The sequence below is a fragment of the Pogoniulus pusillus genome, chromosome 6, assembly GCF_015220805.1.
Source record: "Pogoniulus pusillus isolate bPogPus1 chromosome 6, bPogPus1.pri, whole genome shotgun sequence".
NCBI lineage: Eukaryota > Metazoa > Chordata > Aves > Piciformes > Lybiidae > Pogoniulus > Pogoniulus pusillus.
The window spans coordinates 3,779,198-4,063,378 of NC_087269.1; the positions used below are offsets into that span (position 1 = coordinate 3,779,198).

At 48.3% G+C, this 284,181-nt stretch overlaps 1 protein-coding gene across 2 annotated transcripts; it reads right to left on the reverse strand.

Annotated features, from left to right (window-relative positions):
• Positions 1-13,977: 13,977 nt before the first annotated feature.
• On the reverse strand, positions 13,978-242,517 carry PLPP4 (phospholipid phosphatase 4). Of its 2 annotated transcripts, none has more exons than XM_064144257.1 (7): positions 242,449-242,517; positions 63,121-63,229; positions 52,831-52,921; positions 50,222-50,285; positions 48,567-48,691; positions 22,785-22,955; positions 13,978-18,972 (listed from the first exon to the last, which is right to left on the reverse strand). In XM_064144257.1, the coding sequence occupies exons 2-7, from the start codon at positions 63,124-63,126 to the stop codon at positions 18,773-18,775; spliced, it is 657 nt and encodes a 218-aa protein (XP_064000327.1). In that variant the 5' UTR covers positions 63,127-63,229; positions 242,449-242,517; the 3' UTR covers positions 13,978-18,772. The 2 variants fall into 2 exon arrangements, with proteins under 2 accessions (XP_064000327.1, XP_064000326.1); XM_064144256.1 differs by lacking the exon at positions 242,449-242,517 and adding an exon at positions 88,736-89,136.
• Positions 242,518-284,181: the final 41,664 nt, after the last annotated feature.

Genomic DNA, 284,181 nt, shown 5'->3' on the forward strand with positions numbered 1-284,181 from the left:
CTTGGTGCCATGGTCTAGCCTTGGACACTGTGGTAAAGGGTTGGACTTGATGATCTGTGAGGTCTCTTCCAACCTTGGTGATGCTGTGATACTGTGATACTGTGATACCTCCAGGGATGGAGACTCAACCACCTCCCTGGGCAATCCATTCGAAGCTCTCACCACTCTCATGCTCAACAACTTCCTCCTCACATCCAGCCTGAACCTACCCATCTCCACACTGCTATCACAGGAAACCATGTACAAACCCACTTCTCACAAGCCTTTTCTGGAATTTGCTCTCTATCCCTGAAATTTCTTCTTATGTTTTGCTTTATATAAGCAATAGAGCCTGGAAGAAGCTTTAGGGACAAAAGTAATGCTTATTCTTCCTCTGTGCCAACCAGCTCCTGACTGGGAGAAAAAGAATCTGCCACGGATGCTTTGCAGGAAAGGGATTGTAATTAGAACCAAAACTGATAAGTCCAGAATTAACTTCTTTAAATAAAGTAATAAGTAAAAATAGAAAAGGAACATCAGCAAAGTAGAGAGGCTAAGTGCTGCTTTGCTAAGTGAAAAGGATGGCTTGAAGAGCTAGCTGCTACAGGGAGGTTTTGGAAGAATAATCAGGGGCTCTAACATTAAAAGAACAGGAAGAAAGGTAAAAAACCACTGATGAGCAGATGAAAATGATGGCAGGACCAGAATGGAAAGGAAAGAATTAAAAGCACAGCTATGGCAGGCTGGAGAATCAACCTCTAGAAGCAATCACTTGAACTCTGAGAGCTGAAGGTGATTGTGATCAGATGCAGGTGAAAGAGTGGAGATTGCAGAGCAGCCTTCGGAGAGGGAAATAAAAAGGGTAAAGATGAAATCAAAGTGTGTGACTGTGGAAATGACACTGAACCCTGGGGTGAGGTCGAGGGACAGCATATACCCATCTCTCCTCTGGTTCAGTAAGTAACAGTTTGCTCCTACCCAGTGGGTTACCAGGGGAGCTCAGGATGCAGGAGAGACACCAGTGACAGCCATAGGAACATAGAACCGTAGAATCACAGAATGGCAGGGGCTGGAAGGGACCTCAGAAGTCCATTCCAGCCCAGCCCCCCTGCCACAGCAGGATCACCTTGAGCAGATCACACAGGAACACAAACAGGTTGGTTTTTAATATCTCCAGAGAGGGAGACTCCACAACTCCCCTGGGCAGCCTGTTCCAAGGTTCTGATACCCTCACAGGGAAAAAAAAAATCCTACTCAGCTTCACATGGAACCTCCTAAGCCTCAGCTTCCACCCAGTGCCCCTTGTCCTGTCACTGGGCATCATCCAGCAAAGCCTGGCCCCAGCCTCCTGACACTCACCCTTTACTTCTTTATCAACATGAATGAGGTCACCTCTCAGTCTCCTCCAAGCAGCACAGCTCCAGCTCCCTCAGGCTCTCCTCATAAGGATGATGTTCAACTTCCTTCATCATCTCTGTGGCTCTGTGCTGGACTCTCTCAGGCAGTTCTATGTCCTTCTTGAACTGGGGAGCCCAGACCAGAACTGGACACAGTACTCCAGACGTGGCCTCACCACGTTAGCAGAGTGACCACTTGAAGGACAGTGAAAAAAACATAATCAAGACTTGAATCCATATGCAGTATGCAGCTTAATTAGTATAAAAGCTGTTAAGGATCAAATTAAGTTTCATTTTTGGCAAATTTGGGCTCCTTCCAAGGAAGGAAAAGAAACTTTAATAAGATATTTAAAAGTATAAAAAAGTTAACTGGGGAGACAGGCCTGAGGTTGCTTTGTTAATTAGAAGGGTTAGGTGATAGGTTGGACTCGATGATCATTGGAGTCTTTTCTGTCCTGGTTAATTCTGTGGTTCTGTGCTGGTGGATGAGAAGCTCAACATGAGCCAGCAGTGTGAACTTGCAGCCCAGAGAGACAACCAAAGCCTGGGCTGCAGCAAGTGAAGTGTGAGCAGCAGGGTGAGGGAGAGATCCTCTCCCTCTGCTCCACGCTGGTGAGACCCCACCTGGAGTCCTGCATCCAGTTCTGGAGCCTCTGTTCGAAGAAGATATGGAGGTGCTGGAAGGTGTCCAGAGAAGGGCCACGAGGATGATCAGAGGGCTGGAGCTGCTCTGCCATGAGGACAGATTGAGGGAGTTGGGGCTGCTCAGTCTGGAGAGGAGAAGGCTCCCAGGTGACCTTGTTGTGACCTTTAGGTATCTGAAGGGGGCTAGAAGAGAGCTGGGGAGGGACTTTTTAGGCTGTCAGAGAGTGATAGGACTGGGGGGAATAAAACAAAGCTAAAAATGGGTAGATTCAGCCTGGCTGTTAGGAAGTAGTTCTTCCCCATGAGGGTGGTGAGAGCCTGGAAGAGGTTGCTCAGGGAGGTGGTGGAAGCCTTATCCCTGGAGGTGTTTAAGGCCAGGCTGGATGAGGCTCTGAGTAACCTGATCTAGTGTGAGGTGTCACTGCCCACAGCAGGGGGTTGGAACTGGCTGATCCTTGTGGTCCCTTCCCGCCCAGACAGTTCTGTGATTCTATGTAATTATAGGATGCAGATTGCAACAGAAACACCTTTTCTTTTGCTGCCTCGTTCTAATCTGCTTTCTTCATGATTAAATTACTGGGCAGTAAAACAACTTCTCCTTTCCCATCCATCTACATCCTTCTTATGTCTTATGAAAAATACTCATCTTTTCCAATAGCCTTTTTGAAATGCCTGTGTCCAGCTGTCCTAGGAATTACTGTGTGAGGCAAGAAGCAGCTAAAAAGATATGTTTTGAAAAGCACAGAAAGACAGGAGGGAAATCAGACCCTCCACAAATATTGATTTGATAAAAGTTATGTGTTTTGGCCATGACCTCTGGAAATAGATTGTGTCTCCATTTTCTCTACAGGACAGGTTAAACATATTATCACACTTAATTATTAATTAACACTGAGGAACCTCAGCAGCAATTTTCCTATGCACTTGCAGAGGCTTCCAAACTTGTTATTCAGTCCATGCACATCCTGCAGTATTAAAAGACCATGATTACCCAATTTTCCTCCCATTTACTTTTAGTTTTATCCCAAGTGAATATTTTTAGGCTAATCAGTGTCTGTTAAATCAAAGCAGCCATTCCCTCTCTCGTTGGGCCCTGTAAACCTTTGCTTTCAGCGTTTGACTGTGCATAGCAGAACCACCACAGCTAGCTCATGTGAGTTTGGGAATGGAAGCCACACCAAGGAATGCTACAGGCTTGGGGCAGTGTGGCTGGAGAGCTGCCTGGCAGAAAGGGACCTGGGGGTTGTAATAGACAAGCAGCTGAATAGGAGCCAGCAGTGTGCCCAGGTGGCCAAGGGGCCACTGGCATCCTGGCTTGGATTAAAAATGCTGTGACCAGCATGAGCAGGGAGGTGATTGTCCCCTTGGACTCGGTTCTGGCGAGGCCTGTAGAGTCTGACACTTGCGATAGAACAACCCCAGGGGTTAGGATAGGTTGGGGACTGACTGTTGGAAGACAGCAAAGGGAAAAAGGATCTGGGGGTCCTGGTAGATGGGAGGTTGACCATGAGGCAGCAATGTGCTCTGGTGGCCAGGAGGGCCAGTGCCATTCTGGAGTAGATTAGAAAGGCTGTGGTTAGTAGGTCGAGAGAGGTTCTCCTGCTCCTCTACTCTGCCCTGCTGAGGCCACTCACACTGGTAGGATGGAGGAGGGTCTGCAGCCCAGGGCTGTGCCATTCCTTACAGCAACTGCAGTCAATAAGACCTTTTTAAAGAGAGTTAATGAGCTGCCTCTCCACAAACACACCATTTGCACTAAGCTTTCCTGCTCATTTCTTTATTGACTGGCACAGTCATGATATCTATTAAACTGCACTCAACCATCAGGTAAAGTGATCATATTCTTGTAGCTGGATGCAGCCAGCAAGGCCAGGGACATCATCACTGAGGTACAGACATTCTCTGAGACAATTAGCAACCTCAAGGTAGTATTAATTGGGAAGAAATAGGGCACTAATAAAGGACCAAATCAGCTCTTGCTGGAGTAGAGTTCTTTGAGGTATGATGTCCACAGAAGGATTGTTTTGTAGGGATTAATCAAGCCCTTTATTTTTCTACTGGTGATGTGGTAAGTCAGCCAATACTCAGGGCAAAAATCCTGGCTGCTCTGAAGAACTACCTTGATAAGAAGAGTTAGAAACAGCAACTGCCTTACACAAAGCATCTGTGTCAGTCTGAGGCTGATTGGAGTGTTTTAATGAGAGAAATTAGATTATTGGCTGTGAAAAGGAAAGAATAGTGATGTTTATTTCACTCAGAGCTTTTGCTTAGACATATAAAGGCAAGGACACAAAGATAAGGTCAGTCTCTGCCTGGCTGTTGCCTTATTAACTCCTCTACCTGAACCTGCACATTCCCAACTAATCACTCTGTTTCTAACACTCACACTGCTGCAGCATCTTATTCAATTCATCCCAGCCCTGCAGCTGGAATTCAGATTTACAGCATGAAAGCCTCTGACAGTGTCCTCTGCTGATTCCTGAATAACACAGCTAGCAGAAGCAAAGAGAACTGGGGGAGGGAGAAACTTGAGTAGAAAATAACAGCAGTTGCAGGATGGTTGTTAAAGCCACAGAAGAATGGAAGGAAGGAACAGTAAACAGCAGGTGTAAGTACCCTGACCTGTGAGCTATAGATACTAACAAGTCACAGAGCATTAGGAGTTGGAAGTGACCTCAAAAGCTCATGCAGTCCAACCCACCTGCCAGAGCAGGATCACCTAGAGCAGCTCAGACAGAAACACATCCCAGGTGGGGTTTGAATGTCTCCAGAGAAGGGGAAGTCAGAAGACAACTTGTTTCTGACCATATCTGGGTTTGAGGCACTTGCTGTTTTAACTGCATTCAGCTAACTCAAGAAGAACAGTTTAAATGATGGAATTCTCTTCCAAAAGTTTGAGGAGCCATGCAGTCATCTGAAGCATACAATAGATGGGAGCCAAGAAAGCACTGGGATTCTCCTCAGTTCCGCTGGATAGACTGGCTGGATAGAAAAATCTTACACCTTGGGCTGTGCAAATCCTGTCTAGGACATCACTACAACTGGCATAAGAAAAAAGAAGTTATTTCCAGTGAGGGTGGTGAAACACTGGAACAGGTTGCCCAGGGAGGTTGTGGAGCACAGAATCACAGAATCAGAGCTCACATTCTGTGCTCCACAACCTCCCTGGAAGTGTTCAAGGCCAGGTTGGATGAGGCTCTGAGCAACCTGTTCTAGTAGGAGGCATCCCTGCCTATGGCAGTGGGTTGAGACTGGATGAGCTTTGAAGTCCCTTCCAACCTAAACCATTCTATGATTCTAAAAATACAATCAGACCAGAATTAGCCTTTGACAAAGCAACTGGAACCTGTAAGACAACAGGACCCAGCCTGCTGCAGCACATTAGGGGCTATAAATGCGATAGGAAAAGTAACATCAGAATTACTTAGTGCAGGGGTCTAAGCTGCACAGACAGACACCTCGTTAGTAACAGCAGAAGGAGTGATGAGAAAAGAAGCAACTGACAGCATTGGAAATGTAGAAATCCAAGAGCTTGACAAGAGTTAGGCAAAGCACAAATTCCCAGAGTAAAGTGCTGTATAGGTGGCTGCCAGGATCATGGAATCAACCAGGTTGAAAGAGACGTCCAAGATCATCCAGTCCAACCTATCCCCCAGCCCTATGCAGTCAACTAGAAGTCAGTAGAAACAGCAGCTTCTGCAACCAGCTATTATAAAGCAGCAGAGAGCAAGGGTTAGCTAAGCTGGAGAAAGTGAGCTTGGGACTGGGGGCTTTACTTTAGAGGGAGGCAACCCAACAGAGATAATGACTGCAACTGGGTTTTTTTTTGTGAAAGCCAGCAAAAGTAGAGAATTGTGGACTCATTTCAGTTGAAGAGACCTTTAAGGTTCTAGACTCCAAGCTCATAGAATGTCAGGAGCTGGAAGTGACCTCCAAAGCTCATCCAGTCCAACCCACTTGCTACTGCAGGATCACACAGAGCAGACCACCCAGGAATGCATCCAGGATTGGCTTGAATATCTCCAGAGAGGGAGACTCCACAATCCCCCTGGGCAGCCTGTTCCAGGGTTCTGCCAACCTCACAGGGAAATAATTCCTCCTCATGTTTAAATGAAACTTTCTATGCCTCAGCTTCCACTCATTGCCCCATGTCCTGACATGTAGACATGTAGGTCTATCCCTCACAACACTGAGGTAGGTGTCAATGTGTGGTGTGCCAAACATGTGTTGTCCCTGGTAGGCAAGATTTTCCTGCCAGCTTTCTGCTTAAGTACACAACTATGGCCAAGCTGCTGCTTAGCTTGCTCCAGAATGCAAGAGCTGCACTATTATAGTAATTGGTATGCCAGCAGTCATTAAAATTCATTAGTAAAGATAAATGTGGGTTATTTAGCCAACTTTCCATGTAATTGATCCATAGTCTTCCTTGGGTACCCCCAAGCTTATCCCTTGGTGGATTTAAAACTAAATATATCATTTCCAATGGCTAATTCATGACAAATTAATGTGGAGGAAGGAAAAGCCATTCACACATAAACTGTTGTTAAAAACCTCAAGAGGTACAAAAATACTTGCTCAGGAAGCCAGAATCCAGAGCTTCTGCCAAAACTCCTCTGCTGCTCAGGAGGCAGAATTCCTGCAGGCAGAAGGCAGCTGCAGGCAGAAGACATAGAATCAGTCAGGGACCACAAGGATCATCCAGTTTCAAACCCCCCTGCCATGGGCAGGGACACCTCACACTAAATCAGAGTTTCCTGACTTGCTAAGTTGTGAAACAATTAGCTGACATGATTTTGGACAGTGCAGAAATGCAGAAGGATGTTAGTGATTGATTACACTGGGGAAAGGGGAGAAATCATACAATGTCAGGGGCTGGAAGGCACCTCCAAAGCTCATCCAGTCCTGCCCCCCTGCCAGAGCAGGATCACCTAGAGCAGATCACACTGGAACACATCCAGGCAGGTTTTAAATATGTCCACAGCAACTCCACACCCACCCTGGGCAGCCTGTTCCATGGTTCTGTCACCCTCAGAAGGGAAAAATCTTCCTCAGGATCACATGGAACCTCCTATGCCTCAACTTGCACCCATTACCCCTTGTCCTGTCACTGGGCATCACCCAGCAGAGCACTCCTGGCACTCACTCCTCGAAAACGTGAATGAGATCACCCTTAGTCATCTCCTCTCCAAGCAGCACAGCCCCAGCTCCCTCAGACTTCAGCTTCCTTAATTATCTTTGTGGCTCTCTGATGGACTCCCTCAAGCAGTTCTATGTCCTTCTTGAGCTGGGGTCTCACAACTGCATACAGTACTCCAGATGTGGCCTCACTAGGGCAGAGTAGAGGGGCAGGAGAACCTCTCTTGACCTACTAACCAGAACGGCATTGGTCTTCCTGGCCAGAAGAGCACACTGCTGGCTCATGGGCATCCTTCCATCAACCAGGACTCCCAAGTCCTCCTCCCCTTCACTGCTCTCCAGCAGGTCAGTTTCCAGTCTATACTGATACATGGAAGTGCTTTCAGTTATTTCTCACATAGCATGCAAGTTCAAGTTCAAGTGCAGACTTCCTTTGCTCCTGTTATTCCTCAGAAGGAACATCTCTTCTGTAGCCCCAGACTGAAGGTTTATAGTGCACAGCACATATCTCTTTCCCATACTCCCCTCATTAAAACAGAGTTGCTGAGTATGGGCATAAAGTCTCCATGGTGAGGAACTACTTGGCAAACAAAGTGTGGTCACTGAAATTTAGAAGGAGAGCCACATCTCCTTCCACTTCATGGCTTCATAAGAACTAAAATGAACAAAGGAGTTGAGGCAAACCATTCCTACCACATTCCTGGCTTCATCCAGAATAACTTCTCTTTGCCCTGCCAGGTGAATGGTGTTCATGTGCATCTGCATTGGGGAGAGGAAGCTGGAGTGTGCCCTTGGAGAAAATAGTCCTTCACTGAGGAAGCCTCTAGGGCTCAGCCCAGCCATTTCCCACATCAAGTTCTCCTCAAGGTAACCCTTTGCCTTGAAAGATTGCCCAAATCTCCCTTGCCTGCTTAGCAATGAAAGCTCAGCAACCACCACCTGCACAGAAGCAAAACGCTGAGCTCAAAGCATCTCACACAGCTGCTGACTGAGTTCCTCCAAGCTCAGTCCTCTGCTATGACCCCATTTCACCAAAATAAGAGGTGAGCCTGAAACCAGGCACTCTTGGGTAACAGTAAGGCCATGGCACACACTCATCCAACAACAAAAGCCTTCAGTTGCCCATTAAACAAAAAAGCAATCCATAAATCAATCCATAACCAACACAGGGAGCAACCTTGTTTCATGCTCTTGCCAGGATCTTCACTTAGCTCACAATCCCATTAAGAGAAGGTCATCATTTGCATGATCAGTAAATGACCTACTTGATTTTAAGCACCTGAAAGAAAGGTTTATTTAATATTAAGAGAAGGGCATCATTTGCATGATCAGTAAATGACCTACTTGATTTTAAGCACCTGAAAGAAAGGTTTATTTAATACCTGGCACTTAAAGACAATCTGGATTGTTCTAACTAGAACTGGGCATTAATACTTAATGACTTGCCCTAGTCCAGAACCATTGCCTATACAAATACACCAGCAATCAAAGTTCTATTTCTTAATGCCCATTAATGACATTAATTTGGATATATACTTACTTTTCCCCATCAGGTGTGCAGGCAGATAATTGTGCTTATCCTGAACAGCCAGGGATTCACTTGCAGCTGGAAGTTTAAAAGCCTGCTCTGTAGCAGCCTAAGTACAGAATGTACTATGGAAAAAGCTCTGAGCCACCAAGCCTCAAGAGCCCAATGCTGCGTGGATCCTGACTCACTTGTGTGAGCCAGTTCCTGCCACCTGGAGTAAAACCTGAATTGCTCAGCTGTTCACCCTGCACGGCTGAAAGCAATAAAGAAACCATGATTAACTGAAATAGTCAGGGCAAGAGCATCTCAGGGCCTTAAATCATCACCTTTGGGAATCAATGTTTAATACCAGTGAGCAATCACCACACAAAAGACACTGAGAGCCCATTAAAAAGCCTTCACACCTAAAAACTCAGCTTCTAGGTTTGTTTTTTCTCCCACTCTGTGTAGCAACATTAGCTCACAGAAGTTAAGGGGAGCACTCAAAGCATATCAACATACAAGTTGGTCTGCAGCCAGCCACGGAGTGCTTTAGAAAAGCACAGCACCAGGACATAAAATTACACCCAGCACAGGGCTGGAAGATGAAAGCAGCTGGAGAATCTTGCTTTACACACCTGAACATTGCATGATTATCTCCCCACTCTGAGCCTCACCTTTATTCCTTTAACACACTATGAAGATTAAATACTACCTCTTGCCTTCCCCTGAAGCTCAGGGGAAGTCCAGCGCCACGGGGAAGTGTCAGGAAAAGCTTTCAGTGGAGCTCAGCAGGCAAGAAGATGGAGTTTTGTCCCAGTCTCTCCCAGCAGGGCCATTGAAATTCAGGTCACAGGACTGGTTTAGGTGGTTATTCTGGTGGTTAAATTCTTCCCCAGCCTGATGTGCCTGGGTGAAAGTCAGTAATGCTGGCAGCCAGCATTTAGCAGAGGAGATGCAAGCTGCTGGTCCTTAACGTGTGATTTACTTCATTAGGTTCTGAGGGTGTTACACATCCTGCAGGGCTCTGAAGGGCAGTGCCAGCTAGAGCAGTGACTCCAGCTCTGCAGTGGGTTGGCACCACATCATGAGGCAGCTTTTACTATGATTTCACTTACCACAAGCACCTCTCCTTGTAGCTGCATTCTAAATGCTGCCTGTTGCAGAGCCATTCCCAGTGCTGTTACACTCGATTCACCTTGGCCACAGACTTAGAGGAAAATAGGACTAACAGGAGAGTAACTTTTCTCCTATTTTAAGGCAAAACAAGATGCTGTCAAATTCTGTATTGACTTAATAGAATCATAGAATGGTTTAGGTTAGAAGGGACTTCAAAGCTCATCCAGTTCCAATCCCCCACCATAGATAGGGACACCTCCCACTAGAACAGGTTGCTCAAGATCTTATTCATCCTGGCCTTGAACACCTCCAGGGAGGCTGTGGATCACAGAATCACAGAATGTGATCAAAGTGATCACATTCTATGATCCACAGCCTCTCTAGGCAACCTGTGCCAGTGTCTCACCACCCTCACTGCAAAGAACTTCCTCCTAATAGCCAGTTTAAATACCCCCTCTGCCACTTTAAATCCATTCCTCCTCATCCTGTCATGACAAGACCTTGTCAACAGTCCCTCCACAGCCCTCCTGTAGCCCCCTTCAGATACTGAAGGCCACTCCAAGGTGTCCTCCAAGCCTTTTCTTCTCCAGGCAGCTGAGCCCAAACTCTCTCAGCCTGGCCTCACAGCAGATAGGAATGTGCTTCAGGACACAGATCCTGGTGCTTTTTCATTTAAGAGTTAGGGGGGAAAAAAAACCGACCCACAAAGCTGAAAAGGTTCAATAGCTGATCAATTCCAGCTCTCCCTGCTGCTGAAACCTCCCCCAGCCTAAGGGCCATCAGGAAACAAGGTCTATTGTTCTGCTTCCCTACTCCTTTCCCCATAACACAAAGCTTTCTACCATCTCTCTGCATTAACCGCTGCAGTGCTTAGACCTCACAGATTCTCAGCTGAAAACACTCAACCCTCATTTCCATTTATCTTGGGAGTTCTCAAGTAGACTAAAGCCCAGGATAGAATTAGGAAAGGAAGAAACCTTAAGCAACCTGTTCTAGTGGGACGTGTCCCTGCCTGTGGCAGGGGGTTGGAACTGGGTGAGCTTTGAGGTCCTTTCCAACCTAAGCCATTCTATCATTCTATGAAACCAGGAAGGAACAAATCACCTGCTGGAGAATCTCTCTCTTGCTATGGGCATTTGCTTGACAAGGGTAGGTTGGAAGCCTTGAAAAGGGCTTTGTTCTCTCCACATGCTCTCAGAAGGCTTCACCCACTGAGTGGAGAGATTGAAAGCTTTTCTCCATGAAAATATTCCAGAAGTCCCAAGTTTTACTAACATATGGAATTAAAGCTGGTTTATAACCAATAGAGCTTGTGAGATTTCTTCTTCTCCAAAGAAGCCTCAGGAATGTGATATGAGGAGAGAGTGAGGGAGTTTGGGCTGTTCAGACTGGAGAGAAAGCTCTCAGCTGCCCTTATTGTGGCCTTTCAGTATCTGAAAGGGGCTACAAGAAAGCTGGGGAGAGACTTTTTAGGCTGTCAGGGAGTGATAGGACTGGGGAAAATGGAACAAAGCTGGAAATGGGTAGATTCAGCCTGGATGTTAGGAAGAAGTTGTTCAGCATGAGGGTGGTGAGAGCCTGGAATGGGCTGCCCAGAGAGGTGGTGGAAGCCTCATGCCTGGAAGTGTTTAAGGCCAGGCTGGATGAGGCTCTGGACAGCCTGATCTAGGGTGAGGTGTCCCTGCCTGCAGCATGGGGCTTGGAACAGGAGGATCCTGGTGGTCCCTTCCAACCCTGACTGATTCTATGGTTCTATGTTTCTATTTCTAGCCCTTTGTTTCACGAAATTATTTGTTTGAAGAGGCCAGTCCCAGTCTTTTTCACACTCTCTGACACAGAGGCTGTTTAAAATTGCTTTATCTTTGTTGGACAGTGCTGCAGATAAGAATTCACTTTGCAGCACATTCACTCCACAGCAAACTTAGACCTCCTAGATTAGAGTGACATTGTGACATTGCTGTAATGGTCTTTTCCTTCTTTTTCAATGTCAGATTGGTTTCAATGAGAACTTGCATCTGAAGCTTTTCTTGTGGCTTCAATCCACTGGGCTGGAAATGAAGAGGAAATGCAGTTTTGTATACACACATGTCTTGCAATGCTGATAAGAAACGATGTGCACAGAATGCAGACTGATAGCACAGTGCCATGCATTCAGCCTGCCTGGTGAAGGAGAGAGTTCTTAAGAGCCTCTTGTCTGACTGTAAATGACCTGTAAATATTGCCTTCAGCGAAGTGAGAGACTCTTTTCTCCTGATGACCCCCAATAGAAGGCATCAAATCCAAAGCTCAAGGAGATTTTGGACAATAATCCAACTCCTGGGAGCCTTCAATGGCAGTCACTCGCTCTGTGTGGCCAGCAAGGGGCAATGGGCAAGGCTGCTGGGATAAACAGATCAAACATTCCCTTGGTCTCCCCCAGCAGTTACATAGTGGGCATGGATCTTAATCAGCATCTCTTTATTCTTAGTCTCCTGACTGGTGTCAGAAAGTCACTTGGAGAGAGGAAACCACAAAGATGCTGAGAGGGCTGCAGCAGCTCTGCTCTGAGGACAGGCTCAGAGAGTTGGGGCTTTGCAGCCTGGAGACGAAGCAGTTCTGAGACCTTGGAGTGGCCTTCCAGTATGTGAAGGGGGCTCCAGGAGGGCTGGGGAGGGACTACTGACAAGGTCTTGTCATGTCAGGATGAGGAAGAATGGGTTTAAACTGGCAGAGGAGAGATTGAAAGTGGATATTAGGAAGAAGTTGTTCGCAGTGAGGGTGGGGAGACACTGGCACAGGTTGCCCAGGGAGGTCAAAGATCAAAGATCACACTCTGTGATTCTGTGCTCCACAATCTCCCTGGAGATAGTCAAGGCCAAGTTGGAAGAGGCTTTGATCCCTTGTTCTAGCAGGAGATGCCCTTGCCTATGGCAGGGGGTTGGAACTGGATGTGCTTTGAGGTCCATTCCAACCTAAACCATTCTATGATTCTATGTCCCTGCTCAGTGTGGGGTTGGGGTGGGTGGGGTGGACTGAAACTTAGCTTTGCTTAGAGCATACCCACAGCAGGGGCCTAGAAAAGATCTACATTTGATGAGAGCTTATTGGAAGCAAGATGCAGCCTGCAGTGGCTGAAGAACAAAATCCCAAACTCAGCTTTAATAAGAAGAGCACTATGGTGAAGTAACTCCAGGCAGCACAGCAGCGTCATGAAGAGCAGCACTGATCTTTTTTCCCCACCCTGGGAATTAATATCAAGTAGCTCTTCCATCCAGGGCTGCACTGCATTTGTTCCAGCTGGCCCAGCACTGCTGTCAACAGTGTCACTGAGGAGCAGGTAATGCAGACATTTTCTGAGCACTGTTATCTATTGCTTGTGGCAATTCTGATGTGTTCTGAACATTGAAGGCAACATAGAACCATAGCATGGGCTGGGTTGGAAGGCACATCCAAAGCTCATCCAGTCCAAACCCCTCTGCAGAATCACAGAATGTCAGGGGCTGGAAGGGACCTCCAAAGCTCATCCAGTCCAACCCTGCTGCCAGAGCAGGATCACCTAGAGCAGATCACACAGGAACACATCCAGGCAGCTTTTGACTATCTCCAGAGAGACTCCACAACCCCCCTGGGCAGCCTGCTCCAGTGCTGTCACCCTCACAGGGGAAAAAATTCCTCCTCATGTTTCCATGGAACTTCCTATGCTTCAGCTTCCTTGTCCTGTCACTGGGCATCACCCAGCAGAGCCTGGCTCCAGCCTCCTGGCACTCACCTTTACATCTTGATAACCATTGCTGAGGTCACCTCTCAGTCTCCTCTTCTCCCAGCAGCACAGCTCCAGCTCCCTCAGGCTCTCCTCATAACAGAGACGTTCCATTCCCTTCATCATCTTCATGGCTCTGTGCTGGACTCTCTCAAGCAGTTCTATGTCCCTCTTGAACTGGAGGTCCAGAACTGGACACAGTACTCCAGATGCAGCCTCAGCAGGGCAGAGTAGAGGGAACAAGAGAACCTCTCTCCACCTACTAACCACAGCCCTTCTAATCCACCCCAGAATGGCATTGTCCCTCCTGGCCACCAGAGCACATTGCTGGCTCACAGTCAACCTCCCATCCACCAGGACCCCCAGATCCTTTTCCCCTTCGCTGCCTCCCAGTCAATGAAGCCAGGCTGGTAAATGTTACTCCTCTCCCAAAAAGCAATGACAGCAGACACGTGTACAAACCCACACTCATGTCTTGTTTTATTGGTGAGTTTACAACATTACATCTCCTTCACATTGAGAAAGCATGAGGTTAAAATACACTGATCCACAAAAACGCCTTCCCTCCACTCAACTTTGCACTGGCAATGACAGCACCTACTGCTGCCTCTACAAGTTTCAAATCATTAAGTCTCTCATGGTTTAAACCACATTTTGATCAAGGCTTTTACACTCTTTATTTCATGGCTTCCCTTACTGCCATTAAAATGTGTTACCCTTCACTGCTTTGCAAAGCTCTGCAATTACTCCTTGCAACGTCACTATTTATGCTGCATTACACTTCAGACTCTCACAGCCACTGTTCACTTGAGAGCTGTAGAAGCTTTCCCCCATCCCAAAGAAGACAGCTTGTTTGTATCAAAAGCCATTCAAACACTGGGAATGTGTAGAGCACAGTGAGGAGGCCCCCACTCATTTGTCAGAAGAAGCCAGGTCTATATTAAAAACATGCAAAATGCTCTCTATGTGTCAGCATTAAACCTCTACTTTTGATTGAAGGGTTGCTTTGTTTTCCCCCTTTGCCATTGGTGTATCACCTGGAAGACTGGGGTGAAGAAAAAGCTGATGGCTTAGCCCTGTGCACACCTGAGAGCTTCACTCCAGGGCTTTTCATTATACCACCCACATGAAGTAATAGAAGATGATAGCCCAGTTACAGAGTCCTGTAGGAGGGTTTAAAAGCTAGAGAAAGATTCAACCCCCACTGAGCTGTGTGGATCTCTAGAGCAAGACCTCAGCTCCACCAGAAGAGCATCCCAACAAACTCGGTGCAAATGCAAGGCCAGAGTCATTTTGCTTTGCTGATGTTGGTTTTCTGAGCTGGCAGACACACACCAGCAAAACCCTGGTGAAGCTGGGCACCTGCCTCTGTTCTAGAGCTCAGGATACTGCAACTGGCCAGTACAAAATCCTACCTCTAACTGACATGGCCAAACTGCTGTCTGTTTCTCATTCAGATTAGACCTATGTCTCCCAAACCCTCCTGGGTTCATGCCCATTACATTCATAGAATCATAGAGTCCATGAAGCCTGTTTGCTGATGACTTCTCTGCTGTAATAATGATGATTATTAACAGATCAGCATTCTCCAGCCAATTCAGTGCTGGCATTGATTTTGACCAGAGCAAGATCATGTTGGGAATGGATGTTTCCCTTGCTTTGCCACAGAATCAACCAGGTTGGAAGAGACCTCCAAGATCATCCAGTCCAACCTAGCACCCAGCCCTAGCCAATCAACCAGACCATGGCACTAAGTGCCTCATCCAGGCTTTTTTCATTCTGTTCCTCTCTGTCAGCCCCTACATATAGACAGGTTTAAAAACAGGTTGATTCTGTAGCACACAATTCTTACATTCCTTTTAAAAAGGATTCTGACTTGCTTTTAGAAACATTGCAGTGTTGCCAATCAGGAAACTCAGCTCTTCTCAGAGAACCTACAAAGCTGACCTTTGACAAAAGGACATGATGAGCCTTATGTGAAGACAATGAGCTGTCTATGAGGAGAGGCTGAAGGAGCTGGGGGTGTGCAGCCTGCAGAAGAGGAGGCTCAGGGATGATCTCATTGCTGTCTATGACTATCTGAAGGGAGGATGTAGACAGGTGGGGTTGGTCTCTTCTGCCAGGCAACCAGCAACAGAACAAGGGGACACAGTCTCAAGTTGTGCCAGAGGAGGTCTAGGCTGGATGTTAGGAGGAAGTTCTTGAGAGAGAGAGAGTGATTGGCATTGGAATGGGCTGCCCAAGGAGGTGGTGGAGTTGCCATCCTTGGAGGTGTTCAAGGAAAGCCTGGCTGGGGCACTTAGTGCCATGGTTTAGTTGATGGGTGCTAGGTTGGGCTGGATGAGCTTAGAGGTCTCTTCCAATCTGGTTGATTCAATGATTCTGTTTGAACCATAAAATGCCTACCAGGCCAATACATATCCCAACAGGAACACATCCACTGCAATTATGGCAGCAGTCTCTTCCAGCCTAGAGCACCATAGTCACGGTTGTGGATCACTGCTATCTTGGTTGCTTTCACCAACAGCTCCATCTAAGGAATGTTCAGCTGCCAGGATGTGGTTTGGAGCATTAACCTGCATTTTCACAGGATAAACCCCCTGGAACCTGACATTCTGCCAGCCTAAGGTACCTCCTTTCACAGGAATGTGATGTGTACTGCATAGTGCCTACATAAAGAAACAGGATCCTATCAGGAATGAATTAACTAAAGCCATACACTTAGTGACCTTCTCCAAACCAAGAGTATTTTGACTCAGATGAGTTTCAACACAGGTATTAAGCCAACTAGATGACACTGGAATGCATCCAGGCAGGTTTTGAATATCTCCAGAGAGAGATATTCACAACCCCCCTGGGCAGCCTGATCCAGTGTTATGTCACCCTCACAGGGAAAAAATCCTCCTCATGTTTATATTAAACTTCCTCTGCCTCAGCTTCCCACAGTGCTCCTTGTGCTGTCACTGGGCATCACCCAGCAGAGCCTGGCTCCAGCCTCCTGGCACTCACCCTGCACATCTTGATAACCACTGCTGAGGTCACCTCTCAGTCTCCTTCTCTCCAAGCAGCACAGCCCCAGCTGCCTCAGGCTCTCCTCGTAACAGAGATGTTCCATTCCCTTCATCATCTTTGTGGCTCTGTGCTGGACTCTCTCAATCAGTTCTCTTGAACTGGGGGTGCTCAGAACTGGAACATCTCCCTGCATTTTCACAGGATAAACCCTCTGGAACCTGACATTCTGCCAGCCTAAGGTACCTCCTTTCACAGGAATGTGATGTGTACTGCATAGTGCCTACATAAAGAAACAGGATCCTACCAAGAATATATTAACTGAAGCTATACACTTAGTGACCTTCTTCACACCAAGAGTGTTTTGATTCAGGTGAGTTTCAGCTCAGATATCAAGCCAGCCTGGGCAAAGATCCTGCTCCAAGTGGAGCTGAAAACGTGGAATGGATCTGGAGGAAAATTCTCCAGCATTCCTCTGGTTACATTACAGTGCTGGGGAGCACAGCAAGCACTCATCGCTGTGTGCCCAGAGTCACAAATGAAAACCTTTTGCATTTCACAGGCTCACAGGATGTCAGGGGTTGGAAGGGACCCAAAGAGACCATTCAGTCCAACCCCCCTGCCACAGCAGGACCACAGAATCTAGCACAGTTTGCACAGGAATACACCTAGACATGGCTGGAAAGGCTCCAGAGAAGGAAGCTCCACAACCTCTCTGGGCAGCCTGTTCCACTGCTCTGTGAGCCTTACAGTAAAGAAGTTCTTCCTCATATTGAGGATCCTCATCTGCAGTCCCTGAAGCAAGGGAAGAAGTGTTCTCATTCATCTCTTTAGATCACCAATGCTGCAGGAAGTCACTACAGAAGGATGAGCATGGCACACTGAGATTCACAGCACACATTGTGCTTCTTTACTCTCCACAGCCTTAGGATTTGTTTAAAACTGGTTTTAATGACTTGAGCTTGCTGAATGTCATGGCTGTTCTTTTTATTTTCATAGGCTCCCAGGATGTCAGGGGATTGGAAGGGACCCAAAGAGATCATCCAGTCCAAGCCCCTGCCAGAGCAGGACCATACAACCTAGTTCAGATCACACAGCAACACATCCAGACAGGGCTGGAAAGGCTCCAGAGAAGGAGACACCACAACCTCTCTGGGCAGCCTGTTCCAGTGTTTTGTGACCCTTACAGCAAAGAAGTTCTCTCATGTAGCAGTGGAACCTCCTGTTGCTGCAACTTACATCCATTGCTCCTTCTCCTACCACAGGGAGCAAGTGAGCAAAGAGTGATGGTAGTCACTACAAGAGCTCTCAGAATACTGCTGATGTTGTAATACCAAGTTTCTAGACCATCCCATAGGCTGTTGCAAGCTGATCACTTTAAGTCTGCAATTTCTTGAGTGCCAGAATCTTCCTGGGGAACTACTAACAGCAGGGCTCTCAGAAACACCTCACCACTCACACCTTTTGGCTGCACAATCATTAGTCTCACAGAATCACAGGACATTAGGGGTTGGAAGAGACCTCGAAAGATAATCCAGTCCAACCTCCCTGGCCAGGGTGGGATCACTTGGAGTAGCTCACACAGTAATGGACTCTGAATGTCTCCAGAGAAGGAGACTCCATTGGTAACTCAGAATGACCTCACCACAACTTGACAATTGATACAAAGTTCTGCCAGCACGTGGAGATATTTTTTAAGCACTAGATGGTAGCAATACAAACATAAAGATGATGCCCTGACTTAGCAAAGGAGAGGCTGGCTGCAACAGATGCTGGCTGCAACAGATGCTGGCAATCTGATGAAAGGTGCTGTGTGTACTCACCACCCACCAACAGCAATGAGTGCTGAAAAGGACCAGAACTTTCTTAGTCCCTCAGGAAATCTGCTTCCAGATCTACTTTATCCTCAATCACACCTTCTTCAAATTACTCTCTTAACCATGGAAGTGTTTTTAATGATGCTCTCCCCTGCCCTTCCCTCGGGTAGTCTGTTGCTTTGCAGTGGGCTGGAAACAGCTGGTTCAGCACACCAACCTGAACTGAAAGCTTGACCTTAAAAGTATGACAATAGGATGGCATTTAACAGAAAATATTTAATTCCTCTTTATAAAAAGGAAACAAAGGCAGGGGAAAGGGGGGAGGGGAGGAACCAACCCACATAGAGTAAGAAGGACTGTGTTAAGAAACCAGTTTGAAGGAAATGTGAGGAAGCTACAAGTTCATTCAGCCCATTTCTTGAAGTCATACTGGACCTTCAGTTATGCCCTCCAAAGGCAGGCTGGTTGCATTGTCTGCTGTAGGTCTCTCTTCCTTCTTCACAGAGTTCTGATCTAGCAGGCTGACGTAAGATTTGTGGCAAGCTGTGTTAGCCAAGGGAGGGTAGTGCTGTCTGTAGCAAATGTAAGCAAAAATCAGGCCAATGACTCCTCCAACGAAAGCATCTAGAGAGGAAAAGCAACAAAGGCAGAAGTGTGTTAGCATGGGAAGCTCAGCCAGCAGGGAGGGCTGTGAACAGAGGTCACTTGAGTGACCAGGAGGTGTTTAACTCAGGAAATGTAAACTTCAGGCTTGCACAAAGCACTTGGAGCCAAACACCACGATCACACAGGACATGTGAAATCAGTGTCCTGTTGGGGGCATCTCTAACCTTTTGAATACTCAAAAGGTCAGATGCTTGGGTAGCCTGAGAACCCCTGCTGGGAAGAAATGGTTCCTAATATCTGACCTGGGATAGGACAGCACAGGAGGTTCCATCTCAGCACAAGGGGGAACCTTTTGACTGTAAGGGTCAAAGAGCACTGGCACAGGCTGCCCAGAGAGGTTCTGCAGTCTCTTCTCCAGAGAATTTCAAGGCCTGGCTGGATGTGTTCCTGTGTGACCTGAGCTAGATTGTATGCTCCTGCTCTGGCAGGGGGGTTGGACTGGATGATCTGGAGGTGTTCAGGACCAGGTTGGGTGAGGCCTTGAGCTACCTATTCTACTGGAAGGTGTCCTTGCCTATGGCAGGGAGTTTGGAATTGGATGAGCTTTGAGGTCCTTCCAACCTAAAGCACTGTAGATTCTGAGAGAGAGAACCAGCCTGTGCCTCGAGAGCGCAGCTCTTCCAGCTAACAGCATATGTCACATGCAGGGCAGTGTCTGCCAGAACTCTTCTTAGCTGGGAGAGAGCTGAGTTTCCAGCTCTTTAAACTTCACAGACAAAACCAGGAGCAGCTGTAATGGACACAGTTACAACCCCTTGGGTGTAGTTTTCTTCAATCATAAAGCACACCATAATAATATACCTCACAGCACATATTCCAGCCCATAAATAAGCCTCACTCTTGGCAAGAGATGGTGGAAGCTGTAAACTTGTGCTCAGAACTTTAGAGCAAAGCTGCATGCTGCCATTTACACCCTTCCCTCTCACTTCTCCAGATATCAAACCAGCTGAATGCCACCATGGAGCCTGCCCAGCCTGGAGAGGTACAGACCTCATGCTCAGCAGCTTGGTGCTGATGCCTCTCTCTGACTGAGTGCCAGTGCACAAAGACTAATGAGCCCTAGAGCAAGGCAAGAAACCTGCAGGACACCAGGAGGCTCTGGGAAGAACATGTCAAGGTGAGGAAGCTGTGGGAGAACAGGATGCTGCACGCAGAGGAAAAGCAGAGAAATAAAAAGCATGAATGAGTCCTGCTCTGCTGTGCTCACTGCTGTGGAAGGTGAAGTGCTCAGCAGGACAGAGAAATGCTGAACTTCATTGAAACCAGAGAGAGGAAACAACAGACTGATATGTAACAGGGAGATAAAAGAGTTCTCAAACTGGGCATGACTCTAGAGAACATGGAACTGACACCTAGGGAGGAACTACAGCCTTGGCCAGAAAACAAAATCACAGAAACACCAAGTCTGCAGCAAGGCTCTGAGTGTGGGCAGGACCTGCTCCAACCTGTGCTATCACACAACCCAAGGCTCTGAGTGTGGGCAGGACCTGTTCCAACCTGTGCTATCACACAACCCAAGGCTTTGAGTGTGGGCAGGACCTGTTCCAACCTGTGCTATCACACAACCCAAGGCTCTGAGTGTGGGCAGGACCTGTTCCAACCTGTGCTATCACACAACCCAAGGCTCTGAGTGCGGGCAGGACCTGTTCCAACCTGTGCTATCACACAACCCAAGGCTCTGAGTGTGGGCAGGACCTGTTCCAACCTGTGCTATCACACAACCCAAGGCTCTGAGTGTGGGCAGGATCTGTTCCAACCTGTGCTATCACACAACCCAAGGCTCTGAGTGTGGGCAGGACCTGTTCCAACCTGTGCTATCACACAACCCAAGGCTCTGAGTGTGGGCAGGACCTGTTCCAACCTGTGCTATCACACAACCCAAGGCTCTGAGTGTGGGCAGGATCTGTTCCAACCTGTGCTATCACACAACCCAAGGCTCTGAGTGTGGGCAGGACCTGCTCCAACCTGTGCTATCACACAACCCAAGGCTCTGAGTGTGGGCAGGACCTGTTCCAACCTGTGCTATCACACAACCCAAGGCTCTGAGTGTGGGCAGGACCTGTTCCAACCTGTGCTATCACACAACCCAAGGCTCTGAGTGCGGGCAGGACCTGTTCCAACCTGTGCTATCACACAACCCAAGGCTCTGAGTGTGGGCAGGACCTGTTCCAACCTGTGCTATCACACAACCCAAGGCTCTGAGTGTGGGCAGGACCTGTTCCAACCTGTGCTATCACACAACCCAAGGCTCTGAGTGTGGGCAGGATCTGTTCCAACCTGTGCTATCACACAACCCAAGGCTCTGAGTGTGGGCAGGACCTGTTCCAACCTGTGCTATCACACAACCCAAGGCTCTGAGTGTGGGCAGGACCTGTTCCAACCTGTGCTATCACACAATCCAAGGCTCTGAGTGCGGGCAGGACCTGCTCCAACCTGTGCTATCACACAACCCAAGGCTCTGAGTGTGGGCAGCATCTGTTCCAACCTGTGCTATCACACAACCCAAGGCTCTGAGTGTGGGCAGCATCTGTTCCAACCTGTGCCTGCTTCACTATCTCTACCTGAACAGGCATAAGAGGTTCCATGTGAACCTGAGGAGGAATTTTTTCCCTGTGGGCATGACAGAGCACAGGAACAGGCTGCCCAGGGGGGTTGTGAAGTCTCCCTTTCTGAAGATATTCAAGAGCCATCTGGATGTGTTCCTGTGTGACCTGATACAGGTGATCCTAATCTTATTGCTTTAATGCCCTTTTTCCTTAGAAAAAGAACAAGAGTCTGGGCTCTGCAGCCTGGAGAAGGCTTCAAGGAGACCTTGGAGTGGCCTTCCAGTATTTGACGTGGGCTACAGGAGACCTATGGAGGGACTATTAACAGGATTTGTAAGGACAGGATAAGGAAAAATGGGATTAAAGTGGCAGAGGTGAGATTGAAACTGGATGTTAGGAAGAAGTCCTTTCTAGTGAGGGTGAGACACTGGCATAGGTTGCCCAGGGAGGTTGTGTACTTGTATTCTGCTCCTGTACTCAACACTGGTCAGGTCACACCTTGAGTACTGTGTCCAGTTCTGGGCTCCACATTTTGAGAGAGATGTTGAGGTGCTGGAAGGTGCTCAGAGAAGGGTGACAAAGCTGGTGAGGGGCCTGGAACATAAACTCTATGAGGAGAGGCTGAGGGATCTGGGGGTGTGCAGCCTGCAGAAGAGGAGGCTCAGGGTAGACCTCATTGCTGTCTACAACTACCCGAAGGGAGGCTGTAGCCAGGTGGGGTTGGGCTCTTCTGCCAGGCAAACAGCAACAGAACAAGGGGACAGAGTCTGAAGTTGTGGCAGGGGAGGTCTAGGCTGGATGTTAGGAAGAAGTTGTTGTCAGAGAGAGTGATTGGCATTGGAATGGGCTGCCCAGGGAGGTGGTGGAGTGGCCATCCCTGGAGGTGTTGAAGCAAAGCCTGGCTGAGGCACTTAGTGCCATGGTCTGGTTGATTGGATGGGGCTAGGTGCTAGGTTGTACTGGATGATATTGGAGGTCTCTTCCAACCTGGTTGATTCTATGATTCTATAAGGGCTGCCCAGGGAAGTGGTGGAGTCCCCATCCCTGGAGATGTTGAAGGTAAGACTAGACGAAGCACTTAGTGCCATGGTCTGGTTGACTGGCTAGGGCTGGGTGCTAGGTTGGCCTGGATGATCTTGGAGATCTCTTCCAACCTGGCTGATTCTACGACTCTCTGAATTTACCCTACTGGGGGAGGGCTGAGCTCTAACCCAGGGCACTCACCTTGCCAGTGATGCTTGTAGTCGCACATGCGGGACAGGGCGATCATCATGGCGCAGTAGAGGGGGAGGATTGCTGCGCAGAGCCTCCAGCTCTTCCCCCGGCCGCTCTCCGTGAAGCAGTGCAACTTGCCAGCTAAGTAGAAGGTGGTAAAGCCAAGGCCTGAAAATGCAACTGAGAGAGAAACCCACATGACAGCACCTCGTAGATCTGTGTGTTAAGAGCACAACAGACTGAGCTTATAGAGTGGTTTAGGTAGGAAGGGATCTCAAAGCTCAGCCAGTTCCAACCCCCCGCCACAGGCAGGGACACCTCCCGCTAGAACAAGTCACTCGAGGACTCATCCAACCTGGTCCTGAACACCTCCAGGGAGGTTGTGGAGCACAGAATCACAGAATGTGATCTTTGATCACATTCTGTGATTCTGTGCTCCACAACATCCCTGGGCAACCTGTGCCAGTGCCTCACCACCCTCACTGTCAAGAACTTCTTCCTAACATCCAGTTTAAATCTACATCTAGGGTAGGATGTAGGGTTGGAACCAGATGATCCTTGCTTCCAACCCTGACTGATTCTATGATTCTGTGATTCTAAATCTTCCCTCTGCTAGTTTAAACCCATTACTCCTCATCCTGTCTTTACAGGAGGATCACTTCCCTCACCCTGCTGCCCACACTGCTCTTGGCAGTTGAGGATATCCCTGCTGACTGCAGGAGGAGTTGGACTGGATGAGCTTTGGAGGTCTCATTCAACCCAGCCTGTCCTAGGATTCTATGATTCCTCCTCACAGATACTCCCCTTTACACATCTACAACCACTGAGGTACCTCTAAACATTCACTTATCCAATAGCAACTCATTTTTTCCCCCTTTAGCAATTTCCCTTTGTCCTCTGGGGGAGACACCAGCTGTGGAAAGAATCCCTGAATTTATCTGCACAGTAAATTAAACATTTAGGCAGATTCCTTAACTTGAGTCACAAAATCTCTTTCGTGCTTAACCTTCAGCCAGATTTGAGATCTATTAAAGAAGAAAAAAAGGTCAAGCTCAAAGCAATCTGCACTGCAACTGAAGTACAGTTAGATGAGATGTTTGGGTTCCAGTAAGTGGTTTCTATAGGACATGCACAGCTGGCAGTGATGACAGAACTCAGGCACCAACTGCCTCGGCTGAGTCATGGAATAGAATCACAGAATCAGTCAGGGTTGGAAGGGACCACAAGGATCAGCCAGTTGCAACTCCCCTGCCATGGGCAGGAACATCCTACCCTAGATCAGGCTGGCCAGAGCCTCATCCAGCCTGGCCTTAAACACCTCCAGGGATGGGGCCTCAACCACCTCCCTGGGCAACCCATGCCAGCCTCTCACCACTTTCATGGTGAAGAAGTTCCTCCTCATGCCCAGTCTGAACCTACCCATCTCCAGCTTTGCTCCACTCCCCCTAGTCCTGTCACTCCCTGAGAGCCTAAAAAATCCCTCCCCAGCTTTCTTGTAGGCCCCCTTCACTCCTCCAGCCTGAACAGCCCCAACTCTTTCAGTCTGTCCTCATAGCAGAGCTGCTGCAGCCCTCTGAGCATCCTCGTGGCCCTTCTCTGGACACACTCCAGCATGTCCACATCCCTCTTGTAATGGAGGCTCCAGAACTGGATGCAGTACTCCAGGTGGGGTCTCAGCAGAGCAGAGCAGAGCAGAGGGGGAGAATCACCTCCCTCCACCTGCTGGCCACACTTCTGCTGCTGCAGCCCAGCATCTGCTTGGCCCTCCGGGCTGCAAGTGCACACCACAAGCTTCTTTCCTCTTGCAGCTGTTCACCTTCCAGAGAGACACCAGATGGATTTATGTATTTTTTAGATAGAAATCTTTAGTAATTAAAACCAAAAAAAGAAAGCCAAAGCACCACATTTGGACTGGGTAGGAACATCAGTGCTGTGGCTGAAGAGGTAGCTCTGTGGAACACATCTTTATTTCCTCCACAAAGGTCACTCTCAGTTTTGCTCCTGACTGCAGAGATCAAAACAGAGCCAAAGCTTCTACATCACAGACAGCAAAATGATAAAGATTGATCCAAGCATTTGAAATCCTTTTGCTGGCTACTTTTTATCTTTGTGGCATCTAAGCACCTCTCTTAGAGCTCACATTCATAATGCATAATTTTGTCCTGATTCTGCTACCAGTGAATTTAAGTGTAAAATCTCCATCACTGCTGGCTCAAACAAGCCTCTTTTTTTTCTGAGCTCCTCTTAGAGCTTTTTTAATGTCCCTCTCCTTACGTTCCCAAGCTCTCCATGTGATGAAGTTTGGGGTGTGCCCTGCTGGAAAGCAGCTCCGTGCACCTTGGAGTGCTGGTGGGCAGCAAGTCCTGCATGGGCCAGCAATGTGCCCTGGTGGCCAAGAGAGCCAATGGCATCCTGGGGGGCAGCAGGAAAAGTGTGGCCAGCAGGGCTAGGGAGGTTCTTCTCCCTCTCTGCTCTGCCCTAGTGAGACCACAGCTGGAATTCTGTGTCCAGTTTTGGGCTCCCCAGTTCAGAAGTGACAGGGACCTGCTCGAGAGAGTCCAGTGAAGAGCCACAAGCATGGTTGGGGGACTTGAATATCTCCCCTGTGGAGAGAGACTGTGAGCCCTGGGGCTGTTTAGTCTGGAGAAGAGAAGGCTGAGAGGACATCAACGTGTACAAATACCTGGGGGGTGGGTGTCAAGTGCCTGGGGCCAAGCTCTTTTTGGTGTTCAGCAGCAATAAACCAAGGAGCAACAGTTACAAACTGGAACAGAGAAGGTTTCAGCTCAACATGAAGAGAAACTTCTTTAGAGTGAGGGTGCCAGAGCCCTGGAGCAGGCTGCCCAGAGAGGTTGTGGAGTCTTCCCTGGAGATTTTCCAAAGCCACCTGGATGCATTCCTGTGCTGCCTGCCCTGGGTGATCCTGCTCTGGCAGGGGAGGGGGGACTTGATCTCTGGAGGTCCCTTCCAACCTCTGTGATTCTGTGAAAGCTCTCACCTTGGCTCCCTCTGAGAAATGCATGGGATGGTCAGTTTGAGCTGGAGAGGTCTCATAAGCACACAGTCTGCCATTACTGCAGGCTTCCATTTCCTCTTCATCCCCACAAAGTCAGCACTTCTTTAGGCTGGCTCTGGTGGAGCAGGACAAAATGCTGCTCAGTCATGAAACCTCTCTACCAAAGGCACTGTTTCCTGGAAGCCTTTTCAACCAGTGCTGATTCCATACTTGCTGGAAGACAGCAGGAGGCAATCTTGAACCTACAACCACCAGTCCTGAATGCATATAAGACTCCTTGCAGGCTGAGCTACCTTCTTGTGGAGAGGCACATGAACTTGCTTTGCCTTCCAGACCATCAGTCGACAAGAAGAAATAATTTCCCCTGCCATTTCTGTGTGGTGCCATTCTTGCAAGGAAGGTATCTTCCTAAGAGCAGCATGTCTGGCACAACAACAAACTGTGAGATGTGCAGTCAGAGCACCACAGGAAACATAAATCTATGGTGCTGATAACACAGCTCAGGAAACTGAAATAGCCTCTCTCTCTGTCTCTGTTCAAACATCCTCCCAGTATCCAGACTGCCACACTCAAACAAATACTGCTGTGTTGGTTACTCCCCATTTGATAGAAGGAAGGCAAGAGTGCCATGGTCTAAGTTGACTGGGTAGGGCTGGGTGCTAGGTTGGACTGGATGATCTTGGAGGTCTCTTCCAACCTGGTTGATTCTATGAAGAGCAACACAAAACCACAGCTACCCTTCTTCACTGACACTGATGCAAAGGGAAACAATACAATAAGTCTTATTTAGTCTAAACCAGTTTTAACTCAAGATCGATGGCAAGGCAAATTCCAGACACAAATATTGAATTGGACTTAAGTGGTGGAAGAGGAGAAAGGAATGAATCAAGCAGACAGCATAGAGAAATGAAGGGTTTTAAACAACTGGTGCAGCTAATCAAAGTCACAGAATCACAGAACCGTCAGGGTTGGAAGAGACCTCAAGGATCATCCAGTTCCAAGCCCCCTGCCATGGGCAGGGACACCTCACACTACATCAGGTTGCTCAGAGCCACATCCAGCCTGGCCTTAAACACCTCCAGGAATGAGGCTTACACTATCTCCCTGGGCAACCCCTTCAGGCTCTCACCACCCTCATGCTGAACAACTTCTTCCTAACATCCAATCTAAATCTCCCCTCCTCTAGCCTGGATCCATTCCCCCATAGTCCTATCACTACCTGACACCCTAAAAAGTCCCTCTCCAGCTTTCTTGCAGCCCCTTTCAGACACTGGAAGGCCACAGTAAGATCTCCTTGGAACATCTGATCTTTTTGTCACACCATTAAGTGTGATATATAGCTAAGGTAGGCGAGTTCAAAAACCTCTTTGTACAGGGCAAACCAATCACCAAACTGAAATGCAGACAGTGAGAGAGACTGCAAACAGGACTCTGCTCTACAGTCCAACAAACAAATTATCCACTAAAAATGTAATTGCTTTGGTGGGCATTTGCTGGAAACTAAACTACCCCATGAGAATCTTCAGCCTCTCCAGTCTGCCTGGATGCTTTGCTAAGCCCACAGTCTGTATCTTAACTGCTTGACAGAGTTCAGGGCAGAGCCACAAAGATGCTGAAGGGAATGGAGGCTCCTGTTGGGAGGAGAGCCTGAGGGAGCTGGGGCTGTGCTGCTTGGAGAAGAGGAGACTGAGAGGTGACCTCAGCAGTGGTTATCAAGATGTGCAGGGTGAGTGCCAGGAGGCTGGAGCCAGGCTCTGCTGGGTGATGCCCAGTGACAGGACCAGGGGCACTGGGTGCAAGTTGAGGCATAGGAAGTTCCATGTAAACATAAGGAGGAATTTTTTCCCTGTGAGGGTGACAGGGCACTGGAACAGGCTGCCCAGGGGGGTTGTGGAGTCTCCCTCTCTGGAGATATTCAAGAGCTGCCTGGATGCATTCCTGTGTGATCTGCTCTAGGTGATCCTGCTCTGGCAGGGAGGTTGGACTGGATGAGCTTTAGAGGTCCCTTCCAGCCCCAGACATTGGTTCTGTGATTCTGCCTCCAACACCTCCTTGTTGTTTCCCCAGCCCCCTCATCATTTTCTATTTTGTAATGGGCTTTTCATGTTGTTTCTGCTGCCTTTCTGTGTGAAATGGCATTACTAAAGCTAAGCCAAAGGGAAGGTGATTGACTGCCCCACTTGGAAGGGGGAAAAAAAAAAAGAAAGGAATCTTATTTTGCCTGTGATAATAAGCTCAAAATGCTCCCCAGGAATTGCACTTCTGTAAAATCCTCTTTGGAACTGGATTCCAGCATTAAAATTCATGCAGCCATTTCACAGGCTCACAGGATGTTAGGGGTTGGAAGGGACCCAAGGAGATCATCCAGTCCAACCCCCCTGCCAGAGCAGGACAATCCCATCTAACACAGATCACAGAGGAACACATCCAGACAGCCCTTGAAAAGCTCCAGAGAAGGAGACCCCACAACCTCTCTGGGCAGCCTGTGCCAGTGCTCTGGGACCCTTACAGGAAAGAAGTTCCCCCTTGTGTTGAGGCAGAACCTCTTTTGCTGCAACCTATACCCATTGCTCCTTGTCCTATCCCAGGGAGCAGTGAGCAGAGCCTGTCCTCCCCCTCCTGCCAGCCTTCACATAGTTATAAACAATTATCAAATCCCCTCTAAGTCTTCTCTTTTGCAGTCTAAGCAGCCCCAGGTCCCTCAGCCTCTCCTCATAAGCTATGTCCTCCAGTCCCCTCATCATCCTCAGGGACTGGAGGTGTCATCATTTGCTATCACACTTTTTTTTCCCCATCAGGAAAGAGAAACATTTCAGTATTTGAGCAGTGTGAAGCTGCAAACACGTGGCAGTAGCCCCAGCTAAAACTGCAGGAGGCTGCTGTGTGGTCCCAGTGATGAATAGGATGTTTGCTGTTGGAGCATGTGCAGCAGTCACTGGGAGGATGAAGTGTTCCAAACAAAAGAGATGGATCATTTGCTCTTGTTGTTGCCCAGGCCACTGAAAGGGCTGGTTTAGAATCATAGAATGGTTTAAGTTTGGAAAGGACCTGAAAGCTCATCCAGTTCTAACCCCTGACATCCTGTGACATCCTGTAATCCCAAGATTGTACACAGCCAGGGCAGAAAGAGTCATATTTAAGATCTCTGCTTCTCATTTCATGCTGAGAGCATCAGCATGGGCAGAGACCTATCCATCATTTGCAAGACCACTTCACCATTGCAGGGTTTCTGTAAAGAAAAAGATGCTTGGAGGAGGGGAAAAGAGAAGCAAGCAATCTGAAGCCTTCTTCAGCTACAAGTTAAGCAGCAAAACGAACCAGGACAAGAGGGGAGAGGCTGCACTGAATTCAGTGCTGAAGCTCCAAACTTAGGAATAACTTGCAATAAAGTTTGTATCTTCATTTCCAATTCAGCCCAGATCCTCTGAAGAGAGCAAAACTAAAGCTGCTGTCCATTCTGGAGTAGGTAGTAGAACTGGGATTAACCTCTTTAATCATGTAGAGAAGGAGGAGAAAATATATTACCATATTAAAATAAAAGTGAATTGTGTTAAGTCCTGAAGAGTAAAATGCAAAGTTTGCTAGGCAGGAAAAGTAGCAGTCAAGAAAAACAGAGCCTTTGGAGGGATGCTTGAAACAATCTGAACCTCAAACGGAGCTGATTTATTACAAGAGCCATAAACACTAAAGAGTTCATCTCACAAGCCCCTTATGGACTCAAACAGGCTTTTGGTTTCGTGTACTGAGGAGTAAACATGTCAGAGAAGAGGTAAAAGCCTGGTCAGTGTGTTTATTGATGACCTAGGCCAGGGTACTGAGTCCATCATCAGTAACTCTGCAGATAAACACCAAGTCAGGAGCAGGTGTTGGAGGGTAGGAGAGCCCTGCAGAGAGACCTAGACAGGCTGGATAGGTAGACAGAGGCCAATGGGATGAGATTGGACAAGGCCAAGTGCAGGGTTCTACACTTTGGCCACAACAACCCCAAGCAGTGCTACAAGCTGAGGACAGAGTGGCTGGAGAACAGCCAGGAAGAAAGAGTCCTGGGGGTACTGGTAGCTGAAGATGAGGCAGCAGTGTGCCCAGCTGGCCAGGAGAGCCAATGGCATCCTGGCCTGCATCAGAACAGTGTGGCCAGTAGGACAAGGGAGGTTATTCTGCCCCTGGACACTACACTGGTCAGGCCACAGCTTGAGTCCTGTGTCCAGTTCTGGGCTCCTCAATTCAAGAGAGATGTTGAGGTGCTGGAAGGTGTCCAGAGAAGGGCAACAAAGCTGGGGAGGGGCCTGGAACACAGCCCTGTGAGGAGAGGCTGAGGGAGCTGGGGGTGTGCAACCTGCAGAAGAGGAGGCTCAGGGCAGACCTCATTGCTGTCTACAACTACCTGAAGGGAGGCTGTAGCCAGGTGGGGTTGGTCTCTTCTGCCAGGCAACCAGCAACAGAACAAGCAGGCACAGTCTCCTGTTATGCCAGGGGAGGTCTAGGCTGGATGTTAGGAGGAAGTTGTTGTCAGAGAGAGTGATTGGCATTGGAATGGGCTGCCCAGGGAGGTGGTGGAGTCACCATCCATGGAGGTGTTGAAGAAAAGGGCACTTAGTGCCATGGTCTGGTTGACTGGATAAGGCTGGGTGCTAGGCTGGCCTGGATGATCCTGGAGGTCTCTTCCAGCCCAATTGATTCTATGATTAAACATAACCCTTCCTAAGCATGCTTACAGCTTGAATCAAAAAGCCAATAAACCCCACAGGAGACTTTTTTCTTTCCCCTTACACAGCTAAGAAGCCAAATCCTTATTTCCCTGAATTCTTCTTGAGGAGGATGACAAATATCAGGAGGACACTTCCATACAGCAGTTAATTAAGAGATTTATCTTGCAAATAGGGGAGTAGCAGCAATTACTGTCAAAAACCTGTGGTTTGAAGCTCATCTGTTGCTTAAAATGCTCACTTTCAACTGCAGGAAATTATGATTATCCCCCATGAAACTGTGAGCTAAAGATAATTAACAGTTCAGACTTAGACACCTAACTGTAATTACATGCACTGCAGCAATGCCTTATATAAATTATCACAGGGGAGCAAACTATGCCAGTGAAGTTCTGTCATTTTTTTCCCTCCCCTCCAAAACTCATAGATCAGTTTGAGCTGTTCCACCAAATGAATGGCTTTTAAAATGTTGAAAGTCTGTTAATTTCTACAGCTGACTAATTCCAGTTAGTCAGTGAGAAGGGTGAGGAGGAGCTCCCTGTCCCTCCACTCTAAGGGCATCATCATTTCCAGCTCCCTTCCTTCTTTCTAATGACAGAGACACTAAACTTGTTTAATTAGTGCCTCATCAAGCAGCTCTGGGATGATAGAATCAGTCAGGGTTGGAAGGGACCACAAGGATCATCTAGTTCCAACCCCCCTGCCATGGGCAGGGACACTAGTACAGGCATAATCAGATTTGGTATCAGCTGGGAAGACAACTCCTTGGGAGTATATGACAGTGATAGAATCACAGAACTTTAGAGGTTGGAAGGGACCTCCAGAGATCATCCAGGCCAATCTTCAAGCAGGATCCCCCAGGGTAGGTCACACAGGAATGCATCCAGGGGGGTTTGGAAAGTCTCCAGAGAAGGAGACTCCACAACCTCTCTGGGCAGCCTGCTCCAGGGCTCTGTTGCCCTCTCTCTAAAGAAGTTTCTCCTCATGTTGAGCTGAAACCTTCTCTGCTCCAGTTTGTAACTGTGGCTCCTTGGCTTGTTGCTGGCCACCAAAAAGTGATTTGCCCCAGGCAGTTGACACTCACCCCTCAGACATTTATGGATATTGATGAGATCTCTCTCAGTCTTCTCCAGACTAATCAGCCCCAGGGCTCTCAGCCTCTCTGCATGGGAAAGATGCTCAACTCCCGCAGTCATCCTTGTTTCTCTCTCCAGCAGGTCTCTGTCTCTCCTGAACTGGGGAGTCCAAAACTATTCCAAGTGTGGTCTCACTAGGGCAGAGTAGAGGGGGAGCAGAACCTCCCTAGCCCTGCTGGCCACACTTTTCCTGCTGCCCCCCAGGATGCCATTGGCTCTCTTGGCCACCAGGGCACATTGCTGGCCCATGCAGGACTTGCTGCCCACCAGCACTCCACCGTCCTTCTGCACAGAGCTGCCTTCGAGCAGGGCAGCCCTAATCTGAACTGCTGCCTGTTGTTATTGCTCCCCAGATGGAGAAGTAGTCAGTGATAGATCACACTGAAAAATAAAACATTAACCAATCAAGCAGCCAACAAAGCAAAATGCTATTTCTTCTGTAGGAGTCCTCAGCTAAGCTGACAGCTCACACCAAAGACACTCCCAGTCCCTCTAGCAGAGATTTTTTTAACTGGTTCAGAGGAAAAGTAAAACCCAAACAACTTTTTTTGAAGCTTTTTCTCTCTCCTTCCCTCAAAACCAAGGAAAACTAATTTAGTTAGGAGGAATGTTGAGAATGTGTTCAAGAAAAACCTGGATGAGGCACTTAGTGCCATGGTCTAGCTGACTGGCTAGGGCTGGGTGCTAGGTTGGACTGGATGATCTTGGGAGGTCTCTTCCAAACTGGTTGATTCTATGATTCACATCACTATTTGTTGTCTGGGGGTTGCTAGATAATGAAACCCTGATTTTGTTCTTTGCTTCTTCCCCCGCAGAAAGGAGTTTAAAACCCCCTTCCTACTTAACTGCTCTGATAGCTGCTGCTTGCTGGCTGGAGCTGACAGGAGCAGCAAACTCCAGGTGAGGCTTTCTGCAGGTGTTTTGTGCTTTTCTCTTTCTGATCTAGGTTGATTTCCTGCATTTATCTCACAGCTTTCATCTCAAGAGATGTTTAATATCCCCTTTGTTTTCTCTTTAGGAGTGAGCTTTGGGCAATTTGATAAATCAGCCAGCCACCTCTGGGGAAAGGTGCCCAGCATTTTAACTTCACAATTCCATCTCCAGGTTTGCACTGGTTTGGTTTTTGTTTTTGGCTTTTGCTTGCAGCAGAATCGTAGTTAATGGTCTTGTTTTTATTGAAAGAATTCTGGGTCGACACAGGGTTATTTGCATTACAAGAGCAGCTACTTGTGTGAGTCAGCTCTATTACTCTTGCTGCTCAAAAGAGTTTTAAGTCATTTGAAGACTAATCACAGCTAGCACTTGCACAGCAGAAAACAAACATCCCAACTCAGGAAGGTGATCACCCTGCAGGCAGATCTGAAGTCCCCATGGAAACAGAATGCTTGATTTGACTTCTAGGTAGCTCTAGTCCAGACAGAACACTCTTACCCATATTCTACTTTACTCTTAGCACAGGCTTGAGGACCACACAAGATGTGAAACAGTGCTACAAGAGTGAATTGTCATAGCACTGTCAGCAGCAGTATCTACCTTACCAGAATGAAAACGCTGCCACAGAAAGTCACAGGATGCCAGGGGTTGGAAAGGACCCAAAGAGATCATCCAGTCCAACCCCCCTGTCAAAGCAGGACCATACAATCTAGCTCAGGTCACACAGGAACACATCCACAACCTCCATGGGCAACCTGTGCCAGTGTTTCATCAGCCACATTTGAAAGAACTTCTTCCTAATATCCAGTTTGCATCTCCCCTCTGCCAGTTTAAACCCATTCCTCCTCATCCTGTCCTTACAAGACCTTGTCAGTAGTCCCTCCCCAGTCCTCCAGTAGCCCACTTTGGATACTGGAAGACCACTCCAAGGTCTCCTCCAAGCCTTCTCTTCTCCAGGCTGCAGCCTGTCCTCTGCCCTCTCTTTCCTACAGAGATTAAATCAAACTGAGCTGTTGCTGCAATACCCAAGGAACAGCAGGAGCTGCAGGGAACCCTAAGGTCAGAGATTTACTCCTATCTCTAGCTCACATTTTAGCTTCAGCTCTCCAGCACTGGAGAAAGAACCATGCTGACTTACAGGAGCACAGGATGTCAGGGTGTCACGGGTTGGAAGGGACCAGTCCAACCCTCCTGCCAGAGCAGGACCACACAATCTAGCTCAGGTCACACAGCAACACATCCAGACAGGCCTTGAAAGGCTCCAGAGAAAGAGACTCCACAACCTCTTTGGGCAGCCTTAACTGCTTCTCATATAACAGTGCAGTAGCCAAGCTTCTCCTGTCTCCCAGGTGCTGCCTAAAGCAGCCTGCTGCTGAGCTTAACTACCTTAAAACTCCACACTTAAGGGTGTATTATTAAGGAAAACTGACAACACATCTTCTCTAGAAACATCTCTACATTTGGGTTGTTCTTATGCAGAAATGCTACAGGAAAACCACACAGAATGGGCTGGGCTGGAAGGTACCTCCAAAGCTCATCCAGTCCAATCCCCTTGCAGTCAGCAGGGACATCAGGATGTCCACAGCCCTGACCACCAGCCTTGCCTTGAGGGATGGAGCCCCAACCACCTCCCTGGGCAACCACTTCCAGTGTTCCACCACCCTCACAGTGCAGAATTTGCTCCTAACACACAGTCTAAATCTGCTCTGCTCTATTTTGAAGTCATTGCCCTCATCCTGTCCCTGCAGGCCTTTGCAAACAGTCTCTCTGCAGCCTTCTTGCAGCCCTCTTCAAGTACTGGCAGGCTGCTATTAGGTCTCCCCAGAGCCTCCTCTTCTCCAGGCTGAACATCTCCATCTCCATCTCCCTCAGCCTGTCCTCCTAGCAGAGGTGTTCCAATTCCCTGATCATTTCTGTGGGTCTCCTCTGGACCTGCTCCATCAGGTCCATGTCCCTTCTGTACTGAGGGCTGCAGACTTGGTTGCAGATCTCCAGGTGAGGTCTGACCAGAGCAAAGTGGCAGTATCCTGTCTCTGGCTCTGCTGGCAATGCTGCTATGGATGCAGTCCAGGCTGCCATTGGAGTTCTGTGCTGCATGCTCACACTGCCTGCTCATGCCCAGCTTCTCATCCACCAGCACCCCAAGTCCTTTTCTGCAGGGCTGTTTTCTATCACCTCATCCCTTGGCTTGCACTGATAGTGAGGATTGTTTTGGGCCAGGTGCAGTTTGAAGCCATCACCTTGATCCTGTCCCTGCAGGCCTTTGCAAACAGGCTCTCTGCAGCCTTCTTGCAGCCCCCTTCAGTTGCTGACAGGCTGCTATTAGGTCTCCTTAGAGCCTCCCCTTGCCCAGGCTGATCAGGGGCTGCTACAAGCCCCTGATCATTCTCATGGCCTCCTCTGGACCCACTCCATCAGGTCCATGTCCTTCCTGTGTTGAGAGCTGCAGATGGATGTTCAAGTACAATACCAGCACTGTGCTGCAATGGCAATTTGCAGCCATCTCGAAATGTGGCAGTGCTGTAATGAAACTTCTTCCTTAAAGATAGTCAGAAATTGATCTGCTGGCCTCTTCTGTCTGAGCTGAGCTGATAGCCATCCATTTCCACATCAGTCTGGAGCTCTCTGAGCAGCACTGTCACTGCAGTTCACTGATGAAAATTGATCTTTAAGATCTCAAAGCCCTTTGAACCAAAAAGGCGAGTCAGAAGAACAATGGAGAGCTGAAGTCTGCCACATCACAACAAAGTCTTCTGCAGGCTGTGAAATCAAGCACATACCTTAACCTCAGCCTAGGATTTTTACCTGGAAAGTTTGTTAGGCAAGAGAAAATGGAGAATTGGGCTGAGAGGTAAATATCCTTCTTTCCTACAGAGACAAAAGCAAACTGAGCTGCTGCAATACCCAAGGAACAGCAGGAGCTGCAGGGAATCCTAAGGTCAGAGATTTACTCATAACTCTAGCTCACATTTTAGCTTCAGCTCTCCAGCACTGGAGAAAGAACCATGCTGACTTACAGGAGCACAGGATGTCAGGGTGTCACGGTAGGAAGGGACCAGTCCAACCCTCCTGCCAGAGCAGGACCATACAATCTAGCTCAGGTCACACAGCAACAGATCCAGACAGGCCTTGAAAGGCTCCAGAGAAGGAGACTTCACAACCTCTCTGGGAGGAGAAGTTGTGGAGAGCCTCTCTCAGGCTTCTCTTCTCCAGACTGAACAGCCCCAGGTCCCTCAGCCTCTCCTCACCAGGCAGTGCTCCAGTCCCCTCATCATCCTCGTAGCCCTCTGCTGGACTCTCTCCAGCAGATTCCTGTCCCTCTTAAACTGGGGAGCCCAAAACTGAAGGCAGTACTCAAGACGAGGTCTCACCAGGGCAGAGCCAAGGCAGAGGAGAACCTCCCTTGATCTGCTGGACACACTCTTTTTAATGCACCCCAGGATCCCACTGGCCCTCTTGGCCACCAGGGCACATTGCTGCCCCATGGATGTCATCCACCAGCACTCCTAGGTCCCTCTCCAGCAGATCATCTCCCAGCCTGTACTGGTGCAGTTTATTATTCCTCCCCAGATGCAGGACTCTTGTCCTTGTTGAACCTCATTTGGTTCCTCTTTGCCCCAAAAAGTAACTCATCCTATTCCTCATTAATGACACAGGATCCAAGATGATTGCACAGATCACAAAACCACTTTTGTTGGAAGAGACTTTTAAGACCATCCAGTCCATCCAGACAGGAACAGGCTGCCCAGAGAGGTTGTTGTTCTTGTCCAAATGCCAGACTCTACACTTGCCCCTGTTGTGAACTTGATTCAATTTCTCCCTGCCCAACTCTCAGCCTGTCCAAGTCTCTCTGAATGGCAGCACAGCTCTGTGGTGTGGCAGCCACTCCATCCAGCTTGGTGTCCTCAGCAAACTTGCTGACAGTGCCCTCAGCCAGGTCATGAACAAGTATATTGAATGTTACTAGTCATGATTCTAACTTCTCAGATAGAGAACAGGCAGATAATTAGCCACCTTATTTACCCCAACCACATGTATTATAACTGCTTGATAAACTGGCACTTGAATCAGTTGAGAGCTTGTGGAAATTAACTGTTGTCTGTTCCTAGCAAAGGAGTGGAGCACAGACCTTCAGCATTCACCTCTGTTCTGGATAAGGGAGACATCTCTTAAGTCCTGCCTCTGCAGCTGGGCACACTGCCACACCTGGACAAGATGGGATGCTCTGTATGGGATGGGGTTGATGATGCACAAGAGCATCTCCTCTGCTGCCAGAGGAGCCCTGTGAGCCCTACTGAACAGCAGCCCCAAGTAGCTAACACAGAAGCTCCACTTGTGGAAAGTCAGTCAGTGCTGGAGGGCCAGGCATGCACCTTCCCAACCAGCTGTAGGATGGGAGGCCAACCTCTTTTATGGTGGAGCCAACCTCTTTTTGGAGGAGCCAATCTTTTTTTGGAGGGGCCAACCTCTCTTATGGTGTTCAAACAAGGAGCAACAGCTACAAACTAGAACACAGAAGGGTCCACTTCAACCTGAGGAGAAACTTCTTTATAGTGAGGGCAACAGAGTCCTGGAGCAGGCTGCCCAGAGAGGTTGTGGAGTCTCCTTCTCTGGAGACTTTCCATACCCACCTGGATGCACTCCTGTGTGAACTACTCTTGGAGATCCTGCTTTGGCAGGGGGATTGGACTTGATGATCTCTGGAGGTCCCTTCCAGCCTCTGTGATTTTGTGACCTTGCTCAGAGAGGGAGAAATGTTAACATGGTCAAACCAGGCTGCTAGGATGCCTCTCTGCCTGTTTGCATACAGGGCTCAGAGACCTCTGCAGGAGAACTTCTGTCATGTATTCTTATGCCTGTGATAAAGGACTGAGCAATTCCTGCTGTCATTCCTAATGGAATCTGGCTACTTAAAGTAAGAAATTGCTGTTTGGGATTGGTCAGAAGCTATAATCCCATTTATTATGCCAGCAGAAAAGGGTAACCAATTACTTTCCCCCTATTGCTGCTTGTACTCCCTTTCTTAGAGGCACTGTTCTGTCTCCCAACAAAGAAGTAGAGATGACTTCACTTCCAGCACTCTTTTAATGTGCAAATTCTACTTTTAATATAAACAGAAATTGCAAGGTGTAACATGCTCCACTGGCAATGTTTCATTAACACTATATTAAAGTGGCAGGTATTAAGATGCTAATTCCTTAGTCACTGTCCCCATGGAGCCTGTTTGCTGATGACTTCTCTGCTGTAATAATGATGATTATTAATAGATTAGCATTCTCCAGCCAATTCAGTGCTGGCATTGATTTTGACCAGAGCAAGACCATGTTGGGAATGGATGTTTCCCTTGCTTTGCCACAGAATCAACCAGGTTGGAAGAGACCTTCAAGATCATCCAGTCCAACCTAGCACCCAGCCCTAGCCAGTCAACCAGACCATGGCACTAAGTGCCACATCCAGTCTTTACTTCAACACCTCCAGGGACAGCAACTCCACCTCCCTGGGCAGCCCATTCCAATGCCAATCACTCTCTTTGGCAACAACTTCCTCCTAACATCCAGCCTAGACCTCCCCTGCCACAACTTGAGACTCTGTCCCCTTGTTCTGTTGCTGCTTGCCTGGCAGAAGAGCCCAACCCCACCTGGCTACAGCCTCCCTTCAGGTAGTTGAAGAGTACAAAGAGATCATCCCTGAGCCTCCTCTTCTGCAGGCTGCACACCCCCAGCTCCCTCAGCCTCTCCTCACAGGGCTGTGCTCCAGGCCCCTCACCAGCTTCGTTGCCCTTCTCAAGGACATGATGAGCATACAGCTACAAAAGGTCATCTTGAATAAAGCAACTGTGAAAAACGACTTCATGATGCTACAATCAGCTACAACCTTGCAAACATCAGTTGCATTAGCAGTGACTTAAGCCCTATTTGAATAGAAACAGCAAAATGTACTAAAAATACACAGTGAAAGAAACTGTTTCTTTAAAAAACATAAATCATAGGATTATAGAATGTCAAGGGCTGGAAAGAACCTCCAAAGCTCATCCAGGCCAATCTCCCTGCCAGAGCAGGGTCATCTAGACCAGATAATATATAAGAGTAGCATCACCTATACCAGATCACACAGGAACATATCCAGGCAGGTTTTGAATATCTCCAGAGAGGAAGACTTCACAACCCCCCTGGGCAGCCTGTTCCAGTGCTCTGTCAACCACCCAGGGAAAAAATTCTTCCTCACATGGACCCTCCTATGCCTCAACTTCTACCCTTGTCCTGTCAATGTATAATATACAATAAATGCCTTACTAAAATGGGGTCAATCAATAAGTACAAGTTGAATGCTTATGTATCATTTACCATCTTATCTACAAAGACTGTGATGTAAAAGTAAATTATAGCTCCAAAGGCAGCCCAAAACCAGATTTTGCTTTTCACTTCTAAAATGCTATTGAGTCACAGAATCAAGCACAGAATCCCAGAATGATCTGGGTTGGAAGGGACCTCCAAAGCTCATCCAGTCCAAACCCCCTCTGCACTCAGCAGGGACATCCTCAACTAGGTCAGGTCGCCCAGAGCTGTGTCCAGCCTCACCTTGAATATCTCCAGAGATAAGGCCACAACCACCTCCCTGACCAACCTGTTCCAGCATTCCACTACCCTTCTGGTACAGAACTTGTTCCTAACACCCACTCTAAAATGTCTCTGCCTTCTTTGAAGTCTGTGCCCTCATCCTGTCCCTGCAGGCCTTTGGAAACATACCAAGACACTTTCATGTGCTAGTTTGAAGCTATCTAGAATGTTTTGGTGAGAAGAGTTAGATTACAGGCTGTGAAAAAGAAAACAATGGGGATGTCTACTTCACTCATAGGCTTGCTGAGATGTGTAAGAACAAGAATGTAAATACAGATAACACAGTCATGGTCTGGGCTTTGGGCTGAACTGTACTTCTCTCTCTAACCTAACCTGCCATCTTTGTGACTTCCTAACCCACCTGGCCAACCCTCCAATCTTCCTTGGGCACAAGGCAACATCTGGGGTAAGGTAGAGAGGGGTGGGAGAAGGTGGAAGGGCAGTTTGGAGCCCTCCTGGGATACTCAGGTTGCTGGGAGGGCTGTTGTGTTTCTGTATTACCTTTTGCCTTGTCTATTCCTGTACATACTGTAAATCACAGAACCGTAGAATCAACCAGGCTGGAAAAGACCTCCAAGAGCATCCAGTCCAACCTAGCACCCAGCCCTAGCCAGTCAACTAGACCATGGCTCTAAGTGCCTCATCCAGGGTTTGCTTGACTTGATGATCTGTGAGGTCTCTTCCAACCCTGATGATACTGTGATACCTCCAGGGACGGTGACTATCTGCTGGTATATTGTGCTAAGCTGTATATATAAAGCTTCATTCAACTTCCAGAGCTGCTGAGTCTAGCCTGGGTGATTTCTAAAGTGGGGGTGGGGGGGCAGGTAACACCCAAACCATCACATTTCATTCATCAAGAAGGCAATTAAAAAAACTTCTATGACATAACAGCTGCTGTTACTGGGCTCAAACCCAAAGACTCCTATTACATGCTTCATTTCAGATGGATGATTAAGTTCTGGTTTCTTCAGCTGCAGTCAACAGCAATCTCCACCACTTGCCTTCAGCCAATGTAATACAAAGAAGAAGAACAAAGCAGCAGAAGCAGACATGCAGGAAATAAGAGGTCTTTTACAGCACTATCCTGACATTCACTCTGCAAGCTGTACAAATCAAACCGATAATGCTACTGCAGAGGAATTTCTTCAGCCTTGATTTTGCCTTGCACAAAAGGTAATGAAACTTCAGTAACCAAGAAAGGTTTCTATTAAAAGAATAAAAACAAATCAATGGCACAGTTTAGTCAAAAGTCAACTTTTCAAACTCATTTAAGTAACTAAATTGCAGCTTCAAAATAAGATCACATAAGTATCTTATTTGTTTTGGTGCTAGCTCAGCACTTCTGTGCAGAAAATGTTGTCTTATTGATTCTGAATCCCTCAGATCTATCCATTCCAAGATGAAATTGTGAGTGTGCTTCTGCAGCCACTGTGAAATTCAACTGACTTCTATCAAGTTTGGTTTTCACTCAGCTGATGTCAACTCCACTGGCATCAGTTGGGATCTTTCTATATGGCATCAGACATTACACACACAGGGTGTCAGGGGTTGGAAAGGACCCAAAGAGATCACCCAGTCCAACCACCCTGCCAGAGCAGGATCATACAATCTAGCTCAGGTCACACAGGGACACATCCAGACAGGGCCTTCAGATGCTCCAGAGAAGGACACTCCACAATCTCTCTAGGCAGCCTGTTCCAGTGCTCTGTGCCCCTTACAGTCAAGAAGTTCCCTCTTGTGTTGAGGTGGAACCTCCTGTGCTGCAGCTTCCATCCATTGCTCCTTGTCCTATCCCAGGGAGCAGTGAGCAGAGCCTCTCCATCCTCTCCTGGCCCCCAGCCCTCAGTTATAAACATTTATTAGATCCCCTCTCAGTCTCAAGTTGTGCCAGGGGAGGTCTAGGCTGGATGTTAGGAGGAAGTTGTTGTCAGTGATTGGCATTGGAATGGGCTGCCCAGGGAGGTGGTGGAGTCCCCATCCCTGGAGATGTTCAAGGAAAGCCTGGATGAGTCACTTAGTGCCATGGTCTAGTTGACTGGATAGGGCTGGGTGCTAGGTTGAACTGGAAGATCTTGGAGGTCTCTTCCAACCTGGCTGATTCTATTCTATTCTGATCTGTAGAGGTTCCAAGGAGGTTAGATTAAGGAAACTCTTCTTCACTTTTGAGGGTGACCTCACCTCCCATAGAGGTTGTAGAGCATCTGTCTCTGGAGGCATTTAAAATTCAATGATGCTGCTGCTCTACCACTGGGAACAGACCAAATGATCTGTAGAGGTTCCTTCCAAACCCTGTAAACTAAACTCCCCAAGCCATTCTTTCTTCCTTCAGCACAAAGGGATCAGTCTCTTGCAACTTCCTCATGTCTAGGAAAGCAACCCCCTTGGCTGAAAACCAGAGCTTAAACAGCTCTGTCCAATTCAGAAACAACACATTTCAAACCAGTCACTAAAAACCGAGCCCAAAAGTCTGACATCTGCAATCTGCTTGCAGAATATTTTGGGTAGAATAAGAGCCTAAGCAGAGTTGTATTGTTGATGAACAAATCACTTCCTCTAAGACAGCAGACAGAGTCAAGAATCTGCCATTCATGCACAGGATTCCCAGGATTTGTTGGTGTTTCTAAGTAAAATGTGTTGTGTTAGTTTTGTTTAGTCACATTTGCTTGCCCAAAGAGTGCATTACTGCAGTCACAGCAGCAGTTATCAAGGGGCATCACCTGCCTTCAACAGCCAGAGAAGAACAAAAGGACACAGAGCTAGCAAACAGCAGCCTCTCAAGAGCTGTACCAGCTCAAAGCACGTTCACAGCAGCCACTGCAGGTAGAGTTCTGCTCCTTAGTCAGAGAAAGCAGTAACAACACTGACTCCACCTGGGTCAACCTCCTGTTCTGCATTCTTGCACAGCTCCCCAACTGTTTCAGCCATCCACAGCCTGCATCTACCTGCACACGATCACAAAATGGTTTGGGTGGGAGGTGACCTTAAAAAACATCTTTAGGGACACCTTCCACTACATCAGGTTGCCCAAATCCCCATCCAACAGGACCCTGAATGTTTCCAGGGATGAGGCACCTACCACCTCTCTGGGTAACCTCTTCCAGTGTTTCACCAGCTTCAATGTAAAGAAATTTCTTCCTAAGCTATATTTTCCCTCTTCTAATTTAATACCATCACCCCTTGCTCTAGGCAAGATCTTCCCCATCTTTCTATAGGCCCCCTCAAGGCTACAACAAGGTCTCCCCAGAGCATTTTCAGCTCCATGCTGAACACAGAATTAAGCAGGCTGGATAAGATCTTCGAGATCAGAGTCCAACCTATCACCTAACTACTTCTAATTAACTAACCCATGGCACTAAGTGCCTCATCCAGCCTCCTCTTAAACACCTCCAGGGATGGGGACTCCACCACCTCCCAGGGCAGCCCATTCCAGTGCAAATCACTCTTGCTGGGAAGAGCTTCTCCCTAATGTCCAGCCTGAACCTGCCCTGGCACAGTTTGAAACTGTGTCCAACACTCTCAGCTTTTCTTCATCAGAGAAGTGTTTCAGCTCTTCAATCACCTTTGTGGCCTTCTCTGGATCTGCTCCGACAGGTCAATGTCTTTGCTGTGCTGAGGACTCCAGAACTGGACACAGCACTGCAGGTGGGACCTGTTTAGTTTGAAACAGAGGAGGCTGTCTACAGCTACCTGAAGGGACATTGTAGAGAGGCTGTGGCTGGTCTCTTCTTGCAGGGAACTGGAGACACAACAAGGGGGAATGGCCTCAAGCTGAGGCTGGGGAGGTTTAGATTGGACATTGGGAAAAAGTTTTTGAGGGAGAGAGCAGTCAGGGACTGGAATGAGCTGCCCAGGGAGGTGGTGGAGTCACCCAGCCTGGCTGTGCTTAAGGGTGGTTTGGATGTGGTGCTTGGGGATATGGTTTAAGGTGAATCTTGTAGAGTAGGGTTCTAGGTTAGACATGGTGATCCTGAGGGGCTTCTCCAACCTGCATGTTTCTGTCGTTCTGATCTCACTACAGTGGAATAGAGGGGCAGAATCATCTCCCCTGACCTTCCAGTCTCTCGTTGGCTTTACAAACACTTTGTCTCCATACATTTTCCTGCCTTGGCACAGGGAGCTGCAAGACATGGTAATTCAAGCCAAGAAAAGCCTTTGTGCTCTAATAAGGAGAACAAAGTCTCCTTTAGGGCACAAGCTGAGTCTCAAAGTGGATGACAGGTTACTTCACAACCTTTCCACTCAGGGTGTTAGCACTCTCACTCTCCCTGCACTACATTCTTAAGAGCACCAGAGCCCTTCTTGTTCAAGGCATTGCTCTGCATGGCTGAGGTTTTAGAGCCTGTTACAACAGACCTTTTGCTTGACAGTCTGTCCAAGGAATGCTCTAAGAAAACTGGTGTGAAGATGAAAATGGCTCTTCACTGATGCTTCTCACCCCTCTTTATGAGCTGCCTGGCACCTTTCACTTGTGATTTATTCCTTTCATGTGTTCAAGAAGAAAATACCAAACTGTAGGGGGCTACTTGTAACAATTACTCCAACAGAGATACTATAGCTTGTATCAGCTCTCATCCTTCCCACTCACATTTCCACAGCCATGAAAGCAGAAGAAAAGCACACACATGATAAAAGAAACAGAATTAATCTTTCCAAAGCACTGCTTTGTGAACTCCACAGCAAACAGATGACAGAAACCTGAAGACTGGAACTGTTTCATTTCACCTAGTGGTAATCTTATGCTGAAGGAAGGGATAAAGGATCCAGGAAAAAAATCTTGGACTGAGTTTATGGAAGTAAAGTTTACAACTACCTACATGTAAAGAAAGCAGGAAAAGCAGCTTTTAAAACTAGGACAGGTTGCTCAAGGCCTCATTCAACCTAGCCTTGAACAGCTCCAGGGAAGGTGTGGATTCTGTGCTCCACAACCTCCCTGTGCAACCTATGCCAGTGTTTCACCACCCTCACTGCAAAGAACTTCTTCCTAATATCTAGTTTGAATCTCCTCTCTGCCACTTTAAACCCATTCCTCCTTGTCCTGTCATTACAAGACCTTGTCAGTAGTCCCTTTCCAGTCCTCCAGTAGTCCCCTTCAGATACTGGAAGGCCATTCCAAGGTCTCCTCCAAGCCTTTTCTCCAGGCTGCAGCCTGTCTTCTCAGCCTGTCCTCATAGCAGAGCTGCTGCAGCCCTTTGAGCATCTTCATGGCCTCCTCTAGACTTGCTGAAACAGTTCCATGTCCTTCCTGAACTGCACACAGTACTGTGGCTTCCCTCACTACCACAGAACCAAAGCCCTTTATTTTGCAGCTCTGGCCAGGGAAGCAGAGTCTGTGTGCCAGAGATAACCAGAGCACGCTAAACATTCAGCACTTCACCTGTGCAACAACAAAAGCACACTGAGAGTCCTCTGCACCTCAGCACTGCACAGCCTCTGTGCAAACTGCTGCATTTCAGTGAAATGCCAAACCTGCAGCACTTGCTGAGGGCTAAGCTGTAAGTCCCAGTATAGCAGTGCATAGACATGCACCCACCTAGAGCCTTTCTCGTTATACACCGATGAAAAGCTTAACTAAGTGGACTGCAATCAAGTGTGACAATCAGGTCTGAAGACAGATTACACACAGCAATAAATATCATTTGTTCTGGACAGCAAACAACATATTCAGCTGTTGTCTCTTTAAATGCAAGCTGGGTGGGGAATGGCTGAGAGCAACCCTGAGGAGAAGGACCTGGGGGCCTGGGGTGATGAAAAGCTCAACATGAGCCTGCAGTGTGAGTGCAGCCCAGACAGCAACCCTGTGCTGGGCTGCAGCAAGAGCAGTGTGGGCAGCAGGGCAAGGGAGGAGATTCTGCCCCTTGGCTCTGCTCTCCTCAGACCCCACCTGCAGTCCTGGGGGCAGTTCTGGAGCCCCCAACACGAGAAGGACATGGAAGTGTTGGAGCCAGTCCAGAGGAGGCCACCAAGATGATCAGAGGACTGCAGCAGATCTGCTATAAGGACAGGGAGAGTTGGGGCTGTGCAGCCTGCAGAAGAGAAGGCTTGGAGGAGACCTTGGAGTGGCCTTCCAGTATATGAAGGGGGCTACAGGAGGATTGGGGAAGGACTACTGACAAGGTCTTGTAATGACAGGACAAGGAGGAATGGATTTAAACTGGCAGAGGGGAGACTGAAAGCGGATGTTAGGAAGTAGTTGTTTGCAGTGAGGGTGGTGAGACGTTGGCACATGTTGCCCAGGGAGGCTGAGGCTGCTCTCTCCCTGGAGGTGTTCAAGGCCAGTTTGGATGAGGCTTTCAGCAATCTGTTCTAGTGGGAGTTGTCCCTGTCTATGATGGGGGGGCTGGAACTGGACGAGCTTTGAGGTCCCTTCCAACACAAACCATTCTATGTAATCAAAGCTTATAAATGAAATTTGAGACAGCTAAACTGGTTTGAAGCCTAGGACTATAAAGCCTATACCCACAAACATCTACTGCTCCCCTTGTCTGTTTTTTGAGACTCAAGCAAGAGAAAAGGGAGAGGAACATCTCTGAATTTCCTTCATCTCATTACCCATCTTGTTTGCAATCTATCATTCTGTATAGTTAGACAATGTGAAGTTGTTCCTCTAAAAAAAGGGGGAAAAAAAGAAGGGTAGAAAACCAAATTCCAGAAATATAATTTAGTGGTAATCAATTGGCAGTTCTGAGAAACAGAGCAGCACAAAGTACAAATAGTGGCCAAACAAAACCAAAACAGCTGACAGAAATCAGGTTCTTTTACAGATGAAAAGGCACTTGACAGAAAACACTCCAGAAGTCAGCTCCTAAAGGCAGAGCAAGGAACTTTTGGAAACATCTGGGTTTAATAAAGCCATCTAAATGTCTGTCAGGATAAAGCATAAGCAAGCAGTTACTGATCAAACCACCAGACCTTGACTGAGGACCTCCTCAAATTGAAATGGAATGACAAGTGGCTCTGCTGTCCTGGGAGCACACAAGAAATCCAGAAACTCCAAACCGCATCGTACCAAATGTACCTCTGTCTCCTGCCTGCCTGCTCCCCTAAATGAGTTACTGTTGATGCACTTGTTCCCTCATTACATGCTGTCTCTGTGCTGCCATGCTGACTGGAAAGTCAGGATATTCTACCTGGTTTTCCTCTTCTTGCCTGAGCTGAGAACACAGCTACCATTTAATCCTGCTGGTGCCCAGGCAATGCGGTACAGGGGCAGCACGCAGCTGGACCAGGAGCAGTGTGGCCAGCAGGACAAGGGAGGTTATTCTGCCCCTGTACTCAGCACTGGTCAGGCCACACCTTGAGTGCTGTGTCCAGTTCTGGGCTCCGCAATTCCAAGAGAGATGTTGAGGTGCTGGAAGGAGCCCAGAGAAGGGCAACAAAGCTGGTGAGGGGCCTGGAACACAAACCTTATGAGGAGAGGCTGAGGGAGCTGGGGGTGTGCAGCTTGCAGAAGAGGCTCAGGCGTGACCTCATTGCTGGCTACAACTACCTGAAGGGAGGTTGTAGCCAGGTGGGGTTGGGCTCTTCTGCCAGGCAAGCAGCAACAGAACAAGGGGACACAGTCTCAAGTTGTGCCAGGGGAGGTCAAGGCTGGATATTAGGAGGAAGTTGTTGGCAGAGAGAGTGATTGGCATTGGAATGGGCTGCCCAGGGAGGTGGTGGAGTTGCTGTCCCTGGAGGTGTTCAAGAAAAGACTGGATGAGGCACTTAGTGCCATAGTTTAGTTGATTGGCTAGGGCTGGGGGATAGGTTGGACTGGATGAGCTTGGAGGTCTCTTCCAACATCGCTGATTCTATGATGTGAACATGGAAGTACATGAACCCCTCAGAATCAAAGTCCGCATGGACAAGGAGCTCTCCTCTAGCCACAACCAGCAGGGCAGACCATCAAAAAAGTTAAGAAAGCCATGAAGGAAGAAATCATCCCTTCACTGGCAAATTACAATAGCTTCTAGTGCTATAGAAGCTTCTTGAACCTCATTTTGCACCCAGTTCACCAGAATGAACAGCAGTGAAATGACGCAACATGATCGCTGCGCTGTTCTTTTCTATGCCTTCCTCCAAGCAAGTAACCTCCCCAGGAGAAACTTGAATGATAAAAGAAGTGGAACTGCCTTTGTGTGCTGGTTAGAAGCTAATTGGAATATTTTAGTGAGAGAAATTAGATCATTGGCTATGAAAAGAAAAATGATAGTGATGTCAATATCACTCATTGGTTCTGATGAGAGACATAAAACCAAGAAACATGTAAAAAGTCAGTGAGGGTCTCCGGCTGCTTCTGCTGCATTAACTGCCTCTGCCTGAACCTGTGTAACCTAACCCCAACTAATCATTCTCCTTCTACCTCCTTATCTGGCAATCTCACCCCTGCACATAAAACTTCTGATATAAGGGTGGGGATGGAAAGGAGGAGGAGAGTTAATCTGAAAGCCCTCCTGGGCAGTTCTGCTGTTCAGGAAGGGTTTTATAGTTCTGTATTATTATTAACTTGTATAAAACTGTATATAGTTGTAAATATCTTCATATATCCAGCATCTGAAGGAGGCCTACAAAAATGTTGGGGAGGGAGTTCTTAGGATAGCAGGGAGTGACAGGACTAGGGGGAATGGAGCAAAGCTGGAGGTAGGTAGGTTCAGACTGGACGTGAGGAGGAAGTTGTTCAGCATGAGAGTGGTGAGAGCCTGAAATAGACTGCTCAGATAGGTGGTTGAGGCCCCATCCCTGTTTAAGGTGTTTAAGGCCAGGCTGGATGAGGCTCTGGCCAGCCTGATCTAGGGTAGAGTGTCTCTGCCCATGGCAAGGGGGTTGCAACTACATGACCCAACTCTGACTGATCCTATGATTCTATATATGCTTGTATATTAGTGCCATGCTGTAAATGGAGCTTCATTCCTCAACTTCCAGCTGGCTGAGTTAGTCTGGTGAATTTGAGGAGAGGGGGATAACTCCCAAACTGCCACACTTTGTGACTTAAATTTAGTTTCACAGCTCTAGTACCTGAAAGATACTAACCAGATGTTGCCAAAGCTCTCCAAGTCAAACATGTCCTGGCGTATTTCATCCTTCAGTGGAACAGAAGCAATTGCTACTTGCTGTATCAACAAAGGCTGCATGCAGAGGTCTGCACTAGGAACAGGTAGTCTCTCAGAACCACAGCTTAACTCTAAGTGCTTCATTCTACTGATAAGCCTCTTGGAGAAGGCAGATGGTTCTCAAGATAAGAAAGGGTCACAGGCTCCCAACCTTCCAGAAGGAAACTTCTGGGTGTGATGACCTAAGAGAGAAGTCCAGGTTCCTCCAGCAGAAATCACATTCATGACTGAACAAAACAAGAGCAATCCTGAAACATAGCTAGGAGAGGTGCTGCATGGAAATGAACTTACAGGAAGAGTGGATACTTGGAAAGCTTTTTCTGCCTTCTGACACCAGATCTGGGTCACCTGTGCAGTGCATTTCAGAGTTCATTACTCCATCTGGAAAGCAGCGGTAAAAGAAATCGGGACGCGGTCTACAAAAAACACCATGGACATTAAAAATATAGAAGCTGTAGTAACAAATAAACCTCAAAGTGATCATCACATTTACTGCTTATCAAAACAGAGCTCATTTCCTCCCACCTTAACACAGCAACAGAAATCACAGCATCATTAAAGCAGGAAAAAAACCCTTAAGATTGTAAGAGCCCAACAGTAAGCCTAACACTGCCACGTCCTCTGCTAAACCATGTCCCTCAATTCAAGATCACTATTTTTGCAGCCAGGCTCTCTCAGGAAAGCTTCCAGTGCAGCACACAAGTGGGAGTTGTCTCTGGAAACAAACAGGCAGGGTTACTCTTGCATAAAGCAATCAATCTTGTGCACCACTTCCAATGGCAGAGCAAAGCAGCACAACCGCCCCACAAAGCTGCGCAAGCCCTGCTGGCTCATCGAGCTGAGAACAAGGCTGCAGCTCAGACTGGGAGATCTGCACCAAAACAACCACCAAATCCTAATGCCAGCTTTGATGCTGACTGTCTAACTGCACTGAACAAGCTTCCTGAGGTTCTTTTGATCCAGCTTGGAGCTAAATGACAGCAGGTAGACTTGACTGCTGTCATACTGATCCTGAGCTAATAAACCATGTGGAGAGGCCAGGTGAGTGACCACAGATCCAGAGGCAGAATGACAGAGCAACCAGGCAAAATGAGCTCATGTCTGCCTGAAGAATCACAGACCCACTGATTCTGTCTGTCTGACAAAGATGGTGCAGACATTCTTAATTACATTTCAAAAGCACTCCTGAAATAAAAGTGCCAAGTGCCATTATTATCAGGGCAGCAGCGCTGCAGCAGAGGCTTCCTCCCAGACCAAGCACAAATACTACTTCCTCAGTACTGCAAAGCAGGTCAACAACAACTGCAGCACTGAAACAGTGCAAGGATTCAAGTCAAGCAGAAAATTCTCAGCTGAAATGACTCAAAAACCCACCTAAAAAAAAACATCTTCCAGAGAGTTTTGTTTGCTAGTAATTTTCCAAGCCCTTCATTCCAATTTCTGCTTCCCCAAGAAGAGAGCCTGCCAAGGAGTTTCACTTACTCCTCAGCTCCAAGGCTTGTTCTGCCATGGGTCTTGATGTTGCCTAGAAATACCACGTTCAGTAACATGCTCCACACCAAGTGTGGGCACTGAGTTAGAGAGAGGCTCAACTGATTTCTAGTTAATCAGCCATGGCACTGGCACCTGAGCTCCCACATGGCTCTCCCCTTCTGAGCTGCCAATTATAGTGAACTGACTTCAGCTCACTCCTTCCTCCTTTCAAACTCATCTGCTCGGATCCACCAGGCAGTCACACAAACAACAAAGCACAAGGGCAGGGATCCCTAGCAGAGCTGGAAGCCTCATAATGAAGTTGCACAAGACCTGCAGCAGGGCAAGGACAGCTTCACAGGGGCCTGTTCTAACTCGAGGTGTTCTGGAACAGCAGTTAGCTCTTTGTTAAGATGTCTGTCTTCACTTCTCTCAACACTTAAAGCCATTGTTTACAACAGGACAAAACTTACCTTCCCACTATTAACTTAATTGTATTTGTGCAGACACCATTCAGAGCTAGAGCCAAGGAAACAGCTACAAAACAAAATGAACAGACAGAATAATGACAACCTAAATACCAAGCTATAAATCTCAGTGTTACAGCATTTGATTTACAGACTGAAAGCTGTACCTGGACTGGCAGCTGAACCCTTTTTGCAGCCTGCTGTTTTTCCTATTAACCAGACTAAGGGCAGAACCCAGAGCATCATAATGACCACAAGACTCATTTTGTTCTGCTTTTACTCCTGAGAAATCTCATTTCTTTATGCAAAGCCAGCTTGCCTGCCATGCCATTTGCACAGGCATAAATCATCAGGTAGAAATAATTATTAGAGAATCCAGGACTGTGTTTACCAGATTTGTAATTTATTAGGTTTCAATCTTACACTCTTTGGGTCAAGAAGGATTCCTGCATACAAGCATGTCTGTGTGGGGTTATAGATGTATGAGATATATTGATATAGATACACATACATGTATGATGCAACTAAACAGCCTCCTTTCAGGCTAAAGAATTGCCTTTTGGCTAAAATTAAAACTGGATGGGGTTTTGGTTTGGGGTTTGTTTTTCTTTTCTCTCAAAAGCTGTGGATGTTTGGCCTAAAAATGTTGACATTTTCCCCTTACAGTTGGTCCCAGGATTAAAGTAAGTGTAATAAACAGGAACTGTCATACTAGGCATGACTGAAACATCTTTTTCATCTGGACTTGCACTCTGGGGCCCCAGATTTCTGCAGAACCTCATCTAAAGCCTGCACAGATCTCTGCCTTGATTTCAGTGGCACTTACTCACACACTCCTTATAATCTGGAAGTGATTTAGTGCTGCAGTCATAGCTCCCTGTTATAACACAAGAGCCACTGAATTTTATTTCCCACCAGACCAAGACAGCTATCAGGCAAATCTCTGAGTTGCAGCAGAACACTTAGAGTAATATAACTTTTGATTTTGATACCACATAAGCTGTTGTCTCATTGGACTGCTGCGTTTTGGCAGCACTCATCTTGTCCCCATAATATCTTTGCTTGAGGCTGTAAGAGATCATAACAATGTGTGTGTGATGGAATCTGTTTTAAGTCAAAAAAGCACAACTAAGGAGGTCCTCCACCAAGGCAAAACCAAAGGTTTTCCTCAGACTACAGCAACAGCTGCCAGCAAAAAAAATCAAAGAACAAGTCAATCCTGAGACACTAAAATGTCTTCCACTTTCAACACCTTTGTTCTCAGGGACCACTCAATTCCATCCTCTCTCTTTTTCCTCTCAGCTTTCTCTCATTTATTTATGGTGAGCTGAAAAGGTCCACCAAGTCAAATGCATCTGAAGCAATGGCACAGCACTACACTGTCCTCCCAAAAAACATGGGAGATGTAGAGATGTCTGCTTTCTGAGACATCTTTGTCTTGAGGAGTGCCAGTGATGGAGAAACTAATCCAAAGCTCCTTTCCATCCTAAATGACAGAAAGGGAAACTCAGAACTGTGGATGTATGCATTTTACCCAACCAGTTATTTCTGCTGAATAGATGTGTCAGTAAAATATCATCATAAAGCATTTCAGAACCTACTACAAATGACTGGCAGCAGCCAAAACAGAATTAGAATCTTTTCACACTTGTGTTAGAGCAACTGGGGAAAGAACAAGCTATGGGAACTCAGTCTTAAAAGCAGATGCACAGTGCCATTTACATCCCATTTAGCTAAGGCAAGGCTGACTATCAGCATGGCCTTACAGTCTAATGGCCAATAACTTAAAGTGTAAATTAGTCAGCAAAGCACAAGTTCTGAATGAGGCACACTTCAAACACAGTGCCAACAAAACCCATTTGCAATTCTTAGTGCTTCGAAGCATCTTCTAGCAGTGAAAGTGCTTTTATCAGTTTTGGTCTCTGGCAGTATCTATGTGAAAAGGATCTGGGTATATGTGAGTAAAAGATTTGCAAAGATAGGCCCAGTCAGAGTCAGCTGGAACAGTTTAAGACTTGCCATCCCCATTGCCCACTTGCTCCTCTGCTCAAAGCTGCTGCCTACAACTGTAATTAGGACACACCAACAAGGGAGCGGTTCACAGTCCAGGATTAAGTGCACATCTAACTCTAGTGGCAGTTTAAGCTGAGACATCAACTTCTGATCAGAAAAGGTGAGCCATGAGCAAGGACTTTGCAGTGGGGGCCAATAAACTCCAGGAGAAGGTGAGGGAAAAGAATGAGAGGAGAAATTCTCTACGCTAAGCAGCCGATTCTTGCAGCACTTTCCAGTCCAACCCTTAATATAGAATAGCTGCAAGTATAAGAGGTAAAAAACAGAGTGGCTGTGACAGAAAAATACACATCTGAACAATCCCTCAGATGGTCTTGTCTTTGCTGATCAAATTCTAGCCCTTGCCAGCTAGATTCTACAATGAAGGCAGAGAATCTGTACAGTCAGACACACACATCAACCCAGAAGGCTTGCAGAGGTGGCTTGGGACTCTTGACTGCACTGAACACTAATGGGCTGCAGTGGAGACAGGTTTTCCTCAACGAGAAGCAATCTCTGATAGCTCTCAGATGGTTTCCATCTTGAAGCAGGGCATACATTACCTAAGAAAGCCTCTTTAATTTCAGTCTTGTCTGTCCGACGGATGATTTTCACCACAAAAATGACTGCCAGTGGCGTGAGGAACGAAATTGCCTGCAGGAGATAAGAAATAGCTTGTGTGAGAGCAGCAATTCCTCTTCAGTCCAACAGATTAATAATTAGCTCCATTTAAACTGGAAGGCTGAGTGATCTTTGTCAGACTCCTGACTTTGAGGGATGATTTGTCTCCCCAAGCAGAGGGCAATGAATGCATTAAAAGTGTAATGTAACTGTGGGCTGTAATTGATTTGTAATTGCCTGGAGCTGCATTTAAAATGCCAGCTTCATAAATGAAAAGGAAACAGTCTAAAAGGTCCTCAGCATTCATACACTAATCCATACAGACCTGGGACATCACTTCCACACCAGGCATTGCTGCAGAGGGCAGCCCACCCAGGCTGTGCCCTCAGTGAATCTTAGAATGGTTTAGGTTGGAAGGGACTTCAAACATCATCCAGTTCCAACCCCAGTGAGATCCTACTCAACAAAAGGGTATCCAGCACTGACTTCTTGACACATGAAAGTGCTCTTTACTTCTTGGTTGTATCTTTCACTCTTTAATGCACCAAAATCTTGTCTTTAGGGTTCTTTCACTTACAAGTGTTTGGATGTGGAATGAACTGTGAGGCTTGACAGGGCTCTGGGCAGCCTGATCTAGTTAAGGCGAGACTGGGGGAGTTGGGATTGTTCAGTCTGGAGAGGAGAAGGCTCCAAGGTGACCTCATTGTGACCTTTTCAGTATCTTAATGGGGCCACAAGAAAGCCAGGGGGGTTTGAACTCGATGATCCTTGTGGTCCCTTCCAACCCTGACCGGTTCTATGATTCCGTGATCTAGTTGAGGATGTTCCTGCTAACTGCAGAAGCAGTTGGACTGGATGACCTTTGGAGGTCCCTTCCAACTCAGACCATTCCATGACTCTATGCTGTGTTCAAAAGAAAAACAACACCTAGACATCTACAAGCCTCCTTGTTGGTTCAGCAGAACCATGCTCTTTTGTTGCCAGCACTGTAGGAAAGCAAGTCCTCCCACAAGGAACTTGAAGTGGTCAGTGCAGACACTTGATTTCCACAAACAGCATCACCATAGTGATGGACTCTGGTAGTTGACTTGCTGTAAGTGTGCCACTTATCCAAAAAGCATCCTACTTAGTGTCTGTATCATAGATTCAACCAGGTTGGAAGAGATCTCCAAGATCATCCAGTCCAACCTAGCACCCAGCCCTGTCCCCAGTCAACTAGATCATGGCATTAAGTGCCTCAACCAGGCTTTTCTTGAGTATCTCCAGGAATAGGGACTCCACCACCTCCCTGGGCAGACCATTCCAATGGCAATCACTCTCTCTGACAACAACTTCCTCCTAACATCCAGCCTAGACCTCCCCTGGCATAACAGGAGACTGTGCCTGCTTGTTCTGTTGCTGGTTGCCTGGCAGAAGAGACCAACCCCACCTGGCTACAGCCTCCCTTCAGGTAGTTGTAGACAGCAAATTTGTGCAAGAAGGTTCACCACTTCCACTTAAAACTTTCTTCTGCTACAGTGTGTGTGAGACTCAAGTTAGGATCACAGATTCACAGAATGTCAGGGGCTGGAAGGCATCTCCAAAACTCATCCAGTCCAACCCCCCTGCCAAAGCAGGATCACCTAGAGCAGATCACCCAGGAATGAATACTTGAGGGTTTGGAATATCTCCAGAGAGGGAGACTCCAAAACCCCCCTGGGCAGCCTGTTCCAGTGCTCTGTCACCCTCATAGGGGAAAAAATTCCTCCTCAGATTTCCATGGAACCTCCTCTGCCTCAACTTGCACCCATTGCCCCTTGTCCTGTCATTGGGCATCACCCAGCAGAGCCTGGCTCCAGCCTCCTGGCACTCACCCTGCACATGTTCACAAACATTAAGATGCCAATGCCACGTTACTGCTCCAGAAACGTTCACTTCCAGTTGTCCTCAAGAACAATTTAATTTCTGCCTTCATAGATACAAAGTCATACAAAAGAAACTGAAAGAGTTAAAGCAAAGCCCCTGGAATTATTGGTTTCATTCTAAAAAAGTAAAGACTACCACCAGGAAAGAAAACAGAAAGTTATCTGCAGTCTATTGTTGAACAGGCAAAAATACAGCCAGGCTGACAACCTTAGGGTGGTGTTTTAATGGAGTCAGAAATCTCTGGAACGAGCAGGAGCTGCAGCAAATATCAGCAGAAGACATAATTCAAGTGGCAGCTTGTTCCAAAGCACTTCACAATCAATCTTCAGAAATCTGGGAAACCTGCAGATTCCCTCCCATTTCACAGGCACAGGGAGCTCTGAGAGAGATGAAGATCTATTCCTGTCTGCAGAGCACTGCTGCTCCTTACACAAAAGCAGCAAGTGGAAGCTGTTCTTTGTTGGCCAGCAGACACACTTGAGAGCTTGGATGCCACCCAAAGGGACCTTGGCAGGCTGGAGAAAAGGCCAAGTGCAAGGTCCTACACCTGGGCCAGCCCAACCCCAGGCATCGAAGGAACTGGGTACAGAGTGGGTTGAAAATAGCCCTGAAGAGAAGGACTTCACAGTATCACAGAAACATCCAGGCTGGCAAGGCCCCTCAGCATCACCAAGTCCAACCTAGATCCCTGCTCTACAAGATTCACCTTAAACCATAGCCCTAAGCACCTCATCCAAACACATCCAGGGTGGGTGACTCCAGCACCTCCCTGGGCAGCTCATTCCACACCCTGACCACTCTCTTTCCCTAATCTCCAATCTAAACCTCCCCAGCCTCAGCTTGAGGCCATTCCCCCTCGTTCTGTCTCCAGTTACCTGTGAGAAGAGCCCAGCAGCAGCCTCTCCACAATGTCCCTTCAGGTAGCTGCAGACAGCAATGAGGTCTCCCCTCAGCCTCCTCTTCCTCACACTCACCATCTCCAGCTCCCTCAGCCGCTCCTCATCAGATTTATTCTCCAGGCCCTTCCCCAGCTTTGTTGCCCTCCTCTTGGAGGCATTAATATTTGAGAAGCTCAACATGAGCTGGCAGTGTGCTCATGCAGCCTAGAAAGCAAAACATATTCTGAGATGCTTCAGGAGGAGTCTGGCAAGCAGGGCGAGAGAGGTGATTCTTCCCCTTTATTCTGCTCCTGTGAGACCTCACTTCAAATACTGCATCCAGTTCTGGTATCCCCACCACAAGAGGGACATAGATCCAGAGGAGGCCAGAAAGGAGGTCCAGGGGCTAGAACACCTCTACTATGAGGACAGGCTAAGAGAACTGGGATTGTTCAGCCTGGAGAAGAGAAGAATCTAGAGGGAGCTGCCTTCCAATACCTGAAGGGAAGCCACAGGAGGACTGCAGAGAGACTTTTTACAGGCATCCACCTATAGGACAAGAAGAAATGGATTGAAACTGAAGGAGAATAGGGTTAGACTGGGTCTCAGGAAGAAATCCTTCACTACAAGGGTGGCAAGAATTGTCCAGAATGGCTGTGGATGCCCCCTCCCTGGAGATGTTCATGGTTAAGTTGGATGGAGCCTTGAGTAACCTGGGCTCGTTGAGAGGCATCCCTGTCCATAGCAGAGAGGTTGGATTAGATGATCTCTGAGGTCTGTTCCAGCCAAGGCCATTCTATGAGTCTGTGAAATAAAGTTTGGCTTGCTAAAGAGTCCTGTTTCTCTGTTTTGGAGCAAAAGACTCTGCATGGCTCATAGCCACAACAGATTTGGTAACAGCCTAACGAGCAATGCTCTCCTCAGATGCATCTCAGCAACATTTCCTGTTCCAGCAGTGAAATACTGCAACGTTGCCTTGCTTTTGCAAAGTGGACAGAATCTCCCTCATTCATTGGTCATTCTGGCAAGCCACAGACATGCTGAATTTACAGGGACTCCCACATACTTCCATGCATTCAAGTGGAGCTAACAGAATCACAGAATTTCTTAGATGGGAAAAGACCTTCCAGTCCAATCATTAGTTTCACACTGACAAGTCCTCGACTAAACCAAATCCTTCAGCACAACATCTAAGCACTGCGAATCATTATGGTTGGAAAGGACCACCAGGATCATCCAGTCCAACCTTCATCCCAGAATCCTTAATCAATAGACCATAGCCTTGAATCATAGAATCACAGAATCAACCACGATGGAAGAGACCTCCAAGATCATCCAGTCCAACCTATCACCCAGCCCTAGCCAGTCAACTAGACCATGGCACTAAGTGCCTCAGCCAGTCTTTTCTTGAAGACCCCCAGGGACGGTGCCTCCACCACCTCCCTGGGCAGCCCATTCCAATGCCAATCACTCTCTCTGACAACAACTTCCTCCTAACATCCAGCCTAGACCTCCCCTGGCACAACTTGAGACTGTGTCCCCTTGTTCTATTGCTGGTTGCCTGGCAGAAGAGGCCACCCCTCACCTGGCTACAATGTCACTTCAGGTAGTTGTAGACAGCAATGAGGTCACCTCTGAGCCTCCTCCTCTTCTCTAGGCTGCACACCCCCAGCTCCCTCAGCCTCTCCTCACAGGGTTTGTGTTCCAGGCCCCTCACCAGCTTTGTTGCCCTTGAGTGCCACATCCACTCTCCTTTTAAACACCTCCAGGGACAGCGACTCCACCATCTCCCTGGGCAGCCTGTGCCAGTGCCTGACCACCTGCTCAGTAAAGAACTTCCTTCCAACATCCAACCTAAACCTCCCTTGATGCAACTTAAGGCCATTTCCTCCTGTCCTATGATCAGTAATTTGGGAGAAGAGACCAGCTCCAGCCTCACTACGACCTCCTTTTAGGTAGCTGTAGAGGGCAATAAGGTCCCCTCTCAGCCTCCTCTTCTCTAGACTAAACAACACCAGCTCCCTCAGCTGCTCCTCAAAGGTCAGTCATGCTTCTCCAGACCTCTCCCCAGCCTCACTGCCCTTCTCTGCACCCACTCCAGCACTTCCCAAGACAAGCAATATCCACTGGCAGAGAGACTGAACAAGTCTGTGGTCTTTCCAGTCCTGTTTGCTACTCGTGCAGCAATCAGATATGCCTGATTTACATCCAGGTTTGAAGTATTCACAACACTTCTCTCCTGTTCCTATTTCTCAGCATGTAAAACAACCCAACAGTTCAAAAAGACTTAGAGATTGCTTTCTGGTAAAGCACTTTCAGTATCACAGGAGAAAAATTAGTAAGGAGAAATTCTTTACAAAGTGAAAGCTTGGCATCAATACCAGGCTTGGGGGTGTTCAAGAAAAGCCTGGATGAGGCACTCAGTGCCATGGCCTAGTTGATTGGATAGGGCTGGGTGATAGGTTGGACTCGATGATCTTGGAGGTCTCTTCCAACCTGGTTGATTCTATGATTCTATGATTTTTCTTCTTTGTAATTAAAGAAATAAGAAGAATTTAGCAATTCTCCCCATTTCTTAAGAGCAGAAGCTTTCCACTGCATTACTGCCATGGCAGTGGTGTGAGCCAGAGGGAGAACACAGACTGCACAAACACTGCTAACACAGGGCTGGCTGGGAGGTCCACCTGGAATCAAGCAGACCAAAGGTGGCTCTGTGGGAAGCCATTAGCAGAGAAATGTGCTCATTTCCTAGCCCAGAACTGTTCTGTGTGGCCTGTCTGGCTCATAGTTTGAGCAAGTTTCACTAACAGCAAGTGCAGGCAGGCAACTCATAGAATGGTTTAGGTTGGAAGTGACCTCAAAGCTCACCCAGTTCCAAACTCCGCCATAGGCAGGGACATCTCCCACTAGAACAGGCTGCTCAAGGCCTCATCCAACCTGGTCTTGAAGACCTCCAGGGAGGTTGTGGAGCACAGAATCACACAATGTGATCATGCTTCAGCTGTTGGAGTGCATTCTTTCTTTTCAGTTGAAATTTTTCATCCTACCATTGTGCCCACCCACACCTGCAATATTAGATCTGGCAGTTAAGTCCAAACTAATTGCTAGCTTGAGCCTTGCACTTAAACCTGTGAACAAAGTTCATCTTACACTGGTAGCCTGAGCCTTGCAGCCTAGGCTCTTCTTGTCACAACTGCCTAGAGAGCAGAGGGTGAATAAGTAATTACAGAATCACAGACCCACAGAATTAACCAGGTTGGAAAAGACCTTCAAGATCATAGAGTCCATCCTATCACCTAACACCTTCTAATTAACTAACCCATGGCATTAAGTGCCTCATCCAGCTTCCTTTCAAACACTTCCAGGGATGGGGACTCCACCACCTCCCTGTGCAGCCCATTCCAATGCTAATCACTCTCTCTGCCAACAGCTTCTTCCTAACATCCAGCCTGAACCTGCCCTGGCACAGCTTGAGACTGGGTCCTTCTGTTCTGTCCCTGGGTGCCTGGCACAAGAGACCAACCTCACCTGGCTACAACCTCTCTTCAGGTAGCTGTAGACAGCAAAGAGGTCATCCCTGAGCCTCCTCTTCTCCAGGTTGCAGCTCCCTCATCCTCTCCTCACAGGGCTGTGCTCCAGGCCCCTCACCAGCCTTGCTGCCCTTCTCTGGACACCTTCCAGCACCTCAACATCTCTCTTGAATTGAGGGGCCCAGAACTGGACACAGGACTCAAGGTGTGGCCTAAGCAGTGCTGAGCACAGGGGCAGAAGAACCTCCCTTGTCCTACTGGCCACACTGTTCTTGATCCAGGCCAGGATGCCATTGGCTCTCTTGGCCACCTGGGCACACTGCTGGCTCATGTTCAGCTGATGTCGATCAGCATCCCCTGGTCCCTCTGTGCCTGGCTGCTCTCCAGACACTCTGTCCCCAGCCTGTAGCATTGCATGAGGTTGTTGTGGCCCATGTGCAGAACCTGGCACTTGGACTCGTTCAAACTCATGGCATTGGACTGTGCCCATCTGTGCAGCCTGCCAGGTCCCTCTGCAGAGCCCTCCTGCCCTCTAACACATCCACACTCGCTCCCAACTTGCTGTTGCAAGCAAACCTACCAATGGTGGACTCAACCCCCGCATCCAGATGACTAATGAAGATATTAAACAGGACTGAACCCAGTACTGATAATCCCAACTGGCTTCAAAAATAGCTTCATCACCACAGCAAATCCCTGTACAATGACTCACTGTTGGGTCTTGAACTCTCCAGTTACAAGCATAGCTCAGAGAAACCACCTACTCAGGAAATGCTCAGTGTAAGCTAAAACGGCAGACTTAAACTCTTGACTCTTTCCTAGCACAACAGATCAATGCTTGGGGGTTTTGGGGGTTAAAGAGCTGTCTTCTAGTTCAGGAAAACAAACAAAAAAAAGGCATTTTCACACATTCAGGCTGAAAAAGTCTTGAATAAGCTTTCTCAATGCAATATTAAAAGCAGAACTCCAAAAGCCTGAGATATAATCAAGAAGTACCTTTAAATTAGGATGCTCACAGGGCTGGAGCACCTCTGCTATGAGGACAGACACCAAGGTGACCTTCTTGTGGCCTTTCAGTATCTGAAGAGAGCCTACAAAAAAAGCTGGGGAAGGACTTTTTAGGCTTTCAGGTAGTGGTAGGACTGGGGGAAATGGAGCAAAGCTGGAAATGGGTAGGTTCAGGCTGGATGTGAGGAGGAAGTTGTTGAGCATGAGAGTGGTGAGAGGCTGGAATGGGTTGCCCAGGGAGGTGGTTGATGCCCATAGCTGGAGGTGTTTAAGGCCAGGCTGGCTGAGGCTGTGGGCAGGCTGCTCTAGGGTAGGGTGTCCCTGCCCATGTCAGGGGGGCTGGAACTGGATGATCCTTGTGGTCCCTTCCAACCCTGACTGGTTCTATGATTGAGAGAGTGATTGGACACTGGAATGGGCTGCCCGGGGAGGTGGTGGAGTCGCCGTCCCTGGAGCTGTTCAAGGCAGGATTGGACGTGGCACTTGGTGCCATGGTCTAGCCTTGAGCTCTGTGGTAAAGGGTTGGACTTGATGATCTGTGAGGTCTCTTCCAACCCTGATGATACTGTGATTCTAAGCTGTTCCTTAATTAATAAAGCTTCCATAATTGAAGCCCTGAGCCCTTAAAACACTTTTGGAGGCAGACAACAAGAGGTGATTTGCATTTATCCTGAATTCAGGCCTTAATCTGAAAAGTAAAAATTCAGGCTCTACTGAAGACACAGGAAAAAGATGATTTGATGGAAGGGTTTGACCTTATCTGACACTCCCATCCCTGAAAAAGCAAAATCTCCCCTTTGGCTGCCAAGCCTCTGCAGCCTGACCTGCACAAAGCCTGACCTATTTGTTTTAGTAGCCTGAACTATACCTCCAACTGCTTAGCCTTTCTGTAGTGGACTGCCTCACTGCATTCTTAGATAAGTAGCTCAGTACAACTGCCAGAGAAGGTTATCCAATCCAGGATTTTTGTAGAACCAGACAAACCATCCAAATCTGACAGCCAAGTCCGTGCTGGAGAGCCAGAGGCATGGTGACAGCAGAGCAGCTTTGTGACATATTGTTGGCAGAAGTCAAAACAAAGGTTTTAGAATCAGAGAATCAGTCAGGGTTGGAAAGCACCACAAGGATCATCCAGTTCCAACACCCCTGCCATGGGCAGGGACATCTCACACTAGATGAGGTTGCCCAGAGCCACATACAGCCTGGCATTAAACACCTCCAGGGAGGAGGCTTCCATCACTGCCCCAGGCAACCCAGTCCAGGCTCTCACCATCCTCATAAGCTTGATATTAGGAGGAAGTTCTTCACAAAGAGAGTGATTGGCATTGGAATGGGCTGCCCAGGGAGGTGGTGGAGTTGCTGTCCCTGGAAGTGTTCAAGAAAAGCCTGGCTGAGGCACTTAGTGCCATGGTCTAGTTGACTGGGGACAGGGCTGGGGGATAGGTTGGACTGGATGAGCTTGGTTGTCTCTTCCAACCTGGCTGATTCTGATTCATACTGAAGAACTTCTTGCTAACATCCAATCTGAATTTACCCATTTCCAGCTTTGTTCCATTCCCCCCAGTCCTATCACTACCTGACAGCCTAAAAAGTCCCTCCCCAGTGTTCTTGTGGGCCCTTCTTATGAGGGGAGAAAAGAACTCCAGAAGAAAAAAAAATGCAAGCATTTGGAGGCAAATATCTCAGTGCCTAAGCCAAATCTGATTTCAGAGTTAAGCATTTAACACAGTAAGAGCATGGCAGGGTTCAGTCAGGTCACCCAAACAGCTAATCCAGAAAGCTTCTCTAATCATTTCTCCAGGATCCACCTAAGTGAGCATTAGCTTAAATCTTAAGCCAACACTCATAAATTCAATCACCTGCTAAGGAAGCCTTTTACAAACTCCCCAGGAGCTCTAACCTTGTACTGCTTTGGGAAACAACTGTCAGTGCAATCAGAGATCAGAGAATTGTCAGGGCTGGAAGGGACCACAAGGATCATCTAAGTCCAACACCCCTTGCCATGGGCAGGGACACCTCACACTGGATCAGCTTGCCCAGAGCCACATCCAGCCTGGCCTTAAACACCTCCAGGGAGGAGGCTTCCACCACCTCTCTGGGCAATCCCTTCCAGGCCCTCACCACCCTTATGGGGAAGAACATCTTCCTAACCTCCAGTATGAATTTACCCATTTCTAACTTTGTTCCATTCCCCCCAGTCCTATAACTCCCTGACAGCCTAACAAGTCCCTCCCCAGCTCTCTTGTAGTCCCTTTAAGATACTGGAAGGCCACAAGAAGGTTATCCTGGAGTCTTCTCCTCTCCAGACTGAACAGCCCCAACTCCCTCAGTCTCTCCTCATAGCAGAGCAGCTCCAGCCCTCTGCTCATCCTCATGGCCATCTCTGGGCACGTTCCAGCACACCCAGATCTTTCTTGCAATAGTGGCTCCAGAACAAGAGGCAAAACAGGGGGGACAGGCCCTGCTCACTTCCTCCCTGGGACAGGACAAGGAGCAATGGATGGAAGTTGCAGCACAGGAGGCTTCACCTCAACACAAGAGGGAACTTCTTTCCTGTCAAGGTCCCAGAGCATTGGCACAGGCTGTCCAGAGAGGTTATGGAGTCTCCTCTGCAGCCTTTCAAGGCCTGTCTGGATGTGTTGCTGTGTGACCTGAGCTAGATTGTATGGTCCTGCTGTGGCAGGGGGGTTGGACTCGATCTCTTTGGGTCCCTTCCAACCCCTGGCATCCTGTGAGCCTGTGAACTGGACACAGTGCTCCAGGTAGGGTCTCCTTTGAGCAGCGCAGAGGGAGAGAATCACCTCTCTGACCTACTGGCCATACCCTAACCTGCTGAAAGACTTCCTACAGTTAATCAGATGAAAAGTGTAGTTAGTTCACAGCCATCACATGCCCAACCTCCAGTACTTACAAACATCAGACGTGTGGGTATGTTGTCTGATTGCACCAAAGGATTCTTATACAGCCAGATCTCTTCTGGCTGGATAACTCGCTGGAATGGATCCAAAAACTCTGTGAAGCTGAAAACAATCATCAAAGAGAGAGTTACTATTAGTAATATTACCTTTTTCCCCCCTCCCCAGTTTGAAATGATGTCCCCAGAAGAGTCCTGTTGATGTAAAACCTTCCCCCAGAGTTAATTATCTGGTATAGCATGCACTAATTACCCTCAGAAAGCACTGCAGGCCTTCCTCATTGCTTTTTATTAGCATCTTTATTACAACCTTTACCAATATAAATCTAGGAAAATGCTATTTTAAAGTCTCTGCTTCCTCACTTCACTAGAGAGAATAAATTGTCACTTCATTTATGATGCCTGGGGTTTGGGGTTGGGTTTTTTTTTGTGTGGGAGAAGTGTGCAAAGAACACTGTGAGATTGGGAAGTTCATGTAGCAGCTGAAGAAATGATACACCAGAGACTGACCCCAAAATCTGCCTTCCAAATGTCACCAGCCAGGCTTTACATGGCAGCTGTATGGTACAGAAACACAGGATTAACCAGGCTGGAAAAGACCTTTGAGATCATCAAGCCCAGCCTATCACCCAGCACCTTCTAATCAACTGACCCATGGCACTAAGTGCCTCATCCAGCCTCCTCTTAAACACCTCCAGGGATGGTGACTCCACCACCTCCCTGGGCAGCACATTCCAATGCCAATCACTCTCTCTGCCAACAACTTCCTCCTAACATCCAGCCTAAGCCTGCCCTGGCACAGTTTGAGGCTGTGACCTCTTGTTCTCCCCCTGGGTGCCTGGCAGAAGAGCCCAACCCCACCTGGCTACAGCCTCCCTTCAGGTAGTTGTAGACAGCAATGAGGTCTGCCCTGAGCCTCCTCTTCTCCAGGCTGCACACCCCCAGCTCCCTTAGCCTCTCCTCACAGGGCTGTGCTCCAGCCCCTCACCAGCCTTGCTGCCCTTCTCTGGACACTTCAACATCTTTCTTAAATTGAGAGGCCCAGAACTGGACATAGGACTCAAGGTGTGACCTAACCAGTGCTGAGCACAGGGGCAGGAGGTCCTGCTGGCCACACTGTTCCTGATCCAGGCCAGGATGCCATTGGCCTTCTTGGCCACCTGGGCACACTTGGCTCACGTTCAGCTGCTGTCGATCAGTCGCCCCTGGTCCCTCTCTGCCTGGCTGCTCTCCAGCCGCTCTGTCCCTACCTGTAGCACTGAAGGACAGAGCAAGGAGAAAGAAGCAGCCCAGACAACTCCTTCTGATTGAAAGAGCAGGTCACTGAAGACAATATCCCCAAACCAGACTTCTACAACAGGATAGGTTCACAGAAACACTTCTCCTCCCCTCCTTTTTTCCAGACTGCTACTATTTTGACTCAGCTGTCAAGCTTCAGAAGAATCCTGCTGTACCACAACGCATCACTCACCAAAACCTGACTTCTATTTTCATTCTCATGTCTTTCACAGCACTTCCAAAAACAAACAAGAAGAAAACAAGCCCACAGCCAAGCCAGCAAACAAAATCAACCCTCACAGTTCAGCAATTATGTTCTTTTGACATGAAAAGCATCAAAATGAAATGTTAGGGTTATTTTGATGCATGGGGAGTCAACTCTTTCTGCAGGTATCTGTTGCCCAGCACTGGAAGCAAGCAGCAGTTGTGATCCTTGACTCTAGGAAGAGGTTTTAAAAGCCTTTTAGGGTTACATAAATTGTCTCTCCTCATTTAAACTGTACTCTTTTTTGCCACTTGAGTCCTTCAAGTTCTTCCTTTAGATTGGGTCCACCAGACTGCCTGGGAATTTCTTCCTTTCCATCATGTCCACCAGACTGCCTGGGAAGTTATTCCTTTCCCTCAAGTCCACCAGACTGCCCTGAAGGTTCTCCCTTTCCATCAGGTCCACCAGACTGCCTGGGAAGTTCTTCCTTTCCATCAGGTCCACCAGACTGCCTTGAAGGTTCTTCCTTTCCATCAGGTCCACCAGACTGACTGGGAGGTTCTTCCTTTCCATCAGGTCCACCAGACTGCCTGGGAGGTTCTTCCTTTAGATCAGGTCCACCAGACTGCCTCGAAAGTTCTTCCTTTCATACAGGTCCAGACTGCCTTGAAAGTTCTTCCTTTCCATCAGGTCCAGACTGCCTGGGAAGTTCTTCCTTTCCATCAGGTCCACCAGACTGCCTGGGAAGTTCTTCCTTTCCATCAGGTCCACCAGACTGCCTGAGAAGTTCTTCCTTTCCATCAGGTCCACCAGACTGCCTGAGAAGTTCTTCCTTTCCATCAGGTCCACCAGACTGCCTGAGAAGTTCTTCCTTTCCATCAGGTCCACCAGACTGCCTGAGAAGTTCTTCCTTTCCATCAGGTCCACCAGACTGCCTGAGAAGTTCTTCCTTTCCATCAGGTCCACCAGACTGCCTGAGAAGTTCTTCCTCTCCATTACTCATTTCAGGGCTAGATTACCAAGACTGCTGACAGAAGACACAGAGACTTTTCTGCAGATTGGTCTCACCTAATAAGCCAACAGAGCCAGAGGTGTAGTGGCCCAAAATCTTTTTTACTGTAGCTAAGAGCTTTAAACTTCTTCAAACCCAGGTTTTATACAAGGAAGAGCTACAACAATTGACTTTGTAAGTAGAAAAAGCTCAAAGCAATTTGTAACCCAGAGCAACATCAAACCTTATGTATGCCAACTGGAGTCACAGGCCTGGATATGACATCCAAAACCTGTCACCTGAGAGAGCTGAACACAGCTCACAGCTACAATGTCCAGGATTTAACAAGTGCTATGAAGATATATCCAGGATTCATGGCCAGGATGCACTTCATCCCTGACACCTAAACATAAACAGACAAGCACTTGCATGTGTGAGCATACCAGAAGTTAAAGAAGCCATTAGCACTGCAATGACCAATGACATCTTTCAGCCAGTCACAGCTTTTCACAGAACCACACAGAATCACAGAATGTCAGGGGCTGGAAGGGACCTCCAAAGCTCATCCAGTCCAACTCCCCTGCCAGAACAGGATCATCCAGAGCAGATCACACAGGAATGCATCCAAGTGGGTTTTGACTATCTCCAGAGAGGGAGACCCCACAACCCCCCTGGGCAGCCTGTTCCAGTGCTCTGTCACACTCACAGGGAAAAAATTCCTCCTCATGTTTCCACGGAACTTCCTATGCCTCAGCTTCCAGCCAGTGCCCCTTGTCCTGGCATTGGGCATCACCCAGCAGAGCCTGGCTCCAGCCTCCTGGGCCACATCCTGCACGTCTTGATAACCACTGCTGAGGTCATCTCTCAGTCTCCTCTTCTCCAAGCAGCACAGCCCCAGCTCCCTCAGGCTCTCCTCATAACAGAGATGTTCCATTCCCTTCAGCATCTTTGTGGCTCTGTGCTGGACTCTCTCAAGCAGTTCTATGTCCCTCTTGAACTCGGCGCCCAGAACTGGACACGGTGCTCCAGATGCAGCCTCAACAAGGCAGAGTAGAGGAGCAGGAGAACCTCTCTTGACCAACTAACCACAGCCCTTCTAATCCATCCCAGAATGACATTGGCCCTCCTGGCCACCAGAGCACACTGCTGGCTCATGGTCACCCTCCCATCCACCAGGACCCCCAGATCCTTTTCCCCTTCGCTGCCTTCCAACAGCTCAGTCCCCAATCTGTCCTGCTCCCTGGGGTTGTTCTTTCCCAGGTGCCAGACTCTAAAATTTCCCTTGGTGAATTTCATTCAAGTTCCTTCTGTCCAACCCTCAGCCTGCCCAGGTCTGGCTGAACAGCAGCACAGCCTCTGGTGTGGCAACCACTCCACCCAGTTTGGTGCCATCAGCAAACTTGCTGACAGTGCCCTCTGTGCCCTCAGCCAGCTCATTGATGAATATATTGACCAGAACTGGTCCCAGTAGTGACCCCTGTGGGACCCCACTAGTCACAGTCCTCCAACTAGACTCCATCCCATTGACCACAACTCTCTGGCTTCTTTCCTTCAATCAGTTCCAAATCCACCTCACTCCCTGATCACCCAGAGCACACTGCCCCAGCTTAGCCAGAAGGATGCTGTGGGAGACAGTGCCAAATGCTTTACTGAAATCTGCCACACTCCTTCAGCTACCTGCTGGCCCAGTTCTCAAAGCCCTGGCACTGATGGACACACCAAGGAATGCCTTGCAGCAGAGCTATGTTATTTGACACATCAAGGCCTTGAAGCATTTCTATTGACTGCAAAAAGCAAACAAGACACAGACACTCATGCTTTGAGGTGGTGACAGCAAACCAGCACACCAGTGTGCTTTTGGAAAGCATGTCACACTAGACCAGAGCTTGAATTAAGTTGACATTAAGCCACTTGACATCAGGAGGATATGCCAACAGAGCTAATGGTTTGAGGGTCTTCTTGTTTCCAGTCTCCTTGAAACCAAGGTTAAGATATTGCTTCTTAAATCAGAGGAATTAAACATCAAAATCCACAGTTCTCAGAAACCATGCACTGGAAACAGGCTAAGTCACAAGACTGAAGGAGCTCTAAGCACAGTAAGTAACATAAATACTACCTGATTCCAACTGAGAGCTGCCTTTCTAGTGAAGATATATTGAGAGAATGATGGAATCATGGAGTCAGCCAGGGTTGGAGGGAACCACAAAGATCATCCAGTTCCAATCTCCCTGCCATGGGCAGGGACAGCTCACACTAGATCAGGCTGGCCAGAGCCACATCCAGCCTGGCCTTAAACATGACCATGGATGAGACTTCCACCACCTCCCTGGGCAACCCCCTCTAGGGTCTCATCACCCTCATGCTGAAGAACTTGTTCCTAACATCCAATCTGAACCTACTTATTTCTAGCTTTGTTCCATTCCCCCAAGTCCTATCACTACCTGACAGCCTAAAAAGTCCCTCCCCAGCTCTCCTGTAGCCCCCTTCAGATACTGGAAAGCCACAATAAGGTCGCCTTGGAGCCTTCTCCTCTTCTGACTGAAGTCCCAACTCCTGCAGCCTCTCCTCATAGCAGAGGTGCTCCAGCCCTCTGATCATCCCTGTGGCCCTTTCCCTGGACACCTTCTAGCACATATATTCCCTACCTCTGCACTTTTCTGAAGTAAGATTCATTTTGACAGATCTATTGGTGACATTAATAATCACCATAATTACTACTTTGTTTAACAGCACAGGTTCTGGCCCCACTACGTATTAAATCTGATTGCTCTTTCTTCCTGGATCAGGAGCAGTGTGGCCAGCAGGACAAGGGAGGTTATTCTGCCTCTGTACTCAGCACTGCTCAGACAACACCTTGAGTCCTGTGTCCAGTTCTGGGCCTCTCAATTCAAGAGAGATGTTGAGGTGCTGGAAGGTGTCCAGAGAAGGGCAGCAAGGCTGGGGAGGGGCCTGGAGCACAGCCCTGTGAGGAGAGGCTGAGGGAGCTGAGGGTGTGCAGCCTGCAGAAGAGGAGGCTCAGAGCAGACCTCATTGCTGTCTACAACTACCTGAAGGGAGGCTGTAGCCAGGTGGGGTTGGTCTCTGCTGCCAGGCAACCAGCAATAGAACAAGGGGACACAGTCTCAAGTTGTGCCAGGGGAGGTCTAGGCTGGATGTTAGGAGGAAGTTCTTCACAGAGAGTGATTGGCACTGGAATGGGCTGCCCAGGGAGGTGGTGGAGTCACCATCCCTGGAAGTGTTCAAGAAAAGCCTGGATGAGGCACTTAGTGCCATGGTCTGGTTGATTGGATAGGGCTGGGGGATAGGTTGGCCTGGATGGTCTTGGAGGTCTCTTCCAACCTGGTTGATTCTGTAATTCCCCAACTTGTGTTCCAAACAGCTTCCAAGAGCAGTGTTCAAATATACTGAAAGAGAATGGAATAGAGAGAAAAGAACCCACCAAACTACTTAAAATTGCTGAAATCAGTTAAAATCATTTCAGACTCACTGAAAAAAAACAGATGTAGAAGGTAGCAGATGCTGCCTGTGTGAACAACACAAAGTACACAGTTAAAGGGAAGTGACTCTATCAAAAGAAATCACTTTCCCCCCCATCTTTAGAAAGAGCTCAGCTGCTACTTAAATTTTTATGCCCAGGCTCATAAAAGAACAATTCTCTTCTTCTTTCTGAAGCATCTTGGATGTGGGACTGGATACAGGATTTCACTAGCTGGAAGGCAATTCCCTTTGTACTCTATTAAACAATCATGAGGACACACTGGTTCCTAAGCTGCCTGACACTTAGTGATTTATGTTCCTTCCTCCCAACCAAAAGTGCACTCTATTACTATTCACAAGGCAACACAAGCTTGTTTAAATGCCTAAATGTTGTTAGCAATGAATGTAGTCCTTGGATAAAGAAGAAGTGGTGTTTAGGCTTTCTCTCTCATGGCTGAGAATACAAACTCAGTCATACAATGTCCTCTAGTAGCAGGTGGCCAACTTAGGATGCTGACTCTGTGTCAGTACATGAAACTGCAGTTTTGGCTTTTCTGGCCTTACATCTTCTGCATGTTTGCACATTCAGACAACATCTTAACAGTGTAACAAGCACAATTTTTAACACTTGAGCCTTTTAATGTATATTTAAGGCATAAAAGAACCCATAAAGTTGTTTCTTTTTATTAAACTGGTAGGGAACAAATCAAACGTTGCATAAATATCTTTACAGGGTCTTTGACCTGTGCTTCCACCACAGTTTTCATCTCTTTCAAGCAGCAGCAGGGTATTGTTTAGCACTATCTGATTGCTTCAAATGCAGTTTACAGTAGCTACCATTCCCTGGCACTCATCAGCAAGGAATCAAAAAGCAACAACACCTGGAAATTGCTAAGATCAGAGACAGAGCAGTAAACAGCACTGCACAGGTAAAGCTGGGAAGGCAGAAACCTTTCAGGGTTAGAGCAGAAAAGTATCTTCCCAGTCTAGCAACAGGCACAGCACACAGATAGCATTGATGGGCCCAATATTATATTGTGTCTCTCTCCTGTTAGAGAGAGACAGAAGCTACCAGCAAGGACATCATGGCTAGCAGCCACCTTAGAAGCACTTGCTAATCTTACAAGGACTGCTGCTGGCTAACAGCTTCATTTTCAGAGTAATAAGATGAAATCACTGTCCTGGTTTGAGGCTAATTGGAATAGTTTAATGAGAGAAATTAGATCACTGGTTGGTCTCTTCTGCCAGGCAACCAGCAACAGAATGAGGGGGTAGAGCCTCAAGTTGTGCCAGGGGAGGTCTAGGCTGGATGTTAGGAGGAAGTTGTTGGCAGAGAGGGTGATTTGCATTGGAATGGGCTGCCCAGGGAGGTGGTGGAGTCACTGTCCCTGGAGGTGTTCAAGAAAAGACTGGATGGGGCATTTAGTGCCATGGCCTGGTTGACTGGATAGAGCTGTGTGATAGGTTGGACTGGATGATCTTGGAGGTCTCTTCCAACCTGGTTGATTCTATGATAAAGGACACAGGAGGGTGGCAAGTGGCTGCCTTTGGCCTTATCTCTTTCATACAAGGCTTGTGCCAAGTAACAAGTAAGAAAGACATATGGAAGGACAAAACACCAGGAAAGAATGAGCATGAACCTGTGACTGTGATGCTTGGCCTTTCAGATCAGGTACCCAATGACTCACCAACCCCTTCCCTAAGTTTCATTTGTGGATTAGCAGATTCGATCCAAGAATGGCTTTGTATGCAATTCCTCACTGGAGAAAGCAATAAGGAGACAGCAGCTGCTCCTGAATCTCACTTAAGTCACCTCTGAGAGCTCACAGGAAAAAAAAACACTTTGGCTCTGACTATCATTTCCTGACTGCAGAACTCTGTGTGAGCAAACTCACTGCTGCCTCTCCCACAGGGACACATTAGGTGCAACTGTGCTATTGGAATGCCACTGTGCCCTTCCTTACATTGATATTTCCTTGAATACTCTCCAAGTTTGATCTCAAGTCTAGTAGTAAAAGCTTTTATAGTCTACCTGTCGTGTTAAATTGTGCAAGCAGCTGTCCTGACAGTAAAACAGCATAGCTGTGAGTGGCATCAGTGATGCTGAAGTTGGTAGGGATCTGCGCAGGTTGGCACAATTAGGGAGTATACACACAACACATAACTCATCAGGGATCCTCACACAACAGACTGGCAGCCCCAGAGTTTTGAATGAAGAGCCAAAAAAGCTGAACAGACAGCTGTGGAGATAAGAAAATTGTATTCTGAAAGACAGAATTTGCCTTAGGGGTTTCCACTAAGTGACTTGGGCTAAATGAGAGAGCTCAGCGTGGCCAGCACTGAGTGCTGCTTATTCACATGGTCTTTGCCATGGGAATCCATCTTGCATCCAAGACTTCATCCCTTCTGAAGCATATTAATACACAGAAAAGCATCCATGCCACTCTTCTGCCAGCCACTCAGTGACAAAACAGGAGGAGACAGCCTCAAGTTGTGCCAGGGCAGGTTTAGGCTGGATGTTAGGAAGTAGTTCTTCCCAGCAAGAGGGATTGGCATTGGAATGGGCTGCCCAGGGAGGTGGTGGAGTCACCATCCCAGGAGGTGTTTAAGAGGAGGCTGAATGAGGCACTTAGTGCCATGGGTTACTTAATTAGGTGTTAGGTTGGACTCAATCATGAAGGTCTTTTCCAACCTGGTTAATTTTGTGATTTGCTTTACCTGCAGAGAATAAGTTATTTCATATCATGAGAAAACCCTAATCTTGTTGATTTTCTATAGTTAATATTATGGGGGAAAATGTGATGGGTTTTTTATAGTGGTTATTTTTGGACCTCCTGTAAATTAAAAAATATGAAGAGCTTGAATTGGTCTCTGGCTGGAATGCAAAAGTAGCAGAAGTTAAAGGGATAGGGTAGTGATGAGGAGAGATGCAGCAAAGCCTGTGGTCCATCACCACTATTCAGTTCAACATAGACTTAGAATCACAGAATCAGTCAGGAAGGATCATCTAATTCCAACCCTCCTGCCATGGGCAGGGACACCTCACAGTAGATCAGGCTGGCCAGAGCCTCATCCAGGCTTTTCTTGAACACCTCCAAGGATGGCGACTCCACCACCTCCCTGGGCAGCCCATTCCAATGCCAATCACTCTCTCTGCCAACAACTTCCTCCTAACATCCAGCCCAGATCTCCCCTGGCACAACTTGAGACTGTGTCCCCTCGTTCTGTTGCTGGTTGCCTGGCAGAAGAGACCAACCCCACCTGGCTACAACTTCCCTTGCCTGGACCTTGCACTTGGTCTTGTTGAACTTCACGAGGTTGCCTTCTGCCCACTCCTCCAGCCTGCCAAAGTCCCTCTGGATTAGGCTCAAGAGCTGAAGCAGCCCTGAGCCATAGGTACCTACAACACTGAACACACAAACAGAAACAGGTTAAAATCAGGTCTAACCACACACCCCCCCCCCCCCCGCTCAGATTCCTCTTCCTTGTTTGGTCCAAATTCAGGAAGTAACCTGAACTAAATGAAACAGCAAGGAGGCAACAGCTGGGGAGTCTGGGCTCAGTTAAAAGCTCAGATGTTGAACAGCAATATAGATTCACAACAGGAATTCTACAGCATCTGAAAGAATATTCCAGTGATCTGTAAATGTCCTTAGAATACCACATATGAAATAGTGAACCAGCAATTTTTACTCACTGTTGGGGGGAGTAGAAAAAGAAAATAGCCTGAAGGTCTAGAAGTACTTTTCTTAGTATCTACATTGCACCTCTACTGCTTTCCAATCCCTGGCAACTGAATTCTCTCTTTGGGCAAATGATTTCCTTCCTGTGACATTATTTCAGTCATACTAATCTTTACCCTTTCCTCTTAGTTTTATGTGAGCATGCACAAAGAGTGCAAGGACAAGCAATGAACACAACCAGGCAGCTGTTCTTGTGCACCTGGAAGAATCCAACACTTCCCAACTCAGACATTCTCTTTGCATTTGTGGGCCAAGCACTTCTTGAATGCAGGAAGCACTGCGAGCCCACCTGGAGTACTGTAACCAGTTCTGGAGCCCTCATTACAAGAAGGATGTGGAGATGCTGGAGTGTGTCCAGAGAAGGGCCAGGAGGATGCTCAGAGGGCTGCAGCAGCTCTGCTGTGAGGACAGACTGAAAGAGTTGGAGCTATTCAGTCTAGAAAAGAGGAGGCTCCAAGGTGACCTTCTTGTGGCCTTCCACTATCTGAAGGGGACCTACAAAAAAGCTGGGGAGGGACTTTTTAGGCTCTCAGGCAGTGACAGGACTGGGGGGAATGGAGCAGGAGTCACCATCCCTGGAGGTGTTCAAGAAAAGCCTGGATGAGGCACTTAGTGCCATGGTCTGGTTGACTGGCTGGGGCTGGGTGCTAGGTTGGACTGGCTGAGCTTGGAGGTCTCTTCAAACCTGGTTGATTCTATGATTCTATTCTATAAAGCCGGAGATGGGTAGGTTCAGACTGGACATGAGGAAGAAGTTGTTGAGCATGAGAGTGGTGAGAGGCTGGAATGGGTTGCCCAGGGAGGTGGTTGAGGCTCTGTCCCTGGAGGTGTTTAAGTCCAGGCTGGATGGGTCTGTGGGCAGCCTGCTCTAGGGTAGGGTGTCCCTGGGCATGGCAGGGCAGTTGGAGATGGATGATCCTTGTGATCCCTTCCAACCCTGACTGATTCTATGATTATAAGTATCATCGTGGCCAGCAAGAAGTGACTGAATCTAGCAAAGGCCCATTTGGTGGGAATGAAAATGGCCATGCAGGCACTAAACTATTTACCTAGCTTTAGATACAAACTTTTCACCATCATCTCTCCCTTGCAGAAGCAGAATTTCTGGCAATGAGCAAAATGAAAGGAAGAGAGAGGGAGCAGTTGGTCATGCTGCATTGCAGCTTTGAACAGAGGAGCAGAATGTAAGTGGCTATGCTGAACTGGGTTAAAAAAAAACCAAACTGCAAAATGGAATCAAATTGACAGATTTTGGCTTGGCTTACATCTTTAAAACTGTTTTTTGACCTAGGGCTGAAAGTGACCTCCACATCTTTTGCTTTCTGGTCAGCAGAACAGAAAATAAACCATGCTGAAACAAAACAAGCCCCCCCAAAAAACAGACATGGTTTTGCATTTAGTTGCTCCAGAGGTTAATAAAGTAGCCCACTTCTTGTGATTCCCTGCTCACATGAAGCAGTGCAGCAGCTCAAGCACAAGGCAAGCAGGTCAGAGCTGCTCCTCATTATGCCAATTGATGGACAACATTTAAGGCAAGTCCAGCACTGCATCATTACTGTAACAGAGAACATCAACATTGGTAGTCACAGGATCACAAGATGTCAGGGGTTGGAAGGGACCCAAAGAGATCATTCAGTCCAATCTCCCTAACAGAGTCTTTGAGAAATAACAGATGCCAAGAAGGCAAAAACCATTTGCCACTGTTTTCATTGCATTATCTCTCATTTTAGTTAACAAAAAGCATGATTTATGGTTGCCTCTGTGCTGTATTCCTAAATAAACCCTGTGATGTAAGCTATTGCACAAAAGCCAGCTTGTGTGTGTTTGGGGAGGAGGGAGTGGGGAGAAAGGAAACCATCAGTGCAGGAGCACAGACACAGAATTAACTGGGTTGAAAAGACCTTTGAGATCATCGAGCCCAACCTATAACCCAACACCTAATTAACTAACCCATGGCACTAAGTGCCTCATCCACCCTCCTCTTCAGCACTTCCAGGGATGGGGACTCCACTACCTCCCCAGGCAGCCCATTCCAATGGCCCATTTTAGCTGCCTTCCAGACAGTCTCACAACCATTAGAAGTTTCAAAGTTGTAGAGTACTCTAAAGTGAAAACCAAAATCCACACTTAAAAGCTTAAATCACCTAAGCACCTACCAAAGTGGTGAAGCAAAACCCACTACAGACAGTCAACAATCTGACTTTTGGTGGGTTTCAATGCTTGTTTTGAGTACACCTCCTGCTGTTCTCAGTCAAGCAGCTCTCAACATTTCCTTGGACAACTACCCTAGCTCAGCTTGATACCAGTGGAGCAGCCTGATCAGTATGCTCTTGCAGTCCAGAAAGCCAACCAGAGCCTGGGCTGCAGCAATAGAAGTGTGGGCAGCAGGGTGAGGGAAGAGATCCTCCCCCTCTACTCCACGCTGGTGAGACCCCACCTGGAGTACTGCATCCACTTCTAGAGTCCCTGATACAAGAAGGATATGGAGGTGCTGGAAGGTGTCCAGAGAAGGGCCACGAGGCTGAGCAGAGGGCTGGAGCTGCTCTGCTGTGAGGAGAGACTGAGGGAGTTGGGGCTGTTCATTCTGGAGAGGAGAAGGCTCCCAGGTGACCTTCTTGTGACGTTTCAGTATCTGAAGGGGCCTACAAGAGAGCTGGGGAGGGACTTTTTAGGCTGTCAGGTAGTGATAGGACTTGAGGGGAATGGAAAAAAGCTGAAAAGAGGTAGATTCAGATTGGAGGTCAGAAAGTTCTTCAGCATGAGGGTGGTGAGAGCCTGGAATGAATTGCCCAGGGAGGTGGGGGAAGCCTCATTCCCTGGAGGTGTTTAAGGCAAGGCTGGATGAGGCTCTAGACAGCCTGCTCTAGAGTAGGGTGTCCCTGCCCATGGCAGGGAGGTTGGAACTGGATGATCCTTGTGGTCCCTTCCAACCCTGACTGATTCTAAGGCTGAGAACAGTTGGAGATGTAGAATCAAACAGCTCCTGATGTTCCCTTGGACATCTACCCTTGCTCAGCTTGATACAGCTGAGCAGTCTGATCAAAGGTTCTTCTCATTTCATACCTGCACATCACACTCCTATTAATTATAGGTCTGGACCTGAAATGCAAATCAAGGGCTAAACTCACAAAGATGCTGGCTTTCTCTCAAGGACCAAAGCTTTCCCTCTCAGTTATTTGTGTTCCTCCATCACTCCTTCCCTGGAAGTCCTTTTGTAGCTCACTGTTGCTTCAGTGCTTTGCAGTAACTGTTTCAGGTCTTGCTTGGAACAAGGACTAAGCAGTTGGAAGTGACAGCTTGGCACTAGCAGCTTATTCAAGAGCAACCTCTGCCACACACTACCACACTACTCCATGCTGCAGCCTGTCCTTTCCATTCAGCCATTGATCCCACACCACCTCTTCAAAACCCATATTAAAGTAACAAATGAACCAATCTACCACTTCTACACACGTTTTCTCTTTCTCACTTGGCATTTTGTCAGAACCCAAACTTTAACAGCGTGAACACGACCTGACAATTTGCTGACAGGTTATTTTGAGCCTAGAATATGTTCATTGCATGAATGTTTATGATGTGCATCCCATTTGCTAGGCACCACTGTTCCCTTTCAATGTATGATGTATGGACAGGTGTGACCTTGCAAGAGGACCTGTATGGCAGTGAAGCCTACAAGAAAGCTGGGGAGGGGCTTTTTAGGACACCAGGTAGTGACAGGACTGGAGGGAATGGAACAAAGCTAGAAATGGGTAGATTCAGACTGGATGTTAGGAAGAAGTTCTTCCTCATAAGGGTAGTGACAGCCTGGAAGGGGTTGCCCAGGGAGGTGGTGGAAGCCTCATCCCTGGAAGTGTTCAAGGCCAGGCTGGATGAGGCTGTGGACAGCCTGATTTAGTGTGAGGTGTCCCTGCCCATGGACTAGAATGGAACTAGATGATCCTTGTGGTCCCTTCCAACCCTGCCTGATTCTATGAAGCCTACCCCCACACCATGCTGTACTTGAGAGGTATAGACTGGATAAAAGTGAGAGCTAAGCAGTACCAAGTTGTCCCCATCTAGAGCTATACCCCAAAACACATTCTCAGACCATTTTCTCTGAACAAAAACTCAGGTAAGGAAGTGAGAGTGGGGAGAAATAATCCAGCTCAACCTAGCAGGCTGGATGAAGAGAGTTTCTTTATGTGAAATTAAGACACTTTTTCTTGATCGAGCAGGTACACCTAATTTTATCCCACTGCTTTGTTTAGGTATCCATTAAACTTTTTAGATATTTTAAATACCCTCTATTTAAAAATGCAATTTTAATAAACCACTTTGGTCTTAATAAAGAGACCAAAGGGTTTTGGTTTTTTTTTGGCCAAGTTATTTCCTAAATATCATACAGATTTACAGGCTCACAGGATGTTAGGGGTGGGAAGGGACCCAAGGAGATCATCGAGTCCAACCCCCCTGCCAGAGCAGGACAATCCTATCTAACACAGATCACAGAGGAGCACATCCAGACAGGCCTTTAAAGACTTCAGAGAAGGAGACTCCACAATCACTCTGTGCAGCCTGTGCCAGGGCTCTGGGACCCTTACAGTAAAGAAGTTCCCCCTTGTGTTGAGGCAGAACCTCTTTTGCTGCAGCTTACACCCATTGCTCCTTGTCCTATCCCAGGGAACAGTGAGCAGAGCCTGTCCCCCCTCCCCTCCTGTCAGCCTTCAGATAGTTATAAACATTTATCAAATCCCCTCTAAGTCTTCTCTTTTCCAGACTAAAAAGTCCCAAGTCTCTCAGCCTCTCCTCACAGGCTATGCCCTCCACTCCCCTAATCATCCTCCTAGCCCTCCACTGGACCCTCTCCGGCAGATCCCTGCCCCTCTTCAACTGGGGAGCCCAAAACTGAACACAGTATTCAAGATGAGGTCTCACCAGGGCAGAGTTGGTGTGTTCCAGTTTTCCTTCACAGCTGCTGTCTGAAGTGCCTTCATTTATTCACCACAAGAGGCAAAAAAAAAGGGGGGGGACACACCTACCTAATGACATGCAGAAACAAATCCAACTCTAGAGAGGAGACAAAGTTCACTCAACCCAAACCCACTTGTGTGAATATCTCTACACTCCAGAGCATTAACAACGATTAAAGAAATTATAGAACAGCCAACAGGAACACTTTTGTGGCACTCATTAAAGTTCAACAGCAACAGCTACACTCCTGCAAAGCACCTTAGCAGATGACTTAAATTATTCATGGTGCCTCTGCAGGCTATGAGGGATATAGTCAGGCTATTAGATCAGTTCTGCCATTAGTGAAAATTGGCAGCTAATGAAAATATAACATTCTGTATCAAACCATCCTCTCCCCTCTGCTGGTTGGGTTGTTCTTTTTTTCCATTTGCAAGGCTTTGCAACCTTTGGCAGAGTGCCACAAACCCTTCAAGGCTGAAATCTTTCTAAGCTGCTGTTTACACCTCCCTTATAAATTCTAAAGCAGCAGGAAAACTTCTCACTCAAAAGAGAGTGAAATGCTGCAGCGTAAGTTGGCAGAGGGAAGCATTTCACCTGATCTAGGATTCCACTCTCCCCCACAATCTCATCAACACAGAGTATTTGAGGTCTTTTCCAATCTAAACCATTCTATGATACTATTTAGAATCTGAATCTGGCCTGGCACTGCCTTCCAGCCAGAAGGGATCATCAGCTCCTGCTCAATCTTTGCCAAAGCATCCAAAGCAAGTGACTTGGAATTGGTAAGGTTGTCTCCTTTCCTGCCTACCAACACGAGGCAAAAATCTCTTAGATGAAATATGCTTTAATGTCTTTCAACTTACACACACACACACACACAGAGGAATGCTCTCGGGCAGCATTTGATCAGTGCCAGTTTCCAAGGCCATCTAACCTGGCTCCTCTCAGCCATGCAGCAAAGCAAAACTGTAGGTAAAAGTACTTCCAGGATACCTTTAGTGTTAACTTGTTTAACAAGTTACTGTTAGCCCATGGCAGGGGGGTTGGAGCTAGATGATCCGAGTGGTCCCTTCCAACCCTGACTGACTCTGAGGTGAGCAATATGGATGTGATGACCTATCACAGTGCTCAGAAGTCCTTACAGATTAGTTCCTATCTGCCACATCTGGCTGGAAACTTAAGTTTCCCCTGCTAAAAGTTTCAAAGCCACACAACTACAGAAACATGCAGGTTAGCAAAGCCTCTCAGCATCACCAAGTCCAACCTAGAACACTGCTCTACAATATTCACCTTAATCCACAGCCCTACACACCACATCCAAATGACCCTTAAACACACCAAGAGTAGGTGACTCACACCACCTCCCTCAGCAGCCTTTCCTTTCTGTGCAATGCCCAAAGAGCACTTTGCCTTCTTCATGCAACATGGCAGCAGCTATCATCAAGATTACTGCCATGTCTCCTCAGATTTCTAAAATAAACAGCTCACTCACTCCTGTCTTTGCTCAGAAAAGATGTACCTGGAGAACTGTGTGCAGTTCTGGAGCCCCCAACACAAGAAGGACATGGAACTGTTGGAGCCACTCCAGAGGAGGCCACCAAGATGCTCAGAGGGCTGCAGCAGCTCTGCTATGAGGACAGGCTAAGAGTTGGGGCTCTGCAGCCTGACGAAGAGAAGGCTTGGAGGAGACCTTGGAGTAGCCTTCCAATATCTCAAGTGGGCCTCCAGGAAGGCTGGGGAGGGACTATTGAGAAGGTCTTGTAATGATAGGATGAGGAGGAATGGGTTTAAACTGGCAGAGGGGAGATTCAAACTAGATTTTAGGAAAGGGTTCCTTACAGTGAGGGTGGTGAGACACTGGCACAGGTTGCCCAGGGAGGCTGTGGATGCTCCCTCCCTGGAGGTGTTCAAGGCCAGGTTGGATGGGAGCCTGTGCTAGTGGGAGGTGTCCCTGCTTATGGCAGGGGGCTGGAACTGGCTGAGCTTTGAGGTCCCTTCCAACCTAAACCATTCTATGACTCTGTGTCCACTAATCCTTTCTGATACAGATGCAGCACTCAAGCAGCTCCTGCTTGGTGTCAATAGGGTGCATACTACAGGGAAAAAAAAAGGTTAAGAGACACACTAAATGTAATCCTTAATCTGCTTTCAGGGTCAGTAATTCTGCCACCTATTTCCAAGCACTTGCTTTTCAAAGTCACCAACAGGCCCTGAGACAATCAAGAGCTTTGCTTTCCTGTGCCTTGTCTGCTGTAAGACTTTTTATTGAAGTCCTTGCCCTAAGACATGTAGTTGGGCTACAGCTTGGCTGTGTTTAGATCAAAGTATAAAAATCAATTATTTTAAAGGAAAATGTCCCTGACAGAAACCTCATCACTCTTAGCAACATTCTCACTAGAAAACATTCTCACTCGGGGCTGGGAGCAAGCAAACAAAGTGCCAAAGTCAGTGAGTAAATAGGATTCAACAAGAAGAGACACAAAGTCACCATTTACTCCTCAAGGATCTGGAGCAGATGCTTTGGCATTTACAATAACATCCTTTTTTTAGCATGGCTTCAGCTGCAAGTTTAGCCACGGATAGAAACTGTAAATCTGATCCTATTAACAGGACAATTAGAATTGCCCACATTAAATCCTCCTGGGACTCAGAGAAGCCAGGAAATAGAACCACAGAACTGGTCAGGGTTGAAAGAGATCACAAGGATCAGCCAGTTCCAACCCCCCTGCTATGGACAGGGACACCCTACCCCAGAGCAGGCTGCCCACAGACCCATCCAGCCTGGACTTAAACACCTCCAGCCATGGGGCCTCAACCACTGCCCTGGGAAACCCATTCCAGGCTCTCACCAATCTCATGCTCAACAACTTCCTCCTCACCTCCACCCTAAACCTACCCCATCTCCAGCTTTGCTCCATTCCCCCCAGTCCTGACACTCCCTGATATCCTGAAAAGTCTCTCCCCAGCTTTTTTGTAGCCCACTTCAGATACTGAAAGGCCACAAGAAGGTCACCTCAGAGCCTCCTCTTCTCCAGTCTGAACAGCCCCAGCTCTTTCAGTCTGTCCTCATAGCAGAGCTGCTGCAGCTCTCTGAGCATCCTCGTGGCCCTTCTCTGGACACACTCCAGCATCTTCATATCCCTCTTGTAGTGGGAGCTCCAGAACTGGATGCAGTACTCCAGGTGGGGTCTCAGCAGAGCCAAGTAGAGAGGGAGAATCACCTCCCCCGACCTGCTGGCCACACTTCTGCTGCAGCCCAGGACCTGGTTGCCTTTCTGGGCTGCAAGTGCACACTGCTAGCTCATGTTGAGCTTCTCATCTATCAGCACCCCCAAGTCCTTCTCCTCAGGGCTGCTCTGCAACCAGTCACTGCCCAGCCTGGATTTGTGCTTGGGATTGCTCAGTTAGCACAATGTGAAAGCATGGATACAAAGGTCTGTGAAGCAGACCATTGAAGTCAGCACAAAAAGACAGGGACACTGTCTCCTGAACAGCTGTTGTCAAAAGACAGCAAAACCCTACCCTGCTTTCAACAAATAAAACAAGAAAACAATGGGAAACAGGAGTTTCATCTTAGTGGAATGCCAAGTACCAAGTGTTAGCTTGGTGATATTTCAAGAGATATGAGGACAGGTCGTTCTGTGGTGTGCTTCATATTACAGGAGATATAATAGGTATTTATGGGCTGATTTCTCTTTTTGAGCAGTAACATCTCAAGGACACAGAGCTGAGCAATGGAAAAATCCAGGTTACTCTGTGATACATCAGCTGCATCCCTCGAGTTGTGGAAGCTCCATTGGCATTCTAATTCTTCCAGCAGTTCAAAGGTGTACCAGACTCTGCTGCACGCTGGAACCAGCTGGTTGCTTGCCACTCAAGCTCCACATGCAACCTTTGATATATGTTCTCAGATCCTAAGCACCAGAGAGGTTCAAATCTTTTTCTGTTTTTATTATAGCTGCCCTTTCCCTTAACTGTTCATTAACTCTACTCAGGGAACAAGACTTCAGCCTGGGCCACAAAATCGAATCTTGCCCTTGCTCAATATCTGCTAAATCACAGTTGAGAAGGCAGCACCTGTTTGTAAACAGGTTGGTAATCAGAGACATCAACGTTCTCACTTCTTCTTGTCATTACTATCTGTGAAACTACACTGAAGAAGCTCCAAGCACATTCAGTGCTCAATGGCTTTATGTAATGCCCATATACCTGGTGACAAAGAATCACAGAATCAACCAGGCTGGAAGAGACCTCCAAGATCATCCAGTCTAACCTAGCACCCAGCCCTAGCCAGTCAACTAGACCATGGCACCGAGTGCCTCATCCAGGCTTTGCTTGAACACCTCCAGGGATGGTGACTCCACCACCTCCCTGGGCAGCCCATTCCAATGCCAATCACTCTCTCTGTAATGAGCTTCCTCCTAACATCCAGTCTATACTTTCCCCGGCACAACTTGAGACTGTGTCCCCTTGTTCTGTTGCTGTTTGCCTGGCAGAAGAGACCAACCCCCACCTGCCTACAGCCTCCCTTCAGGTAGCTGTAGACAGCAATGAGGTCACCCCTGAGCCTCCTCTTCTCCAGGATAAACAATCCCCAGCTCCCTCAGCCTCTCCTCATAAGGTTTGTGCTCCAGGCCCCTCACCAGCTTTGTCACCCTTCTCTCGACATGTTCCAGCACCTCAACATCTTTCTTGAACTGAGGAGCCCAGAACTGGACACAGCACTCAAGGTGTGACCTGAACAGTGCTGAGTACAGGGGCAGAATAACCTCCCTTCTCCTGCTGGCCACACTGTTCCCGAGCCAAGCCAGGATGCCATTGGCTCTCCTGGCCACCTGGGAACACTGCTGGCTCATGTTCAGCTGCTGTTGATCAATCCCCCCTGTTCCCTCTCTGCCTGGCTGCTCTCAGCCACCCTGGCCCCAGCCTGTACTGCTGCTTGGCGTTGTTGTGGCCAAAGTGCAGAACCCTGCACTTGGTCTTGTTAAATCTCATCCCATTGGCCCCTGCCCAATGTACCCATGGACTAAAGAAAGGCTGGTAAAAAAAAGTACTACTCTTCTTTTCTTGATGAGAGAAATTAAGTCCAAGACTTACGATCAGAAGCCAAAAAGCTGGTTCCAAACAAAGTCAAAATTATGGCATAGTCAACTTAAAAGCATAGGATACAAAAAGAAGCTCCTGTGGGCAAACATCTACTTTGCTTTGGAACATTCACTCCAAGAGCCTTGGCTTAAAAGGTGGCTTGAAATCTCAGTCCAACTGATCGTGTAATTTGGCAGCATTTGTGTCAGCATGAGGAGATAAATCTTAATGCCTCAGAGTGGTGATTCTTTCTCAATACTATTTTGCTTCTATTGCCCACAGGTCTCCAACTGCTCATGATTCTCAGCTCCAGAGATGCAGCAGATGTGACAGAGAAAAGGCAAGCACAAGCTGTGAGAAGGGTAAAGCAGAACCACAGCATTCTGGAATTTCCTCAGCCAATTGATTTTCTGTCTGCTCTAACAAGACACCACATAGCACCATTTAAGAAGGCAGCACAAGCAGAATATCCAGAAGATCACCCTCATGACAAAGAAAGCTCCTTGAAAGAGCTTTCCACATTAAATCACATCATTCATATTCATAACTCCATTAAAACCTGAACATTGTAAAACTGTAAGCAAGCCAACACACACAGAATCAGCTTTTGCTTGCTTCCACCAGAGTCTGTGCGTGGCACACGCACCAGATGCCAGCATTAGTCAACACCATCCACTCACATGTGTAATATTTATGTATGTTAGCCAGCAGATAAACATTTATTCCCTAGGGAGGCTGCTAATGAGACTGCTGAAGGGAAGATAGCCAATTACTGCGAATGACATTTATATTTTAATCACATCACACTCACTGAAGAGCTCAGGGTTTGATGAAGCAATCCCTGAAAACCTGTCTTTTTAATCAAGCAGACGGCTCCAGAAGCATCAGTGATAGGCTGTTGATAAGTCACAGGGCTAAATATACAGCACAGGCAAAATCTGTCTTCCTACCAGCACAATGATGTGCTCTTCTCAAACTTCTGAAGCACGTGAAGGCTTCTCCTTGTAGAGGGCAGCTAAAGCAAAGCATGTATTTTGCTAAAAGGCTCTAAACTCTTTGAATTCGTCCTAGGGCAGATCACAGAATCTCAGAATGGTCTGGATTAGAGGGGACTTCCAAAGCTCATCCAGCCCAGCCCCCTCTACAGTCAGCAGGGACATCCTCAACTAGATCAGGTTGCCCACAGCCCTGTTCAGTATCACCTTGAGTATCTCCAGGGGTGGTGCCCCAGCCACTTACTTGGGCAACCTGTTCCAGTGTTCCACCACCCACACAGTGCAGAACTTCTTCCTAACATCCAATCTAAATATGCTCTGCTCTAGTTTAAAGCCCTTGCCCCCATCCTGTCCCTGCAGGCCCTTGTGAACAATCTCCCTCCATTCTTCCTGTAGCCCCTTCAGGTACTGGCAGGCTGCTACTAGGTCTGCCTGGAGCCTTCTCTTCTCCAGGCTAAACACCCCGCAGCTCCCTCAGCCTGTTCTTGTATTTGAGGTGCTCCAACCCCCTGATCATTTTTGTGGCCCTGCTCTGGACCCACTACATCAGGTCCAGGTCCTTCCTGTATTGAGGGCTCCAGACTTGGATGCAGAATAGTTTAGGTTGGAAGGGACCTCAAAGATCATCCAGTTCCAACCTCCTGCCATAGGCAGGGACACCTCCCACTAGAACAGGTCACTGAAGGCCTCGGCCTCATCCAGCCTGGCCTTGAACACCTCCAGGGAGGTAGGGGATCACAGTATCACAGAATGTGATCACATTCCCTGGGCAACCTGTGCCAGCATCTCACCACCCTCACTAGAAAGAATTTCTTCCTAACATCCAATTTCAATCTCCCCTCTGCCACTTTAAACCCATTCCTCCTCATCCTGTCATTACAAGACCTTGTCAATAGTCCCTTTCCAGTCCTCCTGCAGGATGCCACTCATGTGTATAAATATCAGACTAGCTCACAAATCCTTTTACTGACTACAACCAAACCAATTTAATCTCACCAAGCATTTCATACACCACAAATGCCAACATCCACGTGAGTGGAGCAGATGAACTGGTTAGAAGTCAAAGTTTAATGTTAAAACGTTTGAAATTGCACAATGGAGTAAAAATTGAACTCCATTAAAAAAAAATTACAGCATGAGAATTTTCTCAGCCTAGTAAGTAGCAAACCAGCTGCATTCATCAGGGTCAGCTCAGCCCAGTCAAAAGAGGCTCAGCAAGGCTAAGTATTTTGAAAACTAAATATGGATTTGTTAATGTTAAGGAACTGGGGGAAATTGGGGGGGGCTGAGTGGAAATAATCACTATTCTCCTTATCATTTGTAACTTGACAGCTGTTCTGCTAAAGATGCTCCAAGAATATCTATTTACATTCCCAGTACAGCATGCACCAAGCACGTTTTTGACTGCAAACAGTTGTGTTTGGGTTAGGTTGCTATTTTTAACTCCCATTTCTGAATTTCAGGCGGCTGTAGGTCTTTAATAAACCTCCTCTAACTAATCCTTCCTTCAATAGCATTAAAATCTGAGGGTTAAGATGCCCTCAGGTACAGATCCTTGCAAAGAAACAGAAGCTTGAGTCGCTCAATTTCAACCCCTAAACGGATCTTTAACTGCTAAGTGAACAGAGAGCAATTGCTCAGAGCACATCCACATCTGAGTCAGCTGTTATCATTATCCTCATTGCCTGCCTGTTGAATTCACCCAAAGCATCACAGCCAGCAAGCCCACCTGTGACATGGCATGGTGAACATATGCATGACAGAAAACAAACAGCAAGGATAAGATTTTTGCCTTTGGTGGAATGACTAAAGCTGATAATTATGGCAAGTGGGGAGGGAAGGAAAAAAAAAGGGATGCCAATCTTAAGTACAGAAAATATGGCTGTTGTTGCTGTGAAATACATTCCATCTCAGCAATCAGCAACAGAAGTTTTCACACCTCCATTTCTAAGAAATGACATTTATCATCCAGCAAAACTACAACATGGAATATGTAGCTTATTCCTGTGCATTGTGTGGTACAAAACATGCTGTGTATTATTCCAGGTTGTAATAATCAGGAGGCTGGGGCTAAAACGACATCCGGGAGGCACAGATGGTTTACAGTTGGCAAATAACCCTGGAACCACTACCTTCAAGGTCAGAATTCTAACACCACAAAGGCTGGCAGTGACCTGAAGTCACCAACACCTTTTCAGAACGAAATAATGCTCTTTCTAGTTCCTGGTGGGCAAATATCTATGTGCAGCTGGCATTCACGACAGACGAGCTCAGAGTGAGCCTCAACTCATTGGTGTTAATGGTATTCCTCTCTAAGACAGGAGGGAACTGTGCAGCCTTTTCATTCCTAGAAATAGGTTCTTCAGTAGAGCTCACATTGCTGCTGCCTGGATTCCTGTCCCAGGGCTTCTAAATACACAAGGAATTGTTCGTTCTTGAAAAGATACTGCAGTGAACTTGACACTCCACAAAATCCCTTGCCTTGGCTGGCTACAAACACCTCTATTTAAAGCCACATTTCAACCTCTGTAACACAAAACTTTCAAAACATAACCGCCTCTTTAGAAACAACCAAAAGAAACAGTGAATACTGTTTCAACAGCAAAAGATCCCTTTGGTAGTAAGACGATCTCAACACAAAAGCTTTCCTTTTGGTCTGCCTAGGGATCGCGTTCTTGAAACCATTACAAGCGAACGCAAGTGAAGATCTTTGTGAAATTAAACACCAAGCTGAACTCAAAATACTAAGGTGTTCAGTGCTTTTAGATGCAAATAAATGTTCTAGGTGAGCTATTACAGCGTCAGAATTATGCCTGTGCATTTCAAGACGGCAGAAACTGAGCTGTGTGGGAAGAGATGTGCTTGCATAGGCATTCGCCATTATGGTGACTACCAAAACGTTCTCCTTTGGCTGCCCTGCAGCTGATTTTAGAGCCATGGCACAGAGAACAGTGAAAATTACAGAGTCTTTTAGAGAGAAAGACAGAAGCACAACCAAGAAAGTACTGTTTGTAATGGGTCATGATTTACACATCATGGTAAGAAGCTATATGAAGAGATCTCTTAAGGGATGGTGTCAGTGATGAATTACTCCTGCAATCATAATGAAGAGAAAGGTTCTGATGGAGCATCAGATCCTGAGGTCTTTGCTCATCCTGTACTTCCAGGCATTCCAGGAAAGGGTTCTGTTGAGAGGAACAGGTCCACTTTCAAAGATGCAAATAAACTGAAAGGTATCAAGGGTATCTTACAGGTTTTTGAAGGTACCAAAGTTCAGACCAACATGAAGCGGATTACGCTCACCAAACACTGCAAATCAAGAGATCTGCATCGATATTGAAGAGAAATGAGCACTAAGGAAAAACTTGAGTACCAGCATTCATTAACGGTGTCGAGTACCAGCATTCATTAACCATGTCGAGTACCAACATTCATTAACCAAGAGTGGTTCAGAGCAGAATTTGCATCACACTATCCCGCTATCAGCAGCCCTAAATCGGTGCCACAGCTTAATGGATGCCCAACCAATGTGACTAACAGCATCAACTCAGCAAGCAGACAAGCGAACAGAAGCAGAATCTGATTCAGTTTCTCTGACACTTCCCAGAGATCATCAAGATTGAGAACACTCATGTTTAAGCATTAAGCAGTGAAAATGTAAACTGGAATGAAGAATGGGACTTTTTGTTGTTCAAATACACAGAGAACACAAAACCGCCAGAAAGAAGAACCCGGTTCAGCCCTGCAAACAAAGCCCAGAAAGGAAGACTGTTCCTGCAGCAACAGCTGCACATCTTTTACCACCCAGATTCCCAGGACTTTCCTTCCATGGCAGGAGCGTGCAGACACGCTCACACCTTGCTACCATCCATTCCATCTCATGTTCAGCCTGAGGTCCTGCCTCAGCTCCAAGCACCAGCACTGTAGCGCCCAGGTCCTGCCTCAGCTCCAAGCACTAGCACTGTAGCGCCCAGGTCCTGCCTCAGCTCCAAGCACTAGCACTGTAGCGCCGAGGAGCTGCCTCAGCTCCAAGCACTAGCACTGTAGCGCCCAGGTCCTGCCTCAGCTCCAAGCACTAGCACTGTAGCGCCCAGGTCCTGCCTCAGCTCCAAGCACTAGCACTGTAGCGCCGAGGTCCTGCCTCAGCTCCAAGCACTAGCACTGTAGCACTGAGGTCCTGCCTCAGCTCCACGCACTAGCACTGTAGCGCCCAGGTCCTGCCTCAGCTCCACGCACTAGCACTGTAGCACCCAGGTCCTGCCTCAGCTCCACGCACTAGCACTGAAGCTGCCTGCCTCGGAGCTCGCTTACTGCGGGTTCCCACTACAGCAAGCCAGCTGTTGGGGGACATTCACAGCCTGGGCAGAGAAGAGCTGACAGCAGAAGTACAAACGCAAATCAGCAGCAGGTTCCAGGGGCTTTTTTGCTGTTGCTGTTTGATTTCTTTTTCCTCACTTCTCTCACAAACAGTTTCTCCAAGCAAAATCGCAGAGCACAGAGGACTCCCCGCTGCCCACCCCGGGGATTTACTCTCTCTACGCAGCCCCGACAGGGGAGCGGCAGCAGCTCCCTTCGCTCAGGGCTCCCCAGAGGGCCGGCGGCAGCTCAGTGAGTTCCCCCGCCCCGGGGCGCTTCCTCGCCGCCACAGTCCAGCATGGGGTGGCTGCTCTCGGTCGGGGGGACCGCGCCGCCGACCCGCACTGAGGGACAGCAAACCCCGCGCTCCCCAGCCCGCACTTCCCCGACCGGCGATCCGGCAACGCGCCCGGCTGCCAGCCAGAGGGGCCTCGGGCGACGAAGCAAAGTTGAAGCCGTCTACGAGATGCCTACTGGTGCCTTTCCGGCTGGAGCCGTTCACCCCCTTCCCCACGGTGCGGCAGGTACTCACACGAAGACCCCGAAGAGCACGACCCGTATGCCGATCTCGATCGCCAGCTCCCGCATGGTGGGTCCCGGCGGGCTCCGGCAGCCCCGCGGCACCGCCTCTCATTCCCTGCTCAGGGCGGGGGCACCCAGGGGCGACTCGGCCGCCTCAAGCCGCCTGCCGGCAGTGCTGCCGGCCGCTCCGCGGGAGGCTGGCCGCCGCGCAGAGCTCCGCAAAGTGCAGCACAAGCCTCTCCATTCCCTCCTCAGCCTCGGCAGCTGCTCGCCCCTCAGAGAGGCGCCGCGTCCCGCCAGCAGCGCGGGAAGGCTGTGCGGAGAGCGAGGAGCGGCGCTGCCGCCAGGCTGAGGCGGCCGCCGCCGCGGCGGAGCCGAGCGCCCGCACGGAGGGAGGGTCCCGATGACTAATGCGGTGTCTCCCAGCGCGGGGGCCGGGGGATCCTGGGGATTTCCCCTCCCTCCCCTCCTCTGCCCGCCCCCGCGGCGGTGGCGAGCAGCTGCCATTGCGCCGTCCCGCCCGGCCCCTCGGGGCGCCTGTGCAGCACCCGCTCTGGGTCTCGCCGGCCTGGGGCGGCCCTGGCGAGCTGCGCTGGGCTTTTCCCCCCCTTTTACAACGGAGGAGGGGTCCTTGAGCTCCGCTGGTGTCGCACGGAGCCCGAGCGATGTAAAAAGCGCTTTCCCCGTCTCATTTAATGCAACGTTCCCCCACCCGGAGAGAAACGAACCCATTGCCAGTCAGCGCAGAGGGCTGACATCGAGTCTCCCGCCACAGCCGGCACCCTGAGGGGTTTCGCTTCTCCTGGGTACAGTTCCCAGGAGCGTTCACCCCTGCTTTGTAGTGAAGGGAGCGAAAGTAGCCGGGGTGAGGGGGGGAGACACCACAGCCAGACACCAATAATAGCGGCTGTTAGCAATGCCTTAACGCTGGTCGGTCGTGCAATGGGCAGCTGCACACCAGACCATCTACCTTTGGTTCAAGGATTAACACCACCAGAATATTTGCCACAGCATCTGTCTAACAGGCTTCCCCACCCTTTTAGATGTTCGTGCTGTTCTAAACCTTGCTTCCTCTTGCTGGTGCAAATAACACATCGTGTCGCTCCTGATTGCCTGGTGTCAGACCCTACCCTGCATGTGATACTGCAGCCTAAAGGTGTGTTTAGTTAGGTGCCTGTTTGTTCCCAGAGCTGGGCCCGGCTCAACAGACGGGCAGAGAAGGTAGTGATGTGGAACTGGGTATTTCTAGAAGGGCAGAAAGGCAGCAAAGCTGCCATGGCCTTGGTTTACCCTTGTGATTTCACCAATCCACTCTCTAGCATCACTAAGTTTGCAGATGACACCAAGCTAGGAGCAGGTGTGGAGCTGTTGGAAGGTAGGAGAGCCCTGCAGAGGGACCTAGACAGGCTGGATGGGTGGGCAGAGGCCAATGGGATGAGATTGAACAAGGCCAAGTGCAGGGTTCTGCACTGCGGCCACAACAGCCCCAAGCAGTGCTACAGGCTGGGGACAGAGTGGCTGAGAGCAGCCAGGAGGAAAGGGACCTGGGGGTAGACCATGGCACTAAGTGCCTCATCCAGGCTTTGCTTGAACACCTCCAGGGACGGTGACTCCACCACCTCCCTGGGCAGCCCATTCCAATGCCAATCACTCTCTCTGTGAAGAACTTCCTCCTAACATCCAGCCCACACCTACCCCGGTACAACTTGAGACTGTGTCCCCTTGTTCTATTGCTGGTTGCCTGGCAGAAGAGACCAACCCCACCTGGCTACAACCTCCCTGCAGGTAGTTGTAGACAGCAATGAGCTCTGCCCTGAGCCTCCTCTTCTGCAGGCTGCACACCCCCAGCTCCCTCAGCCTCTCCTCATAGGGTTTGTGCTCCAGGCCCCTTACCAGCTTTGTTGCCCTTCTCTGGACACCTTCCAGCACCTCAACATCTCTCTTAAATTGAGGGGCCCAGAACTGGACACAGCACTCAAGGTGTGGCCTGACCAGTGCTGAGTACAGGGGCAGAATAACCTCCCTTGTCCTGCTGGCCACACTGTTCCTGATGCAGGCCAGGATGCCATTGGCTCTCTTGGCCACCTGGGCACACTGCTGGCCCATCTTCAGCCCACTATCTATCAGTACCCCCAGGTCCCTCTCTGCCTGGCTGCTCTCAGCCACTCTGTCCCCAGCCTGTAGCGCTGCTTGGGGTTTTTGTGGCCAAAGTGCAGAACCCTGCACTTGGCCTTGTTCAATCTCATCCCTCTCTTCTGTACCTCATTTCAGTGATTTGGGGGACAGAGTAAAACACAGGTGTGACTGGCACTGAAGAGAACACTTCAAATATTAGTGTTACTGAAATGAGATCTTTCTCTCTTCTGTACCTTGTTTCACTGATTTTGGAGACAGAGCTTGGTCAAGTATTTATATTCTGGAGGGAGGAAAAAAAAAACAGAAAAACAAAACAAAACACCACAAACAAACACTATTCTGTTTCAGGAAACAAAGATAAATTGCAAAGTCTCCCCAGTAGTGGTAGTAAAGGATAAGTCCTCCCCTCCCTTGGAGGACACTCAATTGGTTTGTCTTCTGTTGTCAAGTATTTGTGCTTCCTCCAGCCTGTGCCCCAGTGACTGAATATTTGTATGTATCCTGTTGCTAGGTGTGCACAAGAAAAAAAAAGTCTGCTTCCATGATTAGTCTTTTTCTACAGAAATAGCCTCATCATTTGTGTGAGTGGAGCCAGTCATGAAACCAGCTGCTGCAGGGACTGTCAGCTAAGGCTGGCAGCCTGTGCTGCAGTTCCACACAAGCTGTGCAGGAGGCAGGTGGCTAAAAAGCTGTGATATTTCACAGAATCATAGAATCAACCAGGCTGGAAGAGACCTCCAAGCTCATCCAGTCTAACCTAGCACCCAGCCCTATCCAGTCAACCAGACCATGGCACTAAGTGCCTCATCCAGGCTTTGCTTCAACACCTCCAGGTTGGGCTCCTGGAATGGGCTCCCTGGACAGCCCATTCCAAAGGCAAATCACTCTCTCTACCAACAACTTTGTCCTAACATCCAGCCTATACTTCCCCCAAACTTGAGACTGTGTTCCCTTGTTCTGTTGCTGGTTGTCTGGGAGAAGAGGCCAATCCCCACCTGGCTACAGCCTCCCTTCAGGTAGTTGTAGACAGCAATAAGCTCTGCCCTGAGCCTCCTCTTCTCAGGCTAAACAACCCCAGCTCCCTCAGCCTCTCCTCACAGGGCTGTGCTCCAGGCCCCTCACCAGCTTTGTCACCCTTCTCTGGACACGTTCCAGCACCTCAACATCTCACTTGAATTGAGTAGCCCAGAACTGGGCACAGTACTGTGTTTGCTCTGCTTGAGCATCTTAGACCTTATGTGTGTGGTGGTTGAAGGGGAAACACTAAGCAGCCACACATTTGTGTGTGGTGTTTGAAAGGGAAACACTAACCAGTTACACACTTGTGTGTAGTGGTTGTACTTTTTGCCCTGGAATATAATACAGCTCTTCAAGCATCTTGCTGTGTACCCTTCAGCCCCGTTGGACACTGCTGTGGTGGCTTTAGTTACTCTCCTGCTACAGAAGAGGGATTTTCCTCACATTTGTATTAGTGTTTTGGAACCATTCAGCTGTTCACAGGATCACAGGATGTTAGGGGTTGGAAGGGACCCAAGGAGATGATTGAGTCCAACCCCCCTGCCAGAGCAGGACAATACTAACACAGATCACAGAGGAATACATCCAGACAGGCCTTGAAAGTCTCCAGAGAGCTAATAAACAATACTCATTATAAATTAGAAGTTAAACAAAATTTCTCCTGCTGCTTGCTTGCAGCCTTCTGATTCTATGTCAGCTGATGGTGATTTATGACACATAAATACTTCAGATTGATTTTCTTGCAACTCAACACAGCTTGCAAATGGCTGCTGAACAAAAACTTGCTTTGACTTTTAAACCAAATGTGAGTTGCAGATATTACTGACAAGGATCACATTTCAGACTACAACATGGCATTAAGCTGCAACTCTGCAGCAGACTCTCAGAGCAGACCACGGTGACCCTAGAACCAACCCAATTTTCTATTCATCCCAACCATCTGACAGGCATTGCAGGTGCTCTCAATGATATTCACTTAGGTGTGACTGCAAAGGAGAAAGGCTTGGCTCCCACTCAGCTATCAAGCCTTCTAGGTGACTAGCTAAGGTTCTCAGCCTCTTTCTTTCAGGAGGTTTAGTCTCTATTTGTATTGACTCCAGTTGAGAAGCAAAAAGGAGAAGAAAGTAGCAAAAAGCTACTTAAAGACTTTCCTCAGCTGTGTATTTAGAGAGAAGACTGAGCCACCTGCATCCTGCTTTCACTCCACAAAGAGATGTTCACAGGCAGAAATATCTGCACAGCTGCTATGGATTTTCTGGAGGTTACAGCTCTTTACCAGGGCAGCAGGATGCATGCATACCTCTTACCTGCCCTGGGGCAAAATATTGCATCTCATGGTAAGCTGAGTTTTAAAAAAGCCTGGGTTTTCCATCAAAGCAGATAAACTTTGTTCTCCCAGAAAGCTGTGGAAAGCAACAAACTTGCAGTAAAACAGGCATGATAAAAACCTAAGTGGTAATAACAACTGAAACTGCAAAAGCTGCTTGGTTTTTGATTTCCTGCTCATTGTTTCCTAAGACTTTGTAACTCTGCTGGGACCTTAATGACAAAAAAAAAACCCCAGGGTAGGTATAGGCTGGATATTAGGAAGAAGTTCTTCACAGAGAGAGTGATTGGCATTGGAATGGGCTGCCCAGGGAGGTGGTGGAGTCACCATCCCTGGAAGTGTTCAAGAAAAGCCTGGATGAGGCACTTAGTGCCATGGTCTAGTTGATTGGATAGGGCTGGGTGCTAGGTTGGCCTGGATGATCTTGGAGGTCTCTTCCAACCTGGTTGATTCTATGATTCTAATGTTGTCTGGAGCATTGTTAGGTCTTGTAGTTGTGGAGGTTCTTAAGTGCACAGAGAATTAGGGACTGATGACTTCTTAAAGGACTCTTAACACAGTTAAATGAAAGTAACAGGCAGTGGTTAGTCCAAGGAAAATCACAGGTCCAGCCCAAAACATTTGTTAGTCAGCTCCCCCATAGAATCATAGAGTGGTTTAGGTTGGAAGGGACCTCAAAGATCATCTAGTCCCAACCCCCTTCTGTAGGCAGGGACACCTCCCACTAGAACAGGTGGGAAGTCTCCATCTCCATATATACATATGTATATTTAAATGTTGGCATCAGAGACAAGTATTGCCTATAAAAATCACTAAGTCAAGCATTCCCAGGCTGCACAGAAAAAGTAAGCTGTGAAGACTCATCAGCAGTGTATCAAAAGGCTGGTGAGAGGCCTTGAGCACAAGACCTAGGAGGAGAGGCTGAGGGAGCTGGGATTGTTTAGCCTGGAAAAGAGGAGGCTCAGGGGTGACCTTATTGCTGTCTACAACTACCTGAGGGGTGGTTGTGGCCAGGAGGAGGTTGCTCTCTTCTCTCAGGTGGCCAGCACCAGAACAAGAGGACACAGCCTCAGGCTGCGCCAGGGGAGATTTAGGCTGGAGGTGAGGAGAAAGTTCTTCCCTGAGAGAGTCATTGGACACTGGAATGGGCTGCCTGGGGAGGTGGTGGAGTCGCCGTCCCTGGAGCTGTTCAAGGCAGGACTGGACGTGGCACTTGGTGCCATGGTCTGGCCTTGAGCTCTGTGGTAAAGGGTTGGACTTGATGATGTATGAGGTCTCTCCAACCTTGGTGACACTGTGATACTGTGAAAAGTTGAAGGAAAGCCATTCAAGTCCTAAGGAATGCATTACCAGCTGGAGAACTCAGAGGCTTCAGGAGGTGGGGTAGGGTGGCTCTGATTTAGGGTAGGCTGTCCCTGCCCGTGGCAGGGGGTTTGGAACTAGATGATCCTCGTGGTCCCTTCCAACCCTGACTGATTCTATGAGTCTAGGTGAGGCAGTATCAGGATTCATTTCTAACACAAGTATCATTCAGTTACTTCAGAATTCAGATTAATGCTTTTAAACAACCTCTGGTTTTCATACCACTGTGAAAAGAAAAGAAGATTGAAAGTCGCATTTAAGCCCCACTGAAGCTGATGGAAATCTTTTTCTGCTGGTTCAGGGCATTAAAATCTGTCACATATCTCCAGAATGAAACCCAGCAAAATTACCCTGAGAAATTCCTATCATTCTGCTCTCCCAAGAAGTTCCACTTCACAATAAATTTCACAAAAGAGCTCATTAGGATCATTGACAGAAAAGAAAGGATGTTTGCTATCAGGACTTCACATTTGCTAACTCTTCAATCATTCAAAGCAGCAGTTCTGTTCACTCCAATTTAAATTGTTTTTTGAGCAAAGTATATTTTTCTTTTTGATCCTTTCTGTATTAAGTATTAGTGTCTAATCTATGGACAGAAATAGAAGTGCTTTGCTGTCTTTTCTGTGCAATCATGTGAATTAAAATAGGATGTCAGAAATGGCAATAGATTTTAAGGAGAAGAGCCATTTAGGTCATGGAGTCATAGAATCAGTCAGAGTTGGAAGGGACCACAAGGATCAGCCAGTTCCAACCCCCCTGCCATAGGCAGGGACACCTCACACTAGATCAGAATGTCCAGAGCCTCATCCAGCCTGGCCTTAAACACCTTCAGGGATGAGGCTTCCACCACCTCCCTGGGCAACCCCTTCCAGTCTCTCACCACCTCATGCTGCAGAGCTTCTTGCTAACATCCAATCTGAATCTACCCATTTCTAGCTTTGTTCCATTCCCTCCAGTCTTATCACTCCCTGACAGCCTAAAAAGTCCTTCCCCAGCTTTCTTGTAGCCCTCCTCCAGATACTGAAGGATGACAGGATGTCAGGGGTTGGAAGGGACCCAAATTGATCATTGAGTCCAACCCCCCTGCCAGAGCAGGACCAGATAGTCCCTGAAGGGCTCCAGAGAAGGAGACCCCACAACCTCTCTGGGCAGCCGGGGACCCTTACAGTCAAGATGTTCCCCTTTGTGTTGAGGTGGAACCTCCTGTGCTGCAGCTTCCATCCATTGCCCCTTGTCCTATCCCAGGGAGCAAGTGAGCAGAGCCTGTCCCCCTGCTCCTGACCCTCAGCCCTCAGATAGTTATAAATATTGATTAGATCCTCTCTCAGTGTTCTCTTCTCCAGCCTAAACAGCCTCAGCTCCCTCAGCCTCTCCTGATCAGGCACTGCTCCAGTCCCCTCATCATCCTCATAAGCCCTCCCTTGGACCCTCTCCAGCAGATCCCTGTCCCTCTTCAACTGGGAAGCTCAAAACTGAAGGCAGTACTCAAGATGAGGTATCAGCAGAGCAGAGCAGAGAGGGAGGAGAACCTCCCTTGATCTGCTGGACACACTCTTCTTTATGCACCCCAGGATCCCATTCCATTGGCCACCAGGGCACATTGCTGTGCCATGGATGTTATCCACCAGCACTCCCAGCTCCCTCTCCATGGGACTGCTCTCCAGCAGGTTACTTAACCTAAACCAAAACACTGAGGAATGGAAAGAATAAGAAAATAAGCACACATATAAGCTCATAGCTTATTTCTGCACAACCTCTGTGTACATGTATGAGTACCTCAAGGGAAACTCTTAAATCTGCATAAGTCAGTTCTTAATTATTAGAGCTCACTGCAGAAACCACTAGTCTGTATTTTTGTTGTTAATTTCCATGGCACAAAGCACATCTACAGAATGCTTTAGGTGGTTCCTCAGAGAAAAGATGGGGACAGGTTTGTGTGTTAAATTAGCCAGGGCAGATCTACTCTACTGCTTCAGAACCATCTTACTGAAAAAGGCTCATTGCTCTGTGTTACCACTAAGACTTTATTACCAGAAATTACTGTTATTAGTAAAGAAATTGTGATTCCTTCCTCAGGACAGAAAGCCAAAGATGGAATTTTAAGCTGCCATACAGGGAAATGTGTCTAGAACATCTAAACTGTTGACAAGGTCTAGTAAGGACAGGATGAGGAGGAATGGGTTGAAACTGGCAGAGGGGAGACTGAAAGTGGATGTTAGGAGGAAGTTCTTTGCAGTGAGGATGGTGAGACACTGGCACAGGTTGCCCAGGGAGGTTGTGGAGCAAAGAATCACACAGAATATGAATCTTTGATCACATTGTGTGATTCTGTGATCCACAACCTCCCTGGAGGTGTTCAGTACCAGGTTGGATGAATCCTTGAGTGACCTGTTCTAGTGGGAGGTGTCCCTGCCTATGGCAGATGATCTTTAAGGTCCCTTCCAACATAAACCATACTATGATTCTGTGATCTCTAAGGTCTCTTCCAGCCTAAGTGATTAAAAACCAAAAACCACACAAAACCCCCAAACAAACCAAAAAATGTTTTATATGGAGGGGAGCATGTGAGAGATTCAAACCTTGCCTTATATTTTCTCATGATGACAGCACTACTGTTGAAGTCAACAGGAAGTTTACCTTCAGGAAAAACCATTCCTTTCAGACCATAAGAATTATGCCTCTAAGGACAGAACAGTACATAGATCTTAGATATGACTTAGTACAGGCTGGGGACAGAGTGGCTGGAGAGCAGTCAGGCAGAGAGACCTGGGGGTGATGGTTGACAGCAGCTGAACAGGAGCCAGCAGTGTGCCCAGGTGGCCAAGAAGGCCAATGGCATCCTGGCCTGGCTCAGGAGCAGTGTGGCCAGCAGGACCAGGGAAGTCCTGTCCCTGTGCTCAGCACTGGCCAAACCACACCTCGAGTCCTGTGTCCAGATCTGGGCCCCTCCACTTAAGAAAGATGTTGAGGTGCTGGAACTGTCCAGAGAAGAACACCAAGGCTGAGGAGGTGGCTGGAGCACAGGCCTGTGAGGAGAGGCTGAGGGAGCTGGGGGTGTGCAGCCTGCAGCAGAGGAGGCTCAGGCAGACCTCATTGCTGTCTACAACTACCTGAAGGGAGGTTGTGGCCAGGTGAGGTTGATCTCTTCTGCAGGCATCCAAGGATAGAACAAGAGGACACAGCCTCAAGCTGTGTCAGGCCAGGTTTAGGTTGGGCCTTGGGAAGAAGCTCTTCCCAGCAGGAGTGCTTGGCATTGGAATGGGCTGCCCAGGGACGTGGTGGAGTCACCATCTCTGGAGGTGTATAAAAGGAGGCTGGATGAGGCATTTAGTGCCATGGGTTAGTTAATTAGAAGGTGTTAGGTGCTAGGTTGGACTGGATGATCTTAGAGGTCTTTTCAACCTGTTAATTCTGTGATTCTAGTTAGTGTTACACCTAAGTGATAGAGGTTTTAGGTATAAGGAAGAAGGCAAAGCATTGATTCTTTCTAAACCCATATAGAAGGAGTTTGGAATAAGGCCTGAAACCAGGCAAAGGTCTCACCTCAACACACAGATGTGAGATAATTATAAGTGTTCAAGAGAAGTTGACTAATCCTTGACAGTTTTATCCACTGTTCACAGCTCTGATGGACAATCAGGTGCAGCTCAGCTGCCAGCTTTCATTTGGGACTTATTTACATGCAGGTTTGTCACAGGACATAAAACTGGCCTGGGTTCAAATCCATCCAAAGCAGACACTAAGGGAGCACAGAATCACAGAACCACAGAATTAACCAGGTTGGAAAAGACCTTCAAGATCATTGAGTCCAACTTGTCACCTAACCCTTCTAATTAACTAAAGCACAGCACAGAATTGCCAAGTTTCCCATTGCCTAGGTCTGTAGACAACCAGATGATCAAGCAAACCAGCTGGCCAAACAATCACTAAAATGAAACTGGCATGAGAATCTCCTAAAAATATCTACTTCTCCTCTCAAAGGTTTTAATTGATGAGGCTGAAAGGTTGCAGTGTATGTGCTGGGAGCCATCTCGTGGCACAGAACCACACTGCAGTGCAGTCAGAGTCACAAAATGGTCTGGGTTGGAAGGGACCTCCAAAGCTCATCCAGACCAACCCCCTCTGCAGTCAGCAGGGACATCCTCAATTAGATCAGGTTGCCCAGAACCCTGTCCGGCCTCACCTTGAACATCTCCATGGATGGGGCCACAACCATCTCCCTGGGCCACCTCTCCCCGTGTTCCAGTACCCTCATGGTGCAGAACTTTTTTCTCACTTCCAATCTCAATCTGCTCTGTTCTACTTTGAAGCCATTGTCCTGGTCCTGTCCCTGCAGGCCTTTGCAGACAGTCTCTCTGCAGCCTTCTTGTAGCCCCCTTCAGGTACTGGAAGGTTGTTATTAGGTCTCCCTGGAGCCTTCTCTTCTCCAGGCTGAACAACCCCAACTTCCTCAGCCCAACCTTTTAGCAGAGCTGCTCCAAATCCCTGGTCATGGGCCTGCTCTGGACCTGCTCCATCAGGTACATGTCCTTCATTTATCAAGGGCTCCAGAGCTAGATGCAGTACTTCAGGTGAGGTCTGACCTGAGCAGAGCAAAGTGGCAGAATCCCCTCTTTCCATCTCTGGCTGCACTTCTTTTGATGCAGCCCAGGCTGCCATTGGCCTTCACTGTCTGCTCATGTCCAGCCTCTCATCCCTCAGCACTCCCAAGTCCATTTCCACAGGGCTGCTTTCTCATCCCCCAGTCTCTACTGATTGTTCTGGGCCAGCTGCAGAACCTTGCACTTGCTCTTGTTCAACCTCACCTGAGCACACCCTTGCAGCTTGTCCTGGTCCCTCTGGAGGATAAACTCTCCCTCTGGCATGTCAACAGCACCACTCAGCTTGGTGTCCTCTGCAAACAATAGATGTTAGGAGGAAGTTCTTCACAGAGAGAGTGATTTGCCACTGGAATGGGCTGCCCAGGAGGTGGTGGAGTCACCATCCCTGGAGGTGTTCAAGACAAGCCTGGATGAGGCACTTAGTGCCATGGTCTGGTTGACTGGATAGGGCTGGGTGCTAGGTTGGACTGGGTGAGCTTGGAGGTCTCTTCCAACCTGGTTGATTCTATGATTCTATGAACTCCTGCCCATACTGGGGTAGGGACAAGCCTGGCTGGTACCCACTGCACCCTGAGCATCGTGCCCCACCAAGGCAGTGAGCCCTGTGGACTTCACTTTAGCTACTTTCACTGGCATTTGTCTACTGATCTTTTAGGTGGTGGAGTCACCATCTCTAGAGGTGTTCAAGAAAAGCCTGGATGAGGCACTTGGTGCCATGGTCTAGTTGACTGGATAGGGCTGGGTGATAGGTTGGCCTGGATGATCTTGGAGGTCTCTTCCAACCTGGTTGATTCTATGATTCTATGATTCTAGAGCTGTGCTTTGCCACAATGGGCAGAGACATAGTTTTGGCTGGCACATTATTACATCTGAAAAGCATCTCAGTGAAATTTGGTAAGCCTGAATAATTAAATTCATGCATGTATGAAATTGATAGATGTTACTTAAGAGCACTGTAGCTTTGGTACTCCATATAGTACCTCTCTTGTTGTCAAGTTACAGCTGCAGAAGTATTAATACTCCCCCAATGAACTTGTGACCAGTTCAAATCTTTACCATTACAATATTGAGTTTCCTAGTGCAGTGTTTAATAGGAGGCTGTGGCTTCAAGCAGACATCTGCTATCTTTAATCCTAAGTAACACTTCAGGCCACTTACTTCACTGAAATGTGTAATTACTTGTATTTCTTTTTGCTTATAAAGGTACTAGAAACTCCCAACAGTTACCACAGTGATTTCAAATGACTTGACCCACAAGGGAATGTAGTGAAGCAAGAGAATTACAGAGGTAAAGTGAAAAACAATCATAAACAACACCAGTAGTTCAAAACACAATAGAAATGGCTGCTTGGATTGGACAGAAGTTGCAAAACAAACACTCCAAAGTCTGAATGTAGCCTGATGGTTTGGTAATCAGTGCCAACAGAGGACCATTTGTTCAGATTTCACCTGGGTTATTCGAAGCTACTGCCCTGTGTAATAAGGAAGCCAGAACATTGATGCTGCTCAGGGCAGAATCACAGAATTAACCAGGTTGGAAAAGACCTCTAAGATCATCCAGTCCAACCTATCTCCTAATCCTTTTAATTAACTAAACCATGGCACTAAGTGCCTCATCCAGCCTCTTCTTGAACACCTCCAGGGATGAGGACTCCACCACCTCCCTGGGCAGCCCATTCCAGTGCCGATCACTCTCTCTGGCAAGAACTTCTTCCTAACATCCAGCCTGAACCTGCCTTGGCACAGCTTGTTCTGTCCCTGGGTGCCTGGCACAAGAGCCCAACCCCACCTGGCTACAGCCTCCCTTCAGGTAGTTGTAGACAGCAATGAGCTCTGCCCTGAGCCTGCTCTTCTGCAGGCTGCACACCCCCAGCTCCCTCAGCCTCTCCTCACAGGGCTGTGCTCCAGGCCCCTCCCCACATTGGTGTCCTTCTCCGGACATCTTCAATCACCTCAACACCTTTCTTAAATCAAGAGGCCCAGAACTGGGACACAGGACTCAAGATAGGATGTAACCAGTCAGGGGCAGAAGGACTTCCCTGGTCCTGCTGGTCACACTGCAGGCAGGATTCTATTCTAACCTAAATCTACTGGATATAGCCTTGAGGACAGAAAAATGGGATGAGACAGTGTATTAATGCAGCTGCAGACTGCAGTCCCCTTCAAGGGTGCCATTTGTTGCACAGCCTCAAGACTCAGCCTCTGTAACGGCACACTTGAGTGCACAGGGATCTGCATTCCCAGCAGTGAGTCCTGCTGCCTGTGCTCACTGCAGTGCTACCAGACAGCTTCAAAAACAATGTGTCAGGGGTTCCCAGCAGGAATGGTGTTCTATTGCTATGCCACAGGCCTCCTCAGACACCAATCATTTCAGAGATACGTAGGAGGAGAAAGGATTTTCTGCTGGATGAAAGTGAGAGCAGTTTCTAAGCTGTATCTGGGAGCCACTGCAAAAGTGATTTCCAAACCCAAGACTAAGAAACAAGATCAGGGATTTCATTCCTCTTTGCATTCTGTGGTGTTCTGAGATGAGGTGATTTCATCCACATCTCAGCAGCCCTGAGGACAAGGACCTGGGGGTCTGGGGTGATGAAAAGCTCAGCATGAGCCTGCAGTGTGAGTGCAGCCCAGACAGTAACCCTGTGCTGGGCTGCAGCAAGAGCAGTGTGGCCAGCAGGGCAGGGGAGGGGATTCTGCCCCTTGGCTCTGCTCTCCTCAGACCCCACCTGGAGTACTGTGTGCAGTTCTGGAGCCCTCAGCACACAAAGGACAAGGAACTGTTGGAGCCAGTCCAGAGGAGGCCACGAGGGCTGCAGCAGCTCTGCTGTGAGGACAGGCTGAGTTGGGGCTCTGCAGCCTGGAGAAGAGAAGGCTTGGAGGAGACCTTGGAGTGGCCTTCCAGTATCTGAAGGGGGCTCCATGAGGGCTGGGGAGGGACTATTGAGAAGGTCTTGTAATGACAGGGCAAGAAGGAATGGGTTTAAAGTGGCAGAGGGGAGATTGAAAGTGTATGTTAGGAAGAAGTTGTTTGCAGTGAGGGTGGTGAGACACTGGCACAGGTTGCCCAGGGAGGTTGTGGATCACAGAATGTGATCTTTGATCACATTCTGTGATTCTGTGCTCCACAACCTCCCTGGAGGTGTTCCAGGCCAGGCTGGACAAAGCCTTGAGCGACCTGTTCTAGTGGGAGGTGTCCCTGCCTATGCGGGGGGTTGGAACTGGCTGAGCTTTGAAGTCCCTTCCGACCTAAACCATTCTATGATTCTATGATCCCGAAAGGAGCAATTGATTCTCACATCACTGTCTTTCTTACCTTATTGAGTGCTGCACTGGCCAGCCAATAACTGCAGAAGCAGAAGTGCATTTAATTCCATGGCTAATCGAGACACATCAGCAGCCTTTTGTCAGAGGAGATCAGAGGAGGGCTGAACCATCCTGATTTAGTGCTGCTTTCCACGAAGGCCACTGAAAGTGGACTGAAAATAGATTGGAACCCTTCATGCTATTTGTGACAGAGGTGGCAAAATTTGGTCTGCCAGCTTTAAACCCTGGAATTCATGTTTCATAGCACTGAGACAGAATGTAAGTACTTGTTTTAGCACAGAAGCCAGCGCTGTCTGGCATGGTGTGGATGTCTGACAACACAGATGTCATTTCCAGCATGTAGGTAAAATCTCTCTTTTACCAGTAGCAAAAAAGAGGAAGGACAGAGCAAGTAAGTGCCATGATCTAGTTGACTGGATAGGGCTGGGGGATAGGTTGGACTGGATGATCTTTGAGGTCTCTTCGTGGTTGATTGTAAGTGTCAACGGCTGTTTTCCTTTTAGGTGCCTAGACAATGTATTCACAACTTCATTATTTCAGGATGGGGAAAAGTTAGGATTTTAGGAAAAGGTTTTTCATGGAGAGAGTGGTCAGGGACTGGAATGAGCTGCCCAGGGAGGTGGTGGAGGCACCCAGCCTGGATGTGTTTAAGAGTCGTTAGGATGTGGTGCTCAGGGATGTGGTTTAAGGTGAATGTTGTAGAGTAGGGTTCTAGGTTGGTGATGCTGAGGGGCTCTGCCAACCTGCATGTTTCTGTGGTTCTGTGAAAGCCCTGAAGAGCTTAGTGCTTTTACCTAAGCAGCACTGTGACAGGCTCAGTACTTTCATTTTCTATGTCTTCCATATTCTTCAGAAAAATCAGCAGGTCTGCAAGTTGAGTAGGCTAAGGAGATGTTTTGGTGTGTACATGTTCTGCTGATTTTGCACAGCTCTCTGTAGTCCCTCAAAGCAAAGAGTGCTAATTAATTAAACACAGTGGCTGAATCTCAGTTTCTAACATAAAGCAGTCTGCCTGCTGAGCCAGTCTGAGCAGCAGCCATTAGTGTTGCCTAGCAGGGAAATGATACCCCACTTATGTAATGATCCTACAGCTGAGCACATCACAGAATCACAGAAACAGGCAGCTTGGCAAAGCCCCTCAGCATCACCAAGTCCAAAGTAGAACCCTACTCTACAAGAGTCACCTTCAACCATATCCCCAAGCATCACATCCAAATGACTCTTAAACACATCCAGGGTGGGTGACTCCTCCACCTCCCTGGGCAGCTCATTGCAGTTCCTGAACATTCTCTCTCTGAAAAACCTTTTCCTAATGTCCAGTCTAAACATCTCCAATCTGAGCTTGAGGCCATTCCCCTTTGTTCTGTCTCCAATTACCTGTGACAAGAGACCAGCAGCTTCTCAAGTTGCAAATCAAAAAGCACTTGTCTAGGGAAGCCAGAGCTTGACTGCCCTACCACCATGAATCAGCAATGTGCTCCAGTGGCCAGGAGGGCCAGTGCCATTCTGGGGTGGATTAGAAGGGCTGGGGTTAGTAGGTCGAGAGAGGTTCTCCAACCCCTCTACTCTGTCCTCCTGAGGCTGCATCTGGAATATTGTGTCCGGCTCTGTCCCCCCGCCCAGTTCAAGAAGTACCTCAGGGCACTGCTTGAGAGATTCCAGCACAGGGCCAGAGAAATGAGGAAGGAAATGGAACGTCTTCCTCCTGAAGAGAGCCTGAGGGAGATGGAGCTCTTTAGCTTGGAGAGGAGGAGGCTGAAAGCTGACCTGAATGGTTATGAATACGTGAGGGGTGAGTGCCAGGGGGATGGAGCCAGGCTCTGCTGGGTAATGCCCAATGCCAGGACAAGGGGCACTGGGGGGAAGCTGAGGCATAGATAAGTTCATGGAAACATGAGGAGGATTTTTTTTCCCTGTGAGGGTGACAGAGCACTGGAACAGGCTGCCCAGGGGTGTTGTGGAGTCTTCCTTTCTGGAGATATTCCAAACCCTCCTGGACGCATTCCTGTGTGATCTGCTCTGGGTGATGCTGCTCTGTAGGGAGATTGGACTGGATGACCTTTGGAGATCTCTTCCATCCTGTGACATTCTCTGATTCTGTGGTTCTATATAAGTGAAAAATGGTTAACAGCTGTTTGCAACAGCAAAATAAAAGGAGAAACAGCTACTAGGCAAGCTCCACTGAGCTTGGTGCCACCCCAGACTGCAGCCTGGCGACGGTGGCCACTGTAGGTAGGTAAGCAGTGTTCATGCTTCATTTTATGAAGCAACTGTGTCTGCTTTTAGAAGCAGAAATGAACAATTCTGTCACTGGGTAATTTTCCCTAGGAAAGCCAAAGGCAAATATGAAATATTTATTTGACTTTTAAAATGTATTATGAAACTTCATGTATTGATTTGTAAATAATTAGGAGTGAGCAAGCTGGAACGAAATCAGTTCATACATATTTCACTTCCTCCAGTTGCAGGCTGATTTTTAATCAAGTGGCTTTAAAGAAAAGGAGGGGGAAAAAGCTTTTGTACTGTTTGATGGGAGAAAGGAAAATGTTTAATGTTTAACATTGCACCCTCCCAGCGTTGCTGTGGCTAAATATTGAACTGCAGAACTGTTTTGGGCAAAAGGATTTCTTTCTGCTCTGTGAGTCACTCACAAAGGCTCCTGTTGTGGAGTCAGCTACAAATTACATGGTTAGGAAAAGCTTATTGATTCATACTAAATGAAATTGTGGCATTTCCAGAGTTCCATACCCACAGAAATGAGTTTTATGTGTTTATCATAATCATAGAATCATAGAATCAGTCAGGGTTGGAAGGGACCACAAGGATCAGCCAGTTCCAACCCCCCTGCCATGCCCAGGGACACCCTACCCTAGAGCAGGCTGCCCACAGCCTCAGCCAGCCTGGCCTTAAACACCTCCGGCATGAGGCTTCCACCACCTCCCTGGGCAACCCATTCCAGGCTCTCACCACTCTCATGCTCAACAACTTCCTCCTCACATCCAGTCTGAACCTACCCATCTCCAGCTTTGCTCCATTCCCCCCAGTCCTGTCACTACTTGAGAGCCTAAAAAGTCCCTCCCCAGCTTTTTTTGTAGGTCCCCTTCAGATCCTGGAAGGCCACAAGAAGGTGACCTGGGAGCCTCCTCCAGACTGCACAGCCCCAACTCTTTCAGTCTGTCCTCACAGCAGAGCTGCTTCAGCCCTCTGACCAAGCCAGTGGCCCTTTTATCTGCCTACAGTTTGCAACAGCACAAAGCACTTCATGCCAACAGTTTTATACAGCCCTTGCTGTATGCTTTCTGGTTTCTTTCCTCTTCACTGAACAGCCCCTCCAAACTGAACAGCCCCTCCAAAATGAACAGCCCCAACTCTTTCAATCTGTCATAGAATCATAGAATCAACCAGGCTGGAAGAGACCTCCAAGATCATCCAGTCCAACCTAGCACCCAGCCCTATCCAGTTAACTAGACCATGGCACTAAGTGCCTCATCCAGTCCCCGCTCGAAGACCTCCAGGGATGGTGACTCCACCACCTCCCTGGGCAGCCCATTCCAATGCCAATCACTCTCTCTGTGAAGAACTTCCTCCTAACATCCAGCCTATACTTTCCCAGCTCTCTTTCATGGAGGACCTCCCACAACAGTCTGACATTCTGATACTCAAGAGATGAAACCACAGTCCTGGGCATAGCAGGCACCTGTTTTTACATCGACCTTGTGCCATATTTGTTTTAACATCTTAAAATTCAGAGCCCTCTCTTTACTCAGAACTCAGATTGTTTCAAAACAGCTCCAGGCTGAGAGAGACACACACACTAGTAAAAAAAAAACCAAAACACAACTCCCTGTTAAGCTTTTTTTTTTCTTTGAAGAGGATATCAATTTCAAAGGCACAGAAAGTCTAAATTGAGATGGAAATGCCAGTTCCTAAGCAAAGCACCATAGCCTCTGGTGTTCTTAGCCTTGTAAGAATTGCTGCTAATCCTTAAAAGAGCAGCATAAATATTAAAGAACATGCTTGCTATTACAAAAGGTGTTGTATACACTACTTTGCATGGCTACTTAGCAGAAAAGTAACAGCTAAAGTTGTCAAACAATACAGGAGAGCTCTTTAATTTACTGCTGTTTACTACAGGATTTTCAAGCTCTTTCCTGCAGCACATCTGTAGTATAATAGCTGCCATGGTAAACACTGCAAGACCTCACCAGAGAATCACAGAATGGTTTAGGTTGGAAGGGACCTCAAAGATCGTCTAGCATCAGGAGAAGTGTAGCCAGCAGGTCGAGGGAGGTGATTCTCCCCCTCTACTCCACTCTGCTGAGACCCCACCTGGAGTACTGCATCCAGTTCTGGAGCCCCCATTACAAGAAGGATGTGGAGATGCTGGAGTGTGTCCAGAGCAGGGCCACGAGGATGCTCAGAGGGCTGCAGCAGCTCTGCTATGAGGACAGACTGAAAGAGTTGGGGTTGTTCAGGCTGGAGAAGAGTAGGCTCCCAGGTGACCTTCTTGTGAAGGGGGGCTAAAAATAGCTGGGGAGGGACTTTTTAGGCTCTCAGGGAGTGACACGACTGGGGGGAATGGAGCAAAGCTGGAGATGGGTAGGTTCAGGCTGGAGGTGAGGAGGAAGTTGTTGAGCATGAGATTGGTGAGAGCCTGGAATAGGTTTCCCAGGGAGGTGGTCGAGGCCCCATGGCTGGAGGTGTTTAAGGCCAGGCTGGATGAGGTTGTGGCCAGCCTGCTCTAGGTAGGGTGTCCCTGCCCATGGCAGGAATGTTGGAAGTAGGTGATCCTTGTGGTCCCTTCCAACCCTGACTGATTGTATGATTCTATAATCCTAGTTCAAACCTCCTGCCATTCCAATGCCAATCACTCTCACTGTGAAGAACTTCTTCCTAACATCCAGCCTGAACCTGCCCTGGCACAGCTGAGAGAGTGATTGGCATTGGAATGGGCTGCCCAGGGAGGTGGTGGAGTCACCATCCCTGGAGGTGTTCAAGAAAAGACTGGATGAGACACTTAGTGCCATGGTCTAGATGACTGGCTAGGGCTGGGTGCTAGGTTGGCCTGGATGATCTTGGAGGTCTCTTCCAGCCTGGTTGATTCTATGATTCTATGAGTAAAGTCTCATGGAGAGATGGAGTTGCACAAGCCACATTTTACCTCTGCAAGCCTGTGCAGCTGAATGTAGTAGTGGCCTCAAAAATGAAAGGGGGGATGGGAACCTGATGGGGACCTGAAATGATGCTTTTCATTTCCTATAACCTTGCCTGAGCACAAAACAGAAGCTCAGAAAGTCTCAAATTCCTTGTTCCAGGCTTGGGCAGAATGGGAACTGTCTTAGGGCTACGGTGCTGTGCGCTCAGCCATGACTGTGTCAGTAAACAAAGGGGATCCCAGCAGAGCAAAACCTTCCTGCAACATCTGTGTTTAGATTTCAGCTGCTCTGGAGCTCTTTCCATGAGGAATGCTTGGGGAAACCTTTCAAAACAGAGCAATATTCTGATCTAATGTGTTGCATATGTATTTATGCTAACATGTGGCACGGTGCACTAGGAGTGGGCTTGGAGCATGAATCTGTGCTGAGAGTTAGGAGACTGTTTAGGTGTATTTGGGGAGGATGTTCCAGACTGTACCTAGGCTGATGCCCTGAACTGAGTTAATTGGGGGTTTATTGCAAAAGTCATTAGATGAGTTTCCAGATTAGGTGGATCATAGAATCCTAGAACAGGTTAGGTTGGAAGGGACCTCAAAGATCATTGAGTTCCAACCCCCCTGCTATGGGCAAGGACACCTCCCACTAGAACAGGTTGATCTTCCAGTTAGTTTCACAGAATCAGAGTAAATATCTGGTTGGAAGAGACCTCCAAGCTCATCCAGTCCATCTCTTGACCCAGCACTGAAAGGTCAACCCTAAACCATGTCCCTAAGAAGCAGGTCCACACACTGCTTAAACATCTCCAGGGGTAGTGACTCCTCTACTGCCCTGGGCAGACCATTCCAACGTTTCAGAACCCTCTCTGTGAAGAAATACTTCCAGCATCCAGCCTTATCCTCCTCTGGTCCAGCTCTGCTCCTCTAGTCCTGTTCCTTGCCACCAAGGAGAAGAGGCTGCCCCCTCCTCACTCCACCCTCCCTTCATCCAACTAAAACACCATTTCCCTGCTAAATGGAAAGAATCAGCAAGTTCTCTCCAAGAAAACACTCCTGGTGCTCACCCAGCAATTCAGATGCCAGCTGGAATACTGAGAGCAGTAAATGTTTGTGTATTGATCCAGGCTCTCAGGTTCCAAGCCTCTGAAATGATTCACAACCTCACAGGTTGCTCAGCAGAGCTGGCTCCAGGACACTTCAGACCTTTTTGCTGTGACAAGGTCGTTTGATGAATCCCTGCACTCTTCTACAAAAGAGTAGGTTGGAAGGGACCACAAGGATCATCCAGACAAACCCTGGGCAGAGTAGAGGGCAGGAGAACTTCTCTTCACCTACTAACCACAGCCCTTCTAATCCACTCCAGGAATGGCATTGGCCTTCCTGGCCACCAGAGCAAATTGCTGGCTCATGGTCAACCTCCCATCCACCAGGATCCCCAGATCCTTTTCCCCTTCACTGCCTTTCAATAGGTCAGTCTCCAGCTTCTACTGCTCCCTGGAGTTTCCTTTTCCCAGGTGCCAGACTCTACACTTGCCCTTGTTGAATTTCATTCAGTTTCTTCCTGCCCAACCCTCAGCCTGCTATGGGATGGGAACTGAAAACTGAAACATCCTTCAGCTCATGTGCCCAACTTTCACCCTGAAGATTTATGGGTGAGGTTAACTACATAATTATCCTGTTCCAGGGTGTTGCTGAGCTTCCAAATTAAGACTGATGGCACAGATGAATGAGGAAAGGTCACTCTTTGATGCGTTAGTTCTGTGTTGATGGGCAGCTTAACACACAAATACTTTGTATTTAGCATGAAGCCTCTTTCATGAAGATCACATCCAACTGCCTATTAATTCACAAAGTGCATGGACTTTGTGTAGCTCCTGACAGCCTCTGCAGAGGAACTGACAAGATAGTCAAAAAGAGAGAAGTACATAAAGTAACAAAAGGCTGTAAAGTTTACTCTAAGGTGTTAAAAGGGCATTAAGGACCATATTTAAATATAGAAGCATAGAATCAACCAGGCTGGAAGAGACCTTCAAGATCTGTGTTCAAGAAAAGCCTGGATGGGGCACTTAGTGCCATGGTCTGATTGATTGGATAGGGCTGGGTGCTAGGTTGGACTGGGTGAGCTTGGAGGTCTCTTCCAACCTGAGTGATTCTATGATCATCCAGTCCAATCTATCTCTCAGCCCTATCCAGTCAACTAGACCATGGCACCAAGTGCCTCATCCAGTCTTCTCTTGAACACCTCCAGGGATGGTGACTCCACCACCTCCCTGGGCAGCCCATTCCAATAGCAAATCATAGAATCATAGAATCAACCAGGCTGGAAGAGACTTCCAAGATCAGCCAGTCCAACCTAGCACCCAGCCCTAGCCAGTCAACCAGACCATTGCTCTAAGTGCCTCATCCAGGCTTTGCTTGAACACCTCCACGGATGGTGACTCCACCACCTCCCTGGGCAGCTCATTCACTCTCTCTGGGAAGAACTTCCTCCTAATATCAAGCCTATAGCTCCCCCAGCACTGGCTTGTGGAGCAGAAGGAGCCAATGAGCTCCATGAAAACGGAAAAGCCAACAGTGTAGAATCATAGAATCGACCAGGTAGGAAGAGACCTCCAAGCTCATCCAGTCCAACCTAGCACCCAGCCCTGTCCAATCAACATAGAATCATAGCCTCAACCTAAACCATTCTCTGATTCTATGTGACCATCCTACAGTTGTCATGCAGAGGAAACCAGCTGGAATGTCCATCAAACATTGCTCTTTGTCATAAGATTTTTTATCCCCCCCAGCAATCAAACCACATCAAAATTGAGATGCTTTCCAAATTGCAATCTGCAGCTGCATGGTTTATGGCTGGCTCTGATGTGAGGTGCTACAGGGCAGGATATCACAGCACTTGATTAATGAAAGATGAGAAGATTAAATCTCTTTAGTTGTGATTTTCTGTGAGGATGGAGTTGTTCTGTATCAGGCAGAGGCTTTGAAAGCTTTACTCTTCAGAACAAAGCTCTTTTTTTCTGAGCATATCAGGGTGCAGTTTCATAACTGGGTACATCATCTCAAAGGGTTATCTAACTTGACCTCCTCCAGCTGTGAGTTCCCTCTTGCTTCCTTTCAGCAGGCATTAGTATTCATGCAGCTCTGCCTGAATCATCAGAGCGAAAATGTAACCTCCAAAAATTAAATGGTTCATTTTCATCTGAATAGTGAAATGACTAAATTTACCCTGGGGGGCCCCACATAACACTAACAGGATGGAGAGAAAGGATGGGATGGTCCCTTTTGGTAACAGAGCAGGCTGAGATTGGCTTCTTGCAGTCTTCTGAGACAATTCTGGGACAGACCTTGCATGCTGATTGCTTTGGAAATGAGGGCTTGTGGTTCACAGGGCTGTGGTGGTCACCTCGTGTGGCCTCTTTTGGACTTGGGTGTGAAAAAAGAAGAATTTCTAAACTTCACAAGGCAGGCTGAGCATAGGGCACATAGTCCAGTGAGAGAGTCATGGAACACTTCGGGTTGGAAGAGAGCCTCAGCCATAAGCATGGACCTCTTTCACAAGGTCAGGCTGCTCAAAGACCCTGCCTTTAACTTGCCTTTGTGTCCAGTACTGTCCAAAGTCACAGTCTGGAGACATCAGCACTACCAACCATGGAACAGGAAAGCCCCAGCTGGAATTCTCATGAGAACCCTCACTTTTGATGTAGAATCATAGAATGGTTTAGGTTGAAAGGGACCTCACAGCTCACCCAGTTCCAACCCCCTGCCATAGGCAGGGACACCTCCCACTAGAACAGGTTGCTCAAGGTCTTGTCCAACCTGGTCCTGAGAACCTCCAGGGAGGTTGTGGAGCACAGAATCACAGAATGTGATCAAAGAATTCTGTGATTCTGTGCTCCACAACCTCCCTGGGCAACCTGTGCCAGTGTCTCACCACCCTCACTGCAAACAACTTCTTCCTAACATCCAGTTTCAATCTTCCCTCTGCCAGTTTAAACCTATCACCTAATGCCTTCTAATTAACTAACCCATGGCACTAAGTTATTCAGCCTCTTTTTAAACACCTCCAGGGATGGGAACTCCACCACCACCCATTCCAATGCTAATTACTGGTCAGAGGAGACCCAACATGAGGTCAAAACTGTGATCTTCACATTGTGGTGTGAAAGAAGCAATAAGAAAAATGCCATCTCTTGATCTAACTAACAGAACTAACCAGGTTGGAAAAGACCTTTGAGATCATCCAGTCCAACCTATCACCTAACACCTTCTAATTAACTAACCCATGGCACTAAGTGCCTCCATCCAGCCTCTTTTTAAACACCTCCAGGGATGGGGACTCCACCAGCTCCCCAGGCAGCCCATTCCAATGCCAGTCACTCTTGTAATGTTATTGAGCTTTTAGCAGCAGTTTCTGTAATGATTTGTCAGAGCTGAGAAATGATCCTCAGCCATGGGTTCACCAGAACTATTTCTCTTCAGAGCTGCATACTTAATGGCATTTGTACACAACAAATTCTTGTCCTTTGTAAGCAAAGCTGGGTTTTGCTACATGAGCACAGTATGTCAGGGGACAGAGAGGGCAGGAGCTATAGATCAAGGCAGAACTCAGCACCAAGCAGTTCCCAAGAGCTGGGGCTGGCTGCAGCAGGGGGTAGGAGTTTTCCCAGTGGGAAGAGGCAGCCCTCTACTTACAGCTGGCCCTGGGCCTCCTGAGACCCTCTTATGTTTCACCAGAAAATGTTCCCTTTCAATTCAACTGAGCATTGAGGTGCAGGAATTCATAGTCCTCTACCAAAGTAGTTTTCCTTTGCCTTTCCCTTGTTCTTGTCCCTCCCTACCCCCTCACTGCACTGCGCTGGACCTGAGGCAGGCTATAAACAAGAACTACTGTGGTGCAGACACAAAAGGATCCAAGCTGCTGTGTTAAAGATGTCATTATTTTAAAGCCAGTGGCATCACATTGGAGTGGCTGTGGGGCAGGGTGGTGGATTTTAGCACCAATGATGTGCAAGGTGGATGTGGTTCACTCCAACCACTCGTCTTGGTGAATGCTGCTTCCTTGGCTCATGTTACTCATTTACTTTCGTGCTGTCAGGACCAAGGAAAGATCAAGGGAGGTTCTCCTTCCCCTCTACTCTGCCCTGGTGAGGCCTCACCTGGAATGTTGCATTCAGTTTTGGGCTCCCCAGTTCAGGAGGGACAGGGATCTACTGCAGAGAGTCCAATGGAGGGCTACAAGGATGCTGAAAGGGCTGAAGTGCTGCCCTGTGAGGAGAGGCTGAGGGACCTGGGGCTGTGCAGTCTGGTGAAGAGAAGACTTAGAGAGGATCTAATCAATATTTATAAATATCTGAGGGTCAAGAGGGAGTGGACAAACTCTTCTCATTTGCACCCTGTGATAGGACAAGGGGCAATGGATGTGAACGACAGCACAGGAAATTGCACCTCAACACGAGGCAGAACTTCTTTACTGTAAGGGTTGCAGAGCACTGGCACAGGCTGCCCAGAGAGGTCGTGGAGCCTCCATCTCTGGAGCCTTTCCAGCCCTGTCTGGATGTGTTCCTGTGTGACCTGAGCTAGATTCTATGGTGCTGCTCTGACAGGGGAGTTGGACTGGAAGATCTATGGAGGTCCCTTCCAACTCCTGACATGCTATGATCCTGTGATGTCTACACCAAACCAGGCAGGATTGAAGGGAGTTAGGTAACTGGTGGGCATTGCCAGGTCAGAATGAAGAGCTTTTCTAAGACCATCAACATTTGAATAGGATTACCTTGGATGCACTGGTCACCAGACATATTTTTAGCCTTTGGCAGACAAGAATGGAGCCTCTGAAAACAGCTTGACTGCCACTCAGAGTGAAGGAATCAACTAGGGACACACTGTGAACGAGACAGAGGGGAAGCTGAGATAGGTAGTGTCAAAAGCAAAGACAGATTTTGGAATGTCCCTTTTCTTTTTTCCCCCTTCTGATTGAAGGATCTTAAAATAACACATTCCAAATGAGCAGGAAGAAAAGAAAACAACAACTCAGGGTGTTTGCAGGAGCCTTCCTGGTGCCACTGCATTTTGGTTTGCACTGGCTTTGAAAGGAAGAGGTCCTAAATAGAGGCTTGTGTTCAGCTGAGGGAAGCTGAGGGTCCTGCTGAGAAACAGGGGCTGTGACCTTAGCACCAAGTTGTAAGAAGCAGCCATTGCCTAACATTTCAAGCTGAAAGGCTGCCAAAAAGTGCAGTCTTTGAGAAGAATTTTAGCTCTATTAAAATGCACAGGATCACAGGAAGTCAGGGGTTGGAAGGGACCCAAAGAGCTCATCAAGTCCAACCCCCAATTTGACCTCCTTTTACAGCAGTATAGAACAGAGAAGGTTTCACCTCGATGTGAGGAGAAACTTCTTTACAGTGAGGCTGACAGAGCCCTGGAGCAGGCTGCCCAGAGAGGTTATGGAGTCTCCTTCTCTGCAGGCTTTCAAAGCCAACCTGGACATAGAATCATAGAATCAACCAGGTTGGAAGAGACCTCCAAGATCATTCAGTCCAACTTAGCACCCAGCCCTGTCTAATCAACTAGACCATGGCACTAACATGTTCCTGTGTGGCCTGCCCTGGCAGGGGGGTTGGATTCAATGATCTCTGGAGGTCCCTTCCAAGCCCTAATCTGTGATTTACTCTAAACCCCACCAACAGCCCTGAGCCAAGACACACAGAGTCAACAGTGAAATTGTGCTTATTAAACCTGTGGCTTCTCCTATGGAGAGGAAGGAGCCAGCAGTATGCCCAGGTGGCCACTGGATGCATTCCTGTGTGATCTACCCTAGAGGATCCTGCCTTGGCAGGGGGGTTGGAGTGGGTGATCTCTGGAGGTCCCTTCCAACCTCTAAAGTTCTGTGGCTCTGTGAATGTTCAACCATTACTGTTGACTCATGAACTAACTGTAGCACACTTGGAGTTAATGATGCTTGGGATCTGCTAGAATCTGTGGCACAGCAGGAGTCTCTAGGCTTGGACTGGATGATCCAGCAGTGTGCCCAGGTGTCCAAGAGAGCCAGTGGCATCCTGGCCTGCATCAGGAATGGTGTGGTCAGCAGGAGCAGGGAGGTCATTCTGCCCCTGTACTCTGCACTGCTTAGACCACACCTTGAGTACTGTGTTCAGTTCTGGGCTCCCCAGTTTAAAAGGGACGTTGAGATGCTTGAGCGTGTCCAGAGAAGGGCGACGAGGCTGGGGAGAGGCCTTGAGCACAGCCCTACGAGGAGAGGCTGAGGGAGCTGGGATTGGTTAGCCTGGAGAAGAGGAGGCTCAGGGGTGACCTTATTGCTGTCTACAACTACCTGAGGGGTGGTTGTGGCCAGGGGGAGGTTGCTCTCTTCTCTCAGGTGGCCAGCACCAGAACAAGAGGACACAGCCTCAGGCTGTGCCAGGGGAGATTTAGGCTGGAGGTGAGGAGAAAGTTCTTCACTGAGAGAGTCATTGGACACTGGAATGGGCTGCCTGGGGACGTGGTGGAGTCGCCATCCCTGGGGCAGTTCAAGGCAAGGTTGGACGTGGCACTTGGTGCCATGGTCTAGCCTTGAGCTGTGTGGTAAAGGGTTGGACTCGATGATCTGTGAGGTCTCTTCCAACCCTGATGATACTGTGATACTGTGATACTATGATCTCTGGAGGTCCCTTCCAACCTCTAAGGTTCTGTGATCTCTGAATACACTGTGGCAAACTCGGAAGCAAAAGGAAGATTGCTGTTGTGCCCCTTAGGAATCAGAAGCTTCCAGAAGCTTTGTCTTCCATCAGAATGTTCTTCTGATGTAAGAAAAAAAGCAACTGCAAGGTCCAGCTGTTGCTGTATCAACCCTTGCAATGCATGCAGAGCTTCAGTCAAGGACAGTAGCACTGACTTCAGTGGGGCTGTTGATTACCTTGAATTCATCCAGGAGTTTAAGTGCTTATTTGGAGCAAAGTCTGAGAGCTTTTCACACACTTCTTGCTCTGCCTGCAGAAAGGCAGGATTACCTGAGGTACCTCTGCTCTGCTAAAAATGCAGCCACTAAGGCATTTCAATCAAACCTGACTAACACCTCAGCAGTGGCAGAGTTTTAATTATAGTGGAGTCTCTGAGACTCATATCCAAACCTTTCAAAAGATGGAGTGTGATGGATTGTAAGTGTCAAAATCCAGGTAATGTGCCTCTTTCCTTGTCTAAATACTCAGCCAGTAAATCCAACAAATTAAGTTGTCTCATTATTAATGGCTCATGTAATTAGAACAAAGTGGAACCTCTCTCATACTACCAAACTTGTTCTTGTTCACTCCAGTAAGGGAATATTTCGTGCATCTCTAAGATCCTGCCAGTTCTGCTGATGAAACTCAGGCAGCTGCAGCAAGACCTAAGGAATCAATGGGGAAAACTATTTCTCCTAAAGCTCCATCTCTTATCAGCCTGAAAGAGGACTTGGAAGTGGTGAAAAGCACCAGGGTCTGCAAGGGTGCTGCTTATCCTCAGCTGCCAATGTTGTCAAACACTTACTGCAAGCACTGGCTTTGATTTGGGAAGCAATTCCTGATGCTTTGTCACCTGCTGGTTGACAACAATGCTACAGGCTTGGGGCAGTGTGGCTGGAGAGCTGCTGGCAGAAAGGGATCTGGGGGTTGTAATAGACAGGAGCTGAATAGGAGCCAGCAGTGTGCCCAGGCAGCTGAATAGGAGCCAGCAATGTGCCCAGGCAGCTGAATAGGAGCCAGCAGTGTGCTCAGGTGCCCAAGAAGGCCAGTGGCATCCTGGCTTGGATTAAAAATGCTGTGTCCAGCAGGAGCAGGGAGGTGATTGTCCCCTTGGACTTTTCCTCGAGTCTTGTGTTCAGTTTTGAGCATCACAATACAAGAGAGATGTGGAGGTGCTGGAGCAGGTCCAGAGGAGGGCAACAAAACTGGGAAGGGCCTGGAGAATAAATCTTCTGAGGAGTGACTGAGGGAGCTGGAGATGGTTAGTGTGAGGAAGAGGAGGCTGAGTAGAGACCTTATTGCTGTTTATGCCTACCTGAAGGGACATTGTGCAGAGGCTGCTGCTGGGCTCTCCTCACAGGTAATTGGAGACAGAACAAGGGGGAATGGCCTCAAGCTGAGGCTGGGGAGGTTTAGATTGGACATTGGGAAAAAGTTTTTCATGAAGAGAGTGGTCAGGGACTGGAATGAGCTGCCCAGGGAGGTGGTGGAGTCACCCACCCTGGGTGTGTGTAAGGGTGGTTTGGATGTGGAGCATGGGGCTATGGTTTAAGGTGAATGTTGTAGAGATTCTGTGATTCTAACAGTGAGACATTTCACATTTGCTGTTTTCATACTAGGATAGATTCATAGAGTCATAGAATGGTTTGGGGTGGAAGGGACCTTAAAGATCATCTAGTTCCAGCCCCCCAGGACATGAGCATGGACACCATCTACCAGACCAGGTTGCTCAAAGCCTCAAGTTAACAAAACTCATAGAATCACAGAATAGTTTAGGTTGGAAGGGACCTCAAAGATCATCCACTCCTAACCCCCTGCCATAGACAGGGACACCTCCCACCAGAACAGGTCACTCAAGGCCTCATCCAACCTGGCCTTGAACACCTCACAGAACATTCTGTGATTCTGTGCTCCACAACCTCCCTGGGCAACCTGTGCCAGTGTCTCACCACCCTCACTGCAAACAACTTCTTCTTAACACCCAGTTTCAGTCTCCCCTCTGCCAGTTTAAACCCATTCATCCTCATCCTGTCATTATGAGACCTTCTCAATAGTCCCTCCCCAGCCCTTCTGGAGCACCCTTCAGATACTGGAAGGCCACTCCAAAGTGTCCCTCAAGTCTTCTCTTCTCCAGGCTACAGAGTCCCAACTCTCTCAGCCTGTCCTCATAGCAGAGCTGCTGCAGCCCTCTGAGCATCTTGGTGGCCTCCTCTGGACTGACTCCACCATTTCCATGTCCTTCTTGTGCTGGGGGCTCCAGAACTGCACACAGGACTTCAAGTGGTGTCTGAGGAGAGCAGAGCCAAGGGGCAGAATCAAGTCCCTCATCTGAAATGTAATTTCACCTCACCTGAGATGGCATTTCCCTAGCCTTGGTGCAATTCCCTCTGGTTTATGATGGTAAAAGGGTCCAGAGCTGCATGCAACGTCTGGATCTGTAATCTCCAAGGTATGGCACTAGCATTTCACAGCAAGGAAAAGGCAGCTGAAGTCTTTCCTTACTCATTTCACACTACACACTGTAATAATAGCACCTCATAAATATTGATGAAGTTCATTACATTTGAGCTTTAATTGTTTAAGGACATTAAAACTTCACTTTAATAGAGCTAATGCAATTTCTGACTCCCAGCTCTGCTAATGGCAGTGATTGGGGTTTGAATCGTGGGGGCAGAGCCATCAGCAAACATTAATTCTCCAGCTCCATCTAAACCATCATGAATTCCTGTTCCTTGCATATGAAACAAGAGTCAGTGTCTGTTTAACTCATGCTATAGCCCTTAGACTCTCATCTTCTGCTCCTCCAATAAACTTCTCAGGTTGACAAACCCAATTAAGCTAAGTTGAGTCTGGAACCCACATTGAAAACCACAAATAAGGTTAATATTCCACCTAATGGCTCCATTAAACACTACTTATCACTAACGTGGTTTGTTATAGGCATTAAGGAACTTATCCTGCTGGATTCCAAACCAAGAGCCATTCTGCCAGCTTTTTTGTTTCTTTTCATCTGACATCACAGAGCTCTCCTGCTCAATTTGCCTGCAGGGCTCTTCCCATCCTATCCTGACGCACAGGTTTGATCTGCCCCACGTACCAAACGCTGCGGCTGAGTTTCACAAGGTCCTCATTGTCTCAGCCTTCCACAGGATCATAGGATGGCAGGGGTTGGAAGGGATCCAAGGAGATCCAAGGACCTCTCTGGGGAGCCTGTTCCAGTGCTCTGGGACCCTTACAGCAAAGAAGTTCCCTCTTGTGTTAAGGTGCAACCTCTTTTGCTGCAGTTTACACCCATTGCTCCTTGTCCTATCCCAGGGAGCAGTGAGCAGAGCCTGTCCCCCCCTTCCTGGCAGCCTTCAGATACTTAGAAACGTTTATCAAATCCTCACTGAGTCTCTCTTCTCCAGACTAAAAAACCTGAGGTCCCTCAGCCTCTCCTTGTAAGCCATGCCCTCCAATCCCCTAATCATCCTCTCCAGCAGATCCCTGCCCCTCTTCAACTGGGGAGCCCAAAACTGAACACAGGATTCAAGATGAGGACTCAGCAGGGCAGAGTAGAGGGGGAGGAGAACCTCCCTTGATCTGCTGGACACACTCCTCCTAATACACCCCAGGATCCCATTGGCCTTCTTGGCCAGCAGGGCACACTGCTGTGCCATGGGTACCTTGTTAGCCACCAGGACCCCCAGCTCCCTCTCCACAGGGCTGCTCTCCAGCAGATCACCTCCCAGCCTGTACTGGTGCAGTTTTATTGTTCCTCCCCAGCTGCAAGACTCTGCACATGTCCTTATTGACCTTCATCTGGTTCCTCTGTGCCCAGCTCTGTGTGCTCAGGTCTCTCTGGATGGCCACACAGCCTTCAGCTGTCCCAGCCAAGCCTCCCAGCTTGGTGTCCTCAGCAAACTTTCTGAGCAGACACTCTGTGCCCTCATCAATGTCACTGATGAAGATGTTGACCAGACTCCTCTGAACTGGGGTTCAAGCACTTGGTCTATCAATTATTCTTCCTCCTGCAGTATCAGGCACACATTTATAGCACATTTTTCCACCTATGGCTTTCTAAGTGTGCTGCAATTCCTGTTTCCACCTCATTTATTATCCACCCTTGTTAGAGGGGGAATTGTCTTGCAGTCAGAACCCAGGGCACATCTGCCAGGATGATCACAGCTGAGTCAAGATTCCCTCTCAGTGCTTAGCCTGTAGGCATAATAAATGTTAAGCTTGAGAAGTGACAGCACTGAATGGTGTGGGCTAGAATATTTTGTTAAGGCATTTTTACTATGAAAGGTAGCTATGGAAAAAAAAATAAGTAGAACCAAAACTAAAAGTTTCAGGGAATGATTTCAATACCTAAGATCTCTGTTTCAGTGTCTTATTGTACATGAAGAGAGTCAAAGTGCAGAAATGCCTAACTGAAAAGCTAATTCTTGATTTTCTTAAAAGGAAAACCTATTTTTCCCCCCTCAAGCTCTTCAACTCTCTATTACAGTATCACAGTATCACAGTATCATCAGGGTTGGAAGAGACCTCACAGATCAAGTCCAACCCTTTACCACAGAGCTCAAGGCTAGACCATGGCACCAAGTGCCACGTCCAATCTCAGCCTTGCTGCCTGTACTGAAGGGCCAAGCCTAACTCAAGAGTGAAGTTTGCTTGTCAGAGAAGAACTAAACCAGGACAGATACAGCCCTGCAAAGTAACAATTCTTACTTTAATGGAGCAATTTAAAGGTAAATACATGCAAGGTATTCAATGGTTGCTATAACAGAGCAGCTGCAATAAACACAGTCAGTGTTTCTATCTAATTGACCTCTAAGGATTTGCCTGCAGTTGGAAGTTTATCAAAACAGTTCATCAAGAGTAATTATTGTGCTAGGATCACTAACTCAGCTTTAAAGTGTCTTTTTTCCCCCCCTTCTAATTAGTATAACCTACACTAGAGCTATTCCTGAAGAGCTGTTTTGGAAGAAATCTGCTAGTAGATAAATCCTTATCATAATGAAAGGACACCCAACAAAACAGAGTCAAACATGACTAAAATCACACAGAGTGAACTGTCAGATAAAAGAAAAGCTGAGAAGTGTTATCCCACACAGCTCAGGTCTCTCAACAAGTCCTTCAAACCTACCGCTTTTGATTTCACTGCATATATCACAATTCATTAAGAGAATCACAGAATCAACCAGGCTGGAAGAGACCTCCAAGATCATCCAGCCCAATCTATCACCCAGCCCTGTCCAGTCAACCAGACCATGGCACTAAGTGCCTCATCCAGTCCATCTTGAACACCTCCAGGGATGGCGACTCCACCACCTCCCTGGGCAGCCCATTCCAGTGCCAATCACTCTCTCTGCCAACAACTTCCTCCTAACATCCAGCCTAGACCTCCCCAGGCACAACTTGAGGCTGTGCCCCCTTGTTCTATTGCTGATTGCCTGGCAGAAGAGACCAACCCCCACCTGGCTACAACCTCCCTTCAGGTAGTTGTAGACAGCAATGAGGTCCCCCCTGAGCCTCCCCTTCTCATACTTTATGCCTAGCTGAAAATCTCACAGATCTAATTTTGTCTGCAGCTTCTTTCACTCAGTTTGGCTACTAAAGTTCACAGAATCACAGAAACATGCAGGTTGGCAAAGCCCCTCAGGATCACCAAATCCAAGCTAGAACCCTGCCACCTTAAGCCATTCATTTCTTGGCATCTGTTCATTCAAATACCTTCAAAAATAACCACGTTTTGTATTGAGAACTTACTCATGTGGCACTTAGAGGACATTCTAAGGCAGTGCTGTATCAGTGGGAAAAAATACAGTGCAGAACCCATCCCTCAGTATCTCCTGGAGACAGAAGAACAAATGATGTACAGGTCAATCTGGGTTCATAGAACCATAGAATCAGTCAGGTTTGGAAAGGACCACAAGGATCATCCAGTTCCAACCCCCCTGACATGAGCAGGGACACCTCACACTAGATCAGGCTGTGCAGAGCCTCATCCAGCCTGGCCTTAAACACCTCCAGGCATGAGGCTTCCACCACCTCCCTGGGCAACCCCTTCCAGGCTCTCACCACCCTCATGCTGAACAGCTTCTTCCTAACATCCATTCTGAATCTACCCATTTCTAGCTTGTTTCCATTCCCCCCAGTCCTATCACTCCCTGACAGCCTAAAAAGTCTCCCCCCAGCTTTCTTGTAGGCCCCCTTCAGATACTGAAATGTCACAGTAAGGTCACCTGGGAGCCCTTTCCTCTCCAGACTGAACAGCCCCAAAGATGTAGCAGTGGAAGCATGCATTGCCTTTTGGAATCATGCAGTGCCCTTTGGAATGAACCAAGCTGCAGGTTCAGTTTGCAGCTGGGGCAGCTTTTTGGGGCCAGAGGTGTTTAGCAGAGGGAATATCAACTCTGTTGTTCTAGTTACCAGTAACAGCTTCTGCCACAATATCAACCCTGCTGTTCTAGTTACCAGTAACAGCTTCTGCCACAATATCAACCCTGCTGTTCTAGTTACCAGTAACAGCTTCTGCCACAATATCAACCCTGCTGTTCTAGTTACCAGTAACAGCTTCTGCCACAATATCAACCCTGCTGTTCTAGTTACCAGTAACAGCTTCTGCCACAATATCAACCCTGTTGTTCTAGTTACCAGTAACAGCTTCTGCCACAATATCAACCCTGTTGTTCTAGTTACCAGTAACAGCTTCTGCCACAATATCAACCCTGTTGTTCTAGTTACCAATAACAGCTTCTGCCACAATATCAACCCTGTTGTTCTAGTTACCAGTAACAGCTTCTGCCACAATATCAACCCTGCTGTTCTAGTTACCAGTAACAGCTTCTGCCACAATATCAACCCTGTTGTTCTAGTTACCAATAACAGCTTCTGCCACAATATCAACCCTGTTGTTCTAGTTACCAGTAACAGCTTCTGCCACAATATCAACCCTGTTGTTCTAGTTACCAGTAACAGCTTCTGCCACAGCCTCCAGCCTTAACTGGTTTATTGAGAATAAACAGGAATGTGTCATATCCATTACCAATTTGGTGGATGCTTGGAGGGGGTTCAACCAAGCAAACACATTTAATGCAAGGTTAAATGCATTCGTTTCACACAATCACAGACACATCCAGGTTGGCAAAGCCCCTCAGCACCACCAAGTCCAACCTAGAACCCTATACAAGATTCACCTTACACTATACCCCTAAGCATCACATCCAAACCACTCTTAAACACATCCAGGGTGGGTGACTCCACCACCTCCCTGGGCGGCTCATTTCAAACTCCTCTGGTGGCAGAAACACCTCAAGACAGCTCAGGCAGAAAGAAGTCACTAAGCAACCAGCATTAAACCTCACTGACACTGAAAAGGGGCATGAGTTTCACTGCATTAAGAGCATCCTGCTAACTCCAACACAACACAGAGCAAACCCTGCAAGTTAGGGATTTTATTCTGACTTTTTGATTTCCTTCTTTTTCCAAAACAAATACCTTGATTGTGTCAATTTATTTTAGGACTTGTAAAACATGCACATGAATAATTTAGCTGGCAGCATCCAATATTCAGTGTAACTTATTGTCCTTTTCAAGGAGAGAGTTTCCCATTTTATGCATGCCAGAAGACATGGTTTAAAATATATAGGAGCAAAATCACATTGGCAGGGCACTGGGGGAAACTGGCTGCAGAATACTTTTGTCACATTTGCAAGGTGAGGAGCTCTGAGAACAGGAGTGAATCATAGAATCAGTCAGGGTTGGAAGGGACTACAAAGATCATCCAGTTCCAACCCCCATGCCATGGGCAGGGACACCCTACCCTAGAGCAGGCTGTCCACAGCCTCATCCAGCCTGGCCTTAAACACCTCCAGGGATGGGGCCTCAACCACCTCCCTGGGCAACCCATTTCAGCCTCTCACCACTCTCATGCTCAACAACTTCCTCCTCACGTCCAGCCTGAACCTACCCATCTCCAGCTTTGCTCCTTTGCCCCCAGTCCTGTCACTCCCTGAGAGCCTAAAATGTCCCTCCTCATCTTTTTTGTAACCCCCTTCAGATACTGGAAGGCCACAAGAAGGTCACCTGGAAACCTCCTCTTCTCCACACTGCACAGCCCCAACTCCTTCAGTCTGTTCCTCCCCACCTTTCTGGTTCACATCCTTGTTTCACCACCTAAGCAGCAGGACCAAACTTCCTCTCTCCTTCTCTGTCTCTGTCTCTCCAGAAGCAAATAAGGTTTGGGGTTTAAGTAAGAAAAAGGACAGGAAAGTAAAACTAGATGTAAGCTTTCTCACCTCAGTGGAGGTAGTATAAAAAAGTTATTTTTACTCCAGGGTCTTTTCCATGCTCCCTGTTGTGGAAGGTTGATATGGAAGTTCATATGAAACTTCCATGCAAGTTTCTTAGCAATGACTGTCACTCACACTTGGCTTTACTGGTCAGAGGAGACCCAACATGAGGTCAAAACTGTGATCTCCACGTTGTGGTGTGAAAGAAGCAGTAAGAGAAATGCCATCTGCTGATCACAGAATCACAGAACTAACCAGGTTGGAAAAGACCTTTGAGATCATCCAGTCCAACCTATCACCTAACACCTGCTAATTAACTAACCCATGGCACTAAGTGCCTCATTCAGCCTCCTTTTAAACACCTCCAGGGATGGGGACTCCACCACCTCCCTGGGCAGCCCATTCCAATGGGATTAACTCTTGCTGCAAAGAACTTCTTCCTGACATCCAGCCTGAACCTTCTCTGGCACAGCTTGAGCCTGTGTCCTCTTCTTCTGTGCTTGGGTGCCTGGCAGAAGAGCCCAACCCCACCTGGCTACAACCTCCCTTCAGGTAGTGGTAGACAGCAATGAGCTCTGCCCTTTTTCAGCACACAGTTTCTGATTGCCTGAAGTGCTCAATGTTGTCTCCACCTTGCTTTTGCATGCAGTTAACATGCTCAGCATTCCAATGTGCTTCCCTGGAAACTTCATCTATTCAGCATTGCCCTCTGTGTCACCAGACTGGACTACATCAGCTGAGAAGCAGTGAGTTGCTGCAGCCCAGCAATACAGCAGAGAGGTGCGAATGGGAGTGTCTGTGACACTGTACCACTCTAACCATTTCCCTTTGCCTGCTAAAACATAGCAAAGCTTCCTCTGTGGCAGCTTGAACCCTGGCAGAGCACTAAGTGGTGTTTCTCTGTTTCTCAGTATATCAACAACCCGAGTTTGGCTCACTGCTGCTTTGCTTTTAGAGCTCTTCTCCCCAGGACTCTCACAATTATCTCAGAATTCACAAATGTGTCCATTTTTAAGCTCCTCAGTTCAAGAGAGACAGGGATCTGCTGGAGAGAGCCCAACAGAGAGCCATGAGGAAGCCATGGTCTAGTTGATTGGATAGGGCTGGGTGATAGGTTGGACTGGATGATCTTGGAGGTCTCTTCCAATCTGGTTGATTCTATGATTCTATGATTCTATGACTGGCAGACTTGAGCATCTCCCCTATGGAGAGAGCCTGAGAGCCCTGGGGCTGTTTGGTCTGGAGAAAAGAAGGCTGAGAGGGATCTGATCAATGTGTACAAATATCTGAGGGGTGGGTGTCAAGAGGAAGAGACCAAGCTCTTTGGTGGTCAGCAGCAATAAATAAGACAAGGAGAACAGCTGCAAGCTGGAGCAGAGAAGGTTTCAGCTCAACACGAGGAGAAGCTTCTTTAGAGTGAGGGTGACAGAGCCCTGGAGCAGGCTGCCCAGAGAGGCTGTGGAGTCTCCTTCTCTGCAGACTTTCAAACCCACCTGGATGCATTCCTGTGTGAACTACCCTATGGGATCCTGCCTTGGCAGGGAGGTTGGACTGGGTGTTCTCTGGAGGTCCCTTCCAACCCCTAAAGTTCTGTGGCTCTGTGGTTTATTTCACACCATTCAGTGCCTGTTTAGCAACAGCACTAGTTGAGATGCTGCTGTACATTGAGCCATTTGTTTGCTGGCCAGGAAAGCCAAGATGCCTCACATCTTGCCATCTCACAGCTCTTATCCATTTAACATTACACTTTGAAATGGAAAGAAAAGCTCAGAACAATCTAACCTGCTGGTTTAGTGCTAATGGCAAGGGGAGGGGGTGGAAAAATGGGTGAGGTTTAAGTCACAGAACCATAGAATCAGTCAGGGTTGGAAGGGACCACAAGGATCATCCAGACGAACCCTGGGCAGAGTAGAGAGCAAGAGGACCTCTCTCCACCTACTAACCACAACCCTTCTAATCCACCCCAGAATAGCACTGGCCCTCCTGGTCACCAGAGCACACTGCTGTCTCATAGTCAACCTCCTATCCACCAGGACCCCCAGATCCTTTTCCCCCTTCACTCCTTTCCAACAGCTCAGTCCCCAACCTGTATGCTCCCTGGGGTTGTTCTTTCCCAGGTGCCAGACTCTACACTTGCCCTTGCTGAATTTCATTCAGTTTCTTTTTGCCCAGCCCTCAGCCTGTCCAGGTCTGGCTGCATGGCAGCACAGCCTTCTGCCAACAGCTCCACAACTTACTCACACTAAAGCCATGGCCACAAGCCTGCATGTAGGCAGAACTGGATACTGACCCAGTTTGCTGTTGATTGAAACTTTAAAGCTGTTGCTTTGTTTTTGATGACTATTTGTGAGGTTCTGTTTGATACTCTTGACTTATTTGTGAGTGGAGTTGGTTTTATTTTTTGATGTTATTGGGTTGCTTTGGGTTGTGCTGTAAGGAAATTTTGCTGGGTGGCAAAATCTGCCCTAGAAATATCAATAATGGAATAGCTGCAGAGAAAAAGAGCACATTATTCTTGCAGCACTTAGAAAGCAGACACAAATCATCTTTATGTGCTAAAGTTAAATGTAAATTATAGATTAAAAACAGCCTTTTTATTTAGAGAAATATATAGGAGAACACACCACATGCTGAGAATAGGAACTGTCCTGGCCAGCAATATTCCAGTCAAAAAAAAAGCTCTTTACAGTACATATCCTCTTGATTTGCTCTTCCTCTTGACTTGCTCTTCCTCTTGATTTGCCCAGCCTCTTGCTATGGCTTCTCCTTTAGAGATTAATAACTGTATGATAATTAATAGCCTTTGCTAGCCTCATAGAATTCATAGATTCATAAGCCTGGTAGTCTTTTCCAACCATAGTGACTCACAGTGATCAGATGCTGTGCTGAGGGATTTGGTTTAGTCAAGGACTTGTCAGTGTGAAACTAATGATTGGGCTCAATCAGGAAGGTCTTTTCCAATCTAATAATCATAGAATCATAAAATCAACCTGAAACTAATGACTGGACTCAATCTTGAAGGTCTCTTCCAATATAATAATGATAGAATCATAAAATCAACCTGAAACTAATGATTGGACTCAATCTTGAAGGTCTCTTCCAATATAATAATGATAGAATCATAAAATCAACCTGAAACTAATGATTGGACTCAATCTTGAAGGTCTTTTCCAATCTAATAGTCACAGAATCATAAAATCAACCTGAAACTAATAATTGGACTCAATCTTGAAGGTCTCTTCCAATCTAATAGTCACAGAATCATAAAATCAACCTGAAACTAATGACTGGACTCAATCTTGAAGGTCTTTTCCAATCTAATAGTCACAGAATCATAAAATCAACCTGAAACTAATGATTGGACTCAATCTTGAAGGTCTTTTCCAATCTAATAATCATAGAATCATAGAATCAACCAAGCTGGAAGAGACCTCCAAGCTCATCCAGTCCAACCTAGCACCCAGCCCTAGCCAGTCAACTAAACCATGGCACTAAGTGCCTCATCCAGGCTTTTCTTGAACACCTCCAGGGACAGTGACTCCACCACCTCCCTGGGCAGCCCATTCCAATGCCAATCACTCTCTCTGGGAAGAACTTCCTCCTAACATCCAGCTTAGACCTCCCCTGGCACAACTTGAGTCTATGTCCCCTTGTTCTGTTGCTGCTTGCCTGGGAGAAATTCTGTAATGAGCTTAGAAGGGACCTCAAGGATCATCTAATCCACCTCTTCATGGTAAGCACAGAGTTGAAATGAGCTGGCCAAGCATCCTGGCAAGCTGGGCCTTGAAACTGTAAGGGAATCCACCTCCTCCCTTGGGAGTTTATTCCAATATTTAACCCTTGGGAGTTTATTCCAGTGTTTAATAGTTTGAATGGTGCTAAAAAATATCTGGCATCCAGTTTGAATCTCCCCAGTAGCAGCTTGTGCCCATCAGGCCCTGTCTTTACCATGTGAAAAGGAAGTCTTCCTTCTCATGGTAGAAACATGCAGGTTGGCAAAGAATCTCAGCATCACCAAGTCCAACCTACAGCCCTACTCTTCATGATTCACCTTAAACCATATCTCTAAGCACCACATCCAAATGACTCTTAAACACATCCAGGGTGGGTGACTCCCCCACCTCCCTGGGCAGCTCATTCCAGTCCCTGGACACTTTCTCTCTGAAAAACATTTTCCTAATGTCCAGTCACTCACTGGAAACAACCTCTTCCTAACATGCAGTCTCAGTCTCCCCTCTGCCAGTTTAAACCCATTCCTCCTCATCCTGTCATTACAAGCCCTTCTTAATAGTCACTCCTCAGCCCTCCTGGAGCCCCTTTCACATACTGGAAGGCCACTCCAAGGTCTCCTCCAAGCCTTCTCTTCTCCAGGCTGCAGAGCTCAAACTCCCTCAGCCTGTCCTCATAGCAGAGCTGCTGCAGCCCTCTGAGCATCTTGGTGGCCTCCTCTGGACTGGCTCAAACAGTTCCATGTACTTCTTGTGCTGGAGGCTCCAGAACTGCACCCAGGACTGCAGGTGGGGTCTGAGGAGAGCAGAGCCAAGGGGCAGAATCCCCTCCCTTGCCCTGCTGCCCACACTGCTCTTGCTGCAGCCCAGCACAGGGTTGTGTCTGGGCTGCACTCACACTGGTGTCAGCCTTATTGCAGTCAATCCTTGTGAAAGTTGGGAACTGCAGGTACAGGGCTGAGACTGTGTAGTACAAAGCATTATTGAGCCAAAGAAGAGGGTAAGTCCCAGGTAGCATTGTAAACAGACAAAAATTGGGAGTAGGAACAGAATAAAAGCATTAAAATTATTTCTCCAACACCATAGAGCAAGGCAAAGGAACTTCTGTGAGTAAGAACCAGGCTGTCTCAGCCTTGCTCTTGTTCTCTGCCAACAGCACACTGCTCCTCCCAAGCTCACAATCTCTACCACACCACTTTGCTTGTTTTATAGCTTAAATTCACATCCAGGAATCACAGAAGCTTTCTGTTGCCTTCCTCCAGACACAGACACAGAGTGGGGGAGTCACCCACCCTGGATGTCTTTAAGGGTGGTTTGGATGTGGTGCTAGGGGCTATGGTTTAAGGTGAATCTTGTAGAGTAGGGTTCTAGGTTGGACTTGGTGATGCTGAGGGGCTTTGCCAACCTGGGTGTGTTTAAGAGTCGTCTGGATGTGGTGCTTACAGCTATGGTTTAAGGTGAATCTTGTAGAGTAGAGTTCTAGGTTGGACTTGGTGATCCTGAGGGGCTTTGCCCACCTGCATGTTTCTGTGATTCTATCCTGTGTTACTACCACTTTACTTACATCAGGTCCTCCCATACTCTGCTCTGATGCATGGGGTCAGAGGAACTAAATGTTTTAAAGCACCTGACTCATACCCACAGAAAACATTGATGCTGGTCAATAATTAATTACACCAGATCCTCTTGGCAACATTCCTTACAGAAGTCATCTTTAAATTATAATCCATGCCTTGGGAAATAGCAAACAGTTAACAAAGACCAAGCCAGGTTTCAGCCAGCCCAGGAGGATATCTGTCATGCTTTTGCTAACTAAAGTTTGTGCTGCACTGAAAAGGCAAAACACTCAAATAGTAACTAGGGAGAGAGAAAAAAACTGTCTCAAAGGCAGACCTCAACCAACCCAGAGAACCCAGAAAAAAACTACAGGTGCTGGCAAGCACAAACTTTGTGCTCCCTCTGCTTTCTTTCTGGGTACATGACCTTCAAGGGCTCTGGTAGCAACCACACTGAGCTGCAGTCAGGGAATTTCTGGGATGATTTGGTTTAAGAAGCTTATTCAATGGAAATTTTATTCTGGGTTCAATGATTAATGTTTGGCTTCTTAACTGTGCTTGGAAATGTAAGTTTGTGAGCTCTTGTGGCCAAGAGGGCCAATGGGATCTTGGGGGGCATTAAGAAGAGTGTGTCCAACAGATCAAGGGAGGTTCTCCTCTGCCTCTACTCTGCCTTGGTGAGACCTTGTCTTGAATACTGTGTCCAGTTTTGAGTTCCCCAGTTTAAGAGGGAGAGGGATCTGCTGGATAAGGGCCAGGGCTATGAGGATGATTAGGGGGCTGGAGCACAGGCCTGTGAGGAAAGGCTGAGGGAGCTGGGGGTGTGCTGCCTGCAGAAGAGGAGGCTCAGGGCAGAGCTCATTGCTGTCTACAGCTACCTGAAGGGAGGCTGTAGCCAGGTGGGGTTGGTCTCTTCTCCCAGGCAACCAGCAATAGAACAAGGGGACACAGTCTCAAGTTGTGCCAGGGCAGGTCTAGGCTGGATGTTAGGAGGAAGTTGTTGTCAGAGAGAGTGATTGGCATTGGAATGGGCTGCCCAGGGAGGTGGTGGAGGCACTGTCCCTGTTGGTGTTCAAGCAAAGCCTGGATGGGGCACTTAGTGCCATGGTCTGGTTGACTGGCTAGGGCTGGGTGCTAGGTTGGACTGGATGAGCTTGGAGGTCTCTTCCATCCCAGTTGTTTCTATGACACAGACAAGCAGGCTGTTGTGGTGGGCATTTTTGGCTACCTAATCAATACCAGCAGTCAGACTGCTGAGAAGCACAAGCAGCTGATCACCTGCAGCTGGCCAAGCCAGCTCAAGAGAAGTCATTGGCATTGCAGATCTGAAGAACCTGAGCCACCAGAGCTGCACAGTCATAGTGCTGGTCAAGATAACCTTGTTGAAGGGAGGTGTCTCCAGATAGCTCCATTTTAGCTGTGTCCCACAGAGCTGTTCACTGCTGCTGCTGCTATCATTATCTCTAGAATTACACCAATTATCAGCTTTGTTATGCTAAGCAATCACTTTCTCTTGGTAATGCTGGCATAAATCTGGATGCATTAGCTCAGATGTAATTGGACCTGGGGGAAAAATAAACTGGGAACACAGTGACAAACAGGCAGGACTTCACCTGTAGGGTCTTATTTTCAGAGTTTTCCTATCATCAAATCAGAGAATGTTAGGGGCAGGAAGGGACCTGGAAAGATCATCTGGTCCAGCCCTCCTGCCAGAGCAGGATCACCTAGAGCAGATCACACAGGAACACATCCAGGTGGTTCTTGAGTATCTCCAAAGAGGGAGACTCCACAACCTCTCTGTGCAGCCTGTTCCAGTGCTCTGTCACCCTCATAGGGGAAAAACTCTTCCCCAGGTTCACATGGAACTTCCTATGCCTCAACTGCCACTCACTGCCCCTTGTCCTGTCACTGGGCATCATATAGGTTGTCTTCCACTATCAATGAGGCTTTCACACATGAAAGGCAATTTTCTTCCATCTCTTCTGACTTTCTCTGCATACCTTTAAGAGCAAGAAGTTCAAGGAGCCATGAAGAAAGGAGAATTTATAATGAGAGATCATAGAATCAGCCAACCAGGTTGGAAGAGACCTCCAAGCTCATCCAGGCCAACCTAGCACCCAGCCCTAGCCAGTCAACCAGACCATGGCACTAAGTGCCCCATCCAGGCTTTGCTTGAACACCTTCAGGGACAGTGACTCCACCACCTCCCTGGGCAGCCCATTCCAATGCCAATCACTCTCTCTGTGAAGATGAAACCAAAGAAAAGGGTCTAGTCATGAATCTCAACCCCAAACTGTCCTGTCAAGAAGCTTTCCAGTTTCAGAGAATGGCTCCTGTTCCTTTCTCTACTCTGTACATCAGTTTGGTAGATGTCAACTTTTTCTAAGCATCACTTTTTATCATCTCCACCTCTGAGCTGCTTCAAGTAATTGCTAGGAAGTGTCAAAACTTAGTGGAAGTTGATTTTGAAATCATTTAAGTGCATTTCAGTTTGGAGAGGAGAAGGCTCTGAGGTGACCTTATTGTGGCCTTTCAGTATCTTAAGGAGGCCTACAAGAAAGCTGGGGAGGGACTCTTTAGGCTGGCAGATAGTGATAGGACTGGGGGGAATGGAACAAAGCTAGAAATGGGTAGATTCAGGCTGGAGGTTAGGAAGAAGTTCTTCAGCATGAGGGTGATGGGAGTCTGGAACAGATTGCCTGGAGTGGTGGTGGAAGCCTCATGCCTGGAGGTGTTTAAGGCCAGGCTGGCTGAGGCTCTGCACAGCCTGATCCAGTGTGAGGTGTCCCTGCCCATGACAGGGGGATTGGAACTGGACGATCCTTGCAGCCCCTTCCAACTCTATGATTTGAAGCTAGGTATAACTGAGTGTGCTCAGTCTTATCTGCCCATCTTTGGCCATCCTCCCCTCAAAAATCCTTTCTATTTAAGGTCAATGTTTAGCTGTGCAGGGAAGGCTTCAAATGAGGAAAAGAAAACCAAATTGCCTGCAATGTGTATTCTGAGGTTTGCCAGTGCTTAGTTGTCTTTGTCTTTCTACTAAAAGAACTCATTGTTCCTTGAGCCTTCTACCTTATGAAACTCCCTCCTGTTATTAAGTGGTTCAGCTGTCAGAAGGATTTAATCTCTAATCAGTCTTTGCAGTCAGATCCTGCCTGCTGCCAGATAAATGCTTGGTTTCAAGTCACCTCGTTTTTTGTGGTGCTTGTTTGCAGCACCAGAGGCAACAAACAGGGTAAAATGCAATGCTCCAGCTGGGCCACCTTCCTGCAGTTCAGTTTTGTTCCTGTTCTGTCTGGAGAGAAGAATACTCCCAGGTGACCTTATTGAGGTTTTTTTAGTATCTTAAAGGGCCTACAAGAAAGCTGAGGAGGGACTTTTTAGGATGTCAGGGAATGATAGGACTGGGGGGAATGGAATAAAGCTAGAACAAGCTGTGCACTTGCAGCCTGGAGGGGAACCAGAGCCTGGGTTGCAGCAGGAGAAGTGTGGCCAGCAGGGCAAGGGAAGTGATTCTCCTCCTCTACTCCACTCTGCTGAGACCCCACCTGGATACTGCATCCAGTTCTGGAGCCTCCATTACAAAAGGGGTGTGGAGATGCTGGAGTGTGTCCAGAGAAGGGCCAGGAGGATGCTCAGAGGGCTGCAGCAGCTCTGCTGTGAGCACAGACTGAAAGAGTTGGGGCTGTGCAGGCTGGAGAAGAGGAAAAGGCTCCCAGGTGACCTTCTTGTGGCCTTCCAGGATCTGAAGGGGGCTCCAAAAAAGCTGGGGAGGGACTTTTCAGGCTCTCAGGGAGTGCCAGGACTGGGGGCAATGGAGCAAAGCTGGAGGTGGGGAGATTCAGATTGGACACGAGGAGGAAGTTGTTGAGCAGGAGAGTGGTGAGAGGCTGGAATGGGTTGCCCAGGGAGGTGGTTGAGGCCCCATGGCTGGAGGTGTTTCAGGCCAGGCTGGCTGAGGCTGTGTGCAGCCTGCTCTAGGGTAGGGTGACCCTGGGCATGGCAGCGGGGGTTGGAACTGGCTGATCCTTGTGGTCCCTTCCAACCCTGACTGATTCTATGATTCTATGAAATGGGTAGATTCAGACTGGATGTTAGGAAGAAGTTCTTCAGCATGAGGGTGCTGAGAGCCTGGAAGTGGTTGCCCAGCTTGGTGGTGGAAGCCTCATCCCTAGAGGTGTTTAAGGCCAGGCTAGATAAGGCTCTGGCCAGCCTGATCTAGTGTCAGGTGTCTCTGCCCATGGACTAGAATGGAACTGGATGATCCTTATGGTCCCTTCCAACCTTGACTGATTCTATGGTTCTATTCTATGATAATTAAAACCAAATCATTTGAAAATCCTCAAACAACAACAACAAAAAAAACCCAAACAAAATAGCAACCACAAACAATAAGCAAAAATAACCCCAAACAACAACAAAAAGGGCAAAGAAGCAGAAGCAAATGCCAGCCCAAATGAGAAATTAGAGCTGAATATGCAGGGAGCCTGAGCTAACCAGAGTAAACCAAAGCACTTTTGCTCCTAGACTTCAGCATTAGGCCTGTCCTGCTGCAAACTCTGGCCACATTTTCACTCACAGGCTCACAGGATGTTAGGGGTGGGAAGGGACCCAAGGAGATCATGGAGCCCAACCTCCCCTGCCAGAGCAGGACAGTACAACCAAACACAGATCACAGAGGAACACATCCAGAGAGGCCTTGAAAGGCTCCAGGGAAGGAGAATTCCAGCAGTTTTGAGGCAAGTATCACATTTTCCAAGCTGTGATGCCCAAGGTGAAGAAGGGCTTTGTTTGCTAGCCCCTGTATCTCTGCTCTCCTGCCCACAAACAGTTACAGATGAAGCTTTTCCTCTTGCTACAGAGAGGAATGGGGGTTGCTGAAACTCTCATTATGTCACCACAAAGGAGATGCTCTTAGTCCTCAATCTGTAATGAATTCAGTGCTTTCAGCTTGCAAACAGAGAGCCTCACACAGGCTGAAGCTGACTCTCCAGGCACTTTCCCAAGTGCTGTCTCACATCTTGTGTTGCAGCTTGGCTATCTCACTGTTTCCTCCCTAAGCATCCTTGGCACCTCATCTAGAGCTCTGTGGTGTGATTTGAATTGCAACCTTGGGGACAGCTACCTGTGGCTTCGCTGAGCTGTGAAATGAATCAGGCACAGGTAGCAGCTTCTCTGTCATGAATAAAGAATGTCTGACTCCCCGAATGCTGACGACCATCATTTACTCTTCAGAATTCAGGGGAGGAGTGCCAATGAACATGCAGCTTTTCCCTGAGGAACCACGGCACAGCCGCTGGAAATGAAGAGCTTCAGATGTTGAACTTCCCATTTCACATGCTGCCAGAGGGAGGAAGGGAAAGAATACTGATGTTCAGACTCCAGGGAGCTGGAAAGCTTCGTTTCCAAGTCACTGCTTATTGCAACAGCTGCTGACAAATGGAAGTTCTGCCTGGGTCTGCAATGGTTGAGTGTTGTATGTGGTGGTGATGATGATTCCTTCAGCCTCATGGTCTGGGATTCACAAGTGCAGCAGGAAGGGAACAGAGTGGCAGTGCTAGAGTGAGAGTGCTCACAAGTGGTCACAGAGTCACACAAACACCCAGGTTGGCAAAGCCTCTCAGCATCACAAACGCAACCTAGAACTTTACAAGATTCACCTTAAACCATAGCCCTAAGCACCACATCCAAACCACCCTTAAACACAGCCAGGCTGGGTGACTCCACCACCTCCATGGGCAGCTCATTCCAGTCCCTGAACACTCTCTCCAGGATAACTTTTCTCCTAATGTCCAATCTAAACCTCCCCAGCCTCAGCTTGAGGCCATTCCCCCTTGTTCTGTCTCCAATTCCCTGTGAGCAGAGCCCAGCAGCAGCCTCTGCACAATGTCCCTTGAGGTGGTTGTAGACAGCAATGAGGTCTCCCCTCAGTCTCCTCACACTGACCATCTCCAGCTCCCTCAGTCACTCCTCATCAGATTTATTCTTCAGGCTCTTCCCCAGTTTTGTTGCCCTCCTCTGGACCTGCCTCAGCACCTCCACATCTCTCCTGTATTGTGATGCCCAAAACTGAACACAAGACTCGAGGAAAAGTCCAAGGGGACAATCACCTCCCTGCTCCTGCTGGACACAGCATTTTTAATCCAAGCCAGGATGCCACTGGCCTTCTTGGGCACCTGAGCACACTGCTGGCTCCTATTCAGCTGCCTGAGCACACTGCTGGCTCCTATTCAGCTCCTGTCTATTACAACCCCCCAGATCCCTTTCTGCCAGCAGCTCTCCAGCCACACTGCCCCAGGCCTGTAGCATTACTTGGGTTTATTCACATGAATAGTAGAGCCTTATGAGCTTCCCCAGGGGGGTTGTGGAGTCTTCCTCCTTGGAAGTATTCAAGACCTGCCTGGATGCCTTCCTGTGTGATCTGCTCTGGGGGATCCTGCTCTGGAAGGGGAGTTGGACTGGATGGGAATGTGAGGTGACTTCCAGTCCCTGACATTCTGTGGTTCTCCCTGATCACAGAATCACAGTATTAACCAGCTTGGAAAAGACCTCTAAGATCATCCAGTCCAACCTATCACCTAACACATTCTAATTAGCTAACCCATGGCACATCCAGCCTCCTTTTAAACACAGGGATGGGGACTCCACCACCTCCCTGGGCAGCCCATTCCAGTGCCAGTCACTCTTGCTGGGAAGAACTTCTTCCTAACATCCAGCCTGAACCTTCCCTGGCACAGCTTGAGGCTCCTGTTCTGTTGCTGCTTGCCTGGCAGAAGAGCCCAACCCCACCTGGCTACAGCCTCCCTTCAGGTAGTTGTAGACAGCAATGAGCTCTGCCCTGAGCCTCCTCTGCTGCAGGCTGCACACCCCCAGCTCCCTCAGCCTCTCCTCACAGGGCTGTGCTCCAGGCCCCTCCCCAGTCTTGCTGCCCTTCTCTGGACACCTTCAAGCACCTCAACATCTTTCTTAAATAGAGGGGCCCAGAGCTGATAATAGTACTCAAGATGTGACCTAAGCAGTGCTGAGCACAGGGCAGAAGGACTGCCCTGCTCTTTCTGGCCACCCTGTTCCTGCTCCAGGCCAAGGTGCCTTGCCTTATGCTTCTTCAGTTCTACCCTTTATATACATGCAAACCAAGATTTGAATGTTTTCCCCAACCCTTGCTTTGCAGTGACCTGTGGATGTGTCATTTGCCTTTAGCTACTCTCCCCTCCACTCCCTATTTCTCTTTTATTAAATCTTCTGGAGCCTCATACATTGAATCACTGAGAGGAACAAAATTAGTTCTGAGAGAATAGAGAGCAAGGTGAGAAAAAGAGGTGGGCTGCATGATACATGATTCTGGACCCATGGCAACATAAGAAATGACTCACTGGTCATGAAATTGAGTGATCCTAAAAGGATGAGGTAAAAAGAAGAGGAGGAGGAGGAGTAATTGAAACATAGGTGGGATGTTAACTGGAATCTGCTGAGGAGCACTGCTTTAAAGTAAGCAATTAATGATGCCTCCAAACTAGAATCATAGAATCAGTCAGGGTTGGAAGGGACCACAAGGATCAGCCAGTTCCAACCCTCCTGCCATGGGCAGGGACACTCTACCCTAGAGCAGGCTGCCCACAGCCTCATCCAGCCTGGCCTTAAACATCTCCAAGGAGGGAGCCTCAACCACCTCCCTGGGCAACCATTCCAGGCTCTCACCACTCTCATGCTGAACAACTTCCTCCTCATGTCCAGCCTGAATCTCCCACCTCCAGCTTTGCTCCATTCCCCCCAGTCCTGTCACTCCCTGGGAGCCTAAAAAGTCCCTCCCCAGCTTTTTTGTTAGGAAGTGTGCCCACCTGGGCACACTTCTCTTTCACACAGACAGTTCCTTGCTTACCAGCAGGAAACATTAACTGCTTTGATGATTTTGTTTCTCTTTTTAATGGGGAGGGACTTGAAGAACATCCACTGGAAGCCACAATGCTCCCCACATGTCTCTGTAAGGCTACAGATGCTACTGAGGAAAGAGCAGCTACAGAACCACCCCATCAGGGGTAATCAATATCTAATCTTGTAAATGCCAACAGAAACCAGCTGGGGGAAAAAAACTGTCTGGAAATAATTCTGAAAACGATTAAGTGTAGTGGTTGGTGTTTTTTTTCCCTCTCCTTTTAGAGTTGGCAATAGTCCTGCAGCCTTTAAAACCTCACCCAACACTGCCTCAAAGAATGAATGGGCTGCCCAGGGAGGTGGTGGAGTCGCTGTGCCTGGAGGTCTTCAAGCAAAGCCTGGCTGAGGCACTTAGTGCCATGGTCTGGTTGAGTGGCTAGGGCTGGGTGCTAGGTTGGACTGGATGAGCTTGGAGGTCTCTTCCAACCTGCTTGATTCTGTGATTCTATGACCTTGATAGCTCAGAGCTTTTCAGTGAGCTGTATGTTAGTGCTGCCACCAGGAGCATCACACAAGGCAGCTTTTGTTAACATGTTTCTGACTCATGGATTTAAAATGTGGCCACCAGGCAGTGAAAAAATCATCTGAAAGGAGGCAAAGCAGGGATTCACTTGAGTATGGTGCCATGGTCTAGTTGACTGCATAGGGCTGGGTGCTAGGTTGGACTGGATGATCTTGGAGGTCTCTTCCAACCTGCTTGATTCTATGATTCTATGTTTCAGCCTGTGCAGACAGGACAGTAAAGATTCTTAGTTATATGGAAGGTGCTCAATAAATTGGGCTAATAATTTGAAAAGAAGCCATTTCATTGTGCTGGCTTGAGGCCAACTAGGATATTTTAATGAGAAGCTAGATCAGTGGCTGTGGGAAAAAATTCCTTGTGGATGAGACAAGGCATTTAGAAAAGAGCAGCCTCACTGGGAGACAGCTAACGAGTTAATTAACGCTCCAAGCAGAGTTTAGTTAAAATCAACTGCTTCACTCATCATACAATCACAGAATCAAGCAGGCTGGAAGAGAGCTCCAAGATCATCCAGGCCAACCTAGCACCCAGCTCTATCCAATCAACTAGACCATGGCACTAAGTGCCCCAGCCAGGCTTTGCTTGAACACCTCCAGGGATGGTGACTCCACCACCTCCCTGGGCAGCCCATTCCAATGCCAATCACTCTCTCTGACAACAACTTCCTCCTAACATCCAGCCTAGACCTCCCCTGGCACAACTTCACACTGTGTCCCCTTGTTCTGTTGCTGGTTGCCTGGCAGAAGAGTCCAACCCCACCTGGCTACAGCCTCCCTTCAGGTAGTTGTAGACAGCAATGAGCTCTGCCCTGAGCCTCCTCTTCTGCAGGCTGCACAACCCCAGCTCCCTCAGCCTCTCCTCAAAGGATTTATGCTGCAGGCCCCTCACCAGCTTTGTTGCCCTTCTCTGGACACCTTCCAGCACCTCAACATCTTTCTTGAATTGAGGGGCCCAGAACTGGACACAGTACTCAAGGTGTGGCCTGAGCAGTGCTGAGTACAGGGGCAGAATAACCTCCCTTGTCCTGCTGGCCACACTGCTCCTGATGCAGGCCAGGATGCCATTGGCTCTCTTGGCCACCTGGGCACACTGCTGCCTCATCTTCAGCCTACTATCTATCAGTACCCCCAGGTCCCTTTTCTCCTGGCTGCTCTCAGCCACTCTGTCCCCAGCCTGCAGTGCTGCTTAGGGTTGTTGTGGCCAAAGTGCAGAACCCTGCACTTGGCCTTGTTAAATCTCATCCCATTGGCCTCTGCCCACCCATCCAGCGTGTCCAGGTCCCTCTGCAGGGCTCTGCTACCTTCCAACAGATCAACACCTGCTCCTAGCTTGGTGTCATCTGCAAACTTACTGATGCTGGACTCAATCCTCTGGTCCAGATCATCAATAAAGATATTGAACAGGACTGGGCCCAGCATTGATCCTTGGGGAACACCACTAGTGACAGCTGCCAACTGGATGTGGCACCATTCACCACCACTCTCTGGGCTCTGCCATCCAGCCAGTTCCTGACCCAGCACAGAGTGAATCTGTGCAAACCATGAGCTGCCAGCTTGGCCAGGAGCTTCTTGTGGCAGACAGTGTCAAAGGCTTTGCTGCAGTCCAGGTAGACTACATCCACAGCCTGCCCCACATAAAAACCAAAGAAATATAGATTGATCTCACTTGAACTAAGTAGCCTTGGCCTCTGAAATGGGAAAAAAGTGGCCTCAGTTGCTTTGGGGAGAGCCTGTGAAGAGCAGGTGGGGATGTGTGACCTGTCTTGCTCCAGGCAGAAGAAACAAAGAGAAAGGGAATCTCCTTCCACCAAGAGAAGAAACTGACCCCAGAGGGGCATTAGCAGTGCAAACAAAAAAGCATGAGCACAGGCAGACTTTGCTTGTTTGCCTGCTTGGAGGTCACCTTGTGCAAACTGAACTCTCCTCCTCCAGCAACAGTCTGGCTGCTGCTTGAAGCAGCGCTCCAAGACACCCTGCTCCAGAGAGCACCAGGCTGCTGCTGGTGCTTCCCAGAACACTGGGAAAGAGATCCTTCTATTTTCACTTATCAGGTCTATTTCCAGCTCACTCGAGAGTTAAATTGCAAATCTGCCTTCCCTGAGCTGAAACAGACCACAACAAAGAGGAAAAGGAACGCTGTGTCCATATGGCACAAAAGCAGGGGGGTGGTTGCCCACCTTCTCTATCTATAGCATATAAAAGTGCTGTTCAACACTCAAAAATAGATCCTACCACAAAAAGCAGATCTACCTCTGCAGCCCATCCACCCAAAAAAGAAATGGTAATCAGAAAGCACTGTTGAGATCAAAACCCTCTCTGCTGTCTTTGCTGTGCTTCTTAGAGTGCTCTGATCTCAGGCTGATTGCTGCAGGTCGTTGTTTGTCCAAAACTATAGAATCATAGAATCATAGAATCAACCAGGTTGGAAGAGACCTCCAAGATCATCCAGTCCAACCTAGCACCCAGCCCTATCCAGTCAACCAGACCATGGCACTAAGTGCCTCAGCCAGGCTTTTCTTGAAGACCTCCAGGGACGGTGCCTCCACCACCTCCCTGGGCAGCCCATTCCAATGGGAAATCACTCTCTCTGTGAAGAACTTCTTCCTAATATCCAGCCTATGCCCACAAAAGCAGTGATCTATGAGGTGGGGGCCAGATTCTGATACCTCTGCAGCTGCAAGCCTGGAGTTGAGTATCAAGATGCCATGATAAAATGGCAAGGCTGTCTTTAATGGCAGCTCTTGATGTCTGGATGTGTCCCTCTGTGATCTGTGTTAGATAGGATTGTCCTGCTCTGGCAGGGGGGTTGGTGTCCATGATCTCCTTGGGTGCCTTCCCACCCCTAACATCCTGTGAGCCTGTGATGTTGAATGCAGATCTCCAGCTCTGTATTTGCTCTCAAATTGCTCACAGAATCACAGAGCCTTAGAGGTCGGAAGGGATCTCCAGAGATCATCCAATCCAACCTCTCTGCCAAAGCAGGATCCCCCAGGGTAGTTCATGTGGAAATGCATCCAGGGGGGTTTGGAAAGTCTCCAGAGAATGAAACTCCACAACCTCTTTGGGCAGCCTGTTCCAGGGCTCTGTCACCCACACTGTAAAGAAGTTTCTCCTCATGTTGAGCTGAAACCTTCTCTGTTCCAGTTTGTAGCTGTTGCTCCTTGGCTTATTGCTGCTGAGCACCAAAAAGAGCTTGGCCCCAGGCACTTGACACCCACCCCTCAGTTATGTGTTCACATTGATCAGATCTCCCTTCAGCCTTCTCTTCTCCAGACTAATATTCAAGTCCTGCCAGGATGTGTTCCTGTGTGATCTGCTTTAGGTAATCCTGCTCTGGCAGCAGGGTTGGACTGGATGAGCTTTGGAGGTCCCTTCCAGCCCCTGACATTCTGTGATGCTGTGAAAATCACTAAGGCCAGGAACACTCTGACTGTTTAGAAGATGCATGGTGTGACCTGTGATGTATTTTCAGTCCCAAACCAGGAGACCAGGTTGGTTTTTCTCATGTTTACTGACTCACATGAAGAGCAGTTGCTGAATCTCTCAGGCCCATTTTAGCAGCTTCTACCTTTTAGTACAACCTGATTCCTTCTAACAAGGAAATGGGAATTTAATCCTTCATTACTTTGTACTGGGCTGGGTGCTAGGTTGGACTGGATGATTTTGGAGGTCTCTTCCAACCTGGTTGATTCTATGATTCTATAAAACAAAATACCAGTCTCTTTCTAATCTCACATCCTGATTTATTATGAAATAATAATAATAGTAATAGTAATGTTAAAATAAATACTAATATTAAAGAAGATTACTAAGAAATCTGGTGGATCAGAGGCTCAACAGGAGCCAGCAGTGTGCACTTGCAGCCCAGAAAGCCAACCAGACCCTGGGCTGCATCACAAGTGTGGCCAGCAGGTCTAAGGAGGTGATTCTCCCTCTCTATTCTGCTCTGGTGAGACCCCACCTGGAGTACTGCATCCAGGTCTGGAGCCCTCATTACAAGAAGGATGTGGAGATGCTGGAGTGTGTCCAGAGAAGGGCCACGAGGATGCTCAGAGGGCTGCAGCAGCTCTGCTATGAGCACAGACTGAAAGAGCTGGGGCTGTGCAGGCTGGAGAAGAGGAGGCTCCCAGGTGACCTTCTTGTGGCCTTTCAGTATCTGAAGGGGGCTACAAAAAAGCTGGGGAGGGACTTTTCAGGCTCTCAGGCAGTGATAGGACTGGGGGGAATGGAGCAAAGCTGGAGATGGGTAGGTTCAGACTGGAGGTGAGGAGGAAGTTGTTGAGCATGAGAGTGGTGAGAGCCTGGAATGGGTTGCCCAGGGAGGTGGTTATGGCTCCATCCCTGGAGGTGTTAAAGGCCAGGCTGGATGGGGCTGTGGGCAGCCTGCTCTAGAGTAGGGTGTCCCTGCCCATAGCAGGGGGCTTGGAACAGGATGATCTTTGTGGTCCCTTCCAACCCTGAGTGATTCTGTGATTCCAAATACTATCTGATAGGAAATAGAAAAACAATGAAGTCCTGTGGCTGGCTCAAATCCATCAAGACACTTAATGAGAATTTGTTCTACTGTACTTTGGCTCCCTCATGCTTATCTAGAGCTGCTCTTAATAAAGTATCTGGGATCAGCTTCTAGGCACTACCTGTACTCAGATTTGATACAGATTTATGTGTTTACTCAGCACACTGAACTAATTTGAACTCAAGCTGGTGGCTTCCTCCTTCAGAAATAAATCTGCCTGCATCCCCAGCTTCAAGGCTGTTTAGAGGTTAGTGAGTTATTTGAGCTGGTTAAACAAAACACATGTCCTAAATAAATTGTAGCCCTCTGTGAGGCATGATGAACACAACAGTGCTCACTGTAGTCAACCATCCAGTTCTATAAGGTGAATGTTGCTGAAATTAATTCTTTCCTGACTTCTAGTGCACACCTCAATGCCTAAGAGGTCTCCTAATACAGCTTATGCTGTAGAGATCACAGGATGTTAGGGGTTGGAAGGGACCCAAGGAGATCATCGAGTCCAATCCCTCCTGCCATGGGCAGGGACACCCTACCTTAGATCAGGCTGCCCACAGCCTCATCCAGCCTGGCCTTAAACACCTCCAAGGATGGGGACAATCCTATCTAACACAGATCACAGAGGAACATATCCAGACAGGTCTGGAAAGTCTCCAGAGAAGGAGACCCCACAACCTCTCTGGGCAGCCTGTGCCAGGGCTCTGGGACCCTTACAGGAAAGAAGTTCCCCCTTGTGCTGAGGCAGAACCTCTTTTGCTGCAATTTACACCCACTGCTCCTTGTCCTATCCCAGGGAGCAGTGAGCAGAGCCTGTCCCCACCTCTTGACAGCCTTCAGATACTTATAAGCATTTATCAAATCCCCTCTAAGTGTTCTCTTTTCCAGTCTCAGCAGCCCCAGGTCCCTCGGCCTCTCCTCATCAGCCATGCCCTCCACTCCCCTCATCATCCTCCTAGCCCTCTGCTGGACCCTCTCCAGCAGATCCCTGTCCCTCTTCAACTGAGGAGCCCAAAACTGAACACAGTATTCAAGATGAGATCTCAGCAGGGCAGAGTAGAGGGGGAGGAGATCATAGTGTACACCAATGATATTTAAAGAGAGAGGCTCATTCTGCTGCAGTTGCTTTTCCCTCTGATGTGATTTCTGCTGAAAGGTCTAATATAAATAAATGACAAACTACCCTCAAAGTCTTTCATAAAACACACAGCCCCAAAAGGCCATCAGCAAGGATCATTCCCAGATTCAGTGACCAGACTAGGCAGCAATGCCAAGGGATTCCTAAACACCAAGTTCTGCCCCTGCTGGGGTTGCTTGGGAATGGTTCAACAAGGGCAAGTGCAGAGTCCTGCAGCTGGGGAGGGATAATAAACTGCACCAGTAGAGGCTGGGAGGTGATCTGCTGGAGAGCAGCCCTGTGGAGAGGGAGCTGGGGGTCCTGGTGGCTAACAAGTTAACTATGGGACAGCTGTGCCAGTTGTTGCCCATCCTTTGCCTCAGCTGCAGGTGCTTCCCCACCTTGTTCTCCCACCCAGCCTGGCTGTGGCACTGCTTCTCTTTCTCTTCCACCTGCTGCTGTGGTGCCTCCGCTGGGACCTGGCTGCACTGGCAAGCCCAGGAGCTCCAGCACGGCTGCAAGGAAGGAGAAGCAGAAGGACTCCCAGGCAAGCAGCAATAGAACAAGGGGACACATCTCAAGTTGTGCCAGGGGAGGTCTAGGCTGGCTGTTAGGAGGAAGTTCTTCACAGAGAGAGTGATTGGCATTGGAATGGGCTGCCCAGGGAGGTGGTGGAGTTGCTGTCCCTGGAGGTGTTCAAGACTTAGTGCCATGGTCTGGTTGACTGGATAGGGCTGGGTGCTAGGTTGGACTGGATGATCCTGGAGGTCTCTTCCAACCTGGTTGATTCTATGATTCTTTTGGCCAAGAAGGCCAATGGGGTGCATTAATAAGAGTGTGTCCAGCAGATCAAGGGAGGTTCTCCTTCCCCTCTACTCTGCCCTGCTCAAACCTCATCTTGTATACCATGTTCAGTTTTGGGCTCCCCAGTTTAAAAGGGCTGTGGGCAACCTGATCTAGTTGAGGATGTCCCTGCTGACTGCAGAGAGGGTTGGACTGGATGACCTTTGGAGGTCTCTTCCAACCCAGACCATACTATAATTCATGCCAGGGCTCTGGATCACCAACTTCAGTGTTTCAATCAAGCAACAAGCAGCAGCATCCTCTCCAGAAGTCCCTGAAGCAGCTGCCAGTGGACACCATGCAGTGAAAATCTTCCAGAAGGAACCTTGTGAACATTGCAGCAATGCTTTGCTAGCTCTCGTTACCCCAGGGCCCTGTTTTGCCTTCTGAAACTGGTGGAGCAGTGCAGTAAAGGTGGCAATCTCTTCTTGTTTTTTTACCTCAAGGAATCATATGCAGCAATTTTCATTTCTCAGCTCCAGCCTTTTCCCAAGCTAACATTCTGGAGACTCCTGAAAAACATCTACAGCTCCAGCCTTTTCCCAAGCTAACATTCTGGAGACTCCTGAAAAACATCTACAGCTCCAGCCTTTTCCCAAGCTAACATTCTGGAGACTCCTGAAAAACATCTACAGCTTCATCCTTTTCCCAAGCTAACATTCTGGAGACTCCTGAAAAGCATCCAAAGCTCCATCCTTTCCCCAAGCTAACATTCTGGAGACTCCTGAAAAGCATCCAAAGCTCCATCCTTTCCCCAAGCTAACATTCTGGAGACTCCTGAAAAGCATCCAAAGCTCCATCCTTTCCCCAAGCTAACATTCTGGAGACTCCTGAAAAGCATCCAAAGCTCCATCCTTTTCCCAAGCTAACATTCTGGAGACTCCTGAAAAGCATCCAAAGCTCCAGCCTTTCCCCAAGCTAATATTCTGGAGACTCCTGAAAAGCATCCAAAGCTCCAACCCTTTCCCAAGCTAACATTCTGGAGACTCCTAAAAAGCATCCAAAGCTCCATCCTTTCCCCAAGCTAACATTCTGGAGACTCCTGAAAAGCATCCAAAGCTCCAGCCTTTTCCCAAGCTAACATTCTGGAGACTCCTGAAAAGCATCCAAAGCTCCATCCTTTTCCCAAGCTAACATTCTGGAGACTCCTGAAAAGCATCCAAAGCTCCAACCCTTTCCCAAGCTAACATTCTGGAGACTCCTAAAAAGCATCCAAAGCTCCAACCCTTTCCCAAGCTAACATTCTGGAGACTCCTGAAAAGCATCCAAAGCTCCAACCCTTTCCCAAGCTAACATTCTGGAGACTCCTAAAAAGCATCCAAAGCTCCATCCTTTCCCCAAGCTAACATTCTGGAGACTCCTGAAAAGCATCCAAAGCTCCAGCCTTTTCCCAAGCTAACATTCTGGAGACTCCTGAAAAGCATCCAAAGCTCCATCCTTTTCCCAAGCTAACATTCTGGAGACTCCTGAAAAGCATCCAAAGCTCCAACCCTTTCCCAAGCTAACATTCTGGAGACTCCTGAAAAGCATCCAAAGCTCCAACCCTTTCCCAAGCTAACATTCTGGAGACTCCTAAAAAGCATCCAAAGCTCCAACCCTTTCCCAAGCTAACATTCTGGAGACTCCTGAAAAGCATCCAAAGCTCCAACCCTTTCCCAAGCTAACATTCTGGAGACTCCTGAAAAGCATCCAAAGCTCCATCCTTTTCCCAAGCTAACATTCTGGAGACTCCTGAAAAGCATCCAAAGCTCCAGCCTTTTCCCAAGCTAACATTCTGGAGACTCCTGAAAAACATCCACTTGAAAGCCCCCCAGAACTCAAACTGTCAAACACTTTCTGACATTAATCTCGTTTAAATGGGGGGAAGGGGAGGAAATATCCATTTCAGCTTCTAAAAGACAAAAAAAACAGATCAAATCTATGTGTTTGGGGATATTTTTTTGCCTCACAGGGCTCCTTCCTAAATTCTTGATGAAGTACAAGAGGATTTTGAGCCATTCCTCACCCCTTTTTGGCAGGTTTCCCTCATCTGCACTGATTTAGCAAGGTGAGTCACCAGCTACCTCCCCAGAAAAGCTACACTGCCTGGGTGATTTCTCCAGCCTGCCAACCTTGGATCTGTCCACCTGCAGCTTACATAAGGCTGAATGGTTGCTGACCAAATAGTTTTGATTCTCTACATTGCAGATAAGCAATTAAGCACTTCCTTAATGAAGCACCTCTGTGGTGCTCTGCCACTTTGCCAGCCTTTTTCTGTGCCTGGCATGCACCATGCCTGGGCATTATTCTGAGCATGGACAGGCTGGGCAACAACACCTGCTGCTGAAACTTACTCATCTCTGTGCCAAGATGTTCCACAGCTCTCAGGGCTATTTTTGACTCCAGTTTTCAGATATGTTGCAGCCAAGTTTTGGATGGTTTGCTAAATCCAGCACTTCCTCCCAGTTTCATGCCACCTGCCTGCTAAGCTTTGGTAAATTGTATTGCTCTCATGGGATCATTCATAGAATCATAGAATCAACCAGGTTGGAAGAGATCTCCAAGATCATCCAGTCCAACCTAGCACCCAGCCCTATCCACTCAGCCAGACCATGGCACTAAGTGCCTCATCCAGACTTTGCTTGCACACCTCCAGGGATGGTGACTCCACCAGCTCCCCGGGCAGCCCATTCCAATGGCAAGTTAAGGCTGGAAAAGACCTCAGAGGATCACAGGATGTTAGGGGTTGGAAGACAGGCAAAGAAAAATAAAATTAAAATAATGAATAGCACTAATATTAAAGAAGAGATCATCCAGCCCAAGCCCCCTGCCAGAGCAGGTCCACACAATCTAGCTCAGGTCACACAGGAACACATCCAGACTGGCCTGCAAAGGCTCCAGAGAAGGAGACTCCACAACCTCTCTGGGCAGCCTGTGACAGTGCTCTGGGACCCTTCTAGTCAAGAAGTTCCCCTTGTGTTGAGGTGGAACCTCCTGTGCTGCAGCTTCCATCCATTGCTCCTTGTCCTATCCCAGGGAGCAGTGAGCAGAGCCTGTCCCCCCCTTCCCATCCTGACCCCCAGCCCTCAGATATTTACAGACTGGATGATCTTGGAGTTCTCTTCCAAATTGGTTGATTCTATTCTATTCTATTCTATTCTATTCTATTCTATTCTATTCTATTCTATTCTATTCTATTCTATTCTATTCTATTCTATTCTATTCTGTTCTGTTCTATTCTATTCTGTTCTGTTCTGTTCTGTTCTATTCTAAGTGTGGCTCCAAACCTGTGCAACACCTGAGGGCAGGAGGAACCCTACACAAGCGCCTCTCTCCCTATAAAGAAGTATAAAAGAGCTCATTTCACACATCCAGTCGACTCCCATCAGCATTCCCAGACTCATTTAAATTATTCAGTTACATGTGCACAGCACTTTGAAAGTGCAAAGTCTGTGAAGGGATGAGGCAAACATATTGCCCTGATTTGCTGTCTTGTTTTAGATCAGAGGCAATGCTGCAGGGAGTGCAGTGGAATTGGTTTTAATGAATGCCAGCTGAGAAAGAAAGAAAGAGGCCAAGCACAGGTATGTTTTATTGAAGCCTCTGAGCTCTCAGGCATACAGCAGTATTAATGGGGGTATAAAAATGATATATAAGGTTCACTTGCACAAGAAGCTGGGGTGAAAACATACAGAAGCAGTTAGGAGTCCATGGACGAAAAGCAGTCGCAATTCTCAGGCTGAAAAGTTAAGGATGCTTCAAAGAGTTGCTTTTGGGGGAGCAAAACTGTGGAACACCTTCATAAATAAGAGAATGTGCACTGCTGTGCTTTGTATATTCATTAGGTCTGATGGCAACATCAAATCACAAGAGGGCAGAAATAAAATGCTGCATAAAGCCCTTGAAGTTTCAGACACTGGACCTGCACTCTTGAGTGAAGCTCAGCACTGGTTAGGCACAAAGGAACTCTGAAAAAAAGGCTTTAAAGTGACCTTCTTGTGGCCTTTCAGTATCTTAAGGGGCTCACAAGAAAGCTGGGGAGGGACTTTTTAGGCTGTCAGGTAGTGATAGGGCTGGGGGGAATGGAACCAAGCTAGGAATGGGTAGATTCAGTCTGCAGGTTAGGAGGAAGTTCTTCAGCATGAGGGTGGTGAGACACTGGCACAGGTTGCCCAGAGAGGTGGTGGAAGCCTCATCCCTGGAGGCATTTAAGGCCAGGTTGGATGTGACTCTGAGCAACCTGATCTAGTGGGAAGTGTCCCTGCCTATGGCAGGGGGGTTGGAACTGGATGATCCTTGTGGTCCCTTCCAACCTGACTGATTCTGTGATTCTATAAGACCCTTAAAGTGTCAGTCACTGGACCTGCTCTCTTGGGTGAAGCTCAGCACTGGTTAGAGGCAAAGGACATCTGAGAAAAGAGCTAACTTGTTTGGAGAACAACGTGGATGCAACTTACAGCTCCATCATTAAAGAATGTCCATGCCAGGGCTGCAATGCACTCTTACTTATGACTCTATCAGCACCTATAAGAGCACAGCAAAACCCTTCCCCTTTACGCTGTTCTCATGAGACCCCACTTGGAACACTGTGTCCAGTTCTGGAGCAAGGGATGCAAGAAAGATCTGGATGTCCAGGGAAGGACCACGAAGATGATTAGAGAGCTGGAGCTGCTCTCCTATGAGGACAGGCTGAGAGAGTTGGGGCTCTTCAGTCTGGAGAGGAGAAAGCTCCAAGGAGACCTTATTGTGGCCTTTCTGCATCTGAAGGGAGCTACAAGAAAGCTGAGGGCAGACTTTATAAGGTGCCAGGTAGTGATAGGACTGAGGGGAATGGAACAAAGCTAGAAATAGGTAGATTTAGACTAGATGTTAGGAAGAAGTTCTTCAGCATTAGGGTGGTGAGAGCCTGGAAGAGGTTGCCCAGAGAGGTGGTGGCAGCCTCATCCCTGGAGGCATTTAAGGCCAGGTTGGATGTGGCTCTAAGCAACCTGATCTAGTGGGAAGTGTCCCTGCCTATGGCGGGGGGGGGTTTGTCTGGCTGATCCTTGTGGTCCCTTCCAACCCTGTCAATTCTGTGATGGTTTGCAAAGCCTCTCTGCATTTAAGAATGCTATCTCATCACCCACATTCCTTCTCTCAAAGCACAAGACTGTTGTCTCAGCACAAGAAGGAAGACTGTAAAGAGAAGATAACCTGATGATGATGATGATGGTGCTACAGAGAAGTCACAAAAGCTGGCCACAAAATGCACAAGCAAATTGCCACGAGCTTATTTTGAATGCTGCTTCCACAAAGGCATTGATTTTTCTGCTTTCAAGAAGTATGTGTAGTGGTCCCAGCCTCACCTTGTTCCAGGCATGCAAAGAGGAGTGCTTTCATAGAACAAAGGTTGGATCATCCCCTGCAGAGAGTATGGGCTGTAAAATAAAACCATCCCAACTTTCACAGCTCATGCATGCCCATATCTTATAGTAATGGTGCATAATGAATATGAAATCTGCCCAAATTCATTCTGAGCCACTTTGTTACCACAAAGGACCCCCAATAAATGATAGATATTAGAAGTCACTTCATTTTATAGTGATTTGGCTTTGCAAAGGCAACCACTCAAGAATTAGATAATGCCTCATTTTCTCTGCAGCTACTGAATTCATCTTCTCTCATACAGTTAATGGGACAGGACACTGTGAGGGAAATTGGTTGTCTGGGTTAGATTATGTTGTGGTATCAGCACATAAATGTGTAAGACAGCCACTTAAGCCTGGATAAGCAATAAATAATCACAATGACACCTATGTTGAGCCATACAGCCTGGGAGGTTGGCAAAGTGCATTAAAAGATGATGAAAAAGACATTTTCACAGAAACAAATGCCCTATGAGCAGGCCACAGAGGGAAGCAACAAAGGTTTTCATCATTAAAACAGGCTCCAGCTCCTCAAGTCCTCCTCACAGGAAACATCAGCACACACACACACACACACACACACAAATCTAGTGGATTTAAGCTGGGTCCTGCTGCATTCCTGGAGATACATTAGTCACTATCCCTGCAATAGCAGTGACTCGAGAGCAAAGCAGTGGAGACATCCCCCAGCATGGTCCCTGGGATCCTACAGCTCTTCTGCCTTCATTTGTTTCCTCTCTCTCTCTCACATCAGCTCTTGAGTCACCATCCCTGGAGGTGTTGAAGAAAAGCCTGGATGAGGCACTTAGTGCCATGGTCTGGTTGACTGGCTAGGGCTGGGTGCTAGGTTGGACTGGATGAGCTTGGAGGTCTCTTCCAACCTGGTTGATTCTATGATTCTATGAGCCTCTGGAGCTCTTCCGGTGGCTTCACATCATTGAAGTGATTACAAACAGTAAAGCAGTCACAGACCAACAGAAGAAACAGCTGCTTCTGTGGGCACACTTCATCACCAGTGTGCTACAGCAGGAGTATTTTGCACTGAGGATACAGGGAAGCATTTCCATCGGTGGGTAGGAGCTGGTCACTTTCTATTACTCACTCTATTACTGTTCAAAGGTGTCCTACATTTCTCCATGTCCTTTCTTTTCATTGCAAGCTAAACAAGTGAGTTCCTCGTGGGCAGGAAGGCAGGAGGTCACCTCATATAACTTTCTGAATAGAATCAGCCAGGTTGGAAGAGACCTCCAAGCTCATCCAGTCCAACCTAGCACCCAGGCCTATCCAGTCAACCAGACCATGGCACTCATTTATACACTGCATGATGGGTGCAGGTAGATTTCATACATGATGAATATGAGGCTGATTTTCAGCTTGTTCATTGATGACTACAAGATGCAGTGGCCTCAAACTAGAGCAGAGAATCACAGAATCATAGAATCAACCAGGTTGGAAGAGACCTCCAAGACCATCCAGGCCAACCTAGCACCCAGCCCTATCCAGTCAACCAGACCATGGCACTAAGGGCCTCATCCAGTCTCTTCTTGAACACCTCCAGGCACAGTGACTCCACCACCTCCCTGGGCAGCCCATTCCAATGCCAATCACTCTCTCTGACAACAACTTCCTCCTAACATCCAGCCTAGACCTCCCCTGGCACAACTTGAGACTGTGTCCCCTTGTTCTATTGCTGGTTGCCTGGGAGAAGAGGCCAACCCCACCTGGCTACAACCTCCCTTCAGATAGTTGTAGACAGTAATAAGATCACCTCTGAGCCTCCTCTTCTGCAGGCTGCACACCCCCAGCTCCCTCAGCCTCTCCTCATAGGGTTTGTGTTCCAGGCCCCTCACCAGCTTTGTTGCCCTTCTCTGGACATGTTCCAGCACCTCAACAGAAGATTTGGATTGGATTTTAGGAACAAGTTCTGCACCATTAGGGTAGTGGAATACTGGAACAGGTTGCCCAGGGATGTGGTTGGATCTCCATCCCTGGATATATTCAAAGTGAGGCCGGAGAGGACTCTGATCCTCCAGGATCTGAGGCTGAATCCTGCAACCTGATCTAGTTGAGAATGTCCCTGCTGACTGCAGAGGGGGTTGGACAAGGTGGCCTTTGGAGATCCCTTCCAACCCAGACCATTCTATGCTCAACAGCAAAGCAGCAGCATATTGCAGTTAGATTTAGAGCATAATTCCTTCAGAAAAGAACAGTTAGGAAGTAGAGCAATAGTGAGGCTCTGCAGTCTGCTTCCTCTGAGAGAGCCAAGGGGAAAGTAAATTAAAAGCTTGAGTGCTCTGCTTCCTGAGGCATTCCCTGCAGCTGAGAACAGAAACAAATCTTATGTTACTTGATGGGAGGTAGCAGCTATTTTTTTTTTAAGGGAAAGAAAAAGAATTAAAAAGGGAAAGGAAATCTTTTTCTTGTGCTTTTTCCATCTAAGCAGTTCTTACTACCTTGCACACCAAGTACCATGGACTGCAGCTCACACCTAACAGCCTCAGTGCCCCCTGCCCTGCACACTGCAGCAGCACCAGGGTGCTGATGCTGTAGAGATAACAAGGGAAGACTGGAAACAGAGACAAGAAAAAATCCAAGCTTCAGACAGCTGCTCTGGTGTGGTTATGTAGTGCACAGGTGAGGGAGAGCCTGGAGTAGGACTTCAGAGAGCTGAGACTCACAGGGTGCAGGATCCAGCCCTCGTGAGCAGCATGACTCAGGCTCACAGGATGCCAGGAGTTGGAAGGGACCCAAAGAGATCATCCAGTCCAACTCCTCTGACAGAGCAGGACCATACAGTCTAGCTCAGGTCACACAGGAACACATCCAGACAGGCCTGCAAAGGCTCCAGGGGAGACTCCACCATCTCTCTGGGCAGCCTGTGCCAGTGCTCTGGGATCCTTACAGTAAAGTTCCCTCTTGATGAGCTGGATGAGGCTCTGGACAGCCTCATCTAGCATGAGGAATCCCTGCCCACTGGATGATCCTTGTGGTCCCTTCCAACTCTGACTGCTTCTATGATTCTGTGATCTCTACCAGAAGGTCCTGGATCTTGAGACTGCAACCCTGAGCATAAGGGACAGAGAATGGAGGGGATTTGGTTCAGGAAAGGTGTAATAGAATAAAAAGGTCCTGTGAAGAAGACAACTTCAAGTGAAGGACATCTGAGGATAAGGATGTTTTGAAAAACTTAACAACAGGCTCACAGGATGTCAGAGGTTGGGAGGGACCCAAAGGGATCATCCAGGCCAGCCCTCCTGCCAGAGCAGGACCATACAATCTAGCTCAGGTGGCAGAGGAAGGTGGTGATGAGAAGAGTAGCAGAGTACAACTGTTTGTTATGCAGAACTCTCCCTGCAGTACTCAAGAGATAGGTTGGTACCTTCAGAGATGAGGAAAGAGGATTTGTTGCTTCTTAAGTGCTCTGAGCAATGTGTAGAGGACAGAATGTACAGAACATTGCTGAAGCTAGGGAACAACTCAGGTTACTTGAAATTTAGAGCTGCTCAGAATCATGTCAAATTATAGCAGCAGTTTCAGAGCCATTTTCCCAGCAAAGAATGCCCAAGTGTGTGTTACTCCTTATCCTCATCCACTTTTTCTGCACTTCATTCCCCCCATCCTACTTCTTCTTCTCTCTCCTCTTACCTTTGCTGTCCTGAAGATTATGTAGGGATGGAGGGAGCCACTATGAGCCATGATGGAGGCTACAAATGCCCTGGGGCTCTGATGTGCTGGCAGTTTCAGACTAGAAATTTGCCCTGGTGTGAATTCATTTTGAGTACTGCCTTCAGTTTTGGGCTCCTCAGTTGAAGAGGGACAGGGATCTGCTGGAGAGGGTCTAACAGAGGACTGTGAGGATGATAAGGGGACTGGAGCACTGCCTGCTGAGGAGAGGCTGAGGGGCCTGGGGCTGCTTAGTCTGGAAAAGACTGAGAGGGGATTTAATACATGTTTATATCTGAGGGCTGGGAGTCAGGATGGGGGGACAGGCTCTGCTCACTGCTCCCTGGGATAGGACAAGGAGCAATGGATGGAAGCTGCAGCACAGGAGGTTCCACCTCAACACAAGAGGGAACTTCTTGACTGTAAGGGTCCCAGAGCCCTGGCACAGGCTGCCCAGAGAGGTTGTGGAGTCTCCTTCTGTGGAGCTTTTCAAGGCCTGTCTGGATGTGTCCCTGTGTGACCTGAGCTAGATTGTATGGCCCTGCTCTGGCAGGGGCTTGGACTGGATGATCTCTTTGGGTCCCTTCCAATCCCTGACATCTGTGAGCCTGTAAATTCTCTCAGACAACCAGCAACAGAACAAGGGGACAGTTTCAGGTTGTGCCAGGGGAGGTCTAGGCTGGATGTTAGGAGGAAGTTGTTGGCAGAGAGAGTGATTGGCATTGGAATGGGCTGCCCAGGGAGGTGGTGGAGGCACCATCCCTGGAGGTGTTCAAGGTAAGACTAGATGAGGCCCTTAGTGCCATGGTCTGGTTGACTGGCTAGGGCTGGGTGCTAGGTTGGCCTGGATGATCTTGGAGGTCTCTTCCAACCTGGTTGATTCTATGATTCTATGATTCTAAACAGTTGTAGCTCTCCTTCCACAGAGAGCTCTCTCTTGTCATAGCCACTGAGCAGATAGGCTGCTTTCTCTCAGACTTCACATCCACTGCTCTTTGGTTCTCTGCACATTCACTTCAGAAAAATCCTGTGTCCCACTCATACCCAGCCCCCAACATGCTTCCTAAGCCTGTCCTCTGCAATGCACACCCTGAGGGTTAGGTCAGGAAGAAACATTTTTGGATGTATGAAAGAGAATCAGCAGAACAATATCCTTGCTGCCACCTGGAGAGAGCAAAATGAGTCTCATAATGGCATTGGAAGCACATGGGCAGAAAAGAGCTCAGGGCTAAGGACAGAAACTTTCAGAGCACTGACAGTCAACTTGTGTAAAAGGCTTGGAAATACTGGCTCAGAAGATAGTACCACAGCAGCTCAGAGTCACAGGGCTAGCAGAAGTCTGAGAACTAAACTGCTCTCCCTGGGAGATGTTGAATCATTTTCATACAGTGGAAGGAACTTCCAGTGATGAGCAATGTGCCCTTGTGGCCAAGAAGGCCACTGGGATCCCAGGGTGCATCCAGGAGAGTGTGTCCAGCAGAGCAAGAGACTGGATGAGGCACTTGGTGCCATGGTCTAGTTGACTGGATAGGGCTGGGGGATAGGTTGGACTGGATGATCTTGGAGGTCTCTGGCTGATTCTATGATTCTTCTTTCCCTTACTGTGCTCTAGTGAGGCCCCACCTGGAATATCACATCCAGTTCTGGGCTCCCCAGTTCAAGAGGGACAGGGATCTGCTGGAGAGAGCCCAAGGAAGGGCTACAAGGGTGAAGAAGAGACTGGAGCACTGCTTGATGAGGAGAAGCTGAGAGACTTGGGGCTGTTCAGTCTGGAGAGGAGAAGACTTAGAGGGGCTCTGGTCAATGTCTATAAATATCTGAGGGCTGGGGGTCAGGAAGGAAGAGTCAGGGACAGCCTCTGCTCACTTGTATGCAGGGATAGGAGAAGGGATGGAAATTACAGCACAGAAAGTTCCAGCTCAGCTTGAGGAAGAACTTCTTGACTGTGAGGGTGACAAAGCACTGCCACAGGCTGCCCAGGGGGGGTTGTGGAATCTCCCTCTTTGGAGATATTCATAACCTGCCCAGATGCATTCCTGTGTGACCTGCTCTAGGAGATCCTGCTCTGGCAGGGGGGTTGGAGTGGATGAGCTCTGGAGGTGCCTTCCAGCCCCTGACATTCTGTGACTCCATGTGGCCTGCCCTAGATTCTCTGCTCTTGCTCTAGCAGAGGGGGCTGGACTGGAAGATGTCCAGAGGTCCCTTGCAACTCCTAACATCCTGTGCCCCTGTGATCCCATAATTAAGCCCTCCCACCTGCTTCAAAGGACCTTTAAAGCCATTGTAGCACACAGAGTAAAGCTGGACACAGCAGGATTACTTAAACTGAGATGGATCTGCAAAGCACCAGGTAGGTATTTATGCATGCAGCGCAGCACAAGGCTGTGCAAGAGCTTTGAGATAAAAAGAAGATGAGCAACACTTTTTTTTAGCTAAGGGAGGGGGGGAAAAACCCAGACAGCAAATAAAGAGCAGAAGACTTCTAAAGTAGAGAGCTCATGGAGGAATACACACACAGGAGGCAAAGCAGTGAGGAATAAACTGAAGAGGAGTGAGGAGGGAGGCTAAAAAGGCAGGTGGAGGAGGTTCATCTGCAAGCACAGGTGAAACATGAGGGCTCTCTGCTTCCCATAACTACCTGCAGTACATCAGTAGACAGCACTGAGCAAACAGTCCACCAGGGCTTCCCACAACCAACCTGCTCTCAAAGCTGAACGAATCTGAAGTCATGATAGCCAGTTTGGGCTGAACCAGAGACAAAGTTCTACTGACTGCAAAAGAAAGTGTTTGAAGGACATTTTGAAGGTGCTGAATGATTTCACAGAATCACAGAGTCCATCAGGTTGGGAAAGGTCATCGACCCCAACCTATCACCCAAAACCTTCTGATTAACTAACCCATGGCACTAGGGGCCTCATCCAGCCTCCTCTTAAACACCTCCAGGGATGGGGACTCCACCACCTCCCTGGGCAGCCCATTCCAATGCCAATCACTCTCTCTGACAACAACTTCCTCCTAACATCCAGCCTGAACCTGCCCTGGCACAACTTGAGGCTCTGTCCTCTTGTTCTATGCCTGGCAGAAGAGCCCAACCCCACCTGGCTACAGCCTCCCTGCAGGTAGTTGTAGACAGCAATGAGCTCTGCCCTGAGCCTCCTCTTCTGCAGGCTGCACACCCCCAGCTCCCTCAGCCTCTCCTCACAGGGCTCTGCTCCAGGCCCCTCCCCAGCCTTGCTGCCCTTCTCTGGACACCTTTAATCACCTCAACATCTATCTTAAAATGAGTGGCCCAGATCTGGACAGGGTACTCAAGGCATGACCTAACCAGTGCTGAGCACAGGGCAGAAAGAATTCCCTGGTCCTGCTGCCCATCCATTCTGTTTTCCAGTAGATGATATGAAGTAACTGCAGGTCTCAAGCTGAAATAGATGTGACTCATTTCAGAAATGACTTCACTTTCTTTGCTCCTCTCTTTTTCCCTTTTCCCCTGCCACCTCACTGAGTTTATTGGATGTGCTTTCTCCACTCAGTGCTTTGCATGAAAACAGGAGGCATTGAGAGTCACTGTCAGCTAAAAAGAAAAATTCCACTCCCCTTCATTTTCTCCTTACAAGAAATCACCTGTGAACAGCTTTCACTGCAACCAGGAGAGACAGTTTAACAAATACCTGCTTGGGGACTTTTCTGCCTGCAGGGGGTAATGCCCTTTCCAATAGCAAACTGCTGGCTAGAAGATGAAGCCATCAGCCACAAAACACACTTAGGTCAGAAAAGCTTTACTTTACTGCTGTCTGATAGGTTCACAGAATCAGAGAATCAGTCAGGGTTGGAAGGGACCACAAGGATCATCTAGTTCCAACCCCCCACCCACTCAGGACATGGGCACAGACACCTTCTGCCAGACCAGGTTGCTCAAGACCTCAAGTTAATAGAACTCATAGAATGGTTTAGGTTGGAACTGTCTCAGCTGCCCTTTGCATCTCTGTTGCAGCATGCCAAGAGCTGTCATATCATTCTGCTCACTTTAGAATCACAGAATCAGGCAGGGTTGGAAGGGACCACAAGGATCAGCCAGTTCCAGCCCCCTGCCATAGGCAGGGACACCTCACATTAGATCAGGCTGTCCAGAGCCTCATCCAGCCTGGCCTTAAATACCTCCAGGGATGAAGCTTCCACCACCTCCCTGGGAACCCCTTCCAGGCTCTCACCACCCTCATGCTGGAGAACTTTTTCCTAACATCTAATCTTAGCCCTCCTGTAGCTTGGATCCATTCCCCTCAGTCCTATCACTACCTGACACCCTAAAAAGTCCCTCTCCAGCTTTCCTGCAGCCTCCTCCAGATACTGGAAGGCCACAATAAGGTCTCTTTGGAGCCTTCCCTTCTCCAGACTGAACAGCTCCAACTCCCTCAATTTTATCAGCATTTCATTTTGGGGGAAAAAAATGACCAACCCAAACCTCATATCCTTTGTGTTGCATATTAAATAAATGTGTTTGTAATAAATATCTTCTATAGCAATCCTTAGGCAATAGAGAAGCTGAAAAATCCACAGATCACAGAAATCAAACCATCATCTGCCTCCTTTCACAAACCAGAGCCACCTTTCATCATTCATTTTAATCCATCAGAATTTCAAAGGACTTCCACAAGAGAATGTCCTTCAAATGGAGCTTTTGAATCCCTTTGCTGATGCAGAAATCTGCTCTGGAAGTATCAGAAAGTATCCTGACTTCTATCAGGAACAGTGTGGCCAGCAGGACAAGGGAGGTTATTCTGCCCCTGTACTCAGCACTGCTCAGGCCACAGCTTGAGTGCTGTGTCCAGTTCTGGGCCTCTCAATTCAAGAGAGATGTTGAGGTGCTGGAATGTGTCCAGAGAAGGGCAGCAAGGCTGGTGAGGGGCCTGGAGCACAGCCCTGTGAGGAGAGGCTGAGGGAGCTGGGGGTGTGCAGCCTGCAGAAGAGGAGGCTCAGGGCAGACCTCATTGCTGTCTACAACTACCTGAAGGGAGGCTGTAGCCAGGTGGGGTTGGGCTCTTCTGCCAGGCACCCAGCAACAGAACAAGGGGACACAGTCTCCAGTTGTGCCAGGGAAGGTCTATGCTGGATGTTAGGAGGAAGTTGTTGTCAGAGAGAGTGATTGGCATTGGAATGGGCTGCTCAGGGTGGTGGTGGAGTCCTCATCCCTGAAGGTGTTCAAGCAAAGCCTGGCTGAGGCACTTAGTGCCATGGTCTGGTTCACTGGCCAGGGCTGGGTGCTAGGTTGGACTGGATGATCTTGGAGGTCTCTTCCAACCTGGCTGATTCTATGATTCTATTCATTCCTTAACTTCGAGCTGGCTGAGTTAGCCTGGTGAACTGAAGGGAGGGAAGAAGGAAACTCCCAAACAACCACAGATGTCATAAAGCCTGCCCAACACTTGCCAGCTGTTCTTCATTTGGAAATGATCCAAATTCCCTTTCATTCTTCAGGATTTCTCTTTGCTGTTCACATCCTGCCAAGCAGCAGCAATCGTTACCTTGTGCGCGCTGCGCTCTCCGCGTAGAGCTGACCCACTACAAATGGAAGTCCACACACACAGCATGGAGCAACCACAACTGCAAGCAACACAGAAATCTACTGACTTATAAAGCTGCCTATTATTATTGCCCCTGTGATTCCTTATCATTTCCCTGATACCTATTTAAAGTCAAGAAACATTAGGTGCAGGTTTATCCTCTCGCTTACGTTCCTCGTATTGAAGGATCTAATTTGTGTCGAGGCTGAAGTAAATCTGAAGCAAAATGTAGGTCAAGCATAACAGAACCAAGGGTAAATTTAGCATCCATTAATTACCCTTCTGGAAAAGCAAAAGGGTTTTATTAGATGTATAAAGCTATATATAGCTATATATATATATAGCACATTTATTAGATGTATAAAGCTATATATAGCTATATATATATATAGCACATTTGTTAGATGTATAAAGCTATATATAGCTATATATATATATAGCACATTTATTAGATGTATAAAGCTATATACAGCTTTGACTGGGTTGGAGGGCAGAAGGGCTCTGCAGCAGGACCTTGACCGCCTGGACAGATGGGCAGAGGCCAATGGGATGGGGTTCAATAGCTCCAAGTGCAGGGTGCTGCACTTTGGCCACAACAACCTCATGCAGAGATACAGGCTGGGGTCGGAGTGGCTGGAGAGCAGCCAGACAGAGAGGGATCTGGGGGTGCTGATTGATACCTGCCTGAATATGAGCCAGCAGTGTGCCCAGGTGGCCAAGAGAGCCAGTGGCATCCTGGCCTGCATCAGGAATGGTGTGGCCAGCAGGAGCAGGGAGGTCATTCTGCCCCTGTACTCTGCACTGGTTAGACCACACCTTGAGTGCTGTGTTCAGTTCTGGGCCCCCCAGTTTAGGAGGGACATTGAGATGCTTGAGCGTGTCCAGAGAAGGGCAACGAGGCTGGGGAGAGGCCTTGAGCACAGCCCTACGAGGAGAGGCTGAGGGAGCTGGGATTGGTTAGCCTGGAGAAGAGGAGGCTCAGGGGAGACCTTATTGCTGTCTACAACTACCTGAGGGGTGGTTGTGGCCAGGAGAAGGTTGCTCTCTTCTCTCAGGTGGCCAGCACCAGAGCAAGAGGACACAGCCTCAGGCTGCACCAGGGGAGATTTAGGCTGGAGGTGAGGAGAAAGTTCTTCACTGAGAGAGTCATTGGACACTGGAATAGGCTGCCCGGGGAGGTGGTGGAGTCACCGTCCCTGGAGCTGTTCAAGGCAGGATTGGACGTGGCACTTGGTGCCATGGTCTGGCCTTGAGCTCTGTGGTAAAGGGTTGGACTTGATGATCTGTGAGGTCTCTTCCAACCCTGATGATACTGTGATACTGTGATATAGCTTCTGAGAAACAAAACTCTTCATGGCAGTAACTGAAGCTGCACTTGGAGATGAGGTGTCTGTGGCTGTGCCCCTTGGACTATCCATACAATAAAGACACAAAATAGAGACTGTGGAAGTAAAACTCCCTGAGCATATAATTTAATTTTTCTTTTCTTGTGAAGTTAAGAGTCTAGCTTGAAATCACAGAACCACAGAATTAACCAGGTTGGAAAAGACCTTCAAGGTGGAGTCCAACTTAACACCTTCTAATTAACTAAAGCAAGGCACTAAGTCAACCACAGTAAAGAAACCTAAATATAAACCAGCATGAAGGGAAGAGCACACAGAAAACTCAGGAAATATTTTCCTCTGTCCCAAGAGATGAAAAAGAGCACAGAGCCATAGAATATAACCATCAGGTAGTTGTATTGATAAGATTCCTAACCCTAAATGAAGTCACAGAATCACATTTCTCCTCGTCCTGTCATGACAAGACCTTGTCAATAGTCCCTCCCCAGCCCTCCTCTCACCCCCTTCACATACTGGAAGGCCACTCCAAGGTCTCCTCCAAGCCTTCTCTTCTCCAGGCTGCAGAGCCCCAACTCTGGTCCAGCCTTGAGCTCTGTGGTAAAGGGTTGGACTTGATGATCTATCAGGTCTCTTCCAACCTTGGTGATACTGTGATACTCTCTCAGTCTGTCCTCATAGCAGAGCTGCTGCAGCCCTCTGAGCATCTTGGTGGCCTCCTCTGGACTGGCTCCAACAGTTCCATGTCCTTCTTGTGCTGGGGGCTCCAGAACTGCACACAGGACTGCAGGTGGGGTCTGAGGAGAGCAGAGCAAAGGGGCAGAATCCCCTCCCTTGCCCTGTTTGGGAGGGTAACAAGTCAGCTGAAACCAGTTTTTAAATAAACCAGGGGAAGGCCACAAAAACGATCAGAGGGCTGGAGCACCTCTCACCTGAAGGCAGTTGGGGTTGTTCACCCTTGAGAAGAGACCTGGGGAGACCTTACTGCAGCCTTCCAGCACCTGAAGCAGACCTACAACGAAGCTGGGGCAAGGCTCTTCACAAAGGCATACAGCAACAGGACTAAGAGCAGTGGTTTTATACTAGAGAAGGGTGGATTGAGCCTGGATGTTACAGAATCACAGAAACAGAGAATCACAGAATCAGTCAGGGTTGGAGGGGACCACAAGGATCATCCAGTTCCAACCCCCTGCCATGCCCAGGGATACCCTACTCTAATTCAGGATGCCCACAGCCTCATCCAGCCTGGACTTAAACACCTCCAGCCATGGGGCCTCAACCACCTCCCTGGGCAACCCATTCCAGCCTCTCACCACCCTCAAGCTGAACAACTTCCTCCTCATGTCCAATCTGAAACTTCCCATCTCCAGCTTTGCTCCATTCCCCCGAGTCCTGGCACTCCCTGGTATCCTGAAAAGTCCCTCCCCAGCTTTTTTGTAGCCCCCTTCAGATCCTGGAAGGCCACAAGAAGGTCACCCTGGAGCCTCCTCTTCTCCAGCCTGCACAGCCCCAACTCTTTCAGTCTGTCCTCACAGCAGAGCTGCTGCAGCCCTCTGAGCATCCTCGTGGCCTGCTCTGGACACACTCCAGCATCTCCACAGCCCTCTTGTAATGGGGGCTCCAGAACTGGATGCAGTGCTCCAGGTGGGGTCTCGGCAGAGCAAGTTGGCATCAGGTTGGCAAAGCCCCTCAGGATCACCAAATCCAACCTAGAACCCTACTCTACAACATTCAGGAGCTCTCTGCTGTAAGGGAAGTGCCTGCTTTCCCTATGGATTGACAAAGCCACGGGTTCATTACTGTCCCAACATAAGAGGGCAGGAAATGACTGCTGCTCTGGGTCTTGTGGGGATCACAGAACCACAGAACCACAGAACCATGCAGGTTGGCAAAGCCCCTCAGTGTCACCATGTCCAACCTAGAACCCTACTCTACAAGAGTCACCTTAAACCATAGCCCTAAGCACCACAGCCAAACCACCCTTAAGCACAGCCAGGCTGGGTGACTCCACCACCTCCCTGGGCAGCTCATTCCAGCCCCTGACCACTCTCTCCATTAAAAACTTTTTCCTAATGTCCAATCCAAACCTCCCCAGCCTCAGCTTGAGGCCATTCCCCCTTGCTCTGTCTCCAGTGACCTCTGAGAAGAGCCCAGCAGCAGCCTCCCCACACTTTTTCCTAAGGTCCAAAAAGGTCTCTAGAGAGTCCAAGCAGAAAGCAAGGGACACAAACCCTTTTCATCCCTAACACCATTTAGACTGGTATTTGACACAACAACTCTGAAATGGCCTCTGCACAGCTGAACTAAAGCATTAAACCAAGGCAAAAACCATTCACAGAGCTGATTGTGCTTCAGGGGGTCTGGAATCCCCCAGCAGGAAGAAACTTTTCAGCTCAAGGGCTCAGCTGAGCTGGGAACAATCTGTGCGAGCTGCTTTTGTTTGGAAAACATTTTGTTAAAGCAAACTCTGTTTATCTGATCCCTTTTGGTTGACTTCAAGCCTATGAATGCAAACACTGATTCTGCTGAACAGAGGAGGTGCAGAGAACAGGAGGCAGCTCTCCTGTTTGGGATTGCAACTGTACTTTCCATCCAAAAACTGCCTGAAGAGGAAATTCCATCTGTTGCTTTTCTCCTAAGGCTATGATAAAAAAACCTCAACTTGCTTCTTATTCTTCTTCTTTTTGCTCTCCACTTCTATTTTTGCTGCTTTTAATTTTTCCCCATGCCCCACTGAAATGCTTTCCACAGAGGGGTGAAAGTGGGGGTCAGAAGAAAGGAGGAGATTGCAAACTATTAAATTCCAGCCTCATCATTTACATGATGACATAGAATCACAGAATCCACCAGGTTGGAAGAGACCTCCAAGATCATCCAGGCCAACTTAGCACCCAGCCCTCGCCAGTCATGGAGACCATGGCACATAGTCTAGTCCAGTGACCCATCCTGGCTTTGCTTCAACACCTCCAGGGATGAGGACTCCACCACCTCCCTGAGCACCTCATTCCAATGCCAATCACTCTCTCTGGCAATATCTTCCTCCTAACATTCATCTTGAACCTCCCCTGGCACAACTTGAGACTCTGTCCCCTTGTTCTATTGCTGCTTGCCTGGCAGAAGAGACCAACCCCACCTGGCTACAGCCTCCTTTCAGGTAGTTGTAGACAGCAATGAGCTCTGCCCTGAGCCTCCTCTTCTGCAGGCTGCACACCCCCAGCTCCCTCAGCCTCTCCTCATAGGGTTTGTGTTCCAGGCCCCTCACCAGCTTTGTTGCCCTTCTCTGGACACCTTCCAGCACCTCAACATCTCTCTTGAATTGAGGAGCCCAGAACTGGACACAGCACTCAAGCTGTGGCCTGACCAGTGCTGAGCACAGGGGCAGAATAACCTCCCTTGTCCTGCTGGCCACACTGCTCCTGAGCCAGGCCAGGATGTCATTGCCTCTCCTGCCCACCTGGGCACACTTCTGGCTCATCTTCAGCTACTATCCCTTTCTGCCTGACCTCCCAGATCATCCAGTCTAACCTATCCCCCAGCCCTACCCAGTCAACCAGACCATGGCACTAAGTGCCTCATCCAGTCTTCTCCTGAACACCTCCAGGGATGGTGACTCCACCACCTCCCTGGGCAGCCCATTCCAATGGCAAATCACTCTCTCTGTGTCCTTGGCCTCTTCCATCTATCCCTGAGGAGTGAGATATTAAATTGCTGCTTACTTTAGGGTAAATGACAGATATCCAGGGTGTGCAATGTCTTTAATGAGATTTGGGGCTGCCTGTAGATCAAAAATATACATGCTGGAGGCCACCAAAATTCCAGCCTAATGTATTCAGTAATAAGATGCATCTAGCTCACAGGCATCCCTGTGGAACACAGGAAGACTGATGGGGCTTGTGGCAAGGTAACACAAGATTAGGACAACCATAAGTTAGTAGAATGGAGTAGGAAGAAGTTAGCAGGGATAAGTAATGGCAACATTTAGTGAAGAGCAATGAGAGATTCATCACAGTGGTGATTATTTATAGTGCTATAGCACTGTGATGAAAGTCCTGTTATGGAAGAAGAATTCAATAAGAGCTTTAACCTTTAGTCTGTTGGGGAGAAAAAACCACCTTTGAAATGGCAAAGAGTCACAAGACAGAATATGAACTTTGAGCTGTACCCAAAATTGAGTTTCTGTGGTGGCTTGATGAAAAAGTTATTGACATATCAAGTGTCATAATGGCTTTTGAATCTGGGGGCTTGGGGGTTTTCCCTGGGGCTTGCTATAGATGGGTTTAGCATGGAATCATAGAGTGGTTTAGGTTGGAAGGGACTTCAAAGCTTATCCACTAGAACAGGTGACTCAAGGCCTCATCCAACCTGGCCTTGAACACCTCCAGGGAGGTTGTGGATCACAGAATCACACAATGTGATCAAAGATCACATTGTGTGATTCTGTGATCCACAACCTCCCTGGGCAACCTGTGCCAGTGTCTCACCACTCTCAATGCAAAGAACCTCTTCCTAATGTCCAGTCTCAGTCTCCCCTCTGCCACTTTAAACCCATTCCTCCTTATCCTGTCATTACAAGACCTTGTCAATAGACCCTCCCCAGCCCTCCTCTAGCCCCCTTCACATACTGGAAGGCCACTCCAAGGTCTCCTCCAAGCCTTTTCTCCAGGCTGCAGAGCCCAAACTCTCTCAGCCTGTCCTCATAGCAGAGCTGCTGCAGCCCTCTCAGCATCTTTGTGGCCTCCTCTGGACTGGGGGTTGGAACTGGATGATCTCTGAGGTCCCTTCCAACCCAAACCATTCTGTGATTCTATGAATGCTGTATCATGCCTGAATGTTAACTGTAATGGAATAGAGACTCAGATAGCTAATTGGCATTCAGCCTGCCCCAATAGGGCCAGAAACCTCATCCTGAGTTTCTGCAACCTGATGAAATGGCACTTGGTAGAGCCCATAGTGCAGTGGCAGGGCTGGAAACGAGAGGGAAATGATGGCAATGGTGGAACACCTAAAATGATGCAGGGCCCCAGCTTCAGCCCAGGTAGAACTGAGCACTCTGCTGGTTTTTGCACAGCCCTACCCTTAATATCCTTCACGACTAACAAAAGGGCTTCTGCTTTTGATGTCTCTGAAGGGAAAAGAGACTCTCTGAATAGAAGGAAGAAGAGCTTTGTTCTATTAAATATAGTCCCAAAGCAGGAGCAGGTGTTAAGGAGGAGAGCACTGTGACTTTGTGACATTTAATAGCACGAGACTGAATGGAGACAGCCTGATGAGATCCAGCTCACACCTACTGGTCACTGCCCCTTGCAGAAATGAGAGTGTAAAAAGATCTCTAAGATGTATTTTCATCTCTCAGCTCAACAGAGAACAGTGATCTCCACACCCACACGCCTGACACACTGCTGGGTGAGGAACTGAAGGGATGGCAATGAACTAATATTATCCCACGTGGAGAAAACAGAATTGCCTCTGAAAATGGCATCATTTGAAACAACTTACACATCCATTTCTTTATTACCATGAAGCCATGCCTCCACCTTTTGCAAATCAAACTCAAAGTGCTAGGATGCAGACTGATTCTAGCCACGAGAACCAGCTAATAATGGCAGGGGCTGGGTCAAATTTTTCAGCTTGATATTCCTAAGACCTAAATATTTGCTGTCATTGCTGTGGTTCCTTATATTGTTTTCCTCAACAGAATGAAAAAGGTGGTGGATGCCAAGGTAGGCAATGCCAAGCACAAATACACGCTGGGCAGTGAGTGGCTGGAGAGCAGACCTAAGGAGAGGGACTTGGGGGTGCTGCTGGATGAGAGGCTCAACAGGAGCCAGCAGTGTGCACTTGCAGCCCAGAAAGCCAACCAGAGCCTGGGCTGCAGCAGGAGAAGTGTGGCCAGCAGGGCCAGGGAGGTGATTCTCCCTCTCTCCTCCACTCTGCTGAGACCCCACCTGGAGCACTGCATCCAGTTCTGGAGCCCCCATTGCAAGAAGGGTGTGGAGATGCTGGAGTGTGTCCAGAGAAGGGCCACGAGGATGCTGAGAGGGCTGCAGCAGCTCTGCTGTGAGGACAGACTGAAAGAGTTGGGGCTGTGCAGGCTGGAGAAGAGGAGGCTCCCAGGTGACCTTCTTGTGGCCTTCCAGGATCTGAAGGGGGCTACAAAAAAGCTGGAGATGGGTAGGTTCAGACTGGATGTGAGGAGGAAGTTGTTGAGCATGAGAGTGGTGAGAGGCTGGAATGGGTTGCCCAGGAAGGTGGTTGAGGCTCCATGGCTGGAGGTGTTTAAGGCCAGGCTGGCTGAGGCTGTAGGCAGCCTGATCTAAGGTAGGGTGTCCCTGGGCATGGCAGGGGGGTTGGAACTGGCTGATCCTTGTGGTCCCTTCCAACTCTTATTCTATGATTCTATACAAACCAAATGTGGATTTTTATAGTCCCCAAAAAGAAGAATCATAGAATCAACCAGGTTGGAAGAGACCTCCCAGAACATCCAGTCCAACCTATACCCCAGCCCTATCCAGTCAACTAGACCATGGCACCAAGTGCCTCATAGTAGTGGATAGAAACCAAATGGGGATGTTTATAGGCCAAAAAGGTAGTGAAAGCCAAATGAGTTGCACTTTCCAAGGAGATGACAAGTCTAAAGAAGAGATGGCAATGAAGTGATAACATCCCAATTGAGAAAGCAGAATTACTTTTGGAAATGGCATCATTTGAAACAACTTTTATATCAATTCCTTCATCACCATGAATCTATGCCTGCACCCTTTGCCTCCTCTTAAACACCTCCAGGGATGGGGACTCCACCACCTCCCTGGGCAGCCCATTCCAATGCCAATCACTCTCTCTGGGAAGAACTTCTTCCTAACACCCAGCCTGAACCTGCCCTGGCACAGCTTGAGGCTGTGGCTTCTTGTTCTGTCCTTGGGTGCCTGGCAGATGAGACCAACCCCACCTGGCCACAACCTCCCTTCAGGTAGCTGCAGACAGCAGTGAGCTCTGCCCTGAGCCTCCCCTTCTGCAGGCTGCACACCCCCAGCTCCCTCAGCCTCTCCTCACAGGGCTGTGCTCCAGTGTCCTCCCCATCCTTGGTGCCCTTCTCTGGACACTTTCCAGCACCTCAACACCTCTCTTGAATTGAATGGCCCAGAACTGGACACAGCACCTTTGTGCTGTCTGTTTTATCAGGTTATCAGGTCATGAGTGGGGCAGTTGAGTCAGGTCTGGAGCACGGAAAAAAGAGCTGAGGCTCAAAGTGCCTATGATTCTAATCTCATTTCCCCAGCTCCAGTTATGTTCTGATCTAATGCAATTTTGCCCCCAAATCTCTTTCTGCAGCAGAAATCTGGGTGTTCTGTGTGGAAGGAATTACTACAGGCAGGCTCAATCCCTTTTCACTATAAAGCTGTGGGCAGTACTAGACATTTCTGGGTGGTGTAATGAGCTGGCCTGAGGCATTTGCTCTGCCTGGCCCCGTCAGCAGCCTCTGAATGTCACTGCTTGGTTGTGCTCCTCAAAGGCATTTGTAAATCCACTCTTTTGCTTGCTCCTGCTTCTATTTGCTGGTAACTCACTGCCATGGAAGGAGGCAACTTTCAGATGGATGAAAAAAGAGATTTGAGGGCAACCATTAGGAATACTTTCACACAGCACAGAAGCCAGATATTCATTTTTCCCCTTGCAGCATACTTGAACAAAATGAGTGCAATGAATTTAGCAGAAGAATTTGCATTCACTTTGACAGACTGGGCCTGGGGGGGCTGTAGTGGTTGGTTTCTCTGAGGTGTCCTTATCTACCACATCACAACCTTAAAATGCTAGACCAGTGCATGCCTCAAAGCGTGCAAAACACCTGCACTAGCAGACATCAGGGGGAAAAACATCTTCTCTTAGACTTCAGGCATTTTATATATGTCTGGTACTCTCCTTTTCATACAATCATGGAAGCAGTCAGGGTTGGAAGGCACCACAAGGATCATAGAATCATAGAATCAACCAGGTTGGAAGAGACCTCCAAGATCAGCCAGTCCAACCTGGCACCCAGCCCTAGCCAGTCAACCAGACCATGGCACTAAGTGCCTCATCCAGGCTTTTCTTGAACACCTCAAGGGATGGTGCCTCCACTACCAGCCAGTTCCATCCCCCCTGCCATGCCCAGGGTCACCCTATCCTAGAGCAGGCTGCCCACAGCCTCATCCAGCCTGGCCTTAAACACCTCCAGCCATGGGGCCTCAACCACCTCCATGGGCAACCCATTCCAGCCTCTCACCACCCTCATGCTCAACAACTTCCTCCCCACATCCAGCCTGAACCTACCCATCTCCAGCTTTGCTCCATTCCCCTTAGTCCTGGCACTCCCTGACAGCCTGAAAAGTCCCTCCCCAGCTTTTTTGTAGCCCCCTTCAGATCCTGGAAGGCCACAAGAAGGTCACCTGGAAGCCTCTTCCTCTCCAGACTGAACAGCCCCAACTCTTTCAGTCTGTGCTCACAGCAGAGCTGCTCCAGCCCTCTGATAGACCCAGTGGCCCTTTTGTCTGCCTGCAGCCTGCAACAGCACAAAGCACTTCATGCCAACAGTTTTACACAGCCCTTGCTGCATGCTCTCTGGTTTCTTTCCTCTTGACCCAGGCTCACATTTGCCAGGCAGATACTTAAGGGGCTGCTCATGTTTGCAAGCTATGAAATGATGTCTGCTTTACAGCAGCCATAGATCTTCCTTAAAAACCCTCTCCAGCCTTCAGCAGCATTCCCAGCTCTTAACTTAGGGTGAAGCTTTACAGCATTTTGGTTGCACTACAGAGCAGTGCTGCAAAATGATTTTCCCAAGAGGATGCCTTCCCATTAGTGATGTATTTCCTCCTGCCACTGTGTGCAATCAAGCCAGCACTTCTACAGGCCTTTCCCTGCAACCCAAGTGCTTCTATCCAGCACCTCTCAAGCTGTTACTGCTGTCATTGTGAAAATAACAAGGGTATTCTCTTCTATTTGGATAGGCATCCAGAGAATCGTGCCATAAGAGGAGGAGGGATGAATTGTAGGAGCTAAAAACACCTTCAGAAGCCTGCCTGGATCTGCTGAAAGGACAATCCATGCATGCTCTACAGAAGAAAAAGACCTAAAGGTTGGGTTCAAGAGGGACAGGGTGCTCTGAGGTTTTATCTTGTGCTACCTGAACTACTGAAGGCAGAGGTGCAGGTTTGCTTACAGCTAGTCCTTGTCTGTCCAGTTCTGCTGAGCTAGAAGTGTCTGAGGAGGATGTGCACTGCCATGCACTATTGTACTGCTCCTCATCCAGAGGGTCCTGGACAGGCTGCAGAGCTGTGCCCAGGCCAACCTCATGACATGCAACAAGACTAAGTGTAAGGTCCTGCACCAGGGTCGGTGCAATCCCAAGCACAACTCCAGGCTGGGTGGGGAATGGCTGAGAGCAGCCCTGAGGAAAAGGACCTGGGGGTCTGGGGTGGTGAAAAGCTCAACATGAGCCTGCAGTGTGAGTGCAGCCCAGACACAACCCTGTGCTGGGCTGCAGCAAGAGCAGTGTGGGCAGCAGGGCAAGGGAGGGGATTCTGCCCCTTGGCTCTGCTCTCCTCAGACCCCACCTGGAGTACTGTGTGCAGTTCTGGAGCCCCCAGCACAAGCAGGACATGGAACTTGGTTGTGGTTGTGGAGTCTCCTTCTCTGGAGATTTTCAAGGCCTGTCTGGATGTGTTCCTGTGTGATCTGAGCTAGATTGTATGGTCCTGCTCTGGCAGAGGGGTTGGACTCAATGATCTCTTTGAGTCCCTTCCAACCCCTAACATCCTGTGAGCCTCTGAACTGTTGGAGCCAGTCCAGAGGAGGATATGAAGATGCTCAGATGGCTGCAGCAGCTCTGCTATGAGGACAGGCTGAGAGAGTTGGGGCTCTGCAGCCTGGAGAAGAGAAGGCTTGGAGGAGACTTTGGAGTGGCCTTCCAGTATGTGAAGGGGGCTACAGGAGGGCTGGGGAGAGACTATTGGCAAGGTCTTGTAATGACAGGATGGGTTTAAAGTGGCAGAGGGGAGACTGAAACTGGATGTTAGGAAGAAGTTCTTTGCAGTGAGGGTGGTGAGACACTGGCACAGGTTGCCCAGGGAGGCTGTGGCTGCTTCCTCCCTGGAGGTGTTCAAGGCCAGGCTGGATAATGCCTTGAGTGATCTGTTCTGGTGGGAGGTGTCCATGCCTATGGCAGGGGGTTGGAACTGGCTGAGCTTTGAGCTCTCTTCCAACCTCAACCAAACTGTGTTTCTATGATCCTATACACACACAGACCCTCTCTTTTCAGAACTAATCTTTCTCTCACTTTACAGAAGTAACCTTTCAAATACAAAGATGTACAAAAATCAAGTAAAAACTCTTTAAAACCAAAAAAAGCTCAACCAAAACCCCCTCAACAACCACAACAAAAGCAGCACAAGCCCCAGACACTTTGGCTCAAATGGTACCTGAGAGTGAACTTAAGAGCAAGCAGCTGGAGAGCTGTTGATTGCCCCTTCTGCCTTTGCACTGATGCTCAGAACCTAGACGAGGGCTTTAAACCTCTGTTGCACGCCACAAGCTTTGATGTCTTCTGCTCCTTTGATCTCTAGAAAGCTTCTAATTTGAGAATAACTCCTGGAGTTGTCTACAAGTGTTACAATAGAGGCTCTCGTGTTCTCTTGGTTTTTTAATGAGTGCAACCTCATCCTGATCTGTGCAGGGATCAAGGCTCGGTCGTGCTGGATGTTGCACAATGCACATCAAAGCTTCTGCTAGGTTCCCACGCTTGGTAACTGCTAAAGAGCTGCTGAGTATCCACAGTTATGTGTTGTGGTTTATAGTGACTCAAGGTTGCCATTTCTAGGCAGTTTGAGTTCAGTGTGAAATGTGTGGATAGCTGCCAATGTTGCTAATATTCACAGAATCAACCAGGTTGGAAGAGACCTCCAAGATCATCCAGGCCAACCTAGCACCCAGTTGCCATGGTCAACCAGACCATGGCACTAAGTGCCTCAGCCAGGCTTTGCTTCAACACCTCCAGGGATGGCGACTCCACCACCTCCCTGGGCAGCCCATTCCAATGCCAATCACTCTCTCTGCCAACAACTTCCTTCTAACATCCAGCCTAGACCTCCCCTACCACAACTTGAGACTGTGTCCCCTTGTTCTGCTGCTGCTTGCCTGGCAGAAGAGATCAACCCCACCTGGCTACAGCCTCCCTTCAGGTAGTTGTAGACAGCAATGAGGTCTGCCCTGAGCCTCCTCTTCTCTAGGCTAAACAACCCCAGCTCCCTCAGCCTCTCCTCATAGGGCTGTGCTCCAGGCCCCTCACCAGCTTTGTCACCCTTCTCTGGACACCTTCCAGCACCTCAACATCTCTCCTGAACTGAGGAGCCCAGAACTGGACACAGCACTCAAGGTGTGGCCTGACCAGTGCTGAGTACAGGGGCAGAATAACCTCCCTTGTCCTGCTGGCCACACTGCTCCTGATACAGGCCAGGATGCCATTGGCTCTCCTGGCCACCTGGGCACACTGCTGGCTCATCTTCAACCTACCATCTACCAGTACCCCCAAGTCCCTTTCTTCCTGGCTGCTCTCAGCCACTCTGTCCCCAGCCTGTAGTGCTGCTTGGGGTTGCTGTGGCCATTCTAACTGCTCTCATCACAGACTGAACGAGATTGGGCCTATCCATTTAAAGAGTTACTGGAAAAGGTCTTTAGGGAAAGAAAAAGGTTTCTTAAGGTGATATAGCAAGTTTGCCTTTAATTTAGTATCTCACCAACCTCTAAAGTGCTCTTTCTGAGATGTGGGTTTCATGGGGTTTGAAGGATATGTTAAAGGAGAGCTTGTATCTCTTTTGACATACTGTTTTTTGGCTACAAGCTCAATTTAATCTAGCAGGAAAACATCATTGTTCAGCCAATAAAACTGCCAGACAGTGACTTGCAGTGAGAGACAACCTATGCTCTGCATAAACAGCATTTACACACAAAGCATTGCCAAAGCAGCACAGAATCACAGGAACATTCTGGTTGGAAAAGCCCCTCAGGATCACCAAGTCCAGTCCTTGTCCCTACTCTAAAATGTTCACCCTAAAACCATATCCTCAAGCACCACATACAAATGACTTTCAAACACATCCAGCGTTGGTGACTCCACCACCCTTAAACCATATCCTCAAGCACCACATCCAAGGGACCTTTACACACATCCAGGGTTGGTGACTCAAACATCCTAAAGCCATATCCTCAAGCATCACATACAAATATCTTTGAAACATCCAGGGTTGGTGACTCCACCACCCTAAAACTATATCCTCAAGCACCACATACAAATTACTTTGAAACACATCCAGGGTTGATGACTCCACCACCCTTAAACCATATCCCCAAGCACCACATACAAATGACCTTTATACACATCCAGGCTTGGTGTCTTCACCACCCTTAAACCATATCCTCAAGCACCACATTCAAGGGACCTTTACACACATCCAGGGTTGGTGTCTTCACCACCCTTAAACCACATCCCCAAGCACCACATCCAAGCAACCTTTACACACATCCAGGGTTGGTGTCTCCAACACCCTAAAACCATATCCCCAGGCACCACATCCAAATGACCTTTACACACATCCAGGATTGGTGACTCCACCACCCTTAAACCATATCCCCAGGCACCACATCCAAATGACCTTCACACACATCCAGGATTGGTGACTCCACCACCCTTAAACCATATCCCCAGGCACCACATCCAAGGGACCTTTACACACATCCAGGGTTGGTGTCTTCACCACCCTTAAACCATATCCCCAAGCACCACATCCAAAAGACCTTCAAATGCATGCAGAGTTGGTGACTCCACCACCTCCCTGGGCAGCTCATTCCAGTGCCTGACCACTCATGCTGGGAAAAAATGTTTCCTAATATCCAGTCTAAACCAACCCAGTGGCAGCTTGAGGCCATCCCCCTCTTGTTCTGTCACTAATGACTGGGAGAAGAGATGAGCAGCAGCCTCTCTACGAGGTCCTTTCAAGTAGCTATAGACAGCAATGAGTCTCCCCTCAGCCTCCTCTTCTTCCCACTAAAAATCCACATCTCCTTCAGTTGCTCTTCATAAGATTTATTTTCCAGACCCTTCCCCAGCTTCCTTGCCCTCCTCTGCACTCACTCCAGCACCTCCACATCCCTCTTGAGGTGCCCAAAACTGGACACAGTACTCGAGTCTACTTCACCAGGACGAGATGGAATTCAATTCCCAAAGCAGAAAGCTCTTTTGCTTTCAATTCAAACCAGCAGGGAGGAGGTAAGAGGATTTAAACCATGGATTTTATGATGAGTTTTGTACTGTGGACCTTCTTAACTAAACAGTGTCAAAGTACTTGAGAACTGAAGACCTCCAGGGGAGACAGAAGTGTGACTTTTAGTCGCTATAGGAGGCAAAGCTTTCTATACACAGAGTGTGATTATGTAGCCCCCCAAAAAACAACACCTAGCAAAGTGGAATGGAAATGTACTCCAGAATGACTCCTGCAATGCTTTCTCAGCCCCCTCCTCTCCATCTGTAGCTAGTAGGAGTTGAGCTTACTGAGAATTTTGCTGAGAGGGCTTAACACTGTTCAATATCTTTATTGATGATCTAGACGAGGGGATTGAGTCCAGCATCACTAAGTTTGCAGATGACACCAAGCTAGGAGCAGGTGTGGAGCTGTTGGAAGGTAGGAGAGGCCTGCAGAGGGACCTGGACAGGCTGGATGGGTGGGCAGAGGCCAATGGGATGAGATTTAACAAGGCCAAGTGCAGGGTTCTGCACTTTGGCCACAACAGCCCTAAGCAGCACTACAGGCTGGGGACAGAGTGGCTGAGAGCAGCCAGGAGAAAAGGGACTTGGGGGTGCTGGTAGAGAGTAGCTGAAGATGAGCCAGCAGTGTGCCCAGGTGGCCAAGAGAGCCAATGGCATCCTGGCCTGCATCAGGAGCAGTGTGGCCAGCAGGACAAGGGAGGTTATTCTGCCCCTGTACTCAGCACTGGTCAGGCCACACCTTGAGTGCTGTGTCCAGTTCTGGGCCCCTCAATTCAAGAGAGATGTTGAGGTGCTGAAAGGTGCCCAGAGAAGGGCAACAAAACTGGTGAGGGGCCTGGAACACAGCCCTGTGAGGAGAGGCTGAGGGAGCTGGGGGTGCTTAGCCTAGAGAAGAGGAGGCTCAGGGGTGATTTCATTGCTGTCTACAGCTACCTGAAGGGAGGTTGTAGCCAGGTGGGGTTGATCTCTTCTGCCAGGCAAGCAGCAACAGAACAAGAGGACACAGTGTGAAGTTGTGGCAGGGGAGGTCTAGGCTGGATGTTCAGAGGAAGTTGTTGGCAGAGAGAGTGGCATTGGAATGGGCTGCCCAGGGAGGTGGTGGAGTTACCATCCCTGGAGGTGTTCAAGAAAAGCCTGGATGGGGCACTTAGTGCCATGGTCTAGTTGACTGGCTAGGGCTGGGTGCTAGGTTGGACTGGATGAGCTTGGAGGTCTCTTCCAACCACGCTGATTCTATGATTCTAACACCTTGCAGGTGTTTATGTTTTGACCCCATACTCAGTAAGATGCAAGCACAGTAAAACCAGCTGACTGTGGAACATGATATACCTGAAAACTCCACTCTGAGAGCTTGGTGGTTGGGAGACATAATCCAAGCTTGCAGAGGCTGTAGCTCACCCTAGGGTCTGTTCAAAGGCAGTCAGTCCAAGATGGTGATTTTCAGTATTTGGGAAGCCCCAAGGCCATGCAAACAGGTAGCATCACCCACCCTGAAATGCCATGCTTCAAGGCAACACTTGGGAAAGACTTTCTCAGAGCTTTTCCACTGATTTAATCTTCTCTCTCTGTTCCAATGACAGCAGAGCTTTCAAAGTGCAAATTAAATCATAGCCAAATCACCTGGGTTATTACAACAGACACCCAGCATGCCTTTGCTGGGGAGAAAAGAAGGAAAAAGGAGGTCTTAAAAGGCATATGTTGAGAGACAGCACAGCAAAAGGAAAACAGTGTAATATATCCTCACTTTAATGATGCAGAAATGAAGCACAGGGTGTTGGACTGCACTGCTCGGGCATCACACTGCTTTGTGCACTCATCCTTCATGCCCACACCTCCAGCTTAAGCCTGTTTCCATTGCAGGCATTTCTTGTAGGAGCTTCAGAATGACACTAGCAGGGTAGAGTCCCCTCCTCTAAGAGCAAATAAGAGAGACAGAAGACAGATACTGGAAGGCCACAAGAAGGTCAGCTCAGAGTCTCCTCCTCTCCAGACTGAATCGCCCCAGCTCTGTACCCATAGCAGAGCAGCTCCAGCCCTCTGATCATCCTCGTGGCCTTTCTCTGGACACCTTCCAGCATGCCCAGATCTTTCTTGCAATACTGGCCCCAGAACTGGCTGCAGTACTCCAGGTGGGTTCACACCAGAGTGGAGTAGAGGGGCAGAATCATCTCCCCCAGCCTGCTGGCCACACTTCTCTTGATGCAGTCCAGGATCTGGCTGTCTTTCTGGGCTGCAAGTTCACACTGGTGGCTCATGGTGAACCAGCACCCCCAAGTCCCTTTCTTTAGGGCTGCTCAAGCCAGGCCTTGCCCAGCCTATATTGATGCTTAGGATTGCCCCTACCCAGATGTAGGACCATACAATACCTTGTAGCTTAGAGGCTGCTTTCATTATTATTCAAGCTCATTGTGAGGTTCTGGGCCTCTGCAGCCAGAAGATGGTGGCAACCAACTTGTAACAACCAAGTTACATATTAACCATGTTGATATTCCTGTCTTTTTCATGCAATCAACCAGGTTGGAAGAGACCTCCAAGATCATTCAGTCCAACCTATCCCCCAGCCCTAGCCAGTCAACCAGACCATGGCACTAAGTGCCTCATCCAGGCTTTGCTTCAACACCTCCAGGGATGGTGCCTCCACCACCTCCCTGGGCAGCCCATTCCAATGCCAATCACTCACTCTGGGAAGAACTTCCTCCTAGAATCATAGATGTGAGGAGGTCTGTGTGAGGAGTCATAGATCATAGATGTGAGGAGGTCTATGTGAGGAGCAATAGATCATAGGTGTGAGGAGGTCTATGTGAGGAGTCATAGATCATAGGTGTGAGGAGCCATAGATCATAGATGTGAGGAGGTCTATGTGAGGAGCCATAGATCATAGGTGTGAGGAGGTCTATGTGAGGAGCCATAGATCATAGGTGTGAGGAGGTCTATGTGAGGAGCCATAGATCATAGGTGTGAGGAGGTCTATGTGAGGAGCCATAGATCATAGGTGTGAGGAGGTCTATGTGAGGAGCCATAGATCATAGGTGTGAGGAGGTCTATGTGAGGAGCCATAGAATCATAGGTGTGAGGAGGTCTGTGTGAGGAGCCATAGATCATAGATGAGAGGAGTCATAGATCATAGATGAAAGGAGGTCTGTATGAGGAGCCATAGATCATAGATGTGAGGAGGTCTATGTGAGAAGTCATAGAATCATAGATGTGAGGAGTCATAGAACATAGATGAGAGGAGGTCTGTGTGAGGAGCCATAGATCATAGATGAGAGGAGTCATAGATCATAGATGAAAGGAGGTCTGTATGAGGAGCCATAGATCATAGATGAGAGTAGGTCTGTGTGAGAAGTCATAGAATCATAGATGTGAGGAGGTCTATGTGAGAAGTCATAGAATCATAGATGTGAGGAGTCATATATCATAGATGAGAGGAGGTCTATGTGAGGAGTCATAGATCATAGATGTGAGGAGGTCTGTGTGAGGAGCCATAGATCATAGGTGTGAGGAGCCATAGATCATAGGTGTGAGGAGCCATAGATCATAGGTGTGAGGAGCCATAGATCATAGGTGTGAGGAGATCTGTGTGAGGAGTCATAGATCATAGATGTGAGGAGGTCTGTGTGAGGAGCCATAGATCATAGATGTGAGGAGGTCTATGTGAGGAGCCATAGATCATAGATGTGAGGAGGTCTATGTGAGGAGCCATAGATCATAGGTGTGAGGAGGTCTGTGTGAGGAGTCATAGATCATAGATGTGAGAAGGTCTGTGTGAGGAGTCATAGATCATAGATGTGAGGAGGTCTATGTGAGGAGCCATAGATCATAGGTGTGAGGAGCCATAGATCATAGATGTGAGGAGGTCTGTGTGAGGAGCCATAGATCATAGGTGTGAGGAGGTCTATGTGAGGAGCCATAGATCATAGATTCTGTGAGTCTATGATTCTACCCTAAAGCAGATGCTTTAAGAACACACCCAGACCTGTGCTTTGCAAGAGTGTCACTGGGCTCAAAGAACCACAAAGAGCACTTTGCACCAGACAATTACTCACCATCTCAGCTTCAGAAACACAGCTTCCTTAGCCTGATTAGGATGAGAAAACCAGGGGGGAATAAAACTGAAGAGTCCCAGCACATGGTTCATTAAATCTCAGGCTGAGCTCAAGTCATTTTGCAGAAAGAAATGTCCATTACAGCACCACTTGTTAATTAAGCCACTGGAGTGATGTATGGAGAGCAACAAGCCTGGGCAGAAGGACAGTAATTGCCCACGCTGCAATAAAGGCAGAGCAATAATCCCTGTGTAACACAGCAAGGAGATCTTGAGTGTGGTGAAACACAACCACTCTGGGGGTTTATCTTCTTTTTTTTTTTAGGGGCTTTATATATTTGGATGTTCTTTCCTTGAGCAATTGGTGATTTTTCTCTGCTGCAACAAAAAACACCCTGTGAGAAGTGGCAGTTTGTGGGGAATTCTGAGGGCACTTCCATGCTTGGTGTCCAGGTCCTCAGAAACACCTGAGCCTTTGCCCTGCTACACACCAAGGACAAGCTTGTCATTTATTTCCAGAGAAGGGAGAGAAAGCTGGTGAGGGGCCTGGAGCACAGCCCTGTGAGGAGAGGCTGAGGGAGCTGGGGGTGTGCAGCCTGCAGAAGAGAAGGCTCAGGGAAGAGCTCATTGCTGTCTACAACTACCTGAAGACAGGCTGTAGCCAGGTGGGGTTGGTTTCTTCTTCCAGGCAAGCAGCAACAGAACAAGGGGACACAGTCTCAAGTTGTGCCAGGAGAGGTCTAGGCTGGATGTTAGGAGGAAGTTGTTGTCAGAGAGAGTGATTGGCATTGAAATGGGCTGCCCAGGGAGGTGGTGGAGGCACCATCCCTGGAGGTGTTGAAGCAAAGCCTGGATGAGGCACTTAGTGCCATGGTCTAGTTGACTGGCTAGGGCTGGGTGCTAGGTTGGACTGGATGATCTTGGAAGTCTCTTCCACCCTGGCTGATTCTATGATTCTAAGAGGTGTTTGCCATCAACCAAAAGATCAGCGACACCAGGAGCGCTGAGAACCTCCTTCGCCTCGGAGGAGAAGTTTTGCAGGAACAGACAAAGCCTTCACGAGCCAAGAGAACCTCCTGGTGAGGCACTGCTGGCCCCAGGTCTTGCATCACTCAAGCTGCTTCTTCTACCATATGGTCAAAAAATATTCAGCTTCTAAAGTGACTCCTTATTAAGAGAAGCAGAGAGCATCATCTGCCTTCTGCAGAGACCATCCTCCAGGTTGCCCCTTGCAGATGCCTCCTTCCACAAAAGGCATTCACTACTAAAGCATCCTTGAGTTTATTTGTAGATAACTTTGATTCTTATCATTTCACAGACAGGCTCAGGCATACAAAACCTCTTCTTTATGCCTGCCTCTTGCAAGCAGCAAGGAAAAGGAACAGATCATAGAATCATAGAATCAACCAGGTTGGAAGAGACCTCCAAGATCATCCAGGCCAACCTAGCACCCAGCCCTATCCAGTCAACCAGACCATGGCACTGAGTGCCTCATCCAGGCTTTGCTTGAAGACCTCCAGGGACGGTGCCTCCACCACCTCCCTGGGCAGCCCATTCCAATGCCAATCACTCTCTCTGTGAAGAACTTCTTCCTAATATCCAGCCCATACCTACCCTGGCACAACTTGAGACTGTAATTATTGGGATTCCTTATTTGAACTGTTGAAAATACTTAGGTGTTGATAAGCCAGGTAGAGGTGTGGGGAAAGAGTCAAAGAGATTGGAATGAGATTTAAAAGACCTGTTAATTGCTTGAGGAATTTGGAAGATCAGCTGGCAGAGCATTTACATGTTGAGGCTGCAGAGATGCAAAGGAAATGGGAAATTGCAGCTGCTGAGAAGTTCTTCACAGAGAGAGTGATTGGCATTGGGATGGGCTGCCCAGGGAGGTGGTGGAGGTGTTCAAGCAAAGCCTGGATGAGGCACTTAGTGCCATGGTCTAGTTGACTGGATAGGGCTGGGTGCTAGGTTGGACTGGATGAGCTTGGAGGTCTCTTCCAGCCTGGTTGATTCTATGATTCCCTCACTCCCCATCCAAACAGCTCTGTTTTTTGCCTCCTTAACACATCCACTGGAGAAACAGGACAGGAGACCATTGCCACACAGCCTCCTCCACTGAACACCCTGGCACGGCTGCAATGCCTGTGCCATGACTCCCCCAGCCTCTCACAGCTGTATGGAAATGCCTTGGCAAAGCAGGGAGGAAAAGCACAACTGAAGGAGACTGGAAATAAAACAGCCCTCAGAAGACAACAGCCAGACTCACAAGGTGTCCTCAGGCCCCTCCAGTCCTCTGAGACACTGGGAGGGGACGATAGGTGCCATGAGTTAACAGGCCTTTGCCAGGGAGGTTTGTTAGTGTCCACCCTGCAGAAAGCCCAGAACCTGAGAAAGCTGGAGTGAGATAACTCAGAGAAAGAGACTGTGCCGTGTTACAGGCTGGACTAGATGATCTTTGAGGTCCTTTCCAACCTGGTAGAGAAAAAAAAAGAGACTGCTCACGATCTGTAACATGTTTGTTACTCCTGGAATACACTAAGGAGGTAGGTTTGAACTCCTGCTTGCATGAGAGATGGAAGAGAAGGCTGAAGTTGCTTGTTTGGATAGGTGGCAGTCACAGATTTCTACATTTTACCCTGGAACAAAGCAGGCAAAGCAGGAAAAGGAAGTGCAGAATTGTCCTGTTGCTAGTACCACCTGCAGAAAAATACCACAAAGCTTTTGGGGGGCAACTGTGCCACCTGAGTAACAGGATCCACATTTCCACATACCATGCCTCCAAGCACTCCTGTTCTAGGATGAGGGCAGAGTGGAACACTGTTTGCTCTGTGGTTCTTCCCTTATGCCAAGATGTGCTTTTGTCCATCAAACCAAACTGGGTGGAGTGGCTGCCACACCAGAAGGCTCTGCTCAGACCTGGACAGGCTGAAGGGTGGGCAGGGAGAAAATGAATGAAATTCAACAAGGGCAAGGGGAGAGTCTGGCACCTGGGAAAGAACAAGCCCAGAGATCAGGAGAGGTTGGAGACTGACCTGCTGGAAGGCAGCAAAGGGAGGAAGGATCTGGGGGTCCTAGTGGATGGGAGGTGGATCATGAGCCAGCAGTGTTCTCTGGTGGCCAGGAGGGGCAATGCCATTCTGGGGTGGGTTAGAAGGGCTGTGGTTAGTAGGTCAAGAGAGGTTCTACTGCACCTCTACTACAGAGGCTGCATCTGGAGTACTGTGTCCAGTTCTGGGCCCCCCAGATCAATAGGGACATGGAACTGCTTGAGAGAGTGCAGCACAGAGCCACAAAGATGCTGAAGGGAATGGAATAGCTCTGTTATGAGGAGAGCCTGAGAGAACTGGGGCTGGGAGCCTGGAGAAGAGGAGACTGAGAGGTGACCTCAGCAATGGTTATCAATATGTAAAGATGAATGCCAGGAAGATGGAGCTCTTCTCAGTGATGCCCAGCGACAGGACAAGGAGCAATGGGTGGAAGTCGAGGCACAGGAGGTTCCATGTGAACCTGAGGAAGAATTTTTGCCCTGTGAGGGTGACAGAGCACTGGAACAGGCTGCCCAGAGGGGTTGTGGAGTCTTCCTCTCTGGAGATACTCAAAACCCACCTGGGTATGTTCCTGTGTGATCTGCTCTAGGTGATCCTGCTCTGGCAGATGGGGTTGGGTGAGCTTTAGAGATCCATTCCAGCCCCTGTGATTCCGTGAAGCCAAGATCATTTTGCCCCAGTTCTCACACAGGTGTTGCAAGCTGCACTGGAAAACCAACATGCTATAAAAATGCAAGAGTTATAAATGTCTCATGTTAATCCCAGGGAGTCAAAACCTGCCTGGATTTTAGCCATGCTCCTCAATAAAGGCTATTTTTTATAGAGGAGGCCACTGAGAGACATTATTCTGCTTGCTTCCCTCTATGCAAAGAGACAAGAGATCACCTTTCTGCCAAGTTAATTGAAACTGTTAAGACAACCTAGTGATCAGTTGAAGCAGTGGAGATCAGCTCAACGTTGGTGCACAGCCTGGCACTCTCCTTGAAAGCAGAGCCAGAGCCAGTTGATGTCCTGAAGGGATTGGCATTGGGGGACTTCTATTTGTCACTCACTTGTAAGCAACCAGACAAAAGAGGAGACTGAGTCATGTCTGCACGCTGTGGTATTCCTCTGCTCAAAACAAAGCTGAGGGATTTCAGACAGCTTCAAGGTCAGGAGCTCTGCCTTTAGAAGAGCTGAGTTTTAAGAGGTCTGCTGAAGCTTAATGCAGGATTTGGGGTTTAGCCACTTTAAGGTCTCATAGGAGAATACTCATGAGGAAAAAAAAAAAAGCCCCAAACCACTAAACAAACACAACCAACCCAGATAAATTCACATCTGTGGCAATCAGACAGACTTCATGTGGTCTAAATTAGCAACCTGTTTATCTGTATTCACCTACAGTCAGCCTGCTGACTGCAGCACTTGGCAGCAGCCTGGATACCAAAGCTAACAATCTTGTCTTCAAAATGGATGCTTCAGCTCAAAGCTCTACACCTAGGTCTGATGCTGGGGATGTATGACAACAAATTCATCATCCTCTGTACTGCTTTCTTTATCTTCATGTCAAAAGCCTGCACACAGCAGAACTGCAATCCCCAAATCGCTCAGGAGGAAGGCAAGAAACAGCTCTTAATAGCTTTGCCCTCAGTGGTTCTTATCTAATCAATGCAGCCTGATATGATGAAAGTGTAAAGAATGCCATCCCCAATGTACAAACAATATTGTACCCTCCAGTTAGTCACTAGCTGCAACACATGCTGGTGTTTTGGAACATGGCTGAGCTCAGCCCACACAATTGCTGGTTTTAGCTTGTGTGATTCCATCAAATCTGTTCCAAGTTACATTTCTGGTTATGTGCTGTAGGGAGAGCTGTGCCAACTCGTGACTGTGCTGCAGGTGGGGATATTTGGGTCAGCCCAGCAGAAATCAAGAGGAGTTTCACCATGGTGCTAAGCACCTTCACGTTGACATCTCAGCAAGTAGGGGTCTCTGAGGAACAGACAGATCATGGAATGGTTTAGGTTGGAAGGGACCTCAATGGTCATCCAGTTCCAACCCCCTACCATAGGCAGGGACACCTCCCACTGGAACAGGTTGAGGAGTTCCATTGTTGTGGGATGAGGAACAATGATTCAGCCAACCTGGCCTTAAATACCTCCAGGTGTTCAAGGAAGGAAGGGAGGAAAGAAGAGAGAGAAAGAGAGAGAGAGAGAGAAAGAGAGAGAGAGAGAAAGAGAGAGAGAGAGAAAGAGAGAGAGAGAGAAAGAGAGAGGGAGAAAGAGAGAGGGAGAAAGAGAGAGGGAGAAAGAGAGAGGGAGAGAAAGAGAGAGAGAGAGAAAGAGAGAGAGAGAGAAAGGGAGAAAAGGAGGAAGAGAGAAAGAGAGAATGAAAAAAAGGGAGAAAGGGAGGGAGAAAGAGAAAGAGAGGAAAGAGGAAGGGATTTGGGAATGGTGGAGGGAAGGGAGGAGGAAAGGTAGAAGGGAAAGGAGGTGGGAAGGAAGGAGGGAGGGAGGGAAGGGAGGCCAGACAGCCTTAGGTTGGACTCTATAATCTCAAAAGTCTTTTCCACCCTGATTCATTCTGTGATTCTGTCCTCTTCCAAGCAGGTGCTCCTGAGAGCAAAGCTGAAAGTAATTGACCTTTTTATTCACATCTAGAGACACTCAGGGACAGGGTTGCAGGCAGTCTCAGTTGTCCTGATCTAATTAACTACTCCTCCTCCAGGCAAGAGCAGATCTAAGCAGTCTGTTTCTGTGTGGACACTGAAACCTTTAGGTAGAACTCACTTGAAGTGAGGTAACTTTTCCATGGCACAGTGGACTCTGGATCCAGGCTTTACTAAAAAGACCCCCTCAGTGGGTAATGTCATTAAAAAGATTCCTTTCTTTCCCTTGAACTCCTCACCATGGTCTAGATCTGCCTTTGATCAACGACTGACCACCAGTGGCATGAGATGTGCAGCACATAGAATCATGGAATCAAGCAGGGTGGAAGAGACCTACAAGCTCATCCAGTCCAACCTAGCACCCAGCCCTGGCCAATCAACCAGACCATGGCACTAAGTGCCTCAGCCAGGCTTTGCTTCAACACCTCCAAGGACAGTGACTCCACCACCTCCCTGGGCAGCCCATTCCAATGCCAATCACTCTCTCTGGCAGGAACTTCCTCCTAACATCCAGCCTAGACCTCCCCTGCCACAACTTGAGACTCTATCCCCTTGTTCTGTTGCTGGTTGCCTGGCAGAAGAGCCCAACCCCACCTGGCTACAGCCTCCCTTCAGGTAGTTGTAGACAGCAATGAGCTCTGCCCTGAGCCTCCTCTTCTGCAGGCTGCACACCCCCAGCTCCCTCAGCCTCTCCTCACAGGACTGTGCTCCAGGCCCCTCATCAGCTTTGTCACCCCCCTCTGGACACCTTCCAGCACCTCAACATCTCTCTTGAACTGAGGAGCCCAGAACTGGACACAGTACTCAAGGTGTGGCCTGAGCAGTGCTGAGCACAGGGGCAGAATAACCTCCCTTGTCCTGCTGGCCACACTGTTCCTGATCCAGGCCAGGATGCCATTGGCTCTCTTGGCCACCTGAGCACACTGCTGGCTCATCTTCAGCTACTCTCTACCATCACCTCCAGGTCCCTTTCTGCCTGGCTGCTCTCCAACCACACACCAGTGGTGTAGATGGCTTTAAAACAGACACATGCATGTATATATTTGAAGCTATGCTGCAGAGGCTTTATTAGTGAATTCTGACATGAACTGTACCTTTACTGGAACAGTTGTTAGGAGCAGCAAGAAGGAACAAGTTTAGTTAAGGAAGACAACAACAGCAAATGTGCTCAGCTAATGGATACCATTCAGCTAACAGAATCACAGAAACATCTAGGTTGGAATTTTTGGAACTAGATGACCTTTGAGGTACTTTCCAACCTAAACCATTCTATGGTTCTAGGAAAAGACTCCCAAGATCAGCAAGCCCAAGATTCCTGGTTCTTCTTCCTTGAAAATAGGTTTATATTAAGCTTATTTTTGGAGCATCAAAGCAACCAACTTGTTTGCAAGTGAGGAAGGCTTGAACCAAGAGGTCACCAAAAGCATTCACCCAGTTGGTGGCCTCCAGTCAGGGCAGAGTGCTGGGCAGACAGCAACACTCAAGAGCAACAAAAGATATTGTCTTCAGAACTGGAGTTATTGGCTTCTCTCCTCCCAGCTCTGCAAACTGATGTTAAGCTGCACCTGCTCTGCCCACACAAACATCAAACAAATGATGCCTCCAGCAACAGATCCACGCCTGAATGGCTGCAATTCAGCTACAGAGCCATGCAGTGATTAACCTCCACTTCACATCTGCAAAGGTCAGCTTGTCCCTCTGGGCCACTTCACTGGTTAGTTTATTGCTCATGCAGCTGGACAGATGAGCATTTGTAGAAGAGGGGAACAGCTTTGAGCCATGAAATTCAGACTCAGACTTCTCAAGGCTTAGAAAGCAGGGGATAGGATTCACTTTCTGATGTCAGCTTGTCTTTAAATATAAGCTAGTTAAAAAGAGGATATGATTTTCCCAAGCTGCCACAATCTAGTGCCTTCTGACCAGCTTCTTCTAGATAGTCCATGTGTGGAGGCTGGCATGTTTAACACCAGATTTACTTATTTGTGCTCTGGCAGAGTGGTGCTGCAATGCTCTGAAAGCAGAAATCTAAGTTCAAGCACACAGTTCAGTCACAAACCCAAGGTGACCCCTAGCAGCAGTCTCTATTTTATAGAGAACCATAGAATCAACCAGGTTGGAAGAGACCTCCAAGCTCATCCAGTCTAACCTAGCACCCAGCCCTAGCCAGTCAACTAGACCATGGCACTAAGTGCCTCATCCAGGCTTTGCCTGAACACCTGAGGGGCGGTTGTGGCCAGGAGGAGGTTGCTCTCTTCTCTCAGGTGGCCAGCTCCAGAACAAGAGGACACAGCCTCAGGCTGCGCCAGGGGAAATTTCGGCTCGAGGTGAGGAGAAAGTTCTTCACTGAGAGAGTCATTAGGCACTGGAATGGGCTGCCCGGGGAGGTGGTGGAGTCGTCGTCCCTGGGGCAGTTCAAGGCAAGGTTGGATGTGGCACTTGGTGCCATGGTCTAGCCTTGGGCACTGTGGTAAAGGGTTGGACTTGATGATCTGTGAGGTCTCTTCCAACCTTGGTGATACTGTGATACTGTGATACTGTGATACCTCCAGGCATGGCAACTCCACCACCTCCCTGGGCAGCCCATTCCAATGTCAATCACTCACTCTGCCAACAACTTCGTCCTCACATCCAGCCTAGACCTCCCCTGGCACAACTTGAGACTGTGTCCCCTTGTTCTGTTGCTGCTTGCCTGGCAGAAGAGCCCAACCCCACCTGGCTACAGCCTCCCTTCAGAAAAGATTGCATGGGGCACTTAGTGCCATGGTCTACATGACTGGATAGGGCTGGGTACTAGGTTGGACTGGATGAGCTTGGGTGTGTCTGCCAACCTGGTTCATTCCATGATTCTACAACTACCTAAAAGGAAGGTGTAGTCAGGTGGGGATCAGGCTCTTGTCCCAGGCAACTAGTGACAAGACAAGAAGGCATGGCCTGAAGCTGCACCAAGGGAGGGACAGGTTGGATATTAGGAAGCACTTCCTGGTGGAAAGGTGATTAGGCACTGGGATGAGCTGCCCAGGGAGCTGGTGGAGGTCTTTAAGGGAAGACTGGTGGCATGGGTTAGCTGATGTGCTGGTGTGGGGTTATAGGCTGGACTGGATGATCTTGTGGCCTTTCAAGTATCTGAAGGGAGCCTACAAAAAAGCTGGGGAGGGACTTTTAGGATATCAGGGAACGACAGGACTCGAGAGAATGGAGCAAAGCTGGAGATGGGTAGGTTCAGACAGGACATGAGGAGGAAGCTGTTGAGCATGAGAGTGGTGAGAGCCTGGAATGGGTTGCCCAGGGAGGTGGTTGAGGCCCCATGGCTGAAGGTGTTTAAGGCCAGGCTGGCTGAGGCTCTGGACAGCCTGCTCTAGGGTAGGGTGTCCCTGCCCATGGCAGGGGAGATGGAACTGGCTGATCCCTGTGGTCTCTTCCAACCCTGACTGATTCTATGATCTCAGAGGTCTTTCCCTGCCTCAGTGCTCCTGTCTGACAGCACAGTGCCAGGCTGGCTGGCCTGCCTGCACACTACTCCAGTAAGGACTTAACCAGCACTGTTAAATAATGGCTGGTATTTGTACAAGAGCAACCCTAAACAGCAGCTTTGCTTATTCTGCAGTAGGCCACTAGCACTAATTGCTGCACTTTACAGCCCTACAGCCCTCTCTAAAGCTCTGCCTTTCAGCATCTCATTTGTCTCAGGCAGCAGCCAGGAAAGCTTTCAAAGGTCTGAAGTGCCTCTCTGCAAACTTTGACCCTTACTTGTCCAGAGGTGTAGGTGGCCATCTACTCAAACCAAATTATGATGGCCATTTCTGACCCAGTTTTGGGATGCTGGGAGGCAAAGCAGTAGCATTTACTAATGGACTGGATAATCACCCCCTGGGGACAAAGCTCTTGGCCCTTCTGCTGTAATGAAGAGCAGTGGAGGTTCCAGAACTGCCCACAGGCATCACCAACACAACAAAACAAAACAAGAGTCAAAGCTTATTTAACACCTGCCAAATCACCACATTTTGTTCAGCTTATATGGATTGAGGTCTGTCAGGGTTTATTTTGTGGTTCTTAATGCTCTCTTAGTTGTTAGTCATTGACATGCAGCTGCTAAATATGAGGTAGTGGCCAAGGGGAACTGAAACCACTGTCTCCTTCAATAAATAGAGTTGTTATACATACATAGATATATATGTGCAAGTCTTTCCCCAGTGTTTTTCACATAGGTCAAGGAAATTAATTCACTTTTAAATTGCAGTAGTATTTTGCTTGCACAAGGATGTGTCTTAACTGTTGCGCCCTTGAAGGTCAAGTTTAAGGTGAGTCTTGTAGAGCAGGGTTAGAGGTTGGACTTGGTGATCCTGATGTGTCTAGAGAAGGGCAGCAAAGTTGGTGAGAGGCCTGGAACACAAACCCTACGAGGAGAGGTGGAGGGAGCTGGGGGTGTGCAGCCTGGAAAAGAGGAGGCTCAGGGCAGAGCTCATTGCTGTCTACAACTACCTGAAGGGAGGTTGTAGCCAGGTGGGGTTGGGCTCTGCTGCCAGGCAACCAGCAATAGAACAAGGGGACACAGTCTCAAGTTGGGCCAGGGGGAGTCTAGGGTGGATGTTAGGAGGGAGTTGTTGGCAGAGAGAGTGATTGGCATTGGAATGGGCTGCCCAGGGAGGTGGTGGAGTCCCCATCACTGGAGGTGTTGAAGCAAAGCCTGGATGAGGCACTTAGTGCCATGGTCTGGTTGATTGGACAGGGCTGGGTGCTAGGTTGGACTGGGTGAGCTTGGAGGTCTCTTCCAAAATGGTTGATTCTATGAGGGGCTTTTCCAACCTGGATGATTCTGTGACTCTGTGTTTCCCTGTGAGTTGCAGCCACACAGAAGAACATATCCTAGGCAGCTTCCTTCCTCTAAAGGCAGAGCATAAAGCAACATTGATTTTTCTTAATCAGCTACATATGCAGATAGGATTATGTGGGGATAAGATGCACAGAAAGTGGATTTAAGGAGGCTTACATGAATTCATTTGAAAGTGTTCCAGTTAAAACAAATCAATCTCATTCTCTACCCCCTTTTCCCATGCAGCCATCTCTGTTCTGAGAAACTTGTCCTGCAGCAAACATCTACAGCATGACAATAGTTTTGTGAGTCCTTCATCACATGGCACAAAAATCCCTGCTGGGTTGGGGAACCTTGCACAAGTGTCAGCAGTTTGTCTATTATAGATGTAGCTATAGTAGCACTTAGAATCATAGAGTCAGTCAGAGTTGGAAGGGACCACAAGGATCAGCCAGTTCCAACCCCCCTGCCATGCCCAGGGACACCCTACCCTAGAGCAGGCTGCCCAATGCCTCATCCAGCCTGGCCTTAAACACTCCCAGGGATGAGGCTTCCATCACCTTCCTGGGCAACCCCTTCCAGGCTCTCACCACTCTCATGCTGAAGAACTTCTTCCTAACCTCCAGTCTGAATCTACTCATTTCTACCTCAGTTCTATTCCCCCCAGTCCTATCACTACCTGACAGCCTAAAAAGTCCCTTCCCAGCCCTTCTGTAGCCCCCTTCAGATACTGGAAGGCCAGTCCAAGATCTCCAAGCCTTCTCCTCTCCAGGCTGCAGAGCCCCAGCTCTTGTAGCCTGTCCTCACAGCAGAGCAGCTCCAGCCCTCTAAGCATCCTCACAGCCCTACTCTGGACACCTTCCAGCACACCCATATCCCACTTGTCTCAGGAGCTCCAGAACTGGATGCAGTACTCCAGGTGGGGTCTCAGCAGTGCAGAGTAGAGGAGGAGGATCACTCCCCTTGCCCTGCTGCTCACACTTCTCTTGATGCAGCCCAGGCTCTGGTTGGCTTAGAAACACAAGTCATGAGCAAAGCCCTCCTGCTTCCTTGGCAGGCTATGCAAAACCCATAAGGGACAATCACATCTGTGAAGAGCTTAGAAACATAGAACAGTCTGGGTTGGTAGGGCCTTTGAAATCCATCTAGTTCCAACTCCAATGCCATGGGCAGGGACACCTTCCACTACACCAGGTTGCTGAAGACCACAGCTCTCTGGATAATAGAATAGAATGGTCTAGGTTGGAAAGGACCTCAAGGATCATCCAGCTCCAACCCCCTGCCATAGGCAGGGACACCTCCCACTAGAGCACTCTGTTCCAGTGCCTCAGCACCTTCAGTAAAGATTTTTGTTTAGTAACATCTAATCTAAATCATAGAATCAGGCAGGTTGGAAGAGACCTCCAAGATCATCCACTCCAACCTAGCACCCAGCCCTAGCCAGTCACGGAGACCATGGCACTAAGTGCCTCATCCAGGCTTTGCTTCAACACCTCCAGGGACAGTGACTCCACCACCTCCCTGGGCAGCCCATTCCAATGCCAATCACTCTCTCTGCCAACAACTTCCTCCTAACATCCAGCCTAGACCTCCCCTGGCAAAACTTAGAACTGTGTCCCCTTGTTCTACTGGTGGTTACCTGGGAGAAGAGACCAACCCCACCTGACTACAGCCTCCCTTCAGGTAGTTGTAGACAGCAATGAGGTCACCCCTGAGCCTCCTCTTCTCCAGGCTAAACAACCCCAGCTCCCTCAGCCTCTCCTCATAGGGTTTGTGCTCCAGGCCCCTCACCAGCTTTGTTGCCCTTCTCTGAACACGTTCCAGCACCTCAACATCTCTCTTGAATTGAGGAGCCCAGAACTGGACACAGCACTCAAGCTGTGGCCTGACCAGTGCTGAGCACAGGGGCAGAATAACCTCCCTCATCCTGCTGGCCACACTGTTCCTGATGCAGGCCAGGATGCCATTGGCTCTCTTGGCCACCTGGGCACACTGCTGCCTCATCTAATCTACCCTCTCTCACTCTGAAACCTAATGACAGTTTGCAATAAAATGACCATCAAGAGACAGGACACTTAATTATTCCAAAGCCTTCTTTTTCCCTTACCATTCCCATTTCCCACGAGGATAATAAAGACTAGGGGTCAGGTGGAATAAACTACACCTGGTCAAGTAGGTTCATACAAGTAAAGATGTTTTGGCTCACTTTGTCCCTAAGTGCTTTAGAGTTACTTGGAAATCAATGTCTGAAGTTGCAAAGAGGACAAGAAGCCAGTTTTTGGAGCTGTTAGTTACCCTTGATGATTTCAGTTGTGCTAGCTATAGAAAGCCAGAGAGGCTTCCAGGGTGGCCCAAATAATGTCCAAGAGTAAGGGCTGTTCTTTAAGGGCTTCTGCATCTTTACTTCTACTACTCTTTGTCTCCATGCCACACAGTGGTTACAATTGGTTGCAAAAATAATAGGTTTTGCAATCATCCAGAGGTAGGGAGAGCAATAGAAAGGAATCTCAACCTTTGCTTTAGATGCAGCTTGTGACATCACTGGGTTAGTGTTGGGGCTAGAGCAAAAGAGGGTTAGGGGCTACAGCTAGGGAGGGGTTAGGGGCTAGAGCCAGGGAGGCTTAGGGGCTAGAGCCAGGGAGGCTTAGGGGCTAGAGCCAGGGAGGCTTAGGGGCTAGAGCCAGGGAGGCTTAGGGGCTAGAGCCAGGGAGGCTTAGGGGCTAGAGCCAGGGAGGCTTAGGGGCTAGAGCTAGAACCTATTGTTCTGATGAAGAAATTGCCTCTTCCCAATAGAGAAGATCATTCTAAGATCCCTCCAAACTGTGAAACCTGTGGTAACAGCATTCATCTAGTTTTAAAGCACTTGTAAGAACCTGCAAATCACTCCACTAGAATCCAGCACTATTTCATTGCCACAGCACCTGGCTCAGGAATGGACACTGCTGCAGCAAAACACTCCCAAATGACAACCTCAGTTTCTTCATGTGCTTAAATAAAGACTTTATTGGGCACCTTTTCAGTGGCTTCCTATTTAAAACACAGTGAAGTTCACTTAAGGAGTGAAGTTCATTAATAGCCACCTGTTATTTTGGGTTGATTTTCTATCTGGCTATACCCAGCTTGTAAACCATTGAACAATCAGGCAGTCAGATCTCTACAACCTTATCTTCTATAACCTTATCTTCTCCCACCCTCGAGAGAGAGGAAGAACTTTCAGTCCAATAAACACTTGCAAATAATGTGCTTGCAGCACAAATTAGCTCTTCAGTGATTGGGGAGCTCCCAAGTGGCAAAATGGTCTTTTCACTTCTCAGCAGGCTGTAACAAACAGATTTTGCAGGAGAAACACAAAGAGCAGTGTCACTTGCTGCAGACCTTCTTTCGGGTCCCTACGTGCAGGCTGAGTGCCAACCTAATTAAAACCAAGGTGGAAACAGAGCATTTCAGGCTGCAGACTGGCATGGCCTTTCCACATGCCCAGCCGAGGACCATCTTCCTTCACCTCCTGAACTGTGAAACTCTTTACACTTCAATAGAAGGACAACACATTTTCAACGCCTAAATGAGCTCTCATTAACTCAGAACCACAACCTGCCTTTGTGTTAATGAGCATCCTGTAGCTCCAGCATCTTTCAAATGCTTTGGCCTGCATGATGAATTACAATGCAGTGGTTCCCATATCTGCTCTTATATAGCTTCAGTCCAAGTTTATTCACCTGTGTATGTACCTTCTGCGTGTCTGGAAACATAATACTTCGATATCTTCACTTCAGAGAACAGTCTAAGTTTATTCATCTGTGTATAAACCTGCTGCATGTTTGGAAACATAATACACAGCAGCAGATGCCATGCATTAACCTCACCATTGCAACAGCTCCTAAGTTACTGCCAAAGTAACCCTGCTGCTGGGATATAAACTCCTAGCCCTGAAGTGCTAAAATAGAGAGGAATAGCAACAGGCAGCAGCACAGGTGGGGGCTGCCCTGCTGGAAAGCAGCTCCATGCAGAAAGACCTTGGAGAGCTGGTGGGCAGCAAGTCCTGTATGGGCCAGCAATGTGCCCTTGTGGACAAGAGAGCCAGTGGCATCCTGGAGGGCAGCAGGAAAAGTGTGGCCAGCAGGGCTAAGGAAGTTCTTCTCCCCCTCTACTCTGCCCTGGTGAGACCACAGCTGGAATTGTTCCCAGTTTTAGGCTCCCCAGTTTAGGAGAGACAGAGACCTGCTGTAAAGAATCCAGTGGAGAGTCATGAGGGTGATTTGGGAACTTGAGCATCTCCCCTATGGAGAGACCCTGAGAGCCCTGGGGCTGTTTAGTCTGGAAAAGAGAAGGCTGAGAGGAGATCTGATCAATGTGTCCAAATACCTGAGGGGTGGGTGTCAAGTGCATGGGGGCGAGCTCTTTTTGGTGCTCAGCAGCAATAATACAAGCAGCAACAGCTACCAACTGGAACAGAGAAGGTTTCACCTCAACGTGAATTTGAGTATCTCCAGGGATGGGGCTTCAACCACCTCCCCAACCAACCTGTTCCACTACCCTCATGGTAAAGAATACACTGGGGTGGTGTTCTGAAGTAGCACTCTTTACCTTCTCCCAAAGGAAAACAACAAAGGAATGTCTTAGGGAAAGCAGCAAGACCCTGAGAAAGCACTTGTTAAAAACAGCATTGCCCACAGTAAAGCCACTGCACTATGAAGGAGGTGCTGCAGGGGACAAAAGTTCACTGTCCAGCAGTGCAGCACTGCAAGGAACTTCCAAAGTTCCTTCTAGGTCTCATCATGAAGGAGAGTTTCATTAACAGCTATCACTGGGGAGGGACTTCTTGGAATGTCAAGTAGGGATAGGACTGGGGGGAATGGAACCAAGCTGGAAATGGGTAGATTCAGCCTGGAGGTTAGGAAGAAGTTCTTCAGCATGAGAGTGGTGAGAGCCTGGAATGGGTTGCCCACCAGGGAGGTAGTGGAAGCCTCATCCCTGGGGGTGTTTAAGGCCAGGCTGGATGAGGCTCTGGACAGCCTGATCTAGTGTGAGGTGTCCCTGCCCATGGCAGGGGGTTGGAACTAGATGATCCTTGTGGTCCCTTCCAACCCTGACTGATTCTATGATTGGAGAAGAGCTTTTTTCCCCAGCAGAAATTTCCTCCTGGAAAAAGTCAGTATTGATCTTTTATTTCCAATTTTGAAGGTGCAAAAAGTGTTTTTGTTTACTTTGCTCCAAGTGTAGGTTATTTCCTGGGGAGTCAGGATTTCCTCTACATGTCCAAATCTTCTTGGCTGTCCCTCTGCTACCCCCAGCAGAAGAAAAAATAGGAAGAAATTGGCTTGTGAGTTCCTGCTACAGTTTTTATATGTTTTGAAAAAGCTCTTTTGACCTTTTAGTCCAGAATAGGAAAGAGAAGGTTTGAAAGAAAAAAAAGGAAAAAGAAAATAAAGACAACAAGCAACCAAACATCACCAAGAAAGAAACAAAAAAGGTAAAAGTATGAATCCTGAAACAAAACCAAAGAGCAGAGAATCAAGAGCTTGCCCCTGCACTGTTTTGAGTGAGTCATCCTCAGTGGGTCTGATCCTGTGATGCTGTGACTGACCTTGGCTTGAGAATCAACCAGGTTGGAAGAGACCTCCAAGATCATCCAGGCCAACCTAGCACCCAGCCCTAGCCAGTCAACCAGACCATGGCACTAAGTGCCTCATCCAGGCTTTGCTTGCACACCTCCAGGGATGGTGACTCCACCACCTCCCTGGGCAGCCCATTCCAATGCCAATCACTCTCTCTGCCAACAACTTCCTCCTAACATCCAGCCTAGACCTCCCTCAGCACAACTTGAGACTGTGTCCCCTTGTTCTATTGCTGGTTGCCTGGGAGAAGAGACCAACCCCACCTGGCTACAACCTCCCTTCAGGTAGTTGTAGACAGCAATAAGGTCACCCCTGAGCCTCCTCTTCTGCAGGCTAAACAACCCCAGCTCCCTCAGCCTTTCCTCATAGGGTTTGTGTTCCAGGCCACCTGAGCTCATCCTGGCCTGCCACAAGCTCTGCTTACCTCCTCCTGCCCACACACTGCAGATGCACAGACTTCCACACCAGGCATATGGTGCACAGATAATTTTTTTCCCTTATTAATTAGCTTGTAGTAATTAATTTAATCTCAAGTTGCTGACTTGCTTTTCTCTGGTTAAGTGAGGTCAAAAGATCCAGAAATTGGTCAAGTGATGTTTTCCCAGAGCAGCTGGCATGCTGAGCATAAAGAGGCCTCTATAGCTCCAGCAGCAGATGCTCCTGTCCAAGGTTTAGACAGAGAGAACCTGTGAAGATCTGCTGCTCCACAGCCCAATAACTTTCATGCCTGATGGTAAGTGCAGAAAAAGTCTCCCCAAAATAAAGAGAAGTTCAGTGTGAGTTTAATGGAATATAAAATCTCTCCACCTAGTGTGAAGCTAGCCAGAATGTTTTGGTGAGAAGGATTAGATCACAGGCTGTGAAAAGAAAAACAGAATGATGTCAACTTCACTCATAGGCTTGCTGAGAGGTATAAGAACAAGAATCCAAGCATAGATAAAGGAATCTGCTGCTTCTGCTGGGGAGCTTGGAGCTGCATTTTTTCTCTCTCTAGCCTCTCTGCCATCTCTCTGATTAATCCATTCTGCTTCCTAACCCCCTGGCAGAACCTCCACTCTTCCTTGGGACTGGGGTAAGGTTGAGAGGGGTGGGAGAAGGTGGAAGGGTGGTTGGGAGCCCCTCCTGGGGACTCAGGTTTCTGGGAGGGCTGCTGTGTTTCTGCATTACCTTTTATCTTCTCTATTTCTGTCTATAACTGTAACTATCTGCTTGCATATTGAGCTAAGCTGTAAATATAAGCTTCATTCATATTTCCAGAGCCAGCTGAGTCTAGTCTGGGTGATTTCCAAAGTGTGGAGGGGTGGCTAACACCCAAACCATCACACCTAGACATTGCTCTAGAAGTCAGCATGGTTCAGGCTTCTTTGCAAGACCTAATCCTGCACCATTGCTGGATGATACACTCTTGTTCTCAACCAGCACTTGGTCTTGTTGAACCTCATGAGGTTGGCTTGTGCCCACCTCTCCAGCCTGTCCAGGTCCCTCTGGATGGATCCCTTCCCTCCAGCTTGGTGTGCCCAGCAAACTTGCTGAGGCTGCACTCAATGCCTCTGCCCATGGCACTGACAAAGATGTTGAACAAGACTGGTGCCAGGACTGACCCCTGAGGGACTCCACTTGTCACTGGCCTCCACTTGGCCACTGGCAGCCACTCTTTGGGCACAGCCATCAAGCCACTTCTTTATCCATCTAAAAAGCAAAAAAAAAGTATCAGGCAAGAGCAAACTAAACCTTTTGCAAACACTTGTGACAAAAGAAGATGGGTGTTCTGCTCAGCACAAACACTAAATTAAAGTGTCAGTGCCCAGGACACACAAACCAGAGAACACAGAAACTGATGGCAAGCTGGAAGCGTTAAAGGGCAGAGGATGAAAAAGGGGGAGAAAGCAATAATATTCCAGAGAAGAGATGGCTGGTAGAAAGCAACAGGCAATCACATTTCACACTAGGGGGTCTGGCAAGATGCTAGTGTGTGAAATTGAAAATGAAGTATGGGGGAAAGCACACCAGAAAAACAATGAACCACACTGAAATGTGTGTGAAAACTCAGGCACATTGTGGCTAGAAGGTTAAGTGTTAACTGCAGAGTTGAAGGTAGGAGATGAAACAAAAGGGTTAGGGGTTTTTAATGAGTAAAGTATATTTGATCTGGATGTCTCCACTCAGTTTGTTGTGTCCATGCTACAGCTGGGGAGGACTAAGTCTATGCACCAGTATGGAGCACACCAGACTGGAGACATGTTAACTGGAAAGCAGCTTTTCAGAGAATGACCTGGAGGTCCTGGGGGACAGCAACCTGAATGTTCCCTTGCAGCAAAGGTGGCCAACAGCATCTTGGGCTGCATGAGGACAACCACTGTCAGCAGGACAGAGGAAGTGAAACTTCTCCTCTGCTTAGTGCCAGCAAGACAAACTTGGAGTGCCGAGGCCAGTTCTGGGCTCTCCAATGTATAAAAGGACATCCTGGAGCAAATCATAGAATCAACCAAGTTGATTCTATGATTCTATGATTTGCTCCAGGATGTCCAATGCAGCAAAGCACCACAAATGTGATGGAAGGGATTGGAGCATCTGAGATATGAGGAGAGTCTGAGGGAACTGGCTCTGGTCAGGCTAGAAGAGAGGTGGCTCAGGGTGGGTTTTATCCATGGAAGGGAGGAAAAAAGACAAAGGCAGACTCAGCAACACCCAGTGGTACAACACAAGAGACAAAAGGTGCAATCTGAAATATGGGAAGTCCCACGTGAACATAAGAACCCACATTCCCACTGGGATGGTGGTGAATAGTGGCACAGATTGCCCAGAGAGGTTGTGTACAAAAGCTTAATGGACATGGTGCTGAGCACCCTGCTTTCACTGACCCTGCTCTGAGCAGGGCACTCAGGAGAGGCAACCTGCAGAGGTACCTTTCAGCCTCAGCCATTCTGTAGGTTTGACTTTTATCTGAACATCCCCAGCTCAAGGTCTGGAATCATAGAATCAGTAAGATTTGGAAGGGACCACAAGGATCATCCAGTTCCAATCCTCCTGCCATGGGCAGGGACATCTCACACTAGATCAAGCTGGCCAGAACCTCATCCAGCCTGGCCTTAAACACCTTCAGGAATGAGGCTTCCACCACCTCCCTGGTGGGCAACCCATTCCAGGCTCTCACCACTCTCATGCTGAAGAACTACTTCCTAAGATCCAGTCTGAATCTACCCATTTCTAGCTTTGTTTCATCCCCCCCAGTCCTATCACTCCCTGACAGCCGAAAAAGTCCCTCCCCAGCTTTCTTGTAGCCCTCTTCAGATACCGAAATGTCACAATAAGGTCACCTTGGAGCTCTCTGCTCTCCAGATTGAGCAGTCCCAATACCCTCAGTGTCTCTTCTCGTAGGAGAGGTGCTAGAAAAGCTCGTGAGCAAACAGGTACAAGCAACACTCATTCAACAGAAGCAGCGCAATTGCCACCTGATGCTTTAAGAGCCCAAAATCAAAACCCAGAGAATTAAAACGAAGTCTTTGATAGGGAAGAACTTTGCTATGAAGGTGACAGAGTACTGGGACAGGCTGCCCAGACAGACAGCAGAGTCTCTTTTCTCTGGAGAGATTCAATACCTGCCTGGACACCATCATGGACAACCTGCTCTGAGCAAAGCTGCTTTAGCAGGGAGATTGGACCAGATGCTCTTCAGAGGTGCCTTATCACAGTATCACAGTATCATCAGGGTTGGAAGAGACCTCACAGATCTGTATCAGGAATAAATGATGAACAACTCAGAGAGGAAGGAGCCTGCACACACCTTGCATGCTCAATATGCAAAGTCCACCACTACAAATGAGCTTAATTACTTCCTTACAAGCATATGCCACAAATTACAGCTGACCAAACAAAGCTCTGTAGATGAATGGCTTCATTCTTTCATCATATTTAACAGAGAGAACTGAAGAGGAAAATAAAACTCTGAAGGGAGGTAAGAGAATGGCCAAGTGACAAGGAGCACTGCAAACTGCAGCAGGGTCTGTATCATAGCAGCATACAGACTTTCCTGCCCGTCAGGATTGTATTTTAAGTGAAGTGCCCTGCATAGCTACACTGAGAAGTAATGAGGTTAAATGGCCAAAAAAATATTGGCTCAACACCCAGGCCTTTAAGAGGGCTCCTCTGGGAATCAGCTCTGAGGATCCAGCCCCCATTTGCTATGCTCAGGGAATGAGCCAGGAGCAACCAAAGCAGGGGAGAGCCAGCCAGGAGCAACCAAAGCAGGGGAGAGCCAGCCAGGAGCAACCAAAGCAGGGGAGAGCCAGCCAGGAGCAACCAAAGCAGGGGAGAGCCAGCCAGGAGCAACCAAAGCAGGGGAGAGCCAGCCAGGAGCAACCAAAGCAGGGGAGAGCCAGCCAGGAGCAACCAAAGCAGGGGAGAGCCAGCCAGGAGCAACCAAAGCAGGGGAGAGCCAGCCAGGAGCAACCAAAGCAGGGGAGAGCCAGCCAGGAGCAACCAAAGCAGGGGAGAGCCAGCCAGGAGCAACCAAAGCAGGGGAGAGCCAGCCAGGAGCAACCAAAGCAGGGGAGAGCCAGCCAGGAGCAACCAAAGCAGGGGAGAGCCAGCCAGGAGCAACCAAAGCAGGGGAGAGCCAGCCAGGAGCAACCAAAGCAGGGGAGAGCCAGCCAGGAGCAACCAAAGCAGGGGAGAGCCAGCCAGGAGCAACCAAAGCAGGGGAGAGCCAGCCCGGAGCAACCAAAGCAGGGGAGAGCCAGCCCGGAGCAACCAAAGCAGGGGAGAGCCAGCCCGGAGCAACCAAAGCAGGGGAGAGCCAGCCCGGAGCAACCAAAGCAGGGGAGAGCCAGCCCGGAGCAACCAAAGCAGGGGAGAGCCAGCCCGGAGCAACCAAAGCAGGGGAGAGCCAGCCCGGAGCAACCAAAGCAGGGGAGAGCCAGCCCGGAGCAACCAAAGCAGGGGAGAGCCAGCCCGGAGCAACCAAAGCAGGGGAGAGCCAGCCCGGAGCAACCAAAGCAGGGGAGAGCCAGCCCGGAGCAACCAAAGCAGGGGAGAGCCAGCCCGGAGCAACCACAGCAGGGGAGAGCCAGCCCGGAGCAACCAAAGCAGGGGAGAGCCAGCCCGGAGCAACCAAAGCAGGGGAGAGCCAGCCCGGAGCAACCAAAGCAGGGGAGAGCCAGCCAGGAGCAACCAAAGCAGGGGAGAGCCAGCCCGGAGCAACCAAAGCAGGGGAGAGCCAGCCCGGAGCAACCAAAGCAGGGGAGAGCCAGCCAGGAGCAACCAAAGCAGGGGAGAGCCAGCCCGGAGCAACCAAAGCAGGGGAGAGCCAGCCCGGAGCAACCAAAGCAGGGGAGAGCCAGCCAGGAGCAACCAAAGCAGGGGAGAGCCAGCCCGGAGCAACCAAAGCAGGGGAGAGCCAGCCAGGAGCAACCAAAGCAGGGGAGAGCCAGCCAGGAGCAACCAAAGAGGGGAGAGCCAGCCAGGAGCAACCAAAGCAGGGGGAGTGAAGCAGAAGCAACCAAACTGGTGGGAGGCAACCAGAAGCAACCAAACTGGTGGGAATGAACCAGAAAGAACCCAACCAGTAGGAGTGAACCAGAGACAAGCAAACTGGTGGGAACGAACCAGAAAGAAGCAAACTGGTGGGAACGAACCAGAAAGAAGCAAACTGGTGGGAATGAACCAGAAAGAAGCAAACTGGTGGGAATGAACCAGAAAGAAGCAAACTGGTGGGAATGAACCAGAAAGAAGCAAACTGGAGGGAATGAACCAGAGACAAGCAAACTGGTGGGAACGAACCAGAAAGAAGCAAACTGGTGGGAACGAACCAGAAAGAAGCAAACTGGAGGGAATGAACCAGAGACAAGCAAACTGGTGGGAACGAACCAGAAAGAAGCAAACTGGTGGGAACGAACCAGAAAGAAGCAAACTGGTGGGAACGAACCAGAAAGAAGCAAACTGGTGGGAATGAACCAGAAAGAAGCAAACTGGTGGGAATGAACCAGAGACAAGCAAACTGGTGGGAACGAACCAGAAAGAAGCAAACTGGTGGGAACGAACCAGAAAGAAGCAAACTGGTGGGAACGAACCAGAAAGAAGCAAACTGGTGGGAATGAACCAGAAAGAAGCAAACTGGAGGGAATGAACCTGATTCAGATGGCTTCATGCCACTCCAGCATAGCAGCATGGCATCTTGAGTGGCCAAAGTTCCTCCCTAAGGAACTGCAACTGGCACTCTGTACCTGAACCTGAGAGTGACCATGAGACCTAAGCCCCTGCTGTAGCACTACAACGAATAGCAGAGATAAAATCCTCTCCTGCTGAATTTGCAACCTAGTTTATGAGGATTAAATCTGCTCCCTGAATCCCAGCAAATCTCCAGGCTGTCAGTCTCCATGTATATCCAGAGTACATAGCATGGGATAAGGAGAGCACTGATGGAGCTTGCTCTTAGGCAGGCTTTGAGGTTTGACAGCACTGAGAGTTATTTGGATCAGGAAAAATTAGAGTCATCCTGGGACTGGTCTAGTTGTTTTTCAGGTCAAAGCATCTGTAGATATGTAGGGGGAGAAACAACCATAAAATAAAGAAATCATCATCTTTGGATCAACCACATAAATAGAAAGCTCCCAATCCACTGGTGCATAAAATGAGCAGCAGCAAGTTTGGGCTTTCTAAGTTATAATAAATGAAAAGAGCCTTATGTTTGCCCATGATCTACACTTCAGAGGGGATAGAGTTTAGTTGCTGTCTAAGGTGCTCCACTCCCTCACATGGTTTCCTTGGAGAGAATGAGGATACTTTCATCTGCAGTTTTCCAGGGGTTAAAGACATGAACTCAAAATCTCAGCTGCACATTCTGCTCCCTTGGTTACTTCTAGTGGCTTCTGCAAGCAGTGACTGGCTGGAGAGCAGCCCTGAGGAGAGGGACTTGGGGGTACTGGGGGACAAGAGGCACAACATGAGCCAGCAGTGTGCACTTGCAACCCAGAAAGCCAACCAGAGCCTCAGCAGCAGAAATGTGGCCAGCAGGGCGAGGGAGGTGATTCTCCCTCTCTCCTCCACTCTGGTGAGACCCCACCTGGAGTACTGCATCCAGGTCTGGAGCCCTCATTAAAAGAAGGATGTGGAGATGCTGGAGTGTGTCCAGAGAAGGGCCACGAGGATGCTCAGAGGGCTGCAGCAGCTCTGCTATGAGGACAGACTGAAAGACTTGAGGCTGTGCAGGCTGGAGAAGAGGAGGCTCTCAGGTGACCTTCTTGTGGCCTTCCAGTATCTGAAGGGGACCTACAAAAAAGCTGGGGAGGGACTTTTCAGGCCCATCAGGGAGTGACAGGATTAGAGGGAATGGAGCAAAGCTGGAGATGGGGAGGTTCAGGCTGGATGTGAGGAGGAAGCTGTTCAGCATGAGAGTGGTGAGAGCCTGGAATGGGTTGCCCAGGGAGGTGGTTGAGGCCCCATGGCTGGAGGTGTTGAAGGCCAGGCTGGATGAAGCTGTGGGCAGCCTGCTCTAAGGTAGGGTATCCCTGCCCATGGCAGGGGGGTTAGAATTAAATGATCCTGGTGGTCCCTTCCAACCCTGACTGATTCTATGATTCCAGGCTTGGCCAGTAGCAGTACTGGGGCTCTCTTTTGGTATGCAGTGTAGATGCAATACTGAGACTGGATCAGAGAGCTCACTTGCTCCCTGGGATAGGACAAGGAGCAATGGGTGTAAGTCACAGCACAGGAGGTTCCAGCTCAACACAAGGGGGAACTTCTTTACTGTCAGGGTCCCAGAGCACTGGCACAGGCTGCCCAGAGAGGTTGTGAAGTCTCCTTCTGTGCAGCTTTTCAAGGCCTGTCTATATGTGTTCCTGTGTGACCTGAGCTAGATTGTATGGTCCTGATCTGGCAAGGGAGTTGGACTGGATGATCTCTTTGGGTCCCTTCCAACCCCTAATACCCTGTGAGCTGTTAAGTTTACTTCCCTTACATGCTTATAAGACCTTAAAAGGTCTAAACAATGAGGACTTGGTACCATTCTTCAGATGACAATATGTGAGAAGTGAGAATGTGTCCTGCACTTACCAGAAAAAAAGGACAGTTTTTAAAATTACCATTTTTCTTAACAAGGCCAAGAGCTGGGTCACAACACCACCTTGCAGGGTGCTGAGCCACCTCATCTAAACTACATTCTTACCCTGACAGGGTGGACAGAATGGTCCTTGAGATACCTTCCAACCTGGTAGTCTATGAATTGCAGAACTTTGTAGGTTGGAAGGGACCTCCAGAGATCATCCAATCCATCCTCCCTGCCAAGGCAGGATCCCCTAGGGTAGTTCACATGGGAATGCATCCAGGTGGGTTTGGAAAGTCTCCAGAGGAGACTCCACAGCCTCTCTGGGCAGCCTGTTCCAGGGCTCTGTCACCCTCACTCTAAAGAACTTTCTCTTCATGTTGAACTGAAACCTTCTCTTATCCAGTTTGTAACTGCTGCTCCTTGTATTATTGCTGCTGAACACCAAACAGAGCTTGGCCCCAGGCACTTGACACCCACCCCCCAGGTATTTGCACACATTGATCAGATCTCCTCTCAGCCTTCTCCAGACTAAACAGTTCCAGAGCTCTCAGTCTCTCTCCACAGTGGAGATGCTCAACTCCCCCACTCATCCTCATGACTCTCCACTGGACTCTCTTCAGCAGGTCTCTGTCTCTCCTGAATTGGGGAACCCAAAACTGGATACAGTATTCCAGGTGTGGTCTCACTAGGACAGGGTAGAGTCTGCCTCTCTTCCCTAGCCCTGCTGGCCACACTTTTCCTGCTGCCCTCCAGGATGCCACTGGCTCTCTTGTCCACAAGGGCACATTGCTGGCCCATGCAGGACTTGCTGCCCACCAGCACTCCAAGATCTTTCTGCATGGAGCTGCTTGCCAGCAGGGCAGCCCCAACCTGTACAGCTGCCTGTTGTTATTGCTCCCCAGATGGAGGACCCTGCACTTATCCTTATTGAACTTCATATGGTTAACCTTCAGCCAGCTCTCAGCCTGCCCAGATCTGGAGGGATGGCAGCAGAGTCTGAACCTGTGAATACTGCAGGCTTGGGGCAAAGTGGTTGGAAAGTTGCCCAAGAGCACAAGAAAACCTGGGAGGTGTTGGTTGACATGAACCAGCTCAGGTGGCACACCAAGCTGGGGTTCTAGTCTGTACAGCATTCCTTGATGCTGAGGAGATCCATTTCCTATGGAAGTGAGATCCAGGAGTTTAAAAACACTCTTCTGTCATTTTAGAGGCCAAAGCCCTGAGCTGAGACAGGCTGCTGAAATCCTCAAAATCACGGTTCTGACACTTTGTGCTCAGGCTCTGTGCCTCAGAAGCATTCTGCAGGATTCATTTGGACTGAAACAGAATGAATTCCATGCCAGACTGAACTCTTTCCTTGCCAGAATGTGAGCTTTAACGGTTGGATTTTCCTTGCCACCACCACCAATTGACATGCAAATACCCTATTGTTCTGGGGACTGTTCTAAACCCTCTTATGCTTCTATCCTAAGCTTAAAAACACATTAAACTTCCCCAAACTTCCTTAGCAATAGGGGGAAAACGGCAATTATGTAATCCCACATCCCTGCATTTTCACCCTAACTACCAAATCAATCTCATTTAAGGCAACCATTACTCTAAACCATGCATTAAGAAGCTTTCTGTGCACACTTTGCCTGTTTTCTGCCATTGCCAAAAGCTTTCCAATGTTCTAGCCAGGAATTTCATTTCTTTGCCTGTTTTCTGCTATTGCCAAAAGCTTTCCAATGCTCTACCCATGAATTTCATTTCTTTGCCTGTTTTCTGCCATTGTCAAAAGCTTTCCAATGTTCTAGCCATGAATTCCATTTCCTTGCCTGTTTTCTGCCATTGCCAAAACCTTCCCAATGCTCTACCCATGAATTTCATTTCTTTGCATGTTTTCTGCCATTGCCAAAACCTTTCCAGTGCTCTAGCCATGAATTCCATTTCTTTGCCTGTTTTCTGCCATTGCCAAAAGCCTTCCAATGTTCTAGCCATGAATTTCATTTCTTTGCCTGTTTTCTGCCATTGCCAAAACTTTTCCAATGCTCTAGCCATGAATTTCATTTCTTTGCCTGTTTTCTGCCATTGCCAAAAGCTTTCCAATGTTCTACCCATGGATTTCATTTCTTTGCCTGTTTTCTGCCATTGCCAAAACCTTTCCAATGTTCTAGCCATGAATTTCATTTCTTTGCCTGTTTTCTGCCATTGCCAAAAGCTTTCCAATGCTCTAGCCATGAATTCCATTTCTTTGCCTGTTTTCTGCCATTGCCAAAAGCCTTCCAATGTTCTAGCCATGTATTTAATTTCTTTGCCTGTTTTCTGCCATTGCCAAAAGCTTTCCAATGCTCTAGCCATGTATTTAATTTCTTTGACTACTTTCTGCCATTGCCAAAAAGCTTTCCAATGTTCTAGCCATGAATTTCATTTCTTTGCCTGTTTTCTGCCATTGTCAAAACCTTTCCAATGCTCTAGCCATGAATTCCATTTCTTTGCCTATTTTCTGCCATTGCCAAAAGCCTTCCAATGTTCTACCCATGGATTTAATTTCTTTGCCTATTTTCTGCCATTGCCAAAAGCCTTCCAATGCTCTAGCCACACACTTAATTGCTTTGAGCCATGCTCTTCAAGCCATTTCACATTACTTGTTGTGGTTTCATCTATTTAAGTTGGGGGTTTGGGTTTTATTTCTCTACCAAAAAGCTTTTCTATTAAAAAATATTTTAATGTCTTATAACTGCTCCCTAAAACAGATTATTTTTGTAATTCAGAGCAATATTAAAACCTTTATTTCAGTTCCTGAATGTTTTTTTTTTTTCCAGATCATCAGATCTAGCAAAAAAAGCTTCCACATCCTAATTGACTTCCCATAAGATTCCTATTAGTTATGCTGAGCAGAGGACACCTCCACCCTAATGCAATTGGGCAATTTAATGAACAGCATAAGCCCAACATTTTAAATAACCATCTACATCTGCCTGCCACAACATTCAGCATCACTGTGGCTTGCATCAGCAGGAGGATGAACACAAAAAACATTCACATGCAATAGTGTGCTGGGATCTGAAGCTGTTACTTCTGGACAGAGGAAAGTTGAAAGCTCCAGGCTTTTCCTGTGGTTATCCAGAGCACAGAGCCACACAGGTTCATTCATGGAGCTACCCAGAGCACCGACCCACACAGCTCCATTAAACAGAGCTACCCAGAGCACAGAGCCACACACAGAGCTACCCAGAGCACAGAGCCACACACAGAGCTACCCAGAGCACAGAGCCACACACAGAGCTACCCAGAGCACAGAGCCACACACAGAGCTACCCAGAGCACAGAGCCACACAGCTCCACACACAGAGCTACCCAGAGCACAGAGCCACACAGCTCCACACACAGAGCTACCCAGAGCACAGAGCCACACACACAGAAATAACCAGCTTGGAAATGACCTCTAAGATCATTGAGTCCAATCTATTGCCTAACACCTTCTAATTAGCTACCCCATGGCACTAAGTGCCTCTTCCAGCCTCCTCTTAAACACCTCCAGGGACGGTGACTCCATCACCTCCCTGGGCAGCCCATTCCAATGCCAATCACTCTCTCTGGCAGGAACTTCCTCCTAACATCCAGCCTAGACCTCCCCTGGCACAATTTGAGACTATGTCCCCTTGTTCTGTTGCTGGTTGCCTGGCAGAAGAGCCCAACCCCACCTGGCTACAACCTTCCTTCAGGTAGTTGTAGACAGCAATGAGCTCTGCCCTGAGCCTCCTCTTCTGCAGGCTGCACACCCCCAGCTCCCTCAGCCTCTCCTCACAGGGCTGTGCTCCAGACCCCTCCCCAGCCTTGCTGCCCTTCTCTGGACACCTTCCAGCACCTCAACATCTTTCTTAAATTGTGGGGCCCGGATCTGGACACAGGACTGTGTGTGCCCAGTGCTGAGCCCTGGTCCTGCTGGCCACACTGTTCCTGATGCAGGCCAAGATGCCATTGGACTTCTTGGCCACCTGGGCACACTGCTGGCTCACGTTCAGCTGCTGCCAACCAGCACACCCAGGTTCTTCTCTGCCTGGCTGCTCTCCAACCACTCTGCCTGTAGCACTGCATGGGGTGGTTGTGGCCAAAGTGCAGAACCTGGCACTTGGCCTTGTTCAAACTCATGGCATTGGAGTGTGCCCATCTGTGCAGCCTGCCCAGGTCCCTCTGCAGAGCCCTCCTGCCCTCTAACAGATCCACACACAGCTCCATGCACAGGGCTACCCAGAGCACAGACCTACACAGCTGCACACACAGGGCAGGTGTGCTCAGCAGGAGAAAGCTACAGTTCCCCCAGTTTGAAATGCTGTGGTCCACACTGGGGTTTTGAAGCACCCTGCTGGTCTCACACAACAGAAATCTCTCACAAGGAGGTCCTTGATCTTTTACATCACCTTTAGAGCACACTGCCAGAACTGAGACTATTGGTAAGGAAAGGAGGCAAATATTTCACTGGGCCTTCATGAAGACCTATGGGGAAAGGTTCAGCCTCAACTGTTAAGGGTAATCATCTTTTAGAGTGATGCCTCTAGCATATACCACAGGATTTATAGTCAAAAGACCAAAAGGGCTTTACTTGTTTCAACATATACATGAAACACTGACCTCAAGAGAAGAGAGCAACTTGTCTGAAGGTTAGCATAGAATCAACCAGGTTGGAATAGACCTCCAAGATCATCCAATCCAACCTAGCGCCCAGCCCTAGCCAGTCAACTAGACCATGGCACCAAGTGCCTCATCCAGGCTTTTCTTGAAGTCCCCAGTGACTGCCTGTGCTGTGGTTTTGATGGACAAGACACTAATTCCCAAACAAGATGAATATCCAGGAGACACAGACAATTCACCTGAAGGAAGCCAGACACTGCTGGAAGAAGAACAAGGACAGGCTGAAGCAGAGTCTATGCTGACAGATGTAAACAAGCACATCTTTGGTGCCATATGGCTTCCAGATTGGAGCCAAATGCCCCTCTGCAAAAGGGGCAGAGGCAAACTGAGCAGAGTAAAGTCTGTTTCCATCCACACTGGGGTATCACTCACACACTAGAAGTGAGGCAAATGCACAGTTTCTATTCTAAGCTGAATCTAAACGATGCACATCAGACCTGCTTCCCCGCCACAGCAGCTGGTTGCACAGCTCAGCAGCCAGAGCTGCTGCCCTACAGCCCAATTTCTCCTGCAATGGGCTGATTGTTTTCCATCTGCAATGCACTAAACACAGCTATCTGCTGAATTCCCTAGATGGAAAAAAAACGAATTTCACTTCCTCAGACACAAACTTGCCTTCTGCACAGCAGCTTGGTAAAGCCCTCTCTGCCCTATCTACAAATCTACAGCACTTTTTCCTCATTGTGCCTTAACTCTTGATGGCAGACTTGCAGCAATCAGCTTTGCTAAGACATCCTACCCAAGTAAATGTCCTTGGGCTGTTGGTGGAGCCTGTTTGCTTTGTCTGGCATTGCACCGAGAACAGAGTTGATATCCTCTTGGAGGAGGTACAGAGCAAGCCTCAATCTGACAAACGTTAAGGTCCATTCCTTTGCTCACAGCAAAGATTCCATCAAAGGTCATGAATCTGCTCACATGACCATACCACAGGTAGAATAATCACAGAATATCAGGGGCTGGAAGGGACCTCCAAAGCTCATCCAGTCCAACCCCCCTGCCAGATCAGAGTCACCTAGAGCAGATCACACAGGAGCACACCCAGGAGGGTTTTGAATATCTCCAGGGAGGGAGACTCCACAACCCCCCTGGGCAGCCTGTTCCAGTGGTCTGTGACCCTCACGGGGAAAAAATTCCTCCTCATGTTTCCAAGGAACTTCCTATGCCTCAGCTTCCACCCAGTGCCCCTTGTCCTGGCATTGGACATCACCCAGCAGAGCCTGGCTCCAGCCTCCTGGCACTCACACTTTATGTATTGATAACCATTGCTGAGGTCACCTCTCAGTCTCCTCTTCTCCCAGCAGCACAGCTCCAGCTCCTTCAGGCTCTCATAACAGAGATGTTCCATTCCCTTCAGCATCTTTGTGGCTCTGTGCTGGGCTCTCTCCACCAGTTCTATGTCCCTCTTGAACTGAGAGGCCCAGAACTGGACACAGTACTACAGATGCAGCCTCACCAAGGGCAGAGCAGAAGGGCAGGAGAACCTCTCCCAACCTACTAGCCACAGCCCTTCTAATCCACCCCAGAAGGGCATTGGCCCTCTTGGCCATCAGAGCACATTGCTGGCTCATGGTCAACCTCCCTTCCACTAGGACCCCCAGATCCTTTTCCCCTTTGCTGCCTTCCATCAGCTTCAATACTTCAATGATTCTTAACTCTGTGTGTAAGTATTACCACCAAATGGCAGTCAGGCAGTGACTTATGGCAGTCAGATAGCAATCTGAGTAGCAGCTACACTTAAAGCAACTGAGCTACAGCTTCAAAGGAACTGAAATACTTGCAGCCTTATGCTGTAAGTGCTCCTATATTGTTCTGATCCTATGTAAGAGCCAAAGAGGAAAGAGGCCAATTGATCTGCCAAGGACATGACCTTGTCATGCTGCACAAGGCAAGAATTCCATCTCAGCTAGCAGCAGATCCATAAGAGACATGCTGGATTGATCTGCTACTGACCCATTCAAAACAGAGCTCAACATCTCCACAACAGGGCACAGTGCCACACATAAACCAGGTGTAATTAGGCTGATTTATAGTAACTCAATGTGGCATGAACAAAGAACTGACTCCACTAATCTACAGAACAAGACCACGTTTGGTCTGCAGGCACATTTGCTTTATGGAAGCTCTCCAGTGAGATCAAGAGGAGCAGTTCAACACAGGGATTTATTCTCTGACCTGCATAACTCAACACAATCTTTGTATGTTTGTTAGGTTAATTAACAAAGCAGCAAATTTAACATAGATCTTTAGCCTTGTAGCTATTTCCTCCAGCCCCAGTCTGTTTGGTTTGTCAGTTGTTTCCTCAAAGCATGCTGACTTTACACGAGGCAGTAATTGCTTTGCAAATTAATTAACAGAATTAAAACCTACCCTGAAAATGGAGGAGTTGCTTAGCACTCAGGCTCTGAGAGTGTGTCAAGGGAATTTACTGCTTGGGGATTTTGCCAACAGCCCAGCTAAGTGCCTGTGTTATGCTTTCATATAGAGGAACAGGAATCTGTTAGGAGAGGTTCTCAAGAACCTCTCTGCAGCAGAACATGTCTGGATTAAACATGACAGCTGAAGAGAGGAAAGCAAAATGAACCTTCTAAATGTTTAAGCTATGAAAGCAAACTGTTCTAGCCCCACAGTGGTGATCCTTCAGCCTTTTGCAGACACACAGGCAAGCCCAAAGCATAAAAATCAAGTTGCAATATCACTTCACACTTCCAGGTGGAAGCTTTTCTTCACCTTAATCACAGGATGTCAGGAAGGGACTCAAAGAAATCATCCAGGCCAACACCACTGCCACAGCAGGACCATACAATCTAGCTCAGGTCACAGAGCAACACATCCAGACAGGCCTTGAAAGGCTTCAGAGAAGGAGACTCCACAACCTCTCTGGGAAGCCCTTTTCAGTGCTCTGTGACCCTGACAGTAAAGAAGATCCCTCTTGTGTTGAGGTGGAACCTCCTGTGCTGCAGCTTCCACCCAGTGTTCCTTATCCTATCCCAAGGAACAAGTGAACAGAGTCTGTCCCCTCTCTCCTGATCCCCAGACCTCAGATAAACATTGATTCAATGCCCTCTCAGTCTTCTCTTCTCCAGACTGAACAGCCCCAGGTCCCTCAGCCTCTCCTCATCAGGCAGTGCTCCAGTCCCCTTATCATCCTCATGGCCCTCCCTTAGACTCTCTCCAGCAGATCCTTGTCCCTCTTCAACTGGGGAGCCCAAAACTGAAAGCAGTACTCAAGATGAGCTCTCACCAGGGCAGAGTTGACAGGGAGGAGAACCTCCCTTGATCTGCTGGACACACTCTTCTTAATACACACAAGACCCCACTGGCCCTCTTGGCCACCAGGGCACATTGCTGCCCCATGGATGTTATCCACCAGCACTCCCAGCTCCCTCTCCACAGGGCTGCTCTCCAGCAGATCCCCTCCCAACCTGTACTGCTGCAGTTTATTACTCCTCCCCAGGTGCAGGACTCTGCACTTGTCCTGTTGAACCTCATCTGGCTCCTCTGTGCCCAGCTCTGTCTTTGCAGGTCTCTCTGGATGGCCTCACAGCCTTCAGCTGTATCAACCAAGCCTGCCAGTTTGGTGCCATCAGCAAACTTGCTGAGCAGACTTTCTCTGTCTCCTGACAAAGACAAAGCCTTAGGGAAAAGCATCACATCCACGTATCTCCTGCTCCAAAGCAGTGTGCAAAGCAAGAGGTATTGATCTTCCTTTAATGCCACAGATATCCAAAAAGTCTTGTGTAGGTCCTAGGGAATTAAATGAGGAATCTAAATTCAGTGCTAAATTCTTAACAGCAATAAAACAAACAATTAGTTTATTTAAAGAGCAGGAGAATTTGCTCACCTTCCAAGAAACTGGAACCACTAACCTGTTTTATAACCAAGTCACCATACCTGCACCTACAATTGATTAGACTTGTGAGCCTCCCTGCCCTTTTTAGAAGGCTGGAAAGAGGAACCTTTTAAAACAGATATATTCACACCACGTAGGTGTGCATTAGCATTGCCATCATGGCAATCTTCCCTCTGTTCAGCCTTGCCTTTTCTCTTCCCTATATCCTGCACCTTATTTCACTGGCAGAAGTGCAATGGAAACGTTGTAAAGTCATAAGCAATAAAAGCTCAGTCTCTTAGTAGCTCAGATGTGGCTTTTTTCCCCCCAGAAAGGCTAAAAATGATGGGGGGGGAAGGAAGGTATTGAAACCTCACATGAAAAGATTAATCCTCAAAGAAAACTACAAGAGAAGGTAGCAGAGATGGAAATGTTTCTCCTTCTGGTGATAGTGGTGCTCCTTTTGAGGACTACTTGAAGTTCAAGCTTTTGTTCTGATCTGGTTTCAACCTCGAGATATTCATTCATTTGCACACTAGGTTCTGAAGGGTAGAAATGCAGAGGCAGGTTGGGGTTGGGCTTTCTTTTAAGCAGAGATCCTCAACCCCCTGCACAGCACACTGCTGAAAGCACAGTGCCTGCAATTGCTCTCTTCTAGGCAGAGATAATCAGCCCCTGCACAGCACACTGCTGAAAGCACACTGCCTGCAATTGCTCTCTTCTAGGCAGAGAGCCTCAGCCCCTGCACAGCACACTGCTGAAAGCACAGTGCCTGCAATTGCTCTCTTCCAGGCAGAGAGCCTCAGCCCCTGCACAGCACACTGCTGAAAGCACAGTGCCTGCAGTTGCTCTCTTCCAGGCAGAGAGCCTCAGCCCCTGCACAGCACACTGCTGAAAGCACAGTGCCTGCAATTGCTCTCTTCCAGGCAGTGAGCCTCAGCCCCTGCACAGCACACTGCTGAAAGCAGTGCCTGCAATTGCTCTCTTCCAGGCAGTGAGCCTCAGCCCCTGCACAGCACACTGCTGAAAGCACAGTGCCTGCAATTGCTCTCTTCCAGGCAGAGAGCCTCAGCCCCTGCACAGCACACTGCTGAAAGCACAGTGCCTGCAATTGCTCTCTTCCAGGCAGAGAGCCTCAGCCCCTGCACAGCACACTGCTGAAAGCACAGTGCCTGCAATTGCTCTCTTCCAGGCAGAGAGCCTCAGCCCCTGCACAGCACACTGCTGAAAGCACAGTGCCTGCAATTGCTCTCTTCCAGGCAGAGAGCCTCAGTCCCTGCACAGCACACTGCTGAAAGCAGTGCCTGCAATTGCTCTCTTCCAGGCAGAGAGCCTCAGCCCCTGCACAGCACACTGCTGAAAGCACAGTGCCTGCAATTGCTCTCTTCCAGGCAGAGAGCCTCAGTCCCTGCACAGCACACTGCTGAAAGCACAGTGCCTGCAATTGCTCTCTTCCAGGCAGAGAGCCTCAGTCCCTGCACAGCACACTGCTGAAAGCACAGTGCCTGCAATTGCTCTCTTCCAGGCAGAGAGCCTCAGTCCCTGCACAGCACACTGCTGAAAGCACAGTGCCTGCAATTGCTCTCTTCTAGGCAGAGAGCCTCAGCCCCTGCACAGCACACTGCTGAAAGCACAGTGCCTGCAATTGCTCTCTTCTAGGCAGAGAGCCTCAGCCCCTGCACAGCACACTGCTGAAAGCACACTGCCTGCAATTGCTCTCTTCCAGGCAGAGAGCCTCAGTCCCTGCACAGCACACTGCTGAAAGCACAGTGCCTGCAATTGCTCTCTTCCAGGCAGAGAGCCTCAGTCCCTGCACAGCACACTGCTGAAAGCACACTGCCTGCAATTGCTCTCTTCCAGGCAGAGAGCCTCAGTCCCTGCACAGCACACTGCTGAAAGCACAGTGCCTGCAATTGCTCTCTTCCAGGCAGAGAGCCTCAGCCCCTGCACAGCACACTGCTGAAAGCACACTGCCTGCAATTGCTCTCTTCCAGGCAGAGAGCCTCAGTCCCTGCACAGCACACTGCTGAAAGCACAGTGCCTGCAATTGCTCTCTTCCAGGCAGAGAGCCTCAGCCCCTGCACAGCACACTGCTGAAAGCACAGTGCCTGCAATTGCTCTCTTCCAGGCAGAGAGCCTCAGTCCCTGCACAGCACACTGCTGAAAGCACAGTGCCTGCAATTGCTCTCTTCCAGGCAGAGAGCCTCAGCAGAGGATTTTGTCTCCATTTCTTCCCATTTTCACACTTCCTGATGTCTGCTCTAGTTTTGTTTTGGCTTCTGATGTGTGTGGCTTTTCTTTTTCTGCTAATAATCTACATTCTTTATTCCTCCAACATTCAGTGAAGCTCCTTCAGCACTTCTCCCTCTGATTAATCTCCCTCACTAGGCTCTTTCTTTCTAACATAACCCATTAGGTTTGCATATCTCCATTTCTGAGATGTGCACACCTGCCTTTATCGTGGAGCTTGCATTTTACAGCGAATTTACATTTACCATTTTGTTTTCTGGTTTACAAAGTGACTCCTGATGGCAGCCTCAAGAGATCCAGCAAAGAAAAGCAGTTCAACAGGAACAAGAGGCTCCTACACTCGGTTATCTGCTCTTACTGGCTTGCCCAGAAAGCATCTTTTATGCTGATCTTACATTTGCTTGGGGTTTGAATTAGCTGTTTCTATTTCTCCAAACATTAAAGCCAAAGCAGCCTGCCTGCTGCTGTCTCTGATGTGCCCAATGAAAATGTGCCAGGAAGAATTAAAAGTAAAAGGAAATGCTACACTGCTCTGCTTTAGTGCTTGGTGTATCTGCTGCTTGGGAAGATGAAGTCTCCTCTTAACAGCACTCAAAAGCAATTGGACTTCCTTGCTTTCTTACAACCAACTTCTACATTTCCTGGAAAGGAATTAGAGTTTAGAGGAAAATGATCAAGATTCACAGTGCTGAGATGTTGTGCTGAGCAGTTTGGTTTAGTCAAGGACTTGTCAGTGTGAAACTAATTATTGGACTCAATGATCTTGGAGGTCTTTTCCAGTCTAAGAAATTCTGTGATAAGGTCCAGCTGGAGAGCTGTAACTAGTGGAGACCCCCAGAGATCAGTGCTGGGTCTGGTAATATTCATATGCAACATCTTCAATGACATTGATGAGAGAATAGACAGAGAAAGTCTGCTCAGGAAATTTGCTGCTGGCACCAGACTGGGAGACTTGGCTGATAGAGCTGAAGGCTGTGAGGCCATCCAGTGAGACCTGCAAAGACAGAGCTGGGCACAGAGGAGCCAGATGAGGTTCAACAGGACAAGTGCAGAGTCCTGCACCTGGGGAGGAGTAATAAACTGCAGCAGTACAGGTTGGGAGGGGATCTGCTGGAGAGCAGCCCTGTGGAGAGAGAGCTGGGAGTGCTGGTGGATGACATCCATGGGACAGCAATGTGCCCTGGTGGCCCAGGGGGCCAGTGGGGTCTTGGGTGTATTAAGAAGAGTGTGTGCAGCAGATCAAGGGAGGTTCTCCTCCCTATCAACTCTGCCCTGGTGAGAGCTCATCTTGAGTACTGCTTTCAGTTTTGGGCTCCCCAGTTGAAGAGGGACAAGGATCTGCTGGAGAGAGTCAAGGGAGGGCCATGAGGATGATGAGGGGACTGCAGCACTGCCTGATGAGGAGAGGCTGAGGGACCTGGGGCTGCTTAGTCTGGAGAAGACAGAGAGGGGATTTAATCAATGTTTATAAATCTCTGAGGACTGGGGCACAGGCTCTGCTCACTGCTCCCTGGGATAGGATAAGGAGCAATGGATGGAAGCTGCAGCACAGGAGGTTCCACCTCAGCACAAGAGGGATCTTCTTTACTATAAGGGTCCCAGAACACTGAAAAAGGCTTCCCAGAGAGGCTGTGGAGTGTCCTTCTCTGAAGCCTTCCAAGGCCTGTCTGGATGTGTTGCTGTGTGACCTGAGCTAGATTGTATGGTCCTGCTGTGGCAGGGGGCTTGGCCTGGACGATCTCTTTGGGTCCCTTCCAACCCCTGACATCCTGTGATCTGTGATTACTGTGAAACCCTTCCCTTTTCTCTAGGTTATGACACTGGGTATAGCTTCCATTGGCAATTCACACTGGCTACCTACCTACTGGCTTCATTTTGTCCCCAGGTTCCATGCACCTCAGCCTTCTTTGTTGGGTTAAGACAAAAATAGGGCAGCTTCTTCACTTCCTATTGTTAATTAGCCACCAGCACTGTCCTTTCCACCCTGCCTAATTCCTATACCTTTCCACCCTGACCATTATGGTATGGACACCTTCTTGTCTATATACTCTTCACAGGGAGAGTGATTTCCCATTGGAATGGGCTGCCCAGGGAGGTGGTGGAGGCACTGTCCCTGGAGGTGTTCAGGAAGAGACTGGATGAGGCATGGTCTAGTTGATTGGCCAGGGCTGGGTGCTAGGTTGGGCTGGATGATCTTGGAGGTCTCTTCCAACCTGGTTGATTCTATGAAACAGTCCAGAAGCTATCAAAGGCAGCAGACTAAAGCTGCTGAGCAGAAAAAAGGAGAGCACTGCACGGTCCTCAAACTGAAGTTGTTATTCATCAAGCAGAAACCACTGGCAGCCTTCCAAAGAGGTACTCTTGATCCATCTTTCCTCACCCAGGTTTTTTTCCTCCTGCATCCTGGGTTCTTTTCTCCAGCCCTCGTAGCAGTTTCTGCCATCAGGATGCTGATATTTCACTATGTGGCAGCTGTTGTTAATCAATCTCTGCTCTCCTAAGAGGCAGCATTTTAATAGTCCCATTTCTTCAATGTTCACCTGCTCTACCTTTAAAATGCCTTCAACAGCAAATTATATCTTTGTCTTCTTGACAAAGCACCTGGGTCTCTCTGATAGACATCCTATCCATCCATGGGCCACCTTTTGGCAGCTGGGGGATCTTGGCAATTATCACATCCTTCTCTGTAATTTTTAGTTCCTTTCTTGTTCTATTTAATGCTTCCTTCCTTATTCAAAAAGCCTGCCATCTCTGAGAGTCTGCCATACACATATCAAAACATGCTTTCAGAAGAACACTCTGGGGCTATCATTATACAGTATGGTTAGTGCAATGTTCCTCTGCAGCAAAAGCAAAGTCACTCAGGAACTGGCACCACTTAACCTGGAGATGAAAGGACAGAAACACATCCTAAAGTTCCTGAGTGTGTTAAATCTGGCAATGAAGAGACAGAGACACATCACAAAGCTCCTGAGTGTGTTAAATCTGGCAATGAAGAGACAGAGACACATCACAAAGTTCCTGAGTGTGTTAAATCTGACAATGAAAAGACAGAGACACATCACAAAGTTCCTAAGTGTGTTAAATCTGGAGATGAAAAGACAGAGACACATCACAAAGCTCCTGAGTGTGTTAAATCTGGCAATGAAAAGACAGAGACACATCAAAAAGTTCCTGAGTGTGTTAAATCTGGCAATGAAGAGACAGAGACACATCACAAAGTTCCTGAGTGTGTTAAATCTGGCAATGAAGAGACAGAGACACATCACAAAGCTCCTGAGTGTGTTAAATCTGGCAATGAAGAGACAGAGACACATCACAAAGTTCCTGAGTGTGTTAAATCTGGCGATGAAAAGACAGAGACATAACATCAAGTTCCTCAGTGTGTTAATTCAGACCTTAAAAGAAAACCAGGATCATTTACTCTCCATATTTATAAAGAACAAGAAATAGGGCAGCAGCTTTGCTGAAAACACAGTAAACCTTTAGATTCATAGAACAGGCACAGAGCCCTGTCCAGTCTAGCAGACCATGGCACTAAGTGCCTCAGCCAGGCTTCTCTTGAACACCTCCATGGATGGTGACTCCACCACCTCCCTGGGCAGCCCATTCCAATGCCAATCACTCTCTCTGTGAAGAACTTCCTCCTAACATCCATCCTAGACCTCCCCTGGCACAACTTGAGACTGTCCCTTCCAGCTCCTAACATTCTGTGATTCTCTGGTACTGTTACCTTCCTCAGAAGACAATCACTGTCATAGCCATCTCCTAAAGGGTTGGGCCTACTGCTTGAGCAAGAGGCTAACCCTGCTGTGAATTCCAGCAGCAAAAGCTGGAGAAATCAACAGCTGTTGCCTCCAGTTCCCCAGGGAGTTGCAAATTGCCATTATACACAGCTGATGGATGCCTCTGCAGGAGCTACCTACCATGAAGTCCACATTAAAGACTCATTTCTATCCTTAACAGCAGATGCCTTGCTGATTTGAGTGTCCTTAAATGAAGGATTAATTGCCTCTCCCTCAAATATCTGGTTTTGTTCCATCCATCTGATTACAGCAGACTCCCTGGTCTATAGCACAGAACTTCATTACAGCCCAACCCCTGCATGCAACTCTATTATCTAAAGAGCAATGCCAACTGTGATTGCTGTGCAGCACCATCACTCAAGGTGATGCCAGCTCTCTAACACCACCCTGCACTGGGGTTTCCAGCATGGCAAGCAGAGATCACATCTTTCAGGACAGACTGTGTGCTGGGTTCAGAAGTGGTTGGATGGCCAAGCCCAGGCCCCACCTGGCTACAACCTCCTTTCAGGTAGCTGTGGACAGCAGTGAGGTCACCCCCGAGCCTTCTTTAGGCTGCACACCCCCAGGTCTCTCAGTCTCTCTTCACAGGGCTATGCTCCAGGCCCCTCACCAGCTTTGTCACCCTTCTCTCAATGTGCCCTGGTAGAAACCTGCAATTTTGTCCAGTGAAGACCATACATAAAAAAAATCCCAACCCACCCACAAAAACACCCAAACAAACAGCAACAAAACCCACCCCCAAAAAAAAAAAAATCAAACCAAAAACCACCCAGAAATACAAACAAACCAAAATCAAATCCTAAACCAGCAAAAAAATAAATCACATCAGTTCTGGAAGGGCTCTTAAATGATTCCATAAGCTGTTTCCAAGCCTGTAAAGCAGATTTCCCAGCATGTAAATATGCAGCTGTCACAGTCATTAAGTTTGTGGATGTGTTAAGTCTAAGGATTTCTTTGATTCCTGAAAATACCAAACATAAGAGCCACTGCATTTGCTCCAAGTAAATGAAAACATGAAGAAATTTGGGGGAGCAGCAAAGAATGTGGGGAGCTGTTTGAGAGAGGAGTTGAGAATCATAGAATCAACCAGGTTGGAAGAGACCTCCCAAGATCATCCAGTCCAACCTAGCACCCAGCCCTGTCCAGTCAACCAGACCATGGCACTAAGTGCCTCAGCCAGGCTTTGCTGGAGCACCTCCAGGGATGATGTCTCCACCACCTCCCTGGGCAGCCCATGAGGACTTGAGCATCTCCCCTATGGAGAGAGACTGAGAGCCCTGGGGCTGTTTAGTCTGGAGATGACAGAGGAGATCTTATCACTGTGTGCAAATATCCTTCTCTGGAGACTTCCCAAACCCACCTGGATGCATTCCTGTCCTGCCTACCCTGGGGGATCCTGCCTTGGGTTTGCTCTCTAGAGGTCCCTTCCAACCTCTAGTGTTCTGTGACACAGCAGTGCATGTTTAGCAGGGTTGGTACCCAGCAAGTATAAAGGCATCAGTCGTGAGAGGCAAAAAAACCCAGTTCAAGGAGCATGCACAGAGGTGGTTATGATGTCATTTGTGTGATGTCAAGCACTCACAAAACTACTTCTGGCCTAACTCTGGCACACAGACACCGAGAGAAGATGCTGATAGTTGCAGCAGACTCCCCAGAGCCCATAACACTGTCCACAGCTTCTGTGGCAATCAGCAGGGCCCTGAGGAGGTTTAATAACCTATTCCAAAGAGCAGGAGAAAACTTCCTGTGCTGTTTTAGAGGGAAATAAACTCTACAATGATACAAAGGACTTTTTGTGATAATCCCATCCTTTTCTCCCCTAGGAATGGAGTAGGAGAAGCACAACTTGCTAACACATTTGTTTTCTCCAAGTGCTGGCCTCAAAGTCTGCTCTTCTGCCAGCAGCACTACAAAAGCCAGGAGCTGCTCAGCTCCTGGACTCACTGGTGGGGAGCTCAGAGTCTTGCTCTGTTATCTCCAGTTGAAAATAGTTAATGTTTTCTTCTCCCTCTGCTTCTTTTGCCTGAATCCCTTTCACAGGGAAGAGTGATTTTTGACATCCTGCTTTGTCTTCCCCTAAGCTTGAATTACAGGTGTAAGACTTTGGAGAGCTGGCAGGATTTCAAGGTGTGGGTAAGGATAGGATGTGTTGGAGCATCTGTCAAACAAAAGAGAGCATTGTTTGGTTTGTTGTGGAAGGCTAAAAAGCTCCATCCCTTAACTTCCAGCCTGCTGAGTTTAGTCTCATAGAATGTCAGGGTTGGAAAGAACCACCAGGATCAGCCAGTTCCAACCCCCCTGGCATAGGCAGGGACACTCTACCCTAGATCAGGCTGTCCAGAGCCTCATCCAGCCTGGCCTTAAACATCTCCAGCCATGGGGCCTCAACCACCTCCCTGGGCAACCCATTCCAGCCTCTCACCACTCTCATGCTCAACAACTTCCTCCTCACATCCAGCCTGAACCTACCCATCTCCAGCTTTGGTCCATTCTCCCCAGTCCTGTCACTCCCTGACAGCCTGAAAAGTCTCTCCCCAGCTTTTTTGTAGCCCACTTCAGATCCTGGAAGGCCACAAGAAGGTCCCCTCAGAAACTCCTCTTCTCCAGCCTGAACAGCCCCAACTCTTTCAGTCTGTCCTCATAGCAGAGCTGCTGCAGCCCTCTGAGCATCCTCCTGGCCCTTCTCTGGACACACTCCAGCACATCTGGGTGATTTCATTGAAAGGAGTGGGGTGAGAAACTCCCAAACCACCACAGATATTCATTAATTACCCTCTGTAACAGGTTATAGCTGACATTGCCCCAGCTGAGCCAAGTCATACCACATAGAAATCAGAAGGGAGCTCTCTGCTTCTAAATTCTCCCAGCTAGGAGCTCACTGTGTTCACAAGGAGTGGTACTGCAAGACTCTGAAGGCTCAGCAGGGCTGAGGGCTCAGTGTTGTGTAGGCTGGTAGCATCCACAGTCTGGGAGAAACATTCTCCTGCAGGAGGATCTAGTGGGAACTGTGTAACTAATAGTTGTTGCTCGAGACATTGTGGTACTTGTAGTTAAGAGTTGTGGTGCAGTTGTGTTGAAGGGTAAAACCTGACAGAACAATCACAGGCTCACCCCAATCAGGGGTTGGAAGGGACCCAAAGAGATCATCCAGTCCAAGTCCCTGCCAGAGCAGGACCATACAACCCAGCTCAGGTCACACAGGAACACATCCAGACAGGCCTTCAAAGGCTCCAGACAAGGAGAGTCCACAGTCTGTTTCAGTGCTCTGTAACCCTTACAGTGAAGAAGTTCCCCCTTGTGTTGAGCTGGAACCTCCTGTGCTGCAGCTTCCATCCATTGCTCCTTGTCCTTATCCTGATGAGTATGTTGATTAATACTGGTCTCAGTAACAACCTCTGAGAGACTCCAGTGGTGTGGCAGCCACTCCACCCAGCTTGGTGCCACCAGCAAACCAAACTTGCTGACAGTGCCCTCCGTGCCCCCATCCAAGTCACTGATGAATACATTGACTAACACTGGTCTCAGTACCAACCTCTGAGAGACTCCAGTGGTGTGGCAGCCACTCCACCCAGCTTGGTGCCACCAGCAAACCAAACTTGCTGACAGTGCCCTCCGTGCCCCCATCCAAGTCACTGATGAATACATTGACTAATACTGGTCTCAGTGCCAACCTCTGAGAGACTCCAATGGTGTGGTAGCCACTGCACCCAGCTTGGTGCCACCAGCAAACCAAACCTGCTGACAGTGCCCTCTGTGCCCTCATCCAGGTCACTGATGAATACATTGACTAACACTGGTCTCTGTGCCAACCTCTGAGAGACTCCAGTGGTGTGGTAGCCACTGCACCCAGCTTGGTGCCACCAGCAAACAATACATTTGAAGATGTACACTGAAGATGTATTTGTGACCAGAATGCTTTGAAAGAGAACAGTTCAAGCTCCAACAGGCATTGAAGGAAGCATTTAGACTGTGTTGCAGGACTTCAGAACAGGTCCCTTCAGGATGCAGGTAGCAGTTGCTCATTTCTCCTTCCCTGTCTATTCACTTCCATTCCCCCACACCCTTCAATCATTACCTTTTCTCTGCTCTGCAGACTGGAGTTGAAGAGCATCTCCAGGCTGATTCATTCTCTCCTTCTTTTACTCTGTGTAACCAAACCAAGAGCAACTTCAGGACCTTGCAAGACTCAAACAGTAATTAACAACGACTGGAACAGTAATTAACACAGAGAGCTGAAGCACCAAAACAAGAAGCAGGATGAATGTTTAACGCCCTCTGCCTCTTGTCTAAAGACAAACAGATTGATTTTTAGGAGTCACCTACACAACATTTTGAACTGCAGTGAAGTAACTTCATTAGTATGAGACATTGATCCAGCAATCAGATTAAGATGTCACTATCATTTAAATTCTGCTGGCTGAGATGTAGAAAGCTTAGTTTAAATCTCTGCATGCTAAGGGCAGCCCATGGGTTCCTCTGCTCCTGTGGGCTTGTGCAGTGAAGACAGAAGAGAAAAAGAAAAGGCAATCATAATTTAAACCTGAAACATTCACAGGGGGGCTGGAAAAGATGAACCTCTTCTGAATCTGATGCCATTTCTGCACTCACTGGACAAGCAAAGACTTGCAGAGGATAACATGCAAATCCCAGGTGAAGATTATCCATTCTAAATGAATGGAAAAGAGGAGAAGCTCAATGTGAGCCAGCAGTGTGCACTTGCAGCCCAGAAAGCCAACCAGAGCCTCAGCAGCAGAAGTGTGGCCAGCAGGGCAATGGGAGGTGATTCTCCCTCTCTATTCCACTCTGGTGAGATCCCACCTGGAGTACTGCATCCAGGTCTGGAGCCCTCATTACAAGAGGGATGTGGAGGTGCTGGAGTGTGTCCAGAGAAGGGCCACAAGGATGCCCAGAGGGCTGCAGCAGCTCTGCTGTGAGGACAGACTGAAAGAGTTGGGGCTGTGCAGGCTGAAGAAGAGGAGGCTCTGAGGGGACCTTCTTGTGGCCTTCCAGTATCTGAAGGGGACCTACAAAAAAGCTGGGGAGGACTTTTCAGGCTCTCAGGGAATGCCAGGACTGGGGGAAATGGAGCAAAGCTGGAGAAGGGTAGGTTCAGGCTGGATGCGAGTAGGAAGTTGTTGAGCATGAGAGTGGTGAGAGCCTGGAATGGGTTGCCCAGGGAGGTGGTTGAGGCCCCATGGCTGGAGGTGTTTAAGGCCAGGCTGGATGGGTCTGTGGACAGCCTGATCTAGGGTAGGGTGTCCCTGCCCATGGCAGTGGGGCTGGAACTGCTTTGGGCAGTTGCTGCACAAGTCCCAAACTGAACTCAGTGGCAGAGAGGAGCTGGATTCAGGAATACCTAGTCTGGAATTGGAGGCAGACCAGCCAGATTCCTTCTTGGATGTTGAGCACTGAAGAAGAGGTTTGACCCTCATGACCCTTCAGCGTTATACTGAATATGATGCTGTCCAGGGGGTTGTGGAGTCTCCCTCTCTGGAAACATTCAAGACCTGCCTGTGTGCATTCCTGCCTGGATGATCCTGCTCTGGCAAGAGGGTTAGACTCAATGATCACTTTTGGTCCCTTCCAACCTCTGATATCCTGTGATGATGTCCATGGGATGCAATCCTTTGATGGTCAACTTAGGATCACCTGAACTCTCTGCTTCTCCTCATAGTTGTGACCTTTTCCTTTCTGCACTCCCACTGTGACACACCAGACTTAGCAGTGGCCTTGGATTCCATATGGGCAAGTATGAATCACAGAATCATGCAGGTAGGCAAAGCCCTCAGCATCACCAAGTCCAACCTAGAACCCTACTCTACAAGATTCACCTTAAACCATAGCCCTAAGCATCACATCCAAACCAGCCTTAAACACATCCAGGCTGGGTGACTCCACCACCTCCCTTGGCAGCTCATTCCAGTCCCTGACCACTCTCTCCATGAAAAAACTTTTTCTTAATGTCCAATCTAAACCTCCCCAGCCTCAGCTTGAGGCTATTCCCCCTTGTTCTGTCTCCAGTGACCTGTGAGAAGAGCCCAGCAGCAGCCTCTCCACAATGTCCCTCCAGGCAGCTGTAGGCAGCAATGAGGTCTCCACTCAGCCTCCACTCCCACAAACAAAACAGCTCCAAGCTCACTCAGCCTCTGATAAGTCTTTATAGAACCATAGAATCAGAATGTCAGGGGCTGGAAGGGACCTCCAAAGTTCATCCAGTCCTACCCCAATGACAGAGAAGGATCCCCCAGCCTAGATCACACAGGAACACATCCAGGCAGGACTTGAATATCTCCAGAGAGGAGCTCCAGCTCCCAGCAAGAACCTTTCTGCATACAGACAGCTCTTTAGTAGTAACCATAAGCACCAAGCACTATCACTTCCAGAAGCAGGTACTCTGCAAAAATCTGCTGTTCACTTCAGCAAGGACTGAGCCAAGAAGTAAAAAAGCCAATCACAGAACAGAATTAGTTCTGTTCTAGCTCAAACCAGGACAAGCTAAAACTGAAATCAGCTATTACCAGAACCCTCTGCAGTCCACACACACAAAAAAACCACCCAACCACATCCTCTTTTTGGAAAGTTTAAGCTAAGGTGAGATAGAAACTTCTTATTCCTGCTGCACCTGCTTGCAAGACAATGTGTTTATGATGTTAACCTGGTTGCATACTAGTAAAAGCACTGTGGACAGGAAAAGCTCTTTTATTTAAGCTGTTTACAACCCCCTGTGCTTGAAAGGGAACTGAATTATCACAGTATCATCAGGGCTGGAAGAGACCTCACAGATCATCAAGTCCAACCCTTTACCACAGAGCTCAAGGCCAGACCATGGCACCAAGTGCCACGTCCAGTCCTGCCTTGAACAGCTCCAGGGACGGCGACTCCACCACCTCCCCGGGCAGCCCATTCCAGTGTCCAATGACTCTCTCAGTGAAGAACTTTCTCCTCACCTCCAGCCTAAATCTCCCCTGGCACAGCCTGAGGCTGTGTCCTCTCGTTCTGGTGCTGGCCACCTGAGAGAAGAGAGCAACCTCCTCCTGGCCACAACCACCCCTCAGGTAGTTGTAGACAGCAATAAGGTCACCCCTGAGCCTCCTCTTCTGCAGGCTGCACACCCCCAGCTCCCTCAGCCTCTCCTCACAGGGTTTGTTTGCTGCCTTCCAGCAGGTCAGTCCCCAACCTATCCTGATCCCTGGGGTTGCTCTTTCCCAGGTGCCAGGCTCCTCCCCAGCTCTTGCTGGATTCCATTCCATTCAGAATCCTGCATCTTTCCATGTATGTGGCCATGGATGCTTTCTGCAGGGCACAACAGGCTCACCTCCAAAAGCAGCTGAAGCTGTGGATTACCTAAGCATCCATGCTGAGCACTGGCATGCCAGGAAGAAACAGAGTGTTCAGGGCATAGAAGACTTTCCAATGTCAAAGATATTATGGATGGAAGTGGTATCAGCCTCCTATCTATGGGCTGGGTCTAAGGCACCTTAGCAGCATAGACTGGGGACTAGGAGCTGCTGCTGCTTGGTGGAGAGACAGAGACCTTCTGTCTCCTGTGCATCTGGCATCTCCCACAAGCACTGAATTCACTTAGCCAACACAAACAAGTTGAATAAGCCCTGTGTGTTTTTAATACTTCACTGGATTTCATTTTAAAAGGAAAGTGGACCCAAAAAAAAGCCCCCAGAAATAGGAAAGAAGGAATAAGTCTGGCTGAGGAGTCAGTGCTCTGACTGAATAGGCTGCACTGTTCTCTTGTCTCAGGGCTAATTTCATCCACTGATATCATTATTTGGGTGCTCTGCTGATTGGCAGTGGGAGGAGGGCATTAACTCACACACATCAACACTGAGTGAATATCAGTGTCTCACCTCCATGGAATAGCAGAGAGGCAAGTGATTTATTCTGGCAGTCACACCTCAATGCCTGTATGGGAAGAAATCCACCTGTGTCTTAGTCACCAAGCCAGGATTTCCTCAAACAAAGGAGGAAAAGATAGAGGAGAAAAGGACTGATTGCCTTTCTTCCCCCTCTGTTTTCTTTGAGGGGTAAGAAAATAAGCTGTGAAGTCAGCTCCAAAAATCATCTCTTAGGCTAGGGATGAGGTCATCTAGTTTGAGAAGGTGCTCGCTTAGAGGTGTAGGGAAGCTCCAAACTTCAAACCCAGGGTCTGACTCCCTCCCCACTCAGTATTTAGAAGCATTCAGGCAAAAAAAATGGGTCATTAGAGGCCTGTTTCTGAAGGCCACATAATTGCTGTAAGATGAAGAAACAAAACTATTTATAAAGCCTTAACCATTTAAACCAGGTTGCTAAGTCAGAATCTTCACTTCCTTTCCTTTAAGGAGTGAAAAGTTTCAAGCTTGTTCTTGAGAGCAGCTTGGAATATGATTTGAATTATGCTCTTAGAAGTGAAATCAAGAGTGGAAATTTGGTTGGAAAAAAAATAACTTTACAAGCTACAAAAATAGGAGGAGAAATGCCACAAACCTAACAAACCGATGCAAGAAATGAATCACAGAATTAAGCAGGCTGGAAGAGACCTTCAAGATTATTGAGTCCAACCTAACACCTTCTAATTAACTAACCCATGGCACTAAGTGCCTCATCCAGCCTCCTCTTAAACACCTCCAGGGATGGGGACTCCACCACCTCCCTGGGCAGCCCATTCCAGGCCCTCCACCAACTTCATCGTCCTTCTCTGGACACCTTCCAGCACCTCAACATCTGTCTTGAATTGAGGGGCCCAGAACTGGATACAGCACTCAAGGTGTGGCCTGAGCAGTGCTGAGTACAGGGGCAGAATAACCTCCCTTGTCCTGCTGGCCACACTGCTCCTGATGCAGGCCAGGATGCCATTGGCTTTCTTGGCCACCTGGGCACACTGCTGGCTCATCTTCAGCTACTCTCTACCAGCATCCCTGGGTCCCTTTTTTCCTGGGTACTCTCCAGCCACTCTGTCCCCAACCTGTAGTGCTGCTTGGGGTCGTTGTGGCCAAATTGCTGAACACTTGGCCTTGTTCAAGTGGCCTCTGCCCATCCAGCCAGCCTGTCCTTCCCCCTCTGCTTCCTACAGTGCACTTTGCCTGTCTAGTCTACAGAGCCCTTTAGGGCAGATATATTCTCTGACTGCCTATTTGTGCTGGGAGAGACCTCACTTGGGTTCTGTAGGACCTTAACTTATACTTCTCTGAGCAGTATTTTCTGCCTGAAGCACTGAAGTTTCCTCTCAGGCAGTGAGCCTCTCAGAACATGACTCTGGAAAATCTAAATACTGTTTATGCTTCTTTTCTTTCTTGCAACAGCTGCATAATAAAATCACAAACCAAGGATCTCTTGTAATAAAATTTGAGGCAGACATGCCTGGAGTCTGAAAGCAGCAAGGAGACAGCAAGGGGGAAATCTGCCATCCATCACAGCAGCCTGACAGCTCCCCCCCCCCAACAGCAGCCAGAGAGACAGGCAGGAAGATTCAGCACTTCAATAACAGCTGCAGCAGGAAAATCAGGCAGCAGCATTATGATGCCAGTCACCAGGTCTTTAGTATTGTATGTTACCTGCATATTAAATTTGTGAGGGATGGGTACTGAAAACAAATTGCACTGAAGTCATCAGACTGCATCTCTTGAAGGCTGAAGAGCTCTTGCTGTTAGTTTTGTGTCTGAAGACAGTGGTCTGTATGCTCTGACACTCACTTCCATAGCTCCCAAAATAACTGAGGGAGAAAGCAGCAGCTCTTTCACCCCATCTTATCTCTTAACAGGATGGATCAACTGCTCTAAAGTTCAATGTTTTCCTTCTCTGTATAGATCATAGACCAGACCCCTGACACAGGCTCACAGGATGTCAGGGGTTGGAAGGGACCCAAAGAGGTAGAGTCAAAATCCCTGCCAGAGCAGGACCACACAACCTAGCCCAGGTCACACAGGAACACATCCAAACAGGCCTTGAAAGGCTCCACAGAAGGAGACTCCACAACCTCTCTGGGCAGCCTGTGCCAGTGTTCTGGGACCCTTATGGTCAAGAAGTTGCTCCTTGTGCTGAGGTGGAACCTCCTGTGCTGCAGCTTCCATCCATTGCTCCTTGTCCTATCCCAGGGAGCAGTGAGCAGAGCCTGTCCCCCCTCCTGACCCCCAGCCCCCAGGGATTTAGAGATATTTATTAGATCCCCTCTCAGTCTTCTATTCTCCAGACTAAGCAGCCCCAGGTCCCTCAGCCTCTCCTCACCAGGCAGTGCTCCAGTCCCCTAATTGTCCTCATAGCTCTCTGCTGGACCCTCTCCAGCAGATCCATGTCCCTCTTAAACTGGAGTACCCAAAACAGAAGGCAGTACTCAAGATGAAGTCTCTCCAGGGCAGAGTAGAGGGGAAGAAGAACCTCCCTTGATCTGCTGGACACACTCTGCTTAATGCACCCCAGGGTCCCACTGGCCCTCTTGGCCACCAGGGCACATTGCTGCCCCATGGATGTTATCCACCAGCACTCCCAGCTCCCTCTCCACAGGGCTGCTCTCCAGCAGATCCCCTCCCAGCCTGTACTGCTGCAGTTCATGTGACATGTGAATGACAAGATAGTACTATGGATAAAACCACAGCAACAAGAATGATTTTTCTGGGCTTGGTCCTTCTAGTCCATGAAGTCATTTTCTGTTCTTTATTATAGGCAGCACAAACACCTTTGATTATTTTACCCTTCCCTATTTGTCCCTTGCTGGTGTGAATTGCTAATCTAATAAGGGAAATAGTGCCTTGTGTCAGGCTGTTGCAACCATCTAAGATTTAGCCACCTGTCATGACAAGGATTTCAGTTCAAAAAGTGTATTTTGCTACTTAAAAAAATCCTTTTCTCATAGGAAGGAATTGAAGGAGTTTCTGGGCTTAATCTGATAGAAGCAAATAGGAGGCTCAGTGGTGTAAGACTGAGATTAATTCATTGAGATTTTATCCCCAGCATGGACACAGATTCATAGAATCATAGAATCAGTCAGGGTTGGAAGGGACCACCAGGATCACCCAGTTCCAATCCCTCTGCCATGGGCAGGGGCACTCTACCCTAGATCAGACTGTCTCATCCAGCCTGGCCTTAAACACCTCCAGGGATGAGACCTCAACCACCTCCCTGGGCAGCCCATTCCAGGCTCTCACCACTCTCATGCTCAACAACTTCCTCCTCACATCCAGCTTGAACCTACCCATCTCCAGATTTGCTCCATTCCCCCTGATATCCTAAAAAGTCCCTCTCCAGATATTTTGTAGCCCACTTCAGATCCTGGAAGGCCCCAAGAAGGTCCCCTCAGAGCCTCCTCTTCTCCAGCCTGAACAGCCCCAACTCATTCAGTCTGTCCTCATAGCAGAGCTGCTGCAGCCCTTTGAGCATCCTCATGGCCCTGGGACAAAAGCACACCCCCAAACACAACAGAAACAAACCAAACCCAAAACCAAACCCCTAAGTGAAACCTTTTCTTTTTTACAGGCACCACAACTTAGAATCTCTTTCACCAGAAGCCAAAAGGAAAGAAAACAAAACCCAAAGCCAACCACCCCCAACCCCCAACAACAACAACTAGAATTATATTACAGGAAGTGTTGCTTGATGGCAGAATGAAATTGGGATTTTATAGCTGTTTATGTGCATCTGTGATACACAGAACATTCTACGACCTTCCAAAGTCGCCAACTTTGGGTTTTCATCTCATCAGGCAGGCTTTAGCATGCTGCAGTTTGCTGGGGCAGGGCACCACTCCAGACTCAGCAGTAATAAACTTGTCAGTCTTATTTCCCTGAAGCACTCTGACTCCTGGCTGACACTTGCAACACTGCAAACTAATGATAATTGCTCTGTAAAAACAACACTTAGGCAAGCCAGCATTTTTTCAACCAAAGCTTTCTCTTAATGGATTGACAGATGTTGAGATGCTTGAAGGTGTCCAGAGAAGGGCAGCAAGGCTGGGGAGGGGTCTGGAGCACAGCCCTGTGAGGAGAGGCTGAGGGAGCTGGGGGTGTGCAGCCTGCAGAAGAGGAGGCTCAGGGCAGAGCTCATTGCTGTCTACAGCTACCTGAAGGGAGGCTGTAGCCAGGTGGGGTTGGGCTCTTCCGCCAGGCAACCAGCAAGAGGACACAGCCTCAAGCTGTGCCTGGGCAGGTTCAGACAGGATGTTAGGAAGAAGTTCTTCCAGCAAAAGTGATTGGTACTGGAATGGGCTGCCCAGGGAGGTGGTGGAGCCCCATGCCTGGAGGTGTTTAAGGCCAGGCTGGATGAGGCTCTGGACAGCCTGATCTAGGGTAGGGTGTCCCTGCCTATGCCAGGGGGATTGGAACTGGCTGATCCTGGTGGTCCTTTCCAACCCTGACTGATTCTATGAGACTAGACTCAGCAGGCTGGAAGTTAAGGGATGGAGCTTTTTAGCCTTCCACAACAAACCAAACAATGCTCTCTTTTGTTTGACAGATGCTCCAACACATCCTGTGCTTACCCACACCTTGAAATCCTGCCAGCTCTCCAAAATCTTACACCTGTAATTCAAGCTTAGGGGAAGACACAGAGAGAGTGATTGGCATTGGAATGGGCTGCCCAGGGAGGTGGTGGAGTCACTGTCCCTAGAGGTGTTCAAGAAAAGCCTGGATGAGGCACTTAGTGCCATGGTCTGGTTGATTGGCCAGGGCTGGGTGCTAGGTTGGACTGGATGATCCTGAAGATCATTTCCATCCTGATTAATTCTGTGATTCTGTGGCAAAAAGGCATCATGTTCCTTTAGCAGCTTGGATGTACCTTCAGCTGAAATCAGGTGAGCTACAACCAGGCTGCCTACTCCAACCCTGCAGTAACAAGAACCAATATTTCTGTTCCCCTTTGCTTGTCCAATTACAAACAAGTGAAACTAAAACAGCATTACAAGGAGCATTTAATAGTAGATTTTTATATATAATACATAAATTTATATATGTTTTTAATATATTTAACCTCATTTAGAACTTCTTGGCCTATATTTACACTGTTCAGCTTCACACAAGTTCCTACACACTTACTAAATGCAATGGCTCAAAACTATCCTCTCAGTGGATTATAACTATCCACTCAAGCTTTGTGGCAGCTTGAGTGGGTAGTAAATATTCACAGTGTAGATATAATTTAGTAAATATATATATAGTTCTGATCTCATTTAGAACTTCCTGGCTAGGTTAAGATTCATCTGAGTTATAACAGCATTTACACTGTCAAGCTTCCTATATGAGTTATAAGATGCTTACTGAATGCAATGGCTCGAGACTATCCACTCAGTGGATTACAACAATCCACTCAAGCTTTTTGGCAGCTAAGAAGGAGACTTCAGTGGAACTGTCTGTCTTTAGAAGAAGGTAAAAAGAATGGCAGGTCATAGAATCAAGCAGGTTGGAAGAGACCACCAAGATCATCCAGCCCTACCAACCACCCACCCTAGCCAACCAACTAGACCACGGCACTAAGGGCCTCATCCAGCCTCCTTTTAAACACCTCCAGGGATGGCAACTCCACCACCTCCCTGGGCAGCCCATTCCAATGTCAATCACTCTCTCTGCCAACAACTTCCTCCTAACATCCAGCCCAGACCTCCTCTGGTGCAACTTGAGACTGTGTCCCCTTGTTCTGGTGCTGCTTGCCTGGCAGAAGAGCCCAACCCCACCTGGCTACAGCCTCCCTTCAGGCAGCTGTAGACAGCAATGAGGTCAGCCCTGAGCCTCCTCTTCTGCAGGCTGCACACCCCCAGCTCCCTCAGCCTCTCCTCACAGGGCTGTGTTCCAGGCCCCTCACCAGCCTTGCTGCCCTTCTCTGGACACCTTCCAGCACCTCAACATCTCTCATGAATTGAGGGGCCCAGAACTGGACACAGTACTCAAGGTGTGGCCTGACCAGTGCTGAGTACAGGGGCAGAATAACCTCCCTTGCCCTACTGGCCACACTGTTCCAGTTCAGTTAAGACCTAAATACCAATAATATAAGAAGCAGTCAAGTTAAGTGTTCTGGATTCTGTTACTCCTTTGTGTAATGTTCTCATGACCGTGCAGAGAACCTATTAGTATTAACAATTATGGCCTGTGATGAGACTGCTAAATATCAAAATTAAGAAATGATATTACTTTTGGGATAACTCCCACCCCTACCCTTAAAGGCAGAGCAGAGCCAGCCAAAATGTGGATCACCCTTGTCAGAACAACAGGTAAGTGATGGCTGAACTCAGCGCATTTAGAAGGAGCAACACTCCAGGAGGTAGCTATGTTAGTTTCTCAGCCCATGTGCAAAAATGATTTCCTAAACTTGCTTTAAATATCAAGATCCTCTAAACAGGAAAGCTGTTTTCCACCCTGTCACCATCCTCTGCTGGGTTTAACACAAAAGAGACAAGTGCTAAATCTGGAGGAAAAAGGAATCCGTCTGGAGCTGCAACGCTCAACGTAAAGAGGCATTGAGAAATTAGCAAAGGCAGGCAGTCACCAACTGCTTGGTTGGAAACACCCCAAGAAAAGATGTGACCAGCAGAGTTTGTGCATCTCCTTAGGCTCCCTGGCTCCCACAGCAAGGCAGCTCTGAGAGCTCAGCAGGTTGCTCCCAAGCGTGGCAGTTGTGCTTCCCATAGAACCCTTTGCTTACCGACAGGCATTTGGACAGAGCCACTGCAAAGAAGGACTAAGAAATGGCTTCTTGGGTAGCACTGTTCCAGCAAATGGACACCACCAGGGAGCAGAGCAGGAATTATTCACCCTGGCTTACCACATAAGTCTCTGGAGAGACTCCTCTGGAGATTTTCAAGCCCTGTCTGGATGTGTTCCTGTGTGATGTGGTCCTGCTCTGACAGAGGAGTTGGACTCGGTCTCTGCAGGTCCCTTCCAACCCCTGTGACTTATCAATCCTTACTTCTTTGCCCCACTCCAAGGTGTTATTGATGCCTTACTGAGATCTTAAAACCCAAAGCAACCCAACACCACCCACACACATTTCCATTTCAGAAATGGAGAAGAGGAAACAACCCAATAACAAGTCCTCAGTCTTTACAACTTCTAGCATAGGTAGATTACTTTTAGCCTCAAAATCCTTTGAATATCTTATCCTCTAAAGCAAAAAGCAGCATTTCTCACATGAACTGTTACTCTTTTCCTCCTGAGAAAGCCTCTTCACATTCTTGCCAGCTCTAATTTAGTCAAGGGAATAGAGGTTAGCTACTCTGCTCTGGCAAAGCAGAACTACTCTCCTAACACAGCAGTCCCTCTTTCCTTCACCACCCCAAAATTGCCACCTCTCTCACATAACTAACATGATACCCAGCACCCAAGAAGCAGGAAGGGCTGACTTAAACCCTAAGAAAAACACATTTCTAAGCTACTCTTAATCAGTTCAGGAGATACTTTCAACACAGGCAGCAATTGGTCTGTTACTGACACTTCTCATGTGCCAGGCTTAATGTTCTCAAAGACTTGGCTCACAAAGCCACCAAGCATTAGCACAAATGGCATTTGCCTCCTGCAGATACTTCAGAGACAACAGATTTGGGGACCAAACTGGGTGGAGTGGCTGCCACACCAGAAGGCTGTGCTGCCATTCAGCCAGACCTGGACAGGCTGAGGGCTGGGCAGGGAGAAATTGAATGAAATTCAACAAGGGCAAGTGTAGAGTCTGGCACCTGGGAAAGAACAACCCCAAGGATCAGGATAGGTTGGGGACTGACCTGCTGGAAGGCAGTGAAGGGGAAAAGGATCTGGGGTTCCTGGTGGATGGGAGGTTGACCATGAGCCAGCAATGTGCTCTGCTGGCCAGGAGGGCCAATGCCATTCTGGGGTGGATTAGAAGGGCTGTGGTTAGTAGGTCGAGGAAGGTTCTCCTGCCCCTATACTCTGCCCTGCTCAGGCCACATCTGCAGTGTTGTGTCCAGTTTTGAGCCCTCCAGTTCAAGAGGAAGACAGAACTGCTTGAGAGAGTCCATCACAGAGCCACAAAGATGACAAAGGGAACAGAACATCTGTTATGAGGAGAGCCTGAGGCAGCTGGGGCTGTGCTGCTTGGAGAGGAGGAGACTGAGAGGTGACCTCAGCAATGGTTATAAAGACATAAAGGTGAATGCCAGGAGGCTGGAGCCAGGCTCTGCTGGGTGATGGCCAATGCCAGGACAAGGGGCAATGGGTGGAAGCTGAGATATAGAAAGCTTCTTGTAAACATGAAGAGGATTTTTTTCCCTGTGAATGTGACAGAACCCTGAAACAGGCTGCCCAGGGGGGTTGTGGAGTCTTCCTCTGGAGATATTCAAACCCTACTGGATATGTTCCTATCTGACCTGCTCTAGGTGATCCTGCTCTGGCAGGGTTGCTGAACTGGATGAGCTTTGGAGGTCCCTTCCAGCCCCTGACATTCTATGATGTACCACATCTTAAATTTAAGTGACAGCATCCTCAGATCACAAATGTTTGTGCCCCCTTGGCAGGCTGCACACCACCACCGGCACCAGTGTAAGGTGTCTGGACCAGGTGCATGAGCAGCAATGCAACACCAAGTCAGATGAAACCAAATCTAATCATTCCAACATCCAAGGGGGAAAAAAGACCATTAATCTGTGAATCCCATAGTTCTAAGAAGCCATCATCCTTTTTTCACCCTGGTGGGAGTTACCTTCAGTTTCTAATATCATTCTACCTTTTCCTTTCATGCTGGAACCTGCCAAGTGCACTGAACGACTAAACTTCAATAGATGAACAAATAAAACCCCACAGCACAACAGTTGGTGTTTCATGCAATGATTTTGTGTGCCTGGAATGAGGCAATCCACTGACAAAGAAATATATTAAGCAAACAACCCCCCCCTGCTGGAATTCTTTCTGAAACCAGAGCAGGAAGAAGTTGCTAACTCCTGCACAAAGCACTAGAAGGGATCAACGAGCTCACAGCCAGCACTGCAGTTATTGATTGGTGCTGCAGTGTGGCCAGAGAAGGGCCACGAGGATGATCAGAGAGGTCTGAGGCTGCTCTGCTATGAGGAGAGGCTGAGGGAGTTGGAGCTGTTCAGTCTGGAGAAGAGGAGCATCCAAGGTGACCTTATTGTGGCCTTCCAGTATCTTAAGGAGGCTACAGGAAAGCTGCTGAGAGAGTTTTTAGGATGTCAGGGAATGACAGGACTTGGGGGAATAGAGCAAAACTGGAAGTGGGTAGTTTCAGATTAGATGTTAGGAAGAAGTTCTTCAGCATGAGGGTGATGAAAGCCTGGAAGGGGTTGCTCAGAGAGCTGCTGGGAGCTTCATCCCTGGATGTTTTTAAGGGCAGGCTGGATGTGGCTCTGAGCAACCTGATTTAGTGTGAGGTGAGAGAATTCAGCACAGAGCCACAAAGATGATGAAGGGAATGTTATGAGGAGAGCCTGAGGGAGCTGAGGCTGCACTGCTTGGAGAAGAGGAGACTGAGAGGTGACCTCATTAGTATTTATAAAGATCTAATGGGTGAGTGCCAGGAGGCTGGAGCCAGGCTCTGCTGGGTGATGCCCAGTGACAGCACAAGTGGCACTGAGTGGTAGCTGAGGCATAGGAAGTTCCATGGAAACATGAGGAAGATTTTTTTCCCCTGTGAGGGTGCCAGAACTCAGGATCAGGCTGCCCAGGAAGGCTGTGGAGTCTCCTTCTCTGAAGATATTCAAACCCTGCCTGGATGCATTCCTGTGTGATCTGCTCTAGGTGATCCTGCTCTGGCAGAGGGGTTGCACTGAGTGAGCTTTGGAGCTCTCTTCCAGCCCCTGACGTTCTGTAATTCTGTGTCCCTGCCCATGGCAGGGGAGCTGGAGCTAGAATATCTTCAAGGTCCCTTCAACCCTGACAGTTCTATGACTCTGTCCCTTCATAGTTGGAGTAACCACCAGGACTACTTTGCTTCTTGCCTCCTTTCCCAGGGTTGATAATCTTTTAATTGCACAAAGAGAACACTGAGCAATGGGTCACTTGGTGGCAAGTGTTAATCTTCATTGCAGCTCAGGCTTTGTTCATTCCAAAGCCTTTTGAAGATGTCAGTTCCCTCTTACAAGCCATCAACATTGCCTAGAGGGCAAGACCCAGAGACAGAAATAAGATCTGAGTGGGGGAAAGAAAAGTAGGAAGAGGAAAACAAATACATTTCTATTGATGCCAGCATAGGTTTAAGGTTGTTTGAGAATAGGTAGCTCTGTCCTGTTCATTTGACAGTGATCTTAAGAGCTGGGTTGAAGAAGTGGATCCTTAGCAACTTTAGGCTGTGGGAAATTGCCCAGAACTTGCAGCTGGCACTGGAGCAAGCTCGAAATGCTTTGTTGGGGTGGGTTTAAGAGAAGAAGCTTTTCAATCTGTGTAATGCTGCTGTAATTACAGACAGAGTGCCCAGAGCAGGATACTTGATAACCCAGGGACTCTGCCAGAGCAGCACTCCCCCTGGGCATCCTTTCAAGCTGAAGTATTTGCATTTGCTCAACTCCAGACATATTATTTCTTCCAGACATTTGATAATCATAAAATGGGCTGAAAGGGACCTCCAAAGGTCATCTAACACAACCCCCCTGCACTCAGTAAGAACATCCTCTGCTAGATCAGGTTGCTCAAAGCCTTGTCGAGCCCAACCTTGAATATCTCCAGAGAAGGGGCCCCAGCCACCTCCCTGGACAGGCCACTCCACCACCCTCGTGGTGGTTCCTAGCACCCAGTCTAAATGAACTGGGATTTCAAACTTTTGCCCTTCATTGCATCCCTGCAGGCCTTTGCAAACAGTTTCTCTCCATCCTTCTTGTAGCCCACTTCAGGTACTGGCAGGCTGCTGTTAGGTACCCCCAGAGCCTTCTCTGCCCCAAGCTGAACACCCCCAGCCCTCTCAGCCTGTCCTTATAGCAGAGGAGCTCCAACTCTCTGACCATTTCTGTGGCCTCCTCTGAACCTGCTCCATCAGGTTCAAGTCCTTCCTCTCTTGAGGGCTCCAGAGATGGACACAGTGCTCTAGATGAGGTCTGACCAGAGTAGAGCAAAGAGGCAGTATCATCTCTGGCATGACCTGCTGGCCATGGTGCTTTGAATGCAGCCCAGGCTGCCACTGGCCTTCTGGCTGCCAAGTGCACACTATGGGCTTATACCCAGATTCTCAACCCCCAAAACTCCCAAGTCCTTTCCTGCAATTCTTCTTTCTACCACCTCATCCCCCAGCCTGTAGTGACAGTGAGCCCAGGTGGCCAAGAAGGCCAATGGCATGCTGGCCTGGATCACAAACAGTGTGGCCAGCAGGACCAGGGAAGTCTTTTGTCCTGTGCTCAGCACTGGCCAGGCCACACCTTCAGCACTGTATCCAGTTCTGGTCCCCTCAATTCAAGAGAGATGTTGAGGTTCTTGAAGATGTCCAGAGAAGGGCACCAGGGCTGGTGAGGGGCCTGGAGCACAGCCCTGGGAGGAGAGGCTGAGGGAGCTGGGGGTGTGCAGCCTGCAGCAGAGGAGGCTCAGGGCAGAGCTCATTGCTGTCTGCAACTACCTGAAGGGAGGCTGTAGCCAGGTGGGGTTGGGCTCTTCTGCCAGGCAACCAGCAATAGAGTAAGGAGACACAGTCTCCAGTTGTGCCAGGGGAGGTCTAGGCTGGATGTTAGGAGGAAGTTGTTGGCAGAGAGGGTGATTGGCATTGGAATGGGCTGCCCAGGGAGGTGGTGGAGTCCCCATGCCTGGAGGTGTTTAAGAGGAGGCTGGATGAGGCACTTAGTGCCATGGGTTAGTTAATTAGAAGGTGTTAGGTGGGAGGTTGGACTCAATGATCTTAGAGGTCTTTTCCGATCTGGTTAATTCTGTGCTTGTTCCAACCCACATGCAGCAGCCTACACTTCTTGAACTTCACGAGGGTCACCTGGAGCCACCACTCCAGCTTGTCCGTGTCCCTCTGGATGGCATCTTGTCCCTCTCACCTATTGACAGCCCCATAAGCTTGGTGCCTTCTGCAATAATAAAAGCTCACAAAGGGGGCATGGGAAATTCAGTGCACACAAACTTACCAGAGCCCAGCCTCTATCTGATTAACATTTTACTTTCACATAGTCATATGAAACAAGAATTGGATAGAGGCAAAACAGAAATCCAAAGCAGCAAGAGAATTTATGATGTTAGCTCTAAGTAAAACCTTTTTTCCAAGAGAGATGGAGGAGAAAAATAATTCCCTTTCTAGTTCTTGCAGCAGGGAAAGTTCTGTTGTATTGGAAGTGTTTTTTACCAGGGCCTGATCAATTCCTTTCACTTCTTGATTGATAGAAGACAAAAGCAAACAAGCACCATTACACTTGGTAGTCCTTCTGCAGCAGTTTGTTTTTCCACCACCCACAGATTTCATTCATCTACTTCAAAGCTAATGACAAAACCTGGGATTAAAACTTTCTTCTCATCTCCTGACATTTTCCTTGCACCCATTCAATAACTCAGGATGATGAACTAATGGATCCAAGCCAGGATGCAGCTCACTGCTCACACTTTATTCAGCTGATCAAACCACGCAATGTTAATGGAACAAGAAAACCTTTGGTTTCCTTCCTTCACCACTGTTTTTCTCCTGCAAAGAGCAGGCAAATTCAGTCAATATCATCAGCACAGTGGAATGTTTATACCTATGGCTTATGCCTGATGAGGAGAGGCTGAGGGACATGGGGCTGCTTAGTCTGGAGAAGACTGAGAGGGGATTTAATCAATGATTATAACTGAGGGCTGGGGGTCAGGAGAGGGGGGGACAGGCTCTGCTCACTGCTCCCTGGGATAGGACAAGGATCAATGGATGGAAGCTGCAGCACAGGAGGTTCCACCTCAACACAAGGAAGAACTTCTTGACTGGAAGAGTCACAGAGCACTGGCACAGGCTGCCCAGAGAGGTTGTGGAGTCTCCTTCTCTGGAGCCTTTGCAGGCCTGTCTGGACGTGTTCATGTGTGACCTGAGCTAGACTATATGATCCTGCTCTGGCAGGGGGTTGGACTCAATCTCTTTGTGTCACTTCCAACTCCTGACATCCTGTGAGCCTGTGACTGAGTCACATCCTTAATCCCTGAAAGCTAGCAGAGATGAGCAGGGGTTCATTGGTATTTTATTGGCACTGCCTTCTGTTCTAAAGTTAAGATTAGACCTTTTGGGTTAAGATAATCCAAATCTCAAATTCAATGCTGCCTTGGAACTCATATAACTCCTGCTTACTGAGTGCCCCTGCTTACTGCAGAGGGGGTTGGATTAGATGACCTTCAGAAGTCCCTTCCAACCCAGACCATTCTATGGTTCTAGAACTCATCAATACCTGTGGGCTTGTTGCTGTAATCACCTTTACCCTAAAACACAGCACAGAGGCACAGTGCACAGGACTGTTACTTGCTCTGAGAGCTCTCCATAATGCTGCTTTGAGCAGTTTTTTAGCCCAGAAAGAGATTTGCAGCTATTTCTGTTATTATTCTTGTCTGATTGTTTAATACAAGCTTGAACTGCATTTAATCAGAGAAAGGGTAGTGCATATAATTATACCATAGCGTGGCTGTGCTATTATGGGCTAGTTTTTTCTTCTCATTCCACTGATTTGGAGCATTGACAGCCTTCAGACTTTCTTCTTCAGTAGTGTAAGCACAGATGTTAGTTTTATTTATACAAGAAGCTCCTTGCATCAGGGTTTTCCAGTTCAGCAAGCTCGTTGGATACTGCAATGGAATTGATCAATCTGCCTGCAAACAGGATTGGTCATTTCCAACTGCATGCCAGCTTCAACTAGCAAACCTTTGTCTGGACCAGTGTCAGAATAGGCAGGGAGTGACAGGACTAGGGGGAATGGAGCAAAGCTGGAGATGGGTAGGTTCAGACTGGATGTGAGGAGGAAGTTCTTCACCATGATTTTAGTCTGGAGAAGAGAAGACTCAGAGGGGATGTGATAAATGTTTTATAAGTATCTGAGGGCTGGCCAGGAGAGGTGGGGACAGGCTCTGCTCACTGCTCCCTGGGATAGGACAAGGAGCAACGGATGTAAATTGCAGCTAAAGAGGTTCTGCCTCAACACAAGGGGAACTTCTTGACTGCAAGGGCCACAGAGCACTGGAACAGGCTCCCCCACATAGAGATTGTGGGGTCTCCTTCTGTGGAGCCTTTCAAGGCCTGTCTGGATGTGTTCCTGTGTGATCTGTGTTAGATATTGTCCTGCTCTGGCAGCAGGGTTGGACTCAATGATCTCTTTGGGTCCCTTCCAGCCCCTAACATCCTGTGAGCCTGTGGGGAGAGTGGTGAGAGCCTGGAATGGGTTGCCCAGGGAGGTGGTTGAGGCCCCATCCCTGGAGGTGTTTAAGGCCAGGATGGATGAGGCTGTGGGCAGCCTGATCTAGGGTAGGGTGTCCCTGCCCATGGCAGGGGGGTTGGAACTGGATGGTCCTTGTGATCCCTTCCAACCCTGACTTTATGATTCTAGGTTGTGATGGTTTGGGTGTTAGCTGCACCCCCCAAAACACACTTTGGAAATCACCCAGACTAGACTCCACAGGCTCTGGGGATTTGAATGAAGCTTATATTTACAGCTTAGCTCAATATGCAAGCAGATAGTTACAGTATATATACAGAAATAGACAAGGTAAAAGGTAATACAGAAACACAGCAGCCCTCCCAGAAACCTCAGTCTCCAGGAGGGGCTCCCAACCACCCTTCCACCTTCCCCATAATGAGAGTTTTCTTAGAACAAAAAGAATTACACCAGTGGCAAAAAACTACATTTTTTGAGGAACAAATGCAGCATGAAAGACATTAAAGAAGGGATGCCTCTGCCCTAACTTTACCAGCCCATGATCAGTGCAAGTCCTTTGCAGCATAAAATTGCCTATTGGAGTTCAGAGAGTCCATTAACTACTTCATAAGGAATCAGTGGCAGAAATCCAAGCAGCCTTGTTGCCAAGGAGGGCATGAAGTTGCAAGATGTACCAGAGCTGTGGATTGGAGTACATCTTTTGTGCTGATAGGGCTGGGTGCTAGGTTGGACTGGATGAGCTTGGAGGTCTCTTCCAACCTGGTTGATTCTATGATTGTAGTCAAGACAAGGTTTCATGGGAGGAGTAGCACAGTCTGACTAGCATGAACTCTTTAGAGTTACAAAATGTTGGAAGTATAGGTCAGGAAAACACAGGGAAAAAAACAAACTGTGGATGGATCCCTTTTGATTGGTCTTAAGCAGTGGATCATACCTGATCAGAGTGAAAAGGTATGAAGGTGGAGCTCTGTGACAGAGTTCAGGACCTGCTTTTGCATTGTGCTGTTGCTGGGCTACTACTGCATGCCTGAGTCTGAAACTGGGCATGGAGCAGAGACCCCTTCAAAAACCACCCCAAGGAAACAAAACTCACTCTTAGTCACTGCACCCAAATAGCCATTAAATGATAAAGCTGCCACCTTCCTGTGCATGTTAAAACATGGAAGAAAGTATTAAAGCTTTCAAATGTTCTGGACCTTTTCAAAGCTTTTAACCCTTCAGCTGAAGTGGTTTTAACTTCAGGAGGTTTTCCTCAGTGCATTACTGTAGTGAACTGCTGAATGTTCATCAACAGCACACTGGGAAACAGCTGCCCACATTTCACAGAGCATTTAAGAGAGCACCACTCCTATTCATCCTCACTGACATCTTTCCTAGCCACTGTCTCAGTTGCCCTTTGCATCTCTGTTGCAGCATGCCAAGAGCTGTCATATCATTCTGCTCACTTTAGAATCACAGAATCAGGCAAGGTTGGAAGGGACCACAAGGATCAGCCAGTTCCAAGCCCCCTGCCATGGGCAGGGACACCTCACATTAGATCAGGCTGTCCAGAGCCTCATCCAGCCTGGCCTTAAACACCTCCAGGGATGAGGCTTCCACCACCTCCATGGGCAACCCATTCCAGGCTCTCACCACCCTTGTACTGAAGAGCTTCTTCTTAACATCCAGTCTGAATCTTCCCATTTCTAGCTTTGTTCTACATCCTTAAAAGTCCCTCCCCAGCTTTCCTGTACACCCTCTTAAGATCCTTTGATCCCTCTTGCAAGCACAAACCACAGCTGAACGACCACCAGCCTGCACCTGTGAGCCTTTGCAACAGCAGCAGGGATTGGTATTGATCTGACTGCTCTTTGTACGTGAATGTCTGGAGCACAACCTCCCTGCCTTTTAACCAGCCATACCCAACAGGAAACAGAGCAAACAGCTCCTCAGAAGCATTAACATCAGGGAGCCCAACTTCCAGCCAGGTCTATTAGAGCCCTCTTGTCTCTCACTACCATCCTACATGACAAAGTTCTTTCTATGCACTACATGCACACAGCAGCTGCATTTTCTCTTTGCTTGCTAGTACTGAGTACTTTGGAAAGCTGCACTGGGTTGAGCAATACATTTTAAAGCATAACCCCAACAAAATACCACTACAGCCACAGCCACATACCTCCAGTCTAATCAGGACTGGCTCATTAAAAGACTGACATTTGCCAGACTCAAGGAAGGGCCAAGAATGAGATTTTCTTTACCACCCACATAGCAAATATGCTCTATCATCTGGTTGGAATGGGTTGTTCTCTAAAGGAAGAGATGGTTTCTAGCTGGCACATGACACAGCAGGAGCAGTTGTGAATCTCTGGTGCCACATGTCCATGTGACAACAGCATCTGGCCCTGACATATCTGTGCTTGGCATTCCCTTATGCAAGTTATAACTGGGTAAGAGACAGCAATTGCTTTCACTCGAGCTCCATGAAGGGTAATGGATGTTTGCAAAGCACTAGCAGAGCTGGAGATGGAAGGTCTCATAGTGAGAAATGGTGTGGGTGTTCAGAACACAAGAGGAGATTCACCCACCAGCAGCCCTGGTGCCTAATGGCCCCCTCAGGGAGTCTATTACAGAGCCTCATAATTAAAGAGATTTGTCACTCTTCCTCCTCATGCCACTTATTTTAATGTGATGCACAAGGAAGACCAAGGAAAGGAGAAAAGCCAAGGAACAGTGCTGATGAATGTTCCCTTTCAAGCTCTGTCAGCCCTGTGGATGCAAGTAACATGTCTCACTGACTGCATTACTCACCAAACACCTCATACTTTAACTGCCAACCTGGAGCTCAGGTGGAATGCCACAGCAGCTGAAACCAGTGAGCATTAAAGCACAAACCCAGAACAGGTGTGATCAAGCAGCCCATTGCAGGAACCCACCCAAGGCCATCTGTGTCCACCTGCATGACACAGCAGGAAATCTGTTAGTACCCAAACGCCTCACACAGAGGTGGGAAGACAAGTTTGTACCCCAAGGATACCAGAGAATAAGTTACCAGAAGAAAGGACAGTGAAGGAAAGAGCTAAGGCTGCTAAGTGGGGAAGGACAGGCTGGGTGTTAGGAGAAAGCTCTTCCTAGAGAGAGTGATTGCCATTGGAATGGGCTGCCCAGGGAGGTGGTGGAGTCACTGTCCCTGGAGGTGTTCAAGAAAAGCCTGGATGAGGCACTTAGTGTCATGGTCTGGTTGACTGGCTAGGGCTGGGTGCTAGGTTGGACTGGATGAGCTTGGAGGTCTCTTCCAACCTGGTTGATTCTATGATTACATGCTTCTTACAAAGCCAGCAGCCATCCCTTGCAGTTATCCCTACCGACAACTGCCCCCAGAACTCCAACCTTAGCTGTGACAGCAGGCAGGTAAGCATACAGCACCATACTAGCCAGGGGGGCTGAACTGGGAACCAGTCACACTTTCTGGTTTATTACTCTGGCCACAAACATAAAACCATAATTTTCACCTAGATTTGTATTTATTACATCTCAAAACCTTCTGACAGGTAAAGCAGTGGGGAGCCCACATTTTCTACAGCAGCTCAGTTCACAGGGTGAGAGAGAGGCAAAAGAGATGGTGAATAAAATGGCAAACTCCTCAGGGGGTTAAACTATATCTGCACTTCATTAAATCATCACATTTGCTTCGGTTGGAAAAGAGCTCTAAAGGTAGAGTCCAGCTATCAACACCACCACGGTCATTAAATCACATCCCAAAGTGCCACATCTGGACATAATTTTAACAGCTCCAGAAAGAGCAACTCCAGCACCTTACTGAGTAACTGATGTCCAACCAACTGCACACTCATCCCCACCTGTGTCCTCAAGCATGAGCCCAGCAGCAGCACAGCATTTACAGAACTGTTCCCTCTTTTCTAAGACAAGTTTAGGTGTAAGGTATGTCAGCACTATTCATTTTGCAGAGGCTGAATCACAGAAACAATCAGGTTGGCAAAGCCTCTCAGGATCACCAAGTCCAACCTAAAACCCTGCTCTACCAAGATTCACTTTAAACCATATCCCTAAGCACCACATCCAAATGACCCTTACACACATCCAGGGTGGGTGACTCCACCACCTCCCTGGGCAGCTCATTGCACTGCCTGAAACCAAACTACAGCCTCACAGCCTGGTTCCTGCGTTCCTCAGGCGACCTAACTGCACCTAGAGAGCAACCAGCAACAGAAACACAGGAATGTGGACACAAAGAGGCCAGCAAAGCACCAAATGCCACACAGCGTTCAAGGAACACTTCAGAAATTATTTTGTTCCCATCAAACTGAAAATATTTACCCTACTAATAAAAATTATATGATAATATTAGCCCATAAGAACAGCACTAACCTCTTTCAAAGCAAGCAGCTCGGACCTTCCTGCTCCCTCCAGGCAAGCAGCTTCCTCTCTGCTCTCCCAATAGCCTTTTAAGACAGCTGCTGGGAATCAGGGCTAATGACTGATATCTCCTTGCCAGGTGTGGGACACAAGCTAACTAAGCACCTGAGTGCCAGGCTTCAGTGGGGAATGGTTTTTAGTCTCAGAGATTCTGTATTTTTGTGCTCTGAGTTGTGCTCCCTGTGCCTGGGGAGGTCTAGGCTGGATGTTAGGAGGAAGTTGTTGCCAGAGAGAGTGATTGGCATTGGAATGGGCTGCCCAGGGAGGTGGTGGAGTTGCCATCCCTAGAAGTGTTCAAGCAAAGTGTGGATGAGGCACTTAGTGCCATGGTCTAGTTGAGTGGATAGGGCTGGGTGCTAGGTTATACTGGATGATCTTGGAGGTCTCTTCCAACCTGGGTGATTCTATGATTCTATAGAGTCCTGCGTAGAGCCACAGAAATGATTAAGCAAGTTGAACATCTTCCTTATGAGGAGATCTTGAGGGAGCTGGGGCTGTGCTGCTTGGAGAGGAGGAGACAAAGGGCTGACTTCATCAATGCTTATAAATGTGTAAAGGGTGAGTGCTAGGAGTCTGGAGCCAGGCTCTGCTGGGTGATGCCCAGTGCCAGGACAAGGGGCACTGGGTGGAAGCTGAGCCATAGGAGGTTCCCTCTGAACCTGAGGAGGATTTTTTTCATTGTGAAGGTGACAAAGCACTGGAACAGGCTGCCCAAGGGGGTTGTGTAGTCTCCCTCTCTGGAGATAGTCAAGGCCTGCCTGGATGTGTTCCTGTGTGATCTGCTCTAGGCGATCCTGCTCTGGCAGGAGAGGCTGGACCAGATGATCTTTTGAGGTCCCTTCCAGCCCCTGACATTCTGTGATTCTATGAACTGTCTCATCCCATATAGAATCATAGAATGGTCTAGGCTGGAAGTGACCTCAAGGATTATCCAGCTCCACCCCCTTACCACAGGCAGTGACACCTCCCACTAGAGCAGGTTGCTCAAGGCTTCATTCAACCTGGCCTTGAACACCTCCAGGGAGGAAGCAGCCACAACTTCCCTGGGCAACCTGTGCCAGTGTCTCACCACCCTCACTGTAAGGAACTTCCTCCTAAGATCTAATCTAAATCTGCCCTTTTCCAGTCTAAACCCATTACTCTTCATCCTGTCATTACAAGGCTGTCAACTGGTCCCACCTGCTGTTAAAGTTGCTGTCTCTGCCCTCTCTCAGAAATACTCAGTTCCAGACTGGGAAAGAAATTGTTAGAGCAATGCCAGGAGCTGCTCTGAACTGAGGCAGCAGTAGCAACACCTCGTGCACTCCTAACTCTGTTCTCTATTTCCCCCAATAAACAGGAGGAACCATTGTTTAAGAGCAGTTAAGTGTCCACCAAGTTGTTGCTAGCACACCTCGTTGCCTTCTAAAGCATCCATTTCCTAAAGCAGAAGAGAAAGAATAACATCATTAGCAGGAAAGCAGTTTCAAGAGGAGGAATGCATTTGGCATGGCAGGGCCACTGCTGCTTTAATTTGGTTTTGACGTCCACACTGAACCAGTTCTGTTAAAAAAAACCCAGTAATCAAATGAGGCAGGCATAGAATGGCAGAGAGCTTGCTGCTATAAACCCCTTGTAATCGAGGTGTTAGTTAGGTTCCCATTGCTTTTGTCATGCTAGCAGTCGTTAGCCTTTCCAAGCATCAATCACTGGGAATTGAAATCATTAGAAACCATTCCCCTGAAAGCCTCCAGCAGGCTTACCAAGTTGTAAAGGAGGGCAGAGCCTGTCCTGAAGCAAATGCCTTTTGGTTGAAATCGTTCAAAGCTCCAAGGTTCATTATAACTTCTTTTTTAGGCACTTCTTCTACAGCTACGCACACCCCAAAAAAAAACCAAGTTAAAAAAAGCCAAAGTCTTTAAAAATGGCAGAATCAACCAGGTTGGAAGAGACCTCCAAGATCATCCAGGCCAACCTAGCACCCAGCCCTAACCAATCAACCAGACCATGGCACTAAGTGCCTCAGCCAGGCTTTGCTTCAACACCTCCAGGGATGATGCCTCCACCACCTCCCTGGGCAGCCCATTCCAATGCCAATCACTCTCTCTGCCAACAACTTCCTCCTAACATCCAGCCTGTACTTCCCCTGGCACAACTTGAGACTGTGTCCCCTTGTTCTATTGCTGGTTGCCTGGCAGAAGAGCCCAACCCCCACCTGGCTACAAAAAGCTGAAATCTTACAGCAGGCTTTGCCTTTTCATTTCACAGAATGGAAGTGGCTCTTATTTTCTACTTCTTGGAACAGAAATTACTTCTTCAGCCAAACTTTGCACTGAAATCTTTTTTTTTTGCCTTGTTTAGAAATAACTTCTAGCAAAGTTGTACACAACAGGGGGGTAAAAAAAAAATGCAAGTGACTTTAAATGAGATATTCTGGGAACCAAATGTCTCTGCAAAAACTTCACTAAAATAGTATGTTTAAAAGCCACCCAAAAAAATCCAAGCCAGCAACCAGCCAGAAGGGTTCTGAGAACATTTGATACTTCTGTCACTGTCCCTGGAGGTGTTCAAGCAAAGCTTGGATGAGGCACTTAGTGCCATGGTCTAGTTGATTGCATAGGGCTGGTTGGACTAGATGAGCTTGGAGGTCTCTTCCAACCTGGTTGATTCTATGATTCTATGAGTTTGAAAGCCATAGAATCATAGGATGGCTTGGGTTGGAAGGGACTTTAAAGATCATCTAGTTCCAATCCCACTGCCATGGGCAGGGACACCTCCCACTAGCCCAGGTTGCTCCAAGCCTCATCCAACCTGGCCTTGAACACCTCCAGGGAGGGAGCATCCACAACCTCCCTGGGCAGCCTGTTCCAGTGTATCACCACTCTCACTGGAAAGAGCTTCTTTCTAATATCATCATCCTAGTGAGCAAGCTCAGGAAGTGTGAGATGGAAGAGCAGACAGTGAGGTGGATTAGGAACTGGTAACAAGACAAGAGTTCAGAGTGCTGCTCAATGGTGCCAGGTCCAGCTGGAGAGCTGTAACTAGTAGAATCCTCCAGGGATCAGTGCTGGGTCCAGTGCTGTTCAATATCTTCATCAGTGACATTGATGATGGGACAGACAGAGTCTCCTTCTCCCCTCCAGACTGAACAGCCCCAACTCCCTCAGGCTCTCCTCACAGCAGAGCATCTCCAGCCCTCTGCTCATCCTCGTGGCCCTTCTCTGGACACCTTCCAGCACCTCCATAGCCCTCTTGTCCCAGGGGCTCCAGAACTGGATGCAGTACTCCAGACAGGGTCTCACCAGTGTGGAGCAGAGGGGGAGGATCACTTCCCTGGCCCTGCTGCCCACACTGCTCTTGCTGCAGCCCAGGCTCTGGTTGCTCTCTGGGCTGCCAGAGCACACTGACAGCTCAGATTGAGCTTCTCCTCCTCCAGCACTCTCAAGTCCCTCTCCTCAGGGCTGCTCTCAAGCCAGTCACCACCCAAGGCTTTGCATTTGCATGCTGATGGTTACATCAAAAGGATTTTCTTGTTTTTGTTGTTGAACAGATTATGTTTGGCATATTTTAAGGAGGCAGCTACATTTCTGTTGGATATTTTAAAGTGGCTGCTTTACAAGACCACATAACTCACTCCAGCTCCTGCCTTGATTGCATAAATCAGCTGTTATTTTAATTTAAGTGGAAAAGATTCTGACTGGAGACAAACAGGGTAGAATTTCTGTCAGCTGAAGCATCTAAAATGTAACCTTAAAGGCTATGTATTATTCAGCCTGTCATTTCTGTTTACTTCAGTGGGGAAAGGGATATTTTTTTTTGCTCTTTAATCCTATTAGCCCTGCTGAAATAGCAGCCTGGAGTCTGCACCATCTGGAACCAGGCAGAGCTAAATGAGCAGCTCTATTGGTGGTGCTCAGTTGTGCAGCCCATTGGATGCTTTGAGCAATGCTGAGCTTTGTAAAGATAGAATCACAGAATTACTGGGGTTGGAAAGGACCTTGAAGAGGATTTAAGTCCAACCCTCCTGCCATGGACAGAGACACCTTCCACTAGAAGAGGTTGCTCAAAGCCCCATTTAAGCTGGTCTTGAATGCTTAAGCATCTACAGCATCTCTGGGCAACCTGTCCCAGTGCCTCACCACCCTCACAGTGAAGTTCATCCTTACATCTAAGTCAAATCTATGGCTTCAGTTTAAAGCCATTATCCTTTGTCCTATGACTACAGGTTCTTGTAAAAAGTCCCTCCCAAACTTTCCTGTAGCTCCTCTTTACATACTGGGAGGCTGCTCTAAGGACTCTCCACTCAGTCTCTTCTCCAAGCTGAACAACTCCAACTCTTCTCAGCCTATCTTCATAAGAGAGGTGCTTCAGGCTCTGATCATCTTTGTGGCTCTGTTCTGGGTTCATTCCAACAGGTCCATGCTTGGAGCCCCAGAGCAGGACACAGTACTGCAGCTGAGATTTCATGGGAGCAGAGTAGAGAGGTAGAGTCTCCTCTCTCAGCCTGCTGGGCATGCTGCTTCTGATGCAGCCCACAATACAGGCTTGTCTTCTGGGGCTGTGAGCACCCATTACCAGCTCATGTTGTGGCCAAGAGAGCCAATGGCATCCTGGCCTGCATCAGGAACAGTGTGGCCAGCAGGACCAGGGAGGTCCTTCTGCCCCTGTGCTCAGCACTGGTCAGGCCACACCTTGAGTCCTATGTCCAGTTCTGGGACCCTCAACTGAGAGATGCTGAGGTGCTGGAACATGTCCAGAGAAGGGTATCAAGGCTGGGGAGGGGCCTGGAGCACAGCCCTGTGAGGAGAGGCTGAGAGAGCTGGGGGTGTGCAGCCTGCAGCAGAGGAGGCTCAGGGCAGAGCTCATTGCTTTCTACAACTACCTGAAGGGAGGTTGTAGCCAGGTGGGGTTGGTCTCTTCTGCCAGGCAAGCAGCAGCAGAACAAGGGGACAGAGTCCCAAGTTGTGCCAAGGGAGGTCTGGGCTGGATGTTAGAAGGAAGTTGTTGCCAGAGAGAGTGATTGGCATTGGAATGGGCTGCCCAGGGAGATGGTGGAGTCACCATCCCTGGAGGTGTTTAAGAGCAGGCTGGATGAGGCACTTAGAGCCATGGGTTAGTTAATTAGAAGGGTTAGGTGCTGGTTGGACTGGATTATCTCAGAGGTCCTTTCCAACCTGGTTAATTCTGTGATTCTCCACAGGAAGTTAGGGGTTGGAAGGGACCTCCATCGATCAAAGAGTCCAACCCTCTTCTTGTCAGCTGATTGCCTCCTTCTCCTTAGAGCTGCTCTCAATCCATTCAGCACCCAGCCTGTGTATTTGTGCCTTGGATAGATCCTCACCCACGTGCAGGACCATGCACTTTAATCACTTACACAGCAAGCAAGGAGAGAAACTGCTTTCCACCAAACAAGCCCTGTTCATCTGCCAACCTTCTTCCCAGGACTGGCAGGCAGAAACCTTTACCAGGATGTGTTGCACACCAGCAAGTGCAACTAAGAGAGGGGCCCTGAATAGTGCCCTAGGGAGTAGGTCAGGAAAGAACTGGGGAAGAGAAGTGAGGCTAAGGGGCAGGGAAGTCTGCATGGTGTTGGAGAAGAAGTGAGGGTGAGGAAGGTGAGGCAGATCTTGCAAAGAGGAATGACATGCTTTTTGTTCTCTCTTCCAGGGTTTTCAGATGGGCTGTAAAACCAGCCCTCTCTGCTTTGCAAAGCTGCTTCTCTTCCTCTTGCCTATTTTTATCTTCTACACTACAAATGAGACAAAACTCTCAAGCTGGTGCTGAAAGAGAAACAGCAGCAGTGTGGAGGAAGGACTGATGCCAGAGCTTGTGTCCTGCTGTCCCTGTGTACAAGACATGATTTAACCAGAGCTGTGGCAAGGATAGTCATGCTGTTAAACTCACACCCTACGGCCCAGCACTCTTCAGTGCTTCCATTCCAAGCCATCACAGTCCTTATCCCATCAGAGAGATTGAGCTTCCAGTAGCCTTTTTCCCCAGACACTTATTCACTAATCCTGATAGAGTATCTAGCAAAATTAATTAGTCTCCCTGGCAAGCCTACCAAACAGCCAAGCTTTGTATTTCTCTATTGTATTTTCTAATTAATTCATTGTGTGCATTTAACAAAGTGTTTTGTAAGAGAGGAGATGCACACTGCCAAGCTTCCTTCCCCTGTGAAATCCAGGCTCTGTGGATTGCAGTTGAAGTAATTTTAGCATGCTGGGGGGAAAAATAAACTCAGAGTAATGCATTGGACAGAAATCACAGAATCACAGAATTGGTCAGGGTTGGAAGACACCACAAGGATCATCCAGTTCTAACCTCCCTGCCATGGGCAGGGACACCCTACCCTAGATCAGGCTGGCCAGAGCCTCAGCCAGCCTGGCCTTAAACACCTCCAGGGATGAGGCTTCCACCACCTCCCTGGGCAACTCATTCCAGGCTCTCACCACTCTCATGCTAAAGAACTTCTTCCTAACATTCAGTCTGAACCTAACCATTTCTAGCTTTGTTCCATACCCCCCAGTCCTATCACTACCTGACAGCCTAAAAAGTCCCTCCCCAGCTTTCTTGTAGACCCCCTGAAGAGACTCAAAGGTCACAATAATGTTACCTTAGAGCCTTCTCCGAGAACTTCTTCCTAACTTCTTCCCAAGACTCATAGAATCATAGAATCAACCAGGTTGGAAGAGACCTCCAAGATCATCCAGTCCAACCTAGCACCCAGCCCTAGCCAATCAACCAGACCATGGCACTAAGTGCCTCATCCAGGCTTTGCTTCAACACCTCCAGGGATGGTGCCTCCACCACCTCCCTGGGCAGCCCATTCCAATGCCAATCACTCTCTCTGCCAACAACTTCCTCCTAACATCCAGCCTAGACCTCCCTTGGCACAACTTGAGACTGTGTCTTGTTCTATTGCTGGTTATGTGGGAGAAGAGCCCAACCCCACCTGGCTACAGCCTCCCTTCAGGTAGTTGTAGATAGCAATGAGCTCTGCCCTGAGCCTCCTCTGCTGCAGGCTGCACACCCCCAGCTCCCTCAGCCTCTCCTCACAGGGTTTGTGTTCCAGGCCCTTCACCCTGTTTATGTTGAGAGATTAAATATATACCAGTTCAGCCATAAGAGCCTGAATTTTGCTGTCACTACTCTCCCAGTTTGTGAGCACATAGACAGCTTGCAACAGGGCACAACTAAACTGTTTTCATGACTGCACTGTCTCAAGATTATCTCTTCAACATAAGGAGCATTGACCTATGTGCAAACAGATTCTCTATCCTTCTTTCCTCTTCCCTTCACAGTCTCTAATGGGTCCCTGATTTGCTGTCAGTCATCATCAACTGCTGGAATGATTGTTAAAAGTGAGGGAAAGTTTGCAGCTTGTTAGGGTTTCATATTCTGGCATTCCTTTGGGAGGAGATAAAAGAGTTTGCTTTGGTTTTCCACAGGCTCATCTGACTTCCCTGAACTTCAGTATTGCATTTTTCCTTAGCAGATATCTACCTTAATTCTCATAATGGATGGGATAAATGTGGTCTGCTTCTGATAATTTATTGACCCTTCAGATTTTTCTAGAAGGCACTGTCAGCAAGTTTGCTGAGGACACCAAGCTTGGTGGAGTGGCTGCCACACCAGAGAGCTGTGTTGCCATTCAGAGAGATTCAGGATGAGGGCTGGGCAGGGAGAAATTGAATGAAGTTCAACAGGGGCAAGTGTAGAGTCTGGCACCTGGGAAAGAACAACCCCAGGGATCAGGATAGGTTGGGGAGCAGTGAAGGGGGAAAGGATTTGGGAGTCCTGGTGGATGGCAGGATGACCATGAGCCAGCAATGTGCTCTGGTGGTCAGAACGGCAAATGCCATTCTGGGGTGGATTAGAAGGGCTGTGGTTAGTAGGTTGAGGAAGGGTCTCCTGTCCCTAAATCCTGCCCTGGTGAGGCATCATCTGGAGTATTATGTCCCATTCTGGGCCCCCAAGTTCAAGAAGACCTCAGGGAATTGCTTGAGAGAGGAAGTTCTTGCCAGAGAGAGTGATTGGCATTGGAATGGGCTGCCCAGGGAGTTGGTGGAGTTGCTGTCCCCAGAGGTGTTCAAGCAAAGACTGTCTGGGGCACTTAGTGCCACGGTCTAATTGATTGGTTAGGTCTGGCTGCTAGGTTGGACTGGCTGATCTTGGAGGTCTCTTCCAACCTGGTTGATTCTATGATTCTATGATTCAGAGTGCCAGGCTGAGAGATGCTGTAAACCTGCACAGCTGCAGATGAGCCCACCTAGCAAACTCAGGGAAGCTACAAAGGCTTGGCCAATTAGGCTTTAAATAAGTTTTCCCAGAGCAGGAAAAGAGTTGGGTGAGACATTAATTTGAAGTACTTTTGATCTGTATGTGTACACATTGCTGACAGAAAAAAAGGGAGCTGGTGAAAAGGGAAAATACTAAGCTGGAGAAGGGGAAAGGAAACAAGGGTAAGAAATGGTTTGAATGCAAGAAGATCTATCATGCAGAGTTGAAAAGTCAGGCTGTGAAAAGCCAATTAGTGCATGGAATATGAAAAGCACACAAATTAAATACAGAGAGCATCAAAGGGAGCTGAAATGTGGATGTTCCCAGCATGCAGGCATAAAGGCATTGCAGTTGAGCACATAAGAAAGTGCTCCTTCAAAGAGCAGCAGCGCAGTGAGAGCACAGGAAAAACAAGCCTGGAATGGGCAAATGATAGATTGTGAAAGGCAACTACAAAAGCCAAATGTTTATATAGTGCCTAGCACTGACAGGACACCTTAAGGCTGAATTTATGAAGTCCTGTGCCATAAACATCACAGCTTAGCTGATTTGTTACTTGATGCACGTTTTTATTTCGTCTCTCCAGCTCTTGGAGTGCTGATGAGGAAAAGCTGAATCCTACCTCAGCTCTGTATGACTGGAAGAAAAGAGAAGGACCAGCATCAGCATTCAGAATCACAGAATATTAGGGGTTGGAAGTGGCATCAAAAGCTCATCCAGTCCAGTCCCCCTGCCAGAGTAGGATCACTTAGGGCAGGAAAAGCTGAATCCTACCTCAGCTCTGTATGACTGGAAGAAAAGAGAAGGACCAGCATCAGCATTCAGAATCACAGAACATTAGGGGTTGGAAGTGGCATCAAAAGCTCATCCAGTCCAGTCCCCCTGCCAGAGTAGGATCACTTAGGGCAGGTCACACAGGAAGATTCAGGTGGCTTTTGAACACCTCCAGAGAAGGAGACTCCACAACCTCTTTGGGCAGCCTGCTCCAGGGCTCTGTCACCCTCACACTGGAAATGTTTTTCCTTATGTTCACATGGAACCTCCTCTGCTCCAGATTCATATTTGAAACAATTAACAGCTATCTTGAAATCAGTCTCAGTGATTAGTGCTTGAGTGCTCACTGTGGCCTGAACACATCAAGACCTGCTTGGAGATAAAGGATGAATTCATAAGTGATTTTTCTGCTTCAAGGAGACCTTGGAGCAGCCTTCCAGGGGGAAGGGGGCTACAGGAGGGCTGGGGAGGTTGCCAAGGGAGGTTGTGGATCATAGAATCATAGTTCTAACCCCCTGCCATAGGCAGGGACACCTCCCACTAGAACAGGTAGCTCATGGCCCTATCCAGCCTGGCCTTGAACACCTCCCTGGGCAACCTGTGCCAGTGTCTCACCACCCTCACTGTCAACAACTTCTTCCTAACATCCACTTTCAATCTCCCTTCTACCAGTTCAAACCCATTCCTCCTCATCCCAACATTACAAGACCTTGTCAATAGTCCCTCCCCAGCCTTCCTGTAGCCCCCTTCAGATACTGGAAGGCTACTTCTAGGTCTCCTGGAAGCCTTCTCTTCTCCAGGCTGCAGAGCCCCAGCTCCTGCAGCCCAGCAGAGCTGCTGCAGCCCTGAGTGAATTTCCCTGAGTGAATTTCCAGACAGCACAACTTTTCCAAACTCAGTACTAAACTCTCTCCATTTCACGGTGCAAATAAAAGCCTTAGCAGATGGCTGGCCACGGCTGTTCCAGGCTGTCATTACTTTCCACACCCACCTGTCCCTCTAGATTAGGAAACACGACTGAAGAGTTGGTTTTCCTCCTGCACTTGCTGGCCGTGGCGTTGCCAGCAAGCAGGTGATGCCTGGCGGTTATCTGCAGCTCTGCCGCTGCTCAGTGGGGGCTGCTTTGCTCTCCTCTTGCAGAGAAGGCAAAATCTAAGTCATAAAAGCATCTGCCTGCTCAGAGCAAAATGCCATCCAACGGGGAGTGCAGTGCTTCACTGCACAGCTAAAGTCTGGCAGCTTTATGTCTGCAAAGAGATGCATGCCAGAGCCAGCAGTGTCACACTCCTATGGCCAGCTGCAGCTTACATCTTCTCTGACTCTACTCTGCCCTGCTGTGGCCACATCGGGAGTGTTGTGTCCAGTTCTGCGCCTCCCAGTTCAACAAGGACCTCAGGGAACTGCTTGATCAAGTCCAGCATAGAGCCACAGAGATGCTGAAGGGAATGGAACATCTCTGTTGTGAGGAGAGCCTGAGGGAGCTGGGGCTGTGCTGCTTGGAGAGGAGACTGAGAGGTGACCTCAGCAATGGTTATCAGTATGTGCAGGTGAGTGCCAGGATGCTGGAGCCAGGCTCTGCTGGGTGATGCCCAGTGACAGGACAAGGGGCAATGGGTGGTAGCTGAGGCATAGGAAGTTCCATGGAAACAGGAGAAGGAATTTTTTCCCTGTGAGGGTGACAGAGCACTGGAACAGGCTGCCCAGGGGGGTTGTGTAGTCTCCCTCTCTGGAGATATTCAAAACCTGCCTGGATGCATTCCTGTGTGATCTGGTATAGGTGATCTTGCTCTGACAGAGTGCTTAAACTGGATGAGCTTTGGAGGTCCCTTCCAGCCCCTGACATTCTGTGGTTCTGTGATTCATGCTGCATAGCCTTCATTTGCAACAGGACACAAGTAGTTGCAACCAGACATGCAGGAGGTTCTCATAAACCAGGCATTTGTTTCTTTATTTCCAGTTCTCTACACATTGCCTTGCAGGTCACTGAAGCACAGCAGCACATGCTCTCCAAACAGTATCATAGAATGCCTTGAGTTGGAAGTGATCTTCAAAGGTCATCCAGGAAAACCTCCCTGCCACAGGCTGCTGACATCTTTCACTAGATCAAGATGGTGGTGGAGTCACCGTTCCTGGAGGTGTCCAAGAAAAGACTGGATGGGGCACTTAGTGCCATGGTTGGACTGGATGAGCTTGGAGGTCTCTTCCAATCTGGTTGATTCTATGATTCTAAGATGCTCAAAGCCTCTCCCAGGCTGAATCAGAACATTTCCAATGATGAGGCATTCACAACTTCTCTGGGCAACCTGTGTCTTATTATCCTCATCACACAAAAAAAATTACCTCTCTATGTCCAGTCTAAGTCTGTTCTCTTTCACTATAAAACCATTCACAGAATCATAGAATGGTCTGGCTTGGAAAGGATCTCTAAAGGTCATCCAGTCCAACTCCCCCTGCAGTCAGCAGGGGCATCCTCAATCAAAGCAGGATGCCCACAGCCCTGTCCAGTCCCACTTTGAATATCTTGATTGGCCATTGGAATGGGCTGCCTGCATCCAGTCCAACTCCCCCTGCAGTCAGCAGGGGCATCCTCAGTCAAAGCAGGATGCCCACAGCCCTGTCCAGTCCCACTTTGAACATCTTGATTGGCCACTGGAATGGGCTGCCTGGGAGGTGGTGGAGTCTCAGTTCCTGGAGGTGTCTAAGAGGAGCCTGGATGAGGCACCTAGGGCCATGGGTGAGTTAATTAGGTGTTAGGTGATAGGTTGGACTTGATGATCTTAGAGGTTTTTTCCAGCCTGGTTAATTCTGTGGCTGGTAGGCAAGAGCTGCCAAACTGCCCTCAGGTTCTTTCTCCTCCTTGTGTTTATTATCTTTTCTCACTCAGTAAGTTACTGTGTCACAGTGCAGGGATGGTGGGTGGCAGGGTCCCCAAATATTCCTAATTAGCACTTTTACAGTGTGATTCCAGCACTCCTGAAGTGATCCTGAGATCAGAACAGTGAGATGAGAACAGTTTCACTTAGGGGAACAGCAAAAGCAGCTGTCAGCAAAAAAAAACCCTGCTCTAGAGCACATTAATTATCCATCACATTATTATTGTTATTTAATCCACCATTATTACATCACACTATTATTTACCCACCCATTTTTATTTCATTAACCACCACACAGCTGAGCATACAGAAATCTGTGCAATGGATAGCTAAAATTATTTCCAGTGTTTGTTATGTCTATCCTGACAGTACAACAATCCTCCTGCTGTTGAGCTCACAGAAATGAAGGATTAAGAACCTTCAATTTGGCCCTAAAACCTTGGGGGGTTTTTGCATGTTCCATTGTTTGGTTTTGCTTTACTGGCTTTGATCCAAAGCAATGCAACAGTGTTATGCAAGTGTGGCTTATTCCACAGTAATTAATCCATTTCTCACTCCTCACTGACTTTTCCCATTTTGGTGTGCATCTGCATGTCACAGGAAAAGGTAGGTGGTGGCAGGAGCAGAGGAGAGAGCAGCAGTAGTGCAGGTTGTCACACTGAACATCCATGAACTCCCCAGAGACTCTGGATACCCACTCTGGATGAAATGATGCATCAGTAATTTCATTGTCATCATTACCACCCCTTTGGTAGCTGTCCCAGCCATAGTGTGACAGCAGAGGTATTGTGGGCTGCTGCTCAACCTATGGGGCCAGGCACTGATGATTTTGTTTTCATGGTTATTGATTCAAGGCCTCAGAACCAATCCCTGCAGGGCATAATAGAAATCCATCCGCTTGGTGACATTTCCTTGCTTCTCATTAAGTCCTGTGACCTTTTTGGTCAGACAGATTTTAGCATGCTCTTTAAGGGCTGAGCTCAGACACCCCATGGAGGTGCTCAGCAGCTCTGGGACCAGAGCAGGAGCTTTCAGCAGGAGAGGCAGTCACAGAATCACAGAATGTCAAGGGCTGGAAGGGACCTCCAAAGCTCATCCACTCCCACCCTGCTGCAGAGCAGGATCACCTAGAGCAGATCACACAGGAATGCACCCAGGCAGGTCTTGAATATCTCCAGAGAGGGAGACTCCACAACCCCCCTGGGCAGCCTGTTCCAGGGTTCTGTCACCCTCACAGGCTAAAAATTCCTCCTCCTGTTTAACTGAAACTTTCTATGCCTCAGCTTCCACCCATTGCCCCTTGTCCTGTCACTGGGCATCACCCAGCAGAGCCTGGCTCCAGCCTCCTGGCACTCACCTTGCACATATTGATAACCACTGCTGAGGTCCTCTTCTCCAAGCAGCACAGCCCCAGCTCCCTCAGGCTCTCCTCATAACAGAGATGTTCCATTCCCTTCAGCATCTTTGTGGCTCTGTGATGGACTCTCTCAATCAGTTTCCATCTTGTACAACTGCTTTGGCCACGTTCACGTTCCTAAGCACACATAAGTAGCTGAGGAAATGTGAACTGGGTAAGAAGGTGGATATGAGACATATCAGAATTTGAAGGATTTAGTTATTTTTCATCCCCCCCACAGAACATCAGCTCTACAGGTAGAGTTTACAGCCACATTGGAAGAGTTGGCATAATGAGACTAGAAAGGTTGTTGCCAACCACATTTTCAACCTGAGGCTTCAGTACTTGTGTAAACACTTTCAGAATCAGCTCACAAACACCAGAGAGAAAGATCATTGAGAAGGCAGGAAGCTGCTTGCCAGATCCTTGATGTACTTTTGAGTCAGGGTTACCAAAGGTACCTCCCACTGGCATCTTTGATCCCAGCTGTGATCTCTCTAGACTTTATCATAGTCAGTTAATGATGAGGCATAAGAAGTAAAGGACATGGCTTCAATTTCAAGTATGCCATTTACAGGACAAGCAGTAAGGCAGAAGAATCATAGAATCATACAATCAACCAGGCTGGAAGAGACATCCAAAATCATCCAGGCCAACCTAGCACCCTAGCCAGTCAACTAGACCATGGCACCTGGTGCTTCATCCAGTCTTTTCTTGAACACTTCCAGGGATGGCGACTCCACCACCTCCCTGGGCAGCCAATTCCAATGCCAATCACTCTCTCTGTCAAGAGCTTCATCCTAACATCCAGCCCAGATCTCCCCTGGCACAACTTGAGACTGTGTCCCCTTGTTCTGTTGCTGGTTGTCTGGGGGAAATGCTCTTTTCCTTTTGAACTTGGATGAGCAAAGTGACAAATAAATATGCCACTGCCCAGTGCCACTCCTGGAGTGACTTTCCAGAACAGAACCATACCTTAACTTGAAAGCAAAAGATATCTCTGCCAAGTAATACTTATTAAACAATGTGATTTTAATTACTGCTCATTAGTTTTTGTTGACTATGTCTAGCTAGCCCAGAAAGTGCCTAGGAGACAACAGCCTGGCCTGACATTCAAGGCTGATGGATGGATTCTCATTAGCTTTAATGGGCTAAGAATGATCCCTTGAAAGGCATGTGATTAAAAAATTAAAGGTGTGCTGCTCCTTAATTCCTTTGGTAGCAAAAAAAGGTTTCTTTCCTGCATGCTTTTGTAGACCTAAAAGTCTGGAAAACAATCTTGATGGAGTCACTGCCAGCTGAGGTTAGTGACAGGTGGTGTAGAAGTAATTAAAACTTTGAAGTCTTGAGTAGCTGAGAGAAAAGTCTGACTTCCAACCATGCTCAGAAGGTCACTACAGTGAATTTGAAGCAGGGCTGATAGAACTGAGTGGCTTCTAAGTAAGGGGTTGGACTCGATGAGCTGGGGTTGACTCGATGAGCTAGGGTTGACTCAATGAGCTGGGGTTGGGCTTGATCTCTGGAGGTCCTTTCCAATCCCTAAAGTTCTGTGATTCTAAGTAAGAACCTGAGATGGAATTAGTAGAGCTGAACAAAAGCTGTCAAATGATTTTTGTAGAGCTCAAAATGCTCACTTCTGATACTTCTCTTCACAAATAAGAAAGAAAGAAGCCAGAGAGCTGTGGTCAATGGGATGGAGTCTAGTTGGAGGTCTGTGTCTAGTGGGGTCCCACAGGGGTCAGTACTGGGAGCAGTTCTGGTCAATATATTCATCAATGAGCTGGCTGAGGGCACAGAGGGCACTGTCAGTAAGTTTGATGATGACACCAAACTGAGTGGAGTGGCTGCCACACCAGAGGCTGTGCTGCCATTCAGCCAGACCTGGGCAGGTTGAGAGGTGGGCAGGGAGAAACTGAATGAAATTTTCAACAAGGGCAAATGTAGAGTCTGGCATCTGGGAAAGAACAACCCCAGGGATCAGGATAGGGCAGAAGGACTTGGGAGTCCTGGGGGATGGAAAGATGGGCATGAGCCAGCAGTGTGCTCTGGTGACCAGGAAGGCCAATGCCATTTTGGGGTAGAAGGGCTGTGGTTAGTGAGTCGAGGGAGGTTCTTCTGTCCCTCTACTCTGCCCTGGTGAGGCCACATCTGGAGTACTGTGTCTGGATGTGCTCCTCTGGGATCTGTGTTAGATAACATTATCCTGCTCTGGCAGGGGAGTTGGACTCGGTGATCTCCTTGGGTCCCTTCTAACCCCTAACATCCTGTAAGCCTGTATCTAGTTCTGGGCTTCCCAGCTCAAGAGGGACATAGAACTGCTCGAGAGAGTCCAGCACAGAGCCACAGAGATGCTGAAGGGAATGGAACATCTCTTTTATGAGGAGAGCCTGAAGGAGCTGGGGCTGTGCTGCCTGGAGAGGAGGAGACTGAGAGGTGACCTCAGCAATGGTTATAAAGATGTAAAGGTGAGTGCCAGGAGCTTCTAGAAAAGGTTTGAATCCAAAGAAACTGCAGTGACACAAAACTGAGAATTGGTGCTGCCATTTCTCTGTCTTACCCAAGCAGGCAGCTCAGAGCTGTGACTGCTGCAAAGGAAGCATCACTCCACAAAATCCTAAAGTAATGTTCACAATCTCCCCTGGAACTAGAAGAGAGGAAATGTTACCATGGCAACAGAATAAGCTGGAGTCTAGGAGACATATCACTTCTACAAAGGCTGCACCCAGTTCTGGGTCATCCTCCAACCACAAAAGCCAATGACTGAAGAAGGCTGAAGCTAGCAGAGTTTTTTGCTCTTTCACAGCTACTCTCCAGATGACCATTCCTGAGCTCTGTCACAGCCTTCCCCTGCCTGCAAGGTTTCTTATAATTATTTTTCTCCTGCCACTATGTGAGTTTTTCTATTCCTGTTCCTCTTTGTCCAGCAGCTGGGCAAAAATCAGAAGGTGTTCCATGATAGAGGAATGCAGCTAAAAACAGTGCATGCAAGGGAGTCCTGCCTTCTGTTACAAAAAGACCTGGATGCAACTGAGCCTTGCACTGTTTGCTACTTATTCACAGCATCACAGAACTAACCAGATTGGAAAAGACCTCTGAGATCATCAAGTGCAACCTAGCATCTAACTCTTCTAATTAACTAACCCATGGCACTAAGTGCCTCATCCAGTTCCCTCTTAAACACCTCCAGGGGTGGGGACTCCACCACCTCCCTGGGCAGCCCATTCCAGTGCCAATCACTCTCTCTGCCAACAACTTCCTCCTAACATCCAGCCTGAACCTGCCCTGGCACCACTTGAGGCTATGGCCTCTTGTTCTGTCCCTGGGTGCCTGGCAGACAAACCCCACCTGGCTACAGCCTCCCTTCAGGTAGTTGTAGACAGCAATGAGGTCTGCCCTGAGCCTCCTCTTCTCCAGGCTGCACACCCCCAGCTACCTCAGCCTCTCCTCACAGGGCTGTGCTCCAGCCCCCTCATCATCCTTGGTGCCCTTCTCTGGACACCTTCAAGCACCTCAAGAATTACTTACCTTAAATGGAGGGTCCCAGAACTGGATACAGAACTCAAGGTGTGGCCTAACCAGTGCTGAGTACACGGCATAAGGACCTCCTTGGTTCTGCTGGCCACATTGTTCCTGATCCAGGCCAGGATGCCATTGGACTTCTTGGCCACCTGGGCACACTGCTGGCTCATGTTCAGCTGCTGTCAACCAGTACCTCCTGGTCCCTCTCTGCCTGGCTGCTCTCCAGCCACTCTGTCTTCAGCCTGTAGCACTGCATGGGGTTGTTCTGGCCAAAGTGCAGAACGTGGCACTTGGCCTTGTTCAGACTCATGGCACTGGACTGTACCCATCTGTCCAGCCTCTTCTCAGGTAGTCCTGCATGGTGCCAGTGCTGATCTTGCTTCAGGGGAAAATCTACCAGCTGTAGACCAGAATTTGACTGGATGTCTCAAGCTGTAACAGTCTGAACCCACAAGGCAGAGATTCCTATTCAGAGAGCAGCAGAAAACAATGAAAAATCCTAAATTATACAAAACAGGTCACTGAGAGGGCACAAAAGACAATTCAGTCCATTCCCTGTCTCACACCAGGGCACTTAGAGAAGGTAGGAAGCTACAGTTTCAAGGCCTAAATTGAATCTTCCTGCAGGAAAAAAAAGGGGAGCAGTTCTTTATGGATAAAGCTACCCACTCTTGTGGTTGGAAAGGATTCTGCTTCCAATGTAACAACATCCAAAGACTGTCAAGGTCTCAGGTGCACACTTCTAGACGTGAGCTACCTCAAAGTTCAATCAAGATGTGAGCTTGATGAATTTAACCCATCTCCAACAATGCAAGCTGCCTAGACAAAAGTGTGCAGCACTCACAGCTGTGTGCACCCCAGATGTGGTTAGTGGCAATGGAAGGAGCTTGATCATTTTTCTTTCTTCCCTTCCAGCAGTGCTAAGTGATTCCTTCACTCAGAAAGGTGAAAAATTATTTTACAGCTTCCAAAATACCCTTAATTTTCAGGCCACTTGACTCAGGGTCTTAAAAGATAGAAGCCAATAGGAAGGAATTAGAAACAAAAATGTAATGAAGAAAGTTTAGCCTGCAGAAGAGGAGGCTCAAGGGAGGTTATCTACAACTACCTGAAGGGAGGTTGTAGCCAGGTGGGGTTGGTCTCTTCTGCCAGGCAACCAGCAACAGAACAAGGGGACACAGTCTCGAGTTGTGCCAAGGGAGGTCTAGGCTGGATGTTAGGGGGAAGTTCTTCACAGAGAGAGTGATTGGCATTGGAATGGGCTGCCCAGAGAGGTGGTGGAGTCACTGTCCCTGGAGGTGTTCAAGAAAAGCCTGGATGAGGCACTTAGTGCCATGGTCTAGTTGATTGGCTAGGGCTGGGTGCTAGGTTGGCCTGGATGAGCTTGGAGGTCTCTTCCAACCTGGTTGATTCTATGATTCTGTAAGTCCAGGCTATAAAAGGGCTTTTGAAGGAAATGAAAGCTTCTGTGAGCATCAGTTTGTTTCAGAACTTTTAATGAGGTCTCTGTTTCAAGCCTACCAAAGACCAGATGGGTTTCAACATTAACAGGCCATGTCAATGCTGTCAACATTAATGAAACCATTAAATATTAGCCACCTATTTCTAATCTGCTCTCCTCAGGAAGCTCCAAAGGACGTGTATTAAGGCCAGACCATCTTCCCCAAACGAACATATCTCTGTCTATTTGTTTCTGATCTTCAAGAGTGAACTCTGGGGAGAGAGAAATCTCCAGAGACAAAACAGCTGGGTTACATAATTGGATCCTGCAGCCTTTTCCATACCAAGGGCATGTGTATTCTCCCCCTCAGATGTAGTAAGTTAGAAAATAGAGAGCTGTATCCATCAGATTAACAACACTAACTTCCCTCTTGAAAAAGCAGTAGGTAATTTATTCCTGTCCCTGCAAATTGTGCAATTTCTATGTGCTTCCATCTTCAAGAAGGGGGTGCACAGTGTGCCTGTGCCCTGTGCAGCCCTCACTGGCCATTATCTCCCAAGCTGTTGTTAATGCCTGCACAGAAAGAGCAGGTTTGCACATTAGTGATATGATGAGCAGTATGATAAAAGCAATAGATAAACTAATATGAAGATGAAGGAGCAGAAGTCTGTAGGAAATACTGTCCAGAGAGGAAAAGGGTCCAAGGAGACCTTATTGTGGTCTTCCAATATCTGGAGGGGGCCTGCAAGAAAGCTGGGGAGGGACTTCTGAGGATGTCAGGTAGTGATAGGACTAGGGGAAATGGAGCAAAACTGGAAGTGGGGAGATTCAGACTGGATGTTAGGAAGTTCTTCACTGTGAGGGTGGTGAGAGCCTGGAATGGGTTGCCCAGAGAGGTGGTGGAAGCCTCATCCCTGGAGGTGTTTAAGGCCAGGCAAGCAGATCTAGTGTGAAGTGTCCTTGACCATGTCAGGGTGGTTGGAGCTGGACACAGGCATCCTCACACCTTTTCTTTTTCTTTCTTCAGTTGCTTGCTATAGCTGTTCAGCTCTGGCTGTGCTGGTGGTGGTAGGCTGTGAGAAATGAAGCTCAACAGGTGGCAGGATTGCTAGTGGCAGCCAATTTATTATCATTAGCTACCAGAAGGAAAGCAGTCTTCAAGTAAGGAGTTCTTAAAACACAGCAACTGCTGGGGCACTAATGTCTGTACTTGGTATGATTCTTAATTTAAACAGAGCCTCACAATAATTATTCATCAAATGCTCTGCCCAAAGAAATGTTTCTTGCTATATATTCAGAGGAAGGAATCATAGAATCATAGAATCAGTCAGAGCTGGAAGGGACCATAAGGATCATCTAGTTTCAACCCCCTGCCATGGGCAGGGACATGTCACATTAGACCAGGCTGGCCAGAGCCTCATCCAGCCTGGCCTTAAACACCTCCAGGGATGGAGCCTCAACCACCTCCCTGGGCAACCCATTCCAGGCTCTCACCACTCTCATAGTAATGAGAGTGGTGAATATGTAGCTCAAAGTCTGCAAAAGTCAGAGTGCTTTGGTATCTATTTAAACAAAGCAAATCCAAGGAGAGAGTGATTCCTTTCCTTCATTCCAGAGTAAATCATGAGAAATGCAATGACTCCCATGGAGCTACAACAGGCTGAGACTAAAGACATACAATAAACACATCAGGATTTATCACTTTGGTGATTAAGTCAGCCTGGTAGGAATTTTATTGGTGGTATTAAAATATATTGGAGCTTGGGAAATGTTTTGTCACATTTAGCACTACACCTAAAAAAAAAATTGCATATTTAACTGTTCTCATAGGAGAGATTTTTATCTTCACCAGGATAAGAATCATTAGCCAGAATTTTGCCCTCTTTTTTTGCTGTGTGTAGTATTTGCAACTGAGTACATCTTCACATTCAAGAAAGACAATGTGAAGCTCATAGAATCATAGAATCAACCAGATTGGAAGAGACCTCCAAGATCATCCAGTCCAACCTAGCACCCAGCCCTAGCCAGTCATCTAAACCATGGCACTAAGTGCCTCATCCAGGCTTTGCTTCAACACCTCCAGGGACAGCAACTCCACCACGTCCCTGGGCAGCCCATTCCAATGCCAATCACTCTCTCTGGGACAGCTTGAGACTGTCTCCTTGTTCTGTTTCTGGTTGCCTGGCAGAAGAGACCAACCCCACCTGGCTACAACCTCCCTTCAGGTAGTTGTAGACAGCAATGAGCTCTGCCCTGAGCCTCCTCTTCTCCAGGCTAAACACCCCCAGCTCCCTCAGCCTCTCCTCATAGGGTTTGTGTTCCAGGCCCCTCACCAGCCTTCCTGTCCTTCTCTGGACACCTTCCAGCACCTCAACATCTCTCTTTAATTGAGGAGCCCAGAACTGGACACAGCACTCAAGCTGTGGCCTGACCAGTGCTGAGTACAGGGGCAGAATAACCTCCCTTGTCCTGCTGGCCACACTGTTCCTGATGCAGGCCAGGATGCCATTGGCTCTCTTGGCCACCTGGGCACACTGCTGGCTCATCTTCAACCTACAATCTACCAGTACCCCCAGGTCCCTTTATTTATCTGCACTGAACTCCCAGAAGCAGTAATGACATTGGAATGACCTCAGAGGTCCTCTCAAACTGCAGGGTGGATCTGTGCCAAGTACACATGCAGGTAGGAGTGGCATCCTTTGGACAATAAAGACAGCTTCACCCTCAGGCAAGCTCTGTTTTCTGAAGTCTTTCAGAGAAGTGCAGAAGCTTCTCTTTCTACCTACCCCAAAGGAAGGGGCAGAGAACCATAGAATCTTTCTTTTTCAAACTAACCACCTCCAGCTCCTTCATTTACTCTTCATATGAGTTATTTTCCAGGCCCTTCCCCAGCTTTCTTGCCCTCCTCTGCACTCACTCCAGCACCTCCATCAGTCAGGGATGGAGTCACCATCCCTGGAGGTGTTCAAGAAAAGACTGAATGAAGCACTTGGTGCCATGGTCTAGCTAAGTGGCTAGGGCTGGGTGCTAGGTTGGACTGGATGATCTTGGAGGTCTCTTCCAACCTGGTTGATTCTATGACTCTGGCCCCTGAGTGTTCAGGGGATTTTTAACAACATATTTTAGTGTCTATTCACTTGGAATTTGGTTTCTGGCCATTTGGAAGGCATAGAGCCCTGAATGTGAGGCACTTTCAGGGGCCCTGAGGCACAAAGCTGACCTTTATCAGGTATTTGGCCAGCCCTGGTCTTTGTCAGTTCTACTAGGGCAGCTCTGCCACAGGTATCAAAGCAAGTTTCTGTCTACAATTACCTGAAGGGAGGCTGTAGCCAGGTGGCATTGGGCTCTTCTCCCAGGCAACTTGCAGCAGAACAAAGGGACACAGTCTCAAGTTGTGCCAAGGGAGGTCTAGGCTGGATGTTAGGAGGAAATTGTTGCCAGAGAGAGTGATTGGCATTGGAATGGGCTGCCCAGGGAGGTGGTGGAGGTGTTCAAGACAAGCCTGGATGAGGCACTTAGTGCCATGGTCTCGTTGATTGGATAGGGCTGGGGGATAGGTTGGACTGGATGATCTTGGAGGTCCCTTCCAACCTGGTTGATTCTATGATTCTATGAAAGCAGAGCTAGGGACAGTGACAGCAGCCACATCCAACCAAAACCCTGTATCAGAGGGATGAAACAATTCCTAGTCCAGCTAGGAATTAATCCACAGATCAGGATCTGGTTCAGCAATCACTACTTCCATTTTTCCTATCTATGTTTTGGGTGTAGCTTTCTACTTTCTGCAAGAACACAACTACTACATCTTAAGCCTTATGAGCTAATAGAAATGCCACAATTCCATGCTCTGCATCAGATACAAACGGAGCTGTCAGGCAATATTCCACTGCTGACATGAAACCAATAAACCAAGTGAAGAAAGCAGGGGGGAGAAAAAAAGACACTTTAAAAGCCAGTGATTGATGGGTACATAACCGAGATGGGATTGCCTTGAATAATGTTACTTACCCAACGTGCCAAAGGACAGAGTTTCCACAGAGTAAGAGTTTATGATTAGATGTAAATTGTAATCAGAGGCAGGATCATTCTAGGAATTAAATCCTGCTAAGCATGGAAATGAAGGAAAAAAGCAGAGCTATTCTCATTTTAATCAGGAGGTTGTTTGTCTTGGCATCATTTTGTGGCAGCTACCCTGCCTATAAATTATGGGGGTTAATTATGTATGTTTTTTGAATTGACAAGTGAACAAACCTCAGCAAAACAAAACCCTTCCTGTGATGCTGATAACATCCCATGTTATTCCATGTTTGCCAATGACATCAAGCTGTGTGGTGCAGCTGGAAGGGATGCCAGCCAGAGGGACCTGGACAGGCTGGAGAGGTGGGCACAAGCCAACCTCATGAGGTTCAACATGACCAAGTGCAAGGTCCTGCATCTGGGTTGAGGCAATCCCAAGCAGAAATACAGACTGGGAAGGGACTGGCTGGAGAGCAGCCCTGAGGAGAGGGACTTGGGGGTGCTGCTGGATGAGAAGCTCAACATGAGCCAGCAGAGTGCACTTGCAGCCCAGAAAGCCAACCAGATGCTGGGCTGCATCAGGAGAAGTGTGGCCATCAGATCAAGAAGGTGATTCTCCCTCTCTAATTCGTTCTGGTGAGACCCCACCTGGAGTACAGCATCCAGTTCTGGAGCCCCCATTACAAGAAGGATGTGCTGAAAAGTGTCCAGAGAAGGGCCACGAGGATGAGCAGAGGGCTGGAGCAGCTCTCCTATGAGGACAGACTGAAAGAGTTGGGGCTGTTCAGTCTGGAGGAGAGGAGGCTCCCAGGAGACCTTGTTGTGGCCTTTCAGGATCTGAAGAAGGCCTACAAAAATGCTGGGGAGAGACTTTTTAGGTTCTCAGGGAGTGCTAGGACTTGGGGGAATGGAGCAAAGCTGGAGATGGGAAGGTTCAGATTGAATGCGAGGAGGAAGTTGTTGAGCATGAGAGTGGTGAGAGCCTGGAATGGGTTGCCCAGGGAGGTGGTTGAGGATCCATCCCTGGAGGTGTTTAAGGCCAGGCTGGATGAGGCTGTGGGCAGCCTGATCTAGGGTAGGGTGTTCCTGCCCATGGCAGGGAGGCTGGAACTGGCTGATCCTTGTGGTCCCTTCCAACCCTGACTGATTCTATGATTCTATTAACTCTGAAAGAATTTATTTTTCAACTCTCATTTACTCTTCCAGCAATTACCATTCCCAGGTTAGATGGCTTGGGCAGTCCATGTGCCTGTACTCATTTTGCTTGCTGAGATGTCAGCTTTCAGCAGGGTTCTGTAGCATGTGAAGGGCTGAGGGAGGTTTGTAGGCAAACTTTTCCTTCATTTCCTTTCAACAAAATGAAAATACAGTGGCAGGTTTTAAGCAATATTAGAGCCTGTAAAACGCCTCTTGCCTTCTCATGAAACATCAATTACCTGACAACATTAATAGAGATAAATGAAGTGTTTGAGGCAAATGCCTGTGAAAATTGGTTCAGAGGCTGCCATGACAGATGAATTGCAGAATCATATCATTGTTTTGGTTGGAAAAGACATTTAACATCAGCAGTCCTATCATTAACCCAGCACAGCACATCACAGGATCACAGGATGTTAGGGGTTGGGAGGGACCCAAAGAAATCATCCAGTCCAACACCCCTGCCAGAGCAGGAACATAGCTCAGGTCACACAGGAGCACATCCAGACAGGAAGAAGTTGTTTGCAGTGAGGGTGGTGAGACACTGGCACAGGTTGCCCAGGGAGGACTATTTAAGGTAAATAAAACCTTCTGTTCCCCTGTTAACACCTTGGATCTTACAGAGCAGGACTCTTCACAGTTATTTTCACATTCAGACTGGACTTTTGGACATCCCTTTAGGTTTGTGTAAATTGCCCTTACAGAGGATTGGGTTGGTTGTGGCCATGGAGAGAGAGGCAGGAGCCTGTTGGTAAGACTGGCTGTCCAAAAGCATGCCAAGTCTGACCTCAGGTCCTACTGATGCACTTAGCAAACTCCTCAACCACCTTCTCTGTCAGTAAAAACCATTCTCTTTCAACTATCCTTTCATTTCTGATGCAATTAATCAGCATTTTAGGCAGCACTCCCCACATTCAGTAGCAGGGATGAAAAATACCTCATTCAGCTCTGCTCAAGTACACTCAAAAAGACAGAAACAAGTCCTGCAGTACAAAGTTAATGGCCACTATGTTACATTAAAGCATCACCAGAGCACCTGAAAGATATTATTCCCCTACAGAGGGAAATAGCAGAGCTGTAAAACTGCTCCCAGGCCCTTCCAGGTGCAGCTGGGTTGGAGAGAGAGGATGAATTGTCAGTGCTGTGGACATGCCAGATGTTACTGGGAACCACAGGAGGCACATGGACCTTAAGGATTGTCTGAATTATGAAGAGGTTAAGGAGTAGCTTAAGGCCATGGAGCAGTGGAAGTATTTTAAACCCATTTTGTTTCTACCTGTGCTGTGTTTCCAAGCAGCTCAGCCCATACCACCAACAATCTGTGGGGCTATCTTGGGGTAGGAGCTTGGTGCCTGTGTGTGCCATTGAGCTAACTCTGGCTATCATCAGCTCAAGCACTTGCTCATGGCCTCACAACACAGAATCATAGAATCAGTCAGGGTTGGAAGGGACCACAAGGATCATCTTCTTCCAACCCCTCTGCCATGGGCAGGGACATCTCACACTAAATCAGGCTCTCCAGAGTCCATCCAGTCTAGCCTTAAACACCTCCAGGGATGAGGCTTCCACCACCTCCCTGGACAAGCCTTTCCAGGGTCTCCACTCTCATGCTGAAGAACTTCTTCCTAATGTCCAGTCTGAATCTACCCATTTCTACCTTTGTTCTATCCCCCCCAGGCCTATCACTATCTGACAGCCTAAAAAGTCCCTCTCCAGCTTTCTTGTAGCCCCCTCCAGATACTGGAAGGCTACAGTAAGGTCACCTGGGAGCCTTCTCCTCTCCAGACTGAACAACCTCAACTCCCTCAAGAGGAAAAAAGCTCACTGTGGAGCTGAAATTTTGTGAGTGATGTGTCCTGTGAAACCATCAGAAGCCACTAACAGAGACCATGCAGAGCTACAAGCAAACCCAGCCACACTGTGCCAGTCACTGCCACGCAGACCTCAGAGGCACACTGACAGCCACCATGCTCCAGCCCTTACTCCAGCTTACAGCTGTGATTCCAGCCCAGCTATGGAGCTGCTGCTCACCAAAAAGCATATTCAAAGAAAACAAGCCTGGTGTTTTTTCCTGCTCAGCATAAAGTCCATCAAGCCACCACTCTCTTGGCTGGTGAGGGTTGTTCCAGTGAGGATTCCTGCACCAATGGGTGGCATTTCTGCACACACTTACCCAAACTGGCATCAGATCATATTAGTGCCCCCACTGCATCCAGCTGGCTCTGCCTGTAAGCATAGAATTATAGAATCATAGAATGTCAGGGGCTGGAAGGGACCTCGAAAAATCATCTGGTCCAGCCCCCCCTGCCAGAGCAGGATCACTCAGAGCAGATCACACAGGAACACATCCAGGCAGCTCTTGAATATCTCCAGAGAGGGAGACTCCACAGCCCCCCTGGGCAGCCTGTTCCAGGGTTCTGTCACTCCCACAGGGAAAAACTTCTTCCTCAGGTTCAGATGGAACCTCCTGTGTTCTCAGCTTCCACCCAGTGCCCCTTGTCCAGTCACTGGCCACCACCCAGCAGAGCCTGGCTCCAGCCTCCTGGCACTCACCCTGCATATATGTATAAACACAAATGAGGTCACCTCTCAGTCTTCTCCTCTCCAAGCAGCACAGCCCCAGCTCCCTCAGGCTCTCCTCATAAGGAAGTTGTTCAGCTTCCTTAATAATTTTGGTGGCTCTGCCACAAATCATGGAATGGTTTACGTTGGAAGAGACCTCAAAGATCATCCAGTTCCAACCATCTGCCATAGGCAGGGACACCTCCCACTAGAACAGGTCACTCAAGGCCTCATCCAATCTGGCCTTAAACACCTCCAGGGAGGTTGTGGATCAAAGATCACATTCTGTGATTCTGTGATCCACAACCTCCCTGGGCAACCTGTGCCAGTGTCTCACCACCCTCACTGCAAACAACTTCTTCCTAACATCCAGTTTCACAGTCTCACAGTATCACCAAGGTTGGAAGAGACCTCACAGATCATCAAGTCCAACCCTTTACCACAGTGCCCAAGGCTAGACCATGGCACCAAGTGCCACATCCAACCTTGCCTTGAACTGCCCCAGGGACGACGACTCCACCACCTCCCCGGGCAGCCCATTCCAGTGTCCAATGACTCTCTCAGTGAAGAACTTTCTCCTCACCTCGAGCCGAAATTTCCCCTGGCGCAGCCTGAGGCTGCGTCCTCTTGTTCTGGAGCTGGCCACCTGAGAGAAGAGAGCAACCTCCTCCTGGCCACAACCACCCTTCAGGTAGTTGTAGACAGCAATAAGGTCACCCCTGAGCCTCCTCTTCTCCAGGCTAACCAATCCCAGCTCCCTCAGCCTCTCCTCGTAGGGCTGTGCTCAAGGCCTCTCCCCAGCCTCGTCGCCCTTCTCTGGACACGCTCAAGCATCTCAGTGTCCTTCCTAAACTGGGGGGCCCAGAACTGAACGCAGTACTCAAGGTGTGGTCTGACCAGTGCAGAGTACAGGGGCAGAATGACCTCCCTGCTCCTGCTGACCACACCATTCCTGATGCAGGCCAGGATGCCACTGGCTCTCTTGGCCACCTGGGCACACTGCTGGCTCATGTTCAGGCGAGTATCAATCAGTACCCCCAGATCCCTCTCTGTCTGGCTGCTCTCCAGCCACTCCGACCCCAGCCTGTATCTCTGCATGGGGTTGTTGTGGCCAAAGTGCAGCACCCTGCACTTTGAGCTATTGAACCCCATCCCATTGGCCTCTGCCCATCTGTCCAGGCGGTCAAGGTCCTGCTGCAGAGCCCTTCTGCCCTCCAGCTCAGTCACATCTGCCCCCAGCTTAGTGTCATCTGCAAACTTGCTGATGACTGACTCCATGCCCTCATCCAGATCATCTATGAAGATGTTAAAGAGGATGGGGCCCAGCACAGATCCCTGAGGGACACCACTAGTGACAGCTGCCAGCTGGATGTGGCACCATTCACCACCACTCTCTGGGTCCGGCCCTCCAGCCAGTTCCTAACCCAGCACAGAGTGTTGCCATCCAAGCCGCGGGCTGACAGCTTAGCCAGCAGTTTGCTGTGGGGGACAGTGTCAAAGGCCTTGCTGAAGTCCAGATAGACCACATCCACAGGCCTCCCCACATCCACCAAGCAGTCACCTGATCATAGAAGGAGATCAGGTTAGAAAGGCAGGATCTGCCCTTCCTAAACCCATGCTGGCTGGACCTGAGATCTTTGCCATCCCTCAGGTGCGCAGTTATTGGCCCCAAGAGAACCTGCTCCATCAGTTTCCCTGGCACTGAGGTCAGACTGACAGGTCTGTAGTTCCCAGGTTCCTCCATCCGACCCTTCTTGTGGATGGGGACCACGTTGGCCATTTTCCAGTCTCCTGGGACCTCTCCGGTGAGCCAGGACTGCTGGAAAATGATGGAGAGTGGCTTGGCCAGCTCAGCTGCCAGCTCTCTCAGCACCCTGGGATGGATCCCATCTGGTCCCATGGACTTGTGGGTGTCCAGATGGCTCAGCAGGTCCTGAACTAATTCCTCATGAATTTCCAGGGGAACACACTGCTCCCCGACCCCATCCCCCAGTTTAAGAGGCCATTTGCCTCCTCCTCCTCTCTCCTTACTGTTGAAAACTGAGGCGAAGAAGGCATTCAGGACCTCTGCCTTTGCTTTCAATCTCCCCTCTGCCACTTTAAACCCATTCCTCCTCATCCAGGCATTACAAGACCTTGTCAATAGTCCCTCCCCAGACCTCCTCTAGCCCCCTTCACATACTGGAAGGCCACTCCAAGGTCTCCTTGAAGCCTTCTCTTCTCCAGGTTGCAGAGCCTCAACTCTTGTAGCCTGACATAGGAGAGCTGCTGCAGCCCTCTGAGCATCTTGGTGGTCCTACAGCTGTCCCCACAGCTGTTTCTGTCATTGCTGCTCACAGAGGCTGCCAGAAGGGAAGATTTCAGGTGTCCTTTGCTCTCCTCTTGTCCCAGAGTGCCCAGCACTTCACAGGGTCACAGCACATTAGCGGTTGGAAAGGACCTCCAGAGACTGCTGAGTCAAACTCCCCTGCCAGAGCAGGACTATAGAATCTAGCTCAGGTCACACAGGAACACATCCAGACAGGGATGGAAAGTCTCCAGAGAAGGAGACTCCACAACCTCTCTGGGCAGCCTCTTCCTGTCTTCCCATACACTCTCTACTTCTCACCCCTTATCCTGCCAATGCAAAATGCCTTACTTCAGGAAGCTTCCATTGCCTGATGCCTCTCATCTGAGCTCATTTCTTCTTGGTCACAGAGTCAGGCAGCTTGCCTGCAGGACCAGCCTGGCTCTGTCCACATAAAATGTGTCTGCAGAGGAATGAACTAATATTTTCCTGCTATTCATTCCAGGTGTCTGCATATGTAACACAGCTCCTGTGGTGCCTTCTTGGCAGCACTCTCTTAATCAGAGCAATATTGTGCAAGAAACATAGAATCACAGGATCAACCAGGTTGGAAGAGACCTCCAAGCTCATCCAGTCCAACCTAGCACCCAGCCCTAGCCAGTCAACCAGACCATGGCACTAAGTGCCTCATCCAGGCTTTGCTTCAACACCTCCAGGGACAGTGACTCCACCACCTCCCTGGGCAGCCCATTCCAATGCCAATCACTCTCTCTGGCAACAACTTCCTCCTAACATCCAGCCTAGACCTGCCCTGCCACAACTTGAGACTGTGTCCCCTTGTTCTATTGCTGGTTGCCTGGCAGAAGAGGCCAACCCCCACCTGGCTACAGCCTCCCTTCAGGTAGTTGTAGACAGCAATGAGGTCACCCCTGAGCCTCCTCTTCTCTAGGCTAAACACCCCCAGCTCCTTCAGCCTCTCCTCATAAGGTTTGTGTTCCAGGCCCCTCATCAGCTTTGTCGCCCTTCTCTGGACACCTTCCAGCACCTCAACATCTCTACCATGCTCACATTTGTTGTAGCAGACAATTCACTAGGAGAGAGCTGCCAGTGTAGCAGAGTTGTTCCTGATCCTGACCATGGCTCTGGGTGAAACAAGCAGAATGTGGACTTGGTGAAGGTGAAATATGCCAAATTCAAATGCTGGGGCACTAACTGGGGCACTGTGAGCCATTCGTGTCCACCATCAGCGAGCGGTGATGGAAAATCTTCACTGTCTGGCTTGCACTAGGTTTGATTGTTACAGGTCTGCAATTTACAGGCCAAATTAGGCTTTTAAGTTGAAAACATTATTTCTGCCTTAACATATGGATGTGCAAGCAGAGAAAACACCAGAAGCAGAGACAGATGGCTTGTCATCTTTGTGAGCAGTTCCCTTAGGAATAGACCAAGTTTCAGGCGCAATGAAGCTGCCGCAGAGCTGCACGGCTCTGCCTTTAGAGCTGTGCAGCCAAGGTCTGTATGAAGAACACAGCCCTCTGCATGACTGTGTTTTGAGGTACCTAAGAGGGTGACTGGAAAAAATCTCTTTGGAATATAGGGGAGAGGGGGAAAGGATGTTCTAAATGCCTGATAAAACACAGGAGCTGTGCACAGCACTTTCTAGGACAAATAAGAATAGAATGATAGAATGGTTTAGGTTGGAAGGGACCTCAAAGATCATCCAGTTCCAATGCCCCATGTTTATTTCAAAGGGCAGTCAAGAGAGCAAGAAATGAGAAATGTGTTGCCTTTGCATTGCAGGATGCCACAGGGACATGAAGTTTACCACTGGGCAAGGGGGAAGGTTGGGGAGGAAGACTCTTTATCAGTGCAAGCCCCTCGCAAAACACTGGCAGCAAGTTCTGGAGCCAGATGTGGCCAGACACAGCAGGGCACAAAGGATGTGGCCTTCCAGTATCTGAAAGGGCCTACAAGAAGGCTGGGCATGGACTATTTACAAGGTCTTGTAGTGACAGGATGTGGAGTAATTGGTTTAAACTGGCAAAGGGGAGATTGAAACTGGACATCGGGAAGAAGTTCCTGACAATGAGGGTGGTGAGACACTGGAACAGGTTGCCATAGCAGAGCTGCTGCAGCCCTCTGACCAGCTCCATGGCCTCCTCTGGGCTTGCTCCAATAGCTCCATGTCCTTCTTGTGTTGGGGGCTCCAGAACTGCACATAGTACTCCAGATGGGGTCTGAGGAGAGCAGAGTAAAGGAGAAGAATCCCTTCCATTGTCCTGCTGGCCAGGCTGCTCTTGCTGCAGCCCAGGACATCCTGCTAGGCAAGGGCAGAGCATTCTTCCAGCTGCTCCTCAGGGCCGTGGCTGATTCAGCACTGCTGTGGAGCTCACTGAACTCATGCCCATCTGGAAACATTGCTGTCCTTCCTACCAACTTTCAAGGTTTCAGTGGTGGCCAGGCACAATCCCTCCAATGTTGTTAGCTTGCAGATGATTCTAACTTGTACTTAGCTGAGCTCTGATTGCTTTACCCTGAGTGCTTTCAGCACAGCATCTGATAGGATTAGAGATGCCATTAATTATCTTGTACTTTAACCATGAACCTCCTGCTGAATCCCAAGGAAAGGTCAATGCACATCTAGAGAAAATGGTGCCTAACAAGGGACATTTATCAGCAAATTAGCTACAACGTGAGCTCAGTACACACACAGTCTAAAGAGTTTTAACCACAGTGTGCCAATGCTACCTGTTATCTTGCTAAGGATATATGCTTGCAGGGAACTGTTTGGCTTCCAATTCCCATGGACTTTAAGGGTACAAAAGTCCTTCATGCATCATAACAATTGAGTCAGGTTAAAGGATGCACAAGCTATTTGGCAAGTAGGCCAGCCTGGGCAAATCATACTTGACTGGCTCTTGCTTTATAAATAATTATTCTGTTACAGGTTTTTCCTTTGGAAAAAATAAACTCAGCATCACAGAATCACAGAAACATCCAGGTTGGAAAAGTCCCTCAGCATCACCAAGTCCAACCTAAACCTCCAACAGAGTTGTCAAGCCCTGGAACAGTCTTGCCAGAGAAATGGTGGAGTCACCATCCTTGGAGGGATTTAAAAGCTGTGGTGCTGAGGGGCATGGTGACCTGGTGGTGCTGGGTTAACAGTTGGACTTGATGACCTCAGAGGTCTTCCTCAACTTAAATGGTCCTACAATTGTATAACTCCCTTCCTTCCAAACAGCCCAGGCTGATGCATGCTCACCCAGCTTTTTTCTTTGCAGGGAGGCAGTAGCCACAAGCCATGCATCACTTGGTCTGCTCAGATGCATGGGTCCTGTCACAGTTACTCAGAGAGTTCTGCTGAGCATAGCAGTGAGCAGTAGGAACAAATAAAAAGCCTCTAACAGCCTCTGCCACAAACTGAGACAGGCTTTTAAGCTGCACAACAATGTTCACTGTATCTTGGGCTGAAGTACAGCTTGTCCAGCCTGGGACTGGATGTACCTGAAGCATTTAAAGTACCCGTTGGGCATAAAAGAGTTAGGAATGAAGAGTGATTATGTGCCACTGCTTAAGGGCAAGCAGCCTTGTGCAGCTGTGGAGGCAGCCACAGGGAGCTGTGCTGTGCCTTCATATGGCACAGGAGTCTGGAAGAGTCTCTTGTGCCCCAGTGAGAAGGAGTGTGAAGCACTTTCCCCCTCCTCAGCATCAGTCAGGGGTTTTAGGGTGGGTCGTGCTGGAAAGCAGCAGCTGGTTCATAGTGCAGGGAGAGCATCTTGGCATTTCACAGATGAAATCATAGAATGGTTTAGGTTAGAAGTGACCTCAAAGCTCATCCAGTTCCAACCCCCTGCCACAGGCAGGGACACCTCCCACTAGAACAGATTGCTCAAGGCCACATCCAACCTGCTCCTCAACACCTCCAGGGAGGTTGTGGATCAAAGATCACATTCTGTGATTCTGTGCTTCACAACCTCTCTGGGCAACCTGTGCCAGTGACTCACCACCCTCACTGCAAAGAATTTCTTCCTAACATCCAGTTTAAATCTCCCTTCTGCCAGTTTAAACCCATTACCTCTTGGCAAGCATTTGCTTTGGCAATGTTGCAGCCTCCTCTGTTGTGGCTGAGATGTTTGGTTCACCAGAACTTGGAGATAAACCAAATGGAAAAGCCTTTTTTTTTTTTTTTTTGCTTTCCTTCCCTTCTGAGATACATTTAACCTAAGTCCAGGTCCCCAGGTAGCCTCAGCTGCACAGACATGTCCAAGTAGGCAGTATAGTGGTTAAGAAGAAAGGCTCCTAAGGGTGATGTTACTACTTAAAGTCTGTCCAAACACCATCCCTGAATGGCTGCAGAATTAATTCATAGATTGAGGCCATTAAGGAAAATTCACAGTGCAGTAAAACCAGCCCTGTAAACACAGCATGGATCTGTTTCCACCCCTACCCTGAATTTGGCTGTACAAGGAGCCTTCTGCATCTGGCATTTTGACTTTAAGGCCAGTTAAAAGAAAGGCACCATGTCAGGGTCATGTTAGAAATATTCTGGGGATGTGTTAAAATAACTCAGTATATTTCACCTCCATTTATCTTAAAAGGCTTGGATCTTGTATAACTCCTCTTGGAGGAAAGGTTAGACTTGGGATCAGCTACCAAAATGAAGGGCCAAAGGCTGAAGAAGCAACCCACAGTCTGCACACAGATTTGGCCCTTCATTTTTTCCTTTTCATCTTCCAGTTTTTGAGTAATAAAACACTGAAGTGCACAGTTTTGTACAGATGGTTGAGCTCAGGAGGACTTCAGAGCCAAAACAAACCAGACTCTTGCAGTTCCTACTTGGGCAGTCACCTGTGTGTGGACACTGATGTTGCAATGAGCTCCTGTCTCAAATGTTACACAGCTTCCATGGCAGAGAAGTTATACAGTCAAAAATCAAGAGGAGATGCCTCTAGTGACCATGGAGATGCTGAGTAGAAGGCTGGACTTGATCTTAGAGGTCTTCTCCAACCTTAGTGATTCTATGGTTCTCTCTATCCTCTAGAGATAGAACCTTTCAAATGAGTGCCCATTTCTAAGCTCTTAGCTTAGATACTCTCGAACAGGCTATCACCTTAAGACTACAGAGCATCACCTTAAGGTCACAGGACTCAGAGCTGAGAAGCCTGGGCAGGAATGGTTTTATGTAGTCCCAAACCACCCATGCTTTTACCTGACTCCTACAAGACTGCAGAGAGAAAATGCTTCTTGATTTCAGCAGCTGATCTCAGGATGGAGGTTAAATGCAACGACCTTGAATGACCTAGTCAGCCTTGCATTGTGCCAGCCAGGAGATGCAGAGAAGCTGCCTGTGATAACACTTTGCAAGCAGAAAGCTCTGCTCCAGTAGGTGCCAGAACATAACCTTGTGCTGCTGGAGTAACATTCAGCATTTGTAATCAGCAATAAGCACAACAGCTGAGGCATGGCGCAGTTGTCTGTGCCCACAGGTAAGGCTGCCAAGATCCTGTGTTAGCTTTTACTGTGGAAAGCATTGGTCAGCCTGACAGTGGCAGTTTAACAGCCAGAAGGCAGAAATATTTCAGCCTTTCTTATCACTAGTTAATAATATATTTTTGTAGCCCAGGTGGCCCAGAGGCTCTCTTCTCACATCTGACTCTCATTTTTATATCCACTCTTTGGTTTTGCCTCTTTGTTCAGATGCGGTTTTCACCCTGAGATTGCCTTTCCCCTGCTTGCTCTGCTTTTAAGTGCTGCTGCCTGCCCATTCAGCCCACTCCTTCCTCTGCAGTGATGCGTGTCAGACTGACCCCTGCCACCAAAGCTCTGCACAGCAAACTCAGCTAACAAAACAAGAGGGCTCTGTGAAAGGAAATTGGCTGTTTCAGTGGAATGTTGGTGTGTGTTTAAGCCAGACACACGCTGCCTTCCTCTCCCCTCTCATCCTGCCATGATGCACCTTGTTCCATGCACTACATCCCCAGCTGGGATGACAGGAGAGGAGATGAAGCTCTCACTCCAGTGATTAAGGAAGATGCTTCCCCAAGTTGTCTCACAAAGCAAGGGAGGGAGCTGCATGGGATTTATGTTCCCTCTCTAAATGTTCTCCAGGAAATATGATTAAATCTCACACTGTGAGCTAAATCTTCTTAGGGAGGGACCTCAAAAAATCATCCAGTCCAACCCCCCTCCCAGAGCAGGATCACCTAGGGCAAGCAGCACAGGAATGCATCCAGACAGGGTTTGTATGTCTCCAGGGAAAGAGACTCCACAACCTCTCTGGGCAGTCTGTGCTAGGGCTTCAGCACCCTCACCATAAAGAAACCTCTGCTCATTTGGGCAATGTGTGCCAGAGCTTCAGCACTCTCACCATAAAGAAATCTCTGCTCATTTGGGCAGTCTGTGCCAGGACTTCAGCACCCTCATCATAAAGATATCTCTGCCCATTTGGGCAGTCTGTGCCAGGACTTCAGCACCCTCACCATAAAGAAATCTCTGCTCATTTGGGCAGTCTGTGCCAGGGCTTCAGCACCCTCACCATAAAGAAATCTCTGCCCATTTGGGCACTCTGTGCCAGAGCTTCAGCACCCTCACCATAAAGAAATCTCTGCCCATTTGGGCACTCTGTGCCAGAGCTTCAGCACCCTCACCATAAAGAAATCTCTGCTCATTTGGGCAGTCTGTGCCAGAGCTTCAGCACCCTCACCATAAAGAAATCTCTGCCCATTTGGGCAGTCTGTGCCAGGGCTTCAGCACCCTCACCATAAAGAAATCTCTGCTCATTTGGGCAGTCTGTGCCAGGGCTTCAGCACCCTCACCATAAAGAAATCTCTGCTCATTTGGGCAGTCTGTGCCAGAGCTTCAGCACCCTCACCATAAAGAAATCTCTGCTCATTTTGAGATGGAATCTGCTCTGTCCCACTTTATACCTGTTGTTCCTTGTCCTGTCACTGGGCACAAGAAGCTCTGAACTGTTCTTCACTTCCATCAGTGTTCTAAAAACATGAGGACGCAGTAAGACTGGAAGCAAGGAGATATCATCCTGCAAGAGTTTAACACACAAACATTTAGGTCAGCTCTACTGACACCCGCAGAACATGTCTTTGAATTTTCTTCTAGACTTCAGGCTGATTTTCCTCCTCCTCCTCCTCCTATTTACCTATACTTCTGTGCTTCCCACCCAAATACCATGAGGCTTCATTCTCTCTGGGGACCAGGTGTTTTGTGCCAACCCACCAAACTCAACAAACACCCATTTAAGTTAATTTTGAAGCAGTTCAACTGTTTCCACATCTTAGTTTACTAACACAACCCCCTCATAGACCCCCACACACTGCAACTGCCTGATGCCTGCACAATAGTATCTCCTTCTCAATAGCAAACATGTGGGCTAATGAGTATTTAGGACTAAATTTGGAACTGTTTCCATCTTCTAAATTGATATGTGCAGGATGTAGATAATTTACAGAGACACACACATATGTGTATGCATCTAAGTAATGTGCACATTAGTTGTAAGTAATATGCACAAGCTCTGCCATGAGGAGAGGCTGAGGGAAGTGGGATTGTTCACCTTGGAGAAGAGAAAAATCCAGGGGGAGCTTACAACTGCCTTCCAATATCTGAAGGGAACCCACAGGAAGGCTGCAGAGGGGCTTTTTACAAGTGTCCACCTATAGGACAAGGAGAAATCATAGAATCACAGAATGTCAGGGGCTGGAAGGGACCTCCAAAGCTCATCTGATCCAGCCTCCCTGCCAGAGCAGGATCACCTAGAGCAGATCACACTGGAATGCACTCAGAAAGTTCTTGAATATCTCCAGAGAGGGAGACTCCAAAAGCTCCCTGAGGCAGCACATTCCAATGTTCTGTCATCGTCACAGTGAAAAAATTCCTCCTCAGGCTCCCATGGAACCTCCTATGCCTCAGCTTCCACCGTTTGCCCCTTGTCCTGTCACTGGGCATCACTGAGAAGAGGCTGGCTCGGTTTAGATTGGATCTCAGGAAGAAATTCCTCACTATGAGGGTAGCAAGACCCTGGAATGGATTGTCCACAGAGAATGTGGATGGCCCCTCCCTGGAGATGTTCAAAGGCAGATTAGATAGGGCCTTGAACAACCTGATGTAGTTGAAGTGTCCCTATCCCTGGCAGGGAGGTTGGATTAAATGATGTCTAAGATCTCTTCCAGCCCAGGCCATTCTATGATTTATACCTAACCATTAGTGCCATATAGCTATGATCTCAGTGCAGTTGCTGTTATCAGCTCTCTTTATGCTACCCTCAGGCACCACTGTTTTGTCAGTGAGTTACCTCCTGAGAGGCTTTCACAACTCATTTAAGAGATGCCATTATATTTCAATCAATAAACTTGTACTGAGAGCCTATTAGCAAAGGATCTTCCAGTGCCTAAACCCACACCTATTTGTAGCAAGCATGGACTGAGAACAAATCTAATCTTGTTTATTGACAGAGCTCAGGTCTGGGGAAATAAATAAATCTCTTAACAAATCATTTAGCCAAAAGAGTTTGCAGAAATGCTGCCACCTTCCTGAAGCAGTTTGTGAGGTTATTTGTCTCTATGGCCACAGCTCCTGTTCTGCACTCAGCAGCACTATCATTATTTTCAGAGAATCAGTCAGGGTTGGAAGGGACCACAAGGATCAGCCAGTTCCAACCCTCCTGCCATGCCCAGGGACACCCTATCCTAGAGCAGGCTGTGCAGAGCCTCATCCAACCTGGCCTGAAACATCTCCAGGGATGGGGCCTCAACCACCTCCCTGGGCAACCCATTCCAGGCTCTCACCACTCTCATGCTGAACAACTTCCTCCTCACATCCAGGCTGAGCCTACCCATCTCCAGCTTTGCTCCATTCCCCCTAGTCCTGGCACTTCCTGATATTTCTCTGGATGTAACTTCCCCTGAGAAGCCAAGGGAGGAAAAAAAAACCCAGAGAGACAGTATTTGTGATGATGTAGCTGTGCTCTCCTTTCTCTGCTGGTGCCTACTTTACACTGGCAGAAATCTGAGCTTTTTCTCCCTCTCAGTTCCCTTTTCCAGCTCCCCTCCCACAGCACTTAACAAGACCCTCCCAAAAATCACAGAAGGGTCTGGGTTGGAAGTGACATCCAAAGGTCACTCAGTTCAACCCCCTCTGCAGTCAGCAGAGGGATCTTCAACTAGGGCAGGTTGCCCAGAGCCCTGTCGAGCCTCACTATGAATATCTCTAGGGATGGAGCTAAACCACCTCACTGGGCAACCTGTTCTAGTGTCCCACCACCCCCATGGTAAAGAACCTGGTCCTAAGGTCTAGGGATCTGTGTTGTGGTAGGCCTGGATTGGCCAAAATAGGCTTATACATGTCCTGGCTTGCCCAGAGATGTTTTTCTACTCTCCCTCCTTCTGCTATGGGGAGAAGCAACCACAGGAAAGAGGACAAAGAATCTGGAGCCACTGAGTCTAAGGACTCTGACCTGTCCAGTCTTGTTTTGCTCCTGTGGTAAACAAGGTGCAGACACTTGGCTTGTGCCTGCCTCATGCAAGGCCCCTGTTCTTCCCAAAGTTGGGTAAAGCAAGCCGATGGCTTCACCTAATATGGTTCTAAGACTCCTGAATATCAAAATTAATAGAATCATAGAATCAAGCAGGTTGGAAGAGACCTCTAAGATCATCCAGTCCAACCTAGCACCCAGCCCTATCCAGTCAACCAGACCATGGCACTAAGTGCCTCATCCAGGCTTTGCTTCAACACATCCAGGGACAGTGCCTCCACCACCTCCCTGGGCAGCCCATTCCATTGCCAATCACTCTTTCTGCCAACAACTTCCTCCTAACATCCAGCCTAGACCTCCCCTGGCACAACTTGTGTCTGTGTCCCTTTGATCTATTGCTGGTTGCCGGTTGCCTGGCAGAAGAGACCAACCCCACCTGGCTACTGCAAGCAAAACCTCTGCAAAACCTCTGTGCAACTCACTGAAAATGTCTGCTGCAGGAATAAGACAAACACTTAGGACTTTAGGCTTGACAACAAAGGAAACTGGGAAGCAGCAGCAGGGAGGGGATTGTCCCCTTGGACTTGGCTTTGGCGAGGCCATACCTTGAGTACTGTGTTAAGTTTGGGGCACCGCAATACAAGAGAGATGTGGAGGTGCTAGAAATGGTCCAGAGGAAAGCAACAAAGCTGGGGAAGGAGCTGGAGAATAAATCTGATGAGGAACAACTGAGGGAGCCAGGGATGGTTAGTTTGAGGAAGAGGAGGCTGAGGGGAGACCTCACTGCTGTCTACAACTACCTGAAGGGACATTGTGGAGAGGCTGCTGCTGGTCTTTTTTCACATGTAATTAGTGACAGAACAAGGGGGAATGGACTCAAGCTGAGACTGGGTAGGTTTAGATTGGACATCAGGAAAAAGTTTTTCCTGGAGAGAGTGATCAGGCACTAGAATGAGCTGCCCAGAGAAGTGGTGCAGTCACTCACCCTGGATGCGTTTAAGGGTCATTTAGATGTGGTGCTAAGGACTATGGTTTAAGGTGAATCTTGTAGAGCAGGGTTCTAGGTTGGAGTTGGTGATCCTGAGGGGCTCTGCCAACCTGGGTGTTTCTATGATTCTATGAAATACAAGTTTATGCTTTTTTGTCCACAGGTTGCTTCAGCAGTTTGCAATAAACTGTAAAGTGAACTGCAGACAATGAGAGTGATGGTTGAAGGTTGTGCTGCCAGTCAAGAGGGACCTCAACAGGCTGGTGCAACGGGGAAAGAGGAGCCTTGCAAAGTTCAGCAGGCAACTACAAAGCCTTCACTGGGGAATGAACAACCCCAGATGACTTACACAGGCTGGAGGCTGACCAGCAGGAAAACAGCTTTGCAGTAAAGGTCCTGGGGTCCTGGTGACTGTGTGAATCTATATCCTTCCTTTTTTTAACCACTCTTTTAATCATGCAGCAAGAGAACAGAAGGTTCACACACTTCCAGATTCTCCAGTCAAAACCCCATGGTCAAGGATGCTTCAAATGACTCCCAGTTTTGCTGCACCAGATCCTTGCTAACTAGAGATAGTAATTTTTTCCTTAGCTTCCTTCCCTATGCTGTCTGGGAGACCTCCCAGGAGCTATATGGTACCCAGAGCCTGTCTTTTGCCTTCTTTCACCTCCTTCCTATCACTGTGGAGGTGATAATTCTGCAGAAGAGACTGCCAGGAACCTGCATCTAAAATGAGGAAGAAACCCTACACTGGCTGGGAAATGCTGATCCCTAGCAGGGCTGTTTGTAACCATATTTAAACTGCAGTGGCTCCATTAGCCTCTGGGAAGCTACTCCTGATGTACAATTATGAAGATCAGACAGAAATCCAGTGCCAAGCTCATCTTTTACTTTAAGACCTGCTGCTAGAAGACTCTGAAAACAAGCACCAGATTGCTGCTAGGAAATCAAAGCAAGCTGCCAATGACTTAGAGATACAGCAAGAGTTAGGAAATGGGAAGAGGCCTTTGAAATAATATTTCCCATTAATAAGCAAGAATCCATGGGACCTTTTATTTCAGCATTGGGGAACTCAGCAAAATTCAAAGTGGTGGTTAAAAGTCCAGGGAGACTTAGGTCAGCATGAGAAATGAAGGACTGCAAAGGGCTGCTCTCCAGTGCCCACTCCTGCCACGTTTAGTCTATACCAACTAACACCCTGCAATGGTACCAACTGCTGGTTATTTTTAAGGGAAAAATGAAATGCAAGATTTGATTAATCACTACAAGAGCAAAACAAACATGCAGAGAGACATAAGGAAGGGGGGGAGGGGGGGAGAGAGAGAGAAAACAGGGAGAATATTATTAAGAGCATTTTAGACAGAAATTGGAGCACATCTGACATATTGCAGACACAGAGCTATAAATATTAATACAACATAGAATCATAGAATCAACCAGGTTGGAAGAGACCTCCAAGCTCATCCAAGTCCAACCTATCACCCAGCCCTATCCAATCAACTAGACCATGGCACCAAGTGCCTCATCCAGTCTTTTCTTGATCACCTCCAGGGAGGTGTTTTCCATTGGGAAAGGACCAGGACAACTTTAGAAGCAGCCCCTGAAAATGTTCAGTGCCATGTAAGGCATCTTGTAGCACAAGGAGAAATGATTTGCCTATGCTTCTTTTACACAGAGCTGTGCAAAGGGAAGTCTTAGAAAGCCAAACATGCACTGCCCTTGGAGGGAATGGCTCCCAAAACAGCTGGAAAGCAGCAGTGCTCAAAAGGGTTTCCCAAAGAAGTTTGCAACACAAGGTTCCATTTCACTCAAACAGGAATCCTTTGGAAAGGTGCTGGATTTCTTAGAAAGGCTCTGATTTTTTTTTTTCCTTGGAATTCATCCATTCAAATTTCCACCTGAAACTTCATTTTTCACAGAGCCTGGCCTGGATCAGAGTCTGGATTAGCATATGAAAAGAGCATCTTGAAAAGTGTGACTTTTCACTTTTCTGTGGGTCTTTTGGTCAATTTATTCTGCATGCTGGGGACTCTTTTTCTGTCTCCATCACGTCTGTCATTTTGGAGAACTCACCAACAACCTGTGGTTCTTGCTCACCTTCTTTGCTGAGAATGAAGTTCCTGTGGAAAAGTCAGCCAGTGCACTGCCATTCTTCAATCAGCTAATTTTATTTTCCCAGAATGTGCATGTTAACAATTTGTAGACACCAAATAAGACCAACAGAATGTAACACAGGTGCTCACCTGCATGCCACTCAGCACAGCAGTTTCTTCACAGGAGGAGGGCATTTGTCTCTCAATGTTTTGGCTAAATGAAGCACTGGGTCTGGTCAAAAGTCTTCAAGACCTTCAGAAACATCTTAAGGGACACATATTAAGGCACAGAGTCTTCCATTATAAGCAGATCCTGGGCTGCATCAAGAGAAGTGTGGACAGCAGGCAGAGGGAAACAATCCTCCCCCTCTACTGCGCATTGGTGAGATCCCACCTGGAGTACTGAGTCCAGTTCTGGAGCCCCTGGGACAAGAGTGATATGGAGGTGCTGGAAAGTGTCCAGAGAAGGGCCATGAAGATGATCAGAGGGCTGGAGCACCTCTACTATGAGACTAAGGGAGTTGGGGCTGTTCAGTCTGGAGAGTAGAAGGCTCCAAGGAGATCTTATTGTGGCCTTTCAGTATCTTAAAGGGGCGACAAGAAAGTTGGGGAGGAACTTTTTAGGTTGTCAGGGAGTGATAGGACTGGGGGGAATGGAACAAGCTGGAGATGGGGAGAATCGGACTGGATGTTAGGAAGAAGTTCTTCAGCGTGAGGGTGGTGAGAGTCTGAAACAGGTTGTCCAGGGAGGTGGTGGAAGCCTCATCCCTGGAGGTGTTTAAGGCCAGG

What these genes read in the sequence shown, in the direction of transcription:
- PLPP4 (XM_064144256.1), bottom strand. Translation starts at nt 88,791, where the DNA reads ATGCGGGAGCTGGCGATCGAGATCGGCATACGGGTCGTGCTCTTCGGG. An exon ending in TACCCACACGTCTGATGTTT is followed by an intron (nt 52,922 to 63,120) that starts GTAAGTACTGGA and finishes TATCTCCTGCAG; the next exon opens with GCAATTTCGTTCCTCACGCC. An exon ending in ATTAAGTTAATAGTGGGAAG is followed by an intron (nt 48,692 to 50,221) that starts GTAAGTTTTGTC and finishes TGTTTTTTGTAG; the next exon opens with ACCGCGTCCCGATTTCTTTT.